Below are 229,392 nucleotides of genomic sequence, written 5' to 3' on the forward strand. Positions count from 1 at the left end.
CCCTCAGCCACAATCCCTGCCGTCTCAACCTGGCTTCTTCAGTACATCCTCAGATATAGGACTTCTGTTCAGCTAGTGTTCAGGTGGCTCTCAAGGGTGGTTGTTCTGTAGTTTAGTTGTAATTTAAATATGGCTATAGGGAGAGAAAAGCACAGCTTTTACCTACTCCATGATCTTGACCAGAACTCCCTAGATTCTGCTCTATCAGTTGTTGCAATTTTTGACTAATTTTTGACTAATTTTGTTTCTCCCCTCAGTTTTACTGGGTTTTGTCTATGTACAGTGAAGCTCCATTATTAGGTGTGTAAAGATTTAGGATCATTACGTCATCTTGGTGAATTGACCACTTTATCATTATTAAATGACCCCTTTATCCCTGGTAATATCTTTTGTTCTAAAATCTACTTTTTCTGATAGTCGTATAGCCACTTTGGCTTTATTTTGACTAGTATTAACATTATATACCATATTTCACCTTTTATTTTTAACCCATTTGTATCTTTACTTTTGCAGTGCATTCTTATGGGTCTTTCTTTTTATAACTCTGACATCTCTGACTTTTAACTGGGGATGTTTAAACTGTTTATACTTAATGTGAGTATGTATATGGGTACTTTTTAATTTACTCACTGACTATTTTTTTCTGTTTGTTCCATATGTTTTTTTGCTTCCTTTCCCTTCTCTTTATCTATCTTTTGGATTAACTTCTTATTTTTTTATTAGTGTATTTTATCTCTTTTTTTGTATGATTTAATGGTTAATTTTGGGTTTATAGAATTTGTCTTCAGCCTATGACAGTCAGCTTTCAAGTGATATTGTAGCACTTTACATATATTAAAAGAACCTTCCAACAATATGCTTTCATCCCGTTTCCTGAACTTTGTTCTACTGTTGCCATACATTTTTCTGCATAAGTAATAATCCCCATATTACAGTGCTCTTATGTCAGCTTTCAACAGTCAGTGTTCTTTCAAAGATATTTAAATAATAAAGAATACATAGTTTATATTTTTTCCACATAATCACCATTTCCAAGACTCTTAATTCTATTGTGTACATCCATATTTCCATCTGGTATTGTTTTCCATCTGACTGAAGGATATCCTTTATGATATCTTTTTAACTGCTTTTTATGTTATTTTATTTTATTTTTGACATTGCAAAATGATCACCACAATAAGTCCAGTTAATATCCATCACCACACACACTTACAGTTTTTTTCTTATGATAACAGCATTTAAGACTTTATAATTCCTTATAGTGCAGTTCTGCTGGTGATAACTCTTTCAACATTTTATATTTGAAAAACTCTTTACCTTTGTTTTTGAAAGACATTTTCACTAAGTATAGAATTCTAGATTGACTGATTTTTTTCCTTCTGTACTTTAAAAGATGTTGTATAATGTCTTCTTGCTTGAATTACTTCTGATGAGAAATCTGCTGTTATTCCTATTTTTTGTCTTCTGTATGGAATGTGTCTTTCTTCTCTAGTTACTTTTAAGTTTTTTCTTTATCACTTATTTTCAACAATTTGATTATGATGTGTTTTGTTGTAATTTTTTTCAAATTTTGTGTGCATGGGGTTTGTTGGGCTTCTTCATCTTGAGTCTATGAGTCTATAGTTTTAATCAAATTTGGAACAATTTCAGCCATTAATAATTCTTTAAAAAAATTTGTATCACACTTCCTGCCCCTTTGAGGACTCCAGATACATGTTTATTCAGACACTTAAAATTGTCCCACAGCTTAGTGACACTGCTCATTTTCTTTTCTATGTGCCTGCTATGACTTCAAGTGTACTAATGTTTTTCTTCTGCAGTATTATATCTGCCATCAATCTCATCCAGTGTACTTCTGATCTCATAAATTATAGTTTTCATCTCTAGAAGTTTGACTTGGATCTTTTTTATATGTTCCATATCTGTACTTAGCATGTTCAGTATTTTCTATAGCTAGTTGAACATATGAAATTGTTGCTCTCTTTTAATATCCCTGTGTACTAATTCCATTATTTATATCATTTCTGGGAAATTTCTAACTAACTGATATTTTTCCTTATTTTGGGTCATAGTTTTCTGCTTCTTTGCATGCCTGGTAATCTTTTATTGAATACCAGATACTGTGGATTTGCTGGATATTTTTGTATTCCTAAAAATATTCCTGAGCTAAGTTATTTGGAAATAGTTTGACCCTTTTGAGTCTCACTTTTAATCTTTATTAGGAAGAAGTAAAACAGCATTCAATCTAGGTCTAATTTTGTTCCCTGATTGATGCATAACTTTTCTTAGTACTCTACCCAATTGCCCTAATGAATTATGAAGTTCAAGAACTGGAAAAAAATAACCTTTTGTAATAGAAATCAGAATAGTGATTGACTGTAAGGGGTGGATATTGGAACTTTCTGGAGTGTTGCTTACACAGATTTATCAAATTAAACAACTAAGGCTTGTGAATATCACTGTTGTAAATTTTACCTCAATAAAAAAAAAACATGTGTAGTATGAAAGATACATGTATATACATAAATTCAAATGAATTTATTATGCCAGAATTTCAATAATGTATATTGTAATTTTTTAAATTATCTTCTGACTGTTTTTCACTGTTACTTCATTTTTAATAACATAAACCTGTTTTTAAAATACATAAAACTAGCATTAAAAGAATGAAAGTATTTTGGGGGGACTCTGCCTTGCAGAATGGAAGAAGGAAAGGATACTAACATTTATTGGTCAGTTGCTCTATCTTAGGTTCTTTAAAAGGCACTTTATAACATTACCCCATTTGATCAACATAACACTTCTATGCAGCAACTATTACCCAATTCGCCAAAAAAAAAAAAAAAAAAAGGGAATGATTATTCAGACAGGTTGTTTTGTGCCCAAGGTCCCTCAACTTGATCTCAGGCCTGCCTGCTTCTCAAGTTCATGTTTTGAGCCTAAAAAGAAAATTAAGCTCCTGAGATGGACTTTTGGAATTCAGAAGGTAAAGAATGCTCGGCAAGATGAAAAAGTCCCAGAAATACATTACTGTCACAGGCTTAGGGATTGCCGCCCTGGACTCTGGGAGTTCACTCTTAAACAGGCAAGGTGAACCATTGGTGAAGGCAGAGTCCTGAATGAAATGTAGCTCATCTGAAACACAAGGAAGTCTGATCTGAAACAAAACTCACAGGTGGCTCAGAGACCACCCCAGAGATCCAGGACCCTGCCAGGCGGACAGCGAGGGAGGCAAGGGACATGTTCCTTCCTTTCAACCTGTGGGCAGAGTATCAGGACAAAGGCTGCTTTGTCCCCAGATGGAGTAATTCCTCTGAGACCAACGGTCAAGGCTGTCAGGTTACGGGAACGGGTGTATTCTCTGTATCAGCTGCCTCTTGCCCAAGCAAGCCTGACTCACAGGTTGGTCACCTGTCTGGAATGGGCCGTGGGAGAGCACACCAGTGAGGTCAGCCAGAGAGCAATGAGCCAGAGCAGTTTTGTTGTCAACTGCGTTCAGGTCACACCACCTCACTCCACTTTCTGTTGGAAGCTCTTTGCTTATGAAGTGACTCTCTTTTAACATCTACAACACACTTTGAACACTGGGCTCTAAACCCCACTTGCTTTCTCTTATATCCTCCAGCTTAGAGCTGTGAATGAAACATTCATTAATCATTTTTCTTAAAGCTTGAAATGGAGTCTCTGACTCCTCCCAAAATTCCTGCAGGTTCATTTGCAAGGGGGTGGAAAAATCTCGAATTGACATGTACCTGAAGGCCTTTTTGAAATGGGGAGGAGGCACTCTGATGAGTAAAGAGCTCCATATGTGCTGGTTAACATTCTCTCAAAGTTAGCATATGACTTTTATGAGATAATTTAAATCCTAGTTCGAGCAACCGATATGGATGAGAGTTGGTAGAGAGGACAAGTATGGCTCCCACACCCAAATGGCTTCACCATCCTTCACCTTGCAGCCCTCTGTGTGAAATGGGCGCTGGGGAGAGGAACCGGAAGAACTAAGACTCACTCCCCCAACCCCAAACGCACACACACACTGTCTTTTATAACACAGCTGGGCCGGGCCGTATCTTCTGCCAAAGCCCGGGCCCCGGGCTCAGGCGGTGCTTCCTCCTCTCCACAGCTCTTCACTCCTGAGACCTGTGCGTCATGGGGGGCTAAGTGTTGCCGATTGTGGCACTATTGTGTTATACCTTCTGATACAAAAATATGAGTCAGCTGGGAACTGCACTAACACCAATGTACAACCATTTATCGCACACTTGTTAAGAAGACACCAAAAAAGCCTGCCCAGAGTGGTTCTTAAGGGCATATGCTCCCAAATCTTCTTTCCTCTTACAGCCAAGAACAGCCAATCAGTGATGTGTTGAGAAGCAGAGGCTCACCTTCTCAGCCACAAGGGAATGCTCTCTGAGGGTCAGTAGAAGGATTTTGTAGAGACCGAGCTTCATCTTCAACCCTCTCATCTTCTCTAGTTTAACAACAGAAGCAAAGTGAATATGTGAAGGACAAAGCATGTCTTGAGCAGTTACTATATGATAAGCCCTGTTCTAGGCACTTAACATGAATTATCTCCTTGATCTTCAAAATATGCCTGTGAGGTGACCGTCATCATTGTGACTTTGTGGAAACTGGAACACAGAGAAATTACATATATTGCCAGAGTCCCTTTGTCTACTGAGTGGTATAGTCAAAGTTGAAGCTCTGATTTTAACCAATTTCAGATGCTGAGCTTTGTCCACTCAAAGCAGAAATCTTGCTGGCTCACGATAAATAGACCTTTAGAGGAGTCATCTCAAATGTTTTCTGAGTCTACACACCCATCAGTAAATTTATTTCAGTACCACTTCCAATATGTTCATATTCATCTATAAATTAGACACATAATATACTAATAGCTATTAGTATTGATTGATAATATAATACCCCAGGGTATAATGGCTTCATAAACTGAATGGATTCAGTTTAACGCCAGGGTATAATGACTGTTCGTCATTAATGACAATTGTTGTAAATTTATATTTAATATACTGTTGAAAATTTGGATAATTATTTGTCCAAATTTCACTAAATCATTATTGTTTTCACCTCATTATATATGTGGGTGACAAATAATTTGTTCCCCACAACAAATTATTCTTGTCTTCCTGTGCCTGAGTTATTCCTACTGTCTACAACCCAGTTGCATTGCAGATAACACTTAAAGCCATTTGTCCATTTTGTGAGGGTTATTTGGTTAAAAGTAGATAACCTGGTTTGTAAGTCCACTCATGGTGTGTATATAACCCTTACAACCATAATATGCCCAAGTGAAGAGGGCAGTAAGAGCTCCAGCGCAGATACCCCCTTGACCTGGTGTAATTCCAAGTTTCCCACACAGGGCTTTGAATGTATGCAAATGACCCAAGGGAGCCTGGTGGAAGACACCAGGGTCAGTATGTATATTCATTATCAGTCAATGAACATGTATTTCCTATGTTTAGACAAAAAATAAATATGAATAGGGGTTCTAATGGTTTCCCCCAGGAGACTCCTGCTCAATAGCCCTGATTTGGGCCCTCCCCCTCCGACAGGGTGCAGAAGGCTGAGGGCTCGGAGGAGAAAGCCAGCCAGTGAAGAACCACAGGGTCGGCGGGTAGTGCCGGAAGAAGAAGGTGCTGGGCCTGGAAGACCAAAGCGGGCACTCCGAGGACTTGCAGGAGCCAAGCTCTAGGGCTCGAAAGCCACATCGCAACAGGTTCTGGGCTCCCCAGCAGACCCCCGCCCTGGAGGGGGCGCACATCGGTGGCAACAACATGGGTTTCTAGATTCCGACCCTTTTGAGTCCAGGTCTTTCAGAAGGAAGCTCCCTCCTCAAGGCTTGAATATCAGAGTAAGTGAAAACATACTCTGCAGCACAAGAATCCCTTAAGATTTGTTTTCCAAGATGGAAAATGAAGGCATTTTAGCCCTTCCACCGATAAAAATAACTTGCCGTTGATTTTGAAACCCCTTTCATTTGTCTCCCAGAGACGGGCCCCATACAATGGCACTTTGTGTGGGAGCCTTCTGACTGCCAACAGGAGGAGACCAGAGAGGAGGGCTCAGCCCGCCAGTGGGAGAGGACTCCGGGCAGCCCAGCGTTGCTGTTGGACGTCATTCAGAAGTCCCCGCTCAGCGCACGGAGCCCAGAGAGGAAAACAAACAGAGCAAGGAATCGTGGAAAATGCTGAGTCCTCCAGCTGGCGGAACAGCATCGGCCCGTCAGTGCTCAGAGCCAGCGCTCTGCCCGCCAGCAGCTGCAATAGCAGGCAGGAGGCCTTGGCACCCAGAGTCCTGTCCCTGGGCCTGGAGGCGGGAAACAGACACTCCTGTCTCTGCAGACTGCCCTCCAGAGCCCTCACCCTGAATGCTGAAGTCTTTTCCTTGTCCCAGGAATCAGTGGGAAAGGGGGCGGGGTGGTTTACAAAGAAGAGAGAAAAAGACTTTTTTGAGCTGTAGTTTCAGATTTACTAATAGTTCCCACTTACATAACAAATTAACTATGTGTCAAACACTGGCTCCGTCCTGTGAGGTTAGTACTATGATGCTTATTTCATGGACCCAGAAACTGAGGCACAGAGAGGGTAAACAACTTGCCCGAGGTCACACAGCTCAAAAGTGATACCAACAGGATTCAGTTTAACGCCAGAGCGCACTCTTTATTTTCATTCCTCTCCAGGAACATAAAATATGAGAGACAAAGAGAGCAAACTCAGAGAGAGAATGAAGGGAATGAATAAGAAAAAAGGAGGAAGAATGACCAAGGACTGGTATAATAAGATTTTTTTTTTCCTTTTTTTTTAAAGCAGCAGGCTGTCAGTCTCAGAGAAGGAATGCGCGACCAAGACACAGCAACGGCAGGAAATCCTCGGTTGGGAATGGAAGCTGTAACAGCACTGGTCTGTCACCTGCTGTTTCGTAGGCCCCAAACAGGATTCTGGGAATAATGCTCAGAGATCACTCAGCAAATGGGGCTGAGGCAGCTCCTAGAGGGCTGAGGGCCAGGCGGCTGCAGCAGAGAAATGAACACCTTCTCTTTCTCTTCCAATTATAGCCTGGGGTGGAGACAGGTGCCTGGGGCTCCAGGGAGAGATTAGCACCCTAATGAGAAGAGACGGCCTTTGTCAGTCACGCAGGGAGACCTGTCGCATCCATTTGTAAGCTACATAGCTCTGTCCCCAGAGGAAGGAAGGGTAGAAAGAAAAGAAAGGAGGGAGAGAGAAAAGGAAGGAGGGAAGGGAGGAAGAAATGGACTATTTCTTGCCTGTGTTTGAAAGCACAAGCCCTTAACCCTCATCAGATACACAGGATTGCCTTGGTATTAGCAGACTTAAGACCTCACTTCGTCTGTCACCAGTTCCCAATGGGATTTCTGACAAGTCACCTAAATCTTACCTTAAACCCTTTATCTCTGCAAGGAAGGGGTGGGCATTAAGGTCTTTCCAGATCTAAAAATCCGTATGCTGGTGATATGGGGACCCAGACAAGCCATCTTTGCATACCACCCAAAGCCCTGGTCCTAATGCAGTGGCCCCTTCCTCCATTCATCCGGTCCTGGGGACTTGCTCCCTTAAACACCCTTCTGATCTGCTCACTGCTGATTCTCTCAGACGCATCTCTTCTGGACAAATAAAACATTTTCCCAACTGGTCTTCCTGCTTCCATCCTCGTCCCATCTAATCCACATGTTCTACAGCCGGAATGGTTTTCCTAAACTCAGAGCAGAGCACGTGACTTAATCAATGGGAAGAACCGCAGGGCTCCACCTTGCTCTTCACAGCCCACAAGGCCGGAGCGATCTCCTCTCTTTTCTCCTCCTCTCCACCTCTCCCTGCAACTCCATTCCACTCTGTGCTCTGCTTCCACAAGACTTCTTCCCATTTCTCTATCAGCCCATAAACGTTCTCACCTTTATGCCTCGACCTAAATCACTTTCCCTTTCCACCCAGCTGATAGTTACTCACCTTTACGATATAAATTTTTCCATGTTAGGGTTCCTTCTAGATGTCAAACCCTACTGTTGTTACACTAGGTAGTAATTCTCCCTTTACTTGTCTATAACCCTTAATTTGCTATAAGCAAAGTAAAGGGAAAAGCTGTGTTTATCTTTTCCCTTATGGTTTCCCTCATACTGAGCCCAATACCAACCACATAGCAGATATTCAATGAATGTTTGTTACCTGAACAAATTCGATAATGTCTTTTTGTAGGGTACTATTCAGGTATAACATCCTATAGTCCCATGAACTGTGACCTCAGGGGCCCAGCATTGCAATTTCTGACTAAGAGATCTGAGACCCCCCCACCAACCTGGGGTCTACTTCTCCTAGTTTCCCTTTCCCACCCTGAACATCAGCATTTAGCAGATGATTGGAATCCATCAAAACTAACGGAATTGTCACAATCAATTCTGAATCTTCTAGGGTCAACTTTCAACCATGTGTTGCCTCGATATTTGATGAGATTCCATATGACAGAGGAAAAAGAATAGGTTGGGAGGACTTGGGGACAGTCAGCTCCACATTCTGATACTGGTTATGTCACGAACAATGTGACTTTGGGCAAGTTCTTTGGCCTCTGTGAACCTCAAGTTCATCCATGCCTCATTGAAAAGGTTGGACTGAATAATCTTTAAGGTCCCTTTTGACTCTTAAATTTATAATTTAGAATTCTGGTTTGCTCTTCCAGTCAATAGCCTCATCTAGACCATTTGTGGGTTTTATAAGAAGACCTTATAATGAAAGTAGAAGGAACTGCTACGAATAATTATGGCCGGACAAGGAGTGGACACTGGGGCTGTCCCACGTACACCAGGATATGTGGTCACCCTTGTTTGAATCCAGTCTTTGTTAGCTGAACTTCGGTTTTCAGTTAGTTGTGGTTGCAGAGAAGGCTATTTGGAATCTGTGGTCAGGGCTACATTCTGGGATTTCACGGAGGCTTCACACATGGGTGCCCAGAGCAGCTAGTTGCTTCGTAATCATGTAGGTTGCCCACCTACCCCCCAGCCACTCCTAAATAAGAAGCCTGAGCCCACAGTCAATGCACCTGCCGGCCACGCACAAATGACCACAGCCCCCACCCAATGGCCTAAGGTTGGCCAGTGGAGAAAATGCTTTTAATTCTCGTGGGCTCTAGCGCACCACTCAGGGTTATCATCATGAAAACTTGACCGGGAGAAAACAGATACCTGAACGAAATATCCATTATCCTCCAAAGACTGGTCATTGTCTTCCCTACCACTCTTACTTTTCTTCTAATACGTATCAATTTCCCATTAAAGGTACATTGGCTGCACCAATAAACTTTCCTACTCCCATGGAAATCAGAACAAATGAGAAAATACTGGCATACCTGAGAAATAGATTAACAGAGAGAACTCACAGTTTTGAACTTGCCATCCCCCGAGATTTGTAGGAAAAACAGGTTTGTGTGAACACTCCAAAATCCCCAAAGCCTTTTAGAGGTTCTCAGTCCCATCCCTCCTTTGAACCTTTGGAATAATATTGACTCAAAAAGGCAATGTAACTTAATGCTGATTATCCATTTCCAGCTTTCTGAAGAGTGTTGCCTCCTCTTCAAGTCATTTACTACTTCCAGGCACATCTGGGGAAAGAGTCAGAGCTGAAGTTTCAAGGGTTGCCCATAGGAAGGTTAAAAATAGCCTGCTGTACTGCCCAGGGCCAGCAGCTCAGGCCGACAGCGTGGAACGGGCAGTGGCTACCTCCTGACCCTCAGGAATTCCCAAGGTGGCTGCAGAAAGCCCCTTGCTCTTCCACGTGGCATCACATGGCGTGCCCAGAGCTGACCTGACTTCAGAGCTCTGTAAAAATGCTGTGGCTCAGAGAGCATGAGAGCCTGAAAGGCAGGGATGAGGGACTAGAAACCAGACAGCAAACTCCCGAGGGCTTCCGAGCTCTCACGGCAGGCCCGAGGCCGGCCCACCGCTGACTCCCTGACGTTGCTATGGGCCGAGGGTCGTCACTATCATTACGCGGGGTGTGGGCCCCCTAAGATAACACCAGGCAATTGAACAAAACTGGCTTTCCCAGGATAGAAATAATTTTCCAGGAAAATGGGGAAAGGGAAAGGGCCAGGGACACTGAGTAAAACAGGAAATAGCACTGGCCAAGGGCAGAGAAGCCAGAGCCACCTTACCCCCTAGTTTAGGTATGTTTTTCTTTTTCCCTCAACTTCAGGCCTTTTAAATTTGTCACCAGTTGATCAATACCTGCTTTTATCAGACTCCTTAAATCTGTCTCATGGCAACAGGTACCGGGAGAGTGCTTTTCTGTTAGCTGTTGTTCTTAGGTGAGGATTCTGTAGCACGGGGAGATCCCGAAGAACAGTGAACAACCAGCGGTATTCAATATTCAATAACAACCAGTATTCAATAACGACCAGGCCAATATTCAATGGCCTGGCCAGGTCCCTGGGCCAGCTACCCAGAGGGCCAAGTCTCCCTGTGTCCAAGCTGGAGGAAGGCCTTTATGCAACAGTACACACACGGCTGCCTCCCAGAGCAGCCAGTGGGGAAAAGCAGAGGTCAGGAAGCACCATGGAAGTGGAGAAGCTTCCTTATGGAAAGATGACTGGCCTTATCCTATGTTGGATATGTGGGATGTACCTCTTACTAGCCAGGGCCGCGGCTCACACGGATGGTGGCCATGGGCCGGCATCACCAAAGGAGACCTTTCAGAGTTCCGGGGTGGCAGCATGGTGTCATGGAAAGAACAGAGCTTCGAAGCCAGATGGTTCTGATGGACCTGAGGGCTTGCTGTTCCCTTCCACTGTAGGCTCTAGAGTAAGACGAGCTTCGTGCCAAGTAAACATGGAATATGGGGAGGTAACTTCACAAGGGTCACAAACTCAAAATCTATAGGCAGGAATGTGAATGTGTGGAGCTGACCTACTAGAGACAAATAGGAGATTCAATTTCATCTCGTGGGGGCAGCGTCTGCTCAGTGTCCGTGGGTGTTTGCTATAAACAAACACCAGAATCCAAGACCACCCTGCTGTCGAAACCTTACTATAGTACATTGTTCCTTGGGGCTGCACAGGTGGGTCCCAACTCTGGAAATCCACACAAACATCTCAGCAGCATAGAATCAGCCCACAGCCAGCCAGCGTGCAACCTCTACTCTCCATTGCCTGCCTCATTTTATTCAAAACACAAATCACAATCCTCCAAGTTTTTAGTTAAAACACTCGTCATTACACCTCATCACACAGGAAAGCTCTCTTTTTCAATTTTGTGGGGAGGGGAAGGTGCGGTGGGGGAGGGAACACGGCGCTACAGCTTGCTCAAACGCCACCACAGGGACAAGCCAGACTAGCATGGACAATTAGCTTGTCCCACAACTTTCTGCAAGCCTGTTAAATCTAGAGATCTTTGACCACCAGCTTCTTTTGAATGACTGCTCTTTCCCTGTGTCTCCATCTATCCTAACCCTACCCAGTTTCCCCCAAATCCCGCAGTTGTTTTAGAGGATACTCTCTCGCCTAGCTCCCACAACCTCTGCTTCAGCAGTGGTCTCAATTGCATCATTAAAAGAGATCACCAAAGCCCAGCTGTCTGAGAGCTCCCCAGCTAAACTCCCGGTTTGAGAAACAAGAGATCTAAGCTGATTTCATTCAAGCATGTCTTGTATCTTTTAACCTGGTCAGCATGAAATCAGACACTTTGGGGTATAAAGCAACTCAGCAGCGAAAGAAGGCTCTCTGTCAAACCCTTGACTGAGGATCATACCCTTTGTTTAGGGGAAGAGGGGTGCAGATGTGGCCTCAGGTTGGCTTAGGAGTTATGGCTTAGCTCAGGTTTGCAGCTAAAGACTAAAAGGGCCTCAAGCCATCTTCCCCAAGCCTCTGGCTAAGCGGTGGTGGCCTGACCAGGAAGCCGGACCAGAGCCCTCCTCGTGGCCAGCGGGGCTCCCTGACCACTAGACCACACAGTTGCTGCTTAACGTGCACTCAGCAAACCTCAAGCTCCAGACCTAAAGAAACAGATTTTCCCCAAACAGAGCTCTCTTTGTGAACAATTCAGCAAAAATGCTCTTTCCAGCTGTGAGATGGGATTCGTGTTGCAAATGTTGGTGTTAATTAAAAACATCCACCTTCTACAGTTTCAACAAACAGTACGAGAAAAGCACCACACAGGATGGGCTCTGAAGCGCTCCTCCCCAGAGCACTCAAAATATGATTTTATTGATGACACGAGTTGCTAGGATTCTCATGGACACTATCGTTGTCAACTTCCAGTCCTCCCAAAAGAATTGGGGTCAAGATGGATGGGAGAGGTCCAATTTGGCACAACGAAAATTGGTATCAGAAGAAGAAACACGAATACCGTTCCTGTCCAGAGCATCAGAAAAGGAGTTTAACTTCCTGTGTTAGCATCAGGAACCTCACCTCATTGAAATCAGGTGTTTATCTGCTGAGTCATTAAAAATGTCCTTCACGTTGTTCTAGTCTTGCAGACATGAAGAGTAGGAGGTGTGATAAGGCTAGGAACACTTCACAAAGGATGACACCATGTATTCAATAATTAAGATGTGAGATTACACTTGCCTATATTTTTTTTATTTTATTTATTTTTATAGAGAGGAGAAAGAAGTGAGAAAGAGAGGGAGAGAAACATCAATCGGTTGCTTCTCGTACATGCCCCAACCAGGGACCAAACCCAAAGACCTGGCATGTGCCCTGGCTGGGAATCCAACAGGCGACCTTTTGCTTTGTGGGATGACGCCTAACCTGCTGAGCCACACTGGTCAGGGTAATACTTGCCTATATCCTTATTGCAGGTCTCCCTTTATTGGGAACTCTTTACCTGAAAGGGTTCAGAGCTAGTGAGATCAGCAAGAGTGAGTCGCACCCCTTCCTGTGCTTGTCTCTTGTTGGTTCACTTGTCCCACTTTCATACATGAACCAGACAGGAAAGAATCAAGCCAAATCCACATCGTTATGAATGAATTTCTTTGTTTTTTAATTTCACACAGTTTAAAATACAATATGAAATCAAGCTACAGTATATAAAAAACTCTCCAGCAAAATGATGTGCCAGCATCAGCTACTAAAATAAACAAACAAAAATTCCCCATAAGAAATTTTTTGCATTAAAAAAAAAACACATAGACACTTACATCGCTACATCTCTAAGCTACCTCAGTTCTGATTTTTAAAAAGCACCTGCTTTTCTCTTTTTTTTCATCTTGCTTTTAAATTTTCAGCTTTTTAAAAAATATAAATTATATGAAAATACAAGTTGGAAAATAGTCGAACACAATATAACATCTTTTTACCCCTATATTTCTCAGCTTAAAAAAAAAGTATTCTTAAAAAAAGTTCAATAACTGAGGCAGTATTCCTGATAGAGATAATTTCATTTTAATATATATATTTTATATATGTATATGTATACATATATTTATGGTTCCTCAACACTTCTTTGGAATGTAGATAAGAGCTAACGCATTTATATAGACCCCAACAGAGAAAGCAGCATGCACAGCATGGCTAGAAGAGAGAGGGTGTCATTTTCATCATGAAGATTAGGCAGGTTAATGCTCTAAAACCCAGAGTGTTCATCTCCAAAGTGAGGAAAAGCACATCTGATCTTGGAATGCTACCTCCAGTCCCCCCCCCACCACAAAACCAGGGCTCCGCGTAGGGAAGTCCCCCATCCTCCGAATGGGGAAGGGGACAAAAGTGACCCTGAACCCTACAGCCAAAACTGACGTGGGTTAAGGCATCTTCAGGAAAATAAGGGTTTCCCCCAGCTAAACCAGATTTGCCCATCCTTCCTCTGAAGCTAACGTGTTTTTAAAAAGCATAAATGCAACAGTTCTGCTGCATTTCCAGTGTATAAACCACCCGCCACTCTTCCTGGGATGGTCTCTGGCCTTCGGACAGAAGGAGAAAAAGCATCTGGCCAGATCAACAAAGCTTTGTTAACTAATAACTATCTATAAATACCAAGAACAGTGGACCTAGAGAGAAAGGCATCTTAGCGGACAGGCGGGCTGAGGAGCATGAGGAGGCACTTTCTTATATCTTAGCTGCTATGGAATTATTGCAGGAGTTAGACACTCACACCAGGGGAGTTTTCAGCATAAATGTAATGGGAAAGGTGGATAAGTTGAGAAAATGATTTTATGCCTGGTTGCAAACAGCAAGCCACGACTGATTCTACCTAGCCTTGGTTCTACTCTCGCCCGTTACTGAAATGTGGAAAGACGTACCTAGAAAATCCAGGTATTATCTCAGCTGCAGTTTTGCGCACACACACACACACACACACACGCACGCACACACGCACACCTTTGTCAGTGCCCAACTAAGATCACATAACCTAAGAAAAAAAACAACGTAGTCCAACAGTTCCGCCTAACACTCCCTGAGCAGCTCCTAAAATAGTTCGAGAGCTTCATTAAGGCACCTGCATTTGGAAGACCAAAATACACAGCTGGGCTAATTCTGCTTTTGCTTTCCAAGTAGACACTCTGATTTCTCAGTACGAGGACACTCGTGAATCACAGAGCTAAATTCCTGATGACGAGGGTCTGCAAGACGACCTGCGAGCAAACAATACCCTTTCTTGAAGATATGCTAGAAGGTTGTTAATACTGTACTTCCAGTTTCTCAGCTAGAGCCCAGGAAAGGCCAGTTCTGAGAAACCCCTCTTAAACGCTTCTTCATCTTCCTCCCTATAGTCTGGAAAGCCGTCCCACTATCTACTTTTTCAATCAGGCAGCTCTTTAGTCGGGGGAGCCTCATTGAATTAGAAACCTGTTCTCACTAGCAGATGTTGGTCCCATCCCCCACAAAACCCCATTTTTAGATTACCCATCACAACTGCCTCAGTTGATTAAGTTTGTAGTTAAATTATGAGGAAACTAAAAATATATGCAAATCTCCTGGACCACCTTATTGTCTTCATTCAAGCTCCTTTCCTTGTTTCCTTTGCCTTCAAGTCATTCCTCTCTTCCGCAATTATTGCCTTCACTTACCCTGTGCCACAGTAACAGGCCCAAGAACAAGACCCCACCAGCAGCTGCACTATTCCCTTTGCATGCTCAGTCTCACCGGACATCCAACTCAACCAGCTTAATAAGCTCTTCAAAGGAAAGCTTTGCATTTCTCCCCACAAAGACAGCCAAGCCCCCTTTGACTGATAAATGCTCCCTTAATTTCCATCGCTCCAAAAACCCAGTGAGTCTAAATGGCTTTATCAGACACTCTCAGCTCACGTCATGACCTCTGTCACTCTTTCAACCCCCACTCAGAAAGCTGCACATTTCTCTGTACTGAATAACAGGGTGGGAGGGAAGCAAGAACTATGTGAGGCTGGGAAGAGTAGACCTATATGAGAAAGTGTAGAATGTTAGTTTGGAATGACACACATTCAGGACTTAGTTCTCAAGACCTGAGGGATAATGCCCATGCACACAGCTTTTATTCCAAGTCCTATGTTACAGGGGAAGAACCAATAAAGAACAAAGTTCCTCCTTTGATATCTTTTCCATGATGTCAACAGTGCTCCAACATTTACGGTGGTCCCAAACCGGGGCTGCAAATACATTCGGTTCAAGACTTAATGCTTCCTAGCTCAACGTTAAGTCTAAATGCCATGAGTCTGCTCATGACAAATAAGCACAGGGGCGTGATGGAAATTTTTTTAAATTACAGGTGAAATTCATATGCACAGTTCCCTTGTACCCAAATGAACATTATTTTCCCCTTCAGCTACACAGCCACATGAATTTGGGATCCCCGAGCTCAGTGACAGCACTTTGCGTTTCCAGTGGGGTCTATATAAACAGTTTTCTTTCACTGTGACAGAATCTTCAGCTGGCAAATAAAAACAAACTTGCATGATATTGCAATACTGAGACCACCTTAGAGCTTAAGACGATTTTTAAGAAAAAAGAAAATACTGGCACAAAATTTAATAAAATAAGTTTTAACACACACACACAAAAAAAAACAGTTTTGGGCCTTTCCCACTAAATTCTGAAGTCCATCTTTGTTTTAAAATAGAGTAAAAGGCAAATAGTCCTTGGGTTTTGTGCACCCCCCCCCAAACAAATGACTTACCCCACCTCCCTCTTTTTTGCCCACCCCCAGACTCAGAAACAGAAGCAAATTAATTGCCTCTCATCTGTTTCATGACTCCTGATGTCTCAATTTCTTTTGGTGATCAGTCCACAACTCGAGAGACCTTTTTTTTCATCATGGATGATTTTTAAAAATTACTAGGTTTGTCTCATCCACTCTTAAGCCAGATTCTTCAAGCTTCTAAGACGTTCTCTCCTGAAAATTTGCTCAAGAATTTCTTGTCCCACCCACCCCACCAGTCCTGGCTCTCCTTTTCCAGCTACACACAATAGGTTATAGCTGCAACTTACTTAGCTCCCACCCCTGAATGTAAAAAACCGAGTTCTGGAAAATTAAAAATAGAATAACAATTAAAAATGAAGAGTCCAACAGACGTGGTTGTTCTTTCCAATGTCTTGGCAGAGTTTCTCTGGTCCCTTTGGGGTCCATCACTCATCGGCGTCAGGCTTGACGTCCAGCATTGCGTGGAGCTCCTCGGGCGTGTACCCCAGGAGGCTCTGCAGGTCACACACAAAGCGGTACACATAGCGTTTACCCGCTGTCTTGTGGATGATGTTTTTGTCATAATAGTAGCGTAGGCCACGGCTCAGTTTCTCGTAATTCATCTTAGGTTTGTTTTTCCTTTTTCCCCATCTCCTGGCCACCTGAAATTTTAAAATGGGAGGGGGGTTAAAAAATCTATAAATAATCCAAATATATATGTTTATATGCCTATACCCATTCATGGTGACCCTTTATGTTCAAGTAAACCAGTTAAAAAAATTCAGGTACACTTTTTCCGACCTAGCTCTTCTGAGCTCTACTTGTCAAGGGTTGGGTAAAGACAGCAGTAAAGGTGATTCTTCAAGTTAATGAAAATATAGCAACCCTGAACTTCTATATAATGGAGTTGAAGTAAAAAAGGAAAGAAACATTATAGACTCTCTTCTCTTTCTGCATTATTAAGCACATGTCCCTACTTGGAAAGCGTGAAATCTCATGTGAGAGACTGAGGGAGCACTGAGCTATAATTCCACTTGCTTCTCATCAACAAGAAGCATTTTTTCTGTTCTTGGACACAATTCTCCTCCCCTCATGTCTGCCACAACAGAGACGTTGCCTCTCTTTGTTTTTTTTTTTTTTTTTATCCTCAAAATTGGGCAAGGCAGAGAGCAACCACTCAATAAGCATTTGATCAAAGAATGAACGAATGGAACAGATTGCACCAATCTTCCGAGACCTCTTGAATTGTCTGCCCCCTTTCAGAGTCACAGAGCCGTGGAGCCAGGAAAAGTGCAAAATGAGAGAAGGCAACTCATCTTTACTCAGGGCTAACATGTGCCCGACATCCTATGTGCGTCCTTTCAGTTAATCCTAGAAAACAAATGGGCAACATAGATACTTTCTCTAGTTTCCAAATAATGACATTAAGGCACAGAAAGGCTATGTAACTTGTTCAAGATCACACAAGTAGCAAATGGCAGAGCTGGGATTGGAATCCTAGAAAATGTCATCAGACTCACACAACCCCCTTCCAGAGTTCTCTCTAACACAGTACAGTACTCTCGAATCACTCCCTGCTTACCTCATCTGGGTCAGAAAGCTTGAATTCCCAGCCATCTCCTGTCCAGCTGATAAAAGACTGACAGGATTTATCCGTGAGTAATTCCAGAAGAAACTGCCACAGCTGGATCGGTCCACTGCCTGGAAACACAAGGCATCGTGAATCATTACACCAGATGCTCAGTGCCTGCGGCCACTACTCCCAGGGTACAGCACTCCTTCTTCCCTCTCTTGTCCATCTAGCCAGGGGAAAAGGGAGGCAGGCGACACAAAGCACAAACGCTGGAGGAGGTGCTAGAGCTCACACAGACTGAAAAGGTGAAGAAGTTCCAACCACAAGAATAAAGAAAAACCACGTAGGACAATAATCAATGGCCTTCCTTTGATTGGCTTAAGGGTCGGTCCATTTTTATTGCTAAGCAAACTCTAGAAAGAAAATGTGGGCTCTAGCCTCTGAGATATTCTAAGGCAGCATAGTCTTTTGTGCCTTTAAAAACAAGGTCATTTTGCCTCCAGAAATAATAGAGGTATTTACTCAGGTGTAATAGAGGTATTAAAAAGGAATGTCTTTGCCAGTTCCCATCAGAAGTCAAACTTCACAAGCCTGCCTCTATACAGGAGCCTTTGGCCCCTGATGTGCAAGCAAGAAGATCACTACCCTAAGCTTATGGAAGGAGTTAGTTGGGTGTTAATATTCCTCTCCACCACCATCCTTTCCTCCCAGGTCACTTACAGGCAAGCACCCAATCAAAGAGAGGAAAGAATCATCACTGTGAGCAATTATCTTGCTCCCTGGGAAATCCTCAGAGGTCAGGTGATGACTATCTTCAAGTCTTACGGGTTCAGTATATTCTAATTTACACATGCGCATGTGCGCGTGCATGCACACACACACACACACACACACACACACTTCTCTTGTCTTAGCCACCAACACTGCCAAAATCTTAATTCTGGAAGGCCCGACAATACTGATAGTCCATTTATCATATGCTAAAGGAGTCCTGCTATACAGATTTCCTTTGAGGATAACTCTCCATTCAGAAATGACATTGCAAGGCAGTGATTCCTGTCTGACTCCCAGGTGCAGCCAGAGAGACAAATTCCAGTTCTACTGTCCGTGCTGCATGGAATGGGTCTGCACTGTGCCTCGGACACCGTCCCAGAAGCCACTCAGACAGAGCAGGGCAGGGAAACCCCCAGCCGTGTCCATGAAGGGAGCCTGGGTTGCTCTAACTGACATAGAAATCCTCGACTTTTTACATTTCTAACCCTTAACCTGAGTTTCAAATTTGTCTGATGTAAAGTGACCTGAGATTCAATTAGGAACAAGCTTTAGGCTGGTTCTCTCTCCATCTGAAAAAGAAATAAACTTTATAACCTTTCAGGGTAATCTTTTGCTCCATCTTACACATCTACTGGGCACCACCATATGCATCCCACTGCTTGCTCCTGAAACCTGCCGCCCGCTCCTCTGCACAGTGGTCTCACTGTTTCCATTCTATGGGTGCGAAAAAGGAACCCAGAAAGGTCATGTGGCTTTGCTCAGAGCACCTTTAGAAAATGGTGGCCCTTGGTCTAGTGTCCAGGCCTTCCGGCTCCAAGCACGGGGCCAGCTGGACGGACGCCTCTGAGGAAGCAGAGCCAGGCGTGCACTGCAATCTCACAGCTGAGGAAGTGCTCCTTCAGTAGCCGCTTCCTCGCAGTGGCTCCCACACGCCCCCGCGGCACACCCCCGGCTCTATGGAAAAGGAAATATCACTGCCTCGCCCTTCTGAAAACTCACCTTGAGCTCTTTAAAGCCATCTCTCAGGTACCCTAGAATAAATGCAGCAAATGCCTGCAAAACCAGTTCGCATCGGAACAGCCCTGAGTGCACACAACTGAAGACTTATCCTCATCTGTTTCCCCCCTTGTGGAAAAACCACTGGGTGTACAATTTAGACACATTTGCACACTTCTTGTAAGTTGACTTAAAGTCACCAGCTACTACTCCCTGCCTGGGCTCACGGGACTAAATGCGGCATTATGTACGAAACCATTGAAAAGCCACCCTGTTGGGCAGAAGGCATAAGAAAACAAATCTCTATTAAGAAATGCTATGGAATTTTTGGTGGCAAAAAAAAAAAGAAGCTGCAAGACCTCCCGTGACGTAATATGTTTCCTGATGAAATACACGGTGACTATATACCCAGCAGGACCCCCGAGGACAGATGGACAGATAAACAGACAGACCCACTACCCAAAAGTATGTAAATGAGCCCTGGAGTCTGCAGTCCTCTCCTGAGTTAGGTCCACAGACCACAGACACAAGACAGAGAGAGGAGCCGCTCTCAGACTCCAGGCAAAGCAAAGCCATGGTTTATCGCACACTTACTATGCATCAGATACTGTGTTGCTGTTTATACACTTCTCACTCCTCACATAACTCCATGGGGTAGCTGCTACTGTTAGCACATTTGTTCTTACCATGTTAACAGCAGAGAAAACTGATCTGCGGTTGGGTGCCCAGGTGTCGGCCAAAGCCACTCACGTTAGAAGTGCAGTAGCCGTGACTGGAACCCACATGGTCTGGCCCCCAAATTCCTCAGCTCAATACCACATCGCCCCAGGCAAGACCAAGCTGGGGGCTGACATCCACTCTGCCTGCCTGGTCACACTAATCCGAGGTCTTCTCTTCCTCCCCTGTCACGGCAGCCACAGGACATGAGACAGCCCATGGTTCTCCCAACTCTCTGACAGCTAGTGGCCTTGGCGTCCACCTCCACAGGTGACATTTCCAGCCCAATTAGTGAGGTCCCCTTGCAGCTGTTCGCATCACTATTGCACTCTCCCGCTATTTACCTTAAAAGTTCCCTCACACTATGTATCTTAAAATCCCTGTGGGGAGGAGAGGGCTAGTGATGGCAAGACGAGGAAAGGGAAGGAAACCCCGGGCTTCCACCCAGGCAGGTCCAGGAGAGAGAGCCCAGGAGCACCTAGCCCACCACCCACAGCCTCTAAGAATGGGCAGCCATAATGCAGAGAAGGGGGTTTCCGTTCCTGACCCCGGAGCCAGCCCCTGGAGGAGGGCATCCCAGACAGAGGGGCTATGCCTGGTTTCCCTGCCACTGCCTTTCCCGAACTGAGATGTCCGCGTCACAGGCCGATCACCCTGTGCCAGCCTGCTCCGGACGTCTGACCCCGGACATCCGCGTAGAGGGCCGGGGGGCAGGGTGAGGCCCCGTCAGCAGGGTTTCCCCTCGTTGTGAGTTTACCTTTGTTCATAAAGAACATCGAACTGTGAAATTCGGGAGCTGGGAGTCCAGGTCATGGAGCACGCTGCTCTCTAACTTTTTCTTCTATTTGTACCAAAGGGAGGAGGGCATGTTAATAGGAAAAGCAGATGCCTGAAGAAAGTGCAGGAACTGAAGGGGAAGGAACGTCTCTGGTTTTGCTTCACAATAGCAAAGTCAAAATAGCGGTGATGTCAGCTCCAGTCTCCTTCCCCCAATTCTTGAAGAAAACTCCCCCGTGAGCCCACTTAGAGCTGAGGAGCACACTGTGCCCTCAGCCTGGGTTTCCTGCAAGGCTCTGCCCGCCCTTTGGAAAGCCCTCACTGTGGAGCCAAATCAAAGGACTCCATGACTCCTCTCAGAGCCCTTCCCGGCCCCTCTGTGCCGGCTCCTAGAAGGCCCTTCGGTGTGGGGAGCAACAGAAGTGGGAAGGATGTGGAATCCTCCCCCAGAAAGCATGCGGTTCCAGGGGGCCTGTTCCTCCACTGGACTCGTGGGCAGTCCAGCCCAGCGGTCCCTTTCCACAACAATCCGTCACCCTCACCTCAGGTCTGGGAGGGCAACTCAGGGCCACCTGGGAGCCCACAGCCTGGCGCTGGCTCTGGGGCTGGAATGCACGCTAACTAGTCAGCCTCACCAGCAACACCCAAGTCTAGGCCACAGGAACTTCTCAGGCCCTGGACTTGTGGAAACGCCAGAAGGGGCCAGCACTCCGTCCCAGTGGCAGGCTCTCCCAGAGGAGGTGTCTGTATTGCTCTGTACAGGTCCCCCAGGGCCGAAGGACTCCATCCCTTGCCCTTGCTCTAAGGATGAGGCAAAGGATAAGGATAAGGATTCCAAAATCCTAAAGCCTCTCCCTCCTTCCTGCACCTCCTCTCATGCCTGGGCCCAGCCCCATCCACCCACCCAACCAGACTGTGGTCCCCGTGACCTTTGTCCCAGGGAGCAGAGAATGGTGCTAAGAATAGTGCCAGTCATGGGAAGGGGGAGCTCTCATACTAAATGTGACTCACAATGGCATCCCTGTCTGGGGGCCCCGAGGCAGTCAACGGCAGCCTTCAGCCGCCTGCCCTGGGTGTCACACATCAGGAATCCAGTGGCATCACTGGGAGACTATGCTTCTCAAGTCGAAGCTCTGAGCCACAACAACAGAGGAGTCCCTGTTAGAAGGAAGTCTCTCTCCAAAGACGTGGGGGGGGGGGGGGGCGCGCACCACACACATTCACACACCACCGCCCCGCCCCCGGCTCCCTGGGCCCCCGCACCCCTGCAGCCTGCTCCCTCGCCTCCCCCTCTGGCTGCAGCAGGGGATTTCCTCTGACCGCTTTGTTCTCCTCAGCTTCTGGGCCGGAGGAAAATTCCTAGGACCACACCGACAATCCTGATTTGAAGGACTTGATACAAGCTCAGAAGCAGAAATATCAGGTGGGTACCTGGAGGCAGCCCAGGCCTGCGCAGCAAATCGCAGGAGGATGTTCCCCTCCAGAGAGGACCCTCAAATCCAAGGCTACAACCTCTCTCTCTCTCTCTCTCTCTCTCTCTCTCCCCCTCCCTCAAAGGCTAAGCTTCAGGTAAATTCCTACTGATTTGTTCACGTTTTTTTTAAGTCGCTTCTCCTTGGCAAGTAACTGGAAGGTGTGCCCATCTGTCTCGCTGAGAGTTGGTTATTAAAAAAAAAAACCCTGCTTTTTTGCTTCCTCTCTCTGAGTCTAAGAAGTGGGCATCTTAAATAACTCTACAGACATGGGCTAGGGCAAAATTTTAGTAAGATGCTTTTGGTAATAATCATTTCCCTTTGGTTATTTGTCAGCCTCTTTCCTCCCATTTTCTAGGCTTGGAGGTTGCCTGCCCATGTCAATGAACTCACTCTTGGTGAATTCAGGGTGGGGCTTCCGTTTTTTCCTGATCATTTCAACCGCAAGTTCTCACCTGTCATCCATGCCCTCATGCGAGGTGCCCATGGAAGGGTCAGCTTCTATGCAGGGGAGTCCCTCTCGTGGGCTGCCTCCCCCTGGTTCGCCTGTAAGACCAACCCGATGGTGCGCAGTGTCCGTCCCTCGTGACTAGGACATACGCTCCACGCGCAGGGGCTGTGTGCTTTCACCACTGAAACCCAAAGCCCAGAAAGGTGCCTCACCCCCCAACACCCGCCATCGCAAAGCTGTTTGCCACTCAATGACCCCCGTGATCAGCTCCCTATAAGCATGGACTGTGTCTTCCTGACCCTATCTTCTCGGTGCCGGGTATGGTGGCTGGTCTCTGACAGGGGCTCAGTCAACATTTACTGAATTGTATTCTAAAACAATCCTCCTCTGAAGAGACACATAAGGAATGAAAACTCTACCTAAATGGCTCTCTCTCTCTCTCTCTCTCTCTCTCTCTCTCTCTTTCTGGAGCTATATTTGGGACCAAGCAGCATGGGTGACTCCAGGCTACGTTTCATCAACATGTTCCCCAAAATAAGAACTACCACACCCCCTGTCCTTTGGGGATTAATTAGCTACTTTGAGAAGCTAATCTCTTTAGCTTGACTCTAAAAGTCAAATCAAAAACTTCAGGGTGGGCAGGACACCACATTTATTTTAACCTATGAAACTCTCATGGTTGGTCGCCCTTGCAACAGGGCTGACGGTGCCCGAATAGCACACATCTGCCAGGTGTTCCTAAAACAGAGGAACGAGCCTGACTGGCCCCGCCCTTCCACCCAGGTGTCTACCCACAGCCAAACGATGATGGCGAAAACAGAACACTCACATCCAGAAATGACCCACCCATGTGTTCACAAGTTCCTTGCATGCTACTGCAGGAGTTCCCAACTCAGAGGGTGGACTGGGTGACCCCGGAGCCTCAGCATCACCCCCTTTCAGTCAACCCCCATCTAAATTATCGCTCACAAAAAAAAAAAAAAATCCAAAATCTCTCTATCTCCCTTAAGTGCTTGTTTAATGAAGTTTAATGACAAATAAGATAGAAAACATCCTGACAGTGTCTTGCCCTGTGGACCAAACTCAACCTGAAGCTGCAAAAATCTGCCTGAGAATGAAAAATTCAAGAGACCAGATTGCTGGATTGTTCGGCCACCAAAGCACTAAGGAGATTTCTAAAAGAAAAAAAGGGTGGGGACTGATTGCTATTTCAGCTTGGCCGTGTGCCTATAGGTGTCTTTTCCTATTTTTTGAGTCATGCCCTTCCTTTGTCCCCACTCTGACCCAATCTCACCCCACCTCCAACATGATCCATGTAGAGTACATTCTAAAACAAGCCAACAGACCTTGGTTTGATGAATCACTGTCAAGTCAATATGTTCTCTCCATCTGTTCCTTTATCAATGGCTAGTAACTCAAGGGTAGCAATAAATTCTAATAATTCAACTCAGAACCAGAAAAACACATTCTAACAGGTACTTGAAGAATACATGCACATAATGATGTTTGAACCAGCATCTAGCAATGGAAACAAGTTAGAAAAGAGCTCTACAAGCGATTAAAATCATCCTTGGGTGTCAAGTCCATGTTGCTGACACGCGACACTAAAAGATAGAAGGGAACATTAAAAATAGTAATAAAGCATGTCAAGCAGTGGAGGACTGAGAGGAGACAGCACACAGTATCCTACAAAGTTAAAATAATTACAGGCCTGTGGGTAAGCCCAAAATGGGGAATCAACAGCCCAAAGTTTTGATCCAAATTTCTCCAATCTTAGACATCTTACTTAACCTCTCTGGGCATAAGTTTTCCCATTCCTGAACGGTAAATAGTAATCCCTGCTCCTCCCTACTTTACAGAGATATAAATTAAGTAGTCCTGATCATAAAGGAAATATATATATATGTATGTGTGTGTGTATATTTTTTTTTTACCATAGCGCAGAATAGTTGGGGATACAAAATAGAACAATGAAATTAAATAAAAAGATTGAAACAACAGAAAATATATTTTTCAAAGCAAGCTTTTCAAAGAAAGACAAGATGAAAGATGGAATTAAAAAAGAAAATAGCAACAGCACTAGATAAACGCCAATGAGTCTTCCAAGAATTAAGTTAGCCTTTTAATGGCAACTTTGAAAAAGTAGAAAGTTGGAGGCAAAAAAGAAAAACAAAACGATTAAAGTATATAAATGTGAAATGCTTTCAGCATCATAGATAAGAATAACCAGCAGAGATCTGTTAATGTCAGGAATACCTCTGTGAAGCTCTCGCTCTAACTCAAAGTAGGGAGGCACGAAAAGAGCAGATGCAAGCTGCTTTGCAAGTGAAAGTATCACAGACATTTATGGTTTGGGGAAATCTTGGCCACAGACAGACTTAGATCCTCTTTCCTTCAATGAGCACTTTTTTTTCCCTAATCACTTATGCTCCTTGCCAAGCACGCTCAACCCGCGTGCTATGGAGGGCTGACCTGGAGCGCCCAGCAGCACCCTCCCAGCGGTCGGGAGCAGGGTTTCCAGGTGGACTCTCTCAGCACTAACCAGAGGCGAAGCGTTCAGTCTCTCTAGCCATCAATATCCAGGACAGGCTGAGCCCAGCTGGGTGGCCACGGGCTGGCTACGCTGCCCCACTTGGGACAGACAGAAGTGACTGGGGAGTCAGCTTTGGGCCTGAGAATATGACAGTTACACATTTTAGCATGTGCAGCAAAGACCCTTGGTTTTGCTTGGGCTCCTCACACCTGCATGTGTTCAAGTACATGTGTGTGGGGGGGTGGGGTAGCCGCAGGAAAAAGAAGACTGTTTCTCTCTTAAAGGGGCAGCCTATATTCAAATGTACCCACCTCTTTCCTCTAAACCCAAGAACTCTGTGTAACGACATTCAACCCACCACTCAGACACAGCCCTGGACAGCGGGCCAGTGACGCTCGACTCAGGAAGTGGGTTTCCTTAGAGCTTTTTCCTCCCCATGTCTTCTAGGTACTGATTCTTTTACGATGTCACCAGAAATGGGTTACGTTTGGATTTGAGGGTACAAGGCAAGAATTTTGTTAGACGCCGAGGAAGAGCTTTTTTCAGATCTATGTCAAGGTCCGAAGAAAATGTCTTCCTAAGCAGCTAGGTTACAGGAAGAAAGAAAGATGTATTCACTGATGAAGATTAGAAAACAAGACTTGAGAAATCTGAAGTCAGGGCCTTTTCTCAGGAGGTTCTCAATGCAACCTCTGGAATTGATTTTATCCAAGAGGTCAAGTGTCACCTGCATGTCAAGGATGAGAGAACCCGTCCTTGGGGAGGTGAGCTAATCACCCAGTTCTTGGGGAGGTGAACTAATCCTAATGATCATGTGAGCACTGAATTTTTTAAGCATTTATCCAGCAAATAATTTCCAAACACCCTTCAAATGCCAGGCATTGCAGCAACACAGAATACGAACAACAGCACGGAGGCAGCAGAAGTACTTTTTTTTGTTGTTCCACCTTCATGTGTTGTGCTGAGAGTTTAAAGGAGACGGGGCCGAGAACTAGCCTTGAGAGGCCTTCACAAGAAACTGTCCCCCACCCCTCAGCTCTGAAGGTCACACACCTCCACATAGCCGTGCCCTGTGGGCACCTTTCCAGCAAAGCAAGTCCCATCCTCATTTCAGAGTTTAAACTTTCACATTCACTCACCTTAGGAGGACTTTCACTCTCATTATCTCTCACGGACAGATGAGTCACACATAAGACAATGCAGCTGGTTAGTCACAGTCAACAACATGCTGCTCTCTGGAGCCTATCGGGGGCCGCCAAGAACATCAGATTGACCTTGGTCTTGGATCCTGCCGTCCAACTAGCCAGACAGAAAAGCTGAGCTGGTCTATTTGACAGCCTCTCTCTGTTGGTCACGTATGATGTGGGGGTCACACGACCTATGGCAGCCATGACAACATCCTGCTCAGGTCTCTTGCTGCAGGGAGCATAAATGACTAGATCCACCATGTCCCCACCGAGGCCAAGCTTCCCAGGGTCTGCTCCAGCCAGGGACGGAGCATGATGGAGGTGCAGGGCCGCGCGGGGAGATGCAGAGCTCCTCCACTGGGCGACCTTGATGAGAGGACGCCCCGTCAGCCCGGCCAAACCCTTTCTGGGCCGGAGCTACAGTGGGAGGCTCTTCCCACCAAGTCTCGTTCCTTCCCTCTTCCCTTCTACAGGTATCAGACCTGCAGAAGGGTCTGAAGGCTCCCCTGCCCTGCCTCACTCTCCCCCACTTCATCCCTCACAGAAGCCCCCCAGTAAATTTATTGCCAGCCTCATCTTGTCCTAACATCTGCCTCTCAGCACACCCAGACATACACTGCTAACATCAGACGTTTTCCTGCTCACGGCCTCATATCGTTGAAAACTTTGACAGGCATCTTCCTTACGTTTGCAATGTGACTTTGGAGTGGACCTCTTTCCCCCTGAGGACTCCGATTCCCTCATCTGTACAATGAGGGCAGAACCTTTCTCATGTGGCTATTGGTGACAGGTAAAAAAAATAGTAATAATAATGTATAGGAAAGAGTCTAGCACACAGCAGGAGTTCAGCAGGAACGTGTGAGTTCAGCTGAACAGCTGAAATGACCTGATCTGATATTAAATATCTGCTGTACCCCAAGACAGTGCCAGCAATTACTGGAATTCTGTAAGTAAAACTATACTGTTTCCTGACCTCCAGGAATGCAGGATGACATAGGAAAGACCAACAGGTTGGAGAATAATATGAAACAGTGGTAACGACGAGCACCTAGAGAAGAGAATCCTGCCTGTGTGCAGCACTGCTTGTGGGTACATCCCATAACCTAACTCATTTCATTCTCCCAGCAATCCTAGGAGATGGGAACTATTATTATTACATTTTGGCAGACGAGAAAACTGAGGCGCAGAGACGTTATCTTGTCCAAAACCACACAGCCGGTGTGTGAGAAAGCCAGGACACGCTCAGGCGACTGGCTCCAGGGTCCACGCTCCTAACCCTTCCATGATCGGCCCCTGAAATATAACTGGGGTCAAACAGTATAAAGCGGCCACCCTCCAGCACGTTAACTTGGACCTGACTCAGAAGGCAAACCCAGGCGACAGATGGGGCGTGGATAGGCATCCAACCTGCGCGCATCACAGGGAAGTCACTTTATGGAGAACAGGGCGGGGCGGAGCTCCTCTTGAGTTCAGTCTCTATCGTGAGGAACCAGTGCTCTTGCCCCAAAACAGTGAAGGCCGTCCAGGAAGAGAGGAAGGTGCCAAGGGCAAAGGCAAGAACGTGCGGAAGTCCAGCCGGGCCTTTCCCAGCCGGCCATGGAGAGTCTCCCAGGCCTATTGTTAAAGGCAGCAAGGACTCAGCAGCCTGACTGAATTTGGCTCCATAGAAACATTTTACTTCAAAGACAAAAAGGTGGACCTTCAGACTCAAGACAGAGTGGAATTCCAGAACAGTTACCTTACCACCCAGTTCCAGCCTTTTTAGTCAGAGTTTGTTAAAGGAATGGTGACCCAAAAAGTGTGAACCTTGGAGATTTCCCCTAAAACAGGTGGGGGGGGCTCAGAAAGGATGGGTCTACTCGTGAGCCTGCTGCCACCCAAAATCCAGGCCCCCACTCGGCCTCAGGTGGCTGGAAACAGCACCAGAGTTTGAGATATATTTTGTGGAATATAAATGGGCATCTTCTGCCTCAGAGGGAGCTTGCAAGGGGTCCCTGCATCTGAGTCTGGACAGAGGTAGCTGAGCCAGTGTGGCCTTCCAAGGCAGCAGACAAAACAGGGAACCTCTGCTTTCCCCATTTTTAAGACATTTAGGAAAAAATTAGTAGTGAGGCCAAAGCCTCATGTGACCTTTTTCTGCAGGTGGCAGATGATTAAGAAAAACTGTCAGCAAGTGCGAGTGAATCACAGGAGGCAGAAGCAGAGAAACTGCCATGCAGGCAATAGAAGGGGACTTCTCCCATCCAGTCCAGATCTTGCCAGAAGTTTTCCTCTCCCATGATCCAGAGTTTCCCCCACCAGTCTCGTTACTGAGCAGCATCGTAACCCATTACTCTGCTGAGACCCCCAAATCCACCGCACACCCCGCTCAGGACCTCCATCAGACACAGCCAGAGATCAGAGTCCCTCCCGCCCCTGGGATGCTGGCTGGCAGCAAGGCTCCGCCTGGGCTGCGGGGTCGGCCTGGCTTCCTGCAACACGCTGAGGACAGGGGCCTCCGAGCCAGAGACGGGAAGACACATGGTGCTGCTGCCTCTCTCATTCCCAAGCTCTTTTCCTGCCGTTCACCCAGATGCTGCCGACAGAGACGCCACACTGAGACGCGAAGGCTTCCTGCGAGCCCGCCCGCCAGCTGGCCCTGCCTGGCCCCGGGGCCCCCGCACAGTACGCACATCGGAGCTCTACGCCCCCATCAGCCGGCGGGTTCTTCTCGACTGCAGTCAGTTCACAGTCTTCTACCAACTGCACTTACACAGAGGGACTGCAGTCCAGGTTGGCTTGGGAAATAACCCTCCAAGTCAAACAGCTCTCTGCTGCTTTTAGTAACAACACTGTCTTAGACTCAGAAGTTTTGAACTCTCTTGTACAAATGCACACTGCACTACTAGTTTTCTTTGGGAGGGCCCGCTCCCCTTCCTTATCAAGCAACTTAGGCTCCTGCCCAACGTTCCCTCAGTTGTCGTTCGTGCCGGAGTACATTGAGGTTATTTTGTAATCCAGCTTTCCTTCAGAAAACTGTGATTTCAGGTAATGCTGCCAAATCTTGGCTTTTATTCTGAACTGGAGGGCTTTGAAGTACTTCCTTTTGTAGTACAGTTGTTTATTTTCAAGAACATGTTCTAGCAGCAGCTTTGGGTTACTGATTCCTAAAACTCAACAATGAGACAGAACACCCAGGTTCTGGGCTTGTGGGGACTTTCTTATGGTGGGACTCCAGGGCAGCTCTGGTGCCACAGGCCGGGAGCAATGTGGGAGCGCCTGACGGGGGACGTATGGGGCTCCTTTCTCTACAACACTGGTATCTTTTCTCTGACTCGTGTCAAAATATTTGCAAGCTGAATTCCAGTTTGTCCCCAGTTTAGGCTTCAGGGAAATCCGCCTAGTCACAAATCCACATGACACTATAACATACCCTTCCATTACAGTTCCTGAATGGCTTTGGGCCTAGCTCTCTGCAGGCTCCAGGACGAAAAGGGGACCCTAACCACTTTGTTCGCAAGTGGAACGCCGAGGGTGGGGACACACCTGGATATTGACAACAGGAGCGTTCCCACCAGGTCGGCTCGATAACCAGCATAGCCGCGGCAAGGACGGCCTCCTTATCGGCGGAAGTGCCTGGCAGTCCGGAATGAGGGTGATGTACAGACCAGTAACTCTGGACTGAAGCCGAAGGCTGGCCCTGCCCCTCCTCCCTCTTGCTAACTCACATAGGTGCAGTGTTAATTAGTGACCGGCGGGAGACAAGGCCCCTAATCTGCTCTAAGGTGGTAACTGAGATAATATCCAATGAGTATTTTCATTCCTTGATATGGAGAAAAAATCTGTACGCAGGTGAGACATCTGGCACTTGAGGTTCAATGTAGGAGCTACCTTCTGTGCAGGCTGCAATTAGGTTGCCTTGAAAAAGTCATGTTTTATGCCTCAGTTCCACCATCTATGAACTGGGGCTGCTGGGGCAGAGACAAAGAGAGACTACTATTTGACAACCTACTATATGATTGTGTATCTACTGAACCTGAAAGAAATCAGAGGCACCTGTGTTTTTCAAGGATCCGGAAAGCATTTTGCTTAGGTCTGTCAAATCATTGGGCCACTTGCTTCAGATTGTTTTCTTAATTAGATGGTGTTCAGAGTGCATCTTCGAACAAGAGAAAATAGAGCTGATTGTATCAGTTTGATAAACATAAGCAGTTCACAGTAAGGTAAGAAGGTACATTTTGGCGGAAGCCAGTGCTGCATTTGATGTATTCTTAACTCAGCTAACAAGCAGGCTTTCAAACCATGTTATCTGCCCCCACATCTTGACCTAATTTAACAAGTTGCCATGGGAGCCCAGTGAAGGTTGATGCAATTTTCTTATCTGTGGAGGAAGAATGTAACTGTGCAAGAAAATGTGAAAATTCAGTTTCTAACCGATTTCCACACTTACAGTGCAGTAACTGAGGCATCATATGAAGAAATAAAATGCATTTCTTTGGAGGCGAGCAAGATGAAGACCTAGACTCCTAGTGGCACAGCAGGAAAGTGGGTTCTGCTCCCAGCTCAGAGCATCTCCGCAGCCGCCCTGTCGTTCAGGCCAAGCGGTGGCGATATCAGGGTACAAGTGCTCCTACTGTGTGGCCACCCATACTCTGGAGCGATTGAAAATTTTAGGGGAAAAAACAAAAAAGGAAGGCAGGACTTGAGATAAAAGATAGGTGTGACTTTCACGAGCAATAAAAAGCTTTGCCAGCACTTACACAATGGCTTCCAACTTCCGAAGTACTTTTTCAAACTTGAGCTCATCTTAAACGACCGCATAAAGCCAGAGACCCGTTTGTGTTGCAGTCACCGCCTGCTCTTTGGGCAGCGGCGAGGGCTGAACTGTATCTGAAATGTACCTGAATGTGTCTCTGAAACGTGAAGAGGCCACGGCGAAGGTACAGAGCAAGGAAGCACCACCTAAAATCAGCTGGCAGTGTGGGCAGGAGACTTCCACCAGGCATTGAGCAGGGGAAAAAGCTGTCTAAATGTGGGCTGCCCCCCACCTGCCTGGCAAATCCTGACCTACATTCAAACCACGGCAACAAAAAAGTGCAATTCAAGTCTAAAAACAATTATAACATATTGAATTTGACAAGATACTGCACCCTCAAAAGCTTCGAGCATTTATCTGCACTCAACATGTGCTGGGAAACATTTGCTGAGATAATTGATTTGTTACAATTGAGTTTTTGCCCCTTTACATCTAGCACAATGTCTAGCACTTATTGGTTTAATTAATTGATTTAGTTGAATTACATTTTCACAGATCTTCTACCACCAAGATAAGGATGAACACTTCTACTTTGCTAAAAGTAGAAAAGGGTACAAAGTAAATTTGCCTAAAATCACACAGTGTGTTAAGAGTTGGGAGGGAGCACGGAGGACTTCTGTTTTCTGGGCTATTGTTCTCACCATGATCTGAGATCATGTGAAAAGTTAAATGTACAATTATAAAGAAGAAACAACCAAATGGTAAGATCCCTAAAAATGTGTCCCCCCCCCACCTTAATTCAAACGACTACTTTAGTCTTTGAGGTCTCCCCTTTCCTTCCACTAACTGCATGTTTTACTTGGGGAGGCGGGGGAGGGAGGGAGAGAAAGAAGTAAGGAAGGGAGGGAGGGAGGGAGGAAGGGAGGGAGGGAGGGAGGGAGCAAAGAAGGAAGGGGCATTAAAAACAACATATCCAGATAAGGGATCAAACATAACTCAGGCTTCCAGAACATATTTGTATTTGTGCTAGGAGAACTTTTGATGCTTTTATCTGTTTGCCCCCAAGTTTGGATTGCCAGAAAAGCCTCATGGGTAGCTTTTGGTGTTGGCTGTCTCCACTGTTCGTGTGCCTAATTTGTATTTCACACTCATTCCTAGTCCTTAAAATTTCTTTCATCTCTTTCCTTCTCTCCTTAAAACTGGGACACTTGGAAAGATCCCCCAACTCTCAGATAATTCCTGTCAAGATACTAAAATCATCTTAGACAAAACGCTTCAAGTCACTTTTGTAGACCCATTAGCTCTGCAGGCTCCTCCCATGCAGAAAATCCAATAGCTAACACAGGCAACACTCCCGGAGAAGTTTCTACTTGAGGTGGAAATCAGGCTTGCGCTTGAGGTGGAAACCTAGACCTTGGGCAGTGTCACCGCGGAGGCTTGCCAGAATCCCATCCCAGGAAGGCGGACCTAAATCGTAAGGCTTTCTTTGGCCATAACCCAAACTTTGGGACTCAGAGTCAGTTTATTGACTCTCATTATCCACAAAACTGGCCTAACCTGCAAAATATACAGAATTATATACGTAGCCAAGACAGAACAATAAAAACTGTCATGGGTAGAGAATTGCGGTTGTGGATGTGGATGGTGGTTATAGTGGTGATTATGCAGAGAAAACAAAGAAACAATGAGGAAAAACGAAGCTGAGGATGTGGTACTGGAAGTGCGGGCCGAAGTTGTAGAAGACTTGGCCTTTAGGCTTGGGCAAGTGACAGAGCGTAGTTTGGCCTGCACCCCAAGAACAGAAGCCAGCATGGCCGGGCAGAGATGCCTGCCACCTCCAGAGCCCACAGGGTCATCTTTCCGCCACCTCGGCCGTCCCTTCACTTTCCTGATGAAGCAGCGCCTCTCTCTGCCATCAGTGTATCCAACCGGAGTCGAGTTCTTAAAACACCTACAACTGGACTCGTCACAAAAGAGGCCAAAACTTTCAGACTTGAAAGAGACTTCATTTACTCTTCCTCTTTCCAGATGTAATTAACAGAAATGGGCAAGCTTTCTAACAATCTGCTTTCCAGAGATGGAAAAGGGAACTTCCAAAGTAGCAAGTTCCCACACACTAGTGACCTTCAAGAAAGGACCACGGAGGTCAGTGTAGAAAGAACAGAGGGGGGGACCTTAAGCTCCTTTCTGGCCCACGACTCTATTTACAGACCTTATCACTGCCTGAAAACACAGGCATAAATCCAGAGCCACTGTGCACGCTCTGAACTGCACTGAGAGACACGTGGACTGCAGCATATAAGACACTTTCCCAATCTTCAGAAAAGGAGCACTTTTTCTAAGCATTGGATGTGTTCTCAAAAGTCAGCTAGCTTCTCTAGTAAACACCAAGACTTCACTGAGATAAGAATAAAGACGTAGCACACTCTTCAGATCAGATCAGATACCTCCATAGAAACAGACTTTGCTGTTTATCTTCATCCACACAAAGGGTCCCCCACACGGCAACCTGTCCAGCATGGAGTAACTTACAAGAGAATCGAGGCCTAGACCACAGATGAATGATCAACGAAAGTAAGCTACATGCACAACACAATCTTTAGAGAACACTACACTCTTACAGAAAGGGTCTGATCATTAACACTATAATGCTCCTTGGATATTTCTCCCGTATACACTTCAAACATTTCCAGGGTCAGGCAGCAGATAATAAATTGTTTTGCTCTATTAACAGATGCTCGATCAAAGCTCCAGTTCTCAACATACATCTCCCTTTCTCAACAGCTTTTCTTCATTCACCACTACTATAACTTTCACAGGAAGACAATCAGTACTAAAGCCAAGTGAGGAGAGAGGTTTCCTAGACAGGCCAGGATCTGATCGAGGTTAGGGCACATTTCCGATTCGAACAGCCACCTGATGAATGCTCCACTACAGAGGAGTCTGGGATGTGAGCCATTCAGTGATGCCTTCAAGAGATGCTGCTGCTGGCTTTGTGTTTAGAAAGGCTTCCTGAGAGCAGGCGAGAAAAAGTCCCTTGATGCTCAGCCACCAGGCAAAGTTCTCAGAAATGCCAAGTTAACATAGCTCCCTTCCCTCAGATGTGGGAAAAGGCCCCAAATATAAGTTTTTCCTACCACTTTTGGAAATGATCCCTTGGGATAGAATGCTACTGTTTGCTTCCAACCATCAAGGGCACTTCAGAAACAGAGTGGCTCGAGAGACTGACCAGACCTCTTAGAGTCTTCCTCTCCCCACGCCCCACAGGAAGGTAGACATCAGTCTTTAGGAATACGTGTGCGGGGCCTTCCGCGGAGCCCACCCACAGCCACATGCACGCAGAGGCTCTGAGGTAGGGGCGGGCGCCTACCTGTGTAGCCAGCCAGGGCAGCAGCAGGAATGACAGGCTTGTCCTTGTTGAGGTCAGCACGGTCACGCACATAGTCCTTGAAGGTGCCCTTGGGATTGTGGTTGGGCAGGGCGGCTGGATAGTCCTCGGAGTCGAAGCTGTCATAGGAGGGGACGCGCTGCAGGCTGTTGAAAGATGACTGGCTGCTCCAGGACTGGGTGAGGCGGTCACAACTATCGTAGCTCTCTATGCTCTCAAAAGAGTCCTGGCCCCCGAGTTTACCTGGAGGTAAAGGAGGAGGTGGGAAGAGGGCAGGGGAGGAGGGGTTGGGAAAAGACAACTGTAAAAACCCTCTTCGTGAGGACAGATTGCTCACCAGACCCGCAGGAGGCATGGAAGAAAGGAGAGGCTGGGGGAATGGAAGCTTGTGGGTCTGCTCTGGGGCGGAGGGTAGTACAGGCTGCCATTTAAGTGCCACTGCTCTGTGCTGTCTTGTTGTATGGTGCCTTACACAGAGACTAGAAGTCATGTGCTTCTCATGCCTGTCAGAGGGAGACAGCTGTGCTTGGGACCTCAAGAATCCCAGAGCCAGAAATTGAAAAGCTGAGAATCACACATGTTATTGTGGGGCTTCTGGCTGATCTACTAGACCGAATGAATAAATGAAGAAATTGGAGCCATGTCAGGCTCAACTCCCTAATCCAACTCAAGCCAATGAGATAATTTCCAAAGGCCCAACTTGGCAAAATATTTTGGTCATAAGAAAAAAATTCCACTAGACCAAGAGCAGATCGACCTCCCTTGACCTTGGAACTAAAGTGTTATTTTTTAGCATTTTTTCCAAATACTATTCTAAAATGAAATGCACATACTACCCCTATGTCTTGTCTCTTCAAATAGAGAAATAAGTTATGAGATATTTTTTTCCAGGAGATTAAAAAAAACAACACAACACTATCACTCTTCTCAACAGAAATCCATACTATTTATTCTCTCCAAGTACAATTTTGTACTTGAAATTTATACTTCACTGGGGAAGTGTGGGTAATAAAAAAAAAAGAAAGGAGTTGATGAAAGAGTTATTAAGGTCCACAGCAATGTCAGAAATCTTTAAGTCTATGAGTTGCTTAATGCGTTCTTAACTGACCACAAGATCATGCAAGTTCATTAATTTCCCAAACCAGGTTATAAACAGCTGCTATCATTGCATAATCGCTCCAAGAGAAATTTCCATTGGCAAAAATGCCATTAAAAGAGGAGGCTAACAAACAAAACTTTTGGAGAAAAATGCATCTGAGAGCTGAAGAGGCTCACAGGAACATTTTCTATGTTCTACTCTCACACACTTTCTAGGCAACCTAAATTACATCCTGGGCGACGGAGCGGCGACCTCCATTCAACACCAGTCACAAGGCCGAGCAGGTGACCAACCTGTGTGTAGAAACACCAACCAGTCAACTCTCAACTGTTCAGGGCTGGCTGATCTACTGTGAAGTTTAAATCCCAGAATAAGGTTGGTCGATACAACCCCATTCTAGTGTGTTTTTGGTGTAGTGTCCCCTTCCTTCATAGCGGAGATTGGCTAAAACAATGAAATTCAAATATTTATTTAACTTTGCTGTCCAAACCAAAATTTAATAAGGAGAAACTAAGCTGAAAATTTATATACATATATATATTTAAATCCAAATAAAAGATGTTCATTTAAACATGTAGTTTTTGTATAATCCTCTTATCCCCTCCAGTACTGCTTATAAACAGCAAGGTAGTCAGTTATCTGCTTCTTCTTAGTCCTTCCTCCCATCATCCATTCAAAGCAGCATATTGTCCCGAAGGCAAACTGAAGAGCTTCACAGAGTTATCAGCCCGCCTACCCAGTCCACTGTCACATGTGCAACTCTTTAAAAATGAAGGAATCGCCCCTTCCAGAAACCCACATTAAAAGACTCCAGCCAACAGCCCGCAACCAGAATGCAATACCCTTTTTTTAACAGGACACTTTATGGCATCTCATAAAAAGGTCCTCCCTCACACCAGCTATCCATCATAATGGTCTTTCAATGTCTCTGTGAGGCAAACACACCAAAGCCTAAGAAGGAAAATTTATATTTTCATCAAGAGCACCCCGCCAAGTCACCAATATTTAGGAAGCATTTGCACTTAGTCTCCCTGGATGATTCCCTCTCTATCAGCCGTTTTTCTTTGGAGATGCACATGGAGACTGGGATTGCCACAGCAGACAGGTGCCTTTCCAAGGAGTCCCAGTATGCAAGGAAGGACACTATCCTGGACACTCTCTGCAGCCTCTTGAACATGAGCCAAAGGCAACTCTGTTGGGAGCTGTGGTTTATAGCAGGAAGTTGCTTTCCTCTTAGCTCAATTTCACAACCCTGGAGCTAGGAACCATTGTTCATGGGCATTTTCTGCAAAAACAGGTTGAATCCAACTAGATTAGACACTCAGTTGTGCTACCGTGCTCCTGCAGGGAAAGATGTGCCCACAAGGACGTCCATTGGCCAACTTTTCTGAGAAATGTCTCAGCAAGGTCCTTCCAAAGCTATCTGACTACACCAAGCAGACCTCAGAGCACTCAAAACAGCAGATGGGGGAGCCCCCCCAGAAACCCCCTGAAAAGACTAGCACAATGACAGTTCTCAGAGTCAAAGTAAGTGGGACAGAGGGGCACTTTGTGTGCTACAATGCACTGTATAAATATTATTTTATTAATGCTCAGCTGACGGTAATGTTTTCCATCTAGACCAATCGTACCACGTGAGAGTCAATCAGCCCTTGACATAGGTCCCGTGTGCTGCACGGCTGACACGCAGAAAGTAGCCGCACACGGCGCAGTCTGTGCCTCAAAGTCTGCGTAGGCTGAGGCTCGTGTGAGGGACGCAGAATGAAGCCAGAGCGAAGCACCTCCTGTCCCTTTGTTCAGGTTGCTATCTGCTCCATGGTTATTAATTTGGGGTTGGAGGGAGGGTGGGGACAAAAACCAAGAGAAGGAGACCAGGGGACAATTACACAAATGCAAAGCCAGACACAATGTAAAAACACATGACAGATCTGTCCAAAAGTACAACATGGCTGAGCCCCAAACTCACAGGCTCAGCTCATCACAGAGGTATACAGAAAGTGCCACAAGAAAGACAGTCGCTCTAGCACTCTGATCTGCCTGAGGGCTTAAGAGAGACACATGAACATTTGTGTAAGTATTTTAATAGACAAGCATCCAAAAATAAAGAGTCAGAAAGGGGAAGGCAAACTGATCCCACCCATCCCCTTCAGCACGAAACATAAACACCCTCGGGCCAGCAGCAGCAAGGTTACAGGTTCTGATCTGGGTAGGGACTTTCCCTATACAGGGCCGCTGCTCACCCTGGGGCCCACTGGGAGGAAGTGTGAGTCCCAGCACTGGAAGAGGACAACAAGGTCGATGGCCCATGATGCCGACGGGTGATCCTCCAAATTAAAGATGCCTTTGACCACCCCCCTCCAAGTGCCTCAAAGGAACAGGGTGATCACTGAGCAGAAGTCACTAGCAGGCCAGCCAAGTCTGTCTCCTGTAAACAAAGTCCTCTGAGCCTTTGAGTGGGCTTTCTGCTGTTCCTCTTCCTGTTCGTAATTCTTTGCTATTTTGTCTATTGAAACAGTCATCTTTTTTCACCTTTTTGAGACATTAGCTAGCTCTCCCTGGATGGACAAATCCCTCCTTATGATGGACTGCATTTCTCTCAGAAACAGAACTATCTGCATACTTTCCTAGGCGGGCTGCCCCTCTGGGAGGTTATGTCCAGATCTTAGAAACTGAGTGTATTTAATGTGTGTTGCTTTATAAAGTCAACCTATTCTGAAACATTTACTGTCAGTGAATATCTTACCATTGTCAATATAGGCATGCCAACAAGAGTACCTTTGTTTTGGAAGCCTCTGGCCGCCTCTTTCCTGGCCCCTCTAGCTGAATACACGCTTCCACGACACTGGTGTGACCAGTTCCAAATAAACTATTGGGTAACCGTCTTGTAGCCTTCCAAACCAAAGAAGTCACAGGAGGCTTGAGAGCACAGGTTGAGCAGCAGATGTCATTCAGACACCTAGGCAGATTCTGCAGCCTGACCCAGAATGCTCTGGGGAACATCAGGGCGCACACAAAACTAAGAGCTTTCCAGGTGGGTCACGTGAACTGTTTTTATGCGATTGCGTCCTCCTTCAGCAAAGCCCTCTCAAAAAATAGGTAAATAAAAATAAAGCATAACTTAAAGAACAACCACATTTGGCTAGAGTTATTACTTGGTAAAATGTCTTCCCCAAGTACAAAATGTGATTGGTCGTCCCAACAGATTTCAAGTGCACTGTGAACCCACAGTCTTTGTCATCATTGGCTGAAACTCCATGATGGAAAGCTCTTACTCTCTAGACAGTTCAAGATGGAAAAGGAAAAGGCTGCATTAACCTCAGGAGTATACAAGGCCAAGAGGGAGGGGGAAGTAGGAGGTCTGAAACACTCAGAGTTAGGAAATCCTTGGAGACCAAGAGGTTCTAGTGAAGAAATCTGACCTACCACGACTGGTCCTCCCCATGCACATGTTGTCTGGTGTGACAACTTCTTGCTTGATGGTAAAGTAGTCAGTCTGCAAGGTGTCTGTCTGCAGAGGGTCCCGGAGAATGACCGAGGGGTAGTCGTTCTCATACTTGAGGGAGAGGAGCTCCTCTGAGCTGATGGGGTGGAGGGTCTGGTAGGACTCTGTGATGAAGCTGGGCTCTGAGAACTCCGAGGGAGGAACACACTGAGCATGCTCGATACCATAGCCTGGAACAGAGAGAGTGTGGGAGATTAAAGAAGGGAGACATGCGAACCCAACCCAGCAATTCTTCACCCTGTGCCGCAGCCCCACAATGTGTAACAAGCTGACTACCTTAGAGAGTAAAACGGAAATATTTTCCATGACAAGGGCCTGGGAGCCCAACCTTGTTCCACCTCTTAACTGTTAAGGCCTTTGGCAAGATCCCTCCCTTTTCTGACTGTAAAATGGGGACGATCGTAATCTTCCTTGGAGGGTTGTGCTAAAAATCAAAAAAGAATCTACTCGTATATATAAGATGCCCACCACTTCCGGCACAAAATAATCTCTTAATACGTAGCAGTTCTTAAAATAAAAGTCATAATAAAGTGAAAAAATAAGGCAAAAACCAAGCTGCTTAAAAGCCCCTTTGGAAGCAGCGCCATCAGAGAAGAAGCGCCCAACACGAACTCCTCCTCTGGCCACCTCTGCAGGGTGGGGACCTGTCCTGCACACGCTGGAAGGGAGGAGGCTGTATTTTCTGTAACAGAATGGGAAGCTGCATGGCACACTCCTGAGGAGGGACTCCAAAAGAAGTGCTGTCGTGTCCTCGAGCAAAGGGGAGAGGACAAGTGTCATGACCAAGTCCCTAACCCAGACCTCGGACGGCCCCTCAGTACATAAGCTTCAATAGTAATCAAGGTGCAGCTCTCGATCAAGAGATCAGAGAGATCCCAGTGTGTAGGAGCTTGCAGGCCAATAAAACAGGTACATAGGCGGAAGCGTTGTGCTTTGTGGGAAAAATAAAATAAATAATAACTAGTCTGCGTTTAGGAAGATATTGTTTACCAGAGAATTACCATGAAGGAGCTTGAGTTCAACTGGGAGAGGGTTCCTTTCCTCAGTTCCCATTGTCATGAGCAAGATGAGGGAAGGAGAGTGGAAGGGGAACTTACTAATGAAGTAATCCGAGGTATAACGGGATTCTGGGTAAGTAGGGTTGACTCCATTAACTTGATATGGTTTCACGTCCTCTGCAACAGACAGGGTAAGGGATGAACAGAGAGGTCAACACAAGCAAGTGCTTGGCCTGAAAGGATCTTGGACGCAAAAACCATAATGACCTCAGCCCCTCTTCTAAGAAAGCTGCATGTTCGTTAACTGAGTCGGTCTGTGAGTCCACCCTGACTGGGGCTTTGTCTAGAGATGAGATCACAAAAGGAGGTTACTTTGTTCAGTATCTGCAAAATGGGATTAATATCTTAGAAAGAGCACCAGAGAGTAATCTCTGTGGGCTGGGGACGCATCCTGCCCCCATTCTCATGTGTGTGTGGGTGTGTGGACCACATCAGCATCAAAGGCTAGTAGCCAGCTTGGCCAGTCACCAAAATCAGTCCCCAGTGCTCAAGCTGATCAGCTCTAAAACCTTCAGAAATATATCAAAATCTTTAGGCAGGTAGATTTGATAGCCTCTGTTTTTCCTAACAGATGTTTGCTTTTTGGTCAGTGGTTCTTCCATGGCCCTCAGATTTCAAATTCAGGCCCAGATAAGAAGCAAGATTCCAGTAACTATTCGGTGAAATATGGCACAGTGCATGCAAAGACAGAGAGCAGCAACATAACTGAACTGCTGTCCAGCTGCCAACTTCCCCAGGAATGAGAAAGGAATGCAGATGGAGGTGACTGAACACAGAAAGTCTCTCCACAGGACCAAGGGGAGCCTGCAGGTCCTCCAGTTACCCTGGAACCAAACCATCTGGCCTCTAGCCCTAGTATGGAGTAGTCAGATTCTATTTTACTGTCAGAATCAGACAGAGAGTGTTGGTCTGGATCTTTTCCTCAGGTATTTGATAGCATGTTGAGAGCAGAGGCTGCTGAGAAAACAAGTTGATGCCTGCACAGAAAAACAGTTCCCAGTTGAGATAAAATGATTAAACTTTGCTTTAGCAGCTTATCAGATTGAAACACCCCCTGTACCTTTGGCCTTCTACCCCACCCCAAACAGCTATGTTCTTTCTGCACTGTGTTGCTTTGGTGTAATTACAGAACCAAATCTGTAGCCTCACTGCAAACATCTTGCTCAGCTCTTCAAGGATCTGAAGACAGATGATCCTCACTGTCTCTTTCAACAGAAAAAGGGTGAGATGATATGACTTTACTCTCAAATGTACTCAACCATGTCCTAATGCTCCTACAGCCTCTTCAGTTATTCTTCTGCAAGAAGGTAGGCCAAACCTGTGTGGGGACCAGAGGCTCTCCCATGAGTCCATGTTATTATACAAAGAACACAGGGCAGGAACTTAAATGGAAAAGACGTAGGTTTAAGAAAATGAGTGATGTTGAGGAAAATACATTAGCTGTCTTCCCTTGACAGACACGGGCCCTAATAGTACCTGCCCTTCCTGTCTCTCAGGATGTTTGTGAGAATCCAAAGAGAAAATGTCCCTTCAAGAGCTCTAAAAACAAGGAGATGCTGTGTAGGTACTAACTATAACTCTGCTCAGAGGCAGGTTTAGACACTCCAGAACACCTGGACACTCCCTGGTGGTAACTAAAGGAAAACCAGGTATTGGTGGATGGTATCTGGGTTGCACAGTCTGGCAGCATCCAATGTCCTGTTTATGGGCCGTCGGTCACATCAGACCTGTCCTGAGCCTGCTGTATCTTCTCCCTCTCTAAGCGGGTCACTCACATCAGCGCAGTGAGTGGGAGCCCGTGCAGTGACACAGAGGACACGTGGGTGCTACAGGAAGGCTGTGTGGCCGCCCCCAGTGCTCCGCCAGGGCAGCCGCAGCAAGTCACCTAGTTCTTGCCTGTGTTTATTTATTTATATTTCAGCAGAAGCTGAGGAGAAGGGAAAAAGATAACACTTCTGTGCCCAGAAGAATCTAATTTGGGTCCTTCTTGAGTCCTGCAGCACAGAAAATATCCTTAAACAAAGGAAGGTATTATATGAAATAAAAGTGCTAATCCTGAGCTTTGCTCCCTGTCCCCAGGGCCTGTGCCAAGGGCTGGAGCTGGTGACCACAGGGAAAGGGTGGGCCTGGGTCACAGAGGGCAATGGGCTTCTAGGCTTACAGTCAGCTGGAGGGCACTGCTGACTGCTGGTAACTGCAATTTATTTTAAGAAGAAATTCAGAAAAATAAGCACAAAAACACCCAAGTTTGCCGCCTGCTGCTGTTTCTATACTCAGCCAGGACTGTGGTACATGAGTCACTTGGTCCAAAAAGGTTGGAGGAGACTAGTAGGGGCGGCCGTGCCATTACCAGGTTGCGACACAGTGTCCTGACACAACCCCAGTTTCTGCTCTGGATGAAAAAGGTACAGCACACTCCTACACCTCCAATCCAGCGAGTGGGCAGAGCCGCCCGTCTTATTACTGACCTCCGAGAATGGCTGGGAATCGCCATGTACTAAAGAATGCAGGCAGCGTGCGCTGAGATCACCAGGGGGGAAAAAAAATAAAAAACCTTGGAGCGGGCTGCAGGCACCGCCCACTGAAACAGCCAGGGGTCCGAGAGAAGGGCTGGCATCGCAGTTGTGCGTACCAACAAGCTTCAGGAGTACGATCTTGCTAAAGATTAAAATCTGAACCTCCAACACACAGAAGCAAAAGAAACCAACATTTACGGAGCACCTGTACTGGCCTATCTCCTTACACCACACAGGCTGTGACAGGACACCCGTGGATGATGGGACCGAGGCCCCACCACTGGGCACCCGTGTCCGCCCACCTCTTCTTGCAGCTACCCCACCCAGCCTCCTCCTCCCTCGAGCCACACAGACTTACCTTTCTGCAGGATCTCAAGATGTTCCCACAAGATGTCCCCAACGAAGTCTGGGGCCAGCTCAAGAAAGCAGTCTTTCCCCAGTGCACAGAGAGCTGCTCCGTTCATGCAAAACTTCTGGAAGTCCACACCCTTCAGGCTGAACTCATTCACGGCCCACATCACCCAGTCCCGAACATGGGTTTCTGTCCACTGCCGGGGGTCTGAGGGAAGAGAGCAAATGAAGACCCAGTAAGTCAGGCGTGAGCTCCGACCCGAGCCTCGGGACCCGAAAGGGACCGAACGTAGCTGAGGATGTCCTCTGATTTCAAGAACTGGGAAGCACCAGCTTGTAAATGCATGTTGTGGGGCACCTTCCTCCTCCCTGCATCTAACATCCCCACCTGCTCTATCTTGCCAGCTGGAATGTTCTAGCAGACATCGGCCAAGAAAGGCAACACATGAGCACTCTCTGCCCTCGTTCAGACAACTTTCCACACTGTCTCCTGTCTCACTGCCTGATTTCCATTAGAACTTTTTTTTTAAAGCTCAGGGCAAGGAACAAATGACTTCTTTAGGAATAACTAAGTCAAGTGTGTCCTGGAGGTGACACTCACTTCTCCCTGCTCTTAATTCTTACAGTATACTTGAGTCTACTATTCTTAATTATTTTTCTCTTCGCTGATTATGGTTGGTAATAATCATAACAATTAGTTATAGTAAGTCATTCAAATGGTGCTTAGTAACAACATCATCAGGTACCTGTGCTCTCCTAGATACCATGCAAAGTATGTACACATCACAGGCCTGGCTGCCAAGCCCCTCAGCACTGACAGAACATAATCTGCATGCGAGGCCCTAAGCTTGAACATTGCGACACCAGCCACGACACTCAGAGAGCTCAGAGGAGGGCAGGTCGCAATGCCCACATCACACCTGCTCTCCAGGTGACCTCCTTCCATTTAGCAGGTGACTTTGTGAGCAGTGGGGCAGACTTCAGCCTTATCCTGTCTGTGCTCCTAGGAGAACGCGGGACGCTGCTGTCCGCAGGGGTTTGGGGAGAGGGTGCTCCTGGGGAAAGGTGTGGAGATGCAGCCCCAGGCTCCGTGTAAGGCTCAGTTCTGACGGGGTGGGGAGCCTCTCAGGCCGCTCTCCAGAGAGCATCCCTCTTACTCAATAGCCCAGTGTTCTTTCTGCTCTCAGCTATTCAGGAAATGCTGCTTGGTGAAGGCTTAAGTGTTCTCCAGTCATTTCTCCTTTCTGACAACTCTAGTCCCCTTACATTCCTGAATAAACCCTTTCAGAGGAGAACACCCAAGAATAAACACATTTCACCACAGTGCATGTAGAGAAAAGAGCAATCAGTAAATTCCAAGAAATGGAGCTCACTGAGTTCACCCAATGGTAGCCCAGAATGACACGAAAACTGTGTTTTTTCCAAACTGTCTGTCTGCTGGAATCACGTGAAGAGCTTCAAAGATACTGTTACCAGCAATTAATTATGACTTAATGAGTCTGGGACAGGGCCTGGGCGAAGGAGTTTTTTGAAGATCCCGAATCTCGTGTGCAAACAAGTTTGGGAGCCAGTGTCCTAAGACCAAGATGGGAGATGGAGGGGCACCCTCACGAGTCTAGGACTGTCCTAACAGACATCCTCAGTGACGCGCAGCTGCTGACCGAAGTGTGGTCAGCAATAACGCCTACCTCACCGTGCAGGGGAGAAGACTGACCGGACCCAAAAGGCTGATCCTGACCTCTCTCTCTCACGGACAAAGCATACCTTTTGGAATTCCCAGTCTTTGCTGCTCTTTCGAGAAACCACTGAAAGTAGCTTTCAATGCTTGAGACATCATTTCTTTGCTGCTTGGAGTTAATAGCGGGACATCCGCACATTCCATATCTGTAAGAAAAAACATACGAATAATAAAAACCAGATAGGCGACAGATCATTCTGCAATATATACACAAGTATTACGTCATTATAATAAACACCCAAGACTAATAATAGATGTCAATTATGTCTCAGTTTTATAAAAAACTACATAGGTAATTGACCACCCATGAACCACAATAGGGCATGAATGGTGTAAAGAAGGCAAACTGAAAAGTGACTGTACTGACATCCTCACAAGGACAGGTACAATGGACAGAAGGTTCCAGAGTGTCCCAGGCCCCTTCAAAAAACCTGATTCTTGCCTAGAATGTCCTACACCCTTGATGAAGTATGTTTATTCTTTCCATATAGCTCTACTAATTCCCTCATAGTTCCTACTGTTCCTCATAATTCAGAGTATTAATGTTACCATGTACCTCTAGTTACCTATGAAAAGGAAATAAGAATGTTCATTCATTCATTCAACAAACAATTACTTAGCACTTGCTATGTGCAAGGAATTAGAGAGACATCAATAAGCGGATAAAAATAATCCCTATCCTCATGAAGCTGGATATCAGATTCTGGCAGGAGACACAGTCATTAAAAACCTAGTTACACAATTAAATGTTCAAAATGCTAATAAGGGCCTCAGAAGAGAGGTAAAAGATAACATGGTAACATATAACAGCAATTCCAGCTGGTCTGGAGAACTCAGAGAAGGCCTCCCTTAGGAGGAGAGAGACGTTTGACTGAGACCTAAAAGATGCATAGGAGTTTGAAAACGAAAAATACTCTAGATCGACAGTCCTCAATGTGTGGTCCCCAAACTAGGTGAATCAGAACCTGTCAGGAGGAGAGCCCAGGAACCTGTGCTTTTAACACGGAATCCAGGTGACCCTAATGGCCACTAAAGGGCGGGGACCATGATCCTGGAAAGAGGAAACAGCATAAAAGAAGGCCATGAGGTGGGGAGGAGAGGAAATGTGGCTTATTTTAGTGTCAACAAGATCTGAAGCTGCAGCAGAGTGACCGGACGACCGCTGCTTGAGATGAGGCTGCAAAGGTAAAGGAGGGTGGCCCCGGCCAGCGAGCTCAGTTGGTTAGAGCGCTGTGCCCATCCCTCAAGGTTGAGGGTTGGATCCCTGGTCAGGGCACAAACAAGAATCAGCCAATGGATGCATAAATAAGAGGAACAACAAATCGATGTCTCTCTCTCTTTCTCTCAGAAAAATCAATACACAAAATTTTTTTAAAAAGGTAAACAAGGAGTATATTAAGGAACTTCTAGTTTTATCCTCAGTAGAATACCAAGTCATTGAAAGTTTTATGCAGAGGAACAACATGACTCCATTAAGATGATCACCTTCCAGTGATTCTATTTCTAACTTTTCAAAGTATCTGCATGATTTCAATTTCCCACCAACAGTGCACACAGATACCCCATCCTACCAACCCTTGCCACCGTCTGGGGTGTTCTTGGGGGAGGGGAAGGGGAAGGTAGCCATCCTAATGGAAGTGAAGTGGTGTCACACTACTTTTGATATGATGTGGAGCATTCGATGCGCTCATTGGCCATTTTTGTATCATCTTTGGACAAATGTCTATTCAAGCATTTTGCTCATTTTTTTAATAGAGTCATTTGGGGTTTTTGCTGTTGGTGTTGAGTCTTAGGTGTTCTCTAGCTACCCAAAAGAGTTGAAAGCAGGGCCTCAAAAGGATATTTGTACACTTATGTTCACTGCAGCATTATTCACAGTATATAAAATGCGCAGGCAACCCAAGTGTTCATCAACAGATAAATAGATAAGCAAAATGTAGTATATACATATACATATACACACAATACTATATTATTAATACAATACAGTAGGATTTCCTTCCTTAAAAAGGAAGGAAGTTCTGACATATACAACATGGATGAACCTTCACCATATGCTACGTGAAATAAGCCAGTCATGAAAAGACAAATTCTATGAGGTCCTTAGAAGGGTCAAATTCATAGAAGCAGAACGTAGAAAGGCAGCCAGCGGGAAGGAAGCGCGTGAGGAGCTGTGTTTACCGGGGACAGAGTTTCAGCTTCAGAAGATGAAAAGAGCCCTTGAGATGGGCGGCAGGGATGGAAGTACAACATTCCACAAAACTGTACACTTAAAAATGCTCAAGATGGCAAATTTGGCTATGTTTCTTTTACCACATTTTTAAAAAAATGGGAAAAAAAGGAAAGACGATCACCTTAGCTGCCCTGTTGGGGAGATAACTATAAATGGATGTGGGTAGACTTGTTAAAAAACTATTGCATCAGTTGCGGCGAGAGATGAGGCGGCTTCGACCAGGACGGGGGCAATGCACACGGTATAAGTAAACAGATCTGAAGTACGCATAGCAGGTGATATCTGTAAAACTTGTGGAGGTAGTAAAGGTGAAGGAGGTATCAACACCTGCAGATTCACAAATGTGTCACTCTTCATGATCCCCGCGTGCACCTTTATCTCCTCTATGTTCATTTCTTCTTGTGTTTGCAGACCATGTTCAAAGCAAGAACACATAAATATGGCTCAAGTTTAAAATCCTCTGAATTCACCTAGGGTGCAGTTTCCCATAAGAAGTTTATAAGCAGGGAAATGACATGAGAATTCCTACTAACCGTCCACCCTGTGACCTTCAGGCACTGTAACATTTTGCTGCAGGGACTCCCCGAGCCCCCTTCTCCAGGCTGTATCTTCAGCCTGCCCTGTGAAAATGGCTCACACAATGGCGAGTCCCACGCACGGCTGTGGTAGAAGCTCCTCAATGAACCACCTCTGAACCCTGGCGAGTCACAAATTCCACGGGCATATATAATGTGCTATTGGCTGTGTGCAATGGACGTGATGAGGGAAAAGGTGACTGCTTAAAAAAGGAGCAAATGTGCTGCTTCTGAACGTCAAAAGGAAGGGAAATGTGCTCTAAGAAAGGACAGGCGGCGCTCTCCCACCGGGTGGCCTTGAGCAACGCTGTCCGGCCCCTGCCCTAGAGGCCCAGGCCCTGCCAGGGAGTGGGACTCTCCCCCGGCGCCCCCACCCCCCGCCAGGGAGTGGGACTCTCAAGTTCCAGGGAGTGGAGAGTTTGGGTTGCCCTGGGACATGCCCAACTAAATCTAGTGGAAAAATCAACATGCCTCCAGGAAGGTTGACAAAATGATGGAAAATCCCAGATTGTTGGTGGGGGGGGGGGAGGAAGAGGGGGATAAAGTGATGATTATGTAACATCCAGTCCTTCAAACAATGGAGTCATCATCAAATGAGTCACTAAGAAGGACACTGACGCACCCCTTCTTCCCCACTCTGTGCACCCAAGGACAGCTAAGCGGCAGGTCCAGAAATGTCTCCTCTTAGAGTAGAAGTCAGTTTTACTTTAGAAAAAGAGATTTAACCCAAGGATTTTGCACCAGGAAGCAAAGATGGCTGTGGCCTCCCTAGCTCCTGGCACAGGGCAAAACACCAAAGTCAATCAACAAATGCCTAGTGAATCAATGTCTTCCAAATCCAAATCAACTTTTCTTCCCTTCCCTCGCATCCGACAGAAATTCATGACCTTAAAGTGTATGGGTTTTGTTGTGTGGGTTTGTTCCCTCCCTTAGATTTACGATGCGATGAAAAGGACTTTACGGGTGGCGGAAACTAGCCAGGACGACACATGTGGAAAATAGAGCCCAGGCCGAAGGGACAGGCAGTGCTTCTGCTGCAAAATGGAACTGAAGAATGAGGCTGGCCAGGCGTCTTCAAACCAGGTCCGCTTGGGCAGCCCGATGCCAGCATGACGTGAAGGCCAAGGATGACAGCAGAAAGCCTGAGAATGAAGTTTCCTGGGGTCTGCGTCCTATAACTCCACATGGCCTGGTTGCACCGTCTGGACAGGACCGTGGAGTAGGCAAGGCGGGGCTGACCACGCTCCACAGAGGTTTCTGCTTCCTGTCAGGGAGCTGGGCTTGCCAAGTTCTCACCTGTTCTCTACCGGGGAAGCGGCTGGAATTACTTTTGCCTGTCCACCTCAATGCCATCTTTAGAAGCCCTGGTCCACATGCCGCCAGCTGCAACTGTGCGGTGCCCACTGGCTCGGCCCGTGGCTGAGGACTCAACAGTGCTGGATCTCTTGAAAAAATGCTCACAGCCCAGCTGGCAGAAGCTTCCCCCTCACACCTGGGACACCTGCACTTGGACTGGAGCTCAGGAGAAGGCATATCCTGGGCCTGGGGCCCAAAGGATTCAGACAGGAAAGTCAGAGCTTTCTCTACCATTTTTAGAAAGTGCAGAATTCTGGCTTAACACACACACACACACACACACACACACACACACTCTCTCACACACATCCCATCCTCTATAAGTGAGTGAAAACTAGCCAGATTGTCTTAGTAGGAATGACACTGCATGTAAATGATGATGAAAAATCACATTGAAAAGTAGGTATTAACATAAAATATTAAACTCATCATGTAAAATATGAATGCAAAGATTCCCTCCATGTTGCTAACATACGACTGTGGCAGTTCTGTTAATTACATTGATCAAAACCAATAATGAAGTCATTCCACAGGTGGTGGCTCTGGCACAGGGGAGCCCAAGCAGGAATCTCTGTTGTTCGTACCATCGTTGACCTCATTTCCTGTTAGGATACTTTGGCATTAGGCGATAAATATTTCTCCTTGTAGGACAAGCATCGAAAACTCAGTCAATGCCTCCACAGACATCAACTAACTGTATGTTATGGACAAGTACTGAAATTGCGTTCATGTCGATCACTCTAATTGCAATATCTTAAGTTCAAAGAACACACTTGTCTCAAAGCGCTGCAAACCTGTCCCGGAAATACACTACATCAATGTAGTAGAAACATACAACACAGTACACTAGAAACTGGAAACATAAGTATACTATAAGTATATTGGATTTCTTACGGGCTTATTCTTCCTCAAGACCCCAAATCTGAGTTAATATTTACAAGAATCACCCTAAGTTTCTGAGAGGTGTTGTTCCGAAGCTAGTGAATAAATAACACTCCTAAACTGTCTTACCGAGGCTGCAGCCTGGAGGCGGAAATGAGCAGGTAGCTTTCCTTGAATCAGTAGGCGTATAATGAGCCAGCGGCATTTTGAATGCAGGGAAACATCTGCTTATTTTTCACTGTGGCCTAGCCCTGAACAAAAGCTTATACACCCCGTGGCTGTTTTAAGTCAAATGTAGAACAAGGGTTTCAATTCACTTATATGTAACTCAAAGTTGAGGGCTGTTCAATGTCAAAAAAAACTGTCAGGGGCGTTGCATGTGATGTTTTGCACCTTTCAAGTTGTTTTTTTAAACTGAACGGCTCACAGTGTTACCTAGAATCTAAGCCTGCAGTGGCATTTGTGCTGGGAGAGGTCCGAGACAAAGGGCCCTAGCGACCTGAGACGGTCCTCCTCTCACTGTTCGGAACTAAATGACAGCTAACACCGGGGGGTCTGGGATCCGGGGGTTAGGCACGGAGGGGTGTAGCCAGGAACCAGGCACACGTTTCAGCCTCATGCAACTGCTGGACTGGCCAAACCCCACTGGGTGACCATGATGATACTCCTGCAGGGGGCGGGTATTGTTCCAATCAATGGCAGCATGAAAGAAACACCAAGAAGAAATATATGCCTCCCATCTGAAAACTGATTTGCAGTCCACCAAGACCCCTGCCCTATACCATGCCACAGCATCCTCATGACGTGAGACTTCCAAGGGGCCTGGGGAGGTATTGCAAGGTCTCCATTTCACAGGTGAGGGAACTGAAACTCTGAGAGATCAATAGCTTGGCCTTAAGTCACAGGGCTGGGAGGCCCCTCTGGGGCTGGAACCTCATCTTTCAACTCTCCAATCCAAGGTCTTCCTATTCTATTCCTCTGCTGCTGCAACAGGAATGGATCAGAGATTAAAAAAAAAAAAAAAAAAAAAAAAAAAAAAAACCCTTAAATGATTACAGCTGAGAGAGGAAAAAATGGGACTTTTATTTCTTATTTGAAAATTAAATACACTTGAGGAAATAATTAAAAACTTAAAACCACTCCTGGATCGAAGAAATCCAGAATTTCATATGGCCAGCCCCCTAATGATACAATTAAAAGCCATTTACAGAATCGACTGCAATCTTTTCCTTTCTTGGGACTAAGGATAATGAGTCTTCCTTCCTTCCATACACAGTGACACAGGTGAGATGACAACCTGGCTTCCTTCCCTATCTGTGTCCGTCCCCAAGTGACCGTGATGGGCAACTGTGCACATAATGTAAGGCTGATTAGTTACATAAAGTCTTGCTAAAGTATGTTTCTTAAAGTGAAAGAAAACCAAGAAGGAACCTTCTTATTTACACAGGGATGACAAAAGAACTGTCGCAAATGGGAAGGCAGGGTTGTAAAGACAAGGAAGAGAGACCTAGTGGCACAGGCTCTGGGCTTGACTTGGTTGGTTGGTTGGTCAAAATCCATGGGTTCTTATCTCCAATTTGGCACTAATGTAATCACACTGGGTGAGTTACTTAATCAACACATTGCGAAAAAAGAGGTCTGTTCATAGGCAGTGTCTGTATTCCTCATAGAGTTTTAAGTTTTTCATTATGGCAATTTTCAAACATATACCAAAGTAGAGAGAACAATATAATGAGCAATATAATGAGGCTCTAAAAATCTGTCAACACTACCAGTTTTCATTTCAGCTCCTCCCACACTCTAAAGAACTGGAAAGCTAATCTCAGACAACATGTCATTTCAGCCACAAATATTTTATTGTCATGGGGATGTCTCTGAGATTAAAAATAAAAGGTGGGGGGGTCCAAATATGAAAGCTTACAAAAGATAGATAAACCCAGGGAAGAAGAAAGCGAGCCTTCCAATTACTTTCTACAGCGCTTCTTCTAGGTCTACATTTCAGATACTGGCCCCCTTGAACCACAGAATTTCTTTTAAAGCAACATTATCATGATCTGGAAAGCGGTGAAGTTGGATCACAGAGAGATGCCTTCAAGTCAAGGTGGTAAGCGGGCCCCTCTGACAGCCACCTCTGCGAGCAGAAGACTGCGGGGATAATTCTGCCTGACCATTCACACCCTCGGGAACCGATGACTGAAACAGGCAGCGTGCAAAACAAAAGCTAGAATTCTGGCGAGGACCTGGAGGGCAGCTGCCTGGTACAAGTCCCGCCGCAGGAGAGAGGGCGCCTTTGCTCTTCAGATCGTTAGAAACAGAGAAGGGGCTGTGGCCAGTGACTAGGAACTCTGACTCCAGAGCTGACTGTCCCTGGAGAGTTGGTCTGAGAGGTCTTACCCAGTGAAAACACTAGCATCTCAGAAGACTGTGAGAGGGAATCTCAAAAACAGTCTCTCTTGCCCTCTTGCTCACGGAAGGGTAGATTGGACCCAGGAATGAAAGGGACTGCGAAAGGGTCCTCTTTGTCCTATATTCCTAATTCCGAATCCTGTTACATACAGGCCCTAGAACTTGGCCAGCAGGTCTTCCAGCTGAGGTGGCTAGAAAAATCCAAAGCTTCTGGCTGAGGTTAAGGCAAAGGAGGGAAATAAGTGTCCCTCCTCTGCCCCTTAGCTCTGCTTTCATAAACTTAATGATGTGGCAGAGCTGTGAGGGACAAGCAGGACACTTGGCTCCAGCAAGAACTCAGCAAGAAATACCCCAGTGCCCTCACAAACTGACCAAACAGTCCGTCCTCGCCCCCAAATGATGGGGCACCCTGAGACTCCTATCGCTCAGGGAAACATGCAGCTGGGCTTCTGCCCTTCTCTTAATGCCCAGCCCCCTCGAAGTCACCAGCCAATAGAAAACAGCACCAAAGAAGGGAGAAAAGCTGCACAGAAAATCCCCAGTTCACCCTCAAGTAACTGAGCCAGTCATACCATCTCGGTTCTGCTACCAGGAGACACTTTCCCTGGGGAATGCACAGTGCTTGGGTGCAACGGGCCAGCGAAGCGATAGGTGCATCTTCTCAGACGGAAGCTGCCCCAGGACCAAAGAGATGGTCCTCTGGGAGGGAAAGCATGCTCCTAACTGCCCCGGGAAGCCGGCCCCAGGCCCTGCAGCCAGGCCTGGGAAAGAAGCCTGCAGACGGGGCTGAGCACACTGAACATCTGTAGGAAGTGACTTCAGTCCTCTCCCTTCTTCCCTTCATCCACCCCCTGCCCGCCCCATCCCCCAAAAGGAGTTTTAACACATTATTCCCACTGAAGTCCTGAGGATTGGGTGACTCACCAGGCTCACACATGGTTCCAATGAGCCCTTGACCATTACATGGTAGGGGAGCAGGAAAAACAAATGAAAGCGGTTGTAATTCGGCAGCGCCGGGGTTCAGACCTGCCAGACAAAAGGGATTGCAGGCATGCTCCCAAATTCGTTCAGGCACCTGACATGCAAAAGCTATTTTTAATCACTGGATTTATTTCTTTCCTACCCGCTTCACCATCCTCCACCTCAGCAAATGTTTCGAAGTCAGAGCAAAGCCCAAATCAATTCCAGGTGTTCAGGGAAACCCAGAGAGGCTCTTCCGTTCCAGGATCCAAGCCAGAAAGCAGAACTGCCCCCTGGGTCCTGCCGCTAAACTTTCTGGCTCTTTCCTTAGAACAGTTCAAACCTCCCACCCTAAACACTGAGCAAATGGCTCGAGAGAGGAAATATCTCAATGAATGTGCCCTGCGAGAGTGACTCCCAATGGTCTGGTTTTTTCCAGCGGCTCGGGCCAGGGAGGGCACAGGAGCCAGGTCTCAGAGGTCAGCGAGATGGAGCAGTTTCCTCCTCTAGGATTCGCAACCTGCCTTGCAGCGGGGATTCAATTAAATGCGTGTGCAAATGCCAAAGCCTGACGCCTCGTAGGTGCTGAGTATATTGTTGTTGACCGGAACTGAACTGAAAAGAGTCTTGTAAGATAAAATTTTTTTTTAAAAAATTAAAAGTTTTATTTCACAATGCTTAGAGCAACAAGGAGAAATCTGGCAATTTCCCCAAGTACAACTAAGCAACTGAAAACATGAAAAAGAAAATGCAAAAATCAGATTCTGAGGTAGAAGTGGAAGTGGACATCCCCCGAATTTGGGTCTTTGTTTTAAGAGAACACACTAATTTCTTACCTAGTCTGCATCCTCCAGTCTGCTGAAGGGGAAATCCTTCTGGTAGTAATAACCATCTGAAATGCGTGTTCTGCCATGAAAACAGCTCACAGCTACAGGAGCCAAAGGACCTAGGATGCCTTTTAGTAGGAGTACCACGGTAGAGTCAAGATGACACAAAACAAAACTGTAGTTTTGTGCTCAAAATTCTTTTCTCTCTGCGTGGAACCTGCCAAAACACAAGCTGCACTTTCCCCCCGTTGTCATTTATGTGCCCTTAAATGAATAACCTCTCACAATCTAAAAGAATGTCTGAACTACTGAGATTAGGAGTTCTGCATGCAGAGCCCACCTCCACGGAGCACTTTAAAGGACAACCTGAAGTTCTGAAATGATCGGTCAAAGCCATTGACGGAGTGTTTTCCCATGTTTCAAATCATTGCTCCATAGATGATTACAGCTGACCCCCGCCACACCGGGCACGTTAGGATTCCTGAGCGTCCCTGGACAGCGCGAGGCACGCACACAGCCACAGCCTGAGCATCACTCAGGGGGAAAGCAGGACTGGGACCTTCCACCGAGGCCTGGCAGGAAGCCACCGTGCATCCGCTAGGTCCTTCCCAGATCCTGCGCTTCTGAGTGAAGGCAAGCTCCTGCCCCGCCCGCGCGCAGCATCCAAGGCCTTCTTAGTGTTTCTCGGTTCCTGCTACCTGCCGCTAGTTTCCCTGTCAGGCTCGGATGCCTCAGGGTCCCAGGTCCAGGAGGTGCGGGTTATTGAGTTGGCCAAATTCATTTGAATGCCAGTGGATTCCCAACTATGATTTTCAGGACTGCTTGCTATCTGAATACAATTTTATATGTTAGAAAATTTTTTGTCCCATATTCTAGTATGATCCTGAAAACAGCTAGGTTTTTAATATTATTTCCATCACAGAGGTGGAAATAGTACTAAAAAGTAACCTTTTTATTATTTTATTATTTTTTTTAATGTGTGAGCCTTAAGGCTCACGAAGGTTACATTAGTGATTTTCAACCCAGGACAGTTGACCCAGATCCTCCGACGCTGAAAACCAGGGGTTTCTGAGCTGTGCCCATTTGCAGAGTTACAAGCAGGGGAGCTGAAACGGTGGACACGAGAACATTTCTTTCCACTGTCGCCATGATTTTCCCTACAGAGAAAGTTCTTTCTGGAGAAGGGAAGCAGTTCAACCCCTGGGACCCTCTCCCGACAGCAGCTGCAACGGTGCTCAGGGCTCCACCGCACGTCAGTCCCAGAACTGGCCGAGTCAGGGCCCACTGGGCACTTGGTCTGGGGCCAAGGCAGGCACTGAGGGGGCTCCTGAGGGTCAGCAGGCAGGCCAGGCCGGGCAAGGTGAGGACGAGGGCCGTCCTCCACGGGCAAAGGGAAAATCCGGGCAAACAAATGGAGTGGAGCCCGTTTATTTAGGCTGGAAGAGGTAACGTTTTTCTGCACTTTTGAACTGTTTTCTCAAGGCCTGCCTCTCCCTCCCACGCAGGAAACAAACACAGAAACAGTCCTCTTCCACAGCAGGCTCCTGTCGCCGAAGGCTGCCCGGGAAAAGCAGCACCGGGGGGCTGAGAGCAGGGAGCCGGGCGAGCGGGGCAGGGTCCACGGGGCTCAGGCAGGTGCCCGAGAGGAGAAGGTGGGGAGAGCAGCAGAAGGAAGGATGGCAAAGCAGGAAACAGCGGGGAAAGAAAGGAAGCCGCAGAGGAAGTGAACACTGGAAAATTTTAAACCAGAATAAAGGGACAGACGGCAGGGGAGACGTGAGCTGGGGAGGTCCAGTGGCCTCCTCCCAATTAACGGTGTTCAGAAAGCAGCATTTTTCCATAAATTTTGAAGGGAAATTCTCTCTCTCAATGTTCTTATTTATTTACACATTATATAAATACATTTTTTTAAACCAAAAAAATGGGGACCATTTTTTCCAATGGGAAAAGGCCTTGTTTGAGATGAAAGCCAGTCTTCAAAAACCCCTCAGAGGAAGCTAAAACCCCACATGTCCCGGTGCTACAGAAAGAAAAACAAAGTGGACATTCTTCCTGTGTTCTAAGGCTTTTTTATGCAGATGTGTTTTTCTTTTAATAAATAAATCTGGGCAGAGAAGGAAGAGTGTGCTCACACACATTCGCACAGTGCAACTGTCTGTGCAACCCAGGGAAACCACAATGACACATAAGAGTATATAAGTCCATTTTCCCAGGAGAGGGACACATTTCAACATGGCAACCGTAAGCCCTGGAGAAACACATTCTACAAACATAGCCCCCCGCCGGCTTTCCAAATCGACAAAGGCCTATCTGCTAATGAGCAATGGCAATCAGAGGGAGGGCAGGACCAGAGACCCCACCAGCACATTTTCTGGAAAGGTCCATAAAGGTCCTTCCACACCACTCCTCGCTTAACACATTCAGGGAGCGCCATGAACGCAGTGAACGCAGACATATTCACTGTCTACTTTCAAGCCACTGAATTTCGCTTGTGGACTGCGATAATTATTTTTCAATGATGATACACACTGAGTTAAAAATCTGCATTCTTATGAATTCTATGCCTTGGCCCTAGTTCTGTTGGTTGAAGCTGTATGGCACAACTGTGATCTCTCTCCACCTACCAGCTTTTCAACCTTTTTGCTCATCCCTTTGTCATAAATTTTGTCCAGGTTTCAAAATTCCTCGATTTCTTCACAATGGCCTGATGTTGGCCACTCCCCCACCGGAAGCATTCCTGGAAGCCTGTGCTCCTAAAAAGAACATTCTCAGGTGAACACCACACTTCTCAGGAATGAAACGGGGACACTGGAGTAGTTGTCCCCGTCCACCGTTGTGGGTGTTGTACACCGTTGTGGGTGCAGACTAGCGGTGGCTTTTCTCAGCCACCCTGCAAAAGCCACACCCGGCACACTCGGGGACAGGCTGCAGGGACTGACAGGGAGCCAGGTCTGCACCCGCCAACTGCATCTTATTAACCTCAGAGAAAGCTTTACATTTATCTATATTAAACTTCACCTTGTTCTGATCCATGTTTCCATGTGTAGAGATCTTTTTTATATCAGGAATCTGTCCTCATCCTATTAGCTTTGCACCATCTGCAATTTACTAAGTAAGCTTTCAGCATCCTTCACCAGTCGGAGCTCCTGACTGAGAATGTGGACGAGGCAACAGCCAAGCACCAAGCCCCATAACAGAACACCAGGGACCATGCATCATTCCGACACAAACACATTAATCAAGACCCGTTGGGTAGAGCCGCTCAACCAGTTACAAATCCTCCTTACTTCGCTACCATTGGATCCACATAGCCCCATCTTGACCACAAATATATCATGGAAAGACTTGGACAAAAGCTTCCCTGGAGTCAGCTGATCTACCTGTTGGGGAACCCATTCTCCCCTCCAGTTTCTCACAAAGCTCCAGATAAGTGCAAGGTGGCTGAGGAAGACAGTGTAGCTGTACAGGGAGAGAAAAACAGAGAAAGAGAGACAAAGAGTGAAGGGGAGGGAGGGAGAGAGAGCGCGTGCCTCACATTCAAGTGCTAAAGCCACTTTGCTTCCAGAAACAATGGGCACTTAGAGAACAATGGCCACAAAGTCTTGGTCTATTTATATCTGCCACTGTGGGTCCCAGACAGGAGGAACTGGAAGTCTGCCCTGTACACACAGCTCCAACTGGACTCGAGCTGGGAGGAAGATGAGGTCACCAAGAATGCTGCCTGCTTAGGAATAGACTCCTTTTTTTTGCTCACATACTTTCTTCTCAGCCTAAAGGACTCTTCGGCCAAGTAGCCTACCACGAAGACGGGTAGGTCAGAGCTGTAACCACCGCTCAGCCCAGCCCAAAGCAATTAAGGCCTTCCTCCACAGAGGTCAAAGGAAGGTGGGGCTGTCAGCGAGCACTAACCAGTAGGTGGAAGTCAGCTTCATGGTTCCTGAAACAAGAGTCCTATCGGGCCTGTTGACAGACTTGTTTCTGTGGACGCTGTGAAAGAGCTTTTCCACAGGAAAGTTTTCCCTCCTCCTCGCTTCTATCATAAAGAGGCCAAGACCTGAGGTTCACGGGTTCCTGCGCGTCATGTCTCAGTGATGATCTCGGCCTCCTCTTTATTTCGGCCCCTTTGGATAGTCCCATCAGGACTTTCGAGTGAAAATCAATTCCAACCCCTCCCAACTGTGTTACTGACTTTCTTAATCCTCCTAGCGGCTCACTGAAGAGGGTCAGCAGTTGTCACAGAAGCCTGTGACAGACACCAGCCTGAAAATGAACAGAGCCTCGGCCAGGGAAGCAGGCCTAGGGACACAGGAGTGCCCCCTGCAGGCGTTAGGCTGGTGAGTTTCCAGCGAGAGCCCTCAGCATTAATGGGCAATAGACGGTCAACAAGTCCACCCCCTGGACCCCGTCCAACCTTATCATCTGAAGAGCAAAGCAGGAATCCCAAAAACAAGCAATTCGGGGCTCAATACAGACACCCCACGCGGAGCAACTTCAGTTCCCACTCCTGCCTACAATTCCTACGCCACTTCCCTCCTTGCTCCTAGAAAACCAACACTAAGTAGGTAGAAAACCCTAAATTAGATCATTTTCTCCCTTTTCATGGACATAGCTTAGGTTATGTATACCCCAGGTAACGTCACCACATTCAAGGGAACCAGATGCAAGCACTTCAGTGTTTTACAGAGTTAAAGCTGAACCACAGAGCGCACATGCACTGGGCATAGCTGGGGCCAATGCAACCAAGGAATGGTTAAGAGTAATGTACTGTGTTCCTTCCCCGCCCCCACACTCTCTTCGCTGACTTCAGAGTGCAGGAGTCAAAACGCTGAGGGTTCAGCCATCTGTAGGGTGGTCTAATAAAGGTGAATCACCAGCATGACTGAGATAACCTGGACAAGGCCACACAAGCAAACATTCCTGCGCATCTTTTGTTCTAAGCGGATGGTGGAGACTGAAACCTTTTCAACTACCTAAAATATACCAAACTACGAAGATCCCAGTGGCACAAAGACCGCCTCACTTGGCCCAGGGCTTCACCGGAACACCACTCCCTTGGCTCCTCCCCCGCCCGCTGTGGCCAATAGGCTAGGCACTCCCTTCTTCTCCAAAGGCCCCACTGAACAGTCCCAGGGTAATTCAAGAGAGCCACATGGGAGCCACATGGCAGGAGTAGGGAGAAGGCAGAGACTCACACTGCCACCCTGAAGCGAGACTGACATCAGAGAAGATGCAAAACGTCCCACCCAGAGTGTGTTTGGCAAGTGCGTGAGTCAGCCCTTCTCTGTCCCTATCACAGTCTTCAAAAATGCCTGCGCACTAGCTAAACACACCAAAAAACAATGGCACTGCCCTAACATGGAACATCTGGAGTTCACAGTATCAGGCTCTATATGCTCAACAACTCATGAAATAAAGGCCCCACTCAGTTTGGTCAATTCAAGCTCATGTCCCTAATGAGGAGTCAGAAATCCTGCGGCTTTAAGGGATTTAGGTAATAATTTCAGAGTCCCAGCTCAAGTTTCCTGAGCTGCTGAGGAGGTACTTAGGACTCAGAGAGATGGGGGCAAAGGGATTATGGGTATTCTCCCTAAACCATTAAGTTCACCACTAAACCTATCATCTGTGGCTACCAAGTTTGTCTTAAATCTACCTAATCTGTCATTTTGGCCCCTATATCTCTTCAGCTTTGGCCATGTTTATGATCTTCTTTTTTTTTTTTTTTAAGATTTTATTTATTTATTTTTAGAGAAAGGAGAAGGTAGGGAGAAAAACAGGGAGAGAAACATCAGTGTGCAAGAGACACTTCAACTGTTTGCCTCTCGCATGCCCCGACCTGGGAACCTGGCCTGCAACCCAGACATGTGCCCTGACTGGGAATCGAACCAGTGACCTCTGGGTTCACCAGCCAGCACTCAGCCCACTGAGCCACCCCAGCCAGGGAGGCTGTGTTTATGGTCTTGAGCAGGAGCTCTCGCCTCGTGCACCCTACTTGTGCGTTCACATTTTTTCTGGCCTCTGCTCCTGTGTGCTACCCTCCCCGTGGCCACATGATGCAGGAGCTTTATCCAGGGCCAAAGTAGGAAAGAGGCATTTACAGAATTTTCTATAAAACTTTAACAACTCCTGGGAGAGGTGTGCCCCTTCCTGGCTACTAGGATGAATGAAGAGCAGGCTCCCTGTGGAGGGAAGGAGGAGCTGGGGGGCTCTGCCATCAGGCCCACACTGTCCCCGGATCATAGACTCAAAGGGACTTAGCATCTAGTCCAAACCCTTTCTTTTACCAACAGAGGAAAGGCAGCTCAAGGAGGGAACACAAACTCGCCCGTGGTCACATGGTCACTAATTCTAGACTTCTCGCCTCCCTGTCCAGTGTTTTTTCTTTACACCGTTGCTGTTTACTTATTCATGTCTTCACTACTATCAAGCTCTGGATCATCGCTCTGGGCAAACACTACACCTCCCCAAGTTCAGAAGAACCACAGACAAACAACCCATCCAAAGATCTAATAAACAGGACAGGATTTTTCAGCCCCACGATGCTACTTGTTTCCATTTCAGGTACCAGTTTTCAACAACCATGGGCAGGCTCTCCTGCAGGGGTTCCTTTTGAGCAGAGATCCCAGTGGAATCCCAGGGATGGTAAAGCAAGTGACACCACCCTGTACAGCAGCTCTAACGCTGGAGGCGCTCGCCTGCCCATCCAGAAAGAGCGAAGGCAACAGTACATGTCAGCGATCGACTGACCTTTAAAAAGCACCGAAAGGGGAACGGATCACCATCATGTCATTCCAAGCTCTACAACTACCTACCGATTCTGCAGGGAAGGTAACAAAGACACAGTGTCAGGGTGGAAGGGATACAACAAACCCCACCAAAGCCAGAACGTAAAACCAGTGGCACCGGCCTGTAAGTCCAACCGGACACATCTGATCAATGAGGTCATGTGTGCAACTCAAAAAAGGCCATGTCCTGAAGCAATACAAGCATCTCCAGGTCCAAATGCAAATGTATTAGAGTTCAAGGAGAGAAGGGCTGGAGGGAAAATATACTTAGCTGCGATCTCTCTTTGCCTATGCAGATTTTTTTTTCTCTTCTTTCACAATGGGCTTCTCCTAATGGCCCCAAACACCTAGATTTGGACACTCCCACAATCCCACTGTAGCCCAGAGTCTCACCCACGCTGGCCTAGAGCAGACAGCATGGGATCTGTCTCCCAGTGGCAAACCCAGGAGGCTGAGAAGTCGCCAGGCAGACCCAGTCTCCAGATCAATGGGCAAGACAGACCGATGGGCGGAGAGCAGAGAAAAAGTAATCAATGCAAAAGGGGTTGGGAGGGAAGCCGCTTTCCCTCTGCACGCCTGTGTCAGGTGGGCGAGGGAGAGACTGGGTCGCACAGCCCTCTTCCGCCCTAATAAATGGCTCTGCCTCATCAGGAAGCTGTCAGGAAACTGCAGCCGCCACAGCCCCAAGCTCCGAACAGAACAGCATGCAGCTGGGGAGAGCACTCATTATCTCGGCCCTGGCTTACACCAGCAACGCTACCAAGTGAGCCACCAGAATAAACCTGAGTGTGGCCAGTGAGGGGGCGGGATGGAAAAGTCCACAGACACTGGGCGGATGCAGGGAGCTCCCAAGGCATGAGCTCGGGGCATCGGGCAGAACGCTGGGGACTCTCGTCAGGAGACAGGGCTCCACTTCCTCCTGTCCCCTGCTGGGCAGCCGCGCCCACCTGCGTTCCTTGATTCAGCATGAGCCACGGACTGCTCGTGGGTACGGCGTTTCTTTTGAGTGATGGAAGTATATTGGAATTAGATATCGGTGACAGCTAAACCACTCCGAGAATGTGCTAAAAACCACAGAATTGTACACTTTAAAATAGGGGATTTTGTGTTATATGAATTATATCTCAATACAAAAATAAATAAAGTTTAAAAAGAGCTCATGAGCCCCCGGCGACGGGCCTGGCAATGTGAATATGCTGGGGATTGGGAGACAGGGACCCTGCACCGAGAGGTTCCTTCCCACGGGGGACATGAAGCCGCGTGGGGACACGAAGCCGCGTAAGCACACGGATGACAGCCACACACTCCCCGCTGCGATGAGCGCTGTGCTGCCAACAGACAGAGGCTTGAGGTGCGCAAGGAGCAGTGTGGCTGCCTCCCCCAGGGAAAGGGGTAGGACAGGCCCTGCTGATGTCCTCAGTGCAGGGAGTGAGGGGGAGGAGGGGTCAGGTGTCAAGGAAAACTCCAATGGCAGACGGCTGGCACTAACGAGAGGGAAGGCAGGGAGCAGATATGAACTCTGCCTGCCACACAGAAGCTCTCTGAGGTGACAGACAGGCTCCCCAGCTCACGGGAGACTGTGGGAAAGGCTGGCCCATTTCCGGAGGCAGACACCTGGTGTCTACAGCTTCGGGGACCACAGATGTGAGGGCTGAGGGAAGGCACAGATTCCAGGAGACAAGCAGAATACCTCGAATTCCCCTGACCCAGACATGTCCCCAGCAGAGGCTGCCCAAGCACTCATGTACACTGACATCGCATTTTTATAGTTCCACGTCTAAGGCTTTTGGGGCAAAGATGTCTCTATCGGACCTGGCTCTTTCTGGAGGTTTCTCTCCCAACCCTTGGGGTAGACAAAGCAAGGGGCAGACAGAACAGGGCTCCGGCCAATGGGCTCTGCCCTAGCTCACTGGACGTGAACCAGGAAAGGGGCAGTCACCACACTGTGACCAAAGGGATCTTTTGGAAAATTCTTGTCCAAGAGGGGTGATGAGTTTTGTCCCCTGGAATGCCCCCGAGCAGTCCTGATTGGCCGCCTCACCCTGACTCAGATGACGCGGCTCCACCCTCACATGAGGAAATAAACTGACCCAGGGAACGGAGGGAGGGCTGGGGAGAGCAGGAAAGAGGGGGCAGGTGGAGACGGGAACCGGGAGAAGGCAAGGCTAGCGCTGACTCTGATTCGGGGAAGAGACGGATGAAATGTCAAGGCCGTTCCTGAGACCGGTGGTATGGCAGAGTTCACGGGGTATTTCTCTGGACGTAACTTACACACCACTCCAGTTGGGAGACAGCCCTGCCTTGGCAGCCAGCTCATGGCTGCTTTATAATATACTGAATTAGTCACCGGATTAGCAAGCACATTTACACACATTGGCACACAGCTGTTTAAAGATACAGGATCCCCTTTTGTAGGTGCCAGATTCTGGCTGTAAATCAACCAGTACAATTGGCAAGTGGCAGGCTCCAGAGGTCCCCAGTTGCTACAGACATCTTCAGCTGCAGAGCACTTCAGGGAATGTCTGCCAGAACTGGGAAGGTCTCACAGGCCTTGGCTAGGGGACAGAAGGGACAGGGGTGTGGAGAAAAAAGAAAGGACAGTGGGCTTTTTCAGTCCTGAGGCTTATTGTCTGCAGGAGGTTGCCAAATGGATTCCCCGGCCTGGCCCTTCGCAGCACGCTGACATGGAAGGCAGCCCGGCTCAGGAGCTGACAAGAAGGAGGAGGCAAGTTCCAGCCCTGGTTTGCTGTATTAACAGGTAGTTTTCCTCCTAAACCTCGGGCGCCCAAGTCACTCCCAGAAAAGAAAGGTTTCCAGGGCAAAGAAGAGAGCAGTTCAGCAACTATATCCTGATAAGACAATTTCAATCAAAGGCCTTGTTGGCACGGCCAGGGATGCTTTGGAGCTGGGAGAGGGGCCAAAGCTCTAAGTCAGGCTTGGTAAGTGTACGTGAGAGGAAGAAATTATTACACTGGCCACAGGGCTTGCTTTTGGCCCACTTGGTTATGGGGGTGTCAAGTGGAAAATTTTCTGTAACCAGGTTAACAGTAACCACAGTTTTAACAACCACTGAAATAATAACAGCTCTGTCAGCATTAACACATATTTGTACAAAATACGATGCCACAGATAGTGACACAATAACCATACCTGACAGCTGTGAAAAGGTGCTGTACAGGAATGATCTCGAATCCTTACAACAGCCCTGAGAGCTCCTTCCTACCAGCTCCACAGTCCGGGAGAGGCAAGGCGGGCCCAGGGAAGTTAAATACTCTACCTAAGAGCAAATCAGCCAGCAGAAACCCTGAATTTGCACCCAGGGTGTCTCGCCTCTAGCTCTGCTTTTTCCAGAAGACCAGGGGACACACTCCGAGGGACATCTTACAGCCAAAACAATGAGTGAGAGGTTGTCTGGTTCAGGGACAAAGATTACTCTCTATGGAGCAACCTAGAAGTAATTCCCCTCCCTTTGGCTTAAACAGCTCCTCTTATCTACATGGTAAGAATATGGTAAGAAACTTGTGGCATGAACAAAGCCAACAGGCAAAAGTAAGAACCAAGCGCCAATTACTAAAAATGGTGAACTGCATTTAGGTTGCATGAGCCCAAGAATTTTGAGAAGATTCACAAATAGATCTGTGACTGGTCGGTCCAGGAGAAGCCTGATGTGTCCCTTGCACCAGCTTTTAGGAATGTAAATGTTAATTCCTTGGGATTGGTTTGTCCATAAAAACACGGAAAATAGTCTCTTCTTATAAAGTAAGGCAGTTGGGAACCGGACTCAGCTCCACCCCTCACTGGCTGTCCTCATGCCTGGGAATAGCACAGCTGAGCAAACCCTGAGCATCTGCAGCAAGCGGCCAGGGCCGGTCGCAGTTCACCAAGCAAGCGGCTGTCTTGTTCACCCAGCACCCACCAACCATCTCTTGGAGATGATGCAACCAGCCTAGAATTCCAAATTCCTCCCATCAGCCCATCTAGCACAGAACAGCATGGGTTGGGGTATGAAAAAGCCAGGCAGCGCCTCTAAGGGAGGCCTTCAGAAGCCCAGAAAGAAAGAAAGAAAGAAAGAAAGAAAGAAAGAAAGAAAGAAAGAAAGAAATAAATAAATAAAGAAAGAAATAAATAAAGAAAGAAAGAAAGAAATATCTCCCAATCAAATCAGAGGTTAACTCCAGGTCCGCCGCGTACATACTGATTCATTCCGTGTGTGTTTATTTTTCTGCAGACATTCCTGTTGCATCAAGCAGCCTCAAAGCCTAGACTTGTGCCTCTGAATATCCCCTTCCTGAAGAATTCTCAGGTGTGGTGGGAGCTCTTACTTCATTCCTTAAGTTCCCAGCCTGGAAAATGGGCCCCCAAGCACCAGTTCCATACCCAAGCTTAGTAAGCTTAGTCAGCCACTTTTCATTTGCCCATTTTGAGTATGAAAATGCACAGTAGAAATTATGTGAACTATATTTTTGGCTTTGTCTCTGTTACATATCCCAAGGGTCGGTATTTATAGATCTACTGAATGTTTTCTTTCTTACCCTGATAATAATGAGTAGCCCAAAAGGCACGCCACGCAGAAGAATGTTCCAAGAACCAAAGCCTCAGATAAGAATATTAGCAAATTTTCTCTCCAAACAGATTCTAAGTTTGTAGGACTTTGTAATTAGAAAGATCTAAGTTCAAACTTGTGACTGGCAAGCTCTATGACCTTGGGAAAATTATTTGTGCCTTTCCAAGATGCAATGTCTTATCTTCACAGGCTTGTTTGAAGAATGCAATTGTTTGTGTAAAGCACCTTGCAAAGAACTAGACCCTATAAATACGAGTTTTACCTTTCTCACTCCTCCCAACTGAATACAGATATATACAGAGACCAAAAACAAGCACCCAGCAGTTTTGAAGAACATTTGGTTTCCATTAGGAGGCAAGAAAGGTGTAAGACTGAACTCTTGATCTTCTGTGAAATCTAGGATGCATTTCCTGTACACACATGCATGACTCACCCTAGACAGTTTATGTGTTCATCACCATTCTGTAACAAGCCACTCATTAATTCAAGAATGCTCTTCGCATCCCCAGTGACTCCAGAGTCCTTTCTAAGTGTGAACGTATCCACTCTCCTCCTCTCTCACAATGGAAGACAGATCATTCACTGAGGCTCTTTTGCCAGAATGCAGAGGAGAGTCAGAGACGTGGCTATCATCTGGCAGCTCAGGGCAAAATCAGGTGCGTGTGTCCTGATGCTCAGCCAGGCCATAAAAAGTAAAAGGATGACCAGCTAGAGGGGGACCTGCCCAGCTGTCGGCACAGAAAAGGGTCAAATTATTCTGGCAGGGGCAGGAGCCAGAGGCCTGAACCCCCATGTGAGGAGACACACTAAGGTTTGCTTTACAAGCCTGAATTTTCCCAGCATCAAAGTTAGTGCCCAGATTCAAACACGCCAAGTTTAAACCTACTCTCTCCATTTTTTGCTGCAATCAGGTGTTCCGCCCTCTACTTCCTATTCCCACCTCCTCTTCCCCAATAACCCAGAGGCCGCCAAGGGCACTGCTGACCACTTAAAATTACACTCACTCCCAAGGAAACAGCAACATGCCAACAGGATCCTTCTCAGTGTAACAATCTGTGGTTTGGCCTTGGGATGTTCTGGTTTCCAGAATGAGCAAAAACAAGGAGGTAGAGGACTTAATTTATTGGCAAGAAGCAACACATTGTATCAAGGGGATAATCTAATATAGATTTTCTAAACTCTGTATATACCTGGTGCCACGGTAAATGCCCCTACTCCAAATAGAAACTAACAGGGGGAGAAAACTCACTCATCTCTAATTAATTCGTGTGTGCTCCTTTGGCACAATTCTTCCTTTCCCATAACATCCAGTGTGAGAGTCAAAGGTTTGGGGATTGTTTGTTTGTTTCTTTGTTTGTTTTTTCCTGAGGAGTTCTTCCAGTTACTGGAGGTCCTACCAGTCATTAAAAATGAACCTCGTTTGTTAAAAAGAATAAACTGAGTCACAGAAGACCAAAGCCATGTGCCATAAGTTTCTTATTCAACATAAGAAAACAGAGGTAGGACAGGAATTCTTTTCAATACTCTTAAGATTAAAAAAAAAAAAGAAGTATTTCTCAAAGTCCAAGGGCAACCTAGAACAGAAGGAAATAGCATATTTGTCTAGTAGCCTGTGAAGTAATTCATGTTGTTTTTTCACTTCTTGAGGAGGAACTAACTTGTCATCTTACTTAAAGGTTGGCCGGTACCTTGGCATCATGGAGAGCTCTGCCCCTTTTCCTGATCCTATGTCACAGTGCCCTGAGCAACTGACTCAAAGCTCAATTAATGTGTATGGGACCGACTACCTGTAAAACAAGCAGGGGAAGCCATGTCTGCCAAAAGAAAGAAGGGTGTCATGTTGACATTTCTGATCTCGAGCTAACATTTATTATTTATTATTATTATTATTATTATTATAGTGAATGCACCATGCACTCCTCGAATCAAAGAAATTTAACATGTGGGTGGCTGAATGGAGTTTGGAGAAACCTAGCTTCGTGTTCTAGCTCGGCCGCTTACTGTGTAACTTCAGAAAATAAGTAGCATCGCTGCTCTGCAGTCTTCTGTTTGTAAAATGTTGGCAACTCAGAGGATTACCTTGAGGCTCAAATGGGACAAAGTCACATGTCAAACTGTAAAATGCTACCCAACTGTAGCCAAGTGTTACATGAACCGGTAAACAGCACCAACAGACCCTAGTACTTCCCCAAATTCAGCAAGCATCCAAATACATATCTCTGAGCATTCTGAAGGCAGCACACAGGGAACCTTAGAATTAACGATAGCTGGGCTCGAATCTCAACTCCTGCGCGCACCAGCTGTATGACCTTGGGCACGTTGTTCAACCTCTCAGTTTCCTCATCTGTGAAGTGGGAATAATACTTAGCTATTAGGGATTAGGGTAAAATACTAAGGTTTTCGGTACATTAATAAGTTAACACGTTCTTAAGATAGCAGCCAACAATGGAAAAGGAACAAAACAAAACAAAAAGGTAAAGATAAGTGGATATGAGACGTGCCTACGTAAGTACCAGTAGTTAAATTCCCCCCTATTACCCGGGGCAGTTTTTCTTAATTTTCTCCAAAGCTGACATGTTCATCTTAGGTCCCTGCTTCTGGGAGAAAAGAGTGACTGTGATGGACCTTTCTCAAAACGCAGAAATAACATCAAGAACCTGATTTTCAGATAACAACCGTGTGCAAGGGATGACACTCTCCCACGGCTGCAGAGAAGCCTTTGAAAAGCTCACCACACCCCAACACACACTTGCAGCTTCCTGCACGGCTGGGGAAACCGAGGCAGGGGGTATCCTGTCTGCCTCGACTCAGCTGGCCGGCCGGACCTGCAGAAGGGTCGCTGGCAGCCGTGCAGACAGCGTTCTGTGAGCAGCCAGAAACAAGTGGGCCCGGCCCGTCCCCCTGTGCAAACAGGAGGCAGGGGCCTTGGCTCCCGGGCACATCAGGAAGAGGCACCAAGGTGGCTTTCAGCAGCGCGCGTTTCCACTGCAGGAGGGAGCTGTTGATGTAGACAGCAGTGCGCTGAGAAGGGGCAGGGCGATGAAACCCGCCGGGCCCAGACCACACGCTCGGCCCTGAGGATGCAGCTGGGGCTGGCTGCCTCACCTCCCGGACCCCTAACCTCCACCTCCTTCCTCCCGATCAGACCCGCACCAGAGCGCCTTTCCGCTGCAACTGTAGCAAAGGCTTATGGAAAAAGGAAGCTGCTTCAGGGAGGGAGGCTGAGGGGAAGGGATGACTCCTGGTCCAGCGTCACCCAAACAATGTGTCCGTTTCTGTCACTGTCAGCGAGGCCAGTCATGACTTCTAACATCTCTGTCTATGAAAGGGAACCTTCACAGATAGGCTACAAATTCCCCCAGGGAGGACTGAACTGTGGTTAACAGAATGTGGGGGTTAACAGAATTGGGGGGGTAAGGGAGGCCACTCTGCCTACCACTTGAATGACAGGCGCTGCCCTCTGGAAGCCTTAATTATTTTTAATGTTAGAATCAAAAAATGTCAGTGTTAAGAGACAGCTCACAGGCCATCTTCTCCAGTTAATTTTTTTTGACTGATGAAGAACATGAGATCCAAGGTCACAGAAATAAACAGTTGCAAAGCCAGGGCCAGAATCAAGGTCTCCAGACAGTGGTGGGCTCCCCTGGGCGGTCATTCTATTTATCCTGTACACAGTTTTTACCCCTACTATGCTGGCAAGTCAGTCCTTGTCATTCACGAATTCTCCTTACATTCCATGCATTTAATTGCTATTTCGATGATCGAAGATAACCTATGCATAATGTATAAACTTAACTTAACTCTCAGGCAAAGAATATCAAATAGAAAAAAGTGCATAAATTCTAGAAGTATAAAAGTCATCGCATGGGACTTCTGCTGCCAAAAATCTCCTGCGATATATTTTTCTGAAGGGTATTTTAAAATCAGACTCCGTAACACACTCTGAGTTTAAACCATAAATGATAAATAATGAATTACCAAAGCACAAAACTGTTATTGCTCAAAAATGGCATTAATTGAGAGCAGGGGTTCCTAAATACTTCAAAAACTTACCAGATTTAGGAATTCCCTGGCCTGACCTAGATTCTCTATTTCCCATTTGCACTTTGAAAATACGGACCTGATTGATTCTGTCATCATCTCTGAGGTTTAACGCTCAGTCTGATATGCTGATATGGAAGCTTCAACAACTAACAGTTTGAGTGGGAGGTAAAGCTATCAAACAAGAAAAAAAAAAAAAAAAAAAAAAACCTCTCCCTTAAGCATCTTCAATAACATTGCTCTATCCTTAAATGTCTCCCTTCTTTCAAAAACAAAACTCATCCTGAGATGCCAAATGGTCTCACACAGGTCCTGGCCTCACGTTCCTTCCTCCAATCAAGGTATTTTCCTTCATATTAATGCAAACCTTTCTTTCACTCCCAGCTTTCACCCTTCTTCCCATGCTGTTTAAAAATAATCCTATCCCTGTTCTTACACCTCCTTCAAATGCCTCTGAAATACCCTTGTCCTCCCTGAAGCTGACCCATAAAATTATTCTTGCCTAGAAATGGTGGGGAAAAGTTCTGTGCCAATGGCACAGAAATTACAAATAATCATGGATGCTCACATAGCTCCATAAATTCAAGCAATGTTCCTCCTGTCACTTTTAGCCATGAAAGCACCTGGAACACAGGGAATATTTTGTCTGAGTTCCCCTGATCAGCCACATACCCACGAGGGACTAAAAGTACCCAGAAATGAGGACACAAAGAGTGGGAACAACAGACCCAAGCTGACCCACCCGGCCACCTGAGGCTGCAAACCCTGCCCAGGCGCAACGCTTGCCCCGATGAGAATGTTTTCCAAACGTCCAGGAGACGTCACGTACATTCTTCCATTCTTTTTGTGATTATTCTCTTTTGTTGTTGAATTAGTTCATTTATCTTTTCTCACTCTTTTCCTGCTATCATTCTTCTGTCTTTCTCCTTTTTTAGCCAAAAGGGATGTTTCAATGAATCCACCATTCCCTTCCTCCCTTCCTAAAGAATTAAGGGCTTGCTTTTACTTTTTAGCTTTATCTTCTTGAATGATACCAAAAACAACCTCTCTTTTTTGGCCCCGTTTGATCTCCACGGAACTTCTCACCCTGGATAAGCATTAAAACAAAAAACAACAACTTTAATTGTCTTCACTTGAGTAATGATAACACCATCTACTCAAAATCTCCCCCACGCCCCCTCCAACCTCCCTCCCCATGCAAAAATTTTACAGTTCCTCTGCAGAACCTTGCAAAACAGAAATCTACAGCTTAGCACCGTTACCCAAAGCTACCAAGAGGTTTCAGGTGCATGAAGTGAACTTGTTTGAGGTTGATTTTTACTTGTCTCCCAGGCGCTGAGAAATATTATATTATGCGTCAAATACATTTAAAAACATGACCCATGGTTGGCGGGGAAACCACACTGCACTTGAATTGCTTCAAACCCTTCTGCTCCTCTTTGCTTACTTTAGATGGCCTGAACCTTAAGATTAGCAACTGAGAGTAAATATTAAAAGGACTGTCATCATTCAAATTCAGTGTCTAAGTAGTTGACCCTTATTTGCCAGGAGAACTCCAGTTTATATCTATTGCTCTGCTGTAAATAGTAATGGTGCCCATTACACTCTCAAAAGTGCCATGGTTTGATAGTAAAGTATAAGATCTCCCAATCGATGTGCCATCGAGGTCTGCAAGCCAAACAGCCTAAAACTTCCCAAATGCTACTTTGGGTCTCAAAGCATGAACTGGGCCAGTATTTTACAATTTTCCAGGGAAGAGCTAAATGCTACAGAAAAGAACAACTGAAAGAAGTTGATAGGGCAGCAAGAAGCCACATTTGAAGGGTCCAGTTCTAAGAGGCTTGCACCCAAGCAGCAGAAACTTGGAAAGCACCTGGGAAATGTAATGAAGTTGGCCAAATAATCAATAAATATTTATGGCTTGAACAGCAATATTTTAAGTGTGTCTGTAAGCATGGCTCCCTGCCAGTGAAATTGGATCTCCTGCAACCTACGTTACAGACCAATTTCTTTCTGTATCTGCATGGAGACTATAAACTGCACAATTAAATTAAAAAGGTAACATAGAGAGACGCAGGGCTTCCGAAAGGGAGCCGAGAAGGAACAGCCTGTTTCTGCAATCTGAAAAACATCTCCTGACAGTATGAAAAAAGATCTCTTTAACCCAACTGGAAAAAGCAAAAATTAGCTATAGACACTTGGCAAGTAAAGATGATAGATTTAAGGATTTTCTTGGCATCCCTAACCCTGAGTGAAGGGCTTAACAGCTATAAGCAAAGAAGAGACCTAGAATGTTGTTAACATAGAGACAAATCCCATCAGAGATTCTGTCTAAGCAGAGAAATGGGGCCAACATTTCATTCTGGAGCAGCCAGATAAAAACAGGGCGACTCTATACAAATTCCTCTGTGATGACTGAGGGCCCGAGGATGTTAATTATTTGGAGACAATGCTCCCCACCAGGCAGCAGAAGAGGAACCCATACCTCACTGTCAGACCAGCAGCCACGCTGTCTGCTTCTCCTCTAGCCACGGGCCATGGCAGGTCTGCAGGTAGACTCCTAGGGCTCCCTTTTGCTCTTGTGCCAGAATAACTACCAACGGTGAGCCCTGACCCATGAAATGGACTTGAAAACACTAAGTTTCAGACCAAAAAAAAAATCACTGTGTAGATGGCAGATCAGCAGGTGTGGGTACCCCTGGCCTCTTTGCAAGCAAAATTAAACTAAAACCATATAAAGAAAGCGGACTCATTGCTGATCTGTGTCTCTTGTCACCCAGGTTGCGAGTCCGTGATGAAAGAGGTAAGCAAGCAGAATCAGGAGGCTCCGGGAAAGACACGACCTTGGAAGTGGACGCAGGTACCTCCCCACCTGTGAGAGGGTGACTACGCTGGAACACACTGGGAGAACAAGAACCTTGGTCCTCTGCTTGGTGATTGCAGGCAAGCACTGCTGAACCTTCCAGCATCTTCTTAAAGCAGCACACCTGGTTGCTGGGTCTGGAGACAGTGCATGGAGAAACCCTTTCCCCAGGCTCAGAGGAGTCGGGCCGGGTGGTTGGAAGACCCTGCACCTCTTCAACCCCCAAAGCACCAACCATCACTGCCTTCTCATACACCCCACTCTTTCAATGTCCAGAGTTTCTATGAGTAACATGGTGCTTTTATTTTAGGCACAAAATGCCTGCAACAGCTCATCAGTTTATAATTTTCTAACAGGACAGCCCTGGACAAGTTATATACCTCTCTGCCTATCATTTCCCTCATTTGAAAAATAGATAAAATAAGGCCTCTCTTAGCGTGGAATGTAAACATGCAATTTTATATTCAAGTGCCAAGTACATAACACAGGTTCACTGCGTGTTTCCGGAAGACCCCCGTAACTGGTGAATGCACGAGTCTGCCTTCAGTACAAGCTCCTGTAATGGCACCTCAGCCGTGGCTCATTCCTTCCACAACCCAGACAGGCGTCCAATCGTGCTGCCGTTGCAGCTTTTGTAGAGTTATCTGTGCTCCTGGAAATAGGTAGCCCCGCTTTCTCGATAAATCCTGACCTACACTAACCAGCTCTGGGTTTGCAGAGATTCTGACAGAGCCGAAGGCAAGCTGGGCTCTGGGAGGTTGACCACAGCTGGTTTGTCTACAAGGATGGAGGTGATCTCCCCCAGGGTGGTCTGGTCTCTTTAAGAAAGAAAAAAAGTTACACAGACCAAAAAAAAAAAAAAAAAAAAAAAAAAAAAAACCCCAGCAATACAAACCAACCAAAAATGCCAGGAATGCAAGCTCTGCCAACCAAATAAATAAATAAAATGTGAGATACTTTATAATAACTGGACATGATACATTTCTCAAGTCTGCATAATTGAAATACTCCACTTTTCCATCAACCCTGCAAATATCCCCGTGGCCTCTGGTCCCGGTGGCGTTTTTGCTCTGAAGTAGCACTGACAAAGCCCATCACCCAAAGTAACCAACTGACCCTTGTGCCTTTGGCTCTGACAATTGAGACCTCAAGATCCTCTGGCACTCTCAAAGTTTCCCATCTCAGTGTTTGCTCTCACAAGCCCAGAATGAGCTTCATGGGCAGAAGATCTCCACCCAGCAGGTGAAAACGTTCTCTTTAACTTTGCTCTTCTTGTAAGTAAAGAGGTGCATCATGTAGTTACAGCCCCTATTAAATATTTCAAGGGCCCCTGCAATTGCTCCACTGATCAGGGTCATTTTTGTTGTTGATTTGTTTTCCAGTTAACTGTTAAATATAATGTATTATGGGTCAGGCACTCTTTTAAGATTTTGCACACATTAGTAGATTGAATTCTCCTATCAACCTATGAAGTAGAACAATTATTACACTCATTTTAGAGATGCAGCAGCTGGAACACAGAGAGATTACGCAATTTGTCCGAAGTCATGCAGCTGGTAAGAGGCAGAGCTGGGATTCAAACTCAGACAGGTTGGCTCCAGACGCCCACCTCTGAACTGCTGGGCTCTTTAGTCATTAATGGAATGTGGTCCTTGGGGTTCTGGAAGCACCGTGACCAAGCAGTGCTAGGAGCCTGGGCCGCCCTGCCCTCCCTTCTCGTCCACACGGATGAAGATACAGAGACTAATGAAAGAGTCTGGGAGAGGGACCAAGCTTCTTCCTATCTCTGAGGACAACACAAGTCCCCAGCAGAGGGACATTCTCTGCTGGGGCTGGAAGGGGGCCGAAGCTTTTCGTTCTTGTAAAAGAGCGCACAGCCAGAATTAGAATTCCCGGTCTTCTCTGGGCATCGCACTCACCTCACCAGGAAGGTGGAGTGCGAAGGAGAGACAAAAATGAAGCAGCTTGGGAATGTATTTGCTTTGGCAGCCAGCCTGCAACCCTACGGCAAGGCGCACACCAGGAGGGAACTCCATGGACACTCAATAGGTTTGTTTGGTTGGCCCATTTAATATGTGAGAAGCCTGCAATCGCACATTGCAACCATCATGCTGTATCTTACCGCTCAGAAGAAAAAATCAATACCAGGGTACATGCATGTGAACTTGGTACTAAGAGCTGTCAAAAATCCTGTGAGGTCTCAATCTAGAATAAAGGTTCTTGATCAAACCCTGTTCACACAGGCAGGCAAACAGGTAATCCAGAGCTCCTGCTTCTACTCCCCACCTTCCCACTGCCTGTTGGACTCTCACGGAAGGGGAGTCAACGGGCGATGGGGTGGGGCGACCTGGTTTAATTATTTAAGCCAGATAAGATCCCAAACTAGTTGTCCCCACACATAAGAAACTAAACAACCCAAAGAATCATTCTGACAAATATTTAAGTCACAGTTGTGGACACAAAGCCATGCTGCGAGAAGTTAAACTTTAAACACATGTCCTGTATGGTCTGATGGGCAAAGCAAATCCCCACTTGGCCAGTGTCTTCCCCTCCCACCAGAAGAGCAGGCAGTCTGACCAATGTTTTTCCATCCTTGCACCTGCAAGTTCGAGTCGCAACTGAAGTTTCTTTGCTGAGCTTTTCAAAGGTAGCTTGCGGTCCTACTGAGGGTAATGTACGCCGAGAAGTTAGAAACGTGGATTCGTTTTACCTCAGTGGCTGGCTCACTAGATGGTCTTATGTAAATGACTTTCCTTCTCTGTGCCTCTATTTCCCTCTTCCCTCTCTAAGGTATGGGTATGATATTCACACATGTTTCTAAACACCCAGAATTAAATTATATAAAACTTGGTTATTATATCCTATATAGGTATTTTCAGGTTTCTTCCTTTATTTTCCCCAAGATAGTGCCAGAAATCAAATCTCATTACGATGAATGGCAGAAGACTGCCCAACTTCTTTAACCAGTTGCAATTGTATTGTATTGAAGGCCATTTACAAAACTGAAAGAGTGGCTTGTAAACTTTTTTGAAAGAGGCACGCTTCTTATAATGGATGTGACTATAGCATTAGGCCTTATTCTACCCATTTTACAGATGGAAAAACTAAGAGAAGTTATATACTCAGGGTTTATTTTTTACCAGTAACTGAAATAACAGCATAATATACTTAGACTCTCTAACATTTAATTACCTTTCAAAATTGCTTAACTGTCCACTGTGATCTAAAACATGTGTTAACCAATGACTCTGTTTCATTCCCAGCACACAGGATCCATTGTAGGTGTGTGAACTGACATATCTACACGATATTCCCACATGACCCAATCTGTGAACACACATATAAACGAGCCATTCTGAAGGAAAAGGCCTATTAGTTGAGTTTGTATCCCTGCTAGAAACTACTCTTTCCCTTCTCATATATTCGGTCTGAATCAGTTGTGACTAACAGAACTTAATTCTGGCTTCTTTGAACCCTCCAATGCAATGGTCTTCGCAACATCATTTTTGAATCGTAGCTCTAAGGGCCTAAAATGTCTCTATGGCGCTAGATGATCTCAGCATTGCACTGACCATCCATCGTCACCCTTGTGACAACAACAAGCTTAAGCCTTCTTTGTGCGCTTCCCAGTGATCAATACTGGGGCTGAACGTTAGGAAGTCTAAGAGAAGAGGGCCTGCCATGTCTTCATTAACATTTTTGAAGGCTCTCCAAATGACAAAATAGAGGCTTGGCTTGTGTTGGAACTTTAAGCAAATTCAGAAAGAGTTAAAATAAGCAACTCATTATGGCAGGGGCATGAAGTGTAAGCCACGGGGAGCAGCAAGCAGCTAAACTTATTGATGAGCTGATACACAGCAGCACGTTACTGCAGTTAATTATTTTCCAGAAAGCACCGCCTTCTCTCTGTATCCTGCTATATAGCTTTACCTCCAAAATCACTAATCTCCAAGGATAGATAGCAGTTCCTTATCCTAGAAGAAATCATCTTTTCTTCTTAAACTGCATTTATGCCATGAATAATGCAGTGTCAGACTCCATTAAGCTGTTTAGCACCAAAAATCATGCCTAAGACAAAATGAAATTTCTTTCCTATCCCTTCTTAAAAATCCTTCAAATCAAAGAAGGGGATAACACCACCCACTTAACCAAAGACCCCAAGTCACCGCTGGGTGTTGGGATGTTTTCCCTCTTCTAACAAATCTTTAGTACCAGAGGGCAAATTTATGGTAGATGAGAAAGATGGATAAAGTGAATAATCTGCGTGAAAAGAATCAGTATGTCCCCTGAAGTGAAGATGAGCGGTTCAATTCTCCTCCCGTCTCCTCCCCAGTCCAGAAAAGAGGAGCTAGAAAGCAAAGGGACATGTGACAGGGAGCTCAGGAGGAGAAGACGTTTGAAAATGCCCTTGAGGGCCAGCCAGTTAAACACCTTTTCCGCTCTTATTCCCCAGGGCCCCCCATCCAGGTCCACTTGTGGGGGACGCAGAGTCAGGGGACCAATGTCCTCTGCGACAGTATTCATCCTCCCAACGTCAGGGATAAAGCCAGAGGGTTCTTGCTCATTTGGACAAATAAAGACACGGGAGTGGGGGCGCTGGACATTCTATAAGCTTTTTCCCACTCCTCACAAAAACACAGCTGTGAAAATAAATACCACCCCCCAAACAAGGGTCTCGGGCCACCAACAGTCCTCCTCTTCCTCTCTCCAGCTGCCACCAGCATCGCCCGCTCAGGCAGAAATGCACTGCCTGGGAGGAAATTGCGAGGCGGGCAGAAGCCGAGGAGACCCTGGCCGAGAGCTGGGGTGGGCGCCTCGGCCGTCACCACTCACCCGGGGAGGGGAAAAGCTCCAGATCGACTTTTTCCGTCTTGATGATGGTGAGAGTCGGTTTGAGATCGACGGCCGCCTTCATGGTGCCAGGAGCGGGGGACGGACAGGATGATGGCAAGTTTGCTGTTATTCTTGTTGTTTGTCTTTTTAATGGGGATTCGTAACAGGGGAAAGGGGACGGGGGCAATCCGATTTTCTTGCCTAAAAATCTCAAATTCCCGCCGCCTTTCCCCCGCGCCCAGAAGGTGCGCGCCCGGCACTCTCCAGCGAAGTTGGCACTTTGCGGGAAAGTCGGCGCGCTCCGGGTCCCAGGCTCGCCTGTGCCGCGCCGCTCCCTCTTCGCCCGTGCCCGCTCCCTCCTCTCGGCCGCCGGCTGCCTCCGCTCGTCCCCGTTCCCTGGAGCCCTCCCTCCCGCGCGCGTTCTTCCCTCCTCTTTAGGGCGTTTCTCTGCGCGGAGCCAGGCGCTGGGTTTGCGCCTCTTTCCCCACCCGCTGCCCCCCCGCCCCAAACTCATCCCCCTTGGACCTCCGCAGGGGGGAGCGCGGGCGGGGCCGCGGGGCGGGGCGAGGCGGGTGGTGGCTGGGCCGGGACCCGCGGCCAATCGCTAGTGGCCGCCCGAAGCGAAAGAAAGGTGGGCGGAGCTCCCAGCGGCCCGCGCCGGCTCCCCGAGGGCCCTGCTGCCAGGCCGCCAGGGAGTACGCGTGAAACGGTGCGCGCCCTGGCCGGGCCGGTGGTGCCCCGAGCACCGGGGCGCAGAGCCGCGGGGAGCGGGCTGCGTGCAGAGCCTCCCCGACCACTTCGGAAAAGTCCCCCTGATTTTCCACGCATTCTTGATGGGTTGGTCACCAGCTCCAGCCCTCTCCCGGTAGCAGCATAGTTTTCGAAGTGCGTGTACATCATTCATTCACAAAGACTGACACACAGGACGTGAGGCATGCCAGGAAGGGGTTATGCGTGCGAGCAGGCGCGGGACACTCGCGAGCCAGTGTACCCAGAGGGCGTGAGGGAGAGGGGACTCCAACCGGTTAGTAAGTCAGGAATCGGGACGCTGTTTACAGAGACCCTCTCAGAATCCACCACTGCGACCTGCCCTTGATAAGCATCTAGCCCAAGGCAGCCTACTGGAGACCCCAAAACAGAGGCCCAAATTCTTCTGTATGATTGGGAGAGTCCAGAACAGGGCCCCCCAAACTAGAATCGATCCTGAGCTTCCACAGGCGTCAGCTCCTCCCGCAGCAGCGCTTGCGCAGAAAGGGAAGCTATAGTTCTGTCCCTCTAATTATCTTACCATTGGCCAAACTTTTGACCTTCCTTTTCACAGCCTCCTCTATTGGATAAAACCTATAAAAAGGTTGCACAGGCTGCTTAGTTTTGAAAAAGTGATGCACAGACTGCGTGGTTTTGAACTTCTGGAATACATCATCCATGACAGAGCAACAGCGCACAGGCCCTGTTCCATTTGGGAACTCCAGACACTTCGGACACCACAACACGATCCTGAATAATTAATGACTTGGCGAGGATCCACTGGTTATCCTAAGTGAAGAGAGTTGGTCTTAATTACCATAACCAGTAGATAAAGAGGCATACACCTGTACTCATGAATATAGCTAGGACCAGACACTGAGATCTATCTTTAAGTAACTAAAAGATTAAATATAAGTTTTTCTGAACAACCTCAGAGCAAGCTATTTTAACAGGTATTTTTTCCTGATTTCTAGGCATACGTTATGTTGAGCTCCCACACTTGCCTGTAACTGTAACCTTTGCCTCGAATAAGTTTGAACACACCTGCTTACCTCCTTCTAACCCGGCCTGGCCTCCCTGAAGCATTCAAACTTGCAGGCTTTCCACAGCAAATGAGGGAAAGAATCAGGAATAGCAAGCATAATAAATCTTGAACTTCTGGTTGAAACTTCAAATCACGCCCCTCCTTCAGTAACCAGAGGAAAATATTTGCATGGGATAATCCTAATTTTTGAAGGACTGTTGTAATCCAGATGTGTTTCCAAAAGGTACAGGAAAACAATGCTGGCCTCCAGATGACAAGAACAGACATTTCTGATCCTGGGAAAAGCTGGGGGAAACAGCTGATGAATGAGTTGTGCATTCACACACCCAAATGAGCCGCAAAAGAAAAGGATCTTAAGTCAATCCTGCCTTACCCACTAGGAATAAATACATTAGCAGAAGAATTGAGCAAATCAAGTGTTGCTTTGAGAAATTTTGTTTCACTGATGTTGTTTTAAGATGTTGGGTTTTGTTTTCATTCAGTACAAGTACTTCTCCATTTTCAAAAGCAGCTTCCTCAGAACAAGTCCTTTCTCTCTTCCCCAGTTGGTTCCTCAGTTTTCTTTTCCAGGCTAGACTGTACGCTGCTGCTAACACCAAGCCCTGCCCCAAGTTAGACACCGAAAGACCCCTCCCCGATTAAACTATAAGCCCTTTCCACTCTAGCAGTGGGAGGATTTAGTCCTTCAGTGCTTCAGCAGTGGCCACGCAACATGTTGGTCACCCTTTTCTAACCCCACCAGTCCTGAAGCAGAAACTCAAAACGTGTGAAGGTCCCAGTGTGTGGAGATGCCAGCTGAGGAATGAGACTGGCAACATAAGGTAGGGGAGGTAGCCAGGAGCCGCCAGAGGCCTCCCAGAAAGTTCCGTCCGCATGAGCTAATCATGAATATTGATGTTATCCAAAGTTATACCTCTAATCTTCTGGCTGAAACCTCCCTTGGGACAAGGAACACTAATATGGACAAGCTCAAATATTGAAGTATCAACTTGATTGATCGAATCCATTTTGGTCAATGAAAATGTTGTTCTCTTTAGGACAAAAGTAGATTTTTCTAAATATTCTTATGGACATTAGATACCATTTCTGTCATATTACATCTTTAAAAAATAATGCTTAGTCCAGTGCCTGACACATTGCAGATGCTCCATAAATATACGTTGAATGATCAACGATTAACTCCCTGGTCAACTTCTACTTTGCCACCAGCTCTTTCTAAGTCAAAGACCAAGTGAGTTTGATATGCTATGGCTTGTGGAGATGAATAAAAAGTGTCAATGACTCTGCGTGTAGGTCTGCCCTTTTTCTCACGTGGCAGAGCAGAGCTTCTATTCCCCAGCACTCCTGTCACTTCAGTTCCTTTGTGCCTTAGTTTCCCCACCAGCAAAACGAGATCATCTGAGTACTGCCTTCCCCTTGGCAAGTTGTTTGTAGATATCTGATTTTTAAGGCATGCAAGAAAAATCAACCAAGGACACACTTCTTAGCTTTTGTTGTGATGTGGTATTCTGTTCCTCCCGACCTTGGGAGAAAACAGAACTATATTTGTAAACATTCCTTAGACTTTGGGAATTACATCCAGCAAGTGCTGAAGCTTCCTAAACCGGGAACATCCTGGCAATAAGGATCAAACAAATAAAAGCTGCAGAAGTTGAAGGGGCCAGGGAGTGGAACTGGATTTACTGTATAAAGAAAATAGTCCATCTTTGTAAGAATCTCCTGGAGTATGTGAATAAATAAACAAACAAACTTTCTCAGTCACATTCCTCCCTCAACTCCACCCCAAATTCAATAAAAACAAAGTATTAAAATACACCTAATTTCAAAGTTGCGGAAGACAGACTCTTCCTCTCCGGCAGCGTGCTAGAATAAGTTGTCTATTTCCTGAATTTTGATCTTCGACGAACCAAAGGATCTCTGAGTTTCAAGCTCACATACGCTTTATTAGTACAAAAACATTCAGACCACTAACGGCTGATCCTGAACAAGCTGATGACTCACAGATGTTAATTTACTGGTTTAAATGTAAGATTTAAAAAAAAAAAAAAAATGAAGAAAGGCTCCTCAATTAACAACCTGTCTGAGTTTGTGGTTGTTTTTCTTTGAGAAAAGGCAACAGTCTCTGTCACAGAGCCGGGCCTCTAAAGCTGAACTCTGCCGCAGAGGTTTCTGTGTGATAAGTTGAGTGATTAAAAAGCACAAGGGGAAGAAAGATGCCTGCGGCTTCCCTGTCCGCCATTATGGAGCAGCGATAAAATGGGAAATCAGAGAGTGAAAGAAAAATGAAAATCAGCCCCTTAATTAAACTCTGATGTCAAAAGGCCTCAGGGTCAATTCAAGAACCTGAGTGGGGGACCAGCACTGTGCTGTCACTGAATGCGGTCGACTCTGTGACCTCACCGAAGCCACTTCACCTTTTTTGTGTCACAACCTCCTCTCTGTTTCAGGGGATAAAATCACCCCTGGCTCTCCCTACCATGTAATAATACAGACTCATTAGCTATTGTTTAGATGGTACAATAAACAATGAGCGATAAGGGGCGCCGCAGTGAGGAGGGAAGCGGAAGGAGGGACACCAGGGCCCGGGCGGGACTGCCTGGGGGAAGCTCTCCATAACAAAACCAGGACGGCAGTCAGTGGAGTGAGACTCGGATTCAAATTCCTGCTCTGCCACCTCACCCGCTGAATCCCTACACAGAAGTCACACACAGCCCTGCATCTCAGCTCCTCCATGTATGAAGTGGGGATAATAATAGCAGCCACCTTTTAGGGTGGTTTGGAAGATTAAATGAGAAAAATGCCTGCAAAGCTATTAGCGCGATGTCAAGGTCAGGAAGAGTGCTCAATTAATGTTAAATCTGTGTTGTTGCTATTAAGATGGCACACAAGGTAGGATATCTGAGAAATCACATTACGTGTTTCTGTGGTCGTTCCCTTTTGCAGAGCAGCTGGACCCTGTGTTTACCTGAACTGTCTGCAGGCCGAGATGGGCAGAATGATCATGGTTAATCTAAAAATCTCCCCCAGCTTCCTCCTTAGTTCCTGATTTGAGAAGTCACAGCACTGGTCTCAGTCGGGAAATTCCAGCGCTACCTTATTAGAAGAGAAAACTGCACATTTGTATTTGTTAAGAGTCCCCAGAAAGCTGTGGTTGCAACGCAGAAGGAAAGTCACGTGTGGTGGCTCTCTGGAGATGCAACCTAGGTCTTGGCTTCGTCCCGTCCCCGTGTTAGAACTAGATGGGTCTCTTAGAGAGTCAGTTCCAGTCCTCCCGTCTACCAGAGGGGGAGGGAGATGAGTCTGAGAGAGTAAGTCATCCTGCCTAAGGCCACACAGCCTGAAAAAAAAGGCAGCTTTAGGACTAGAACCTGATTCAAGTTCTCAAGAGGCAGCTCCATACACTTGCAGAGAGCGCTTCTGCTGAAGAAGCCACCGCCATGCAGCGTAGTCTGTGGAGGGACACTCCTGAGACACGAGGCAGGGTACAATGTACCCAGGAAAACACAGATGATCAGACAATTTCTAGAAGTCGAATCATCTCCTCTGCACTGAATGTGTTGTCTTTGGCAAGGACATTGCAGGATAACCACACTCTCATTCCCTGTGCAAGACGGTTTGGCATGGGCTTAGGGAGAAAAGGGGTCTGGGTTTGCTCCCTTGCCGTCTGCAGTTTCTTTAGACTGTAATTATAAACCATTCAGCTGCATCTGCAGCCCCAACAATGTGGGTTGGATTGGCCCCATCCACAGACCAGGAGACATTTTAAAATCCACCAGTTTAGACATCACGTATTCCGCTTGCAGCAAATCCGACCCCAATCGCACAGAAAGAGGCGGGCAGCTGCTGGGCAAGGCTGCAGGGCTCTGAGGCGTTCCCCAGGAATGCCGCCCCGCGCCCCCAGGCAGGGTGATGCAGCAGACCTGCTGCCCTGCGAGCCTCTGGGGGTCATGTAATTTGGATTCCAGCTTAAGTTGTCCTAAATTGGACTCTTGGGGAGGTAGAGAGATGATGGCATTAGCATAGATGGCAGGAGAGCCGATGTTCTTTAATAACATGGCAGAGGAAGAACACCAGGCTCCTAGCAAGGTGCTTGGGACCCCTGAGAAGAGGCTCCTGGCCCCTCCCCAGGAGGCAGGTGGCTTCCTCTGCTGGGAGGCGAAGGCCCTCCTCTGATCTTGCCCTGCTCTGCTCTTGGTTACAAAGACAACATTAGACTTCAAAACAGATGTTCTCTGCAGTTGCGGTCTGCATCTCAAATTAAGATAATTTTATTGTGGAATCTTCCCCTGTCCTCCTCCCCCTTTCATTTTGAAATGCCAAGTCAATTGCCCCAAAGGACTAGCATTTACCACCCTAGAGATGAAGGAGCAGAGATGGGGTGGAGAATTTCTTCACCCTGTTCTTACACTGGAAGCCAGGCAGAAGAAGCAGACAGTACCAGAGGAAGAAGAAGTATCCCTGACACGAAAAAGGACAATGGTACAGGCGGAAGCAGTAGCAGGAACCTCCTCTGAGACCAGTGAAAGGATAAATCGGGGGCCAGAAGGAAGGGGAGGATGGGACGTGAGGAGGTAGAGTCACAGGAATCCTCTGTTCTTATCATTCTAGGACCTAAACCCCCAAGATTCCAAAATGAAGTTAGAGCCTGGCGATATATCCAGTACTTCACAGAGCCAACTTAATTGTCCTGCATGGCCAGTAGTGACGGAAAGACAATAAAACAAATCAATAGGAGGTCCTCAGTCGGGAGCAGTGGCAAAGGATACAAAGTGGAATGGAAGTGACAGGGTCTCAGCAGGTCACAGAAGAAGCAAGGGAAGGTCAAGCCAAAAATCTACACTGAACACAGAGGCTCTGTCTCAGTCTTTCCCCCACATTAACATTTGCTGTATGCAAAGAATTTCCCTTCCCATCCCCACAAGGTGCCCCTTTTGTGCTCAGCAGCCTGCGAACCCCCTAGTGCCTATTTGAACATCATGTCCGCCGCCCACGCTGCCTAAGGGCAGGGACCAGCTTCAGTCGTTATAACCTGGTGCTCAGCTCAAGACAGGGGAGCTCAAGAAACTATGCTGGTCATTTAATTAACGAGCAGACAACTTCCTACCATCCCAAACACAGATCTTTAACTGAGATACCCTATAGTTTTTGTGAGACTTACATTTCCTCAAAGTTTAAGATGAAAGAGGTAACCAAGTGATTCTTTTTCAACTGAAAAGCTCTTTATAAACTTTTTTTTCTGTTCCTCTCATCTCCTGCCTCCCATCCCCTTAAATGGAAATGTTCCCTGAGGTCACCATATTTGCTTTATTTTTCATCGGAGCATATGTGGGTATTGATGTTTGTGATAAATGGCATTTGCCTCACCACAGAGCAAACCCGTTGTGTTGCTGTTGTTCTGAACTTTCATAGTCGCAGACTGCGGCTCAGAAACAGCCTTCAGGGATTTCTGAACTTTAAGGTGAATCTCTTATTTCACTGACTATTGTGAAGATAAGATGTACTCGCTATGTTCATTATTAGTAAAGATAAGGGAATGCATGAAATGGACCCAATTTTCTCCACGAATAGATTGTTAGACACTTTATAGGGAGCCCAGTGCCTGTTACAAATCCCCTCCACCTTCTCAAATTTACTCTATCTGGTCAGGTCCCCAGAAGCGTGGCATTTTTGGAATCCTTTGGCCATAGGGTGGCATCCCCAACAGTAAGGAAGGGGAGGGGCTGTGAGTGGGGACCGCGGTGGGGAGGGGAGGGTGAGTCAGCCAAGCCCCTCCCACCTTGCAGGTGGTGCAGAGGCACAGAAGGCCTGAGCTCTCTTGCTGGCTGGCCTGTGGCTGCCTTCCCCTCTCCACATTTAATTAGTTATCTCTGCTAATGAGCAATGGAGATGTGTCAGCTGGAAAGCAGACCAATCTTAAACCAGAGAAACCAAGGAAGTAGTGAGTTTGGTTAGGACCCGCCGTTGTCTCTGACCTGTGGTAGGGATCATGAGCACATGCGATTTTGTATCACTTCCTTCAGACCTAGGTTCATCTAAGAGGCCCAAGAAAACATGGAACACATCACACTGAGAATATCTTACTAGCCAGTGAAACTCACGTTCTTTGAGTACATCGTTCCATTCATCTAGAACATCTCACGCATGAATCTGTTTCTCTCTTACCCTTAGCATTCTTCTCTGCACAACATCACTGGGGTCTAAAAAAGTAACGCAAATCCTACCTTTGCCACTGCTGAACGTAGTGACAGAGGCAGTGGAATGCATAGCTCTTTTCAAATTCCCTTGCTGTCACATGTCTGAAAAAGTATGCCCAGAATCTGCATTTCATAAATATGCAGGAAGGTAAATCCATAAAAACAATCTAGGGCATCTGTAATGATTCATATTTAGAACTTACAGAGCACCGACTATGTCGCTGATATAAAGTTGACAGTTGAAAAACAACCTCAAGAAGGGATATGTCAACTTCTCTGGGATTAGGACTCACATTTAATTCTCTGCTCTTAAGGGCCAAAAAGAGATGAGGTCTCCTTGAGTTTACAGGAAGCCAGCTGTGCTCGCTCGGCCCCTTGCATCACCCTTGTGACGGAGCCGGAACGCAGCGCGTGGTCCTGGTGATGACGCATGAGGTGGAACAGACCCCAGTAGACGTCTCATCTGTCTAGATGGGCTCCTATACAATAAAAGCCTTTCTTCCTTCAAGTCAGTGAAGAGGAGAGAAGCAAACCCGACCACGTAACGTGTAAGGAGGCGCCGTTTAATCAGTCAGGCCTGGGGAGCACTTTCCAGCATTCGGCACTTGAAATCGTAAGTAATTATTGGTAACGTGAAGAATGAAGCAAGTAGAAAATACAGAAGTGCCTTCTTCGTGGAAGTGCATTTCACCAGATTGATCAGAAACATGTGTTTTCCCCAGACTGGGAAACCATCCTGAAAGACTTCCTCACAAAAAGGCCTTGGGTGGGAAGTGCCACTAGGGACCCTTTGGGGAGGGGAGGGGAGGGGAAGGCGCAGCTGGGTGGAGAGCTGGCTGCAGACTGTGGGAGGAAAACGCACTCCGCAGGCAGCTCTCTTGTGGCAGGTTCCCAGAAGACACCCCTTTCCAGGAATTAAAAATTCTAAATAATGCAGAGAATTGTTAAAAATCAAAAAGGCGATGGACTTCTCTTTCAGGGAATTCCGTAGCGTTGAGAGAGACCAGATGGCTGGCAACGACCATTCCAGATCCAGGAAAGGTCCAGCATCTCTCAAACCTTCCTGGTTTTCAGTGAGCTAAGGTGTTCTGTTGCGGACGGTATTGTTTTTTTAATTGAATTGAATTAACTATAGTGTGGAGGTAAGGAGACACTTCCAAATAGCCTATATAAAGACCTGCAGTTTCTTGCCAAATGGACTATGAGGCTTGGTCTCCTGGCTGTAGAGCATGTACTTCAACTCTAAAATGACTGCAGAGGCCAGGTAGGAAGGCAACTGGGAGAGAACACAGGCTTCAGCAGGAAATAGACAGCAGTCTGGGTTTGATCCTGGCCGTTCTCCAGCTCTCGGTCCATCGGCCTCCAGAAGCCTCAATTTCTTCACCTGTATAATGGAGCCGATCACAGCACCCAGTTCGCAGGGTTGAACTGAATGAGGAACGAATGTGTGCCATGTGACCTGCACTGTGTCAGGCACAGAGCATGCACTCAACAACACTGCGCTGCTGTTTTTAATTTGAAAACACTAAGTGTGACTTCGGGTGTAGCAAGCAAAAGATTTTTATGGAAGTTCGCTCAAGCTGTGGCATACAGTGCTCTCCAAAGATATGAGGACATGGTGGCCCCTCTTGGAATGTGCTATTAAAGTCACAACAAAATGATAAAAATAATTTTAGGTCTGAGTCTGCAAACCACACAAGCCCTGACACCATGCCCCTTGGATGGAAGGCAACTGATTGCTACTGTATAGATGTGAAAGGCAGTTATGGAAGTTCTAATCATATGTTCGCAGCTACATTATACATCAGCAGCAAAGAGAAACATATGCACCCTCTAGGATTCCTTCCAATATTGGATTCTTTCCACTCTGGGTTGCAGGTTTCAGTGATTTTGCACCACCTGAGCAAAACAAGATCTTACGCAGATGACCTCGCCATTTGGCTTTCGAGCTGGTCAGTCATTCCGCAGAATCTTACACGCTGTCCAGCACACCCTACACCATGCTCTGAGGCCAGCTCCAAACTAGCCCAGCTTTAGGCAGTACACCGCTGCATTCGCTCGGTGCAAGTCTTTTACTATATTACCCCATCTTACATTTTCCTTACCTGACTCCTTTTCTGACAGCCAAAAGTTTTCTAACAGCTTCAGTTGTACTGTAAACCTGAACCTCTAACCATCTCTAGTTGGGCCATGCCCATGCATTTAGTTACAGAATGTTGCACCCATGTAACATTCCCTCTGAGCCTGGACCTCTTACCCAGAATTCAGAGGAAATGATTTGCTTGCTGGTGGCAACTACCTGTGCTGAGCAGTTGCCCAGAAGAACCCTGGGGAAAGGTATCCTCACAGCCAGTTCGGCCACCCCTCGGCCTTCCGCATATCATTACTTTTATGTTGCCCTCTAGCAACACAGATTTCACTATTTAGAGGGCATCGGCTACATAATTTGTATTCTGGCACTACCAGTGCCTGGCACCTAGCCATCAAAGCTGGCAGCATGGAATATATGTGGTCTCCACACTGGCTGCTTGTTCCGTTTTGGCAAGATTAGCGCCATATCATTGGGAAAGTGAACTTAATTGGTTTTCTGGGAGTACTTAGTTAAGTCACCCCGCCTCAGCTCCAAGTTGATTAAAGTGTAGCTTTGCCCTTTCCAACAAGCGTAGCAAATAAATGATGGGGAAATACTCCAAAATGCACATGGCCGGGTCCTCTCATTCTCTCTTTTTTTCCTAGTGACTTTGGGGAGGTTTGGGCACTGATCCTGCACGCACAATACGGTTCTTGTTCTTTTCTCTACAGAGCAGCCTTGAATAGCTCTGTCTAAAAGTATAAGCAGGGGCAGCCCTAGGCTCCAAGAGATCAGAGCCGTCATGCTGGGCCAGAACAAAGACCCTGCTTTTCCCCAACAATTAGCCCTGCAAAAAAGGACATCTATCTCCCTCTATTAAAACCACCACGTGCCTTCAAGTCAGCCCATTGTAAAGCTAATTAAATAACACGCCTCTCTCCCCATGCAGGTCTCCTGATTAGCTTTCCTCCGTCCAAAACCTCTGCAAGGGGCTAGAGATAGACAAGCCAATGCTTCGCTTCTTACAGGCTCCCCTATTACCAACCGGTTAGCCTTTGAAAAGCCATCTTATCAATAGTGTTTCCTGGGTTCCTGCTGCTTATTTATCCCTAGCTCACACGTGAGTTACCTCCAGCTTCACGGAATGGGTGACATTTCTCTTATTTTAAAAATAAATGATTTGGGAAGGAAAAATGTCCGCCACCACGGGAAAATCTCTGGTGCGAATCCACCCGCGTCGCCGTTTGAAAGTGGACGCCATTTGAAAGGGGAGCCTCTCAGATGGACTTAGACCTGGGGTCTCAAAGCCTGAGGAAGATGCAGCCAGGACAGCCACAGCAGGTCTCTGCTCGGGTCGGAGTCCTCAGGCCTGTGTGACAGATAAGGCTCCTCGGAAAGGAGTCAGGTAGGAAGGCAGAAATAAGAGAACACGTTGTGACCACAATTCTTTAAATATGACATAGAAATAAATTCCTTCAGAGACTTCTTCTTGCTAACCAGGTACAATGCAATTGTAGCCCAAAAAGGCCAAAACTGACCCCTGCCCCCCTTTCAACCACATGTCATTTCCTTTCCTTCAAAGGGACCCTGCGTCCCCACAATCCCGGACTGGTTCGAGTTTCCTAGACTAGCCCTACGGCTTCGCTCTTGTGTGCGCTTTTACAGGCCTTTCCCTTCTGGAAAGCCCCGGTCCACCTGCCTTGCTCATCTGTCAGGACACAGCAGCAAACACCACTGTAATCCCCCACGCCCATGAAGGCTTCCAGGCCCTTCCTGGATACAATCCTGTGCAGCCTCCTCTGTGTTCTCAGGACAAATTGCTTCAAATCAGCACATTTGGCTCTGACTGAGCACTCACTAGATGGCTGAGAAGCATCTCAGCCTTCAAGGACAGGACCCATACTCTATCCAAGTTTTCATTTCCAGCTTAAAACACAGTAGCAACCATAGTAACAAAGTAACTGCTTAATAAATGGCGAAAGGCTAGATAATGGAATAAATGAAGAGGCGAATGAAATAATGAATAAAAGGATGAATGAATGAATCAAATCACCATTCGATATTCCATGGGATGGGAAACAGTAGAATCAGGTCTACTGGCAGGTTCACTACAGATGGCCTGTGTACTAGGAAAACAATATTAGTATTTTAAGACACACTTCTCTCTACTTGAAATTGTCCAGTCTCGTGCACATCTACACACATACACATACTTTTTAGATACAATATTTTTTAATAATAAAATTGAAGGAGACACAGCCAGCTATTTTCTAAATCTTTTTAATAGTTCAAGAGCTTAACTTTTCAAACCAACTCCAGTCTTTGAGGCTTTTAGCTCGTTTAATTTTTAGACCCTACAAACTTTTCCTTCCAAGTGTTTTTAAGAAGGCTCACTAATCTGCTTGGATGTCCTCTACAGATGAGGGATGACTAAATTACAGAGAAATACCATACAATTTAAATTTTCCATGAAATGGTCATGGGCCTCAAAATTAGCATTAAAAACATTAAAGCACTTGGCAAAACAGAATTTGAACTCTGCCAAATCCCCAAATATTTAAAAACAGCCCAAAGCATTGAATGATTCCAATTCCTAAATCACAAAGCCTTGTAGCAAAAATCACAGCCTCATGATTCTTGTATAAATTCATTTCTACGTAGGATGACATTTGGGGGTCAGTTCTTTGCTTGTTATTTTACCACCACAATCTCATTCTTAATAAGATGTGTTTTTCGGATATTTGAGGCTGCCTTCAATGTAGACAGAGAAATCAAAGCATAAAGACACAGAGGAGATTCCACAGTCGCACGGTAGCCATCACAGTAATAAGTGATCGCATCGGCAGAAGCATTCGCAACCTCCAACCTGAGCCCAAGGGGGCAAACGCTGCCATTCCCGGGCAGTCACTTTGCTCTGACCAGCCTCCCACCACTAAAGTGGAATACCCACTGCACAATGGTCATAACGGATTCAAAGCTGTAAAATGTAATCCAGTCTAGCAAGAAGCTCTTTATTACTTGCCTTTACCACAGTGCACCTCCATTTCAACATCTTGCCTGAAGGCAGGCTCACCCAAGACCTCTAATAAATGAAGACAAATAGAGCTGGATTTTTATATAGATCTATCTCCTCAAGATACTGCTTCGTATGAATACAAAGCAGCCATTGAGCACTGAGCCCGTAAAAATCACACCTGTTAATTCATCAAGGACAGATCAAATAAACTACATGGCAGGAATAATTTGTTACAACAAAGATAAATAGAGACCATGGTAGAAAGAGAAGAATGATTGGAAACGACTATGAGTGTGAACGCCATATTAATCAAGTGGAAACATCAGATGCATATAATCAATGCCTTTTCATCAAAGAACATAAGATAAGAACCATGTATTGTAAATGTGAGTACTGTCATGGAGATATTGGGTAAAAGAATTAAGTACACTGAGTCAACACAATGTTATTAAGGTCTTAGAAAATAGCATACTTTACATGGGACAGCAATAGCTGTTTCTAAATCCAATTAAGATTTTGAGCAATATCAAAAGGCATAATCCAGACAAATCAGGACACACAGAACCAGCTCGTTAGTTAGAGGAAGAGCAGGGAATTGACTATATGAAGCAATGTGTTGGTAGTTCATGTCAATACATTCCTGTTAGCAGGTTACTCGAGCAATGACCTCAGGGTAACCTGGCCATGTAAACCTGCAAATGGGATTCCTTAGAAGAGTAATTAAGAGACACCCATTACGTGCTATCTTCATAGGGTTTGGGTCATTTTAGTTATTTTATTTTATTTTTTAAAATTATAGTTTATATGCAATATTACTCTCCATTAGTTTCAGGTGGCCAACATAGCGGTTAGATAATCACACACCTTACGGTGCTCGTCCTGCACCATACATAGTTATTACAATAGTATTGACTGTATTTTCTGTGCTGTACTTTACAACCCCATGACTGTTCTGACTACCAGTTTGTATTTCTTAATCCCTTTACCTTTTTCACCCAGTCCCCCAAACCCTCTGCTCCCTAGCAACCCTGAGTCTTTTTCCTATGTCTGTGATTGGTTCATTTGCATCGTTGTTTCGTTTGGGTTGTTTTAAATCCTCCATGTGTCCAAGCTCAGAAGTAAATGTGAGCAAGCCCCGCTCCTTTCCTCCGACTGAAACAACAGCACCGTGTCCCCTTGCCTGGCCCGGAAGGTCACAAAGCTCTTCCGCCAGCGCCATCTCCCAGCACCCCTGAGGAATGTCCGGGAGGAGGGCAGCACCTCCGCCCTCCACCTGCGGCGTCTGTCCACGGTGGAGGGGCTCTCCGCTGCTTTGCACAACGCTGATCCGAGTCAGCTGCACAAAATACTGAAGACTCACATTCGCTCAATTCTTTCAAATTATTCCTAGGTCCCAAATCACTCTCACCTGCCACTCAGACACCTTTACATGTGGTTTTTCTCCTGCCAAGTCCTTCGTCATCATTTGTTGGATTTCTCATTAGACCTTTTATCACTTATGTACCATAAACCTTCTGAGTCGTTGTTTTCCCACCAAGAAAACCCTCTGTGTAGAAGGAGACAGAGGGAAGGTATGGTGCTGGAAAAAGATTATTAATGCATTAATTCTTACCCATCTCCACTCAAAATAGGGAATAATAAACGAAGCTGTCATTGGGAGGTGGATACAGCAGGGTCCCAAGTGACACATCTGCCTGAGCTCAAGGAGGAATCAGGGGAGGAATGAAGTCAGGACTGGGGATTAAGGGAAAGGGGAGGAAGGACTCCGCTCCCTTCCCATGGGAACTGGGGGGCGAGGGAAACTGACATGATGCACACCCCTGCGCTCAGAGGGTCAGTGCCTGCCGCACATCTCCCTCGCAGCTGCCGCAGCGGAACGTTGGGAAGCATTACAAATAAGAGCAGCTGGTCACAGAGCACAGATTTCTCATTTTTTTCCTTTTATATATGTATCCTGGGATGATAGAATAACATGTTCCTGTAGAGACTTCCAGACAAGCAGGGCACGGCATTACACATGCACAGACGATACATTCTGGGGAAGGTCTCATTGTTCTAACGTCACCCACCTCAAACGCCCCACCAAAGGCCTGCCGAGCACATGATGGAGGGGGAAAGAGGGGGAAAGGTGGTGAGAGGACTTTCAGGGTCGATTTGGGTGTAATGGGCAGCGAGCGGCACCTCCAGTATAAGGGGTATTTCTGTTTCCCTTGGCTTCACAGTGGCTGTCGGCTCCTTCAAGATACCCTCACTGAATATGTTCATTCTAGTAAGTGTTTTATTTATGAAACTCTATGGATTCAGAACGTTTGCCAGATGGCTGTTAGTGATGTTATTTAAGCCCTATCAAAGGATAAGACACGCACACACAAAACTAAAAAGTAAGTATCAATATTAGCATCTTAGACAAACTCGCATTAAATGAGACATTTACAATTAATTCATAAAATTTGATGAAATTTTTCTAGAAAAGCCTGCTGATTTTTTTTCATGGAGTTAAAATACACTGGAGTAAATTAAAAATTAAAGAGTGTCTGTTTTGGTTTCTTGTAATACTGGAGGTAAGGGGGTGGGGTATGTTCTTGTTTAGAGATAAGGAAACTGATAACCATTTAGCATAACTAGATTTTCAGATTTTGCATTCTTCACAAATTACATACATAATGGCTGCTTTTTTGTTGCTTTTTCCTGGTTACTATTATTTCATACAATTTGCTCAAGGCTCAGCCCAGGAGTCAAGCTAAGTTGACCTCAAATTCAGTTTGTAACTTACTAACAGTATAATTTTTGGCACCATTACTTCAACTATGTAAAGCTCAGTTTACTTGTCTATAAAATTGAGTTAGTAATAACTTGCAAGATATTTTGGTAAGACTTAAATAAGATAATGAATGTAAAATATTTAACAGTATCTGGTTCAAAATGAAGAATATATGGCAATTTGAGGGGAAGGGGGGATTTAAAAAAAAAAAAAAAAAATCACATGCCAAACAAGATTTAGAACTCAGTTATCCTCAACTCACTAAGCTCACTATCCATCAAAAAATACTCATTTACCACAGTGAGGAATGTTGAAGAACCACGTAAAACAAATGGTTATTTATGCCATAGATTAAGAAGGCAATTTGTAAATATAGGAGACTTGTGTATTTACAAATCTCTGTCTACAAGAGTGTCAAGACAATAGAAAAGATAATCTTTTTAACAAATGGTGCTGGAACAACAAGGTATACATATGCAAAGGAAAGAAACTAGATCCCTTCCCCCTATGCACAAAAATTAAGTCAAAGTGGGTCATAGACTTAAATAAAAGAGCTAAAGCTATAAAACTCTCATTTAAAAAAAGAACACATGATTTGCAAGAGTGAATCTTCATAACCTTGGAGCAAGCAATAATTTCTTAGCTATCACACCAAAAGCACTAGAATCAAAAGAAAAAAAAACAGATAAATTTGGCTAATCAAAACTAAAACTTTTGTGCTGCAAACTATAGCACCAAGAAAGTAAAAAGCAACTTTTATTAGGGGAGAAAGTATTCACAAAACATGTATCTGATAAGGAACTTATATCCAGACTAAGAAAAGAATTCTTACAACTCAATTTAAAAATGAGCCAAGATATAAATAGACATTTCTCCAAAGAAGATACACAAATGGCCAATAAGCATATGAAAAAACTCAACTCATTAATCATTACGGAAATGTAAATCAAAACCACAATGAGATACTACTCCATAGTCACTACAAGACAGACAATGACAAGCATCGGCGAGGATGTGTAGAAATCGGGGCCCTCACACATTGCTGGTGGGAATCTACAATGATGCAGCCACTTCAGAAGATGGCTTGTCACTTCCACAAATAGTTAAGGACAGAGTCACCATATGACCCAACAATTCCATTTCTATAAGAGAAATGAAAACATGTGTTCACACAAAAACTATATAAGAATGCTCATAGCAGCATTATTTATAATAGACACAAACCAAAACAACCCACCATTATCAAACGGTTGATAGATAAAATGTGGCATATCCATTTAATGGAATATTATTTGGTGATAAAAAGGAATGAAGTACAGATACATGCGACAAAATGGATGAACCTTGAAAATAGTGAAAAAGAGTCACACAAAAGGCTACATAATGTAGCCTATAATGACTCCACCTGTAAGAGAAATCCAGAATGGGCAAATTTATTTGGACAAAATTCCAACCAGTGGTGACTAGGACATAGAGGTGGGGGGATGAGAGAGGATGGAGCTGATGGCTAACGGGTGCAGCATTTCTTTCAGCAGGGAGAGATGTTCTAGAACTAAATTGTGGTGATGCGCCATTGTGAATATATTTAAAACCCTAAATTGTACACTTTACATTGGTGAATTGTATAGTATGTGAATTATATCTCAATAAAGCTTATCTCAGTAAAGCTGTTTTTTAAAAAGCCCTCTGCTTTTCAAAGGTGAAGGCAAGACAAATAAAAGAGAAAGAATTTCCTACCATCCAATCAGGCCCTCCCAGTGAAGTCTATGAACATCATCTCAAGACCATTTGCTTAACCAAAGTTCAGTGGAAAAACGTCTAACATTTCCATGACCTTCTTTTCTAAACTTCCTAAGTGGCTTAGGGAGAAGCTGCCCAGGAAACTCCAAATGGAACCTAAAAATATTATCTCCTGGCTTTGTAAACATTAAGAACGCTAATGAAGTGAGCAGCAGCAGACCCAGGGAATGGAACATTTCATTCAGGTCGGGAGGCATGAGCGGAGTCTCCACTCATCTCTGGAAGGCAGGCAGGAAGGCCCAGAAGGGGCCAGGTTAGGGTCAGGGAGGTGAGAACCAACACGGGGTCCGTAAGGAAAGAATAACATTGACCAAGGATACATAAAACAGAGCAAGACTGACCGCATTCTAAACATCAGTAAAATATCCCCTGTTCAAGTCAAACTCTCTGTTCTCATTCGACTGACCAAGTTTGGACAAATGAGCACCTCGCAAAGCAAACTCTCTCCACCTTCACTTTCACACATTTTGGAAGGAGGCCACAGGAGAAGCCACGCTGTGTGGGTCTCCCCTTCTCACCCCACTCTCTCGGGGCTCCCCTGACTGCCCAATGCAGTTGGGTTGGTCTCAGCTTCCTCCTTGAGGTTATGCTGATGCTCCCTGAGGACCAGCGTCACAGCTATGTTGCGACCCCAATACCATGCAGAATAAGGGCTCAGTAAATGTATTCACTGATGAAGATAGGAAAAAAAGGTGCTCTAATGTAACCAAAACCTAAAACTAGTCAAAAACCTTGAATTACCTCTGATCCAGTTGAAGACCAAGATACCACCCACCCCTCCACTAGCTATGACAAATCTACACAATCAGGATACAGATATTTATCACATCCTCTGCTCTGTGGAAAGTATTGGCTACTCACTGGGGACACAGAAATAAACAGTGAAGTCCCTTGGCCTTAGAGGGAGAGAAAATAGAACACAAAGAGCCTTTTGGACCAGTCTTGAATTTTGCTCTGAAGGATTTGAGAGCTTTTGCTGCTGTTGTTGTCATTGTTTCTAATTTTAGTAATTTCTTAACTTATTTTCAAAGCCTCGCGAGTTATCACCATCATCTGGAGGGGTGAGTTTAATAGCCCTGGTTTGTGTATGAGCACCTGTGACAACTCAGGCACTCTGCTAGGCACGAGGAAAAAGTCCTGCCCTCAATGCGCGCGTTGACTCACAGGGAAGACAAAAGTGACTACAGCCCAGTGAGCAGAGCTCTACAGCTCAGGTTCTCACGGGCATCGGGGAACACAATTAGGGCCTGAGCTAAGGTACTGAAAATAGTAAGAGAAAACATGGGATAAAATCGACAGGTACTTAAAACATAGAGTTGACAAGACTTGAGACCAACTAAATATGATGATATAGCAGTCATCTGCTGCTTTTATCCCATTAGCGTTTTTCCTTCCTCTTCCAGTACAGGACCCCTCCCACCCACTTTGTAACTAAAGAAAAGACTTGGGAGGGAGGGAGGGAGGGAGGGAGACAGAGAGAGAGAGAGAGAGAGAGACAAGGGGGGTGCTGAGAAAAGAGGGACTTCACAAGATTATTTGATTTCTTAGACTTCCCCACACTGGCTCTTCTACTGGACTTCTCAGTCTGTAAATCAATAAATTCCCTTTTATGCTTAACCTATTTGAATGAGATTTCTGCCACTTCCAAACAAAAGGAGGCTTTACCACATCAGGGTTAAGGTGTAAGGGAAGGAGTGAATAATAACTTCCAGTTTCCTAGCCTGATGAGTGGTAGATGACAGTGTCATTCACCAAGACACACTAGAGGGTAAAGATTAAGTTACAGAGGAAGGAGAGAAAGTGATGAGCTCAGGTGCAACTTTGAGATGTCTGTGTGATATCCAGGTGAACTATTCACAGAAAACTGTCCACGGAAGGGACCTCAACATGCTAACCAGTAAATGAGGAGACCCAAGTGCCTTTCCCCACAACTGTTCTTTAATATACAAATTTTCTTTGATATACTATTTTTATAATGACTATAAAAAAAATAACCCAAACATGGCACATATGCATGTGGCAAAGTACTAGTACGCGACCAGAAAGAGGAGAAAGACTATGTGTTTTGAAGCAACCAAAACAGCATAGATTCTCTCTTACCTTTCCAGCACACCTCTCACTTCTGCTTCAAGGAGGGAAGAATGACTAATTTCCACTTGCCCACCCTGCCAAACACTGGCGAATTCATGAAGTGAAAAGGAAAAGTGATCAATAGCAAGGGGAGAGGTGCAGCACTATACTTCAAACTCTCTATCTTTATCACCCAAATCTCAGTGGCCGAGTTCTCCTATGAACGTGCCCAGCCCGAGGCCCCTTCTGCCTCAGTCACTGAACGGGAGTAGCAGAGTATTCCCTAAGCAACAGCCTCCTTTTCAGGTCTGACCTGCTCTTTCCCAATTGACCATTTCCTACAACATTCCCCTGAAGTTCCCTTAGAAGCTTTTGAAATTTTTGTCGTATGTGATAGAAGGAGGAAAATAATAAAAAACAAATTACTTAAACTCTTTCTGAACTATCTTGAAAGGTTATTTGAGGGGAGAACTAAGTCACCAACTCCTTTAATATTGGATTTCAGAGTTAAATTTCACCATCGCTAACCTAAATCCTTTCTTTTTCTCATTTATTCCATCTTTTCCATAGCCTTCAATGGAAAATAGTACTGAAAAATAGTAAGAGCAGCTGGTAGCTCGCTGGAGACACTTTAAGAAGAGTTAACTCAACACTAACATTTAATTTTAATTGATCTCATCCTTAGTTCCGATTACTGTTTACCTGAAGCTTGATGTTATTGAAGTCAATGAAAAATTTGAGGAGGACAAGGAATTTGAGCGAGGGGAGATGGGTGGGTACTTGGAACAGCACTCAATGTACAGCACAGGCAAGGCCAAATATGTCCTAATTCTGGAAACTGCCCTAAATGTTCTAAGAGAGCTATTTTCTATATTTTACAACTACAAGTTTTTTAAGCTCTTCGGTATTAAAAATAGGTAGGGAGCAAAACAAGTGTTCCTTCAGTTCCATTAAAAACTTGCGAGATCAGGAAGGAATTTTGAAAGGGCAGAAGGGAAAGTGATTAATTGTGGACCAAAAAAAATATGGAATTTCCCTCCTCCGCAGCCTGGCTGGTGGGGCTGAGAGGCAGGCAGCCTGGGGACCTGCGGATAAACGCCCCGTGACAAGGGCCTCGTCCCTCACCCTCGCCCCGCTGGTCTGCGCAGACACGTTTCATCCCATTCCATTCTCCTCCACGAGTCTCCCGCTCCCGTCTCCAGAGCAGCAGCGCGGCATCACATTCGAGTTCAAAATAAAGAAACGCTTTTCCTAAAGAATTCACACACAAATAATCTCATTACCCCAGTGCTTAGGTTTATACAGCAGACGTCTTCTGCCAGGAAAAGAAAAATAGCACTCCACGCTCACTCACACGGAACAGCTGTGAGGAGAGAAATGGTATTTAATTCATTGTGGAATATTCAACAATGGCTGCACTGCACTTTTAAAAGCCTTTTGATAGTAAAACCCACAGAGAACAGCCCATCCTGTGTGCTGAAAAGCAGCTTCCCCACAATTAGGCTCCCTATTCAGAGGTCTGAGAAGTCTGTGTAAACCCCAGCACGTGCTGTGTACACTGTGAAGAGCTTCGAGGGTATAACCTTTCAGAAACTTTCCAAAAAGGGTTTACTCTTGCTCAGCGACTCTCCCCACCACGCCAGTTGGAGGAGTGAGAGGGCAGAGAGGGTGCAAGACTGAGGAGACGGAGCCGAAGCGAGTGCCCAGCACAGGAGACAACCCCAGCCTCCCATGCAGCCTCGCAGCTTCCTGGGCTCCCTCATGCATGTCAATAAGCAGCACTGGACCGAGAGGAACCAGAAGGAAGGTCCAAAAGGATCAGGCCGCGGTAGCTCGTTTTTCCTGTTCCCTCTGGGTAAGATTTCCATGGCTCTCTGGTTTGTGGAACAGCCAGGGAGCTTGTATTCTCTTGCCCTAGAGGGTAGACATTAGCCACCAGGGATGGGGCAACCAGGAAGACTTTTAAAAAGGTGTGGGACAGCAAGTAATGCCTGCGTAATGCTGAGGAACACGGGCCTTGGAGGAAGGGCGCGGTTGGAGTGAGCCTCTCCCAGCGCCTAGAACTACAGTTAGACTTCTTGGGAGAAGTGACTTCACCTCTCTGAACTCATTTGTGAAACAGGAACGCTAGCGCCCTCACAGGAATATTGTGAACCTGAAAGAGATCACCCACGCAGGATCCTTGGCATATGGAGAGTATTCGATGAAGGGCGACACCTCTCCCTCAAGCTCTTCTGGAAGGAGAGGGCTTCTCTTGGATTGTCTACATTCAGATTCTTTAAAACTGAAGAGGAATAAGATGTGAACTGTTTTTACTTTATATTCTACTTTTTTTTTTTAATTTATCAGTAGAGACACAAGCTAGAAAGATAAGTACAGCTAAGCTATCTAACTGGAAATTCAGAGGGATTGAAACCAAGTTTTAAAAAAAGAAAATGAAAGGCCAAACAAACTATGCATCATGATAGGCTGGTTTTGTCATTCAGGAATTTTAACTCCGATTTCTCAGAGCACAATGCACGGATGAACTGCCCGGATATTTCAGATATGGTTGAAGTAAACACAACAAATTCTTTCTTTCCAATTTTTACCGAACTCTCCAAGAATAGCCCACAGTCATTTCAGCCCGTTTTATTATAAAACCCAACATTCCACCTATGAGCATTCAATGCGATGCAAGCCCTTAACCCTGTTAAGAATGCCCATCCAGACTGACCAAAGAAGGAGATGCGGAGGGGTCCCGGTGCTGCCATGGGTTGGGGGACGTCTCTCACGGGACCGGAGACCTCTGGAAATGGTCTCTCCTTGTCTAAGTTACTTGGTGGCAGCAAATACAACAAACAATGGTTCCAAGAAAAGCCAAAGGTCAGGAATGAGGGCCAAAACTCTAAAGCACGCTCGGGAGTCAGAGGCGTCGTCTGGGAGAGTGTGCAGCAGAGGTTTACATGCACTACCTCCTTGTCCCTGCAGCCATCGTTGGAGCGGCATTAGCTCTGGATCCCTGCCTCCAACAAGGCACGGTTTTTACCACTCATTTTTTCCCCCCAGGCATGACATGGAGATGCTGAGGAAAATCCTTCCCTGCTTGGGACGTCTCTAAGAAGCAGAGCACGCTGGACCCTCCTTTGGTGCTGTGAAGTGGGGCGAAGTGTCCTGCCCTGTCCCCACCTCTGCCTCACAGCAGAGGGGCCACGGTCTATGACCTTCATGGGCATTTGGAGAGATCATTCGAAGGAGCGGAATGTGGAAAACGCAGATGTGGAAAAAGAAAAAAGAGAGATGTGGCCAGGCTTCAGGCAAGGCTCCTAGGCCCGGTGTCTCTGAGACAATGGGGTGGAAACAGCTTCCAGGTTTGAACACGCTTTCTGGGGAATGACCATCATTGATGAGAAGGGATGGATAGGAGGGAAGCTTACACCAGTGAGTTCAGTCGGGTTCAACACAGTGTGCTTGGCGTCCTCTCTAAGCACAATACGGGAAGCACTGCAGGGGATACAAAGATACCTTCCCCTTGCTTCGGGCAATAGCTCTTAACCTTTTGGGCAGCCTCAGACCACTTTTAGAATCAGGGGAAAGCTACAGAGCCCTAGAAAAATTCCTGCACACAATTTTAGAGGCACCACGCATTTCTGAAACTCAAGTGGGTCCAACACCCCTGGCTCTATGAGAATCTATAGGTCTAAGACTTGGCAGAAAGTCTTAGATAATTTTTTTTTTTTTTATTGTGAAACACATAAGAATTCAAGTGACAACCACAAAGGCAACTGGAACACCGGTTCCATGAATATTTACATCACTGGTATTCTGTTTCTCCAGCACCACTTCCGTGCAGGTCTGCGGAGGTATGGAAAAGACTGTTAAATATCTTCAGGAACGGGTTTTTCTTTTTTTCTTGTTTTTCTTTTATTTTTTAATGACACCTGAAAAAGTGAAGAGAGGGTCCAAAGGATTGTGGTTTTAAATAGCCAGGAAGCCCAAAATAGTCCGACATTGCTTTGAAGGCCCCTCGTGAATCTCACTGGGATGTCCAGGGACAGAGCAGGGAAAGCATAGTCCTATGTGAAAAAATAGAGATGGTGAGGGAGAGGCGCTCCACTGGCCAGACCAGGGTACAGGGGCAGGGGCTGAACTGAAAGCCCATGGCCCACTCACACTGGCAGCCTTGCAAAGAGCCAAAGGTTGCCCTAGAGATCAGTGGAAAGGTCATTTCTCTCGCAGAGCAATTAGGTCTCATGTTTGACCTATGACCTCTAGCCCATGAAATATTTATGCTCTCCAGATAGGCAGGCAGGGAGCAAATGTGTGAAGATGGAAGCTGAAGGCATTTAACACAGAAAGGAAAAGAGAAGAGGAGGGAGGGTGGGCCGAAGGGAGGGGAAGGGTAGGAGAGAGGGAAGGAGGGAAAGAAACTTCAATTTAGAGTAATATATGAAATCATGAATTGAGAATCATGCTTTTGGGTATTTCCAGCTTCAGTTGAGGATTTTTCCTTCTCGCCACAGTTTTGGGAGGTAGCCACTATTCTCCCCGAGGAAACAGGCTCAGAGGGCCTCAGGGATGCCTCCACGGCTGCAGGGCTGGTAGGTGGCAGGGCTAAAACCTTGGACCAGTCAGCCGCGCCGAACTCTCTCGCTCATTTCTGCACAGTGGCAATCCCCACCTGTGCTCTGGGCGGAAGTAGCTCCCTTACCTACCGCTCTCTCCCCCCACCATCTGGAACTCCGTCTGATCTCTTGCAAGGCCAGAATCTCTTGGGTTCCAACCGTCTCTTTCTAAACGCCTAGCTGGGAAAAGATGTGCTGGCGCAGACTTAGGAGAAGGCATCCAGGCCAGGCCGAGGCTGTCTCTCCTCTCCCGCTCCCTAGACGCTGGATGTAGAGCCTCGGTCCTGGGCCGCCCCAGCTCTGGGCGCGCGGTGCTGGCAGCGCCGGGGTTAACCGCCCGGCCTGCGCACGAATATTTCTGCTTTATTTCAGCAGGGGAAGTGTGTGCCTGCCTGATTAGCCTGATGGTTTCCTCTTTTCCCATAACCTCCAGACCCCCGTGGCCCAAGTGTTTACTCTCTGAAATAAAAAATCTGCTGGTGTTTTTCTTTTTGTGTGCTCGTGTATTTTGGGAGGCTCGCAGCGGAGAAGGGCGGGGTAGGGGTTAGAGACGCGGAGCCGGGGGAGGGACAGACGCCTCCCCCGGCCCCTCCCCCGCGAGCCTCTTCCAGCTGCGTCCCGGCTCAGACCCCTGGCTGCTGCGCAAGAAGGAAACTTAGTAATGAGGCAGTTGGGTCCCCGGCTTCGGCAGCTATAAACACAGCGCACATCTGGAGAGAGTACGGAGCCTCTGCGCGGCCAGACACCGAGAAAAACAGGCTGTCTCTGCGCATCCACCCCCACCCTGCGCGCCCTCACACAGCCCTCCTCTCGCGGGACTCCATCCAGCCCCGCCGCATCACTCCCCCACCCCCCGATTTCCATTCACAGGGCCCAGCCAAGCGGGGGCTGACGCCAGGCCCGGGTCCATGTCCCCAGCCCCCGCTCTACGACTTCCAGAAGAGGGGTCAAACTGCTTGAGTCAAATAGGAACGCGGTGCCCCAGGGACCTTTTCCCAACTCGGCCCAAATATTTGTGGTTTGAAAAAGTTAAGAGAACTTTTTTCTCCCTGGCCCCCTGGGATTTCCAGTGCAATGCTGTTACTTCCTAGGATTTTTGAGAAGCAACACATCAGAGGGCAGCCAACAAAATGCTTGCATTTGAATGGGAACTTCTCCACTGACCGTGGTCTCAGCGTCTTCCCCTGGACCCGCAGAGGCAATGATGGCGCGTTTGTAAAGGCCTTGCCGACCTGACTGCCCTGAGCTGCCCGTCCCTCTGGAGAGACACAGGTCTCTGGTTGCTGGGGCTACTCTCTCTGGTCCCCACCCCACCCCCTTCTCCTTTGCCTGGTAAATGAGGCACAGCGAAGAGTCGAGTTGGCAGTTGGCAGAAAATTAGTCTTGGGCAGGGTGACAGTGGGCATCTAAGACTCCTTCGATAAGGGTGGAACGTCTAGTTTCTTCAGTTTACTTAAATTCCTCTTACACTCAAACGATGCTGCAAAGAAGAAGGAGGGAGCTAGCCTTTATTAATCACCTGCCGTAGGCCATGATCTTTCAATATATCACCCCACTCAATGGGCACAGGAACTCTTTGAAATAAGTGTAAGAATCCTGGCAGAGGTGAGGGGACAAGATCCCAGAGGAGTTCTTGCTCTTTCCACCCTAAACCCTTTGCTTGCACTCAATACCTTTGAGCTTACGCTCAGAAACGTACATCAAAATCTCTTGTAACCTGAGTATGAAATAGCACAGCATGGAAAGCTACCAGGGGAGCCAGAGGGGAAATAGAAAAAGTGGGTCAATGTAGCCCTGGTAAATAGGAGCACATCCAGCCCCTAGCCAGAGAAATAGCCTCCGCCTATGGAGAATAGGGCAGGGCGTTTGTAGAAACCTCAGTAGAACAAAACGATAGAGCAAGTAGGCCGGATGGTTTTTCGCAGGCAGATTCTCTTCCTTATGTCCTACTTGAGCAAGGCCAAGGCGACTCTCTCTCCTCCAGCATTTCTTCCTTGCAGCCTTCTTCCTTGGTCCTCTCAGGCGGGGTGCTGGTGGGCAGAGGCTGTCCTGTATTAGCCTTCCCTCTGCGCTGTCCCCTGGAAGTGGCTTGTGCAGGCAGCTCAGCCTCAACCATCGCCTTCTGTGAAACCTTCTGTTACAGGGTTACAGCCTTCTCCCTCCCAAATGCCAAAACTATCCAGTCAGATTCTGAGGAGATCACAATTCTCCCTGAGACAAATAGCCCAGATGCTAACATCCCAGAAATGCGCAAACAGGATCAGCACTGTTCTGAAGGAGCAAAGAAGCTGAAGCAGGTCCTCTCATAAAGCAAAACACACGCTGAGTGGGGAAAGGACAGCTATGCGCAGCAGATAGAGTGTTAAATACCGTTTTTTTAAAACCACAAGGCCATCTGAGATGGTCAGTTGACAGAACAAACCTGCTATGAGAATAAACACTTCAGAGCAAGGTGGATCTCCATTTAACAAGTCTCCCTGGCATTCCCTCACTGTTCTCAACACTTAAAAGCCAAATGGGAGGCATCTGTTTTTCCTGCTGAAACTTCCCACCTGGTTGTCGATAGCCTTTTCCAAACATTGGCCCAGGTTTGAGCTCTCCCAGCCGCCTCGCGGTCTGAGAAAGCCCCAGGGGAGACCGTGAACCCGGACTCTCAATATATCTCCCACTTGAACTTCCAAAGTTTATTTGGGAAAGACATTCTTAAGTTCTACCATTTTACTAGTAAATTTATTTTAGAAATTCTAAATAGTAAATCCAAAGTCACATACTTAGGTTGCCAAATTTTATCTCATAAATAAGTGTAATATTTCATACAGGAACCATTACTCCTGTCATGTAAATGTTAGAGTTGCTTGAATACACACTTGAATAAAAGTTGCTCAGAGACAAAGAATGTCTTCCTTTTTCCTCATATACCTGCTCAGTTTCCAGTATCTGCCACCGGCCACCAGAAGTGTTCAACCCGTCACTATTGGGTCACTTTCTGACTCAAATCCCAGACACCTGTATCTTCTCAGGCACTTCAGGACAATGCGTTATAATAGCAGACATTCATATCATGCTTGCTAAGTGACAGCCCTTTGAGCTTTACATATATTAACTTAACAGTTCTCCAAGTGTGGTCTCTGAGTGAGCAGCAGCAGCACCTGAGGACAGATGAGAGATGCAAATTCCTGAGATATGCCCTAGATTCACTGAATCGGAAACCCTGGGAACAGAACCCCACAACCTGTGGTTTAACAATCCCTCCAGGTGATGCCGACACACTTTGAGAACCCCTGGTCTAGATGAGGAAACTGAATTACAGAGGTTTAGGGGGTTGCCTAATATCACACAATTAGGGAGAGCTGATGTGCAAGAAGTAGAAATTGCCAGTTATACACACAGTCACTTTACAGGATGTAAAGTACAGCATAGGAAATATACTCAATAATATTTAATAACTATGTATGGTGTCAAATGGGTAGTAGACTTATTGGGGTGATCAATTTGTAACTTATGTAAATGTTTTATCACTATGTTGTACACCTGGAAGTAATAGAATATTTCATGTGAACTGTAATTTAAAATAAATTGGGAAAAAACTCAAGCAACCTGTTTCCAGAGTCTGAATTCTTTACCGCTATACAATACATACTTCCTTTCTCATGAAGAATGAGAAATGGAAAGTATGATGTGAATGAGGGTAGAAGAGGTTTTTACTATGCTCAGTGACCAAAAATGCATCAAGTTGCATTATACAAAAAGAAAAGAATAATGTCTTATTTCTCAAATCAAGGACCATGGTAATGAAACCATAGGTTCACTCCCTGAGGGTAAGTTGGGTTTGCTGTGGTCTGCAGCTGCAGACCGCTTTCCAGCTCCAAGCAACTATTGTACTTTGTAAAAACGAACTTTGGTCACAACATCACATCCATAAGTTTGGCTGATTCAAAACAAATCCTCCCTGAAACAAAGCATAATTTGATAGTAAATCACTCAGGAAGGATGCTAAGTAAGCATCACATTTTCTGATACACATTATTATCATTCATGATCATCATAACTATCTGGTTAAAATCAAATACGGATGCCCTGACCTGTGTGGCTTAATTGGCTAGGCATCATCCTGCAAAGCAAAAGGTCTCCAGTTTGATTCCTGGTCAGGGCATGTGCCTGGGTTGTGGGTGCGAGGTAACCGATCAATGTTTCTCTCTCACATTGATGTTCCTTTACCTCTTTATCCTTCCCTTCTCTCTAAAGACAAATAAATAAAATCTTTTCTTTTCAATCAAATATGGACAGCTAACAATTGATGGGACAGTCTGTGGTGCTGTGGCCTGTGTGCTCCATTGCACCTCTGATGTCAGTTTTCTAGTTCCCAGTGGAAAAGAGGGATTGAATGATCCCAGCTGGGTCTGGGCACCGTTCTGAGCTCAATGCCTCTATCATCTACTAAAAATGGCGTACCATCTACTCCATACTTTCAACAGGGCTGTGCATGGGAACTAGTCATAATACCTAATGGCTGTGAAATGTTAGTGAGTTCTTAGAGACAGGAGCTAGAGGTTGACTTAAAAGATGGATCTTGCTGACTTCCAGGCAAGATGGAGGTATAAGTAGACAGACGTCACCGCCTCGCATGACGATAGAAAGAATTACAACCAGATCTCAAAACATGTAACACCCAGAACCATCAGATAATAGAGCTTCTGTATGGAAGTCTGACAACGAAGGACTTAAAGAAGCCACATTCATCCAGATGAGGAGGAGGGGTAGAATCACGGAGATGGTCAGAGAGGTGGCAGCAGGGGAACAGGCAGTCCCACATTCACGTGTGGTGGATAAAAATCAGGAGAGATACTTTGAAAGCAAGTGATCCCAGCCCCAGGCCAGACCTCACAGCCCAGGGTTGCTGCTCTTGGAAGATAAATACCCATAACTTCTGGCTGTAAAAATCAGTGAGGGTTGGGGAGGCAGAAGAAACTGCTGGATTTTCAGAAGACTCCATTTAAAGGGCCTGCACGGACTTAGTACATACACAAACCCACCCACTCTGGAATTCACCACCAGGGCAATGGCTGGAAGAGCACCAGCTGCATACGGGAATTGGGTGAAGTGACTGGAAACAGGGCAAGTTCTGGGCAAACCTCCAGAAGTCAAGCAGGGGCATTGTCTCCTCTCTGAGCCCTCCCCCAACACAGAACCGCAAAGCAGTGAAGCAGATTGCCCTGCCTGGCAATTACCTAAGCCTCCACCTCACACAATGTATAGGTGCCTTTTCTACAATAGACCATGCAACTAAGACAGGGAGTCAAAGCAGCTCTACCTAATACACAGAAACAAACACAGGGAAGCTGCCAAATTGAGGAGACAAAGAAACATGGCCCAAATGAAAGGACAGAACGAAACCCTAGAAAAGGAACTAGATGAAAGAGAGAAAACCAGCCTATCAGGAACAGAGTTTGAAACAGTGATGATCAGGATGCTCAAAGAACTCATTGAGTATGGCAACAACATAAAGGAAGAAATGAAGTTTCCATGAAGTGAAATAAGGAAAAATCTAGAGGGAACCATCAGTGCAGGGGAGGAAGCTGGGATTCAAATCAATGGTTTGGAACATAAGGAAGAAATAAGCATTCGACCAGAACAGCAAGAAAAAAAAAGAATTCAAAAAAACGAGGATAGTATAAAGACCCTTTGGGCCATCTCCAAACATACCAACATCCAAATCATAGGGATGCCAGAAGGAGAAAAGGAAGAGCAAGAAATTGAAAACCTATTTGAAAAAATAATGAAAGAAAATTTCCCTAATTTAGTGAAGGAAATAGACATACAAGTACAGGAAGCACAGAGAGTCCCAAACAAGTTGGACCCAAAGAGGACCACACCAAGACATATCATAATGAAAAGGTTAAAGATAAAGAGAGAATCTTAAAAGGAGCAAGAGAAAGCAGAGAGTTACCTACAAAAGAGTTCACATAAGATGATTGGCTGATCTCTCAAAAGAAACTTTGCAGGCAAGAAGGTACTGGAAAGAAGTTTTCAAAGCCATGAAAAGCAAGGCCCTACAACCTAGATTACTCTATCCAGCAAAGCTATCATTGAGAAAGGAAGGGCAGATAAAGTACTTCCCGGACAAGGTAAAGCTAAAGGAGTTCATCATCACCAAGCCATTAGTATATGAAATGTTAAAGGGACTTATTTAAAAAAAAAGATCAAAACTATGACATTAAAATGGCAACAAATTCACAACTATCAACAACTGAATCTAAAAAAACAAATTAAGCAAACAACCAGAACAGGAACAGAATCTTCGATATGTAAATCATTTGGATGGTTATCAGCTGGGAGGGGGAATGTACAGAATGCAGGAAAAAGTGCAGGGATTAAGAAGCATAAATGGTAGGTACAAAATAGGCAGGGAGAAGCCAAAGAACTTACATGCACGACTCATAGACATGAACTGCGGGGGGGTGGGGGCGGGGGGTGGCATTGCTGGAAGGAAAGGCAGTATTGGGTGGAGGGGGGCAGAGGGGGACAAATTGGGATGATTATAATAACATAATCAATAACATGTATTTTTAAAAAGTGGATCTTGCTATGATAATTGAGAGAAAGGGCTGAGTCTGGGGGACAGAATAGAGGAAGGGAACAGAGAGAAAGGAGGCAGGGTCAGTGGGCTCCACTCCAGTCAGACTATAAACAGTAACAGACATTTTAGCCATGTCTTGTGTAAGGGGCTCCATTGATTCACAAGGCTCCCCAACAGAGGGATGACGAGAAGCTAAGACAGAAAGGGCCCATTCATTCATGCAGAACACCAGCTCCCCGTCCCCATTGGCTCTTGCTAACGGCTCCAGGCTGAGAGGGAGGAGGGGATGGGGGAGGCAGACAGAAGGAGGAGGTAGAAATGAAAGAAAATGATGACTACAAGATTGTCACGAAGCAATGTACAGCTGCACAAGCAATTGCATGCAAATGTGGCTTCCCTTTTTAGCTGTATAGTTAATGTCCTCAGATTCATCTATTTTTCTTTCATGTCGTCTTCTCCTCCCCTTTTTGCCTTGTCTTTTTCTGGGCTACCCATTCATTTTTCATTCTCTCCTCGCAGTACTCTCCACCTCCCTACTAACACCCACCTTTATGTCCTGTCCATTTCTACACATCTTTTTTTTTCTTCTTCAGCACCCCTTTTACAATCGATTCTGTCCAACTCTCGACTCATCTTGATTACTGAGTATTTTCTCCCACTCACCTGGAAAAGCTCTCCCCCACTCATGTTTTCTCTCAGCTTGATTCTCTTCCTCGCTCCTGCCCTTCTCAGCCTCTGTCCCTTTGTGAATAGGAGCAACATTCAGAGGAAGAGGCCTAATCCTTCCTCGATGGCCCCTCCTGCTGGGTATTCCAGTCACTGACAGATGTGTAGTGCTTGGGAAAAAAAAGTTCATTCATCCCTTCTGAAAGCACAAAATCTGAGACGGCGTGGGGGTGGAGAGTGGCCACGAGAAGGAGGATGGGAAGAAAACTGAAGTTATAAATAGGATAAAAGAAGATGAAAAATATGTAGAGTATTTTTTCCCTCTTTCTTCTTAACATAACTCCAAGGAAATGTGCGGCAGCTGGAGAAATCATTGGTCGGTCCATGGCTTCATCTCCCTTCCCTACAACCCCACGATCTCTTTCCAAAGGACACCCATCACCGAGGAGGGCTGGACCACAGCCCAGAAATAATCATTGCAACTCCTTCATCTGGACAGCGTAAAAGGCAAAGGAGGGGCTGGAAAAGCTCAGGGGTTTTGCCAAATATTTCCATCCGAGGGAGCCTAAGACAGAGGGAACTACGGCTCTCACGTTTGCCACTGAGGCACCACCTCGCCGAGGAGGCCTATGAGCATTTCAGAGCTATGGTTGATGGTCACCTAGATCATTTGAGGACCAGTTATTATGCGCTCCATCTTCCCATCCTATACTTAAGCCACTAGGGTCTGAATGACCCCAGCTGCCTTCTTCTTGTAACAATAAAGTAGACTTGGGAAAAAAGTTCAGTGTCTCTTTACCCCACAAGACTGCATGGTAAACTACTTTTATAATAGTGGAGATATAAAATAAATGTTTGCTTTGTTTGTCCATGACTCATCTTTCACCAGGAATACACACGCAGGCACAGAGCAAGGCGCTGTAACACTTGGTGGGGGTTGGAAGGAAGGCACGGGAGCCGCTTGCCAGTTGCCTGGTTCACCCCGTGCATGATATAGGAGAGGGTAGGATACTTTGCTGTAAGTCCTTACTTGTTAAAGCAGCTTTATTCTGAGAGGTTCCCCACAGGCACCATTCCGTTGTCCCTGAAATGGAAACTCTTTTACCTTTGAGGACCTTGGCAAGGGGGCATGAAAAGTCATCTTTGCTTGGAATTTATGTACTTCTCAGCTAAGGAGGAGGAGGATCATGTATTTTGCTATGAAGAGGAAACCTTCTGATTTTGAGGCTCTGGACAAGAGTGGAGGTCAGCTCCACTATTGAGAAGACGTGACCTGTAGCATGAGAAGTACCATCCTAACAGAAAGTATGTAGGCAAGATAACTTAAATCTCTTTGAATTGGTAGACATAAGTCTTAAACCTACTCTTATTAGTAGGATTCAAGAGTTATCCTATGCCCTGGCCATCTAGCTCACCTGGTTAGAGTGTCGTCCCAAAACGCCAAGGTTGAGGGTTCGATCCCCCGTCCGAGCACATACGAGAATCAACCAATAAATGCATAAATAAGTGAAACAACAAATTAATGTTCCTCTCTCTCTCCCTCTCATCAATAAATTAAAAAATACTTAAGAAAGAGTTATTCTAATATAAAAACAACCATTGTGATGATCATTTTATACAAATAAAATCCATTTTGCTTAGAATTTCAAAGGATCGCTTCTTTCATTTCTTAAAATGTTAAGTCCTTAAGTCTAACCTGTGAACAGGTAGGTACAAATTCCTCCCTGTGACTCCTTGAAGTGGGCAGACAGCTGAGATATTTGTATTTATCCTTGGGGGCACTGAGGTACCAAGCAGAAAGTGGCAGCATTAATGTTCTCATGTCTCAAACCCAGGGTGATGCCAAAGAACACCTCCGAGATCAATACCTATTTAGTCAAGAAAACATGGGGCACAGGAATTGGTTCCATTCAGCCGTGGAGAAGAACCAGGCACCTGAGAGGCAGCTCCCATGCTTCCCTTCCAACCCCCACCGAGTGTTACAGCATCTTGCTCCTACAGTCCGCGCCTGCGTGTGTATTCCTGGTAAAAGATGAGTCATGGACAACAAGGCAAACATTTATTTTAGACCTCCACTATTGTAAAAATAGTTTACTATGCAGTTTTGTGAGGTAAAATGACATCGAACCAAAATATCGCATTTTAGCTCATTTCCAGTGGCTTTCCTTCTATGTAATTCCTTAGTATTACATGTTTTTAATAAGTAAGAGAGTAATAAAGTTTCTTAGGCTAAGAAGTCATCCTGGGGGGAAAAACAGATCTTAACCAGCTTTTCTGATGTTTGGGGATATTATCTAACCTGCTCTCATGAAAGATTGACCTTAATTTCCGAATCAATCGTTTCAGAATCCCCAAATTCAAGTTTTACACTTAGGCTTTAAAATGAACCCCAAAACGGTAGTAGGTAAACAAAGGCTAATGCCTAATACTTGAGAAACAGCGAGTCTCGCCAAGGAGAACTGGGGCAAGGACTGGGAGCTTTTCCTCCAATCCAGCTCCCGGAGGAGCGCGTCTCCTGCTCGCCAGAGGGCAGCACTGCGACCGCCAGCCGGGAGCACCGGGAATGCTGAGGACGAAGGGGCCGCGGCTGGCCAGCAGGTCGCCAGACAAAAGCAGTGGAGGACGAAGCGGCCAGAGCGGGTGGGCGTGAGCTGAGAGGTGGGGAACAATGGCAAGAGGAGACGGATGGAAGAAAGTACGTCCTGTAATAAGGTCGTTTATCCAGTTCCTACTTCATGGCTGCACAACTTCTAGGCCCTTTGTCAACAGCCAGGCTAACAAAACGGGGCAAGTCACAGGAAATGCACAGGAGACACATGTTTACAAAATGAAGACGTAAAGCCACTTCTCCTTACTTGGGTTCGTTCCTAGAGTGTAGTTTTCCTGTCATTGGAGAATAAATTAACTCAAATTGAGCAGACCCGAAGACCGGGGCTTTCCATTACAGAACAATAGCATCCGGATCCACGTAAGAGGTGGCAGCTGTTACTTCGGAGAGCGCAGCCCTCACCAGATCCCCATTGTCCTTCCACCCTGGCCTCATTCTCAGCCCATGTCTGGGTTCCTACCTGAGCCACAGTGCTCCAGACCCGTAGGAACTTCCTGGGTGGCCATCTCCTCCCAGAAGGGATAGCAAGCTCTCTGTGGGTGGTAACTGGGCTGGAAACCACAGGCCATTTGAGGGTCTTCGTAAGAGCTGATCGTTCCCTGCCTCTGAAACCGGGGAGGGGTGAGGGGAGGGAGAAAAGGAAATGCATTCAGAGGAAAGTCTCTAGTTTAGCCCTAATGGAAAATTACTTCATATCACCCAACCACATGTAAGTAAGACTCATCCATAGATGACAACAGAATAAAACCAACTATTGATCTTACTCCCCGCCTACTACCAAACAATAGGAACCCATGGTTAACAGCAAGGCAGAATCCTGGTCATTTTAAATTTAAACAATCCTAGCCCTTGATTTTTTTTATGTTTTCTTATTCTGTAAAAGCACCATGAAAGGATATTCTTACAAGACTTATTCCAATATCATAGAAACAGGAGGTGATACATGTCAAGGAAAAACAAACAAAAAAAAGAACTACATAATAAAAATCACTTATTTTTCAGTTAATCAGTGTACATAGGTTTTAATGATATTGATTGCTAGACAGGAATTTTCAGTTTTTCCCAACATTTTTGGACTTGTACCTCTCTCTTATCAACTTTATGAAATCCATAAACTATAATAGCCACCCAGCACTCTCTAAGAAAATCATATATAAAACAAAATAAAATGGGACATTTATGGAATGAAATTATGTATTATAAGAAATGCATGTAATAAATGGTGTGTGAGAAGCCTAACATCAGGAATTCTTTTTTAAATTTTTTTATTGATTTTAGAGAGGGGGGAAAGGGGGGAGAGAGAGAGAGAGAGACACCAATTTCTTGTTCCACTTATTTATACATTCATCAGTTGTTTCTTGTATGTGCCCTGACCAGGGATCGAACCCACAAACTTAGTGTATCAGGACGATGCCCTACCAACTTAGCTTCCTCCCCAGGGCCAAGGTAAATATTCTTTTAATCCAAAAGACTCTTAACATTCCTGAGATTGGGCAAAAGGGTTAAAAATTAAGACACAAATGGAAAAGCAGCAGATCCAGGGAAAGGAGTCTTCCTGACGCTAAGAATCTAACCTGCACTGGCCCATCCTCAACCTTCTTTCTCTCTGCCCTTGTGGTTCCTCCTCCTCCATAAAAACTCCAATTAAGAAAACCAGGGAGGTGGGGACTGATTGAAAAAAGGTGAAAAAACATCCATGAAAGACTTGAGGACAAGGACAACAGTGTGGGAATGGACGACGGAAGTGGGAGCGGGGCTGGGTGGAGGGGGGCAAAGCGGGGGGGGGGACTGGGACAACTGTAATAGCGTAAACAAGAAACATTATTATAAAGAAAGAAAACCAAACTCTGCGAGAATGTGATGAGATTATATTTATTGACGTGACGATGCTAATTGACAAAGGTAATTCCCCTGGTGGTGTTCTCATCCCTAAAGAGCGGCTTGCTGACCCTCAGACCCTCTACCTGGAGAGCCCCGTATGCCCTGCCTCCCCTTGGGCTGCAGTGCAAGGACTCAGCCCTGTGAGTCAATCGTTCACTGCACTCTCTTCTCCATTTTGCAATTGCCCATTCACTTAGGCTCAGGAAAACTAACAGAACAGACTATTTTAGCATAGAGAAAATGGCAATCCAACCTAAAATATAGAAGGAGGCCTTGTGTGTGTTAATTCCAACCATATTTTTCATAATATTCATAAAAATCATTCAAACCGGGACTCGAAGAAGTACACTTTAGGGCTCTTCATCTGCCAATGGAGCTAAAGGTGCTGAGAATATAAATAATAACACCCTTGGGACTGAATGGAATTACTTTAAATTATTGTATATCAGAGGCTGCTTGGCCTTCTGTTACCAAGAGGTTCTGGTGAGAACCACACAACACAAATGAGGCAATGACAATTCTGCTAGTTGTCTGTGTCTGGGACCAAGAGATTGAGGGAAATCGTCAATAAGAACACTCTATTAAACCCACTTCCTTAATGCTGTCTTAAAACTGTTCTTGCTGGCATTGTATTTTACTATTATAAATTCCTAAAGCAACATTAAGGTTTTCTTTTGAATCCCCAAGCATAGTATGAACCCAACAATACTTCGCAACAAATCAATTTGAAACATATTTTCTAGACTAACTGTGTGCTCTTGATATCTAGTCTATCCCTGTCTTTTTTATTTCCCTAGAGTCTTTCTCAAAACCCAATGTCAAGTATCAGAGTTGTAGGAATATGGCCTTGAAGGAGGAATTTTTGTTCTAACTGCTATAAAAGAAAACCCTAAGTTGCTTGGCCCCGCCTCCTTTGCACAGTGCGTACATGGCTTGCATAAACCAGATGGCCCTAGGTCGTGTTGCACAGGTAGGGTCCCGGGTAGATTGGCAGTGAGTAGTTTGTCACAGGCCCTGCTAAGCGTGGTGGGAACCTGCAGAGAACTTGAACTCAGGTTTTAAACTTTGGCATTCCTCGCAAAAGAAAGACCACCAGAGGTGAGGTGTACTGTACAAAGAGCATTGTAGGAATATGAGCTGGATCAGTGTCCAGGAGAGACTGAAGGCAGAAGGAGGTCATGGATTAGGGACAGAGCAGGGAGGTTGCAGATCTGGGCAATGACAATGTGGCTGTGTGGTGAGTCAGCTCCCAGTCTTTGACTGACAACCATGTGCATCACCAGCCTGAGTCTACGTGGTCACAGAGTCTGTCCTTACCCTCTACCAGGTTCTTTGTTGTCAGCGCTCATTCATTTCTTACTGTATAAGCAGAACTCTGTTTTTAAGGCATACTTCATTTCTAGCTGTCCTCAGTGGATCCAAAGGACCCCACTTTTTAAGAACTAGGAAATAATGCACCACACCTACCACAAACCACAAACATCTTTGTTTGCTGATGCTCCTGGAAGCACCATGTCCCTTGTCACCTACACACCTGTCAGTTTATAATACATCTCACAAACTGATCTAATACCTATTTCATAGGGTATGAAAATGATATTTTTACTCAGGAGAACCACATAGACCGTTTAAATTCATTATGAAACTGTCTCAGTTAAAGAGAAATACGTAAGTTATCAACAGGTCAGAAATCTGGGCAACCCACCCAGTTCCCACCTCATTTACAAAGGCACCACCTGAAACAAGTCCCAGTTTCTTCGTGGACACCTTACTTTCCTGGCTACGACTGTAGGTGACTTCATGAGATGCGGGCAGCACTCCCAGCCTCTGTCACAGTTTGGAGGAAACCATCGGACAGACCCTCCCTCGCTCATTCAACCTGCAGGTGATTCTAAAAAGAAACCAACATACATCCCACATTCACTTTATGCCAATTGGTGTGCTGAGCACTGTACAGAGATGGTCGTGTTTAATCCTCATCGCCATTGTGCAAGATTGGTGCTTCTTATCTCCATTTTTATTGAAAAACAAACTGAGGCTTTAGGACAAAATTACATTTCCAAAGGCCGCACAGCTAATATCACCATGGAGATAGAATTCTAACCGAGGTCTACTTGACTTCAGGCTCTTCGCTCCTATCTGTGCAACATGGTGCTTGTGTGGCTCTCGCAACAACTGCTGAAGAAGGACAACCGCTGTCCCGTGATAGCTAGTAAATGCCTTACAGCAACGTGCATTCACGGAAAAATTCCCTGTCATGCCAAGTATTATGTTAGATGCTAAGAATACAGCATGAGCAAGAAATGGACTTTATCCTAAGGTGCACACAGACAATTAAGCAGGAAGTTACACGGAGGGGCCGTGCCAGGGCTCAGGGCTGGTGTGTAGGGGGAAGGGAGCAGCAGCAGGTGATACTTCCGAGAGGAAGTAGGTTAAGGTAATAACCGAAAGGTTGAGTCATCCCCAGCCTAAAACATTTGGTGAAGGGCCTGGCGAGTAAAAGAAGAAGATGATGACATATCTAACAGCACAAAGGATCAGATGCAACAGTTATGTAAGGAAGCATAAGGAAGAGGTGGAGAGATGCGAGAGAGATGAAGACCGTGATGTTTGGCGGTGACAAACGAAGGAAAGCTGGGCTCTGGGGCCAGTGAGGATGCTCCGAACGCAGGTGACTGTGACCGACAGAAGCCACGGGGTCCGGGAAGATCAGTGTGGAGGGCTAGGAACGCCAGAAAGGAGTTTGGCTTGAGGAGTAAGGCATTGGAGGTTGTATGCGAGGGAGTGACGGGATGAATCTATGTTCCAGAAGCCTCGTTCGAAGGACTGGGCAGGAGAGAGAGGTGAGGAGGTGGAGCCAGGCAGGGCAGGGCCCCACAGAGCCACACGGGGAGCTGAGGCCAAACAGAAACATCAGCGCTACTAATCCGAACTTAGCTTTATTTTTCAATAATAATTTCGCATTCATTTTAACATTTTAAAAACATTGCATTCAGATAACATTTAGCTCAAGCACTGAATTTTGGGGCACCCCTTCAGTTCTGCCCCATGGGAATGCTTCACTGGTCTCACCCGGGTTCCAGTGCTACGCTCATGTTGGAGTCATGAGCACAGAGGTCAAGAGGAAACGGGAAATATAAGGTATGTTTGAAAGGAAAAATCAGTATGATTTCATGATTGACACATAAAGAAATGAGGGGGTGCATCCAAGATAAAGCTCAGATTGCTCACTTTTATAACGAGAAAGTGACGAGTTTGGGTACAAAATGCGGGTGGAGCGGTGGTGGAGCACTGCGGTAGAGGGGTCCCTAAGGTGCCCATGTGCCAGGAGGGGACAGCAAAGGGTAGACAGGGCTGGACGTAGGCAGCATGCAGTTGGCGTGTTGAGTCCAGGAAAATGGCAGTTAAAACAAAAGGAAAGGATCAAAAACGAGTCTGTAGAGCTGCCTGTCATTAAGAACTACTCCTCTTAATGATGCTTGTCATTAAGAGTTGCACCTCTTAATGATAGGCAACTTTAAAATAACCAAGGAGCACGAAGTAAAGACAGAGGAAGGAAAATAAGAAAACGTACGGTGTCACGGAAGCCAAGGGCAGCTTCAGGGCCAGAGGTGATTGGCAAGCGGCCGTGAAGGAATGAGGGGCAGCTCGGCCGCCTGGCAGTGGCGGGCCCCCCCGGGCGTCCAGGAAGGCGCATGTCTTTGCCCCTTCATCACGCCCAGTACTGAGCCACCTTGGGAAGAGCGCTGCTCTCCCTGTCCTCTCAGAAGGAGGCTGTGAGAGGACGCCAGTCCACTGCCTAAACGCTCACCCCTTCTGATCCTGCAAACAAATGAAAGGAAGCCCCAGAAGTTAGGCAACTCCCAGGAGAGTGGATGCAGGCCCATCCCAGCTCAGCTTTAAAGGTGAGCCAGCACCACACCTGTGCTCCCCCGCCAGGTAAGGTGATGTCCTTTTCTCCTGTTTCCCCAGCGCCTCCGCTCAGTGCTTCCGATCAGGTGCCCTCAAGCCTCCCTCTGCAGCCCACATGGCTTTCTCTTTATGACGAGGCTTCACCTCTCCCTGCCCCTGCCCCGCCAAACCTCACAGCTATTGCTTTGCTCATAGTCTTCCTTCGTGCTGCCCCCTAAAAATGCCCCAAATTAGAAAAGAGCAAATAGGGGAATACTTTGGCAACGTGAAGAACAAACACTGGGAGACTGCCTGTCTGTAAGAGTATGTGTGACTTTCTCTAAGTTTGCTTCTCTTTAGCCAAACACCCTTAAATGTCCAGATGTTTGCTTCTTATCCCCATCCTTACTATTCTTCTGTATGGGGTGGGGCAACGGTTATAGTTGTTTGTTTATGAACAATAATACAATAATCAATAAATAACAATACAAGATTGAACTCTGTGTTTCGCGTGCTCACAGACATAAACCTACTGTTGACCTACTCTGCATGTGTTACTTGGTGACAAAACTCTGTGGGAGAAAAATCTCTTCTTGACTGACCATGAATCCTAGGTTTTCGCCTTATTGCAGAGCCGTAAACATACAAGACACAATAAATATTTACAGAGCTGCTGCTTTAAAAAAAAAAAAAAGTTTGCCCAGAGGCGAAGCTGAGTTAACGCTGGATGGATGGGCGAGCATGCGCGCTTGCCATCTGGGGATAACACTGTGTTACTCCAGCGAAGGCACAGTTATTCATACGCTCTGGCAGGAAGACAAGAGGCTGGGCATCAGGAAGCCTGGGTTCGAGTCCTGCTCTGCCCCTAAGGAGCTCCGTCACCTCCAGCCTGTCTCTTAACCTCTGTAAGCTTTTGCCTCCTGAGGAGACAGTCCCCAGTGATCTCCAAATTCCTTTGCCAACTTCCAGCTTCCCTTCTGCTGATCCATCCCCATCCTTTCTCCTGACCCTGTGACTGACAGCCTTGTTTGATACAGAACCACCCCAGGGTGGAGAAGCCTCTGGAGCCGGAAGTTGTCATGGTCATAATTTGGATTCGTGGCCTACAATGATCTCTTAAAATGTATGAAAGCCTTCATTTGGTGCATCTTCATTCCTCCCTAAAACCATACTCAAACGCTCTTTCGAACCCACAGTCCCTACTTTTCTGTAGACAACAGCGACACTTAGGAAGTTCCCAGCTGCTGAACAGTGGCAGGGGCCCTCGCAAAGTAGCTGCTCAATAAAAGTTTGTGCACCAAGAGGACAACTTCTCAACTTCAAACCTTTCACCCCCTAGCGTGCAGCCACCCCTCCACTCCGGGCTGGACACCTCTGCAAAGTTCTAACCAAGTCTGGGCTTGGTCATCCTCAGAAGATGCTAGACAAGCTAGCATCTCCCATCACAGACCTTCCAACATGTCAGAGAGGCTCTGTGGGCAACGCTGAGAAGCACAGGGCAGAGCATCTCCAGTCGCCGGCGGGACATTGGGCACGTCTGCCTCCAGGGGACATGTTTATCCTGATTGCTGGAGGATCAAAAAGGAATGAGGCCCAAAAGAAATGCCCTTCAGTTTAGAGCTCGGCCAGCCTGAGCACTCTCAGCGAGGGGGAGGGGGCTCCAGGCGGTTCAGCCGCCAGGAGAGGCAGGAACAGGCGAAATAGGAAACTCTCAAAGGGCAAGTTAATTTTAGCCACAAGGCCAGGAAATTCTTTTGAAAACAATAAGAGTGATGGGCTTGGGCCTTGGTGAAAGGGTAGATGTGACCCCCACAGCAGGTTTCTGAGAGACAAAGAAATCTAAGCGCAGAGAGAGTGCTGCAGAGACGGGAATACGGAATTCTGCTCTCCAGCAAAAAGCAGAGCTTGGCTTCTCTGTGGGCCAGAGCCGGGGCAGGCCCGGGGGCCTCAACCAAGTCAGCGGCAGCGTGACCAGCTCCGCAGCCCCTCCTGCCGGCCTGAGACCACAGCCCCCGCGCCTCGTAGTGGCAGGCACGAGTGAAACCTGGCTGGTGGTCAGCGCTGGACACTGCTGAGGGTTCTGGACCTCAGACCAGCCCAGGCGCCTGGACTTGACCCTTGCCTGCTGAGAGACCTCGGGGGACACGGTGCGATCTGTCATCCTCTGCTCACTCAACGTGGAGCCTTCAGACTCCCTGTGACGCTGGGGCTGACAGCGGCAGGCACCCCATTGTGCAGCAATGGAAGGGGCGGCTGACTCTGTCTCTCCTTTGGACGTGGGTGGGAGAACGCACCACGGCCGAAAGAGGGGGCAGGAATGCCACAATGGAGCTTTGATTTTTTCCTAAATCAGGGTAGACCACATCACCATAAAAAAGGCATGGAAATGTGTGAACGATAGTCTGTTCTAAGTTTCTAGGTATCACCGCACATGTAAAAAGTAACTAAGATGAATTCGGTAGTAAGTAGAGTCAGGAGAACTAGGCCCAACATCACTTCTTGCCCGCTTTGTAAACTCAGGCAACTCAGGTAACTTTTTTGGCTTTAATTTCCTGCTATTGGCAGATGGCCTCTAGGTTGTAGTTTGGCTCGGAAATCCTCTAGACTGCTGACTGCACCCAATACCTAAGAAAAGCCTCCCTTTTTAAGATGCTGGAAAAATACACAGTATCACTTTTTTTTTCAAATTTTCTACCACTAAGAGTCACAGCCATAAATAATTTCCCTAAACATTATGTTCCAGCAACCTCTCCACGGGTAAAGTCATCACCATCCTAGGCAACAAGGGAAAAAATATCTTTCCATTTACATCCAACATTTTTTTGTGCATTCCCACTTCTCTGGTCCTGAATACCTTCCCATCGTTCTTCAGGATTCCCAGAGAGCAGGAAAGGGCGTCTGTGTTAAGATTCGTAGGGACACACAGAGACAGGTCCCAAGAAGTGCAGAGACAGCACGGACTGCTCTGAACATTCAGAGGCTCGGATGCTGAGCCACGTGGGGTGGAGGTATGTGTGAACAGCGCTGGGTGAGGAAGGCATTGTTTTCCCTCCAGCAGCGTATGTGGGCTCCCTTTTCTCCACATCTTCGCCAGCCTTGTTGTTTTTTAATTTATTGATGGTAGCCATTCTGACAGGTGTGAGGTGATATCTCATTGTGGTTTTAATTTGCATTTCTCTGGTGATTTGTGACATTGAGTGTCTTTTCATGTCTTTTGAACATCTGTATGTCCTGTTTGGAGAAGTGTCTATTCAGGTCCTCTGCCCACTTTTTAATTGGATTGTTTGGGGACAGGGGTTGGTGTTGAGTTTTATAAGCTATTTCTAAGGTTTGGATACTAACCCCTTATCAGATGTATCATTGGCATATATATTCTCCCATTTGGTGGGTTATCTTTTCATTTTGTTGACGGTTTCCTTTGCTGTGCAAAGCAGTTACTGTGCAAAGCAGTACGGAGTTACCTCAAAAAATTAAAAATGAAACTGTCTTACAACCCAGCATTTCCATTTCTGGGTATATATCCTAAGAATCCCAAAACATCAATCCAAAAGAATATATGCACGCCTACGTTCATTGCAGCGTTATTTACAATAGCCAAGATTTGGAAGCAGCCCAAGTGCCCACCAGTAGATGAGTGGAAAAAAGGCTGTGGTACATTTACACAATGGAATACTACTTGGCCATAAAAAAACAAAGAACTCTTACCCTCTGTAACAGCATGGATGGACCTGGAGAGTATTATGCTAAGTGAAATATGCCAGTCAGAGAAAGACAAGTACCGTGTGATCTCACTTATATGTGGAACCTAATAAACAAAATAAACTAACAAACAAAATAGAAACAGACTCATAGATACAGAGAACAGACTGACAGACAGCGGTCGGAGGAAAGGGGTTTGGGGGGCTGGGTGAAAAGATGAAGGGATTAAGCAAAAAATATCCCATAGACACAGACAACAGTATGACGATTGCCAGAGAGAAAAGGGGCTGGGGAGAGGGAGAAGAAGGTAAAAGGGGGATAAATGGTGATGGAAGGAGACCTGACTTGGAATGGAGAACACTCAATTCAGCATACAGATGATGTACTATAGAATTGTACACCTGAAACTTAAGTACTTTTGTTAACCAAGGTCACCCCAATAAATTCAATAGAAAGAAAGAAAGAAAGAAAGAAAGAAAGAAAGAAAGAAAGAAAGAAAGAAAGAAAGAAAGAAAGAAAGAAAGAAAGAAAGAAAGAAAGAAAGAAGGAAGGAAGGAAGGAAAGAAAGAAAGTAGGAAAGAAGGAAAGAAGGAAAGAAAGAAAGACGTTGCTTCCCAAGGAGGCCAAATTAAGCTGCAATTACTCAAGATAAGAGAACCAGGTCTATTTGCGCAATGGGGTTGTAAACCACCAACTCATTACAAGAGAACTTTGATCTGGTGGCAAGAGAGCTGTTTCCAGTGCAGGCTAGTGATGAAGCAAGGAGGTTTCTCAATGAGAATGTCCCCATTGTTCCCCCGGTAGCCCCATCTTGTCCTGGCAACACCCTTTTATGGACAATAAATGGAATCATCTCTATTCCTCCCTCCATGTATCTACCTAACATAATCACAAAGTCCAGAGAAAAACAGAGGAGAGACGGTGAAAACAAGGGAAAGGGAAGTAAATGAAGTCACATTTGCAGCAGGCACTAGACAAGCATTTTCTCATTTAACCATCACAATGACCTCACATCTGTCCATTTCACAGATGAAGACACTGAGGCTTAAAGAATCTTAGTAATTTGCCCAAGGTCACATGGCTGGGAATAACAGACCAGAATTTAAATCATGTCTTTCTGATTCCAAAGCCCAAATGCCTTCCATGATAACTGGCCAGACTGCATTCCACCATTGCATGGCCCAGGACTGAAGGCGATCTATGTCTAACACCTGGCGCAAAAGAGGCAGGAATGAAGCCTCACCAGAGTCAGAAGGTGGAAATAGAATTATGTGTCCGTCTGTCCATCCATCCACCCACCCATCCACCCACCCATCTATCCATGATGGAAGGAAGAAAGAAAATGTACAAAAAAGGATTTACTCAAGCCATGGAACAACTGACAAGATCCACAGTCAACCTCAAAGATCCCTGTGACAGGGAACTGTGTCTGAGGCAGGGGCGTGGTGCTCACTTTTGCAGTCTGGCTAAGCTCCGTGATCAGCTACTCCCCTCTGCCAGGCTTCTCCCCTCTGCCAGTATCACACTAGAAAGTCAGAAGACCTGCCAGTCCCCCAAGCCCCTGGAGAATAGCACAGGAAGGACAAAGACCAGTGCCTAAAACCTTCCAGTAGCTGTCAGACTCCCGTTTATCCCCTGCAAGCTAGCATCCAGCATGTATGTGGGCATATTTTCACCCCCTGTTTACTCAGTGATCATATGTCTGAAGTAGCCCTGATTTCATGTCATGGTACAGTGTTCAATCAAAGCAATTAAGTGTCTAATAAGTGCAACCCCATTTATACAACTTGGAAATCTTTCATATAATAAATTCACAAGTCAAAAAAATGTTTTTGGGGGCTAGTTTCTGAAACCCTAACTTTCATTTAACATACACACACACGCACACACAAACCATATTTATAAGCAAAGAGCTAGAAAGAATGGCAAGTTTTTAATGCAATTCCTGCACAGCAAACTTCAAGGGCCGTTCCCTAAACCCAGAGTCTCGATCCAGGGAAGTCTAACATTTCAGAATATTTATTTCACCTCTTGGGCATCAGCGCATTCTGGGTAGTGGGACACTTTGGGCAGCCACTTGGCCCCCAGCATGTGGCTGTATCCCCAAGAGCCTGTGCTCTGGGGAGCCGAGTGGGTGGTGTTGTTCCTTCCCTCTGGACAGTTCAAGGTAAAGTTCCCTTGGCCCCAGGGGCCATTAATCCCCAAGGACCTCCACAACATGTCCTCTTTGCTTGTGATGTAGCCAAGGACTGGGGCTTGTTTGGTCAAAACGAGAAGCGGCCCATCCCTCCCATTCCCGTCCTCCCCCCAGCTCTGCCGGCTCCGTGACGTGAGGGAGAGGATGACGTGACGCGTGAGAGGACGAGGGAGCAGCACCGTGAGGGACTTCCAGGGCTCTCCACAGGCTTGCTGAGATCGCATAACAGGAAGGAGTGCTTCCTCCCCTTGAATGAAAGGGTCTCTGACACACAACCATGTAAGTCCCTGCACATGTCACCCCCTCCCACACAATGGTCAGACCACTTCCAAAAGTGTTGTTTCTCTACCTCTGCAGCTGTGACATCACTCCATTGAAGGGCTGACCTTACAAGAGGGAAGCTGTGTCCTGGTTTGGACAAGCTGACCCTGAGGTAGATAACGTGAGCTCTGTGTGAAATGGCTATTACCTAATGGTGGCATTGATTTTACGACTGTTGCTGAGACTATTTCAAGCCTTCTCCTGGTAGAGCAAGTGAACAAACGATGCTAACACTACCTCTAATTTACAAAGAAAGAATCTGAGATTTAGTAATCTTTGAACACTATAAAATATTCTTATCCTGATTCAGAAGATTGTTCCTTAGACAACCAAAGCGGTATGCCCAGCAAAACCCCTTATAACATGAATACAATCACATTTTGTTTGTTTTTAAGTTTTCTCTTTCTAAAGCAATAATTTACAACAAAGACCTGTTTCAACCAGTCTGTACACACAGTACCACCCTGCCTTCCAACTTGGCCAGTGGCTACTCTAGGCCAGGGCTTCTCCGTCTTGCCACTGCAGGCATTTGGGGCTGGATAATTCTCTGTTGTGGGAGGCTGTACTGTGCATTATGGGACCTCTAGCGACATCCCTGGCCACTACCCTCTAGGTGCCTCTAGTAGCAACTCTATCCCCCAAGTTTTGACGATCAAAAATATCACCAAGGACCCCTGGGGGAAAATTCCACAGGTGAAAACCTACTGCTCTCATGGTTTCCCTTTCACCCTCAAACTTCCCCGACCTGGGACACAGTTTCTCTTCTTGGTGGCCCAATTTAACTAAATTACAGACCACGCACTGGGCAGAAGGACTGGGATTATTGGGTTAAGAATCATAGGTTGAACTCTAAACAGAAAGACTCCAACAGAACTGAGAAGACTCATTGCTTCAGGCATTGACTTCCTTGTCTGGGGAAATGAGTGGAGCTGTGCTCTTCCACGAAATAAACCTTAGGTTGGGGCTCAAAAGTGTGACATTTGTTAGTTTCTCTAATGCAATATTCCAAGGCCATATCCTGGAGGCAATTGGCAGATTTCTTTGTGTATTATAGCCCAGCCTATATTTGAATGATATCTGGAGGAGCTGGTTTATGGAACTTGAGTTTGTACTAATGAACATTATTTACTGATTTATTTTTAATAGAGAGAGTGTATGTGAAGAAGTTAGAGGACTCTTCTGTGTGCTCTGTGTTCTAAAGTGTTGCCTAACTAGTTCTAGTGATGGAGAAACCAAGACCCAGAGAGAAGTTCTGAGTGAATGTGCTGGAACAATCATTTAGCAGTTCTCTTACCCAACCTTCTGTTTTTGCCCAATAACTTTGAAATGTGTAGTGAAAAAGGATCCCACATATTGGTAATGTTTATCATATATGGCTATTGGGGGTGGAGGTAAATGGGTTGTTTTGAAACTAGTAGAAATCATCGCAAATGCATTAAAAATATCCAGTGTATTCAGTTGTGGAGAGCAATCTTTGGTTAAATGTATGTACTTTGAGTATGTTGGTTTTTTTATCTTATATAATTTTCAGATACCTTGTCTAAGATAATTTATTATTATTCCTGAAATTTGTATACTTATAATAAGTATTTTTTATATTGGTATCTAAAATAAAATATATACAGATTCATGTGGCATTGATGTTTTAGACAAGTTATTAATCTTGTTTAATTTGATTACAATACTGGTAAAGAGAATTAACATAAGCTGGCTTTTTAATCTCCTTTTCCAAGTCAACAACACATTTTTGCCCTGACACCACAATATTCTTATTTATTTTAACAAATCTCTACAATATCATCTTTAAGAAAAATTTAGAGTGATTTGTGCTGATCTTAGACAATAACCTCTGTGTGATTCATTTTTCAATACTACAGGAAATAATTTTCATACACGTCACATCTTCTGATATACAGTTGCGGTGAGATGTTATGTTTAACTTAAAGGGACCCGCACTAGGAATTCTGCAGAGCCTCAAGCAAGACACTCCCAGGCTGGAATCAGAACAAAGCTCTCATGGATTGGTGTTTAGTTAAACTCATAAATGTACTGGGAAGGGTTAACAATAAACTTGTCTACCATCACCATAGTAAGTAAAAGAAGGTCAAAACTTATGATGGCTATCTTTGTACAAAACATATAGAATTTAGAATGAATAGTGAATGATGCATCTGCTAATATTAAAGTTTCATTTAATATTTGAAATGATGAATGAAACTGATGGGATCTCTCACACACTGAATTTATAAGAAATTTATCTAAACATTTCTACTGATCAGCACATAGTTTGGGTGAGCCTTCTTCCTTAAGGGCAAGAAACTTCCCATAGTCCTATTTTAAAGTTTCTTTACCCCTCTTATTCTACAATTTATGAAATTTTCCTATCAACTTAATTTCACATTTCATTTCTAGTTTCTAACTCTGTAATTAGAAAGCTTGTGTTATTTAGCTTTCATGTGTGAGGTAAAAAGAATAATTTTAATTATGCTAACAATAAGTCTAAAGTACATCAATATGTAAAATACCTTTACCAAGTAAACTGAGCAGTTAAAAAAAAAAATCACCTGGCTTTGTCCATTAATCATGTTGGAGTCAAAGTCTGAAACACAGAAACTGCAAAATCTTTCTCAGCCAATCCATCAGTCGTGGATTTTTACTTTATATGCTGATAAAAAGACAGATAATTTCACAGTCTAGCTCCTCCACAAGATTCAAACTTCACTCTGAAGTTGGAGTTGGGTCCCCAGCTTCTCGGTCTAGGACAGGTCAGGACGCAGGAAGCAAGGGGAGGAGGGAAGGCAGGGGAAGCAAGGGGAGGGCCAGGAAGGGACCTCACTTACCGTGGTCACCGCAGGATGCACTGCTGAATAAGGGGCAGGGCCACTCACAGCGGAATCCACAAAGTAGCTCATCTTGTCAGCACCTGCATGGGAGAAAGGGTCCACTGAGCCGCTGGGTGCATCCATGTGTGAACTGGGAAAAAGATGCTTGAGTCTCAGAACTAGAGTCTCCCTAGGAACCATCAAGTTTACCTCTTTGCATAAGAAGAAAAAGAAAAACAAAACTCAGAAAGATGAAGTGACCAACCCTGGCAACCAGAGAGCAGGACAGACCCCAGACAGAGCCAGCCCCCTGACAGCAAAGTCGCATGGAGAATGAGCAGCCTCCAAGAGATGTGAAAAATGAGCAGTGGAAAAGCATACAAAAAGGCGCTTTTGTAGGGTTTCTGGGCAGGAACTAGGTCTTATGTGTCTTTTTTAGTAACATCTCCATCCACACATCACCCTCCCTCCACCCAGCCAGGCCTGCACACAGCTGGCACTCAGCACACAGCTGTCGCATACACTAATTGATAAAGAAATAAAGAAAAGATAGGAGAGAAGAATGAAAAGGCTCCACCATACAGACAGGGCAGCCAGGATCCAAGACTCAGAGAAACAGAGAGAAGACCTGGAAAAAGGATTAAACATTACTCATCTTGAAAAAAGGAGAGGGACTATTAAATAATGCTTGTTGAGAGCTATTATCTACATTGAAAGTCTTAATGACAAGATGGCTTAAGGAATGTCTTGGATGAAGGGATTTTCCAGCTAGCTGTGCATTATCAGGAAAATCATTTATACATCAGACACTTCTGTTCACCCAAATACTTGTCAAGTGCATTACTTCACGCGCTTTCATAAATTCAGTATTATATACTTTTAAAATGTCTTTCTTGAATAATTTAGAAAATTAAATCTCTAGGCCTATCATTCAGAGGAGACAAATGCCTTTTGCTAGGAAGTGACATTTTAGTTTCAACTTAACTGCTTCCCAGTTTGAATGTGTCTGTCCTTTTCCTGCATTCTTGCTCACGTGTAAAGCCCTCATCCATCTCAAGGGAAATAAAGAGTACAGAGTGTCTCATACTCAGTTGGTAGTTCTGGTTCACCATCTCGATACACAGCATGCTAGCCAATGACCCAGCCAAGGAACCTATCTCCTTTCATAGACAATGCATTCAAATGGCACAGTTAAACAGCATCGCCAACGCAGCATAAGTTCCACTGACTAACGGCGACCTCCGCAGAGACTCTAGCCTCACACGGCTGAGAGAAGTCCGCTGAAAACCTTCGGTGGCCTATCTTTGCCCAGAACTGTGTTTATGGTTTTTAACTAGAATGTTATATTTTTATGGGGTCTTTTCCCCCAAAAGTAGAATTTTCTCCCCAAAGCAACCATAGCAACACTAACTAAAAAAAAAAAAAATTAAAGTAACTAAGGACAGTGAGGCTATATTAGTCAAACTTTGTGTCTAGCTTTTCAGGGAATGGATGCTGCTGAGGCAAAGTAGCCCCCAGGGAGAGCCCCCAGTGGTAACACTGAGGAGCAGAAAAAGAGGCAAGTCCTTCAGCCCAAGGCCGGGTTAACATCTGCATCTGTGGCCGCCTATTCAGAGGGTGTTTCTAAGAACAGTGAGCAGCTACCACATCTCGGGCTCCGGGCTGGGCCCCGAGCGTGAGATCAGGTTGAGGGGTGCACGGCACAGGTCAGCCTGGGCTCACCCTCCCCACGCCTTCTAAGGACCATCTCAGTGAGCTCCGCAGTTCCTTGAACCGAAGCATTCCTTATTTTTATTCTTAAAATCAAGTGTTAAAGTCCTCCTGACTCATGCATCCCCACTTTGATGTTTCTGATCCACCCATGGATGAGACATAAAAGTTAACATGGATTGTGTCATACTGAGGATGACTTACGTGGCCAGATTCCCCAGGGAAAAGGCAGTCCTCTCTCGGGGCCTCCAGGGCAACCTGTGCCTTCGGGACCCGCGCAGGGACTGCAGAGGGCTGCCTCCTCCCAGCCGCCCAGCACGCTCCCCGGGGCCGCCACTCCCTGCGCCCCACACACCCCTGAGTCATCACAGGCCTCGGCCGGCCTCTGTCACTCCCCGAGCACACTGATGGCTCCCTTTGTTGGTAACTTGTATATTCGTTCCGTAAATAATTACTACGTGCCTGCTATGGGCCAGGCACTGTTCTGGGCACTGGCGTCACACTGACAAAGATCCACGCCCTCCTACAGACTTTACATTCTATCAGACTCAGGATAAAACCGAGAAAGACTGAGCCTGTATCTTCAGGCACCGGAGAAGACAGACTCCCATACAAGCACAATATAATGTGGTGAATAACTTACCAACAATATGGGGAAAAATAACAGTCAGTTGGTTCTGCTCATGTGGGGAAGAGGAAGTCACAGATGAAGGCGCAGTGCGAGGCATGAGCAGCAGGCCCAGGGAGCCACTCCTAGATTCCCACAGGCTGTTAAAGACCTTGACCCTCTGAACCCCTGCTCTACTTCCATAGCTGGAGGAGAAAGGACTTTTGGAATTGGCAGCTTATCCTGAAGCCCAGCTCAGAGGCAACAGGAGTTTCAGCCCCAGCCTGAAAGCCTCCCCCTCACAGCCACACTCCAAGGAGTTTTGGGGAAAGGTCCCCTGGAAAGACGTTTTCTCTTTCCAGTTGACAGAGCGAGGCAGGAAACCTGCAGCCCCACATACGGTGCTTTCTGTGCCGGCTGTGATCTTGAAGCCGGGTGTTCTGTGAAGGACGCTTCCCTTGGGGAAAAGCCCTTCGCGCAGAGAGGAAGCTGGAAGGAGGGAGTTGCCAGGGCTCACATCTCAGGAAATAACTCTGGGACAGAAATGGATTACTGCTCTATTATTTTTTGGAGAAAGAAAAAAAGAACCCGCCCTCTTCCCACTTGTAGATTGTGACACGGAGCAGCTGCTATAGACGTAAACCCTTTCAGAAAAAGCAAAAGGAGTGTTTGGGTGATTTTTTTCTTTTTTGGACTTGTTAGCCAAAGAGAATTCCCTCCTACGTGACAGCTATTTGAACATCAGCTGGACCAACATTTTTGTCTTGGCATTCTAAATGTTTATTACCTAAATACAAGACAACTGTGTGATTTAAGGCTCACTCTCCAGCCCAGAAGCCTCCATAGCCTTGTCTCAAAGTAGATATGATTGGAACACTTGGTAATAGAGGCACGAAGAGCTGAGTTTATTTTTCTTGCATGGGACCAGCAAGGCTCGAGCAGCAGAATAAACGTATCTGAAGTGGCTTTGTGTTCTGGAAGCTCTTGGCTGGCCTGTTGTGGCCTCCAGGATCTGTGTCGCCACCTTGCTCTCACCACGCACCAGGGCAAACTCCACTCCTGGAACGCTCTGTTGTTCCTTTAAGTACCCCATGTTCTTCCTTACTCCCCTGCCCTTCCCAGGGATTCCCCTCGGACAGAGAGGCCGGCAGCCCTGCTCCTCCTCAGGGGCAACTAACCCGTCTCCTCATGGTTTCAGGCTGACCTCAAGAGCTTTTGCTGCCAGGAACTCTTCCGGAAGCACCCTCACCCCTGCCGGGACTTACTGTCCCTTCTCTGCATTCCCCCAAGTGCATCGCAATCACTGTGCCTAACATCTTGTTTTATAAACTCTGTTTCTGTTTGCCTCTCTCACTAAACTCTGAGCTCTTTGAAGGTCAACACCATGCCTTTTCCATTTTTTTATCTCCGGAATTTCAGATAGACAATGAAGCATAATAAAATTTATCTTTTTAACTCTGGCCGGTGTGGCTCAGTTGATTAGGCGTTGTCCCACAGAATGCGAGATCGCTGGTCTGAGTCCCAGGCAGGGCACAGGCCTGGGCTGCAGGTTCAGTCCCCGGTCGGGGCCGTGCAAGGGGCAACCAATCAATGTTTCTCTCTCACATCGATGTTTCTCTTCCCTCTCCTTCTCCCTCCCTTCATCTCTCTCTAAAAATAAAGAAATAAAATCTTTTTTAAAATTTTCATTTTTTAAATGAGCAAATGAATGATTGAGTTTCATAAGATTGAAAATTGAAAAGGTGGGTCTGATGTAAATAACATTTGATTTTCAGATCGGAGAATCTAAATAGATTGCGGGTCTGGATAAAGATCCACTTGAAATAATAGGTTTTTGTGATCCGTTCGTTTCTAAGTGAAAACTGCTTCCCTTGATTCACTGTCTATTTAAAGTCACTTATCAAAGTAGCCTTCGCCACCACGCCATGTGAACAGCAGCACCCTACTCCCTGCTCTGACACTTGGCTGCTTGGCTATTGTCCCCCCGACCCCCACCCCACTAGAATTGAAGCCCCACCAGAGCAAGGATTTAGTTAATCTTTCTTCACCCTCTGTCCTGAGATCCTGGTCCAGTGTTAATAAGCTGCGGGCACACAAAATACTACTGAATATAAGAGTGCAGATTAAAACACTTGCACACACCCTTTGACTCGTTTAGGCCCGTTTTTAGAGGCACCGAGAAAGACTGGCAAGGCTGCCGGCTGGCCAAGCGGAGGCCCGATTCCAGGTCTGCGCTCTCTATCCAGGTCTGCGCTCTCTGCCCTCCCCATCCTGGAGTTTGGGGACAGAAATGGGCAACCCGTGCGGAGGACAAACACAGTAACAATGTGGTGTGTGTGGTCGTCTCCCATTCAGTAAAGCACTTTGAAGTAGTTTTCTGTGGGACTCTGGAGAGAGCTCTATTCTTCATCATGCATGCGACCCACAGCTTCTAGAGCATTCCACCCGCCGCGGGGCCAGAATCTGCCTGCCGGCTGATGATTCCTTTATCGGGGCTCTTCAGGGGCCATCGGTGTGATGCCCAGAATGAAGAGCAGCTGGCAGGAAGCCCCAGAGAGAAGGTCCCGCAAGGGGGCGGCCTCCGGCTCCACCCACTCTGCCCCGCGGGGCTGCGGGTCCAGAAGGTAGCGGGGATATCAGTAAGCGTCCTTCATTTTGGATTATGTGCTCTTCACGGACAGACTCTGCCTTTAGTAAACTATACTCAGTAAACTATAATGTTTTTCTTTTAAAAATAATTGCTTTTGCCAAAATAATATATATTTATTGAAAAATTACAATAAAAACACAGAAAATTTTAAAACAAATACCAAAAATCACCTGAAATGCCACCATCTAGAGATAATTGTACTAATATTTTGTTTAGCACTCTTCTGGCTATTTTTTAATTCATCTATACAAACATAGATATAGCATGCACCATGATCATAATTTTACATTCACAGGTTTATTTCCTGCACGCTGTTTTGTAATCTGATTTTTTCACTAGTGTTTGACATAATACTGTGGACACTTTTCTTTGTCAATAACTATAGTTGTACATCCCAGTGTATGATTGCTGAGTATTGTATGTATGTATTATTCTTTTCTTAATGAGCCTCTTATTGTAAAATTAATTAGTGCCCAGTTCCTTGCCATTAGAAAAGTTCCTGCCCTGGCTGGTGCAGCTCATAGACTGAGTGCTGCCCACCTGTGGACCAAAGCGTCACCAATTCAATTCCCAGTCAGGGGACATGCCTAGGTAGCAGGCCAGGTCCTCAGATGGGGCAGGAGAGAGGCAGCCAATCAATGTTTTTCTAGCACATCGATGTTTCCCTTTCTTTTGCTCACCCTTACCCTCTCTCTAAAAAAACAAAAAATAAAATCTTGAAGAAAAAGCTCCTAAAATATTTCCTATTCTCATTAAATGACTAAAATTGGTATCGTTGGGACAAAGAATGTGCACATCCTACCTTTCAATGCATATCGACACACTGCCTTCCATAACAGAAAAGCCAAAACTATACTGCCTCCAACAAAGGCGTCTGGTTTTCAACTTGACCATACCCTTTAGTCTTCATGTTAGCTTTATAGGTCAAAAGTCATGGCTCCAGTGTATCCTGGGTAGGAAAGTCCCACAAGGGGACTGCAAAAGTGCAATAATGCTGTGACAGAAAATGTAGATAACTTTTTTTCTTCTTTGAAAGCAATGTAAAAATATAAGTAGATTTGCAATTAGCCTTTCTCCTAATATTAACAAGTTAAGATTGTCATCAATTTACACAAAAAGGATATCCTTTTGGCCTGGAATGCAGAAGAAAAAGAATTTGGCTTTCAAAAATACTAATTGTCTAAAGGAAACTTGCTCCCCAAGCCAGCACCTTTGCCACACTGAAGACAATACTGCCACACGTCATCGAGGCAACGTCTTTACTGTGCAACAGATAGTCTTAAGTTCTTTCCAAATAAATGCCATATCAATCTGTTTTTCAAAACTCAAACTATACCTGCAGAACCAGTTCAAAATGATCCCATCTCGTGTTCAACAAGATCCTGAGCTTCCTTTTGGAGATAACAAACCAAAACCTCAAGTCATGCAGCCACGGCATGTGCAGAGGAGGGAAATTTGACCTCCAGCTACACCGGGAACCAAAGCCTTGCAGGTCCCCATGATGGAACCAAAGGACAGGGACCCTTTCAGAAGCAAAGTGTCTGCTGTCCAGGAAGATCTGGTACAGAAGCCCCTTACCGTAAGTCTCAAGTTCCAGAGCTCCCCAGTGAAAACTTGCCTGACCAGCATTTCCATATACTTGTTTCCCTAATGTCTTTAACTGCACCCTGACCCCCACTGTAAGGCATCAAGGATGATGACTTTCTTCCTATTCTCCTCACACAGTGCCCTGCAAAACAGCGACTAACTCTTCCACTGCAGTTCTCAGTGGTCAGCGGTTGGCCCTGCTGTGCTTCGGGTGGAGGAATTGCCTTCCTGTGGGCTACAAGACTGAGGATCGGCTCCTTCTAGAAGCTTTCCTTGAACCTCTGGGGCAGCCAGATGAGTATCCTTGGCCTCTCTCCTTGGTGGTTACCCTCACAACGTGCCTACCTAAGTTCATTGTACTTCCTGCATATATGTCCGTGTCTGCTCCTGAGTTATGAATTGCTTGAAAGTAGGGATTGTCTTTTTAGAGGGAACTCAGTAAACACCAACACTAAAGGTTGCTGACCAGGTGAAAGAGTCCATACATGGAACAGAGTTATTGTGTACAAGAGTTATGCCTCAGGACCTGAGGATATCTAAGACAGTGAAAAACCATCCGGGATCCAAAACAAAAGGTGTCATTACTTGTGATGGCCTTTGTCCACATGCAACCCAAGGTTAGATTCCTTTCATGTTAACTGAAAGCAGGATCCTATTTTTCTCTACCTAATGGATGTACCAGATTGAAGTGTTTGTCTATTCTTATTAATTATTTTCTTCCTAATTCTCATGAGTAGTCCATTTATATGTTTCAGATCATTTCAGTAGACCTCTCCCTTGATCTGGCAGTGCAACAAAATCTACCAATTCCAATTCTTCAAAAACTCAAATTTAAGCATTAAATCAGATTAGCATCAAATTTAGGTACCCTGAACATTCCTCTCTCCCCCAAGGAAACTTGGTGGTTACAATAAATAGAAAAGAAAAATAGCTTGGAGGCAATGAAAATGAATTCTCTGACTCACTCCTACACCTACAAGAACCTCATTTTCTTGACTGAGTATTCCAGTAGTACAGTAGTAAACATTCCCTCTTATTTTAAGTAGCCAGCACTGACCGATAAAGGTGATGCTCTCATTTAGGTGCTATTGGCTTCTAGGTCTTACACTAAATACACTAAATTCACAAAGCAGCAACTCACAGTACAGTGAACATCTCACTCTTGTTTCTCCCCAACTTGCTGGTAATTAATCCCCCACCGCCACTTGAATAGAGGCCAGAAAATGACTCATATCCATCTCCTGTTTCTCTAAACAGCCCCCATCTTCTAATTAAGCATAACACTTTCAAGTTCTGTATGAATTGACATACTCAACTGATCTTTCCTGGAACAGTAAAAATGGACTTGTGTTCTCATTATATCACCACGGTGTATTGTCTCACCCTTCCTCAAGGGGTAAGTCACTAACATCTCCCAAAGGGGAGACGGAATATAAATGGAGTCTAGTCTGCTCTACCATCACAACTAGGAAATGAGGAGTGCCTCATAGGCTAGTTTACATTTCCTCCTCGTAACTTGACTTCAAATGCTGTTCCTCAAATCCTATATTTAATCATGACATTCAGCAAAGAGTTATAGTTGGCCTTCAGATGTACCCAGTGCCATGCACATAGCAGGTACCCCATAAATATCTGAATAAAGTAGGATTTTTTTAAAAAAAAAGAAAAAGAAACTAGAAGCAGAGGAAAAATGTTAAGTACTCTGCTTCACAAGGACGGGTATAGCCCAGGTCATGACATATGAGATTCTGGGCCAAATCAAACCCCAAAAGGGGATGCAGGTCTAAAGAGGTCAACTCTAACCCAATGGTTGCTGCCAAAGAAATCCCTGAAGAGCTTGAAATTTTAAATAATTACTGTTAGATTCATAGAGTGTGAAGCATGTCAGATATAATCTAGAATTTAGATATAGGCTATTAAGAACCTCACAAAAAAAGAACACTGAGAGATACCATAAATAGAGAGAGAGAGAGAACAATAAGCAGGGACTGGAGCCTTTGAACAATGCCCTTTAAAAATTGGACTAAAGGACACCAGCTGCCTTCGAGCTCTCGAATCCATCACACAGCTTCTTAGACTGTGTCTGATTGTGATTTTCACGGTGAAGTTTCATTTGTTTCATTGCCCAAATTATAAGGTTTGGATTTCTCAGTATAATGTTAAACAACTTGCTGGCATTCTTAAATAGAGAGGGATTTTGCAAATTCAGTGAACTTGGGAAGTGGAAAATACTCATCAAATCTGCCCCTTGTTTATTTGAATAAGCCGAGCCCAGACAGGTTAAGTGTTCAGCAGGGTGATAAAGCACGTTGTAGTTACAGATTCTGGGTCAACCTGGAGCTCCTGACTGAGTGTATGGGTCACGGGCAAATTCTTAATATCACCAAGTCATGGTTTCCTCACCTCTAAAGGGAGATAATAATACCAACCCCTCTGGGATTGAGAAGGGTCATATAAAATAAAAGTGCTTGGCAGAGTGCTTCACAGATGGTAAAGTGGTCAGCAAATAATGGTTATTGTTATTGCTCTTTTGATCCCAGGGCCGGGCATTAGTGAGCATTCACTAATTAATAATAATAACGCTCTTTATTAATCATCGTTTTTACCGCCCAAGGTGGCAGAGGTTATTTATCTAGGTAATTGAGCTAGAACCCAGGTGGCCTAAATCCCTTATCTCTTTCTCTAAAGGACTTAACATTTAAATCAAAAGACAGGATTCCCTTCCATAATCATAGATTGAAGAGCATTAGTCAAGAATTTCACAGGAGAAAAAAGCCACGATTTCTGTTGAATGGTAGTCTGTTTGTATCATTGTTATGCGTAAAACCAAGAAGTAAGCACTTTTCTTACAGCGGGAAACAAACTCACTGGAAGGTTGCCTAGCACAAATGGGGAGCTATTGCAGTTTCCTGAGTTCAACCAACATCTTTTTTTATATAAATGCCAATCGTTTGTGGAGTAACACTTTAGCAACTCGATATATATAAATATAAGGAAGTACCGAGCTGCTGGGGAAAATATTGCAAGAGGTTTTGTTTGTTCAGGTTTGGGGTTTTTTTTTTAGAGCATGCTTTCCCCAGCTGATATGCGCAAGGCCCACCTGGGCAGTGTGTTAAATGCAGAAGAGCCTCACTCAGCCAAGGTCCTGCCGCGGTCCCGCCAGACTCTGCGCATTTCTAACAGAACCCGACATGATGCTGGCTAGACGCTGCTGGTTAGAGGAACGCATTGAGTAGCAAGGCAGTGACTGGCCTAACTTGGTTAAAGTCATGAGCAATTATAAGGAGGCAAGTGTCTAGAAGGCAGAGCCCAGAGGAGCTGGCGAGAAGGCTTCCGTGCCACCTGCTGAGCAGGAGTTTGATTTTTATCGTAGCGGCAACCCAAGGCCAGCCAGCGAGGTGCACAGGTCAGGGCCTGTCCACGCCTCTCCAGCCCCACGGCCACGGCTGAAGTGGGTCCTTGCCTTTCGTAAGAAGCTGTGGTTTCAGCGCTTCAGCCTCAGGAAACCGGCATTGCGGCCTTTAGCCCCTCCCCCGCCCCCTCCCCCATGGACAGAAACCCTTTTGGAGTAAGGACTACCTGAGGCACCAAAGATAATTGAGAGTAATTTGCACTAGACTTTTTCACAATTTTAAAGGACTTCACGCTTTTGAAAACTTTGTACTGTGTTTTGCAACTTGCTGTATATCTGAAATTACTGCAAAATGCAAAGTTAAAAGAATGCTTTACATGTTAAAGAGATTAAAATTCTGGGTTTGGGGGGTTTTTTTACTTTTCTGTAACTCTTGAAAATAATGATTTTATTTCCCCCATTGAGAATATTTTCTTGACATCAGCACTAAAAGTTTGCTGCTTGACTTTTATTCTCATAAATACCACCTAAACTGAGTCAAAGTTCTGGAAACAGCACGGCACCTAGTCAACTGAAATGTCAGATCTACCCTCCTCTTTGAGCGTCAGCACTAACCCCAAACCTCCTTCCCTTGCTGCTCTAGGTACCAGTTTTTTCCATCAAAGCACTCACAGGCTGTATCACATCACTTAGCAATTATATTATCTTTTATTTTTAACCTCTTTCAGATAAAATTCTGCCTCCCAAAATAGTTAATTTTGTAAAAATGGAATTTACATATTGCTCCTTACATATTCATCACAGCACCCAACACAAGGCTAAGCGCTAAGTAGAAATTCAACTACATTTGTCACAAGAGGGATTAAGGGATTTACTCATCAAGTGGACTAGACCTTGTATGCTTTCTTCAGAGTCAATGTCTTCCTAAACAGTGATAAATTAATCCGTAGTGTACAACTAACCTGCAGGTTATTTGGAAAATAGGCCTAATCCACAGTATTCTCCCAGATAAAAGTAAATCAGAGGTCTGAACTGCAAAATCCAGCCTAAACTTGTGTCGCAAAGCTACTCAGGTCCCTGGGAGGTACAACTCCAGCGAGGAGCGCTGGACTCACATTCCTTTCATTCTAATCGGGTCCCCCCACTAAACTGGTCCTAACACCAGGCCTCAGGGTCCTCCTTTGTCAAGGGGATGGCCAGAGTGCCCACCTCGAAGGCTTCATTGTAGATTAAAGGACCTGTGCCTGTGCAAAGCACCTCACATGGGCCCTGGAACAAGCAACATACCAAGTGCTCAGTAAACAGAAGGGATGGTTCTCCTTCCTCAGGTCACGTGGAGGAAACAAGGTATTATATCCAACCAGTCCTCTAGATTTTAAAAATGAACTCTCTAAAGCTACATTTCCAGTAAAGCAAGAATAAAGGGAATAAAGAGGCAAAAAATGAGTTGTCCATATCTAAATTTCCCCGGGATTAAAGAAACTCACAAGATTTGCCTCAAATGGCACTCAGTTGCTGTACAACACATTTATTTTGCTCAAAGACTAGACGTTTTAGTTTAATTTTCATAAAGGAGAGAGACAGAGGGAGGAAAAAGGGAGAGAGGGAGGGAGAAAGGGGGGACAGACACCCCAGCCTCAGGGGTGAAACCCTTCAATCTGCTGTTTGATGCAGAAATGGGAATTCTGAGTGGTAATTAGGAAAGGAGAGTCGTCATGGCAAACAGACCTGCACAACAATAGATGAAACTGTGAGGTATAGCAGAACTTGAATGGTCAGAAAGAAATTCAACCATTGTCCTGGTGCGCGGCCAGGAGAGAAAGGCCAGAGCTGAGTATCTGTTTCTGAGCATGTGCTTGATTTCTGCCTGGGTCTGCCACATACCCAAATTGTTAGTTACAGTGTTGCTTCATACTCTCTCCCCCTTGTAGGTACTTTTATTATTCTAAGCTCTATGCTATTTATTTCTATTCTGTCATCTGTGTGAAATAGGTGGGGCGTAAATCATTATTCACAGTTTAGAGATGAAGAAAATAAGGCCCAATCAAGTTAAGTAACTTGTTCTCACTTACAAAGCCAAGCTCTAATGGAACCCAAGTACACATCGATGCACTTTCCTAACTCCAACGCCAGTGCCAGTTCTGACTCTGCCGCCTTTGAACTCCAGTATACTCTGAGGCAGGTAATTGGCCCAGGACCATGCCCTCAACCAATTCTCCAAGGTCCCAGATACCAGATATTGAAAGATCGCACCCTGCTCCCCCCCCTCACCCCCCCAAGCTCCACTCCCGGACTTCCTGGCACCACTACCAGCTCGCACCTCGGTGCACGGAGCCCGGAGACAAAGATGCCCTCTCTGTAATCAGACTCTCCCTTCCCACATCCCCAGCAGCGGAACCAGGACGGAAGAGCCTGCGTGGCTGCCTCCACTGTTTGTTTTTTCACTCCTGAGTTGGCAAGGATGGACGTTGTTGATTTACAATTAGAAGCAGCATGCTTCTTCAAATATTAATATTAATAACTACAATGCTGAACACATGAAAAGGTCTTTTCATCTTCAAAGCACTTTGAAGACATTAACTCATTAGCTCTCCCTTCCCTCCATTCGGTAACAACAGGTAAGTAAGACTCTGCATAGAGCGTGGTGGCCACCCAGCACCCCTCCATGCCTAAGGAGCCCACGCCTGCAGAAGCAAAAGGGTTTTCTGTTTAGATAAAAGGAGAAGCGATGCAATCCAGAACCGCAGCTGATGAAAGAGTCGAAGTGTCAGTCATTTTACAAATCAAATGGGGCTGCCAGAGTTATCATTTTAGCATCTGTATTTACTGTTGCTTAACAAATATCTATCTTTTCAGTTGCACAGTAGTGGTATGAAGTAGGAAGAAAATGGCCTTGAGATTAAAAAAAAAAAAAACTTACCCAAAAGATAATAAGGATAACCTACAATCGAATGCCTTGATCTCCGTATCCGTAACCCAGCAACTTTTTCAACAGTTCGCCCACATAAAATGCTACTTTAAAAGGAGGTAGCAGAGGCATTTTAACAGTAGATGAGATGCCACAAAGTGGAATTGCCGGATAAAGTCACCAAACGTTGGGGGATGGCCATCGGCACCCCCTGCTTTTCCGTGGCAGTGCCCCTCAAGTCCAGCTCTGCCGTGGAGGGGAGAGATGCCCCCCAACTCAGAGACCCCGTCCTCAACTGCAGTCCAAAAGGCAGAGGGAACCTTGGAAACCTGTGAGTCACAAGTCAGGGAAAATCACCAAAAAGGCTAGCTTGGCTTGTAATATTCAAACCTGCAGCAATTTCCTCTCTATAAAAGCAACTCATTAAGCTGCTAGGAAAAAAACAAAAAAATGTAAAACAATAGGCTCACTAGGAGTGAAAGAGGGAAAAATGAAAAAATTTCTGCATTTAACTACAGCTTTAGTTCTTTGGAAGTGCTCCAATAGGCGAAGAAAATTCAGAGTTTCTGACATGTAATCTATGAGTATCTAAAACGTGCATGACTTTGCTTTTATACACCAGGAAAAGGAGTGAAGCATAGTCTTGATTGTAGTCTCTTTGCACAAGATAAGAAAGTATTTTTGAAAATTGTTGCTGAGCACTTGAATGGAAAACACAGAAAAATGTGAAAAGAGAAAACCCACTTGGTATCCTGAAAGTCCCCCTCAATTTACCATTTAATTTCACAGACTTTTCTTAAAAAAGAAAAGGAAAACGGACAGCAAAGTTTTCAGCAAAAACTGACACCTTACCTACTACTTTGCTGGAGAGACTGAGTGATGAATCGGTCCTGAGTGAGCTTCCCTCAACGTCCGTGGTCTCTTTCCAACTACCTGCGGGAATCCAAGGCTCAGTGGCTAGAGGATGCAAAGACCATAATTTTCCTAATAGAGCTGCCTCCTTAAATTGGGGGGTGTGGTCACGCCCGGGGGAAACTGAAGAAAAAGCAGGATTTTGCTAGCCCCGGACTCACAGAGACAGCCACTAGGACAGGCTTTTCTGTCTAGGTGGAAAAGCAAATCCTGTTCCAGGCTGAGATAACATCAGATCACACCTTTTTTTCTATCCTTCAAATTATCCTTCAATTAACATATAACTCAGCCTTCGGGAGTAATGGGGAGGGAGGTGAGTGAAAGAGAAGCAGCTCAGTGGGATAGCACCCTGCCGCAGCCTTTGCTGATACATTAGATTTCACTCTCTGTGGAATACATGAACATTTGTGCTTCACATTTCTTGCTTCTCAGTGGGGCCCCATCGAACCTAGGCAAGGGGCAGTGGGGGAGGGCTGGGAAGGCTATCAGAAAGGGGATGTCCCCCACCCAGCCACCTGCTCGGGCTTCTGGTCTCTCTAGTAACCTGACATGAAATGTGATATTTCTTGAGGAAAAGAAAATAATTCTATGGAGGGGAGCTGACCAAAGAGCAAGTTGTGATTTCTGAAAAGTAAAGCTAAAACATGATCTTCACAGAAGCCTGGTTTTAGGACATTCCTCAAAGAGATTAGTTTAGTGGCCCTGAGTCAAAGTTCACGATGCAAAAAATAAAAGTGTAGACATATTCATATATTCGTCATTTAGAGAAAATGTAAACAATGTGAAAATGTTGCATCTGTTCTATCTGAAAACATATAGCAGCTTTTATTCACATAGAACTGTGGTAAGAATGTTACAGTGTAATAGCATTTCTATATATAGGGTTATTTCATTACGGAATTTTTTTAAGTCACTATTTGGCTGCTTAATTTAAGACTTTGATCCTGAAAGATTCCATTTTCTTTGAGTAATAGATGCGAGTTCCAATTTGCCATGGTTGGCTTCTTTCCTTTCCTAATGAAGACACAAATGTTCAAGGTTGAAAGTCTATGAAAATCTAATAAATGTTATTCAGAGCAACATCATCATTATCCTTCATTGTATGGAGCTAGCAGGGCAGTTAAGATGGTATTGTAATTAAAACAAGATTTTACTGCTTATCTTTTGTCTTTGCAAATTAACATGGCTTAAAAGAAAGAAAGAGATAGTGCTGTTGGTTCAGTTTAGTTTAATAAATGTCCGTGTGCACAGTGCCTAGCACTAGGGATGTAACGAACCCACGCTGCAGGGGAAGACAGACATGAACTGACCATCTCAATCAAGAGCAACACTTGTTGTGAGGTCAGTCGATGAGGAAGGCTATGGAAGCTTTGGTCTGTCCACTTATAACTCACCGAGTTCCATTTAAAAAGCCCATGCCCTGGCTGATGTGGCTCAGTGGATTGAGTGCTGGCCCGCCAGCCAAAAGGTCGCCAGTTCAGTTCCTGGTCAGGGCACACGCCAGGGTCGTCAGTTGGGGGTGTGCGAGAGGCAACCAATCGATGTAGCTCTCACACATTGATGTTTCTCTCCCTCTCTTTCCCTGTCTCTAAAAGTAAATAAATACAATCGTAAAAAAAAAACAAACAACCCAGGTCAGTTAAACCAATCGCAACTAATTATAACTGCAGTATTCTCTATGTTTGCAAGAGAGTGGGAGAAAATAGAGAAGACTTGGACTCTTGTCCCGTAAGGGTATTCAGTGTGATCCTTGAGGAGCTCATGTCTGCATGGGGTTCATATGAAAAAACAGCCCTTTAAGACCTTGACTCTGTCCTCCGCCAACCACCGGCTGTCATGGTGTGAACGAGCACAAACTAGACATCTGAAGGGTGCAAAACAAGCCACCACTGGCATAAATTGCCTAGAAAATGCCCAAGAAAGCAGTAAACTTTGTTTTAAACAGTATCCTCAAAAATATAGCCTTAGATGAGTATCCACATGTATTTGGAGTATTCAATCGAAAAAAATGAATTGGGCCCTTACCTTACACATATACAAAAATCAACTCAAAATAGATCAAAAACCTAAATACAAAAGCTAAACTGATAAAATTCATATAAGAAAACATAGAAGGAAGCTTCATGACATTAGATTTGGCAATGATTTCTTGGATATGAAACAAAAAGCACAGACAACAAAAGGATAGATAAGTTGTACTTTATCAAAATTAGAAACTTTTGTTCATTGAAGGACACTATTAAAAAAAAGTGAATGGGAAAAAATATTTGCAAATCTTTTGTAAATCAAAGGACATTATTTAAAAAGTGAATGGGAGAAAATATTTGCTAATTACAAGGGATCAGTATTCAGGATATATAAAGAACTCTCACAACTCAACAACAAAATTTGATTTAAAAAAAATGGGCAAAAATCATGAGTAGATATTTCTCCAAAGATATTCAGATGGCCAATAAGCACATAAAAAGATGGTCAACATCACTAATCATTAGGAGAATGCAAATCAAAAGCACAATGAGATACTACTTCACACCTATTAAGATGGCTATCCTCTAAAAACCAGAAAATAAGTGTCAGCGAGGATGTGGAGAAATTGGAACCCTTTCCCATTGCTGGCAAATGTGAAATGATGAGGCCATTCTGGAGAATAGTATGGCAGTTCCTCGCAAACTTAAACATAGAATAACATATGATCCAGCAATTACAGTTCTAGGTATATATCCAAAGGAAAGGAAAACAGGGACTCGAACAGATATTTGTAAATGGATGTTCATAGTAGCATTATTCACATTAGTCAAAAGGTAGAAATAACCCAAATGTTCATCAACAGATGAATGGATAAACAAAATGTTTATGTTTCAGTCCATGGAATATCTTTTAGCTTTAAAAAGGAATGAAATTCTGGTACACGCTACTACATGAATGAATATTGAGGAGAGTGTACTAAATGAAAAAAGCCAAAAGAGAATATTGCACAATTCCGCCTATATGAGGTATCTAAAATAGCCGAATTCTTAGAGACGGAACGTAGAGTAGAGGTCACCAGGGTCCGGAGGGGAGAGGAGAGTGGGGAGTTAGTGTCTAATGGGGCCCGTGTTCCAACTGGAGATGCAAAAAGTTATGGAGCTGTATGGTGGTGATAGTTACTTAATGCCACTGAGCTGCACAGTTGAAAATGGTTCAAACAATAACTTTTAAGTTAGGTATATTTTACAAAAAAACATGCAAACAAAAAAACATGTCCTGAAGAAAAAATCTGCAGAGCATTAAGGTGACGTAGGCCACCCGCAGAAAGAATGCTTTCTGACCCGCGTGGATTTACAGGGCAAAGGAAAGGGATGGTCTGGAAAAAGGGGATGTGAACGCACAGGAAGGAGCACTGGGCCTCCCTCCACTGCACAGAGTCCTTCCGTCCCTGGGACACTCGTAGCGGCCCCACCGTACACGTTGTTAAGATTACTGTATAATTGGACAATTGTGTAAACAGTAAACCGAAAAGGCAACGCTGGCTATTGTTTCCCATGCTCTGTGATGTTAAGCCTATGGAGAAGGACCTCAGTTGAAATGGCTACATATTTGAGATCCTGAAGAAAAAAAAAAATTACAACCAGTGGCCTAGGAAACATGTGATCTTTTGGCTCTCATGTGAGCAAGTTCAATTAAAAGAGCTGTTGCTGCTCCTTCCACAGTCGTTTGGAAAGAACAGTAGTTTCAGCAGAGTTTAGACACAGGTGGAATAGGGCCTGAATTAATTTCTAGAATAACTACCACCAAACTATTTGCTGTTCTTACTGTGAAAAAATTGGGTTCTTGTTCTCGGCATAACAAGATACGTTGCAAGTGAATATCTCCGAAGATGAAAAATGGAGAAGATGAATTTCCAAAATCTTAGCCCAAGAGTGCTAAACCCTTCCACCATGAGCTTCTCCCACTCCCACCCCAACCTCCAAAATGTCGGCATGGCCATCGCAGAGACCGATAATGTTCTTTAAACCACTGTCAGCACACAATGAGAGTAAAATTTGAACTGAACAATGACATTAAATTTAATGAGAAACAAGGCAAAATATCAGCCACTTATTGTACTTCCCATATTCTCTCTTCTTTCTGATGCTTCAGAAGACGCCATATATGCAGGAAAGCAGTATCCAAACAAATTACCAAAACTGAGTGGGGATAAAATCCAGATACTGCAGTCGTCACCAGATGTCGAAGGGGCCCCAGAAGATAAGATGAAAGGAAAGCAAGGAGCGAAGAACCTTTGTCTATTCACGCTCCAGCTCTGGAACTTCTTATCCTGTACTTTGTAATGAATCTATCTCCTTTCCATGATCAAAAGCCAAGCCTTTGTCTTGAGCCCCAGATGGATCAGAAGTGGCACACATACGTGTGCGTGCACATCTGGCACCCAGGTGCCGGCCCTCGTGTGTGCCAGAGAGCCTAGGGAGACGCTCGAGTTCTTCTAATAGTCCTCCCGGGATCCCACGGTGGACTGCGCCATTATTGTTTGGACCAATTTTCTGTTGCTTCCTCCCTGAAAAGTGGTTTAGATAAGCTTGGTAAAGACATTCCCCGTCCTGGTCTTCTGGAGCCTGCTGAACATCCTTTAGATCCCGTGCACTCAAAGCCGTCCAACACAGCGGATGCCGAGGGACTGTATAGCCTGCTGAAAACCCTTCTCTGACTTCCTCCCTCTTTGCTTTATTTTTTTTTCTCCGTGTTGTTGTTTCCCTGCCCCGCTATTTCCTCCCTCCCTCAAACACCTTTACCTTTCTCTCTGGCCATCTAACTCTTAGAAGGTATTTTTGAATTTCCGTTTCAATTACAAAATGACTATGTGGTTGTAGCACAGTCAAACGATACTGAAGAGTTTGAATTAAAAACTGAAATCACCACCCATGCCCCCTTCACCCAATTCACACTAAAAAGTTAACTACTATATATATATATATATATATATATCCCTTTGACTTTGCCCTATGTCTTTTTTATCTTATTTTGTTGGACACATTGGTTTTCTGTCTGTTTTTTATTTTAGTATGCTATTTTTTTTTGTTTTTCATTTTAATTGTCATTCTATTACAGTTGTCCCAATTTGTCCCCCTGCGCCCCCCTCCGCCCAGCCCAGCCCCTGCTCCCATAGTCCGTCCTCACACCCTTGTCCACGGCCTTGAGTCCTCCACACCTGTTTTTTTATCTAGCCCCTTCCCCTTCTCCCCACCATTCCCCGACCCTGTCTCTCTGGCCGATGTCAGTCTGTTCCCTGTTTCCATGCCTCTGGTTCTATTTTGCTTGTTAGTTTATTTTGTTCATTAGATTCCTCTTACAAGTGAGATCATAGGGTGTTTGTCTTTCACCAACAGGCCTATTTCACTTAGCGTAATATTCTCCAGTTTCATCCACGCTGCCGCCAAGGGTAGGAGTTTCTCCTTTCTTTCTGCTGCGTAGTAGTCCATTGTGTAAATGTAGCAGTTTTTTTGATCCACTCATCTTGAGATATCCGCTCACACTGGTCAGAATGGCCATCATTAATAAATCGACAAACAATACGTGCTGGCAAAGACGTTGAGAAAAGGCAACCCTAGTGCTCTGTTGGTGGGAACGCAGACTGGTGCAGCCACTGTCGAAAACAGCAAGAGAGTTCCTCAAAATACTAAATACGGAACTGCCTTTTGACCCAGTGATTCCACTGCTGGGAATACACCCTAAGAATCCCAAAACACCAATTCAAAAGAACTTACACACACGTCTGTTCATAGCCGCGCTGTCTGCAATAGCCAAGTGTTGTATGTATCATTGTGCCTGTTGCTGTCACGCATTCAGCGGTACTCACTGGTGCCATCTTCCCAAGTCAGTGCGCACCGGAGCAACCTCATCCATTTCAGCAACTAAGCGATGATCTTCTGTCATGTGTCATAAACTCCAGCTCAAGTCCTCTCTCCTCTGCATCTCTCCGACTCCTCAGTCTTCTCTTCCTGCTCTTTTTCGTGTGGCCATCCTTGTTCTTATATTGTCACAATGTGCTCCTTGAGTTCCCATTATCTCCTTCCCACATCTTTCCTGCCTCATCCCCGCCCCTCGTTTTTTATGTCAGCAACAGAAAGTGCTCCCCGACATACTCCCTCAAACACAGTGCCTATTAATATGGTCTAGATAACAGGCCAAAATATAGTGTGGACAGTGGGGTGCCATTTTTCCAGAAATATAAAAGCAAATCTCCCAAGTATCAAGTCCTCTTTTCTGGCAGTAGGGGAGATTTTTGTCTTGTTTTATTCTTGTTATGTTTGTGTTTTCTGATTTTCATACAACGTTGTATTCCATCTGTAATTAAAGGAAAAAAAAAAAGCAAATTGTATTTTTAAACGTGTGATTTTATTGGCCTGATTCAGATTGCAGTAGAGCACAGTGTTCTGGCGCAGACTCGGAGGTTAAACCGCCCCAGTTGGAATCCCAGCCCTGCTTCTCTCCATTACCATGGGCATGTTGTTTAAGATTCCTGATGTTCTGCTTCCTCACAGGTGAAATGAGGACAATGGTACATACCTCAGGGATTATTGTGAGGATGAGAGAGGCAGTGAGTGCTGAGTGACTCATTGAGTTTGGACTCCATACTATTCATCACTGTTATCCACAGCAAGGCCAAGGCTAGGCCTGGCTTCTATTTCCCAGCCCAGTGCCCTCTCAGCGCCCTGCATGAGTGTTCAGAGCAGGAGGAGCCAGAGGCCAGTCCTCCCGCAGGCTCAGTGCTGGCTTATGGAATGAAGAGACGGATGGAGCGCCCAGCCGTGGAGCTGGGACAAGCTGGCTGAGGGACGGGGCCCTGCTGGGTCTGGGGAAGAGCAGCTGCAGCTGTGTCTCCATGGCTCACACCAAGTATTGGCTGCATTGATTTTTCCTTTTGAAACAGTCTACTGATTACAGATGGAGCCCAGCCTTGGAATCAGGTCTTCCTCCCAAGACTGCATGCAACAGGACCAACCTTTTGAATATTCTCAAGCATGTTCTCTCATCCCAATTTAGAAGACAGCTCATCTTCATTGAAGGGACACTGAGACTATTAATACATTTCTTGAGCTCTGTTGGCTAAAGTGATCCTGCAGGCCCCATCGTTTAGGGGAGGCTGCCAGGGATTCTGGCTGCTCTGCTTTCTGCAAGGAGCTCAGAAGTCACTGCCTCAGCTCCCACTGCACACTCTCTCTGTGCCACCGATGTCTCTCTACCTGTGCCCTAGGCCTGGACTGACTTGGGAGCATCTGTTCAGATAAGATGTTCTTCTCAGGGCAGCACTATCGTGACTCAGTTCTGGAAGCCATGAGCTGGCGAGCTGGGCAGAATCTTTAGGGACTGCAATCTCTTCACCTTGCAGGTAAGTAATGAGAATCAGAGATATTAATTTCTTGTTTGAGAGAGCACTGATAAATAAATTTGCCACATCACTTCAAAGCTATATGGTTACCTATCTTTAGAAACCGTTGTCAGCTCCACATTGAGCATCTTGAGTCAGTTCCAAAGGTCTGGGTTTGGAGCTAGGGTAACCAGTACTAAAGAAGTAAAATTCAAATCAATTACACTGTTGATGGAATAATTCTTCCATTTACACAACAAATGTCTGCAGGCTTGGTGGATAGCTCAGTCCCCAGCAGACCAGGAGAGGAAATAGCAGTCCAATGGACCACAAAATATCATCATGAGTTTTGCCGTTTCAAAACATGCTTGGGACCAGAAGCCCAGTAACCACAGCCAGCTGTAACCATGAATGCACTGAGAGATTTATAGAAAGCCACATTTATCATTCGTTAACATACTCATTATTTTGGCCTGGTGCTGATGAATGATTAGAAGTAGTTTGGTTTGTTTTGAGCCTTTTTGGAACACATTTCAACCAAGTGCCAGGTTTGCTGCTATCCTGGATACTTCCCTTTCTTCCTCAACATAGCCAGCACTGTCCCTGAACTCAGGGACTGGGAAGACAAACTAAGAAGGTCCAGATGTCCCAGGCTTTTATATACATCTGGCTTCAACCTGAATTCTACCTCTGCAAGGAGGCTTTTTCCGACCACATCTCCTTTCTCTTACTAGATTATGTCTCTCATTAGATGCTTTAGTAATGTGCTATTTTCTCCTTTCTAGCAAGAATTATATTGTAGTTTTTTTGTGCATGTCCATCTTCTTTGTTTACTGTAAAGTTACAGGTGGCAAGAAATAAACCAACCCTGTTTACCATGGTTTCTGCAACTCCTATCATAGTGCCAGAAAAGACTAAATAAATAGCTGATGGATGAATGGATGGATGGACAATGGACAGATCAACTGTTGAATGAATAAAGAAATATAAAGATGGATATTTGAATGTTGGCCACATACTATCTAATTCACCAATAATTTCTTAACTTCGGTTCTTTGATTTTTAATTCTTCTCCCATTGGTAATACTGTTGTCACACAGTGTGATACCAAATTCTGCCACCAATTCTGACCTACAGTACATATCATACCAGTGTTAGCATAAACTTTTCCCCAGTCAACACAAAAATAAGCCTGTCGGGAGAATAATGTATTTTTTTACATAGCAAAAAATAAAGTGAAAAACTGACTGGTTTATTTCACTTAGCCTAGTGTTCTTCAGGTTCATCCATACCATTGCTAAGAGTAAAAGTTTCTTTTTTTAATGGCCAAGTAGTAACCCATTGTACAAATGTCCTACAGTTGTTTTATCCACTCACCTACTGATGGATACTTGGGCTACTTCCACATCTTGGTGATTGTAAATGACACTGCATCTGGGGAGGGGGAGAGGTGAGGGGGTGGCGGGACTGAGCAAAAAGGAAAAGGACTCATGGACACGGACAACAGTGTGGTAAGTGCTGAGGGGGAGGGGTGTATAAGGGGACTAAATGGTAATGGAAGAAAATACAATAAAGATTTAAAAAGAAGAAAGAAAAACTGACGACCAGGAAATTCAGGCTGTGCAAACAGACATAATTTTATTTTATGTTTTTGTCTATTTTCTGGGTAATTTAGTCTACATCTAAGTGTTTTTATTTTACTCTTTGAATAGTTGCCTCAATACATCCCTCAGTAAATAGAAGATATTGATTGGTGATTTCTGGGCTGATATGAGACTTCTGGGTTTTATTTTCCTCCTAGTGTGTTTTCCTGGAGAAAAGCCCTGAAATACATCACTCATTTTTATCAATGACTATTGGCCACAGAAAATCCTTCACAATGTACAGGTATATAGATATGAGATCCAAATAGTGATTTGGGAAAAACAAAGAATGTGGAAAGAAACACTTTGGTTGTACAGTCCAGTATTTCAACTTCCCCAATAAGCATATAAATCAGTTGCACTATGGGGGACGGGAGAAGGCCAGCTCAAGAAATCACATAAGCTTGAACTCAACTTTTATACCAACCAGAGCACACCTGGAATAACCAAAGATGCTGATCTTGCTCCCAGGGAGAGACTTGTGACCAAAGAGAATCTGGCTCATTATCTAAAGAAATTCTACTCCCGATTAGGGCGCTCCTGCCACTCCCTGGCCACGGCACAACAGGAGACCCGCCCAGCGCTTTTTTCTTATTTTGGCGGCATTTCAAAAAGGAGTCTTCAGAAATTCTGGGTGTTTGGTTAATAGATGTTTCTAAATAAGACTAAGAGAAACAAAAGAGTAATTGCGAAAAAAACAGTGTTGCTCTTTGCTTAGAGTAAGGCAAAATCTGAAGTCAGATGAGTGCTGGGCCTTGCCCAGATTCTAGAGGGGAACTCTAAACATGATCAAAATTCCAGGAACCTTAGAGTGAAGAATTTGTATTGAAAATTATAAAATCAATAATTCCTCTAAAATCACTTTCCACAGTTGAAATTCAAGGACTTTCATTTTGAACCCAAGAGCATCTCTGCTTTTCCTCTCTTTTTCCAAGTAATCATTATTCTTTTAAATTAAAAAATAATATGTTTATTATTCAAAATGTGAGAAACGGGGAAAGAGTAAAAATAGAAGATTGAAGTCATCTGTAATCTTCCATGCAGAGATAGCCAGTGACAACATTTCAATGGATAGTTTCTTTCCAAGTCTATCTATGTAGATAGGTATTCTTTGTTTTATAAAAAATAAAATAGATCATATTATGCAGGTATTTTGACATTTTTTTGTTAGTTATAAATCTTAACCTCCTTTTAATGTCATTAAATGGTTCTACAGTGCTTTTTAAAGCTACCTGGTATTCTCATATGTATTCCTTAAGAAGTCTAGAAATTTAGCATAGAAACAAATCTTCATTTTTATATTGACTCTTCTAGTAATAAAAAGAATTATGAGACCTAGAGTCAATTTCTACTTCTACTAACTAGTTGTATGTTTTGGGACAAGGTCTGTGGGCATTGGTCTTCTCATCCATAAAGTAAAGGTTACACTGCTGATTTCTAGAAAGCCCAAGGAGAAGGCTTCTGATACATAAATCACATGATGCAGTTTCTTCACTGATCCACTTTGCCTACTACGATATGAGAGGGATTTCCCCTTTTCCTTTACCCTTTGATTTGTTTTCCTTTTATTCTCCCATTTCCTTTCTCCTGAAGCAATGAAATGTGATGCCTTTGATCTGCCCCTCCCAAGATGGGTGGTTGGCTTCTCCTTCCACACTCCTGCAAATTCGGCACCGCTCTCCTGCTGGGAAATGCAAGGTCCCAAGTACCAGGCAGGTAGTTCTATACATCTTCCTGCCTCCAGGCTCATCTGAGCTCTGTGGGGCCCTGGTGTAGAAAAATGACTCCTGGAACCTCAAGTCAGTCTCTGCCTTCTTGAAGGCTCCAGCCAGAGAGCTGACTATGAGAAAACATGAAAGGTATATTCATCTTCTTTGGACTGCAAACAAAAACATTAATCTCTTTCTCTTTTAAAGGGGCCAGTAAGGATTTTGTGTTGCGTACCAAAGAGAAACCAGGAAGAAACAATGTTTTTCCATAGTTGCCCATGAAAGTGAATGGAGGAATCAAATTAAGGAATCCATAATTTGGAATCTAAAGGATCTCCTGAGATCTGACACAGTTTATAGAAGGTTTTGCAAGGTCTTCTGAAGCTTCCACATGCAATCCTACACAACTAAGTTCTGAGGTGTTTTTCTTGCTCATTGCCTGAAAGAAAGGATGTCCTCCTCTCCCTCTCAGGCCTAAGCAAGTTACTCCTGTAACTGGCCCCAGGCTAACAAAGACTGAGAGATTAAGTAGAGATTTGAATGTTATCTCTGTATCTTTCTGGAATCTGTCAATTTGGGTATCTCAAGAAAAGCCAACATCTCACCAGAGAGCCTTCTGCAGCATAGCCACAGAGAAGATAGAAAGAAGCTTCTGATGTTTTCCTCTTATCCTGAATTCCACTGACCCCAGAGACTCGTAATTCTGGTGTAATATGGAAGGGGAGTGAGGAGTAGCCCTGAAACATTTCATTATCTCAGGAGGTGCTGATATTCCCACATATCAACAAGCAGGATTTCAAAGAATGATGGCATGGATCACCGAACATCTTCTGAGATATTCCCTTCTTGACTGTTCCTCTCCCATCCTTATCAATGCCACTGGATGCAGGAATAACATTCACAGAATGGAGCACCACTCCCTAAGGTTGCCTACGCTCTTAGCAGGTCTTTTCTCATTGAGATGTTGAAAAGTAAAATGAGATAATAGAGAAAATGCTTTGCAAGTAGAATGCCTTGCCTAGGAAAACAACTGGAGATGTTGTTTATGATAGCTCTGGAGATTCCTGCCTTGCCTTACTGCAGCAGCCTGTGACAATATTTCCTCATTACGACTCAATTTGCCTCATAATAGACAAGTGTTACAGAACTTGGATCAGTAGATCAACCTTACAGGGAAGCATACTTCAGATCAAAATGATGAAGTGCTTTTGAACAGTTAGAGCCATTCAAAAAAAGCAACACGTGCCTGCCAAAGCACTGGATAGGCTGCAATAGAGCCACAAGACCACCCAGCAGGGAGGCCGCAGACAAGCCTCCTGCTCTGGACCAGGCAAAGCTAAGAGTCCACTGAGCAGTGAGAACCTGGGCATCCCCATTAGGATGACCTTTACTGTCATTTTCACATATGTAAAGGCTGTAATGTAGAAAAGGAAGTGTTTTATTTCAAAAGCATCAAACTAGACTTAGTTGATAGACATGATAAGAAGGTAGGCTTTGGCACAACATAGGATCATGCTTAAACATTCAGAAAGGGGATATAATCTAACTCAAGCAGCCATAACAATGGAAAAAAAATCAGACCAAAGCTAACCCACCAGGGTTAGATCTCAAACTCCTATGTCTTAGATTCTTCATCTAGTTCTGGGTCCCCTATCTCACGTGCTGCCTCCAGTCCAAGGCTGTGCATACCTGGCAGATCCATGTTTTAAAAATGAGAGGAAAGCCACGTGTTGTGACCATTTGCTGAGAGTCCTCTTCTAGTCTTAATGTCTTTCTTATTTCTTAGACTTTCTCCTCTCTCTCTCTGGGGAAAAGCTAAATTCACATGCCTGGGCTACTCTTAAACCTGCAGAAACTAAATTGAATGGAATGAAAACTCTTAACTGGGCTTTTCTTCTGTTGTTGACTATAGGGCGTGCCTACCAGCATCTGGATGTCTGTCCTCTTCCGTCTTGCCCTGCAGCAGAAGCTCACTCAATCTTCAATCCCTCTCCTCACTGCATCCTCCCTGCCTGACCCCACCTTCTTCCAGAGCCACCAGCAGCATCGCTGAGGGGTCAGAGAGTCACATTGCCCAATTACCCTGCAAAGAAATCCAGCGAGTGTTTGCTGCCTCACACAGTAGCCATTCATTTATGCTCAGGGAAAGGACCGTGACTGGTTTTTCTTTGCACCCCCAGCATCTTACTTGGTGCCTGGCCCTTAGGAACTTCCCAGTTTAGGTTAATTTCACTGAAAGTATCCATAGGTTGTTGAGTTTTTTAGGGCCTAGCAGTTTAGCTGCAAATGGATCCTGTGGCAGGCCTCAATGCAACAAAACACAAGTATTGTAAACTTTTAGGTACAGTTAAGAATTTCCCTCAAGGCCTTTTGGAGTTACTAGGAAAAGGACCAGAGAGCAAGGAAGCCCCAACCTCAGAACCTTTGTCCTTGATCTTCCTGACGCAGGCCTTCATAGCTCCCTCCCTCACTTCATACACATCACATGAAGATGTGAGGGGTCTTGCCTGACCATCCTGTGTAAAATAAAACCACCCATTCCCACCCTCTGAGCTCTCACCCACCTCACTCTGCTGTATTTTCCCTCATAGCCCTCATCACCACCTGTCCTTCTATGTATTCGTTTGCTCATTTTATTTTTGCCTCCTCTCTCATCAAGAGGAAAGATGCTTTGTAGGTTTTGTTCATTGTTGTACCCCTGACTAGCTGCCTACCATATAAAAAAGGCTCAATAACCATTTACTAAACAAGTGAATGATGAATGACTTAATGAATTCTTGGAAATAAAACAAAAAATGATTGCTCAATAAAAAAATCAATGACATGCCTGAAAAGGAGTCAAAGAAGTGTCCTGGAATAAAGAGATACAAAATACTAAATAATATAAGTTAAGAGACAGAGATCAACATAGAATGCCCAACATTCACCTCATGAGGTTTCCCAGAAAAAGAGGAAAAAATACAGGGAAGGAAATATTAGGAGCTGAAGAAAATCACCAATCTTAAAACTGAAGTTTCATCCAAGGATAAGAGAAGAGGCAAAAGTTTCTACAAAGAAAGTGGAAAGTTCCCACGAAAGCATGAGATTAAGATTAGCACCGATCTTCAAATTAGCAGCACTGGATGCAGAAGGATAGCAGTCATGTCTTCATATTTTTGAAGAAAAAAATATTTTAAATCTGAAACTGATACCTAAGCTATCAATCAAATATAATAACAAAATAAAGCAGTTTCAGGTTTCAGAATGTGAAAGTTTACCGCTCACAGAGCCTTCCCGGAGAAATAAGGTGCATTTTAGCAAAATGAAAATAGAGAAAAAGAAAAGGGAGAAAATGAGACCCAAGAAACAGTGGGCCCAGCTCAGGAGATGTGTGCACAGTAGGGATGAAAATCAACCATAGAACAGGAGAATGTCTTTGAAAGAAAGTAGATTTCTTTATGCCATGTAATTGTTTTAAAAGATAGATGGCAGGTGAAAACATCAATTACTTTAATTAATAATCTGTTAAAAAGCAATCGGAAACACCGGGGAGGGAGTGGGGTGTCTCACTTGTATGTGGAATCTAATGATCAAAATAAACCGACAAACAAAATAGAAACAAGAGGCGCAGAACATGGAACAGACTGGCAGCTGTTGGGGGGTGGGGGAGGGGGGCTGGATGAGAGACGGGGAAGGGCTCAGTCCAAGGGCAGAGATGCAGGACCCACAGAACAGTGTGCGATGGCCGGGGGGGGCGGGGGAGCGGGGGGGGGGCCTGGGTGGAGGCGGCAAAAGGGGGTGAAATGGGAATGTCTGTAATAGTGTTAATGATAAAAATAAAGAAAAAAGAAAAAGAAACTAGGGTAGTATAATTTTAAGGCCCTGAAACTAAAACAAAAAACATATATTAACCATAGAACAGGAGAACTTCTTTGAAAGAAAGCAGATTTCCTTATAACATGTTATTATTCAAAAGATAGATGGTATATGAAAACAAATTGCTTTAATTAAATTTTTTAAAAAGCAATCAGAAACATCAGGGGGTAGGGGAAGCTATATAAGAAAGTCATATGAAAAATATCAATAGAATGTGATCTGATTTTAACCAATTCATGAAATATAAGAAAGAGAATCATTTAGTCTTGAAACTCGAAGTATTTGTCATTGGTACACAGGTTTAGTGATAAAAATGCACCTCATTCTATAAAGTGTAATTACACAATTTGGTTCTGTGGTGAACCACCTTAAAACGAATACATAATTATCTTAATACAAATGGGATTACAGTTTTGGGAATTGATCTATAAGCAAAGCATGAATGACAATTATGGTTACAAAACTAAATGCAAATATTATAGCTGGTGATATTAGGAGGTGGAAGGTATGTAAAAAGGTAGAGAAACACATAGAAGTGCTACTTTCTCATTTCGCATGGTACAAGATGAGAGTTGTCTAAAGACAATGAATCAAGAGTTAAAAATTTGAGATGTACTGTTCAAAGTTATAATAACTAAAAGAAAAATAGAAATTTTTTCTTAAAGATTAGAAATGTGGTGGGGTTGCATGCAGTGTAAGTGAGCTACATAATTTGTGTTTGTAGTCCATTGATTGATAGTTTAAATGATTAAATCAGGACATAACAGTAGAATTATGTTATACATAATATGGAATTAACTACCAAAAAAGTTAAAGATAAAAATAGTTTAAGTGGTTACCTCTTGGGAGTGTGCCTGGCTGTGGGATGGGATTGTCAACTTTCACATTTCACTTCATAATATTCTCTTCTGTTTGACTTTCCATTACTACATGAATATATTATTTTTATACTTAAAAACATCTTTGTTTTTAAAAGAAGAAACCATTTTGTACTGGAAGGTGCTGGCTTATATCATTTCCCCTATGATATTTGGTATGGCAGAATAGATATATCTGACCAAGGAAAATCTAAAATTGAAATTTTGGCTTTATTTTTCTGTTATAGTTTACAAAGAAGCTGTGGAAAGACTATAAAATTTGGAATAAAAAAGAAGCAGTAATCCTAGACTGCTCTTTTAATAAATTCCTCTGCGTCAATCTTTCTACCCTTCAATAGGGTCCTTGCGCATAATGCTACCTCCTCTCTTCAGAGTCCCAGGGAGATGAGAAATTGAAATCCTAAGTCACAGGAAACCTGGCCAGTGCTTGTGTTCAGCCTCCATGAACCAGGAATTACAGAGAAGAGCAGGGCGGTCTCTCGGAATCGTTGGCATGCAAACGCGTGTGCCAGATGTCGTTGAAATTACTCAGTACGATTTCTAAGTCAACAGCTCCAATGCTCCCTGTGGCAGAATCAAATTTCTGCATGAAGATCTTCTGAGGAAGCTGCTGACTTACTGAACACTGCCGCCAACCACCCACACAGCTCACAGTGCACCTCGCAAACAACTGGGGTGGGGGACGAGGCGGCGCGTGGAGAGCTTTCTTCACAGAGACCTGCCACCAGCTTCCGCCCTCTGCCTCAAAGACATGGATTTCAGGCATTGTCACAGACTCTGGGTAACCACCGTCTGTCTGCACCGGGCCCGGGCAGGCAGTGGAGGGGCCCTGTCGGAGGCACGGCTCTCTTCTAAACAAAGAGCCCTCCAGTGCCTTTCCCGAGAGTAGCCGTGTTTCCACGGGTGCCTTGGGTTAAGGGCGGGGGTGGGCAGGAAATATACAGAAAATAGAAAACAAAAATGATTTGTGCAAATCCTCATCTGGGAAGCCGGCATTCCTGGTTGCCTGCATTTATAATATTAAGGGGGGAAATCACAAATAAAGCAGTCAATGAGTTAGCATGAATCAGATCTTTGTTCTTGGCCAAATCCTGCCTGGAAAGCTGACTTCAGGCTTCTCGTTGACTTGCAGCATCGATTTTATAGAAATGGCTTTAAAATGTGCCCAACACCCATTCTCCTCCCACCGGGCCAGAAAGAGTAAGAAAGGGTGACCACACAGCTGGATCCCCTGTGGTCAGGCTTATGAAAGGGGCAAAGTCTGTGGCGTGCCTATGCACTCCCAGAAACACTGGGAAGGAGGTGAGAAAATGGTCCCATGGAGGGAGACAGGGAGCCAGCAAGAGTAATCATTCTCCTGGCTCTGCTGCGTGCCACCCACATCCATGGGCTGGATACTCTCTCCGAGGGCCAAACCTGCCCTTCCCAGCCGTCCCGTAGCCAAAATGTAGCTTGAGAAGGCCGCCAGAAAATTCTACAGACCACGCCAGCCAGGGAGTTTGACTGGAGACAAGGCCGTGGGGTTGAAAGAGGGAAGTGAATCATTTCACCCATGCGTAGATTCCTTTCTAAGTTCAAGACGCTTGCGCTTATAACTCATTTGCCTCATGTGAGGCAAACTGTATTTTCTCCGTTTTATAAATAAAGAAACCAAAGCTCAGAATGGATTCGGATCCTAGCCAGTTTGCTATGGACTGCGTGCCATAGGACCGAGGTGCAGGAAGCAGGTCTACGTTCTGTTCCTTGGCCTGCTCCCCAGGCCACATTGCCAGTAGATGTCATTATCTGACCAGGAGACAAATGCTTGACAATAGAAACTCTAGCCACTTGGCTGAAAGGTTCGGGGGAACTTTGTGAAACTGAGAGAGATGTGAGGCCTTTCTTCCCCACACAGAGCTGGAAGACTAGATCTCATGTTACCTTCCGACATTGAGACTACTTCCTTTTTTAGAGACAGTCAATCATGCCTCGCTGACAGTCAGATCTCCTATCTCACTGAAGCCCGGCCACCAAAAACAGTGAAGGTGATGGACTACAGGGTTTTCCCTCCAAATCCAAAATGTAATTTCAAGTAGTTTCTTTTTATATTAGTCTTATTATGTTTTATTTATTTATTTTTGTTGTTGTTGTTACTTATCCCCCCTGGCCATGAGTCTGCTACACATCTTAGAATTGATGGGTTCAAGTATCTCTCATTCAAATTTAATTCCCACATGAACAGAATAAACATGGCTGCCCTTGATCTCTCCTTTTCCTGTGTCAATGGAAACTAACATTCAACCTTTCTCTCCCTGGACAGCTGGCTTTGTGATGCGCCTGCCATTATTAACATGGCAGCTGTCGAAGCAGTTAACTACGGAAAGACCATTACCTCATCTGACCCTGTCTCCCTGCCAGGACAGGATATGGGCCCGAAAAATTCTTCCTGGTCTAACAACTGCTTCGGCGTTTATTTATCCTAGGTTACAGCAAACGTAGCTTCAAAAAACAGGAAATAGAGTCTCATCTTAGTTCATTATGATACCAGTTATAACAATGCAGTGGAGGCTTTCTGAGAGCAAGGCTGGCACTTCCATACAAGGTGGTGGAACTTTGTCTGCCAGGGCTTTGGACTGCGCCGCCGGGACAACCCTCGTGGGACCCTGGGAGTATTGTATAGTCCTACGTGCACATTCCGTGGGGCCCTCAGAAATAAAGAAAAGTATATCAGCTTGTGAAGTTCCTAAAGTGGTCCTAATTCACTGAGCTCCTTATCGGCAAATGAACCGTCTCATTTGCCTTCAGTTGCGGCCAATGCTTAAGAAACACTCAATAAAATTTCATTAATTAAGACTGCTTGAAAAGGAGCCTAAGTTTAACAGGTAGGAGAGGACTCTGGGTTCATTTGTACAGCGGGGGAGCCTAGGAAAATAATGTTTCAGCTCAAGTTCAAGAGGCAATTCCCTTACTAATAACTACACTGTTAAAAATAACGAGCTAAAACTACTGCATCCAGTTGACACATATTATCTCATTTAACAGCCCTTAAGAGAGCTGGCATTAGTATTCCCATCTTGCTGAATGAAAGAAAAAAAATGATGCTACGAGAAGTTAAATAATTTGTCTAAGGTTACATGTAAGTAAATCTGAATTCAAGTTCAAGTTAGTCTGACTCATAAGACTATATTATCGACCATAATGTTATACTGCTTTTCTAGTCTTGATTTATTTTTGGAGAACAAGTACTTTTAGCAAAGAGAAATGAGAGGCAATGCCGTTGCCGTTATTGGTCAGATAATTTTAACTCTACCCCTATCTCGGAGATGTAGCTGTTTTCCTTTCCCACCTCGCTGGAACCTCAACTGACCCTCACCGTGTCTTGCGTTGCTCCGCTCTCCCACTCTCTCTTCTGCGCCGCTTTGCTGTAACACCCTCAGTGATGGGGGAACTAGGAAACTTGGCCATGTCTACAGCCATACCACCCTGAACGTGCCCGATCTCATCTAATCTCAGAAGTAAACAGGGTAGGGCCTGGTTAGTGCTTGGATGGGAGGAAACATGGTCATGCTCAAGGACCTTGGATAACTGCTTTCTTCCCGTGCACGCGTCAAGCTCAGGAGAAGAAATAATCTCACAGGTGCTAACTTCCATGAACCAGGTGCGGTCCAGCAACGACTAATGTCTGTGCAGTTCATCCAGCACCTTTACTGTCATTGTCTTAACTGATGTGCAAGTAGCCATAGAAATGAGGCCAGGCAGGATTATTCACCTATTTTACAGATAACAAAGCTGATGATCAGAAATCAGATACAGCTGAGATTTGAGTCAAATCTGGTTTCCAAGCTCATGTTCTGCACAGAGCTACACCAAACTCTAATGTGAATTCAGGGCCTGCCCGTTCTGCTGCCCTAAAGAGATGGTCCTGCTCCATCGGGGATTCCAAGCCCCACCCCCGCCCCCCGCCCCCTCCAGCACTGATGTCGCTCACACATGTGAAGTTTGCTTGGTGAGCGGAGATGTTCTAGGAGAACCAGTGGTTATGTTGCACGCAGAGTTGTTCTTCTCCTTGCATGTAACCACATTAATTTTATTTTTTTAGTTGTTGCTACATCACTTTAAACACTGACTTGATGGTGGAAAATATAAGGTCTTAGGTATCAATATGAAGTTCATCAACAAGTCTAAACAGAAATATGCATCTGTAAATGCTGAGTATAAAAAGCAGTGAAATGTGAGTCGAAAGACCTGGAGTCTAGCCCAGACCTCCCACTGAATTCTAGAAAGCCTTGGGAGGGTCTCCTAAGCTCCTCAAGCCTCACTTTCTGCAAAGAAAACAGTGGTGGGCTAGAGGGTCCTTGTGGAGCCCACATTCCTTTTTTCAGGCATTCTTGGCTCTACTGACCCTGATCTGAGAAGAAGTTTCTTTGTTCTAAACAGTTGCTATTGTAGGAAACCATGGTGTTTTATTCCTAGGATGGCCAGGCAAAGGTGTAGGCAGGAAGATGTCTGAGGGACAGACGGTGATCAGCGGGGCTGAGTAAGAGCAAGCAGGTCTGCTGTGGAAAGAACAGTGCTGAGAAAGTCCCCATCAGAGGAAGGAGCCCTCTGAGCCCAGCAGGGGATGCTGGCGACTCTCCACGGGTGGCCTTCAAGCTCTCTTTCTTCTAAGAAACCTGCTGCAAGATGGGCTCCACAGGATTAACTCATCCAAACAACATATAATGACCTCTTCTGTGTTCCAGATATTCGGTTAAGAACTGAAAATAAAAGATAAAGTAAGATCTGCTTTTAGGTCTTGTAGTTTATCCGGGGGACAAGTAACAAGATGATCTAAATTTTTAGCAGAGGCTCTTTTAGTAAAGAATTAGATGAGGAAAGAGTTAGGGAAACTAAATTGGATCGTCTCGGAGGATTCATTCTCCCATCTCCAAAATTTGTATAATTTCTCTTCACATTTGAATCCCATACTATCCAGGGCATTTTTTGCAGATCACATCAAGACCTCGTTGACCTCCTCAGGTCTTGAAACACTCTCTGAAATCCTCGTGTTCTCTCCCTTGTGATCTGGCAGGACATTTTATTGTCCATCAACTCATTATGTTCTCCAACCGTTGGATGTGCGGGGAATCCGAGTTCTCCAACTACATAAAAATCTCTTTGAGGACAGAGTCAGGACTCACACTGATTTTGTTTGTTCAGCAATACTTCACCTAATATTAAGATAATCAGCCTTGTTTCCCAAATATCGCCATTCTACCTCAATCTGAGCACGTGGTAGAATCTCACTGCCCTGCATCTTTGAAATTAGGGAGTGGCCTTAAGACTTGCTTTCACCGATGAAATTAGAGAACTTCTGGCAGAAGCATGGAGAACCAGGGAATGGTTTCAGCCATTCTGTTTTTCTCTTTGGCACGTGTCAGGTGACAGCTGCTTAGCAGCCTGGGGCCCAGGGTGAGTCAGACATCATGGAACTAAGCCCCCTGACAACCTGTGATGTCCTTGTAACAGGAGGAAGAAGTACTGCTTCAAGCCACTGAGGTTTGGCACTTGTCACCTCAGCATAACCGAGCCCGGCCTGACTGGGACAGCAGTGCTCCGCGAATATTTGCTGAGCTCTGCCCCAGTGGCTTACTTGTAGCAGGTAAGTAGGAGGGCCATCCATTAGGCTGGCAATGGCCTGGACAACGGCCACCTCCACTGGAAAATACTGTGTCAGCTCTGCCTAACATGCGCTTGTTCCTGTTTCTGAAAAAGCACCACTCACAGTCATTGGCGTTCCCTGTCAGCATTGCTTTCACTTCGAAGCCACTTCTCTTTAGCAGGAAATGTCTATCTTTGTCTGCAGAATTTAATAGTTAAAATAAGAAAAGCCATGAAGTGTCCTAGAAAGAGGCGGAGAACTTTGGGGAAAGTTACAAATAGAGATTGTCCGAATGAGCGTGTAAAGACTGGAAAGGAGAAGCTCCACCAAGAGCTTCACAGGAACCTCAGTCAACAGCCCCCGGAAAGCACTGGCGGGGGCCTCAGTTGGTCGGAGGGTCGTCTCGTGCACCAGAAGGTTGCAGGTTTGATTCCTGGTCACAGCACGTGCCTGGGTCATGGGTTCAGTCTCTGGTGGGGGCAGCGTGTGGGAGGCAGCTGATCAATGATTCTCTCTCACATCCTTCTTTCTCTCTTTCCCCCTTCTTCTCTCTCTAAAATTCAATAAAAACATATCCTCAGGTGATGTTTAAAAAAAAAGTACTGGGAAACTGAAATTGATGGTGAAGCTCTTGGGAGCTCAGCCTCTGGTGTCAGCCAATCCTGAGCTTGAATTCCAGCATTTTGTTCCCCTCCTGGGTAACTCTGAGCAATGTTACCTAACCCTTCCAACCAACCCAATTTCTTCACCTGGAAAGCGAGGGTAACCATAAACTCAGTTCTTAAAACTACTGAGGACATAAGATAATGTTTCTTAATAACAAAGAAGCATATGATGTGCTTTTAAAAAGTCTTAAGACAAGTGGGGTCATTTTCTAGTGTACTTTGCACAGGAACTACAACATATGGTAGGTCTTCAAAAAATAAATAAATTAAATACAGCTCTAAAAAAAAAAAAAAAGGCCAAGGCTCTAGAAACTTCCCTGCAGGGCCCTGGAACATGAAAGGGAGCTCTGCCCTGGTTCAGCTTCCAGGAAACTCTCGAACTCTTGCCCAGAGAACAACGATGTGGTCACTGGCTCGCACACAGGGATGACGATTCTTTCTCCAGATATCACAACTTGCCTCAGCCTCAGCCATTTTTAAGGGCCCCCGGCAAAATGCCCAGTACGGACTGAAGAAACCAGGGAGGCTGTGATAAGTGAGGGTGAAATACAGTGAGAACCTCAGTTTTTCTGGGCTGAGGTCCAGGACTTCTCACCAAGCTGGAGGTGACTGGCCTTTGTCCGTTCGCCTGACTCTGACACATTGGCCAGAAGCCTCAGGACAGGTGAGAATGGGGAAGGTCATTTGCTGGTCTTCACCTGGGGCAGCCACACTTGTCCCCTTGCCCCAGAGAAAGCAGCAAAGGAAGAAAGTTTCTTTTGAGTTCCCGCCTCCACTTTCTGTCCCCTCTCCCTTATAGGGGTCTTACCGGAGGGCCTGGTGCCTTACTAAAGCTCAGCCCCGAGAATATTGTTCTCCCTTGTAGAGGGAAGAGAACAAAAGTTTTGGAATTAAAGATCTGAATCGAAATACTGTTATATCAGCTCTTTAACTTACTGTCCCAAAACCTCTGTTTCCTGAAAATAATAATAACCATCTCAAAGTATAGTAATTATTTTGTTAATTGTAGTAGTAATAGGTTTGGGTTTGATTTGAACAGTAGAGACCCCCTGGGAAATAAAAAGATTAATTTCTTCCCCTGTTGATGAAGTAAAACCTTTCAACTGGATAAAATTCCCTAAGCCACCCCCTCCATTTATTCTTCCGTCAATCCCTTCTCTCAATAAATATTATCCTGTGACCATTATTATACTGAATGGTGCTAGATGGTGAGCACAAGAAGGTAATGAAGACGGGGTCCCCAACCTCCTCGAGCTCACAGCCTAAGGGCGGAGCCACATCACAGAATGTGGAGCCAGGCAGTAAGTGCAGGGTTTGAAATGTGGCCTGTGTGTCATACAGTGACAGCAGTGTATCCTGGAGCACTCGGGAGGGCTCCCCGGGGGAGGGAGCGCCTGTCCGGGCGCGATGATAGCTCAGAGCGCAACAGGCAGACGAGGCAGAAGGGAAAGGAAGGCAGGGATGGGAACAGAGAAAGGAAGGTTAATTCAGGCACAGGGGGAAAGAAAGTGTGAAACAAAAAGCTATATTTGAATTGCTGCAACATTAAATGGGAGGCAGAGAATCATTAAAAAATACAGATTTTTCCTGCACCCAGCAAACTTCACTTTGGACCTGCGCAGCGGCCGCTGCTCCCTGGCACCGCCTCTGCATCCATCCTCCAAGGTGTCTCGCAGGCCCACTTAACTCCTGCTGGAAATGGAAGGAAAAATAAACGTGATCGTCAAAATGTTCAAAGCGCCCTCCAAGCCTCTCTCCCACTCTCGCCCGTTTTCTGTCCCTTCTGTGAGCACTAAACCCCCAATGGTAGGAAGCATTTGTCTAAAAATAGTCTTTCTAAAAGACCCAATCTTTTCTGAGTTTCATAAAACATCTGCTGAACAGTTTCCTATAACTGTTTTTGGCCATTAAATCAAAGCCGGGAGAAACAATGTTCTGTTTCTGCCTTTAAAGCAAAGAATTGCCACCAGGCCTTCCTCTCAGACCCCGACGACAATGGGGCCAGAAATAGCCATGAGAGGCTTTGACACACCTTAAGGCTCGAGTCTGAGCAAAGAGTTACCGGTCACTTGTTTTTCTTTCTTTTTAAAGAGGCTGTTCATCTCCTTGGAGCAGAAAAGAAACTTACATAGGCAAAACCTCAGGGGGGTGGTTCCGCTGCCCCATGCAAATCACCACCTGCAGGACAGGGCTGTTGGTGTGTGCACAGACCGCTGAGCTCGGCGCTGGGCCGTCAGGAGCAGCTCTCTGCAGAGCCGAGGCGTGGGGCAGCTGGTACCTGGTCGTGCTTGCTGCTGCGTTATGTCTCAGTGTTCCCAGGGCTCCCACTTGTTTACATGGCATAGAACATGGGAGCTTGCTGGTCTGGGGGGAAAGAAATCGCATACATGAGGTCCAAAGACCCAGCAGGTACAGTCCAGACCAAGCTTCCAGCTAGTCGAGGGTTCTTGACGAGACATTTTGCCTCTCTGACCCTGTCTGTCTTCTCACCTCTGAGTTGCCAGCTGCCTTAATGGGAACACACATGGATGGAAGAACTTCTGGGCCTTGCAACCAAGGTGGACAGCAGGAGGGGAAGGGAGCCAGGGCCTCGCGCGATGGAGCCTGGGAAACTGCCCGGGGCCAGCCAGTCCAGCGGCAGAGAGTCAGACTCCCAGCGCCACTCAGTGCCGGAGGTCGGCTGAGGGACCAGTCTGGACAGAGTCTGCATTGCTGGCAGGGCAGGGACCTGGGACATCGTTACCCACATGCGCAAGACCCTGTCAGGGGCGAGGGAGCTGGAGAAGCTGGAGCCAGTCCTCCAGGGGAAGGCCTGGGACACCTCTCTCTAGGACAGGCCTTTGTCCTGTGCAGTCGTCTTGCAAAATGGGTGAAATAAATCAAGGCAACCTCTTGGTGCCAAAGGAGCAGTCAGCACGCCAGGTGATGGTACTGGGGACCCTGAGATTGCAGAGGACAAAGGGTTTCTTCATCCGTGGCCTGTGTCTACTGGTTTCACACGACACATGATTTTGTTCTGTTTTTTTTTTTTTTTTTTAAGATTTTAGTTATTTATTTTTAGAGAGTGGAGAAGGGAGGAAGAAAGAGAGGCAGGGAAACATCAATGTGAGAGAGAACATCAGATCGCTGTCTCTTGCACGCCCCCAACCAGGGACCTGGCCCGCAACCCAGGCACATGCCCTGACTAGGAATCGAACCAGCAACGTTTCAGTTCACAGGCCGGCACTCAGTCCACTGAGCCACACCATCCAGGGCTGCACCTGCTTTTGGCCTCAAGACTTAATACTGTCTCAAAGTGAGGGATGAAACCCAATGCACCACATTCTCAATGCCATTGTCAGGATCAGCTCAGAATGGAGACGGATCCTGGGACCCACCTGTAAGCACAGGTGTGGACAGGTGTGCCAACAGGGCACAGCTGCCACAGGGCTGGACTCGATGAGCTGCTCCCCTCCTCCCAGGCTCAGCGCGCTGCGACCCTGTGCCATCTCTCGGTTGGTCGAGAATGACCCTGGTGGGTTTGGGGAGAAGCTGGTTTCTCCAGGTTTCTGTCCATTGTAATTTGCGATTGGTGGAAGGGAGTGGAGCCCGGCCCATCTCGTCAGCGGGCAGTGAGGTGGGCACCATGTCGGTGATGTGAGGGCGGAACCAGGAGCTGGAGCTGGTGCATCCTCACCCTTGCCTGAGGGCTTCCCCTGGACGTAGCCTAATGGTGGTCATGCATGAGAACAGAAAAGCAGGGCTTGCTTTGTTTTTCTTCCTCTTTCCCCTTCCTTCCTTCCTTCCTTCCTTCCTTCCTCCCTCCCTCCCTCTCTTCCTTCCTTCCTTTCTCTCTCTCTTCTCACCTCTCTCTCAAAGCCACTGAGTACTAAGTTAGTATTTGTAGCACTCTGAGAAGAGTGTAAGAAAAAGTATATCAACTAATATTTTATGCAGAGCAATGAAGCCAGACACAGCGGAGGTGAGAGGCAACGCCAGCACAGCTGCAGACCGTCTCGCCATCTGCCTGGAGGCCAACGACCCAGGGCAGGCCTGCCGCACACGAGCAACCGGCTCGAGGCCAGCCAGCACCTTACCTTGTTTGAGAAATCATTTCTGCACACTTGTTACAAAAAGTGAGATCTATTTATAAATCTACATTTATTTGATAGAATAGCCACAGCACCGAATGGGCTACTTTAGGGATTGCCTGCTGCAAATGAAGTGTGTGTGTGTGTGTGTGTGTGTGTGTGTGCGCACACGCGTTTTTGTCCATCAAATCGGGAAGCAACAATGCATATCTTGGCTGCGCTCACAGCCCCTGGGTCCCTGCCCCACTCAAAGGCTTGCCCTCACTCTGTCCCAGCCACTTCTGTGCACAGAAGCCCAGACCTGGGGTTGCCCTTCTGCAGTGTGTAGCTGACGAGCAAAGCACATTGACTACCGGTGAAGCAACGGCATGCTTAACTGGAAGAGACGGTAACTTAACCTCAAATGCGTCCTCTGGTTGTGTCTGCCATTGTCACAGAGGAACAAAGCTTCAGAGATACCATTTTTTAACTGATTCCATTGAACTTGCCATTTGAGTCTCGGCCTGCCTGCCCAGGTAGACAAAAGAGAAGCCCTCAGCTTTTGTATATCAATCCATGCGTCACCAACAAGGGTGGGCAATGACCAACAGATGCCTGCCACCGTCCCAGCCCCACTGCCTGCCCCGGGGACGCCTGTCCTGCAGCAGGCAGGTGGCTGCCGCTCACACAAGGTGCACGCGCAGCCATCGCTGGACCCCCAGCGGCAGGCCTGGGGCCTCCCTGCAGAAGCTGCCGCCGCGCTGGGGCGGCCGTCTGCGAAGCAGCTGGAACAGCCGGCCCATCTGGGCCTGCCCGCGGGCACTGGGAGGGGCGCTCCCCCGCCACCCTTGGCCTCTCCGTCCTTGGCAGAACGTTCTGGGCACTTTCTACTTGCCTTGGGAGTGCAGACCCAGATGTTTTTAAAGACCCCCTGTTATGCTTCCGCCTCACCCTTTGCCTTCCTGTAGAAAAGAGCAGTGTATTCCTTGTGGGATGCAGATGTGAGCGTGACACCTGCTGTGGGTGGAAAGGAACAGGAAGGACCGTTGGGTCCTCTCAGCTGTGTCCATGGTGGCCTCAGATTACTGAGCGCGGCAGCGGGATCCGGCCAGAACTGATGCTGCTCTCAGAGGCAGCTCAGGAGGCTAGTGAGCCACGCAGTTCTCAAAGTCCCCCAAAGCCATGTGCTCTGTGTACAAGGAGACAGGACTTTGGGCCGGTGGTTCCCTGGGAAGCTGTGAACTTGGTAGGGCTGAGAGGGCAGCAGCCAGTCAGGAGACCTCCCAGTGCTAGGCACTGGGGCCGGCAGAATAGGCTTCTTGAGAATAAGGAACCCGAAAAGGTGCAGAAGAAGTCTCTTATGGCAGCATTTAAAGGCACTGGGTAACCTGACGAAGCAGCCATGGCCAGCCCTCAATGCGAGGAGACGCCGTGGATACAATAGGGCAATAATGGAAGAAGCACACAGACCCTCACACCCTTGTGCGCGCGCGCGCACACACACACACTCACATACACATGCACTCAGTCTGAAAGAACCAGGTTCAAGTTTGGCTGCCCCACCTGGTTCTGCATTTAGAGACCGATTATTCAACCTCTCTGAACCTCAAATCCCTTTGTCCAAAAAAGAAAAAAAAAGATGTAATAATACTACTTATTTCACAAGATTCCTGTAAGCGTCAGAGATAATATATAAAAAATATTTAATGTGTATTCAATGCATATTAAGCCTGCACCCTCTGTAGGCCCGTGCCAGGTGCTAGGGGCACCAAAGGAAATAAAACAAACATGCTGTGATGGGGCTATACCTTCCGGGGACATAGACAGCAAGCAGGTGAGTACACAGCCAATGCGTGTTTACTGATCGTGACAATAAGGTCTGAAGAAGGGTCCCAACAGAGAGCGACAGAGAGGGGCAGAGCCCCCGACTCTGTCTGGGACAACCCCCGAGGAAGTGGCATTTGGGCCCCAACCTGAAGGCGAGAAGGGGCCACCTTCACATGCAGCAGATCTCTGTTGCAGAGAAACTGCGATGTGTCACCAGGCTGCTGGGACACAAAGACAAAGGCCCTTGTGCTAGTGGAGCTTATGCCTGGGGAGGGCAGAGAGACAGGGAGCAAAGAGTACAAGCAGGAGAGATGTGAGTGCTCCGGGCCCCAGCGACAGCTCGGCTGGTGGGGCAGGGTCGGCGGCGGGGGGGGGGGGGGGCCCGCGGGGCTGCTCTCCCCCACGGAAGGAACGGTCAGAGCGGGCTGTGCTGCAGAGGCGAGGTTGGGGACGGAGCCGAGGAAGGAGTGGGCAGAAGAGAACCAGGGTCTGTCCACTCCTGCTTCTCCTGTGGGGCAGGCAACAGCCAACAGATATGCAAGGACAGAGTGGCGCCCGCGAGGACGCCACCGCAGAACTTCAGCAAGACCAGATGTGGCTCAGGCGGGGCAGGCGGCCGTGCAGAGGACACAGGGTGGCTGGTATGGGGCATGGCTTAAAAGAAGAGCCAACAGGAAGTGTTGATGGGCTGGGTATGGTTATGAGAAGGAGGGGAGTCGAGCTGAACTGTCAACACCTGGGCGGGCATCGGGCCCAGGAAGCAGCAGCGGGGCGGGCAGAGAGGAGGCTGCAGTGACGCAGGCATGGGGAGGCAACCAGGTGTGGGGAGAGGAGACCAGCTGACCGTAGTAGTCACCTGAATTCCAAGGTGTCTGGTGACAGAGGGACTCTGGGCTCGAGTTATAAACGCGGGGCTGCCAGCTCCCAGTTGCTTTCTAAAGTCATGACTGGCTTAGCTCCTCGAGAAGGAGAGAGAATTTAAAAAAACAAGGGCCGCTGGTACTGAAGAGGTGGAAGAGAGGAGGAACCGGCAGAAGGAGAACCCAAGAGCGGCATCCAGATGGAGCGGGGGCGGGGGGAGGGGGGCGGCGGGGCACGGGCAGTGTCTCCCCCGCAGGCCCAAAGCCACCTTGCTGCCCCCTGCTCCGCGGTGTTTACGGATAGGAAGGCAGCAGGGCTGGGCCGCAGAGAGGAAGGCCAAAGCCCTGGCCTGCCTGCTGCTGATAAGTGATTCTACAAGACAAGCAGAAGGAATCCAGACAGAGATCTAAGAACATCCAGATGCTTGGCCCAGCAGCCTGTTCCTGAGACATGACAGGCTTTCATGTGTGCCCCAGCTCCTGGGGCGGGGGCCGTCTGCAAGCCCTCCCGTCCCCAACTCCAACCCAGGACCCCTGGCCGGGGAGGGGACCGCGTCTGTAACCCGATCTCCCCGGTCCTGGCTGCATCTGCTCTGTACTCCTCAAAGGCATGGTCCAAGCTCTGGACAATCTGTAGAATCAAATGTGAGGTGTTTACTACGTGCTTAATAATTGAAATGAGGAGTATGCACCCGGCATCGTGCCAGGTACTTCAGATACTTTAATAGATTCAATCCTCACACACAATCTGTGAAGTAAGGACTATTTGGTCTCCATTTGACAAATGAGAAAACGAGGGCTCAGAAAAACAAAGTAATTTTCTGAAGGTTGCACGATTAATAAATGGCCGTACTGGTTCACATCCAGCCCAAACAATTTCCTAGGCTTGCCCACATAGTGAGCCCCTGAGCCCAGCTTCCTTGATAGTCGGGGAGACGGAGCCCTTAAACCTCGCGTGCATGTTCCCACCCCTAAAGTATTTTACATCAGGAAGAAAGGAAGGGAGGATTTAACAGAGCTAGGTACCACTCACCCAAAAGTAGTCACTTCTGGGCCCTTCCATCCCTGCATTCTCCCTCCTCCAGAAAAGGAAAAGTAAATTGCCTAGTTCCTTCTCCTGTGAGTTGAACAGAACAAAGAACATAGGACAAAAGGGGGAAAGATGAAGTGACAGGCATAGACCTGGAGCAAATCAACCTGACCCCCATCCAAAAGCGGGTAATGGAAACAAGACCTTTCTGCGGGCAGCGGGTGTGGGCGGTGGTATGTGTGGAGGTGAGCTGCCCTAGCAGAGAGGCTCTCCGTTCTATCTGTGACCACTTGTCATCCTTCAGGACAACTGGAATAGAAATACGAGGAGGTGGGAGAGAATCAGAGAAGAGCAAAGGAGGCAGACAGACAGACAGACGGAAACCCAGAAGATGGAAGGACTGGGCACAGTGACGTTTAAGGTCGCTTTGAACCCTCTGAGTCTGTGAGATTTGGTGTATGACCGAACTTGGGACTTTAGGGGGTTTGGGGAGGTGACAAGTGAGAAAAGGGAAAGTTTTAGGTGTTCAAACCTCTTGATAAGTCAGAATCAAAAAGAGGTGGGGAGCAGCACAGAGAGAACTTGGAAAGCAGCAAATAGGGATGTGAATAACGAGAGTGGATCAGAGATGAACAAAGAAAAAAGTCACTGGAACACAGAACAATCAGTGGGTTGGACGTGGGAGGCAAGGTGAATCTGATCACCTAACTTACTCCTGTCCTTGACCTTCAGGCCCAACACAGGGGAAACACAGCTCCCTACCCAAGACCTTGTTTTTCCCTCTCACCCTAAATTCCATACATATTCTGGGGCTTGCTGGCTGCTCCGGGGGCCTGCGAGGACAGGAAGGATGGTGGGCATGCAGTAAACACTGTCTGAGTGGACGAATGATGGTAACAGAACTTTTTGCCTGACTGATCCTCTGCAGGTCTCTCTCAGAGGTCCCGGCCCTGTCCCCTGGGTGCCCAGCTGCGGGGGTGACCGCTGCCCGCTTCTGGATCTACAGCTCTGCCTCCAGATCTGGCCCTGCCTCTTCCATGCTGAGCACCAGGAGCCCCTCGGAGCCAGGGCACAGAAGAAGGCGGAGCCAGAGATGAGACAGGCAGGTGGGGCAGAAATGCCGGTTCTGCCTTCTGCCCTCTGCCAGCCTCCCACCTGCACCGAGCCGGGGGGCTGCGCGGGGGGGTGGGGGGCTGGAGAAGGGGCTCTGCTGTGGATATCAGAGGAGGGGAGCATTCAAGTCCGAGACCAGTTTTGTCCTGATGGGGGTGAAAGAAAGTGCGGCGGGGCCGGGCTGTCTTCTGTACACTGACCACTGGCTCGACGGGCAGTAAAAGGCAACCCCTCAGCACTGAGAGTCCGCGGACAGAGTCGCTGTGACTGCCAGCCCCAGACCCATGTTGAATCCGAAGTGCGTCTTCTGTAGTTTTTCAATCTGCTCTGAGCCAGACACTGGGAAGACTTAGTGCTAGGAACAAAGCAGAAAACAATATAAAGTAAGTCAGGTCCAAAGGGTGCACCTGGACCACTGAGGAAAGTGTGTAGACAAGGAACTAACTGTGCAATTGCAGCTGAGCTAAGAGCTAGGAAGGAACAGCCAAGAGTGCCTGGGGAGAAGGTCGCAGGGCAGTCAGACCCAGTCAGGGAGATGTCCCCTAGGCTGTGTTTCCCTGGAAAGTGAAGGGTGAGTCGGAGCAACCCAGTCAAAGAAAGTGGAAAGCGGTGTCTTGTGCGAAGGCCCTCGTTGGAAGCAGCCCGGCCGATCCCAGAGACCAAGAGGGCAGCCAGGAACGAGGACGTGCCTGGGGAGCCCTGCGGAGGACGGGAAAGCAGAAAGGCTGGGGCACTAACGTGCTCTTGCTGTAGGCGCAAGGCCCTGGCTGTTGAAAGTGATCAAAAGCAATAGATGTGCACACATGTGAAGTCGAGGCCTGCCCCCACCTGACACACGTGGCTCGGGGACAAGGTGAGCCCACCCAAGCTCAGGGCGTTGAGCTCTACAGAGCCAGAGGCCCGAGGGCCACCAGCTGGGGCTGGGGAGCAGCATTTGTGGCATCAGGGGATGGGCCAGGCAGTGGGTGAACCTGTGTGTGAACACATACTAAGCTATGCATTACAGATGCCAGAGATTGCAAGGATTCAGAAAAGGGGGGAAGGGGCAGTGCTGAAATAAACTAGGGGAGCCTTGGAGAAGGAAGCAGAGAAGGCTGGACTTAAAGAAACCCAAAGGAAGGGCAAGAGGGAGGGAGTTATAGTGGAGTGAGGAGAAGAGCAGGACGGAGGAGGCCCGCACCCCGGAAGGGGGACAGAGGCCCAAGAGGGGAGAGCGAGGGCCGGAGCAAGGGGCCCCCTGGCCAGGCTCAGGGCCAGAGGGCCCTTCAGATTCTGGTTGGAGGGTTTCCATGAGAAGGGTGTTGAAACGTGAGCATCAGAATAACATGGGTGGAGCCCAGCCCGGGGAGTTCAGCTGGTTAAGAGAGTCATCCTGATACACCAAGGTTGCGGGTTCAAGCCCCAGTCAGGACACATACAAGAATCAACCAATGGCTGCATCAATAAGCGGAACAACAAATCGATCTCTCCCTTCCCCAAACTCCTCTCTTGCTCTAAAAACATAAAAATAAATTTAAAAAAATTTTTAAAGCCAGAATACTGTAAATGGAAAAAGATGTTTGGTCAGAGAGTGGTGTGTAAAAGGAAAGAAGAGAGAAGCTAGTTAGATGCCACAGCAACCCAGGCCCCAGCAGGATGGGAACTGAAGGGTCACAGCAGCTGGGATGAGAAGGCGCCCACTCTCAGAGGCGTTTCCAAGGCGGCAGCCAGGTCCCGGGTGTAGGAGGCACCAGCTCCCCAGGGCACCCGCTGGTAGATCTGGAGTCTGCATGAGGGGAGGAGGGTTGCAAAACCAAAGGAAGGGAGAGAAGGGGGAGGGGGAACAGCTGGGGGAGGGGCAAAGGGAACTGGGAACATTTGACATTTTAGCAAAAGGTTTCAACCTAAAAGTCAATGGTTGCCAAACTTTTTGTAAGTAGCAAACAAAGTCTGAGGAAGAACATGGCACATAAAATAGAGTAAAAGGGAAGCACGGTAGTTTAAAACTAGATGCGCCATCAGCCCGCCCCTCAGTACCCTGCTCAGATTCTGAGGGCTCCTTAGAATTATTAGCATCACTTGGAAACCCACTGCTCCCAGCAGCTGATGATACCAACCAAACTCGGCAAGAGCTTAGAGTCAGAGGTGAAGATTGGAGGCCCCCAGCACAGAGCTGATAACTCAGGCATTTGTGACACCTCTGGGGAAGACAGAGCCCCTGCTGAGCTGGGGCGACACTTCCATTTAGAGACAAGAGAGCAGCTGTGACCTTCAGCCAAGGCTCCAGCTTGTCACTTTGCCCCTAAAGATGTTAACTTCCCGTCTGTGTGCAGTAGGCATGTCTTCTCTCCAGGGCTTGCCTTCCTCTCTTGTCTCTCTCCCATTTCAAAGCCCAGGCTCCGTCTGCCTCTCTCCTTTTGCTCTCGTCTAACTTACATCCTCCTTCCCGCTTTCTCTTCCTTCCCTCCTCCCCCAGCTCCGCCGACATCCCTCGGTCTCCTGGCTCTTTCGCAAGCTCCCCATCTACCTCTACCCCGGGGGCCAGGGTCTTTTTGGTCATGGTTTATTTTTAGCCCCTCTGCCATCCTGAGGATGTGAACAATATTCCTGAGTCATCATTTTGCAAGGAAGCTGGGGCAGACTACTCCTTCGACACCTCTGAAGAGCGCTTATCAACCCCTAGCCAGGCCTGCAGGGGAGAGAGCATTCGCTGCCCATTCCTCTTCTGGATGGGACCCCCAGCTCGGCCTCTTAGTCCAAGAAGCAGCTGCCCTGCTGCTCCCCAGGAAGCAGCATGAGCTCAACTCCCTCGGTCCACGTCGCATCCTCCACAGAGTCCATTTCTGAGGACAAGGACCGTGTGGAGCCTCTATTGTCTGTGTGACCGAAAGCAAAGAAAAGGCCTGTTCAAAGCAGTAACAAGGTGAAATCGATTCTAGAGAGGCTTGAATGTGCATGTAAAGGCTTGGATTTTAAGGCCCTCAGTAGCTTGTCGATTTCACTCAACAAGGATTTCCAGAGCCCTCCTCTGTGCTGAGCACAAGGCTGACAAAACGAGCACTATACTAGGTTATAGGAAGGGCTTCTCTCTGGTGAGCAATTTCCATATGCGATGCAGCATACGGCGCTCAGAGACACATTATCCGTGGAGAGGAACTGAACCTCAAAGGGGTTAATAGAGCCATCCGGCCCCAAGTCAGCGTCTGAAGTTCTGTGAGTGTCCTCCGGTCCCAGGTACTTCGGCTTCACCCTGCTGCCTCTTGGGCCCCTTCCAGCTTCGAGCTTCACCCATTCCTACTGCAGAAGAGCAGCAGCTGAGAAGGTGCCCAATGTTGGAGGCATTTCCAAGGCGGCAGCGAGGTCCTGGGTGGAGGTGGGCACCACCTCCCCAGGGCACCCCCTCGTGAATCTGGAGTCTGATGGCTGGAAGAGGGTTGCAACACCAAAGGAAGGGAGAGAAGGGTGGCGGGAAACAGATGGGGGAGGGGTACGGGGGAACTGGAGAAATTTGACATTTTAGCAAAAACAGTTTCAACCTAAAAGTCAATGGTTGCCAAACTTTTACAAACAAGATACAAGTCTTGTCAATGTATCCACTTGTGAGATTAGTTTTAGGAGTTCACAGTGACTGGAGACTGGCAATCTTTTGCTTTCTGGACAACAAAACCAGGCAGGCACCATGTTTGGCTGGGCAATGGGGAACAAGCCCCAGATCAGGGACAGTGGCTAGACGTCTAAACACATAACACGCCCTGCTACCAACATCCCCAAATAGGAGAGAAAATGTTGTTGGTGTGACACTGTTTTACCCAGTTCTAGAACCCAAGGTATAAAAAGTTAATTCAATGGAATGTTGTCATGCAATGTTGAAGGTGACAGAATTATCAGTTACAACATTACAGTACTAAACCTTGGAGACTCAGCTTCCTCCTGGCCATTTCCCTTCTACATTTTTCCCTTTCTCTCCTTCCCTCCCTACCTTCCTTCCTTCCTTCCTCCCTCCCTCCCTCCCTCTCTTCCTCCCTCCCTTCCTACCTTCCTTCCTCCTTCCCTTCCTTCCTCCCTTCCTCCCTCCCTCCCTCCCTCCCTTCCTTCCTCTCCCTCTACTTCTCATTCTTTCTCTCTCCTATCCCCAGAAGTCCTCTTCTCTCCAAGCCCAGCAAGCACATATACCTTTGGCTGCAACTTCAGTATCACTGCTTGCCTTTAGAGGCTTTGGGATTTCCTGACCAAAAAAAAAAAAATATTAAATGATGTGTAAATCATTAAGTGATGTGTAAATCAGATGGCTGGGGTGAGAGGTGGGAAAGAAATAAGCCCTGAATCAGACTCAGGAGCTAGTTTCTTCCAGATGGACGCGAACAATCCCAGGGGTGTTACTCAAAGAGGCGCTGGTCTGCTGACCCTGATACAAGGCCTGGGACCCAGCTGGTCCCTGTAGGATATTACTCACATTGCAAAACCACTAGGCCAGTTTCCCAGGCTGGGGAGGCCCTATAGACATTGTCCCACAGGGTCTCAGAGCCTGAGAACCTATGCATCTCACTGCCTGGCGGTGGGCTCACATTGCATCCGATGTAATTTCTGTCTTAAAATAGGGCTTAGCAAATGTCCAGGACAAAGCGGTACACGTGCTCCACGTCTCCCATAGAGGGAGCTTCTCCCAGCCCACCGCTGTCCTGGGGTCCAGGTGTCACCCCGGAGCTGCAGTCTAACTCCAAACGTGGCAGTGAGGACATCGGGAGTGTCGGCAAGTCTGGAAGAAGACAGACAGGCAGACAGTGGAGGGGCCCTGGAGAGACCTCACCTGCCAAGTTTCAAACGGACTTTCTGAACGCTGCAGCGATCTAAGCCCCTGGCTGCTGGGGTTGATTTACGCCGGCCTGAGGTGACTTCCTGTTTTTGAAGAAAAGAGGTGGGTAGAAGCTCGGAGACATATCCTGGGCACTCTGAGCTTTGACAGAGTGTTCTTCTGACTTCAGCGTAACTGGGGCACATATGAGGAGACAGAATTACTCACAAACAAGTTTTTACACCAGGCGGGCCACGAGCTGAGGACAGGGGAGGGTGCCCACGCATGGGGGCTGGGCTCTGGGGGCCTGAAGAGGGTGGGCCCAGGCCCTTAGTATGCCGACAGGTAACCAGCTCCAGTCACCTTCTCTCGGGGTGAGAGAGGGTGGCTGAGAATCAGACACACGAGAGCTGTTGGCACTTCCTCATATCATCACAGGAGAAGACCGCACGGAGGCTGGGCAGCTGCCGTGGGACTGGCGCACGCTGTTAGGTCAGGAGGACAACAAGCCACATGGGACATTCTGGGCAAGACCCAGGTTCAAGTCACCCGTCCAGGTGTGCCCATGTGTCCTGTTTCAAGGATGGAGTGGCGTCACCGTGACTTGCGGAAGGCACAAGAGGGGCTGGCGCGGCCTCGCTGTGCATCAGGCCCGCCCCGCGCGGCCCCGTCCCGCCGAGCAGGCTGCATGCGCTCCCCGCGCCTTCCCGCCAGCCCTCCACCTTGCCTTCTTTTCCCGAACGACAGCAACTCTCACTCTCTGACACATTGTTCGCTTCTTGGTTTCCCTACCTTACTTACCCCTGAAGCATGTAAAGCACTCAATAAACAGTGATTAGAAGAGTAAGTCCATGTACAACTCTTTTTTTTTTTAAATTCCTTCCCAGCCTAAGCTTCTTAGGAACAGGGCCTGTGCCTTACAGTTCTGTACTCTCTCGGGCCTGGTATACAGTAGGCACTCTACTAAACAAGCATGACTCACTCCAGTGGAGTCTATCTCTGGAAGAAAGGGTAGGGGTAAAGAACGCGAGACAAGAGGGCAGGAGGCCCCGCACCAGGCCTGGCTGAGCAGAACCAAGAACACACCCACCCTGGACCCCCCCGCCGTGCCCTCTGCCCGCGGCTCTTACTGCTCTGGAGCCGAGCGCACGGTGTTGCCACCACATCCCCTCCCCTACTCACCCCCATTTTCCTCTCATACTCTTCACATAACTTTTCCTCTCTACACTCAGCGTTTCCTGGCCTCCACATTGTCTCTAAGCGATACCCCCAAGTCTGCCAGACTCACGCCTGCCCAACAGCCCAGACCGGCTGCAGCCACCTTCCGCCAGGGATGGCTCTTGGGCCAGGAAAGCACAATACATTTGGAGTGGGGTAGGAAGTAAGGGCGGGTAGCTGTAGAAGTCCTTGTCATCTTGCTTTTTGTCACACCTCACAATTACAGATCGCCATTGGAGGTCACAAAGTTCAAGAGCTCACTTTGAGCTACAGGGAGAGCCAGGCCTGGGGCATGGGTCCCCTCAGCCACAGAGTCACTTCAGCGGCTAAGGGACAGTACCCAGAAGCCCAGGCTTTGGGGTCAGAGAGACCTGAGGATGAACTAGACCATCCGCTAACCGGGTGACCTTTAAAAAGCAATTTGAATTTATTCAGTCTCAGTCTGTCTCATGTGAACAGGAGATAATGACATCTAATTCACATGGCAGTGTGACATTTAACTGAGATAGCAAACATTAGGTGTCTGGCGGGTCACTAGGCAGTGCGGATATTTGGTAATGCAAAAATTAGCATGTCAACCATTTTGCTTTTGTTTTTGTTTTGGGGGTGTTTTGGTAGAATGCCAGGGATCATATGAGACCCAGCAGAGATTTCAAAGATAATATTATTAGCTACCAAAAGAAAGGAGGAAGAGATGAAGAAGGAGAGAAAGAAAAAGAAGAATTAAGAGTAGTTTGCAGATTATTTGCATTGAAATGATCATGATACTAGCAAGCCAGCAGCTATTTCTTTTTTAACTTTTTTTTCAAACATTTTTTTTTTCATTGCTTTTAGAGAGAGGGAAGGGAGGAAGAGAAAGAGAAACATCAATGGGTTGCCTTCTCATGCGCAGCCTGACTGCAGCCTAGGTATGTGCCCTGACTTGACCAGGAATTGAACCCTGACATTTCTGTCTATGGGATGACACCCCAACCAACTGAGCCAGGCTGGCCAGGGAGAGAGCAGCTATTTGGGTGGATGAAAAAGTTGTGAGCCACAAGGTCACTGAAAGTGCTGTCACAGAGGTACCTGTGAGGGAGGGAGAGACTGTGCAGGAAGGCCTCCCCGAGTAAAATTTGAAACAGGTCTTTATGGACCAGGAAGGGAAAGTGACAATGCAGCCAGGAAGGGAAAAGGCATCTTAGGCAGAAGGAACCATGCGGGCAGAGGCAGCGAGGTGAGAGCCCTGGGGTTGGGTGGCTGCACCATGGAGGGCATGGGAGGTGACAGGAAAGGAGACCGAGAAGACAGGTGGAACAGTCACAAAGGGCTCAGTGCGCCTGACGCCTCCCCCCGCCCTTTATCTGCATCCGCAGAGGGCTCCAGCAGAGGGACTGGGGATTCCTGACCCCCAGGAAGATTCAGAAAGATGGCTCAGGTGGCCATGGGGGTGGGGGTGGGGTCACAGGGCAGGACGAGTGACAGCAGGGACTTAGTAGCCATTCCAGGTGGGAAAATCAAACAGGTGAAGGAGAATACGCTTCAAAGGCCACCATGAACTCGGGCCGCTGAAATCCTCACTGTCAGCTGGATCTCTCAGCACGGCCTGTTTCCCCTGCCCCGTAGCGAGCCTATCTCTGCTCCCAGCTGCCCTCCAATCCCAGAGATAAAGGTGAATGATGCAAAGGGAAGGGCCCCGAACCAAAGGGTATATTTATTTTAAGTAGATTGACGTCTGTAGGGAGGGGAGAGAAAAAAAAAAAAAGAAGAAGAAGAAGAAACCACCAGGGCCTGAATGGACAAGCATGACATTCACAGAACCCGGCCATTGTGTAAAGAGAAAAATTCCTCAAGATTGTGTTTGTCCAAGAAATCAGACAGTTTACGGTCCCTGAGTCAAAACACTCAAGGATTGGAAGCCAGAGTTTCCTGGGCTGAACCCAGTTACTAAATAAAATGAAAAGGAAAAGAGCAATTAGATGCCATGAATTGTTGTTAAGCGGGTGGGGTGTTGGTTGCCAAGGCTTTAATCTAGCAGATGCAACAGAAGAAAGCGCAGCAGAGAGGTTCTGGGGTGTGCCAGCTGCCACCCACCCCGCCCCCACCCCACATTCTGCCTCTGCTGCTGCTGCTGCTGCTGCTGGGTCACAGCGGGGTCTGCAGGGACCTGGGGATCCCCTGGGACCTGGTGGAGACGGTGAGCCTGGCCAGGTCTGGAAGGCCCGCCAGATTCTTTCCAGCTCACCCCAGAGATCAAAGAAAACCCACCTTCCTTGCTAATTTTAGTAAGTCTTCAACAGGTATCCTGCAAAGCACGAACACGGGGAGCAGCTCACCTTCATCCTATTCATTGGAGAGTTGGGGGAGGGCCTTTATCACCTATGGGGGAAGGGATTATCAAGGCAAGCCACCCAGGTGGGAACAGTGGGAAGGAAACGCAGAAAAAAGACAGGTGATGGGGAGGCTGCTCAAAGTGGGGGCTCCCTTAACCTCCAGCAGCCTCTTTACCTCCTCCCACCTCCCCAATTCACACCCCCCCACCCGCCCCTGCACCTCACAGTGAACTTGGAGTCACCCTCCTATTCCACTAAAGAACTTGGTGCTGGCAACAGAGCTCTTATCAGGACCACCCAGCTGAGCACTGAGGGGAGAGCTGGGGACAGCAAGGAGGAAAGCTCCGCTTGACATTGTCATGCCTGGTCTGTGCTCCCAGTCACTGAAGGTGACTTGCTTTGCAGTAAGTTAGAATCCAGCTGCCTCCTGCCTGGGGAAATAGATACACCAGGCCACCTCTGGCCAGCACGAGTGTGTCTGGGGTTGCCCGGCGACCCTGGACATCGCTCAGATGTCTCACACGTGGTCACACCTCCACGGCCACCAGAGGCGCATCCCTTCTGAATTAGGGCTCCTGATGGATGATCACATTTGTTGAGATTGGGAAAGGCTTCTTCAGGCTGCGCCAAATGTAAGCTTTACTTCAGCGTTCCAAGGAACGACCACATCGAAGGGCGGTGTAGAAAGTCTTCTTCACACAAGGAGCAAAAACATGTCACCTACAAATGAGAGAGGAAAGCCCCAACCAACGTTTGTAAACTGTTAGCTATCCCTCCGTCCATTTCAAAGAAGCAGGGGGACTCGAGGTGTTTTTAATCCATTAAAGGGTTACATGGTTTTCTTTACAGCCCCCTTTAAGAAAAACCCTCTTTCCATGACTGGCCCTTCTGAGAAGGGAGCGGGTGTTTCCTGGAGCTGAGTCTGGTTCTGTCTGCCTGACCGTGTGCCGCGGTCACCCACACGAGGTGGCAGAAGACGGAGGGTGCTGTTAGACCGCACCGGTGCAGCCAGTCATCAGCTCAGGTCTCCACCTCGCCAGGCGCAGCCCTGCTGACAGTGGGGACAGTAGGGGTGGGTACAGGCAGAGGGCGAGGCTTGTTTTGAAACCAGCATAATGTCCTGTCTCTGAACACACTCCGTGCCACTGAGGGTACCTCTGAGCTCATTTGCTCAGGACCATCTGTGCCCTGAAAGGCAGCACCCCGTCCCTTCTTTGTCTTGGTCCTCAACCCTGCTTCCCCGTCTTCCCACACCTAATTTTCTTTTTTTTTTTTCAGCAAAGAAAGGCGCTGTAAACTGGGCCACATGAAGGCATTCGGGACTAGCTTAGCCCTCCCTTTGCGGGAGCGTTTGCACTGTGCGGGGTAGAAGACCTCAGGCCAGGGCTGCAGGGGGCGGACGCTGACCGGAAGCCAGGGAGGCCGGGGCCAGAAGGGGGGCCCCGGGGAGTTCTGGGGGGTTTTCTGAGAGCACCTCAGCCCCCGCCAGCCTGGCCCTGGTCATGCTGCTGCAAGTGAGGGCCTTCCTGGTAAAGGTGAACTTTGGAGAGAGAGGGGCAGTGAGCTGGGCAGGGAGGCGGTGCCGAGCGAAGGCGGTCTAGCAGGCGCACCCTGGGAAATCTTGCAGAAGGCCAAGGGGAACAGCCTCCGGTGCCAGGCGACTTCCATCGGCAGCCCTGGAGGCCGCCCAGCAGAAGCTGGGAACCTGGTCATGGACAGGTCCCTGGATTTAAATCCAAAGCACTAGGGCCTCCAGAAAGCCCCTCAGCACCTGTGTGACATGTAGGCAGCCTCTGTAACCTGCAACGCAGGGAGGACCTAAAGGGGGTGCTGGTGCAGGTGAAACGGGCTACTGCACTAGAAGGCCATCCACTCAGAGATGGTGAGAAAATGTCTGCTGAGCACCTTCCAGAAGCAGCGGGACTGGAAATGTTTTCTTTAGAGCGGGGTAACTCCCTGGCATACCCGACTTATTTCTGAGAGGACAGAGAGAGACAGAACTAGCGACTGCCTGAGCGGGCACCATTTATGGGACAAAGGGCACCACAGGGCCCTGATGGCTCTCTGAGAGCACAGCCCGGGAGGCGGGCTGCAGACGCAGGGGCCGGCCGGGAGCGGGGGCAAGGAGGACGCGGCCGTGCGCCGGGTGGACACTGCCGGCCTGCCCAGCATCGGGGCACCGGCCCTTTCCTGTTGAAAGGTTCCAGGGAAACGGCCCAGACTGCAACCTGGCTTCTGACAAATAAGCAAAGGAAAGTCCATTGCAATTATCTCTGATGTGTTAGGTTCCTGAGAGTGTGACTCAGAGTCAAACGTTTGGTTTATTCCGTAGGTGGACACAGCGTCCCCGACGAGGTGAAGGCTGCAGAGCCTGACACCAGAGTTGCAGGTGTGAGTGTGTGCGTGAGTGTGTGTGTGTTAATGTAGCGATATGGCTTTCTTTTTAAAGTCCACTGAGCAAAGAAAAGAAACAACACACATTGAAATAACCTTGACTTCTGAAAAATCCTCTCATTCCTTCAGGGCAGTAAATTTGTTTTTTAAGGGCTGTTTTGTCATTTAAGATAAAAAGTCTTAGCAGTTTGGATTTCAGCCTTCGAGTTTGTCTTTTCATCGTGTGTAATTTCCAATTGTGCTGACTGAGGTCCTTTGGCCTGGAGCGTGGTGAGCAAATGGCTCAATGGTGCCCCCTGAAGGCCGACAGGGAGGAGTGCAGTAAAACAGGAAAAGGTAAGGACCCAGGCACCCTCTGATCAGCAGAGGCCCAAAGGTAGGGCCAGCAAAACCAAGGAGCTCCCCAGCCCTTGCTCTTCCCCGGCCCTAACACCCACCAGCAAACTGATAACGGGCGTACACACATAGTTGAAAAGAGGGTGGGTATTGGCATAAAACAGGCTTCAGACTGAATTCCAGCACAGATGCGTTACGCAGCCTCTCTGCCTCGGTTTCCCTTTCCGTATACTATATAATGAAAAGTAATATATTTGGATTGCTGACTGTGTGGCAGGCTCTCCTCCCCATGCTTAGCATGTGCTAACCCATTTAATCCTCACAAAACCCTGGGATTTATGTGCTCTTATGGTCCACCTGTACAAACGGGAAAACTGAGGCCCAGACTGAGTTAGAAACTGGGTAACTAGCAGGACCAGGTTTGAACTTTGGTGGGGGGGGGTTTGGGGGCCCGGACTCCATTGCACATGGCACTGCCTACTGTTTTTACCCAGCGGGGCCACTGAAAGACACAGAAGTATGTCAACTGCCTGCCTCAGAGCTTGGCACAGAATTACTTAATGCTCAGCAGTTACTATTAGGTTTCCATTCTGGGTTGGCCACTTCCATACACCCGATCATAGGCAAAACATGTTAACTTCTCTGTGCCTCAGTTTCCTCATCTGGAAAATGGTTCTGTGCACATGGCCTCCCAGGCACTTTCCAGTATATATATTTTATGCTGACTTAAGAGTCTCGTTACATCCATGGAACAAACCGATCACGTCATTTTCTCATGGATGAAGAGAAGTGGCTGGTGATTCGTAAGGACACCTCGGGTCCAGTGACCTTTCAATCCTTCCAGCTGACCGTGGGGGAAAGAGAACGCCATGGGTTGCCGGTCTCCCCCAGCTCTGCCCTTGCTGGGCTGCGCGGGGCCTCCTCGGCAGGAAGGCTGGGTCGGAGTCTCCGAGGCGGTCAGGAGCAGGCTGGGGACAGGGGCTCTCAGCCTCCTGTCCTCCTGCGACACAGCGCTCACGTCCTCTCCCACGCTCAGCTCGCCGTGGAGTGAGAAGGAAGAATGCACGTAGTGTAGGGGAGCCTCCAGCTGGCTGGGTCCTCACCTTTTCCTGGTGGGAAGAAAGGCTGAGCTCTCCTTCCCACTATCAGGTGGGACAGAGTCCAAATTGATGTAGCCATACACGTTAGCCTACATTCAGCTACAACTAACAGGACACTTGCCTCATTTTAAATCTCCCTGAACTCTTGTGTGTCTGGCTTATTTCACTAAGCATAATGTCCTCAGGTCTTCCCATGATGTCACATGGCAGAATTTCCTTTTTTAAGGCTAAGTAATGTACCATTGTATGTCTTCCCACATTTTCTTTATTCGTTCATCCATCAATGGATATTTAGGTTGAATATCTTGGTGACTATGAATAGTGCTGCAACGAACATGGGAGTGGAGATACGCCTTCGAGATCCTGATTATAATTCCTTTGGATGAGTGTCCAGAAGAGAGATTGCTGGGTCATGTGGTAGCTCCGTTTTAATTCTTTGAGCTGCCCTGTGTTGTTTTTCTCTAGAGGTTGTACCATTTTGCTTTCCCACCAATGGTTGTCTTTTGTCTTCTTGATAATAGCCACTCTGACAGACGAGAGATGCTATCTTCTTGTGGGGAAATAAAAAGTGAAAAGGAAGTGTCAAATTAATGGGTAAGGAAATCAATAAATAGCATTGGACAATGGACCTACCACATATTTAAAGAGTATGCACAAATCAAAAATTCAGTTAACTCTTACTCAAATTCTTAGTATTCTTTTTTATATTTTACTTATTTATTTTGAGAGAGAAGGGAAGGGAGGGAGAAAGAGAGGGAGAGAAACATTGATGTGAGAGAGAAACACCAACTGTTGCCTGCCATACGCATCCCAACCGGGAACCAAACCCCGGCACGTGCCCTGACCCGGAATCGAACTGCCGAGCTTCCGCTTTGTGAGACAACGCCCAAGGAAATGACACCAGTCAGGGCAAATTCTTAGTATTCTTATTGTGGATATTAACCTGCAACAATAGGAGACAAAACTTCAGGGCAGACTTCCCAGTTACAAGTGTCACACACACGCGCCCTTTGTTGTAAAGAGAGCCCACTTCTCTGCATGGCTTTATTTTAAAGAAAGGACAGGAGAGTTTAGGAGTGGGAAGGTAGAGGCAAGAAACGGTCTTCTAGGGGGATCTTGAAACATTCCTTGCAGAAGGAGGCCTAATTTGGGGGACGTTTCTTTTGAGACAGGAGAGGGGCTGAGTTCCTCTCAGCACAGCAGTTCCTGAGCATCAGCCGGATTTCCCCGGCAGCCTGGTCCGCGACTCTCTCTGGGAGGTGTCCGTCTCAGCAGCCTCCCTCAGCTGCAGCCTTGGGAGCTTGTGTTCTGCGCCTAGAGAGACCCCTTCTGCTCAGATGTTGGTGGTGCAACGCAGCCAACTGCTGACATCTCACAGGAGAGGCGGGAAACCAGCCCCTCAGGGCCTGGGCAGCCCGCTCCTCTCTGACAAGTGAGACCACCGAGTCGTTCCGCAAGCTCTGTGCTGGGGGGCTGCGGGTGGGGGTGTCTCTAAGTTTCCACAAGACACGCGGAGCCCACGGGGGGAGAGAGCTTGGCACCAGTGATTACAATGTGGGTGGGGGGGTCTTTGCCAGGGGGCATAGTAGGGCAGCAATGACCCCATTTAAGGAACACACAGGAGCTATTTGAGCTGTTAATGAGAACAATCCACCAAACAGAACAGAGAAGGAGCAGGCGGCCAGAGAGCTAGGTGCACAAAGTGGCAGAGGCCTGAGAGAAGGAGGTCTGGCCTGGTGGGGCCGGGGACTCTCTGGGAAGGGCCTGCGGAGGGAAGGGGGAGCCTCGGCTGGACGGGCAGGCTGAGCGGGGCGTGGAGGGGCCCTGAGCGCCAAGCTGAGGGCTTGCCATTTGTCCTGTCTGTAACCAGGGCCTCTTTGGCTTTCAGAGGAGGATGACGATTTACAAGAGAAACTAAGACTCCTCCCAGACACACGCCTGGTGTGGGGTTGGAATGACAGACGGACAAAGTGGCACGGCCTCCCAAGGAGCCTGGGACACCTTCCCTTCGCCTCGGTTGTTCTTTGTCTAAGCATCATTTCTCTTCTCTTTTCGGAGGACAACACGATGCATTTACAGGCAGAGAGGCGGGCCGTGGAGGCCGGTGTTCCTTCCAATTTAAAGCACAGCATCACCACAAAGAAAAGCCTCTGGTAGACAGGACACACGTGGGTCTCTGTAGGTGTGTGTCTGTGTGTGTTACTGAGGGCGGTGGGAGTGGGCATGCGGAGGAGGGAGAAGGAGTTACCAGAACCCCATTCTGACTGCCTCCTCGCCGACCCTGACCCTCCCCACAACCGCCACCCACCCGCCCACCCGAAAGCCTGCCTTTCTGGATGACCTCCAGCGAGGCGTCAGGCTCCTACAGTGAGCGCCGGTTCGCGTCATGGGAAACACACAGAAACGAGAACAAATACAACCCCATTCACTGAGGGGTGAGCTTCCTGAGCCTGCGCTCGCATCTGTCGAATAATTTCCCTTTGGTGCATCCGTTGGGGCAGGACACAGTTTGCACAAGGTCAAGGAATAAATGTCAGGCGAAGGAACAGGGACAGCAAGCACAAACTGCTCGGGGATGGGAAAGGACGGGGAGAAATTTGGTGGGAGCTGGGAGTGGCTGTATAATTGAGAAAGGGGGTCCAAGGATGCGAAGGAATTTTATACATATATAAGCTGAGGGACGCAAGCGATAGAGAGAGGTTAGGACACAGCAGAGGAGAGTGTGACTCTGGGTCAACACGGACAGGGACAGGGGGCCGCGGAGTCGGGCAGAGTAGAAGGACAGCCCCACGCCGCAGGAGTGCAGCCCCCTTCTGCTTCGAGCGGAGCAGGGACCAGGCTGCAGAGGGCGGACGAGGAAGGCACTCGGGCTGGCGCGCGCAGAAGGGGCCAGCCCTGAGGGTCTCACTTTCCTGCTACAAAATGGGAATGAGATCAGCCGTGAGCTGCAGGGACTGAGATATTTCCCAGGAGCTCGCATGATGGCGGGCGGGGGGGGGGGGGCGGGGCGGGGGGGGGGCGGGGCGGGGAGATGGCTTGACCTGGGCAGCAGGGGTCGTGGAAGGAGGCGTGGACCAAAAACAAGAGCAAGACTGCAAGGCAAGTTCTGAGTTCTAACTAAGCTGGGATGCCATGTATTTCAGTTGTGAAATTATGGGAGATGCAGTTAATGTCATAGAAAATGGAGAAGGATCATGAAAAGTTGGACTGAGGATTCCTGAGGCTACAAGGTAAGCATTTGGGAGGGGAGTCAGGCTGGGGTGGGCAGAGGGGTCGGGGGAGGCAGAGGGGCAGAGGTTGGGGGGCAAGAAAGAAAATTGGCAGTGGCGTGGGGACAGGGGTGCCTTCTTGCAATGACCCCTTGTCCTAGGGCTACGCAGCCTGGCTGAATGTCACTGATCTTGAATACCTGAGCTTTGGTTCAAATTATTTTTGAGCCAGAACTGACCTAGGATCCAGGAAAGAATTAGGCCTGGCCTTGGGGAAAAAAAACGCTGTCACTGCTGCCTCTGTCCCGCAGGTAACGTCCCCCCATTTTCCACAGGCTCTATCTCCGAGCCTCTGTCTCAGATGAGCTATGTCCTTGTGGGGAGCCCTAGGGAGGGGCCGGGGGCGGGGGACTAGGCAAACCAGGTGCTCGGGGTGCACAACACAAGAGCATTCACTCTTGGTGACATGCAAGGCGGGTCATCGTCACCTGCTTCCCTGCAAAAATGACCCTCATGCTCTGTGTGTGCAGAAAGAAGGAAACCAACTGCTGCCCAGTCTTGGAACTATCAGGCAACACTGTGATACCTTAGAAACAGGCGTAGAAGGCACTGAACAGACTCACAGAGTCAGCATGGTACAAGCACCTCGTGTTTCCTCCAGGAAAGGCGTCAGGAGGCCCGAGGACTCCCGGTGTTCTCAGTGTCCACAAACGATGGGTGAACCTGAACCACCATCAGCTTGGGCTCTAGAATATACCCCCAGCCCCAGTAACAAGCATCTAGAACACCTCCACGTGCCAGACGTGATAATGCCTCTAGGGTGCTTAGTTTCTGAAGTTTGCAGTTCGGCAAGTCAACCCTGAAGCACCTTATTAGCATCCTTTGTAGGACTCCCGGGCAGCCGCAGGAGCCTCATCGGCACTGAGAGCGCCGCCTGGTGGCCACATGCTGGCCTGCAAGTATCCAAGTTCACCACCAAACCTCGTGAAAAGGCTCTTTAGAAAGACCTTGAAACCTTCTAGTCTATGCCACCCCCCCTTTCCCTTTATCCCAACTTGTCCAGATAGTCTCCTTGGCCCTCCTGCCCATCTGAGATGCCACAGGCAGCTTGGGAACCTCACCCTGGAAGCGCCAAAAGCAACAGGAGCTGCTGACCAGAAATACACTTGCTTCTTCCCCTTCCCTTCCCTCTGCATTTTTTCCCCATCACCTTCAGCCTTAGTGGGGCCTTTGCAGAGGAACTCCCCGGTCCCCTGCCCCACCATGGGGGGATGGGCCACTCACAAGCTCAGGAACATGGCACACTTGAGCCATCTTCCTGCACACTCCCTGCACACCCTCAAAAGCCCCACAGGGTTCCCCTGTAAAAAGTCAATGGCGTCTTATGCACCCCTGTGTTCATAGTAGCATAATTGACAACAGCCAAGCTCTGGAAACAGTCCAAGTGCCCATCAGCAGATGAGTGGATAAAAAAGCTGTGGTGCATTTACGCAATGGAATAATACATGGCTGCATAAAAGAAGGAACTCTTACCCTTTGCGACAGCACAGATGAACCTGGAGAATATTATGCCAAACAAAATGGTCCATCCAGAGAAAGACAAGGACCATATGCTCTCACTTATATGTGGAATCTAATGAACAAAATAAACTGATGAACACAACAAAACCGTAGGCATGGACACATGGAACAAACTGACAGTCCTCAGAGGGGCGGGGGTGGGGGGGACTGGAAGAGATTAGCTGAAGAACATATATGCGTATAGGCATAGCCCGTGAATGCAGGCAACGAAGTGGGGAAGGCTAGGGGTGGGTGGGGCCTGGGTGGGGGGGGGCAAAGGTGAGGGAATGGGAACATCTGTAACAGTGTCAACAATGAGAAAATAAAAAAAAAAAGTGAATCACAGTTTTGGCTTTCACAAAAAAGTCTATGGTGCCTTAAGGGAAATGGACCGTCTAGGAACTGGCCACCACAGATGAATCGCGGTGCCCACGGCAGCGTCCCTTCACCAGCGCTGGCTGCTGGCCAGAGAGAACCTGTAAGCATCCTTGTCTTCTCTTTCCTACAAAAGGATGGATCCAGAGGAGGCAAAGATCGATGCAGGCAGTCCACAGAGAAAGCGGGTTCTTTCGATCATTGTCACATGCCACACAGGAAAATCCAAGAAAAATAAAACCCAAATTATTGGATTTGGAGTTTACTTCCCACATTGACTATGTGTCTCTTATTGGTCACATTTTCATTGTTTGATGACTGTGGTGACGCAGCACAAGCTGCAACGGGACATCCTCAGCAGGCTGTGTAGTCTCTCAAAATGCCCAGCTTAAAGGAAAATTTACAACTCCCTCCTACAAAGAAACGATGATCTGATGTTTATACAATGGACATGTTTATGAAGATGTCTCCTGTGCTCGCTGCTTCAATTTCTCAGGTTGTTCTGCCACCTAAGACAATGACAGGACCCATGTGGCAACACAGAGCCCGTCTAATGCCACCTCTCCCTCCTGCAAGCCCCCCCGCCCCCCCCTCAAAGAGCTGCTTTCCTCTCCCTGACTGAGTCCACCTGGAAAACCTATATTCACCTTCAAGTTCCTGTTCAAATGTCCTGAGCTGTGTCATCATTCTTTTTACTGTACCGTAGGCATATCTCTGTGCTTTGTCCTTCCCACTACAAGGAGCTCCTCACCAACAGTATTCATCCCTGAATCCCCAGAATGTGTACCTCGCACTGCCTGGCTGCAGTAGGTGCTCACAATCCTTGTTTAATGAACAGATGAGTGAGTGAAGAGATAAGGAGAGAGGGAGAAGAGAGACAGGGAGAAAATGGCTGTTTCCACTTCCAGATGCTCAAAGGGCATGCCATCAGGGACCCTCTTCTGGGACATATACCCCTGTTTCTCCGGGAATATGGCCCATCTCTGGATACATGACTCCCTAGAAAAATCACACATTTTCAGTCTCATGCCTCAGGGGGCCAGGGCTAGCCGAGAGGCCACCAGGGGGTGTCCAACCTGGGGCCCCCTGGGCTGCATGCACCCCACCATGGACATGAATGAATGCAGCCCAACACAGAATCATAAATTTACTTAAAACATTAAGTGATTTTTTTGTGATTACATGTCACAATGTATTCAATGTGTGGCCCAAGACAGTTCTTCCGCCAGTGTGACCCAGAGACACCGACAGGGCAGACAGCCCGGGTGCTCATTCGTACTGCAGCGCCAGTGACTAACTTCGCCTCGCCTGACGTCGCGGCGGGCGCCTCCGCAGTCCTTGCCTTCGCATCCAGGGCTGTGCCGTGTCCGCTCCGCCGCGCGGGGATGCGTGTGCCGGCCAGAAGGGAGACTTGGGAGAAGGGAGTTCCCTACAGGTTTCCTACTGCTTGTATGATTGCAACAAAACAACTGCTTTATACCAAGCTAAAGTGGGCCCCGCCGGCCCCCGCGGGACACAGAGGCCGGGCCCTCTCCGGCTCCGAAATCCTCATCTGAAACACACAGAGGAAGTCTGAGGATTGGAGGCAAGTGGGGAACGGAGCAGAGAGATAAGGAAAAAAGAAAGGGAGGAAACGGGCTCCTCGGGTGGGTGAGCACGAGCCGTCGGACCCTCCTGCTGCACACGCCTCGTCCAGCAGCCGAACGTCCTCCCAGGACACGCCGGTGCCCACGGACACAGGAACCTCGGGAGGAAGAGTCCAGAGGAGGAAGGGATGTTTCCGAAGATAAGTCAATCCTCTGCAAACCCAGAGAGGGTGCTGGGTCGGGCGCAAGCTAAGACAAACAGGACACCAAGTGGGTCCCCGGAACAGAGCGTGGCGGACCTCCGCGAGGGGGCACCCCGGTGGTGGCAGCCGTCGCTGTGTTTGCCTGCAGAGGGGCGCGGAGACCGTTACCTAGGGGTGTACGTGCCACCCCCTGCTTTTCCCTTCAATACTTGCTGTGTCCAGCAAACACAGTCTAACGCCCTTAACACCTGGATAGATCTGGATTCCTCACTTTCCTCCAGAGGCAGGAGGAGCCTCTGTCACAGGTTCAACTTCACTTTTACAGGAAATGGTTGCTGACTGCCCGAGCCTGGGGGAGGACCCCCCTTCTGTGCTGCCACGACACTGTGTGCTACTGGCCAACGCTCTCTCGAGGCCTCCAAGCTCTTCCCTTCGGTTGGCCCAACGTATTGCTCTCAGGGAGGTATGGTGAATTATTGGGGTGTTTTGTTCCACCTTAATAAGAATGTCAAGTGAGAGGCATTGTTATCAGGGAAGCAATGGCCGGCGGGCACCCACCTGTCCTACAGGGTCACATTCAAAAGTCTCAGTTGGCCAGTACCCTCTCCTGTAAGTTCTTCTCGCGTAATTAGACTCTGCAGCACTAATTTTTAAGCACATTCAAAACACACTACTGGGAGGAAAGGGATAATTTTAGGTGATGTAGGAGATCCCAGAATCCTTGAGAGGGGAGAGTCAAGCCGTGAGAGTCCTTCAGCGCTGCGCACGAAGGACCGGCCGCCTCGCTGGGCCTGGGCTCCGCGTCCCTGCAGCGGCGCGTGAGCGGCTTCTCGCCATTTCCTTACCGCTCCCGAGGCCTCCCACCTGAGTTGGTTAAGATTTATTTCCATGGTACCACCACTCAAATTTTAAAATAAAGGGAAACAATGGCATCTGGGCTCAGCTTCAGTCCTCCATTGAAGATTCTGCCCGCCTCCCCTTTAACATTCTTATTAAGATGAAAAAAAAATACCCAATAATTCACAATACCCCAATTAAGACTATTGACAGAATCTGAGGGAACGTACCCATGACTGTAATTCTAGTAGGACTGGATGACAAAGGCAGTCGGCTGTGTGGGGCACAAGGCAGATGGGCTGTCACGCTGCTTTGCTTTGGGGCTGCAAGGCCGGCCCTGGTTGGGGAGCCACGTGGCTCTCCCATCCCTGCGGTACTTCCATCCATGCCGTCTCCCCCGCCCCCCGCCCCCCCCCCCCGCCCCCGCCGCCGCCTTTCTCGCACTCACATCGGTACCTGCTTCTCCAGTTAATCAGAGGCTGGAAACTCGGAATGAAACTGGGCAGGAGGGGCCGCAGGGGCCGAAGCAGCGCACGGCTCCCTGCGGGGCGTGAGCTCAACAGAGGAACGTGGCGGGACAGAAGCAAGGAGTCCCAGGGCCACGGGGCGGGGCTTACGGGTTTTCCTGTGGCCTCCAGGTCCCGCTGGGTGGAGAAGAGTAAACTAAAGAGAGTAGAAGGTGCTCTCTCACGCCAACACAGCCCGCTGGAAGAGATGAAGAACTGCCAAACACTGGCACTGGAGCTGTGACCTGATGGATACAGGAAATGCACCAAAAGTGCGTCTTGACTTCAGATTATTAAAGAAATGTAGATTTGAATATTCTTAAAATTGTCAAGGTCACCAACAGCACAGTTAACAGCCCAGCATATTCCTTCTAAACCATTGTCTTCCGAGGCCTCTCTCCCCTCTGCACCATCAGCTGTGTCTTCTCCTCCTCCTCCCAACAATTAAGGACATTCCGGTCTCTCCGCTCTTTACAATATATTTGGATATATTTCCAGCTCCTTCCAGTCAGGCTATTGTCAGCCTTTTTTGTGCACTAGAATCACCGAGAGCTTTTTGTAAACTATCTCGGTGCTTGGGAACAGCTCCCAGAGGCTCTGATTTAACTGGGCTGGGGTGCGGCCTTCCCGTGGGGATTTCTTGACGTGCCTCGCGTAATCCTAGTGCGCAGACAAGGTGGAGAACTGCCTGAGAACCAAGTCTCTGCCCCCTGCTCAGTAAATGCCTAGAGTTTCTTCACAAAACCTGTCACCAGTCCCTTTCCTCTTAACTTCTCCCAAACTGCAGCAACTGGGTTTCTGCCCTGTCACGTGTCTGAGATGGTTCTCACCAGGGTTGTCCAAGGTGCAGGTGCCGCTGAGTCTGTCGGGCACGTCCGGCCCGGCGCAGGCTGACCCCCGCGCAGCTCTAGAGACGCCTCACGATGCTGCCTTCCTTCCTTCTCTCTCTCCCTCCGGAAGCTGAGGGGCCACACAGCTCCGCCTCTTCTCTGACTGCTCTGCTGTCCCTTTCAAGCCCTTCAGAGGTCCGTGCACCCAACCCAGCCATGAAAAGCTGGTGCTCCCGAATCTCCTTCTCCTTCTCCTTGAAGGATGCCCTCTGCCATGCCCACGCCTGTCGTGCTCATCTCGTCTTCGCTGACTTACAGACGTGTTTCGCCAGCCCGGGCCTTCCCTGTGAGCGGCAGGCCCACACAGCCTCTCTACGCGAAATCTCCCACCTTCTCAGCTCTTTCGGCCCCACGCTACGTGCAGGGTCCTCTCTGAGCGTCACCGTCTGCACATGGGCACAAAGCCAGAAACGAGAGGTCCTTCCCATGCGCCGCACTGGGCCTGTCACTAAGCTCCATTCGCGGCCCTTCCTCAGCATCTCCTTTTCGTCCACGTCACCTCCCATCCCCACAACCACCGACTCAAACCCAGCCCCCAGAGTCTGCACAGTGGCTGCGGCTGGCACCCCGCAACTCAGCCTCGACTCGGTGAGTTCTGCAAGCCTCAGGTCTCTGCCATCCGCCCCCATCAAAACACTCTGATGACTTCCCATTTGTCTCAAGAGAAAAGAGGGAAAAAATTATTTTAAAGAGAAACAAGAAGGTCCTCCCTGGTCTGGTCCTTGCCCTTCTACTGACTTCAGCCTCGCCCTCTCCATGACACTCCAACCGAGGTGCCCTTCCGGTTCCTCGGATGTGGCGAGCTCTCCTGACATGTGGCCTTTACCCATTCTTTTTCCTGCAAAGAAGGCTCTCCCCTACCCTGCGCCCTCTCCCTCCAGCTATCTTTGCCTAATTCACTCGAGCATCATTCCCGCACGGAACCCTTTTCTTCACTTAACACCCCATCCCTCCTGTCTATCCACAGGTCTAGATGTATTCTACACCATTCTAACAGCATGCACGTTCTTTCCTTTAATATAAGGGTAATGTGTCGTAATGCCTTTCTTTGTGGATTTCTGATTAATGCCTGCCTTCGGCACCAGACTGAACCCTATGAGGGTAAAGACTAGTGTCAATTTTCACTCGCTGGTCCAGAACCTATCAGTGACATATAGTACATGCTTAATAAATGTTTGCTTAATTAAAACTAAATCTCAAAACTATGTCATACAACACAAGAGATTAAAAATTAAATCATAAGAAATTACAAAGGATTATACAAAACATAAACCTGAATAATGTTAAGTCCAATCTCAGCAGCTTTGTAAGAAATATAAATGCTTAAAACATGTTGCCATTTAAAAATATTTTTAATGATTACATAGAGACATGTAAATCCTTATATAACATTCAGGGAAAAAATCAAGATATAAAACTTTTATAATAAAATCTTAATGTCTACTTTCTGTTCAATAAAAACCAGAAAGGAATCCCCAAAATGTTAATAGCGATTATTCTGGGTAGTAGAATTATGAATGGTTTTTATTTTCTTCTTTATATTTTTCAGAATTTTCTAAGTTATTTGTAAGGAAAACATATTACTCAGAAGAAAAAATGTTATATCAGTCAATTAGGCTTTCTGTTACAGGTTACAGAAAACCAGTCTCAAAGTGGCTTAAACAATAACGGGAATTTATGGCTAATGCAATTGCGAATGTTTGGCTGTGGTTTAATCAGGGCCCTGGCTTTATTTCCTGCAAGCATCTTGTGTTTGGTCTATTTCTGTGTTTAGCTTCAGTCCCAGATTGATGTCCCTCATGATTGCAAAATGGCTGCAGTGGCTCTAGGCTTCTCATCCTTAAACCCTACTATACAGAAAGAAAGCGAGCATCAGTGCACCACTCTGATAGGACCAGCTTAGAACACAGCCTGCTTCTGAACCAGTCACTGTGGCTACTAGTTCATTTCTCCATAGCTAGATCTGGAGATGCAGTCAAGTTCGTTAGAACCATATAGATCCCCAAACAGAAATTCAGGGCTATGGGACATAGGCAAGGAGGGAATGGATGTCCAACAGGTATGTCTGCTGTAAACATTTTAAAATAAAATACTTACTTAGCTCATTGAAAAGACTGAAGGCATTATGACGCAGAACCAATGCCCTTTCCCAGTGAAAAGGCACTGGTACCAGACAAGGGTGTTCCATCTCACCCCTCCTTCCAACACCACATGGGAGACAGTATGAGCGCAATAAGGAAAGAAAGGATACCCAGATTGGGAAGGAAGAAATACAATTATTTCTTCACAAATGACATGATTATCTATGTAGAAAATCCAAAAGAATTAAGGAAAAAAACTCCTGAAACTAAATAAGATATAGCAAAATTTCAGTATACAAGATTTATACAAAAGTCAATTGCTTTTCTGTGAACCAAAAGCAAAGAAATAGAATTCGATATTAAAAACACAACACCATTTCCATTAGTGCCCCCCAAAACTGGGATACCTAGGTATAAATCTAACAAAAAATGTATGACATCTATATGGGGAAAAATGTGAAACCAATGAAGGATATTCTTTTAAAAAACCTAAATGAAGGGAGAGATATCCATGGATAGGAAGAGTTAATGTTATCAGGGTATCAATCCTTCCCAATTTGATCTATAGGTTCCATGCAATCCCAATCAAAATCTCAGCAAAGTTACTTTATGAATATCAACCAACTAATTCTAAAATTTATATAGAGAGGCAAAAGGCCCCAAATAGGAGGAGAAAAACAAAGCTGGAGAACACACACTGCCTGACTTCAAGGCCTACTATAAAACTACAGTAATCAAAACAGTGCGGTATTGGCCAAAGCATAGACATATAAGTCAATGGAACAGAATCAAGAGCTCAGAGATAGGACCACATAAGTATCGTCAACTGATCTTTGACAAAGGAGCAGAAGCAAAACAATAAAGATCATCTTTTCAAAAATGGTGTGGGATAACAGGACAGTCACAAGCAAAAATAAATAAATAAATCTAAACACAGGACTTGCACACTTCACAAAAATTAACTCAAAATGGATTATAGACCTCAATATATTATAAAATACCTTGGCAAAAACCTAGAAGATAACGTAGAAGAAAACAGAGAATCTTGGCAATGGTGATACATTTTTAAATACAATATCAAAGAAACAGTCTATGACAGGAACCCTTGATGAGCTGAGCTTCACACAAATTAGAAACTGCTGCTCTGTGAACGACAATGTCAAGACAACTTTAGAAAACAAGCCACAGAGATGATGCAGGTGTCCCAGGGTTACGGGGACCTGAAAGTCCATGACTCACTGTGGTTTTGGCTTTGTGCAGGAAAGAATTCAAACACAGGCAGCACAGAGTTTAAAGTGAAAGAGAGTGTCTTACGAAGCAGTGAGGCAGAGACTGGCTACTCCACAGACAGAGGAGCCCCCTCTCGTGGGATTTACTTCTTTCATCAAGGCTCTTTTAATAGAGGTCTATGGCATTGAACAAGGGGAGGAACATTCAGGATTTTGGGGGGGAAAGGGGTGGAGACTTATAAGAAGAGTCTCATTGGTCATGTTGTATCCTCATATGGGCTTTTTGCTTCCACTCATGTGGCTTCAGGTGTGTCGTTTAGTATGCTAATGTACCACAGTGAGTGTATACTGAGGCCAGGAGTTACCACAAGGCAAAATTAGTCACCATGTTGGATCCAACTCATCTTCTGCCAGTTCTAGGCCAGAAATCAATTGGAGGTTGGATTTCCTATCTCCTTGATAGTCTTTGTAGCCCTTATCAGTTACATACTGGGGAAAAATATTAGCAAAAGATACATCAGTTGAAGGACTGTTATTTAAATTATACAAAGAACTCTTAAAACTCAACAATATGAAAACAAACAACCTGATTTTAAAATGGGCCAAAGATCTTAACAGAGAGCGCACCAAAAAAAGATACATAGATGGCAAGTAAGCATATGAACATATATTTTACATCATATGCCATCAGGGAAATTCAAATTAAAACAACAGTAAGATACCACTACACACCTATTAAAATGGCCAACATCTAGAACACTGAAAACACCAAATACTGATGAGGATGTGGAGAAATAGGAATTCTCATTAACTGCTGGTGGGAATCCAAAATAGTACAGCCTATTTGAAAGACAGTTGAACAGTTTCTTACAAAACTAAGCCTACTCCTACCATGCAATCTAGCAATTATGCTTCTTGGTATTTACTCAAAGGAAATGAAAAGTTATGTCCATTCAACTTACTGCACAGATGTATATAGTAGCTTTGTTCGTAAATGCCAAGCTTTGAAGCAAACAAGATGTCCTTCAGTAGGTGAATGGATAAATATTCAGACAATGGAATATCATTCCACACCAAAAAAAAAAAAAAAAAAAAAAAGAACTATCAAGGCATGAAAAAATATTTTTAAAAACTTAAATGCATACTGGGTTGGGTTTTTGTTTGTTTGTTTGTTTGTTTTCTTAGTTTTGGAGTGAGGAAAAGATTATTAATCAGAAAGGTCCAGTTCCAAAAGATGGGAGAACTAATTCTCAAATTCATCTTAAGAGAGCTTGAAATCCAGGCATCTTTTAAAAACATTTTATTTATATATTCTTAGAGAGAAGGGAAGGGAGGGAGAAAGAGAGGGAAAGAAACATCGATCAGTTGCCTCTTACACGCCTCCAACCTGGGACCTGGCCAACAACCCAGGCATGAGCCCTGGCCAGGAATGGAACCTGTGATCCTTAGCTTTGCTGGCCAGTGCCCAACCCACTGAGCGGCACTGGTCAGGGCTCAAGCATCCTGCATCTCAAGAGAAGGGAAGATGGGTGAGGTGAAGGTGTGGGTGGAGACTGTAGACATCAGGTTAAGGAAAAGGGATCCAAGGAAAAGAGGAAAAATTTTAAATCCCTTTGTTCCTGGTCGACCCCCAGTGACAAGAGTGTAGTTCTAGAGTCACTACTTTATGTATATTTTCCCACCTCCTCACCAACAAAGGGGCTGCTTAAGCTTCCAGCAGAATTCCTCTGGTTTATTAGCACATCTATAGCAGGAGCTCTCAGCCTGAAGGCCACCAGAAAGAGGAAGCATTTCACTCTGTTACATCATCTCTTTTTCTGTTCATCCCTCAACCCTGAGGAACATAGAGCAACTGGGTCCATGTTCAATCAAAACGGAGAATTTGCTCGTAAGATGGAGTCAGATTTGTCTGCCTATCATGCCCCTCTTCTCTGGCTCTTACGATTTCATATGCCTGCCTCTTCCAAGGCGTTCCCTGAGCCTCAAAGGAGGCACTTTGGGTGTTCAATTTACAGGCTGACCACGGCAGGGGTAGAAGCAGCAGACCAGGATACCTGTACCCTAAGTGATGGTCAGAGCAAACCAGAAGCCAGTCTGAGTCTGGAAGGCAGCCAGTCGGGAAGACCAGACGAAAGGCTCAGAGCCTCTGTTTGGCTGGACTGAAGGCAGGCAGTGACCATCTGACAGAATCCCCCGGCTCACATCCAACCATCCCTGACGGTGCCATCAGGTGTGCCAGCCAGCTCCCTGTGTGGCTTACCAGCATCAGTCACTGAAACTGTCCAAGCATGAGCTGTTGTAGTAATTTCCTCCAAGTTTACATTATGTCATCTAGCTGCAGTCTGCAATTGCAAGTCTCAGAGGGGGGAAAAAAAGCTTTATTTTTTTCAATAATTCCAAGGCAAAGGATGGGAGAGAAATAAAACACCAGTTTCGAGGGCTGCAGCCAAACACCTTCACTAGAAAAATTCAGGATCCAATCCAGTCCAAGTCCACAGGTGAAAAATGAAATTTAAAAGACAACCAAACTAGACTCCAATATCCACAACTGGACATTATGGGTTCCATTAAAACAATTTATCTCCCTAAAATAACCCTCATTTTTTTCAAAGATAGCCAAGTTAAAGATTAACTCGTTGCATAAGTTTATTTTCAATAAATTTGACCTATTATTTATATAAGTACAAGAACAACAACTGATCAGATAGGCTCTTTTAAATGTTTTGCTGGCATTTCATAGGGAATCTCCAGGCTGAACCTTATTTAACCTCTCGGGCTTAAGAAGTCAAGTCACACAGTTGCCATCACTATTTGCCTGCGATATCTAGAGACTTGGTGAATTTCTCGGGTTCTCAGGGCCCCCCAGATTGGCCTGAAGTTTTTCCTTTGTCAACTCCCAGGGAAACAACTTTCATTCCTTACCTGGAAAGACTGCTGTGAACCATGTGATCAAGTTACCAGGCTGTTTTCTAAGGGGCTTTTATTGGCCTCCAAAGTCAATTTTAACTCCTTAGTTAAACGATACTTCTAAGTGAAAGAAGCCAATCTGAAAAGCTACATGCTATGATTTCAGCCGCATGACATTCTAGGAAACGCAAAACTCTGATGACAATAAAAAAATGAGCGGTTGCCAGGAGGCAGGGTCAGGTGAGATGACCGGGCAGAACACAGAGGACTTCCAGGCCAGTGAAAATGGAATCGTACTTCACATGATGCTATCATGATGGATATATGTCACTATGTATTTACTAAACCCAATGAATACACAGTACCAAAAATAAACCCTTAGGTAAATTATAGACTTTGAGTAATTATAATGTGTCATGATGTGTCAATAAAGGTACATCTTCGGTTAAAAAAATATTAAATAAGTAATTAAGTGTACTATTCTGGGAAGTGATGTTAATAATGGGGAAGACTATGCACGTGAGAGCAAGGCATGTATGGGAAACCTCTATACCTTTCTCTCAATTTATTGTAAGCCTTAAACTGCTCTTAAAAATATAAAGTCTCTAGAAAAATGGAACAAGAGCCCTGGCTGGGTGGCTTAGTTGGTTGGAGGGTCGTTCCCTACATCAGAAAGTTGCACATAGCAGGTTGGGTGTTTGACCTTTGGTTGGGTGGTTACGGGAGGCAATCAATCAAAGTTTCTCACTTAGATGTTTCTTTCCCCCCCAACCCCGCCGCCACTCCCTCTTTCTGTAACATCAAAAACACATCCTCGGGTGAGGAGTTTTTAAAAATGGAAAAAGAATTAAAAAGGCATTGGAACCAAAAATCAGGAGGCCTGAGATCGAATTTTGCCGCTGCCTTTTACTAGGTTTAAGATATCGGGCAGTTCTCCGGGTCATTGTGCCCAATCCCTGCTCTGTAAAATAATTGCTTACAAGACCCTCTCCACTGTCAAAGGAAGGAAGAAGGGTAATATGGAGGCCGACAGAAGATGCCTTTTTTGGTGGCAGGAAGTTAAAGAGGTTCCCCCCTGTTGGCTTCTCTTCTTTCAGTGAAGTAGAAGCCAACAGGGGGCAGGGGTGCAGTGGAAGAACTGGAGGTGTGAGAAGAGCAGAGAAGATTTAAAGTAGTTGTTGCAAAAGTGGGAGAAGAATGTAGTAAGATTATCCTCTCAAATTAGTAACCCAGTCAATATTTCTGAGTAAATAATGAATGCTTTAAATTTTTTAAAGTTGTCTCGTAGAATCGTATGATTAAGACAAAATAAGCTATAAGTGTGAAATGCATAAGACAAATATAAAATCAGATTATGATGCAAATCAGTGGTTAATAAAGTTATTTACTCACCAGATATTTGCTTTGGATTTTCTAAAATGCAGATGCTCTATCTCAGTAAAGCCACTGTATAGCACTAACGATAGGCATGCTCGCCTGGGCCAACGCTAACCCCTATACAGTTCGGTCCAATGGCTGGGTGCCATGGCCACTGGCCCCACCTTTGAACGTCATCAGGGCTAAGCAATTATTACGTTTAACTCAACCTGGAAAAGATAAGAGAATTTTTTTTTTCAAGAGCAAAGTGGCATTTTCCTACAGTCAACAGAGGGGAGTATAAGAAAACAACATAACAAGGGAGTATTCGATTAAGGATAGGTTCTGTAGCTGACCTAGAGCGGGGAGTTCTCTGCACAGGATGTGGGCAAGATTATTGCCAAAGTCTTCTTTCGTACCCAACACCAGGGCAGGGCAGGGCTACATGAAGTGCCATTAGACTTTCCTTCAAAGGCTCCAAGAGCTTATCCTCTTTGCCCCCCCCTCCCCACCGCTTCCATCCCAATAAGAACTTTGCCTGGCACCCCAGCATCAGGGAAATTAACCTCAGTGGAAAAAAATAAATTCTTACCTCTCAACCCAACTCTCAACAAGAATACCATGGCTGTTTCTTGTGAGCACTGCAGTCTTGTTTGACAATATAATGAGGTCTGGCTAAACAGATGAAAAATGCCTTAACCTGAGTGTTTATCTCAACCCTGCCAAAGCTTTCAGCCCCCCGGGCACTCCCATCTCTGCAGAGAGGGTCAAGAACCTTAGCTGCAGCCCATGGCTCTGAGCTGGCGTCTTGCTACACCGAGGCACTTTTGCAATAGCAGAAGGCAGGAGTTTCTGTCAGTTTGAATTTCCTGAAGTGCACTTGCCTGTGTCACGATCTCAATGGTGTCTGGGGGCACTTTGTTCTGTCAAATCTCTGGAAGAGAATGAAAAGAGAAAGGGGAGAGTAAGTGCAGACAAAGCAGGTTGGCAAGTGTTGCTCCAGTGTCCTCCTGGGGTGGGGCTGGATGTGTCAGGGCGGGGTCCCTGCCAACAAATAAACCTAAGAAGGCACCTTCCCAAGGTTCTAGGGACCCAAACCCATGGTCCAGGTAGAGTCTGCAATTCAGGTGACACGCTGGCCATTCCTTTCAAGTCAAGTCTGTAGAGAACACAGTAAAAGGAAATCGGGAAAGTATTCAAACAATGCAAACAAGGATAATTTTGAATAAAAAAAAATACAATTTAACATATAAATATTTATATGACTACTTTGACCCATTGGATGATTTCCAACACATCCACCTTGGGGGTTTGCCTTCTAACAAGATCTTTCTCTCTCTAGCACAAGCCCTTAACTCTTCTCACACTGTGTTGTGCTTGTCTGTGACATGGCTCTCCCCCAGCCAGCTGAGCTCCTTCAAAGCAAGGAACTATCATCTGCCACTGACCTTCACTCCTTGTTTTGGATGATCAATAGATATACAATAATTGAATTCACCAACGAATGAATGAATAGAATAGGCTATTTGAGAAAGAACACAAAAAAATATACCATAAGTGTAGCACGTTGGAATTTCCAGAAACCACTGCAAGAACAGATTATCATGCGTGCTTACCAAACATATTCAAATAAAGGGTTTTTTCCTACCTCAATCCTATTTCCCTAACAGGTCCAGAGAAAAATTACCTTCACCTCCACTTGCTGTTCCAGTGGTAGGCAACACTCTCATTCAGTTGTTATTTACCTGTGCTTCCCCCACCTGGATTTGATTTTACAAAGGACTGACTGATTCCTAAAAAGTCTCTTGAAGGGATAAAAAGTTACCTATATAATTAGATATTCAAATATTCACAAGAACTATTTAAGCATTCCCTTTACTTGGCATTTATTTTCTTCCAATGGTTCACTTTATTTTCTTTTAAATTTTTCTTTATTTATTTTTAGAGAGAAGGGAGGGGAGGGAGAAAGAGAGGGAGAGAAACATCAATGTGTGAGAGATATATCAATTGGTTGCCTCTCTCACGCCCCCAACTGGACACCTGGCTCTTAACTTAGGCATGTGCCCTGACAAGGGATTGAACTGGAGACATTTCAGGTCAGAGGCTGGCACTCAATCCACTGAGCCACACCAGCTGGGGTGGTTCACTTTACATTATAGTGTATTATACTGGATTGGATTGGATTGGATCAGATCGGATCGGAATAGATTGGCATTGTTTACTTAAACATGTTGCTTTCTCCACTAAAGCGTAAACTCCTTAAAGACAAAGAAGGGCTTTGAATTTTTACCTATCACAATGCTTGGCCATGTAGTAGTTACTTGATATTCATAGAATAAATAAGTAAAAGAATTATTTGGGAACAAGCCCTAAAGGATCTAAGGTATACCTATCATTTATATTTGGTCTTGTCTTCCTTTGAGGTGGATGATGTGACTCTTTATTATCTTTAATAAGGGTGAACATTGTGATTTAGGAGAAAACTATAACCTTTGAGTACCTTGTGTGAAGCTTTTGTGCTTATTTGTCTTGGGGGGTTTATTTTCTTTTTTAAGTGGATAATTAAGTGAATGCCAAATAGACAAATTTTCAATTTATAAATAAATAAATAGATAATAAATTGTATTAATTACCTTTCCCAAAGGTAGCATGCTCAACACCCAAGAAAGCCACATCTAAATACAAAAATAAAGCCCACAGTGGAGAATGTGATGCAGAAAGAAAGGAAGGAAACCAAACAGTGGAATCGAACACGGGGAGAGGCAACACCAGCAAGAACAAAGGAGATGCATGTCCCCATTTTTCCTTCAGATTGTTTCCACGATGTTGGAAGTAAAATAAAGCTGCCAGGTCCTCAGAAAATTGAGCTGTCCCTTTTAAAAATGATCTCTCCAGTTATCACTGGGGCAGCTAGTGTCTCAGGGGTCGTTAACCTTCTGCCCTCCATCCCTAACCCTGGGGCTCTGGGGGTATCTCTCTAAGAGACTAGCTTCCAGAGGGGGTCAGTATTTCCTCTTAAGAGCCCCCAGAGCAAATGACTGAACAGATTAGGACGGATTAGACAGATAACAACTCAGACCCTTTTACAAGCACATTTTTCACTTGACACTCAAATTCCCTTCTGTGCCCCACAGTCTCACACAACCCAGCGACTGGATAGTATTACTGAAATATCTTTGCGCCAGCCGAGTGCGTGGAACTGTGCAAAGCCAGATGTTCTTGTAACCCTGTTTTACTGAGTTATTTATATCCATATAATATTTGACATTTCCTGTGTTGTTAAAGAGTTGGAGGCCCTTGACGTATTTTTAAGAGAACAGTGCCGACTTTTCATTTTTTTTCTTTGATGCCCAGCACCAGAAATAAGTAATATAGAGAGGGGTTGTATTAAACAGATGCTGAGCTATCTAAAGTCTACCTTATTTTAATGCCTTTCATCTTAAATGATCTTCATGAACAGAGAGATGCTAGGCTACAGTCATCTAGACTGAACATATGAATTAAACTTATCATTCAATAAGAGCACAAGCCCATGGACCTAAAATAAGTTACCCAATAGGGAAAGTAAAAAAAATCGTACTAAATATTGAAAGCATAATCTGCATCTTTAGGACTAAACTTTATTGATACATGAACTAAATCTTATCTTTGAACTTGATAGATATGGAAAGGGCCAGTTAAAATTTTTCAAGCTTAGTAAAGTATTATCTGGCAGACTTCTCTGGCTAAAAATAATGGAAACTTTATAGAGTTGAAAGTATTTGGTTGATCGTAAGTGGTAAGAATATTTAAACTGTATATGAAATTTGATAACGTAAAAGGCAATCATTCTGTTTTCTTTGTTTATTATAAGGATCTACTACAAACTATTCTTTTTATTTTAAGATTTCCAAATTTTAGAAAGGCTCCCCCCTTTATAGGGTATGACAAGAGAGAGGTCCTGGTTTCCAGTCAGTTCTTGATATCTCTGGCTGCTCAAACCAGAAAGCAAGGGCCACAGAAAAAAGGGAGAAGTAAGATGTGAATTATCTGGGGTACTTTGGTCTTAAAAGTTGTTTTATAAATTTTCTCAAAACTCCCTTTCTTTTCTAAAAGCAGAGTACGTACGCACACGTCATCGTGCAGAGCAACTTTCGAAATGCATCTGTCTTCCCAGTCTTATTCCTGTCCACCCCATTCAGTGCCCCTCCCCACTCCACTCGCAATCTGAGGCCCCTCCTGACAAATCAAACCCTTCCTGCCAGTTTAAGAAAACAAGACTCCGTGGCCTGCTCCTGCCCATCTGAGCACAGGTAAGCCTCTCGCTCCAACGCCGCAGTCGAATCCCTGGCAAATCCTCTAAGCTGTGATAAGTCGCTAGTCTTCCAGCAATGGACAGATCCTCTCGGGGCAGGTAGGTCAGGATGATGGCCCTCAGCCTACAGGCTTGTTAGTCTGTGTCATTCCCCGGCCCTTTCCCACCAATGACAGCAGCCTGTGTGCTGAATCCATCCAGGGTCACTCCCCTGCAGCAAGTGGAATGGGGCAGTAGCATCTGGGGGCCAGCGTAATCTGGACGAGGGTTTTCTTTTGGATCTGCATCTCCCAGATTCTTCTAGACCCTAGTTAGGCCACTGGTCTCTGATGCTTAAGTCAAGATTGTCTTCCACCTCCTGAATCCCTGATATTTTTTCCTCCTGCTCATATTCGGCCCACTACTCTTTTTCTTGAAAGTCTCTGGACTTTTTGTGTCCCTCAATATACGTTATCCATCTTTCCTTCTTTCCTATTTACCTCAGAACCTTCTTCCTACTGCCACTGATAAACACTAATGCTAGAAAATCTCCATGAGGTGACACCTTAGTTTGTTTGGACAACAGTCAAAAGCTGTTGGCCATGGTGTTTGGGAAGAGGTGGGAAGAATTCTATTCACCATCCACACATCCAGTGCATTCACATAGCAACATTTCCTTTCCTGAAGTATAAATTTGAGCACCAAATGCCATACTCTATTTCATCATACTGCCTTTGATGGAACGAAGACCCAAGTCAAAAAGATATTCCTCCAGAAAAGTTAGTCCTTTCTTCAAAGTTATTAATTGATTCAGCTGGTTAGAGACTAGAGTTTTGAAACAAAGGTCCCATGTTCTGCCTTTGGGTGGACAAGTTCATTTCACATAAAGCCACAAATAATACCATTAACCTAGCGACTTCTCCAAGAAAATTGGACTAACAGATGTGGATTACTTAAGATAATCCATCAACACCAAGTGGAAAACAAGCAAACAAAAAATATTATACTGCATTTGGTAACAGTAAAATTCCTAAATGTGAGAAACGTATGCCTAAAGAATGTTATCTACCCAAATAATGGAGGAAAAAAATGTAAATTCTAGAAGAGTTAGGAGCCATTTCTGTAGAGCACCACAAATTCTAGCACATGAGAACTGAAATAAGAAACTATCAGCAAAGAGCCTGATACGGTGTGTCACACAATAAGCATTCTGTCAACTATAGGTAGAATCATTATGGTTATCATGTCAAGAATAGGTGAAGCCTCATCTTCAAATAAAGAAATGGGGGCACAGAGAGGAAATAGTTGCCTACAGCCAGGTCAAAACCACCTCTTCTATTGCCGCCTCTAATCTCCTCTCTCAAAGCAAATACTATCAGAGTGTCCAGAGAGCCACCGCTCAACTCTCAGTTCCCATCCTCTGAGTATAATGTTCAGAAATGCTTAAAAAACAAACATCCAGTCACCAGATGTCCTAAACATCTGGCTAAAGCCATAAAACTATCCTCTACCACCAGTACCTCCTTCCTAACTCCAAAGTGTAGGGGGAAAAACTTATGAAATCTCTGATGTAGTGAAATAAGATCTTGACATATTTGTCTTTGTGATTTTTTTCCTTTGTTGTACGTCCTGACTCTCTCCTCATTATTCAGAGGCATCCACGTGGCTGTAAGAAAAATTTTGACTCAATAGCAAGAGGATTAAAAGAAACATTCTAAAATTCTATTCTTTTAAAAATTCGACCTTAAGCACCTGGGAATCAAAAGGGAAGGCCCTAAGTCATGTGTCTGCCAGAGCAAAGATGAGAGAGGATTAGAAGGAGAGAAAATGATGATACTCTCAATCCTAAAGAGACTTGATCGCGGCAGCCTGGGCTGGCAGTAGAGGAACAAAGGTGCTGAGATCAGGACATTGGAACATGTCAAGGGCCGAGACAACAGAAATAAACCTGAGGAGATAAGGCAGAGAGGGGAGTCGAGGAAGAGAGAGAAGAGTACGCAAAGAGACAGTCGGGCGTCACCAGCAGCTAACCACGCGAGGGCCCCCATAGAAAACAAATGCCTGAAGGCTATCCAGTACTGCTCAAAAGATGCAGATAAGCTGACCTCCACTCCTCTAGGTAAGAGTCCTTCATCTTTAGTTTCTTGCAAGAAGCCAGTGGCACCTCCAGTAACAAGACACCTGGCCAGATTCCAGGGCTTTGCTGGGCCTCAGTGTGGGGTTGAATTTGTGAACATTTCAGGACACTCATACAGACCCCCTCGCACGGGACGGTTGCCGGACTCCTAACCAAGTAAGGACGGTACAGCTCAGCACTGGTCGTGGGCTATGCCTACACAAGGGTCTCAAGCTAGCACCGTTGCTATTTGAGTCTGGATGAGTCGTTGCTGTAGGGGTTGCCCTGTGCGTTAGAGGACGTTTAGCAGCTTCCCTGGACTCCGCCCACTAGGTGCGAACAGCACACACATCACCTCCGAGCTGTGACACTCAGAATGTCTCCATTCATGGTCAACAGTCCCCCGTGGGGGTCAGGGCTACAAAACTGTCCTCATTTGAGAATTATTAGTGCAGACAGTAACGAGTCCCTCCCTCATTACAGTGAATCTATACCTGTCTTCAGTGTTGCAGGGAAAGACATTAGATCACTTACAGCTGCGATCTGTGACCAGCAAGCCACTCTCTCAGACACGATCCCAGTAAGTGCATTTATTTTCATAGTCTCAAAATATTTGAAGCACCCACTACTTCCATTCATACCCCAGCGCGCACACAGTACACATTCACACACATGCATGACAGAAACTCTGAGAGATGTGTAAACCAGCTGCAGCATAAACGACTCCTTTTCTGAGTGCAGTAAATAAGCACAGTAGTTCGTTGTGAAGGGAGCATTTGTGTCAGCTTAAGGACTTGGGGTGTTCGAAGAGGAAACGACGTCATGAGTGGTGAAACTGAAAATGGGAACAAGTCTAATACAGAATTTGGGACCACTGGCAGTTCTTATGGAATTGACAGTTTCTTGAACACATGCTTGGGCAATTCACATTATCCTCAAATATTTATGAGTGAGCCCCTCCCCCACTTCCAGATGTATAATATTAAAAGAACTTCTTAATGTTTCTAATGCTTTTTTCTTCACCTGCAAAACAGGGATGTAATAACATAGTTTATAGGATTGCAATACAGATTAAATGAGCTAAGTCATTATAACAATTAGCACAGGACCTGACACTTTAAATAAAATCTCTTCATAAAGTCAGCCACTATCACTTCCATTATAATAGAATAGTGATTAAAGCGGCAGATGATGGCAATAACATTTTACGCAATTTTTTTTCTTAATACTCATCTGAGGGCATGTTTTTACTGACTTGAGAGAGAGGAACATCAATGTGAGAGAAAAACATGGATTGGTTGTGTACCTTACATGCCCCAACCCAGGATCGAACCCACAACCAAGGTATGTTCCCTGACCAGGGATCAAACCCACAACCTTTTGGTGTACGGGATGATGCTCCAATCAGCTGAGCCATCCAGCCGGGGCTACACAACATGTTTTGAAGCTCTGACTTACCAGGTCCTTGCTCAGCCCATAGACGCAGTGACCATTACATCCATTTAACACAGGAATCAAAACAGAAGGTTGAGCACACTTGTTCCTGGACACATAATTAGTGCCTGGGAGCCTATGACTCCAGGCTAGATCCTGGATTCCCCAGGATCCTGTGCTTTCTATCACCAGGTCCACACTACACCGTGCTGAGAGTCGTGCACCTGGATCATCTAGAACAATTTCAGCTGACGTGACCGGCTTAACCAATTAGAAATCGTATTTGCTCTTCGATTGGATGCCCAGAGGTTGGGCGGGTTCCGACAACATGCAGTCAGGACTCTGGCTACGTTTCCCCCGGGTTCTCTGGAGCATCAGTCTTGTTCTCAGAGCAGCTCCCCCTCATGATTATAAATGGATTTCTGCCACCAGCAGAAACAGAAGCAGAGAGAGAGAAAATGGCTATTTACTGGTTCTCTTAAAAGTGAGTAGGAACATCCCCAGAAGTCTCTGCAATCTTGGCCTCCAACAGAATGAGGTCCCATGACCATCCCAGAACCAAATGTGTTCAGGAAGGATGGAATTACCCTGATTCATGGAGTCAAATCCTAGCCCATCTCTGGAGCTGAGGATGGCTCAACGGTCCCTGCGAAGCTCGGGCAGTGCAGGAAAGTGGTTTGCACCACACCAAGATTCATGCAGGAGGGGCCTGGCTGGGGTGGCTCAGTTGGTTGGAGCATCATCCCCTAAACCAAAACACATTGCATATTCAACCCCTATTGGATCTCCAGTTGGGGCATATGTGGGAGGCAACCAATCAATGTTTCTCTCTCACATCAAAGTTTCTCTCTCTCTCTCAAAAAAAAAAAAAAAAGAAAAAGAAAAAGAAAAAGAAAAAATGGCCACGGGTGAAGATAAAAAAATAAAAAATAAATAAAAATTCTTGCAGGGAAGAAGGAAGGGAAGTCAGGTAGGCAGCTCTCATACCCTCCTTGGTGTGTAAAACTTAAAGCTTCCTATTGGGGGTATCGCTCAGCATCTTTCTTTGTGGTGATCATTAAAAAAAAAAAGTTTTAGATAAATCTAATAAAGCCCTCAACAAGGAAATGAGATCTGGGGAGAGTTCTGAGAGAAATGAGGGAATCCTACACACCAGAAGATCTCCTAAGAGACATTTGCCAACAGGAGAAACAACCTGAATGAAGGCCAGTGCCCTCAAAATGGTGAAAATCCCTTGTAACTGATTCCCCAAGACTCAGACAACTGCTTCCTGGTCTCCCCTGCCATTTCATTTGCTCTGAGTAACATAGCTCCACGCCCTCAGTTTGTGATTTAACACGTTGCAGAGAAGTTGGCTCATCGACTTTGTATGAACAGTTTCTCCCCTGAAACATCGTAAATCCTTAGCAGTCCTTCAAGGGCTGAGTTCACTCTTTGTTTCCAGGTTTCAGCAGCAGCTGATCCGCAGATCCTGCCTCATTATGGCCTGGACACGTCCCCTGAGGACAGAGATGAAGAGCTGAGAAACGCTTCTCTGCTTCTCTAGGAGAAATGACCACTAGAAACGGTCTCCTCGTGGCTTTGGGGCTTCTGTTCAGTCTGTGGTAAAAGCCGCTGGTCCGCGTGCACTGGTAGAGGGCAAAGAGGGGTAATCCAGGGGAAGCCAGAGGGGTGGTAGCGTTGCTACAGGTTGAAGAAGAAAAGAGGGGAGAGAAACATGGAATGGATAAGCAGGTTCGGCTGCTTGCTGAGCATCCCAGCTCCCCACCAGAAGCCACCGTGGGCGGGAAGACACAGCGGCAGGAGCGCTGTGAACCCTCCACAGGTGGGAGCCGGGCACCCAGACGCTGCCCTGCTGCAAGCAGCTCGTCTGCCCCCTCCACCCTCTCTTTGCTCCAGCACAAGGTCCCAAGTCCTCACTCACTCCCTGGTGAGTCCCAGTGAGTAATGTCACCGGGGAAAGAACACAACCCCAATGAAGGCTGATCTTATACTCTCAATAAGTTGGCTGCTCAGTAAGTTCTCCCCAAACTCTCCGAAGTGACTGGTCGCCACCGCCCCTCTGGTCACATCCACTCGTCCTGGCACTAAGTTAATAACCATTCAACCAGCAGGTCTGTAGTCACAACCTCCAGAAAGTCAGTTAACTATTCAAATCTCTAGGGAAAAAAAAAGTAGGGGGTCGGGGATGGGGTGGGGGAGTGCAAAAGGACAACAAAAAGAAGCCGCTTGTTCGTGAGACTGTTCCAAGCCCATCACTTTGTTCATGTGGGGACCCACACAATGGGTCTGGGACCTGAGGCCCAGGTCTGAGGCCTGGCGGTCGGTCTACCAGAGACATCGCCTGCCCCGGCCCAGCCAAGCGGTGACTCCTCGCTCCACACATGTGCTCGCTAAGTTATGCGCACTCAAGCCTTCTGTTTCTGTTTATTTGTCTTGCGTTGTGTTGTTTTATTAACCAGAAACTTGAAAAGGAGGCTTTCTTTCTTGTGTTGCCATTTGGCAGAAGACTAGAGGTTACAGTAGCAAGCAGACCCTAAACATTTTTTTTAAGTCTCGATGAAAGTTCCTTCCAGGGAGAAAAACTATATCCGATTCCCTGTCTCCCATTGAACCTCTGAAGGACTTCCCACACCTTACCTTCAAATAACAGAACCCTCGCCAACGAAAATGGAAAAACATAAATTTTTGCACGTAAAATGAAAAATCAGAGGGTGCAGACAGGCCTGTGTCAACAGGGTATTTTTAGCTATCAGTGAATTTTTAGCATCAAGTTTTAAAGCATGGTTCTCTGCACACGGACCTGAGTGTGTTTTTTGGGACCTCTGCTATCTTCACCTCATTTTCAACAGTAGATATTATCCCCAGTTAAAAGACAAGGAAAACAAAGGTCCAGATTCGGGGGCGGGGGAGGTGGGCAATGACTTGTGTAAGTTCCCAGTGATTGAAGAGCAGAGATGAATGTTGAGACAGGACAAGCCCTCGATAGCAATACCTCTTAGGGCAGCCTCGAACTTCCATCATTCCTGGATTTCATTTCTCAGCATTGGCTCCCTCCCTAAAATTAAGTATTGCCCCTTTCTTGTGCATTACTTTTCTTTCTCTCCATCAAAGTCTGAGTTCCTCCCCTTTAAGCTCAAATAAAAAAATCAAGTGTAGAAGGAGCAGTCTCGCGAGGTTCTCAAAATCTCTTCCTCCGGACCCTAACAGAATGGCTTCAGCACAGAGGGTGACAGTGAGAGACAGGCTCTGGCTGGGGTTCAGCTGTCCCCGGCCCTGCCCCCTGTGCCAGGGGAGGAGATGAAGGCAGCCACTCAATTGTCCCTCTATTTCCCTCAACAGTCACGGGTGGCTAAGTCTCAGCGATCAAGCAGTGGCCGTTAGAGTCAGGAAATGGAATCAGGGGAAAAAGACTTAAGCTTAGCCACCATGGAGAGGCCCCGCTGCCGGCAGCTCTTCCAGGTCCCAGGGCCCCCAGCGGGGTTTGCACCTGAACAAATCCTCGAGGGCTCAGAGGGCCCGCTGTGTTTCCTGAACCCCTTGGGGACCTGTTTCTGGATCCCCACTAGTTAGCTGCGGCTGCCCAGACACCTTTGAAGGGTGTCCTGAGCTTCCTGAAAAACTGATCCATGGAATCAAGTGATGCACAAAACTCAGGTGCGGTGGTCCTGCCTCGCTCCTAGCCAAATGTAGAGCTCTGAATGCAAATTGCTTCCCTTTCGTCCACAGTGGTCCCCAGCGCTTCCATTTATAGATCTAAGAGTCCAAGTACAGGGAGAGTCCTGTAGAGCTGGGGCTGGAGCCTGCTTTCGCCACCACCTGAGAGGCAAAGGTTCTTTTCCATGGCTAGTGCTGCCTATGATTCAAATACTGCACATGGTGGAAGCGGTAGGGTGACCCACATACACTCAAATGATGAAGATTCGGGGCTCAATAGAGGCAGCTTTTTCAACAATCATGCAAAAATAGTGAGAGGGTAAGGAATGTTTTTTTGAGTAACATGACAAGGTTGCTGATAAACTGAACTAGATGAATTCCTAAAGCCAAACACAGCTCACTTTCAACACACCGCAACATGTGTATGTGTATGTGCCTGAAACTGAAGAGAGCCTTCGGCGGGGGGCGGGGGGGGGGGATTATTTATTTATTTTTAGAGAGGGGGGAAAGAGAGGAAGAGAAACATCAATGTGAGGAAGAAACATTGATTAATCAGCTGGCTCTCTCATGCCCCTCACCAGAGACCTGGCCAGCAACCCAGGCATGTGCCCTGACCAGGAATGGAACTGGCGACCTTTCGGTTTGCAGGATGATGCCCAACTCACTGAGCCACATCAGTTAGGGCTAAAGAGAGTTTTCTTACGTTGCTGCCCAGTTCTGTTTAAAAATCAGTCAGCAGTCAACCACTTTTTATTCAGTTCTTTTTTCCCCTGATAAATGGCAATTTTTAAATACATTCCTTATATGTAGACTGATTTCAATGGAAGTAGTTTCGTGATTTTTTTTTAATTAAAAGTGTTTCTGGGCATGTTACTACATTTCAGAATAGGTATACTTTGGCAACTTCAGCTGCTGAATTCTTTAGAGTTTGGTGTGACCAAATGCCATCATGTATAATAAAACTATTTGTAACACTTAAGATAAAAAGCTATGTATTAATATACCTAATATTTATTGAGAAGTTAGTTCCAGGCACTGTGCTAAGTAGGTTAATACATAAAATAATTTAACCTTTATTAATACCCTTTAAGATAGTAGAACCCTTTGCTGTCATTTTTCAAAAGACTTTATTTATTTATTTTTAGAGAGAAAAGAAGGGAGGGAGAAGAGAGGGAGAGAAACATCGATGTACAAGAGATACCTCGATCAGTAGCCTCTTGCATGCCCCCTACTGGGGACCTGTCCCACAATCCAGGCCTGTGGCCTGACTGGGAATTGAACCGATGATGTTTTTGTTCTCAGGCTGGCACTCCATGCACTGAGCCACAGCCAGAGTCCTTTGCTGTTATTATACTTACTTCATTGTGGGAGTGGGGATTGAACTGAGGCTTAGGGAATCTTAACCACCACACCATATTGCCTCAGTGCACTGTTAGTGATGCTAGTTTAGCAGTAATTACGAAATCATACTTGATACCACTATTAGCCAATCAAATTTTTGAGCCCTTAATATATTCCCAAATGTCTATCTTTCTTTGTCAAGGAGTTGTCCAGGAGGGAAAAAATGAGATTTTCTTTTTAATTACAAATATAATCAAAATATATGTACTAATAAGTTTCTATGTATGTACAGCATTGCGTGATTGTGCACATCTCACTTTGGTAACTTATTACCCATAATCCCTTAATAATCTAGGATAAATTTATGTTTGTATTTTGTATCTCAGTACTGAAGCATTTTTGTGGTATTAAATATTGATATTTGAGACTCAGCCACTAGTGACAAACTTGAGCAATGATAACACAATAAGATCAGATACAGCAATAAACAACGGTATTATAAATACAAATTCTTTAAAAAAAGCTGCTCTCCGCCCTGACCGGTGTGGTTCAGTTGGCTGGGCATCATACTGCAAGGCAAAATGTCATCAGTTCAATTCCTGGTCAAGGCACATATCTGGGTTGCAGGTTTGGTCCCCTGGGCACATATGAGAAGCAACTGACTGATGTTCTCTCTCACACTGATGTTTCTCTCCTTCTCTATCTCCCTCCCTTCCCCTCTCTCTAAAAATAAATGAATAAATAAAATTATTAAAAAGACACTCTCAATTTCGTATGTTTCTCAATATTGTTGAGATGTCAGTTCTCTTCCTTTTATCTACAGATTCAGCATAATCCCAATCACAGCACAGCAGGCTCTCTGAGATATCAAGCTGACTCTAAAATGTATATGGAAGACGAATGTGCTAGACTAGCTGAAAATAATCCTGTGAAAGAACAGTCACAGGACTCATACTACCCTTCCACGCTATGATCTCAAAGCTTACTGCAAAGCTACTCTCAAGACAAGTGGTATTAGCAAAAGGTTAGACAAATAGATCAGTGGAACAGAATAGGGAACTCACAAATAGACACACGACTATAGTCTGAATGATTTTTTTTTTTTGACATGGGTACAAAGTCATGTCAATGAAGAAAAGTAGTTTTTTCAATAATGGTGCTAAAACATTTAGATGTCCATATGCAAAATAAATTTAAGCAATTCAATAATGAAGAACTACATATACCTCATACCTTATACAAAAATTAAATTAAAATAGATCATAGTCTTAATTGTAAATATTAAAACTATCAGACTTCTTGAGGGAAACATGAGTATATCTGAGTGATTTTGGGTATAGCAAAGAGCTTTTAGATATGATAATAAAAGCACGATTCATAAAAGAAAAATATATAAATTGGACTTTATCAAAACTTAAGTTCTTCTCCAAGAAACACATTGTTTAAAAAATCAGAAAACAAACCAGAAAATTGAAGAAAATATCTGCAAATATAAATCTGATGAAGGAGTTGTTTCCAGAGTATATGAAGAACTCTCAAAACTCAACAATAAGAACAAAACCATAAAATATTGGACAAAAGACTTGGAAAAAACACTTCTCCAAAGAAGATATATGGATGGAAGCACACATATGGAAGGATGTTTAGCATCATTAGTCATTAGGAAAATGCAAATTGAAACCAAGTGCTGGTAAGTATTAAGAATAAGCAGAGCTTTCAAACCTACCGGTAAGAAAAAAAAGGCACAGCCACTTTGGAAAATAGTTTGGCAGTTTCTTATAAAGCTAAACATTTACTCACCATAGAGCTCAGAAATCCCACTCCTAGATACTAACTCAAGCAAACTGAAAACTTACCAAAATCTCTACACAAACATTTATAGCTTTATCTATATCTATCAAATATTGGACACTGCCTAGATGTCATTAAGTACGTGAATGGATAAATAAAATGTGGTTCATCTGTACAATGAGTACTACTCACCAATGGAATACTACTCAGCAATGGAAAGGAACAAGCTCTTAATTCACACAACAACATAAATGAATCTTAAATGCATTTGCTAAGCTAAACCCAAGGGCTACTTATTCTATGAATCCATTCACAGGGCATTATGAAAGAGGCAAAATTGAGGGGATGGAAAGCAAATCCCAGTAGTTGCCAGGGGCCGGGGGCAGGAGGAAGGGCAGCAGAAGAGAATGTGTGCGGGGTGATGGAGCTGTTATATAGTACTGTGGTGATGCTATGCATTCGACAAAGACCTGGAACTGTACACCACTAAGAGTGAATTGCGCTATGTGTTAATTTTAATACTCAACCCTGGAAATCGGGAAATGCAAGATGGAATGCAGTCTATGATAACCGAGTCTACTGCATTAGAAATGAATTACAGAACAACACTGGAGGGTTGAGAAAAAAGGTTACTAAGTAACTTTAGGAAACCATCTGTTGACCAGATAGTAAGGCTAAAAACAAAAAGAACCATGCGTAAGCACTGTACTTCAGCTGGGTAAATTTGTTTCCCCAAAGGGTATGGATTAGCAACTCTGAAACAGCTTCATGGGTATACTATGGTTGAACAAATAAATAAGTAAGTACATTGTAGATAATAAGCACCAGATTTCTCACTGTTGGAGAAAGAAATTACACATCAGCAAAGAGGCAATGCTATAATGAACCCTGGGGTACGGGGTTGCCATCAGATATATCAGCATTAACTCATTTTAACACACACACACACACACACACACACACACACACACACACGGATTGTTATGGACTGTATGATTCATGTGTTGAAGTCCTAACCTGAAATGTGACTATGTTTGAACATAGAGCCTTTAAGGAGGTAAATGAAGTTAAGCGAGGCTGTAAGGGTAGGGCTCCAATCTGATATGACTGGTGTTCATGTGAGAAAAGAGAGTGATACCAGGGATGTACACACACAGAATAAAGGCCACGTGAGGACACAGCAAGAAGACAGCCATCAAGAAGCCAAGGAGAGAGGCCTTAAAAGGAACCAACCCAATCAATACCTTGATCCTGTGTGTCCAGCCTCCAGCAGTGTGAGAAATGAAATTCGGTTATTTAAACCACCCTGTCTGTGGTATTTCATCATAGTAGCCCTAGCAGGCTAAAATGCAGATGGAGAGATACAGAAAGATTTATAGCTATATGTATAAACTTAGGCTGTTATACATGTATATGCTTTCTTGTTCTGTTTGCTGAGAGGGCCTAGAAATAGTAACAGCTAGTAGCAGGGAGAAAAACTAATTCTTAATTCTTGGCTTCTAAATGCCATTCTCCAGTATAAGGAAGCACAGATCCTTGGAGAAACAGCTGAATCTAGGGCTGGGCAGGGAAAACACAAGATAATCCAGGAACTCTGCATAGTGCAAGAAAGGAAGGGGTTGCTAAAGGGAATAAATCAAAAGAGATAGGGCATGTCCAAAAGATTCAGAAGTCAACTTGGAAAAGCTTTCAGTGGCCCAAGTGAAACAATCTGAGCAAAAAATAAATTGAAGTAATGAATTACAATCTAAAGAATAAAATAAATATCCATGAGTTGATACTGATGAAGGACAGAGGAGGGGGGGGAGAGAGAGAGAGAGAGAGAGAGGGGGGGGGAGAGAGAGAGAGAGAAACTCTTTCTCTTTCCAAGAGCCCTGGCTGGTGTGGCTCAGTGGATTGAGAGCCAGCCTGCAAACCGAAGGGCCTCTGGTTCGATTCGCCTCAGGGCATGTTCCTGGGTTGCAGGCTGAGTCTCCAGTTGGGGCCCTGTGAGAGGCAACCACACATCGATGTTTCTCTCCCTCTCTTTCTCCCTCCCTTCCAAATAAATAAATAAAATATTTTTTTAAAAAAAAGAGGGAAAAAGGTGATGGGCAGGAAAAGGGGAAAGGGAGAAGGGAAGACTCTTTCTTACAAGGTAATCTCAACTTAAATGTAGAAGGAATGAGTGAAGTCACCATTTAAGCACCAGAACAATTATTGCTCAAGGGGAACTCCACCTGTGAGTGCTAAAATCAGTGAACGAAAGAGTAAGGAGAAGCTGGATATTTGCATAGCCTCAAAGTATTTCCCCCCAAAATATTTGTTAATAGCAAAGTGTCTCTCCTCAAATTCTTGTCCATTGCAAAGGGGAAAAACAGTAATTTCACAGTGTGGTGCCTTGGTCAACGCTTGGCCAACACATGGCCAGCGCTACTTCGACCAAGTACAGAAGATCAACGTTACCAGCAGTAATAAGACATATCGATGTCATGGACCCTCTGGAGAGATGTGTTGCAAAAGACATATTACCCCTGTGGTATTCGTCCCCAAACTACAAAGCCTCAATCTAATCTTGAGAAAACTTCAAACAAACCCAAATGGAGAGACATTCTACATAATACTTCACCAGTGCTCGTCAAAAATGCCAAGGTCGTGACACAGAAAGAAAGACTGAGGAACTACTGCCTATGGGGTAGACCTGGCAGTTGAATGCAATGTGGCATCCTGAACTGGGCCCTGGGACCAAATAAGGACATTGCAGGAAAACCTATGAGATCCAAATAGCCCGTGTTTAGTTAATAGTACTGCACTAATGCTGAGTTTTGATAATCGCACCATGGTTATAGAATACGGTAACCTTAGGGGAAGCTGGGCAAACCGTATGCGTGAACTACCTCTACTCTCTTTGCAACCCGTCCTCCCCAGGAGGAAAGGAAGGAAAATCGAAGGCCATATGGAATGTTTGAAACATGGAAAGGAAGATGGGAATGACGAAATCAGTGAATTGGCCTTCTTAGTGAGCAAGCCCACCACCACCTGAAAGAGGTGGAAACTGAACCTGTTTCATGGGATGTGTTGATAGAAACTCAAGGAACTAGGAGAGGAGGAGTTAAAAGGCCTGGGTTCTAGCCAGGCCCTGTGGCTCGCCTGGCAAAGTTTGACAAGTTATTTACATAATTACTCCGATAATGTCTAAAACACATTACTTAGATCATCTATAAAAGATGACTCTAAGAGACTCAGGTTTCTTATGTATGACTCCATTTTACCAAGTAAAAGATGGCAATAACAATAATCATGTACTTAATGGAATAATATATTTAAAATTTACCATGAAAAAAAAGAGGTAATTTCTGTTTCAGATTCTGTTTCTTCGTGTAAAAACTGAGCATGAATTTCTCACATGATCCTAAGTTCTACATAAAGTATATCATATAAATAAAGTAATAGAACAAGATCAAGTTTTGTACATACACCCATATCTTCCTTTGATAGAAGTAATATGTTAAATCTTTTATTAGCATGGATAACCTTTTCAATAGCACATGTATTAAAATCGGGACAAAATTTGCCCTAAAGATAAGTGTGAGAGGAGGGGAGAGGCAATTCTCTCTAAGAAAGCATTATCTACTTACAAAATTTTAAAAATCCTAAACCACGGTACTTACAATGTGTACAAGTACATTAAATTGTGACCTAACTCTAATATAATCAATTTAATACCAACTTGTCAGAAGCATATTAGTTTTACCAATTAATGTCTGCTGAGTACCCACGCAATGTGCAGACACACATGTGCACATGTATTCAAAGAAGTAGCTGTGGATTGTATTTATTTTATGTGTAAGAAAGCTGTGCGTGGAAACCGCGTCTGGCCAATACCTCCGTCCTTCGCTCTCACACCATCGCTGACCTGGGACGCACCCGCTTTCCCTGCCCCGGTGCTTGTGCAGGAGCTGAAATGACAAGGCCCACGCAGGGTGTCCCACCATTCCTGTCCCCAGTGGGGCAGGCAGGAAATGCCAGCCTCCTCACAGGAAAGCCTGCTGTGGTGAGATTTCCCGATTTACTTTATACAGGCAAGAAGGCCAGATAGAGGAGGAGATAAGCACTCAAGATTGCAAGTGCTTATCATCCCCCGGGGCCTGGGCCTTGCAGCCACCACTGGTCTGTCTTCTAGAGAGGCAGGCCAAACTTCAGTTTGCTTCCACATCGAAGGGACTCCCCAACTGAAAAACAGAACCATCAACCCTGACCAGGCGTGGCAAGGAAACTGCTCCAAATTACTTGCTGAGTTTTCACCACAAAGGACATAGCCTGCTTGGGGAATTCCTACACAAATTAAGAGAATACCACTCTCCCCCTTGGCTGCACATTGGCATCCCCTGGGGATGCAATAAAAAAAAGTCTGGGGTCCCTGGTTCCCAAGCAAGCTGCTGAAGTCACGGTACCCACTCGGCTCCGCAGTACTCAGCTGAGGCGTTAAGGAGAACTCTGTATCTTTGAGGTCCACTCCATTCCACCCCTTCTCTTCTACTCAATTTTTATAAAATAGAACCAAAATCATCACCCAAAGAGGCAGCATGCAGGCTGCATGGAGAGTGAAATATAATGTCCTCGTCCCTCCATCTTCACATTATCAATCATTTTGAAGCAATGAGAATTTCAGAGTCAAACACTACACTCGTCTACGTGTCCCTCACAAGTCTGAAGTTTTGAGAAAATAGGAGTTGAAATAACTCTATGCCTCCCTTTTCCACAGCCAAATATCTGGGAGACATCTTACTTCACATAGTCTCTTTTAAAAATATACACCAGGAAAATAAAAACATACCCTCCACTTTTGATCTCTTATCTAGGGAAGCCGGGTTGCCTCAGAGGACCTCAGAGACAGTGTGTCCCCATGTTTGTTATGTTAAATGGGTTACATTGTTTTGTGTGCGGCTGTGAAGTGCACTAAAGTAACACTGAGTGACAATTCTCTTTTTGGGACCTCACTGTCCCATTGGTCAAAGCTGAAGGTCACAAAATAATAATAATACAACAGGCCACTATTTGATCAGGCAAGTATTTCCGTAGCTTCTTTTCCCTCTAGACGACGGAAGCACTTGGCAGGAAGCATTTCAGTTCCTGAAAGGCTACTCTCAGGCATTTGTGTGAGGGATATCATGCGACCCTCCACGCACTCAACCATCTCCCCCACCTCACCCTGCTCCTCCCACCTCCATTAAAAAATATGCCCAAAAGACCTTCAAGTCAGCTGTACCTGACATTGGCCCAGCTTGACTTTTATCTGGGTTTTTTCTTTTTTCTTCTTAAAAATTGGGGTCATGAAGGGAGGAAGGGGGCAAAGAATACAATGTCTATGCTTCAGACCACACTGTCTTCTATTATCCTCAGGAACCAGAGTGAGCACACTTCAATTTCTGTGGCATTTTTCACAATAGCGTCTGAAAGGTTTTTGGGTTTGTTTGTTTGTTTGTTTTTAATCATCTTGCACTTCAAAGTTGCAATGGATGGACCAGTTGTCCCTCTCTACGCAGTAATGTTTGAATACTTTAAAGTCATTGATTCATTGCCCTTCTGATTGTGTTAATAACTTTTCTACAAGAGGCCCCGAACCTGATGCTTTCTTTTAAATCTGTTCTCTTTTCTCCTTTTTAGGGCTGACTAAGCCTCGATTGATAGAGTAAAGGTAAGACAGTCTTTGCAAACCTCAGATATTACGCAAGTTCTTTCTATGATCTGCGCCCAAACTACAGCAAAAGAATGACTGACTGACTGACTGAATGAATGAATGATTCCATTTGATCATAAAAGCATCACCTTATCTGGAATCATACTGGTATTATTAGGGAGTAACTGTAATATTTTAAACAGAAACAGAGATGGAATATCTCCTGCTAATCAGGAAACAAACTATAGATGAGAATAGTAATTTTTTTTTTGAATTATGAAAATTTAAGCTAGAATAAGCCTCAGAGATTATCTAATAGAATACAATTAATTCACAGACATTCACAAAGAGATACAATGAGAAGTCAAAATAGCAAGATGAAAATAGGTATGCTTAGAAGCAAATTTGAAAAGCATTTTTCTCTTCAAATCATCTTTTCCATACCACCTGATAAACATCTTGATTCACTATGGTGGTAGCAGCAGTGAAGCTGGTGTTATCAAACAGAGCTCTCTTGAAGCATTTATTTCCAATTCAAAATGGAGCTTTGTATTGTATTTGTCATAAATCCATGTATTTTTCTCTTCCAGATGACTGTAATTGCAAAGCTTTGACATCTGAAGGCAGGATGATAGTTTGCTGCCATCCTTCTGTGAGCATTCCATACGAACACACAAAATCTAGCCCTCAGCCAGATCCTGTGCATAAGCATGAAGAAACACAGGATCAAGTGCTGAAAACCAGATTAGAAGGAAAAAATGAACGCTTTGAGCAAGTACCCATAATGGAACAAATTAGCAAAATGCTCTTCAGTGCTAAGCATTGTTGGTATCCTCGTGAACAGTATCAAAGATGTCCCAGGAAACTGAATTCTCCCAAAGACACATAAATGATAATGAGATTTTCAGTGATCAAAGAGAAATGTTATTCTGAGTCTCATTTGCCATTTGAGAAAATGCAATCAGGTATATTTGCAAATATGTTATATATTAAAATAATAATGTCTTTTCACCTAAAAAATACTTGCTAAGGGAATTGGAAGAATGAATATAAAATATGTTAAAATCTTTGGTCTTGACAGCACCTCTTTGCTTTAATGCATAGTCTCATTCATTCTCCAATAACCTTACCTCTTCCTCCCCAATCCTGGGGAATTTTACATATTTTTATTTATGGACGGGGCAAGGGATGAATTGAATCTGTTAGTTTGGGGGAGGCCTTTTCTCTTGCTCATGTTTAGTTTGCAAATCTCTTGCCCCTGTAGTTTTGGTCTCACCCAGAATGCTCCCAATTTTGCACGTTGTGCTACCCACCCTAAGAGCCCCTTTACACTGAGGATATGTGTGAATGAGTGTGTGTTATGTGATGGGAATCAAAGGACTAACCAGGTCACACACAGGTTGGAATCTCAAGAGCCCAGCCTGACGGCTCTTCTTCCTCACGGACCCTGTTCTCCTCACTACCCCTATCTCCTGCACTTATCTCCCGGAGCAGACTTCCCACTACGCCTTCTTTGTAATTTCCAGGAGCTCAGTCTAGGTTTGCAGCCTGTCATGGGCTACATGACCACACAAATAAGGGGAGATTAGGAATGTGACATTTTGTTGGCTACCCTTTAAAATCTGAAATTACTTGTTGGAAGAGCAGGAAGCAACTTCCTTCCTTTCCCATCATTAACGGCATAAAGAATAGGGAAACCAGAGGGACCGAAATGTGGCTTCGGACTTCATTTGGGGTGAAAAGCACTCCAAAGACAGGAATGCTGATTTACACACAGGCCACACTTGGCCAAAAACATTGCGAATCGACGATACATATTCATCCTCATGGCAGGTTCTAGAAGAGTTGAGTAAAGTGGGTCAACATTGTCCATTCCCGTTTACTTCCTTGGAGAAACAAAATCATATTTAAAATATTTTCTCTCAGGTATATTCGCTTGTTGGGGCTGCCATAATAAAATACCAACTATGGAGTGGTTTAAACAACAGAAATGTATCCCTCACAGTCCTGCATGCCGCAAGTCCAAGGTCAAAGGGTCAGCAGGGCGGGTTTCTCCTGAGGCCTCTCCCCTTGGCTTGTGGTTGGCCAGTTTCTCACTGTGTGCTCTCATGGTCTTTCTTTTGTGCTGCCACGTCTCTGTGTCCAAACCCCCTCCTCTTCTAAAGACACCAGTCACAATGCATCAGGGCCCATGCATTTTATGTATCTTTTTAAGGACCTTATCTCGAAATATAGTCACATGCTAAAGTACTGGGGGAAGGGCTTTGAGATATGAACTTTAGGGGGACCCAATTCAGCCTATAACCAGTCGTCAGGAGCAGAACCAAGACCGGAACCCAAAATTTCTAACTGTGGACCATTGACTTGCCACTGATCCACATCCTTTCCCCGGTTAAGTCATCTCCCAGAGTTATGGCATGCTCTAAATGAAGGTATCTCATGGCGACTTAATTTCAGCCCTCTTATTTGCCAGATAAGGAAGCTGAGTCTTAACTGTCTTGCTTAGAATCAAAGAGCCCCTCAACAGCCCAGAGCAGCACCACCCAGATATCTCCCCCTTGCTTCCTTAATGAGATCCTCTCTTGGATGCCATCCCCCTGTTCGCCTAAATGCCACAGGGGGGTCGCTTGCTAATCTCTGGGTTGTATATCTATGGCACAAGGAAACAGCCTGGTGCAGGATGGTGCGGGAGCACTAGCTATGGAGCAAGAAAGCCCTTGCTCTGTCTCCCTTTGGAAACAGTTGGAGGGATAAGCTGGCTTTAATGAGTTTTCCTGCCCCTTTCCTCCCATCCTCCTCTTTTAGGCTGCTCCTTATGGCAGCTGTTACCAATTTCAGCAATTTTCTTCTGGCAAATTGAAGGCTTCAGGTGACAAAGAGGGTTGGTTGTAGCCTCCTAGAGAATGAGAAAGATGAGGTCCTACTTCTACCCTACCCCTGCTTCCAGGCTGGGTGGTTAGGGCTATAGACACTTCCCAGCGGACATCCACCACCTTCCCTGCCTCCCACACATGCACAAAAAAGGCAGGCTCCCGGGTCTATGTCCAGCTCTGAAACTCTAGCTGAAAGGGGCTCCACATTATTCCTCACTCCATTCTCAGCTCATTTGTTTTCCCAGGACCACCAAGATTTTATTATTTGCATGACCCTTGGAATGAGTACTCATGGTGATGCTTGAAATTATAGGAAGAGGAGGAAATAGGACACATATATGCAAACATGCATGAAGAGTTTTGGTAGTGAACTTAAAGACTGAACACCTTCCCCATCTGACCACACCCAGGGCGCTTGGGTGGGAGGGGGTGGGTGGTTTCAGGCTCCCTGGTTAATTCCTTTGGGTAAAAATGAAGCTCACACATGAGCACTGATGTTATGTGACTCTGAAAGACAGAAAATGAATCTGTATCAGTCAGGTGAAATTTTCCTGTCAGTTTTTCCTTAATTTGGTTTTGTTTATCCTGTATTCCCTTCAGTAATTTTTTTTTAAAAGGATTGTAGCTAAATAATTGTTCCACTTCTCTGCCTGTCAGTTTCTGTGTGGACACTGGGTGTCCAGTCACAAACAAAACAAACCCAGCTTCTGCCTTCAGGGAGCTCACAATCTAATGAAGAGAGAGAAAACTTGGATATGTCTGCAAGTAAGGATGTAAGGCCAACTGTGAAGACATAAAGAAGGAAGAGTTTAAAATCTGTGGGAAGTTACTCAAGTGATCTCGTAGAAATCCCCTTCAAAAAAAAAGGAAGAAAGAAGGAAGGAAGGAAGGAAGGAAGGAAGGAAGGAAGGAAGGAAGGAAGGAAGGAAGGAAGGAAGGAGAGATGGAGAGAAGAAAGGAAGGAAGGAAGGAAGGAAGGAAGGAGAGATGGAGAGAAGAAAGGAAGGAGGGAGAAAAGAAGGGAAAAATATATAAAGGAAGAACCAAGGATAGAAAAACTTAATCTGGATGGTAAATTATTACTTAGACAATTGTTTACTTCTTATCTCCTCTAGTATAGTCGAAGCCCTCATTTTCAAATCTCCAACTTTCCTAAAAAGAACCTGTTTAAAATGCAGGACATCCTAGGAGGATGCATTATGGGACGTAGAAGCACCTTCTGTTTTATTTGCGGTTGTTTGGAATAGTGTGTTTGTCCCCTTGGGAAGGAAGATGATCTCTCCAAGAATAAAAATACAGAGGCGATGGCTCTTGTACTTCAGCCTCTTCCCCTCCCCAAGCGCGGTCTTGTTTTCCTAAGCAATGGTCAGGAATGTGCTGGGCGGGGGCAGCCTGGCCATCAGCGCCCAGCCTCGGCAGCCCCAGTCACGGTCCCAGGCTGGCCTTTCACCTCATAGCTCTCCGGGCTGCTCTTATTAAGCAGCAAAATGTTTCAATATGTTGAGCTTTGGGGGAGGGCCGCAGAGAAAAATCGGGATATTGTTGCGAAGGAAATAATGAATAACCCTGCTGCCAGTCCTCATACCCCCCACGTGGGGAGATCTGGGTGATGAGTGTGCTTTCTCCAGAAATGGAATTCTAGCAATTGCCTTTTGGTCCGAAATCTCCAGAGACAGTTGGGGTGGAGGAGGGGCGGCACTGAGAAGAGGGAGCAGGCACTAAACAAATTTTCTCAGTGTCCAGAACCAAAGCAGTGAGTGATCTAGGTACCCAGAAAAGAAAGAGGAGGGCGAAGCTTGAGAAACTGAGTCCAGTTCTCAGAGGCGCGCAAAGCCATCAGCGTTGTTCCTAGGAATTGACACACTCCCGCCTCTGCTCTCACCTGTGTGCTGCGCTCTCCCCTCCCCGCGTCCAGGTTCCTCCGTTTGTTCTGAGGAGGGGCCTGGCGGGCGGTTTCCAGGTTCGGGAAACTCAGGAGAGGCATGTGCAAGGGTGTGAAAGCCGCCAGGGCCCCCTTCTGCTTTGTGAGGACTGGCCCTGGGTTTGGGCAACCGAAAGAGTGCACGTGAGCTTGGACGCAGAAACCTGAGCCCACTCAAGGCCAGTCTGCAAGTGGACGCGAAGAAATCAGCAACATTCCAAATTTCAAGAAAACACAAATTTGGGGACCCAGAAATGGCTCCTTAACAAGAGTGTTTTTAAAACATTTTTTAAAAAATTAAACCCTCTTAGTAGCTCGTTTCTCTAAGACGCTGCCTGTAAAATGTGGGGCAGAGGCGGTGAACCCCGAGGGAGGGCCCAAAAAAGGGAAGGAGTGACCTTCGAGTAGGAAAAACTTAAAGGCCTGAAAAAGCAAAGCCTTCACTCCTATTGTTTGGGTAAGAGGAATAATCATTTGCATAGTCATCATTTGAAACTAAATAACCAGCTTAAGGCAGGCCTGGGTCTCCTCCCGGGGGCTCAGCAGAGCAAGCTTTACATTTATGATGTGTGTGTGGTTTCCAGCGTTCCTTGACATTTCCTAGTAACACAGGGAGGTTTCTGGAAAAGCAGCTGGGAGCAGATGAGTGGCTGTCCATAAAACAATTCATCACACAGCAGTTGAAATATTGATAAGAAAACGGAAATCAAATTAAACGACGGGAAAAGAGAGAGGAAGAGGGAGCGGGACGGAGAGAGCCGGAGCGAGGCAGCGCGGGGCAACGCCGCGGGACGCTCAGCCTTCAGAGGGTCCCGCAGCCCCCAGGATGTGCAGGGGCTGCGGCCGCGTATCTGGATGCGCAGGAGAGAAAGTCAAACTTTGACTCCAGGCAGTCCGCAGGTTTAATTCCGCACGGCCAGGGATCGGGACTCTGGGCACAGAGAGGTCGCACCGAGGGCTGGAACATCCTGGCGTTGCAGGAGTCCCGCTCCTGCTTGCGCCGCAGGAAAGGGTGTCTAAGGTAGGTGCTCGTGGGCGCGGGCCGCCGGGGCGCCGGGCGCGGTCTCGGTCCCTCTCCGCCCCGCCGCCGGCTCCAGTTGCAGTCGGGAACTGTCAGGCTTTCTGGGGCTCTTTCTCTCCGTTTCCCCGGGGCTTTGTTTCCCTCTCCATTTCCCCCTTTTCTTTCCAATGTCACTCCACCTTTCAGAGAAAATGGGGGAAACGTTGGAGCAAGGGTGCCGGGGGGCGGGGGGAGGCGGCGAATGGGAAATTAGGAGCCCCGGAGAAACGTACCTGGTCTCTGGACTCGTGTGTGCGTTGCGGCTTCAGGAGCCGAAAAGCTGGAATTTGTTAGTGAGGAGAAAAGTGTTTTATCAGAAACACATTGGCTGCCGGAGAAGCTGCGCGCTGCCGCATTCAAGATGGTTTAAGAGAAGGAAGGAAGGGGACCAGTCCCCAGACTTGGCAGGGCAGAGAGAGACGCCCGCAGAGGCACCTGGCATTCTAGGGTAGCTTTGGCGTCCTCCAGCCCCAAAATTGAGACCCCAGCCACCATCACCCCCTGACATTAAAAATGAGGAAAAGGAGGCCGTGTCATTCATTTGCCTCTGCCCTCCCTGCCCTCAAACCTGGGTGTGTGTGTGTGTGTGTGTTTCTTTAGAAGTGGGTACTCTGGGAAAGGGTCCTTGGGAGACCTCAGGAACCTTGAGCCAGTCTTCCTCCACAGCGGTCCCCTAGTAGGGGAGAGGGAGGCAGCTGACTCCAGCGGTGTCCTCGGGTAGAGGGGGAGTCAGGCAGAAGGCCTGGGCCCCCAGGGACCCCAGTGCTTCCACCTTTGTACATATTCGTGCCCTAGGGTCCCTGCCTGCCTCGGTGGGTTTACCTATCTGATCCTGGCCCTGCTCTCTCCTCTGGCCAAGGTGCACCCCCAGGTGCCTAGGTGTGAAACTAACTACCCAGGCCTCGGGGGAAGTGGGTTCTCTGAGTCCGCGCAGAAGAGGGTTAGGGTTGCAGGACACTTCGGAGCAGAGCCAGAAGAGTGAGCTGGTCCTCAGTCTTCCCCATCCCTCAGCCTGAAGCCCCAGGGCACAGGAGCAGGGAGGGCCCCCAGTGCCTGACAACTCGCACCCTTTCCGGCCGACCCAGGTGGTTTGGAGGCCCCCAACTCTAATGCCCTCCTCCTTTACGTTCCCCCTTCATCACCCCCATCCCCTACTGTCTCACCGGTGCTCCACTCGCGGGTGACCCAGGTTTTTTCTACCCAGGTTGGTTCTGGGGCCTTCCCGACCCTTCCTCACCAACTCAGGATGTTTCAGACAGTCCCTGACACGTCGTCTTACGTCAAGGTAAGACATGACAGCGTCTTTAAACAGGTAATGTCTCCCAGTCCCCCTGTTCCCGGGGCCTATCATCTCTTCCTCCCTTTCTCCGGGAAGAGGTTGGAGCGGGGAAGGGATCGGTCCACACTGTCAGCCGGTGGATGTATAGAGAGGGGACCTTCAACCAAATGTGGGTTGTGCAGCCCCTCGGGAGTCTCTGGTTGAGGAGGAACCTCCTAGGCCGGTTCTGACTTACTGAGCCGGGTGAAGGCTCCGCAGGGAAGCCCAGAAGGCGGCCCCTGCGCCGGCGAACCAGCGCCGGGCCCCGCGGGGCGTGCGCTCCCCGCCGCTGGCGCACTGCAGTCCCCTGCGTTAAGGGCCTGCGCGAGGGTGTGAGAGTGAGAGGGTGTGAGCGGGCGTGTGAACACGGCGCGCCTCTCTTCCCGTTCGACACCCCCCACCTCTTCGAAAGCCCACCTTCCTCGGCCCCATCCTACCCCCTCGAAGGCGCAGATTGCTATTTGACAGCACATCGAAGGGTTTTTTTTTTTTTTCTTTTCCACAACAGTTCCCAAGAATGTAAACAAACCGAGGCCAGGACATCTGGGTTACACGTTTAATGAAAATTGGCCGGCGAGGCGGGGCCGAGGGCGCGGACCGGGCGGCCCTGCCCCGGGTGGGGACGAGGCGAGATCCTCTCGCCGCCCTGGGCAGCCTCCTGGAGCGCGGGAATGGTGGGGAGGAGGGAGGACCCGCGCGGTTCTGAAAAAGCGCTCCCTCCTCTTTCGGGTCCCGGCCCCGCCCCTTCTCCCGAACCCCGCCCTCGAGCGGCCCCCACTCTCGTGGGTGACGGGCCACTTGAGATTGTCAAGGTGGGGTGCGCTGAATAAGGGCACGTGACCGCAGCGATGGGGCGCGGACTCGCGGGTTCTATCCCAGGAGAGCCAAAATGTGTGTCCACCTCCCCTGCCGTTTCTCTGAAGGGGAAGTTTGTTGGCCCCCGATGGCCTGCACCTAGGCGCACGCCCCCTCTTCGCGCCCCCAACCCTACCCTGCGGCCTGAAGGGGTCTGTAGTCCCTGCGGGAAAGCCGAGTTCTGGAGGCTTGGATGGGAAGGAGTGTTTAATCAGCGATGAATGAAAGGAAAATGAGTGAACCGATGTGTCGATATGGGTGTACGGAGGGCTCCTAGGAGGTGGCAGAGCACAGAGACGGAAGCGCGCTCGGGTTCCCCGTAACCGCTCCGATCACCCCCGCCCCCTAGAGCTCGGAGCCCAGCGAAGGAGCTCTCGCTGCCAGCTGTGCCCCAGGGCTGCAGGCGGGCGGTGGGTGAGGCAGTCTCTCCAGGGCCCCCCCCCAGGACCCCCCCCCGAGACTGCACACACCCGGGGACCCAAGACTTTAGGGATGACATATTCTAGGAGGGCGAGTGAGAGTCCAGGAACCCGACCCAGGCCGAGAGTCGGAGAGAAAGCCGACCGTTGTGGGGGGAAGGGCGGGCGGGGCGCGGCCCGGGGAGGCGGGTGGGGGGAGGAGGTGGGGTCCGAGGGCTGTGGGCCGCCAGAGGAGCCGCTCTTCCCAGGAGCTCTTTTCAAGAGGAAAAAATGGATTTTTCAGCAGCCACAAAGTTTGTATTGTTGCACAAAGGGGTGCATTGATGACGGAGAGAGGTCTGCGTGGCAGGGACAATTTTGGGTCTGTTCCGCCGGCTCCCAGAGCCGACCCGTTGCCAGAGGGGCACAAACAGTCCCCGGCTGCCAAGCCCCTGCCGTTCCGCGTCAGGCGCCCGCTCCCAGGTGACTGACAAACACCTGGGGCCCAGGCGCCGGGACCCGGGAGCCAAGGGTGCCCCCCGCCCCCGGGGCAGCGAGCTGGTTCTGAGAACCCAAAGTGCTCCGGGAGGCGCCCAAAACAGAGCGCTGAGGGTGGACAGGAGGGTGGGATGAGAGAAGGAAAGGGAGAGAGACTAGGCGAGACTCTTTAAGTCACGGACATGCAGGAAGTGAACCATGGTGGTGTCATATAGATAGATAGCCCTTACCTTTGCCAGGCCCTGTGCTAAGCATCGTGTGTGTAATAACTGGTTTCATATTGATAACAACCCTAGGGGGGAGTCCAGTTTGCAAATGGAAAGCTGAGGCATGGAGAGGTTAGGGTAACACGGTTTGTGGGCAGAGCCAAGACGCCGATAATAAGGGCAAGGTTCTGCTGTCAGGCAAGTTCTAAACACTCCTCTTTACAATGGCCCTTGGAGGTAGGTCCCATGTAACGCCAACGTATAGACGAGGACAATGAGGAACAGAGAGGTTAAGGAACTTGCTCAGGGCCGGAGAGCTGGCAAGCGCAGAAGTAGAATTCAAACCCAAAGAGCCGGATGTCCCAAAGGGAACGTCCAACCCGCACGTTCCACTCGCAGATGAGGGGTGGAGGGCGCAGGAGACGCCCTGGAGTAACGCTAAGCGTGCAAAGCACTTGCCGGTACCCCGCGCGCAGGGCACTCCCTGAAGGCCCCTTTCCCTCCGCCCCACTGGAGACGGCCAGGAT

General features: G+C 46.3%; 2 protein-coding genes across 4 annotated transcripts; one reads left to right on the top strand and one right to left on the bottom strand.

Moving 5' to 3' along the window:
• Positions 1-16,135: 16,135 nt before the first annotated feature.
• ETS1 (ETS proto-oncogene 1, transcription factor) lies at positions 16,136-139,982 on the bottom strand. 3 transcript variants are annotated; one of them, XM_054579444.1, is made up of 10 exons: positions 139,942-139,982; positions 126,294-126,376; positions 111,925-112,069; positions 45,010-45,129; positions 43,253-43,453; positions 40,418-40,495; positions 39,242-39,490; positions 34,702-34,962; positions 17,699-17,817; positions 16,136-16,778 (listed from the first exon to the last, which is right to left on the bottom strand). In XM_054579444.1, the coding sequence occupies exons 2-10, from the start codon at positions 126,363-126,365 to the stop codon at positions 16,563-16,565; spliced, it is 1,461 nt and encodes a 486-aa protein (XP_054435419.1). In that variant the 5' UTR covers positions 126,366-126,376; positions 139,942-139,982; the 3' UTR covers positions 16,136-16,562. The 3 variants fall into 3 exon arrangements, with proteins under 3 accessions (XP_054435419.1, XP_054435420.1, XP_054435421.1); XM_054579445.1 differs by lacking the exons at positions 111,925-112,069; positions 126,294-126,376; positions 139,942-139,982 and adding an exon at positions 77,306-77,680; XM_054579446.1 differs by lacking the exons at positions 34,702-34,962; positions 111,925-112,069; positions 126,294-126,376; positions 139,942-139,982 and adding an exon at positions 77,306-77,680.
• An 80,223-nt stretch (positions 139,983-220,205) lies between these two features.
• On the top strand, positions 220,206-220,625 carry LOC129075393 (39S ribosomal protein L42, mitochondrial-like). Its single transcript, XM_054579490.1, has one exon. The coding sequence runs from the start codon at positions 220,206-220,208 to the stop codon at positions 220,623-220,625; it is 420 nt and encodes a 139-aa protein (XP_054435465.1).
• Positions 220,626-229,392: the final 8,767 nt, after the last annotated feature.

Source organism: Pteronotus mesoamericanus, unplaced genomic scaffold, assembly GCF_021234165.1.
Source record: "Pteronotus mesoamericanus isolate MK-2021 breed Mesoamerican mustached bat unplaced genomic scaffold, CSHL_Meso_final contig_53, whole genome shotgun sequence".
NCBI classification, from domain to species: domain Eukaryota; kingdom Metazoa; phylum Chordata; class Mammalia; order Chiroptera; family Mormoopidae; genus Pteronotus; species Pteronotus mesoamericanus.

Bases quoted from the DNA above. Each gene is read 5' to 3' on its own strand.
- ETS1 (XM_054579444.1), bottom strand. From the start codon at position 126,365: ATGAGCTACTTTGTGGATTCCGCTGTGAGTGGCCCTGCCCCTTATTCA. The intron at 45,130-111,924 runs GTAGGAACCCAG...TTTTTCTTACAG, and splicing joins TCTGGAGCACTGTGGCTCAG to ATATGGAATGTGCGGATGTC. The intron at 39,491-40,417 runs GTAAGTTCCCCT...TCTCTGTTCCAG, and splicing joins TACCTCGGATTACTTCATTA to GCTATGGTATCGAGCATGCT.
- LOC129075393 (XM_054579490.1), top strand. From the start codon at position 220,206: ATGGTGGTAGCAGCAGTGAAGCTGGTGTTATCAAACAGAGCTCTCTTG.